The 284,801-nt window shown below is 44.9% G+C and overlaps 6 protein-coding genes across 7 annotated transcripts; 4 read left to right on the top strand and 2 right to left on the bottom strand.

The window, feature by feature from the left end:
- Positions 1–17,404: 17,404 nt before the first annotated feature.
- On the bottom strand, positions 17,405–39,320 carry RHOA (ras homolog family member A). 2 transcript variants are annotated; one of them, XM_033926154.1, is made up of 5 exons: positions 39,248–39,320; positions 35,946–36,103; positions 27,267–27,387; positions 20,253–20,383; positions 17,405–18,612 (listed from the first exon to the last, which is right to left on the bottom strand). In XM_033926154.1, the coding sequence occupies exons 2-5, from the start codon at positions 36,099–36,101 to the stop codon at positions 18,439–18,441; spliced, it is 582 nt and encodes a 193-aa protein (XP_033782045.1). In that variant the 5' UTR covers positions 36,102–36,103; positions 39,248–39,320; the 3' UTR covers positions 17,405–18,438. The 2 variants fall into 2 exon arrangements, with proteins under 2 accessions (XP_033782045.1, XP_033782044.1); XM_033926153.1 differs by having other exon boundaries at positions 39,077–39,303.
- A 7,009-nt stretch (positions 39,321–46,329) lies between these two features.
- On the top strand, positions 46,330–69,358 carry TCTA (T cell leukemia translocation altered). The gene is made up of 3 exons (XM_033926155.1): positions 46,330–46,655; positions 51,026–51,080; positions 68,686–69,358. Exons 1-3 carry the CDS (start codon positions 46,445–46,447, stop codon positions 68,726–68,728), a joined length of 309 nt encoding a protein of 102 aa, XP_033782046.1. The 5' UTR covers positions 46,330–46,444; the 3' UTR covers positions 68,729–69,358.
- A 15,067-nt stretch (positions 69,359–84,425) lies between these two features.
- On the bottom strand, positions 84,426–133,429 carry GNAT1 (G protein subunit alpha transducin 1). Its single transcript, XM_033926339.1, has 8 exons — positions 133,324–133,429; positions 125,625–125,667; positions 122,008–122,149; positions 117,880–118,037; positions 98,040–98,168; positions 95,585–95,714; positions 91,633–91,786; positions 84,426–84,971 (listed from the first exon to the last, which is right to left on the bottom strand). The coding sequence occupies exons 1-8, from the start codon at positions 133,427–133,429 to the stop codon at positions 84,781–84,783; spliced, it is 1,053 nt and encodes a 350-aa protein (XP_033782230.1). The 3' UTR covers positions 84,426–84,780.
- A 9,967-nt stretch (positions 133,430–143,396) lies between these two features.
- On the top strand, positions 143,397–252,705 carry LOC117351395 (RNA-binding protein 6-like). The gene is made up of 10 exons (XM_033926625.1): positions 143,397–143,738; positions 144,312–144,506; positions 145,922–146,017; positions 151,286–152,531; positions 156,058–156,127; positions 171,279–171,352; positions 216,217–216,277; positions 231,955–232,341; positions 238,569–238,683; positions 252,465–252,705. Exons 3-10 carry the CDS (start codon positions 145,992–145,994, stop codon positions 252,589–252,591), a joined length of 2,106 nt encoding a protein of 701 aa, XP_033782516.1. The 5' UTR covers positions 143,397–143,738; positions 144,312–144,506; positions 145,922–145,991; the 3' UTR covers positions 252,592–252,705.
- A 7,461-nt stretch (positions 252,706–260,166) lies between these two features.
- Positions 260,167–261,324, top strand: LOC117351393 (actin-like). Its single transcript, XM_033926624.1, has one exon. The coding sequence runs from the start codon at positions 260,167–260,169 to the stop codon at positions 261,322–261,324; it is 1,158 nt and encodes a 385-aa protein (XP_033782515.1).
- A 13,742-nt stretch (positions 261,325–275,066) lies between these two features.
- On the top strand, positions 275,067–275,651 carry FANCD2OS (FANCD2 opposite strand). Its single transcript, XM_033925911.1, has one exon. It carries the CDS (start codon positions 275,118–275,120, stop codon positions 275,649–275,651), a length of 534 nt encoding a protein of 177 aa, XP_033781802.1. The 5' UTR covers positions 275,067–275,117.
- Positions 275,652–284,801: the final 9,150 nt, after the last annotated feature.

The following is a 284,801-nucleotide window of genomic DNA, read 5'->3' as shown; positions in this document are numbered from 1 at the left end:
TAGGAAACATGGGATTCAGGACCAACTGAATTGTCTAGGGAGGCAAGTTTCCACTCGCACAGTTTCTGGCTAGTACTTAAGAGCAGTGCTGCGAGAGTGTCATAAACTAAACTAACTAAACCAGGGGTCTCAAAGTCTCTCCTTGAGGGCTGCAATCCAGTCGGGTTTTTCAGGATTTCCCCTATGAATATGTATGAGAGCTACATGCATGCACTGCTTTCAATGCATATTCATTGGGGAAATCCTGAAAACCCGACTGGATTGCGGCCCTCAAGGAGGGACTTTGAGATCCCTGAACTAAACTAAAGCTTAACTTGTATACTGAGTCATCATTCTGAGACTCAGTTTACAGCAATTAAATAAACAGGGAATGATTTACAAATGATAAATAGAAGATAATAGCAAAATTTCAAAATAATTAATTTACGGAAAAATTGAAATGAACTGGAACTCCTTAAAAAAAAGGGGAGATCATTCCAGAGTTGAGAGTTTAAAGACCAAAGATTGAAGATCTTGACTCCTTTAATCCCTTTTTTAGAAGGAAGGGAGAGTTTAAATTGTTGGATACCTCTTGCAAAGGAGAATCGGTAAACATTCCAAAATAAAGGAATAAGAGGATTAAAGATACCGTGTAGAATTTTAAAAGAAATACAAGCGCATTTAAATTGTCATAAAGAAGGGGACAAGGGCAGTATCCCCATCCAGAACTTATATTATCCCAGGTCAAGCAGGAAGCATATTTTCACATATGGGTGACATCATCCACGGAGCCCCGGTACAGACAGCTGCAAAAGTGCATTGGCACTTTAAGAACTTTAGAAAGTTTGTGACTGACCGCATGTGCCTTCCTGCCCGACATAGGCGCATGGCTCCTCAGTTCTTAGTTTTCTGTGGAGCTAAGTCGTGCTCTTGAACGTTTGTTTTTCAGCCCTTGCCTTGTTGCTTGCGTGTTTAATTTTCTTTCTTTCCTTAGGGGAACTCGAGAGAATTTTTTTTCCCTGTTTCTTGCCTTCGGGTGTTTTGATGGTGGGGCCTCGTTCTCACTTCAGCCATTGAGTTCAATTTGGCTGAGGTGTTTTTCCCATCCATGTCCTGCCAGTTAACAGGGTTTAAAAAAAGCAGCAGGTGCCAAAGGACAATTTCCATCACTGACCCCCACAACTGATGTATACAGTGCCTTGGCCCGGAACATTGCATCTAGTCCTGCACACATTGGTCCACTCTTCAAAAATTCACCATTAAGAGCCGCATTCTAAAGCAAAAGTTGTTCAAGGGGAGAGTGTGGCGCAGTGGTTAAAGCTACAGCCTCAGCATCCTGAGGTTGTGGGTTCAAACCCACGCTGCTCCTTGTGACCCTGGGCAAGTCACTTAATTGCCCCAGGTACGATAGATAAATTGTGAGCCCACCGGGACAGAGAGGGAAAACTGCTTGAGTACCTGAATAAATGCATGCAAACCGTTCTGAGCTCCCCTGGTAGAACGGTATAGAAAATTGAATAAATAAATTTTTTTAAAAAAATTTGATGTCAGCATGGAGGGAGCTGATGCATCGCATGCATCAATGCCAAAGCCCTCGACGTCGTCTCATGCACCGACATCGAATCCGGTGTCGCAGGTCATTGCTCCTGGTAAGCCAGCTAAAAAGCCACCAGCTTTCCAAATGGAGTTGCAGGTCATTTTGGCATCGAGTCCAAATTGTGCCAACCAAGCGAAGACCTATGTGACTCGTTTCCAAATCGAGGGGTGCATCATCATCCAAGTCATCCTCTCCGGAATGAGTTGTGACACCGTTGGTACCGGCGATGAAGCCACAGGTACTGGTGCTGTTCAAAGAGAAGCTCAATGGCTCTCTTTCGTGCGGAACATGGGGGATATGTTTCAGCTTATTACCCCGACTCTGACTCCCCCGGTACCGACCCAGCCTGAGCGTCACACCACGCGGGATGCCGGTACTGCCACTGTTTCATCGATGCAACATGGTTCTCGACACGGTCCGTGTCCCGGTGCCTCACAGGTGAAGACTGAGCAGAAGTATTCATTCAGTAGTTCGGCTTTATCGGAATCTGCTTCCACGTAACTTCCGTCCGGTCTTCTAAGGCGTACTATCTCGCCTGTGTTCCTTTTTCTGTCACTAATATACCTGAAGGGGGACAAATCCTTCTTCAGGTATATTAGTGACAGAAAAAGGAACACAGGCGGGATAGTACGCCTTAGAAGACCGGACGGAAGTTACGTGGAAGCAGATTCCGATAAAGCCGAACTACTGAATGAATACTTCTGCTCAGTCTTCACCTGTGAGGCACCGGGACACGGTCCGCAGTTGAAGGCAACACAAAGCACAGAAGACCCGTTTCAGAATTTTGAGTTCACACCAGGTGAAGTTTACAGTGAACTGGCAAGACTCAAGGTGAACAAAGCCATGGGACCAGACAATTTGCACCCAAGAGTGCTCAGAGAATTGAGCGATGTCCTGGCGAAACCGTTGGCTGAGCTATTCAATCTCTCCCTAAGTAAGGGGAAAGTTCCCCTGGACTGGAAATTAGCTAATGTCGTTCCTCTGCATAAAAAGGGTTGCAGGGCAGAGGCTGCAAATTATAGACCGGTGAGTCTCGCATCAATAGTGTGCAAATTCATGAAAACACTAATTAAAAGCAAATTGGACACGATCTTGAATGAAGGGAATCTTCGGGATCCCAGTCAGCATGGATTCACCAAGGGTAGGTCCTGCCAATCCAATCTCATCAGCTTCTTTGACTGGGTAACAAGAAAGTTGGACTTGGGAGAGTCTTTGGACGTCGTGTACCTGGACTTCAGTAAAGCTTTTGACAGTGTCCCACACCGCAGGCTGCTAAGCAAGATGGAATCGATGGGGTTAGGAGAGACACTAACTGCATGGGTCAATGATTGGCTGAGTGGCAGACTTCAGAGGGTGGTGGTTAATGGTACCCTCTCTAAAACATCGGAGGTGACCAGTGGAGTGCCGCAGGGCTCGGTCCTGGGTCCACTCCTTTTCAACATATTCATAGGAGATCTGACTCAAGGGCTTCAAGGTAAAATAACACTATTCGCCGATGACGCCAAACTATGTATTATCCCAGGACAAGCAGGCATGATATTCTCACATGTGGGTGACGTCATCTACGGAGCCCCAGCGCGGACAGCTTTTCAAGCAAACTTGATTGAAGTTTCAAGTTTGCACACTGCACCACGCATGTGCATGCCTTCTCGCCCACTAGAGGGCGCATCTCACCTCGTGGTCCTCAGTTCAATTTTTTCCGCGGAGCCAGAAAGCCCTGTGGATTTGAGCTCCAATTTTGCTGCCTTTCTGCCGCCGCGTTTGAGTATTTTTTCGAATCGCGGTGCTCTTAGTTTTGTTTTAGTGTTATTTTCCTTCGTTTAAAAAAAATATATATATATATTTTTCTTTTCGTTGGGCTCCGGGGGCTCCCGGCAGCCGTGGCCGCGGGACGTCGGTCGTTCCCGGCCTGTTTTTCCGTACATGTCCCGTCCTGTGACGGGTTTTAAGAAATGCAGCCGGTGTGAGAGGTTGCTTTCTATCACCGACCCCCACCGGTGGTGCATTGTTTGTCTGGGCTCGGATCATCCGACAGCTTCTTGTGACCGTTGTGCTACTCTTCAGCCCAGAGCTCTCCGCCGCCGAAGGGCCAGAATGGCGGAGTTATTTGCCGTGGACGCGCCTGTGAAGGCCTCGACGTTGGCCTCGGCTTCGGCCCCGGCCTTGACCTCGGCCTCGGCGCCCTCGGGGGCCTCGGCTTCGCCTCGACCCTCGACATCGAAGGTGTCCTCGGGAAAACCTACGTCGGGTAAGTCCTCTGTTCCATCCCCGACAGCTAAGAAGCCATCCTCTGCTCCGGCTAAGGCGAGTGGGTCAGCCTCGGCCCCGCCTAGGACCCCGGCATCGCACACCCCGAGGGAATACTCGAGACCGAGGTCGCCCTCCAGGGAGTGTGCTCCGGACACGGAACTCCCGACCTTCGTCGGGATTCCGGCCTTTCAGGACCTCCTCCGAGCTCTTATTTCATCGGAGCTGTCGGGGGCCCTGGAAGTGCTGCTACGGGCTTCGGTCACGGCTGCCTCGACCTCGGAAGCCCCGACCTCGGCGGCCTCGGCCTCGGGTATTGAGGCTCCAGTAACCTCGGCCCCGGTCTTGCCCTCGACCTCGGCCTCGGGGGTGCCACCTGAGCAGAGCGTGCGACCCAAGGACAAGATGCGCCGGGTGCGCCGCATTTCCTCCTCCTCCTCCTCGGGTTCTTCCCGGGGCGCCTCGCCCTCGACGCGACCTCGGACGGGGCGCCGCTCGAGGAAGCCGAAGCGCCCGCGGGGCTCTCCTCGGTGGCACGATCGTTCCTCGCCGCTCGGGGGCGAGGCTTTGCAGGTATCGGAGTTGCGCCTCGATAACCCGAGGCTTCTCCGATCTCCTCCTAGAAGGACTTCCCGTGCCGCCTCGCCGAGGAAGGGGGAGAGGCTCCCCCGGACCCCGGGGTCCTCGCCCAAGGGTTCTTCGAGGCGGAGAGTTTCTCCTTCCCCCTCGGGGCCTTTGGAGCGGGAATCCTGGGGCTCGGGGTCGGCGAGGGATCCTCATTATTCTCACGAGGCCTCTCCCCTCTCCTCGGTGGGGAGGTCGAGAACCCCTTCTCCACCCGCCAGGCCGTCCTCATTTTCCACCTTTGTTCAGGACATGGCCCGAGCTCTAGGGTTGGACCTCATGGTGGGTTCTCAATATTCCAAAGAATTTTTGGAGGAGCAGGACCTTCCCACCCCACCTAGGGAGGTGCCTCGGCTCCCCTTGAATAGAATCCTCCTGCAGACCTGGCTGAAGAATTTGGCTAACCCTCTTACAGTCACGTCTGTCCCATCCAAGATGGAAGCGAAGTACAGGACGGTGCCCCCTAAGGGGTTTGAGAAGGCGCAACTCTCCCACCAGTCTCTACTGGTGGAGTCTGCCCTTAAGAAAACACAGCCCTCCCGGGTTTCTGCGGCGGTTCCACCCGGCAGGGAGGGGCGGACCCTGGACAAGTTTGGCCGTCGCCTCTATACTAATTCCCTGATGGCCACCAGGGTACTAAATTATGCCTTCACCTTCTCCTCATATCTGCGTGGCATGGTGAAGGACCTTCCTCAATATCGAGACTCCCTACCGGACTCCCAAAGAGCAGGATTCGATAAGTTTATGTCTAACCTGTCTCAATTGCGGTTGTACCTCTTCCATGCGGTGTACGACGCATTTGAGCTGGTTTCGAGGGTGTCGGCTTTCGCAGTGGCCATGCGCCGTCTGGCCTGGCTTCGCACCCTCGATATGGACCCAAACCTGCAGGAACGTCTTGCAGACTTGCCTTGTGTGGGGTCCGAGTTATTTGACGAGTCCTTGGATGCGGCGACCAAACGGTTGTCGGAACAGGAGCGCTCGTTAGCCTCCCTGGTCCGCCCCAAGCCTAGGCCCCCGCCGCAGAAACCCTTCCGTCCTCCGCCGCGCCGATATCCTCAGAAGTCTACCCCGGCTTTTTCTAGGCCACCGCCGAGACGTCCATCTCAGCGAGGCAGAGGGGGACAATCCCAAGCCCCGGCGCAGGGTCCTTCCAAACCCGCGCCCTCCTTTTGACGGGCTGAGCGGAAGGGGCTGGTTCCCCTCCGCGATTTCACAGGAACCCCTTCCCATAGGGGGGCGTCTTCGGTCCTTCTATGTGGCCTGGACCGAGATAACATCAGACGCTTGGGTGCTCCGGACCGTCTCCGAGGGCTACTCGCTCAACTTTGTGTCCGCGCCACCGGATCAACCCCCGGGGGCTACCTCTTCCAACCGAGCACAACTTCCCATCCTTCTGGCCGAAGCCAGGGCTCTGTTGAAGCTTCGGGCGGTGGAACCGGTCCCCAAAAATCAGCTGGGGAAGGGGTTTTACTCCCATTACTTTTTAGTCCCAAAAAAGACCGGGGACTTACGCCCCATTCTGGATCTCAGGAAGCTCAACAAATTCCTGGTCCGGGAGAAGTTTCGGATGCTGTCTCTCCCGATCTTGTATCCTCTTTTGGAGGAAGGGGACTGGATGTGCTCCCTCGACCTGAAGGAAGCGTACACCCATGTTCCGGTGCACCCCGCCTACTGGAGGTTTTTACGGTTCCAGGTGAGAGATCTGCACCTTCAGTACAGGGTCCTGCCCTTCGGCCTGGCCTCGTCCCCTCGAGTCTTCACGAAGTGCATGGTTGTGGTCGCGGCAGCCCTGAGATCTCGTGGGCTGCATGTATTCCCGTACCTGGACAATTGGCTCATCAAGGCCCCGACCAGGGAGGGGGTTATCTCAGCGACCCGACAGTCTATCGTCTGCCTGCAGAGACTCGGGTTCGAGATAAATTTTCCCAAATCACAGTTATCCCCGGCCCAGTCTCTTCAATTTATAGGCGCAGTGCTGGACACTGTGCGCCTGCGCTCGTACCTTCCGCCTCCGCGGCTGGAAGCCTTGGTGCGGATGGGCCGTCTGATCTCTCAACAATCGGTGGTCTCGGCCCAGCGCATGATGATGCTGCTGGGCCACATGGCATCGACGGTCCACGTCACTCCGTTCGCCAGGCTGCACATGAGGATTGCTCAGTGGACCCTAGCTTCTCAGTGGCGTCAGGATCGCGATCCGGTGTCTCGTCTCATTGCGGTGACTCCTCCTTTGCGGAGATCGCTGCGTTGGTGGACCAACTCTTCCAATCTGTCAGGGGGTTTACTGTTTCTCACCCCTCCCTTTCGCAAGGTTCTGACCACAGACTCCTCGGAGTACGCGTGGGGAGCCCACCTCGACGGTCTTCGAACGCAGGGCCTATGGCCTGCCGAAGACCGTCGCTGTCACATCAACGTGCTGGAACTTCGTGCCATCTTTCTGGCGGTTCGTGCATTCGACCACATACTGCAAGATCGGGTAGTCCTCGTTCGGACGGACAACCAAGTAGCGATGTACTATGTGAACAAGCAAGGTGGGACGGGGTCTTGGCCCCTCTGCTCGGAGGCGCTTCGTCTTTGGGAATGGGCGGTCTCCCGGAACATCTTCCTTCGGGCGGTCTACATCCAGGGAGAACTGAACTGTCTGGCGGACAAACTCAGTCGGTTTCTGCAGCCGCACAAGTGGTCCCTAAACGCCGGAGTCCTGCGCGAGGTTTTCGATCACTGGGGAACGCCGCAGGTGGATCTGTTTGCCTCTCTGGAAAACCGCAAACTGCCCCTGTTTTGTTCTCGGATGTACTCCCGGGACCGTCTGGAAGCAGATGCTTTCCTTCTCGATTGGGAAGGGAGGTTCCTGTATGCGTTTCCTCCCTTTCCGCTGATCATGAGAACGTTAGTGCGTCTCAAATCGTCCGCGGCCACTATGATTCTCATTGCGCCTCGGTGGCCGCGTCAGCATTGGTTCTCCCTGCTGCTGCAGCTCAGTGCCAGGGATCCTCTACTTCTGCCTGTGTTTCCTTCTCTGCTGTCTCAGAGTCAAGGGTCAATGTTACATCCCAATCTTCAGTCATTACACCTGACAGCTTGGTTTCTTGCTCCTTAACTTCGCCTGGTCTGTCTCAATCTGTGAAGGAGGTATTGGAAGCCTCCCGCAAGATTTCTACCAGGCTTTGTTATTCACAGAAATGGACCAGGTTTTCCACCTGGTGTTCTTCTTTTCACCTGGATCCTGTTTCGGTTCCGGTGTCCTCGGTCCTGGAATACTTATGGCACCTGTCGCACTCTGGTCTGAAAACCACCTCTGTGCGTGTTCATCTTAGTGCCATTTCGGCTTTCCATCATCACCTGGATGGACGTGCTCTTTCGCTCCATCCTTTGGTGACACGTTTCATGAAAGGGCTACTCAGGGTTTGTCCCCCTCTTAAGCCTCCTCCTGTCGTGTGGGATTTGAATGTGGTTTTGGCTCAATTGATGAAACCTCCCTTTGAGCCACTCGACAGGTCTCTGTTGAAATTTCTGACTTGGAAGGTGATTTTTCTGATTGCTCTCACATCCGCTAGAAGGATTGGAGAGTTGCAAGCTTTGGTTGCGGACCCTCCCTTTACTGTATTCCATCATGATAAGGTGGTTCTCCGCACGCATCCGAAATTTTTGCCCAAGGTGGTGTCTGATTTTCATCTCAATCAGTCCATTGTCCTTCCTGTGTTCTTTCCGAAACCCCACTCCCATCCTGGCGAGACGGCGCTTCACACACTTGACTGTAAGAGGGCGTTAGCATATTACCTTCAACGCACCAGGTCTCATAGGAAAGTTCCTCAATTGTTTTTGTCCTTTGATCCTAATCGATTAGGGCATCCTGTTTCCAAGCGCACTCTGTCTAACTGGTTGGCTGCTTGTATTTCCTTTTGCTATGCTCAGGCTGGTCTTCCGCCCCCAGGTCGAGTCACGGGCATAAGGTCAGAGCGATGGCAGCCTCGGTAGCTTTCCTCCGTTCTACACCTGTGGAGGACATATGCAAGGCGGCCACTTGGTCTTCAGTTCATACATTCACTTCCCACTACTGTCTGGACACATTGTCCAGAAGCGATGGCCGGTTTGGCCAGTCGGTATTGCGTAATCTGTTTTCCTAAATTGCCATCCTCCCACCTGCCCTTTTTTGGTTAGCTTGGAGGTCACCCACATGTGAGAATATCATGCCTGCTTGTCCTGGGATAAAGCACAGTTACTTACCGTAACAGGTGTTATCCAGGGACAGCAGGCATATATTCTCACAACCCGCCCGCCTCCCCGGGGATGGCTTCTTTGCTAGTTATGGAACTGAGGACCACGAGGTGAGATGCGCCCTCTAGTGGGCGAGAAGGCATGCACATGCGTGGTGCAGTGTGCAAACTTGAAACTTCAATCAAGTTTGCTTGAAAAGCTGTCCGCGCTGGGGCTCCGTAGATGACGTCACCCACATGTGAGAATATATGCCTGCTGTCCCTGGATAACACCTGTTACGGTAAGTAACTGTGCTATATAGTAAGTGAATATAGTTTACAGAATTATATGGCGCAGGACCTGCTTACATTGGAAAGTTGGTCCTCAACCTGGCAGCTAGGCTTCAATGCTAAGAAATGTAAGGTCATGCACCTCGGAAGCGGAAATCCATGCAGGACGTACTTCTTGAACGGAGAAACTTTAACTAGGACTTCAGCAGAACGAGATTTAGGAATAATCATCAGTGCAGACATGAAAACTGCCAATCAAGTGGAGAAGGCTTCATCTAAGGCAAGGCAGATATTGGGTTGTATCAATAGAAGTTTCGTCAGCCGAAAGCCTGAAGTCATAATGCCGTTGTACAGGGCCATGGTGAGAGCTCATCTGGAGTACTGTGTGCAATTCTGGAGGCCACATTACAGTAAAGATGTGCGCAGAATTGAATCGGTTCAGCGGACGGCCACCAGGATGATCTCGGGGCTCAAGGGTCTCTCGTATGAAGAGAGACTGAACAAATTGCAGCTCTACACTCTCGAGGAATGTAGGGAATGGGGAGACATGATCGAAACATTTAAGTACCTCACGGGACGTGTCGAAGTGGAAGATGATATTTTCTTTCTCAAGGGACCCTCGGCCACAAGAGGGCACCCGCTCAAACTCGGGGGCGGAAAATTTCATGGCGACACCAGAAAGTATTTCTTCACAGAGAGAGTGGTTGATCATTGGAACAAGCTTCCAGTGCAGGTGATCGAGGCAGACAGCGTGCCAGACTTTAAGAATAAATGGGATACCCATGTGGGATCCCTACGAGGGTCAAGATAAGAAAATTGGGTCATAACACCTAGAGATATGCTTAAGAGATATCTAGTGGAAAATTTGGAGATACCTGAAGAATCATTACCACCATTTTCACGGGTTTATTATTTGCCTGATAAAGAACAAAATCAACAACAAAAAGTAAAATCTTCAGATCAAGAACCCTTAAACATTTCACAGATTTTAGAAACATCTGAGAAGGATTTAGCATCACCAGCCACTATGATCACTACTTTAGCTTTGCCAATTGATAAAACATGGTTGTTAAAACTTTACTTTAAAAATAGACAAAAAAGTTTTCTTGGTTACAAAATACAAATGTTTCCAGATTTAGCACGGGAGACGCAAAGGCGCCACCGTGAATTTCTTCTCTTGAAACCTGGGGTTTTATCTTTGGGGGCAACATTTTATTTGAGACACCCGTGTAAATGTATTGTGTGTTACCGCACTCTTAAATATGTGTTTTTTGAACCATCACAATTGACAAATTTCGTGGCAATGTCTCATCTGAATGCAAATAATCTTTGAGCCCTATAATTTGGATATTATGACCTCATCTCATTGCTATAGCTCTGAGTTTCTTAAAAAATTATTATTTTTCTTTATAATTTCGCCAATTTTCTTTAATTCTTGGATTTCAATTTGAGGACTTGAGCATAAATAGTATATTTGTTAATTTAGGATTTACATTTGTATTGTATTTGATATCTATTCTATTCTTGCTTTCTGTACAAGTGTAATACTTGGAATTTAATTGAAAATAATAAAAGATATAAAAAAAAAAAAAGAAAATTGGGTGATAAGGGCATAGACAGGGGGTGGGTAAGCAGAGTGGGCAGACTTGATGGGCTTTAGCCCTTTTCTGCCGTCATCTTCTATGTTTCTATCATCTAGACCAGTGTTTTTCAACCGCTGTTCCGCGGCACACTAGTGTGCCGCGAGATGTTGCCTGGTGTGCCGTACGGTCAGGGCCGCCATCAGGGCAGTACCACCAGTCTAGGAAGAGGGGCGGTCCGCCCCACGTGGACAGGAGAGAGCTGGACGGGGGACCCGCGGAGTTCAATACAACTGTTCCTGCCTGCCCTGCAGCTAACATATAGCCGATCGCAAGCGTTCCCCGATGTCAGCGCTGACGTCGGAGGGAGGGCTTAAGCAAAGCCTGCCCTCCGACGTCAGCGCTGACGTCGGAGAATACTTCCGTTCGGCTATTTGTGTGCGGCAGGGCAGACAGGAAGCAGAAGACAAGCCTCGCGGCTTGAGCTTCGTTTTGCTGAGAAAGTTGCAAAGATGGGCTGGTAGGCAAACATGGAACACAAAAGGGGGGAGGGAGTGCGTTTTGGACACAAGGCATGAACTTGGGAGAGAGGAAGGGAGGGAAAGAGATGCTGAGGTGGGGGAGGGAATGGGTTTTTGGACACAGAAGGCATGGACTTGGGAGAGAGGAAGGGAGGGAAAGAGATGCTGAGGTGGGGGAGGGAATGCGTTTTTGGACACAGAAGAAATGGACTTGGGAGAGAGGAAGGGAGGGAAAGAGATGCTGAGGTGGGGGAGGGAATGGGTTTTTGGACACAGAAGGCATGGACTTGGGAGAGAGGAAGGGAGGGAAAGAGATGCTGAGGTGGGGGGGGGAATGCGTTTTTGGACACAGAAGAAATGGACTTGGGAGAGAGGAAGGGAGGGAAAGAGATGCTGAGGTGGGGGAGGGAATGAGTGTTTGGACACAGAAGGCATGGACTTTGGAGAGAGGAAGGGAGGGAAAGAGATGGTTGTGTACACGGGGAATAGAAGAAAGGAGAATTTTTGGTCATAGGGAGGGAGTGAGGTACAGATAGTGGCATACCAGGGTGGGGGGGGCAGTCTGCCCCACCCCGGGTTTACGTCCCAAGGGGGTGCACAGCTGGCCACCCTCCAGTGTTGTCCCTAGGCCGGCAAACTGCGGCTCTTTAGCCACTTGAGTGCCACCGCCGCCAACGGTGTTGTTGGCGGTGGCAGCATTATAAAATACTTTCTTTGTGTTTATTTGATTCCTATTCAAGAGAATTACTTTATATATAGTCAATATAGGCACAGAGTTAAATTTTTTAACATTTTCTAATGGTGGTGTGCCTCGTGATTTTTTTCATGAAACAAGTGTGCCTTTGCCCAAAAAAGGTTGAAAAACACTGATCTAGACAACTAACCCGTACATCTCTTTCTCCTCAATAACGGTTTCTTGACCTATTAATCACTTTCTTCCACCTCTCTTAAGTTCAATCAATTTGTACCTTCGTTTAATCTTTTGTAAACCGCATAGAACTTCACAGTATTGGGGTATATAAACTGTTATTATTATTATACATCAAAGTATTGTGCCTCCATACACTGTTCCATCTTCTTCTCCTTGATGTTCTCAGTCTAGCAAGTGTTCTTGCAAGTCAAAGCATGTTTCTTCCAAACGTCCAGAGAAATGTAAACATTCTGCGTCTGCCTTCCTCATTGGACCGACACCGTTCCAACGGCAGCATCGATCTCCATCACTGTTTATTGACTCTGATCTTCAAATGGATTCCAATATTGATGTTTCTCATTCGACCACATTAGCCTATGACTCCTGAGCCACAGTCTGCATCTCAGATTCCTCCTAGAGACAACCCCTATGGAGAGACCTTCCTTCACTCGCTTCATTAGACAGTTGAGTAAGGATCTGTCTATCAAGCTAGAGGCAGATTTCAAATATAGCGCTGAATTTTTGGAAACTGGACTATGATCAACCTTCTAAGGAGGTTATCAAACTTCCTTTGCATGGAATTCTGAGAGAAACCCTTCATAAAAATTGGGAATCTCCTCTCTCTTTCCTGTTGCTTTGAACCCTCACCAGTCCTCCCTTCTTCAAGAAATCGATTCCCTTCTCTTTGCCATCGAGGAGGTTCCTGCAGATCTGCAGAACTGAGGGTTTTACTCCCATTATTTTCTAGTCCTGAAGAAGACTGGAGGTATCCGACTTATTTTAGATCTTGGAGCCCTCAACAAGTTTCTTGTCAAGGAAAAATTTTGGATAATGCCTCTAGCCACTTTATATCTCTTCTTGGCTCACAATGATTGGCTATGATCTCTAGATCTCAAGGAAGCCTATACTCATATCCCCCCATTCATCTGACTTACAGGAAGTACCTCAGATTTTAAGTGGCACACCACCACTATCGATGCAAAGTTCTACCTTTTGGCCTAGCATCCTCTCCCAGTCTTCACCAAGTGCCTGGTGGTGGTGACGGCAGTGGCCTTGAGGTCTCAGGGCCTTGCAAGTCTTCCTCTACCTAAATGACTGGCTCATCGAGGATCCTTCTTCTCAAGGTGTACTCTTAGCGACAAATCAGACCATACTATTTCTTCAGAACTTGGGGTTCGAGATCAACTTCCCCAAATCACAACTTCAGCCATCTCAGAGGCCCCAGTTCATCGGAGCTCTACTCGACACAACTCAATTCAGGCCTTTCTTCCTCAACAATGTCAGGACACTCTAATCCAATTTTGTCATCAGATCGCCCAGCTTCAGTCAATTTTAGCCAGGCACATGATGGTTCTGGGTCACATAGCTTCCACAGTCCACGTGAGTCCCCCTGTGAGGCTTCATCTCCGGATGCCTCAATGGTCTCTGGCTTCACAGTGGTCTCAGGTGCTCGACCCACTCTCACAACACATTTCTGCCATCTTGTCTCTTCGGTCGCTTCAGTGGTGGATGAATCTTCCAATCTTTCCAGAGGTCTTTTGTTTCACAAGCCTCCTCATCAAAAAGTTCTGACCACGGATTCGTCAACCTATGCTTGGGGAGCTCATCTGGATAGCCTTTGCACTCAAGGTCACTGGTCCCCCAGAGAACAACGCTTTCACGTAAATCTTTTGGAACTCAGCAATTTACTATGCTCTCAGAGCTTTTCAGCATTTAGTAGTCAATCATGTCCTTTGAGTCCGCATGGACAATCAAGTTGCCATGTACTATATAAACACGCAAGGAGGGATTGGCTCTCTCCTCTGTCAAGAGGCTCAGAAGATATGGCTTTGGGCTACTGCTCGCAACATCTTTCTCAAAGCAATCTATATTCAGGGGGAACAGAATTTTTTAGCAAACTTAGCAGAATTCTTCAACCTCACGAATGGACGCACAATTCAACAGCTCTTCATTCCATTTTCGCTCAGTGGGACTCCTCGGGTGGATTTGTTTGCTTCCCCCCACAAGTTGCCCCTGTTCTGTTCCAGACTGTATACTCATCGCCTGGAGGCAGATGCTTTTCTTCTGGATTGGACGTACAAGTTTCTCTATGCGTTCCCACTCATTCTCAAGACACTTATCAAAGTCAAGCAGGAGTCGGCCACCATGATACTTATAGCTCCTCGGTGGCCCAGGCAACCTTGGTTCTCCCTTCTACTTCAACTCAGTATCAAGTTCACTTTGAACAGTTTAGTGTCATCTGCAAATTTAATCACCTCACTCGTTGTTATGATTTCCAGATCATTTATAAATAAGTTAAATAGAACTGGTCCCAGTACAAATCCCTGCGGCACTCCACTGTTTACTCTTCTCCATTGAGAAAAATGACCATTTAACCCTACCCTCTGTTTTCTATCTGATAATTCCTAATCCACAACTGAATTTTGCCACCTATCCCATGACACTTTAATTTTCTCAGAAGCCTCTGATAAGGAACTTTGTCAAAAGCTTTCTGAAAATTTAGATACACTACATCAACCAGCTCACCTTTATCCACATGTTTATTCACACCTTCAAAGAAGTCAAGCAAATTGGTGAGGCAAGATCTCTCTCGGCTGAACCCATGCCTACTGTCTCATTAAATCATGTTTGTTTACGTGTTCCACAATTTTATTTTTTATAATTGTTTTCACCATTTTGCCCAGCACTTAAGTCAGGCTTACCGGTCTGTAATTTCCCGGATCTCCCCTGGAACCCTTTTTAAAAATCAGCGTAACATTGGCTATTCTCCAATCTTCAGGTACTACAGACGGTTTTAGTGACAGGTTACAGATCACTAACAGCGGGTCAGCAATTTCATATTTGAGTTCTTTTAGTAAACTGGGCTGTATATCATCTGGTCCAGGCGATTTATCACTTTTTAACTTGTTGATTTGGAGTAGTACATCTTCCAGATTTACCGAGATTTCTTTCAGTTCCTCCGGTTCAGGTAGATCAGGGGTGTCCAACCTGCGGCCCCGTGAAGTACTTTTGTGCGGCCCCAGTCGAGGGCGATGCAGTGTTTTCCTCTGCTGCCCCCGGGTGTTTACCGCCTTGCCGGCTCTCTCCTGTCTTGCTGCAGCGTTTGCGCAGCCCCAGAAACATTTTTTTCGGCCAATGCAGCCCAGGGAAGCCAAAAGGTTGGACACCCCTGAGGTAGATCTCTTACATCTTCCGTAAAGACCAAAGCAAAGAATTCATTCAGTCTCTCCACTATGGCTTTATCCTCACTGAGCCCTCTTTTTGCTCCTTGATCATCCAACGGTCCCACGGATTCCCTCACAGGTTTTCTGCTTCTGATGTACCTAAAAAAAATTTCTTGAGTTTTTTGCCTCTTTTGCAAGTTTCTCTTAATATTCTCTTAGCTGTCTTTATTAATGCTTTGCATCTAACTTGCCAGTGCTTGTCTCTCTTATTTTCATGATTCAGATCCTTTTTCCATTCTTTAAAGGATGCTTTCTTGGCTCTAATAGCCTCTTTTCATTTCACCTTTTAACCATGTCGGCTCTCTTTTTCCTCTTCTTCCCACCTTTGCTGATATGTGGAATACATCTGGTCTGGGCTTCCACAATGGTATTTTTAAATAACATCCATGCTTTGTTTACAGCCCTAACCTTTGCAACTGATCCTTTTAGCTTATTTTTAACCATTTTCCTCATTTTATCATAGTTGCCCTTTTGTAAATTAAATGCCTCTATCGTAGATTTCTTTTGCGACATCACTTCTGGTATCAGTTCAAATTTGATCACGTTATGATCACTTTCCCAGCGGACCCAACACAGTTAACTCCTGTACTTATACCTTGCATTTCACTAAGGACCAAATCTAAAATACCTCCCCCTCTTGTTGGTTCCTGGACCAGTTGCTCCAATAGGCAGTCATTTATGACAGGGATCCCCAACCCCCGGTCCACAGCCCACAAGCAGGCCGCGGCTGAATGACAGCTGGACCGTGAGAGATCCCCTTGCGCAACTTCTTTCATCTCTCCTTCCCATTCCATCGCACAGCAGAACCCTACTGACCCTCCCACTGCTGCATGTGGGGGATGGGAGTGAGAGATGGAAAGATGCGCAGGGGGATGGGTTGGCGGGGTCATTGGGGTTTTGCTGCACATGGGGGATGGGAGTGAGAGATGGAAAGATGCTGCACAGGGGGATGGGTTGGCAGGGTCATCGGGGTTCTGCTGCATGTGAGGGGATGGGAGAGATGGAAAGATGCTGCGTAGGGGGATGGGTTGACAAGGTCACGGGGTTTTGTTGCACGTGGGGGAGGGGAGAGATGAGATGCACAGGGGGATGGGTTGACAGGGTCATAGGAATTCTGCACAAAGGAAGGGAGGGAGAGATGGAAAGGTGCTGCACAGGAGGTGGGGTCGGCGGGGTTCTTCTGCACGGGGGATGGGAGGGAGAGATGGAAAGATGTGCAGTGGGATGGGTTGATGGGGTTCTGCACGGGGGGATGGGAAGGAGAGATGGAAAGATGCTTCGCTGGAGGATGGGTTGGCAGGGTCATCGGAGTTCTGCAAGCTCAGGGCTCCCATTGATTCTGCATTATGGTAAGTTGTATAATTTCTATTACGATATTATAACTTAATAATAGAAATGTAATGTATATTGTGTATAAAACTGCCGTAAGAACCTGCCCCCCCTTACCGATCCCTGGAAAAATTTGCTTCTATAAAAGCGGTCCTTGTGTCAGAAAGGTTGGGGACCACTGATTTATGACATCTAGGAATTTTCCCTCCCTAGCACTCCCTGCTGTAACATTTAATCAGTCAAATGTTGGAGCACTGGCAAATGAAAGGTGGAACAGTGTGGTATGCTATGTGTCTGTTGTTTTCCCCTGAAGACGCTTGTGAAACAGAGTATACCACGAGAGGATTTCTGCTGCTACAATGGAGCAGAAACTGCCCGAGATTAAACGCTTCTACCGATCAAGGATGAAGCTGTAGCGGGCGTTTCTGCAGCACTGGAGAAAGGAGTTGAGCAGTTACCGGGAGCAACGTCTAGCAGCTAAGTGGTTTGATTTTCAATCTTTTGCTGTGGTTTTTGTATTTTGGACTGTTTTTTTAAATTAATGTTTCAGGTATTTTGATTTTTTTTCTTTAATGAAAGCTTACAGATTGAATTGAATTTCATAGAACTGCCAGTTGGATCTGGGCCGGGGCTGCTGCTTGGGACAGGACACTGTTTAGCTATTGATGTTCCTGTGCTTTATGGCAAGATTAACACCGATTGGGGATGTATCAGTGACTTTAGAGTTTCCATGGATGTTGGCTACTATAGAGATTTTGATTTTGCACTAGAAATATTGCATTCCTTGGGGATTGACTGTTCACATTAATGTGCATTATATGCAAGATCCAAGCAGGTGGGTTAGTCATTGTCAAGCAGGACATATGTGGTGTGTGATGGTTTGCAATTAAGGTTTTCCAATTCAAAAGCTTTCTGTAATAAGGTCTTTATACAAAAAAAACAACCTGGTACAACACAGTTCTGTTTTCCTTTTCCATTCATATATATATATTTTTTTAATTTTGAAATACAATCTTTAAAAAAAACACCCTAAGGAAGAAAATATAAGTAACAATATTAGGAAGTTCAGATTACAGTAAAAAGTCCTACTTCTAAATTGATGGGCATGGTTTTTCATTTCCAACAACATGATATTTATGTGACTTTAATATGTAGTATTTACTCTATAACTAACAGGAACATGCTAAATTGTTCATTTTAACTTCCAAAATGGTTTCAAATTATATGTCTCCAAATTTTAGAACTGCAGAACATGAAACCACATCCCCTTCCCATCTTAAACCTGACCTCTTGAAAGCAAAACCATTATCTACCAGATCAGGAATCACCAGATCAGGTGATTATAACCTATCAAAATGACCAAAATGGCTTGTACAGCTGGCAAGCTTTGAGGATATTCTCGGTGTCAAGGGTTAAGATCTGAACCTTTAGCTCCTATTCATTAATGACTACAAATTTCCTGGCAAAAATCTTCTATAACTGGAGGGGGCTCTGTTTTTCTCAATCAAATATAAGCCCTGCTTCTTCAATCGCAGGGGAAAGCAATGTATACATGTTAGTTAGACAGCAGTTACAACACAGTTTGTTACTGGACTCCCTCTACTTTTGCCTGGGCTTTCTAGTGGTGAGGGTCAAACCTCGCATTTCTCCCACTGGCAGGAGTGCACAGGATCCTAGCTAAAGGAATGTCAAAGTTAATTGTGTGTGTGCAGGTGCTAATAAAGTGGAATTATTAAAACCAAAACAATGGAAAAAAATCATGGCTGGGTTTTAAATACTGTAAAAACCAGATAAATGGGAGGTCAGTAATCAATCATACATTAAGATTAACATACATTATTCCAAATTTGTCATTTTCGTGACAGCCTGGTAGGTTGGTCCTTGGCTGCCGCTTTTTCACGGCTTCTTTTCTGGTGATTTTGTTTTGGATTTGTTACGATTTCTTAGATAAGGCGACACCCAGATTTCTTCTTTCCTCGTCTGGCTTGCAAGGCTGCCCTTGTAGCCATTTCAAAAACTTCTCTCACACCATCTTTAGTCTTTGCTGAACACTCCATGTAACCAAATGCACCAATTCTGTTTGCCATATCACGACCTTCTTCAGGCTTCACTGGTTCCTGGAGAAAAAGGTTAAAAATTATTTGTAAGTCTTAAAACAAAACTATAGAATTTCATTAATTTAGAAGCTACACCTCTGACCACTACAAAGCTGAGCATTAAGAAAATGTAAATGGTGATTATAACCTATCAAAATGACCAAAATGGCTTGTACAGCTGGCAAGCTTTGAGGATATTCTTGGTGTCAAGGGTTAGATCTGAACCTTTAGCTCCTATTCATTAATGACTACAAATTTGATGGCAAAAACTGCAACCCTGGGTGTACGCAGACCAAAATCTTCAGAACAGCATCCACTATCTCAGCGGTCTCAAACTTGCAGCCCATGGGCCGCATGCAGCCCCCCAGGTGCTATTTTGCAGCCTGCGGCCTTGTACACAATCTCGCACTCAGGGCAGGAAGAGAGGCTCCGGCACCAGCTGACTTGCAACTTCCTGCTGCCGTCGCATATGCCAAGACTCCTGCCTTTGCCTATCTAGCAGATACGTGAAGGCAGGAGTGCCAGCATACGCGACGGCAGCAGGAAGTTGCAAGTCAGCTGGCGCCGGAGCCTCTCTTCCTGCCCTGAGTGCAAGATTGCGCACAGACCATGGCTGCAAAATACAGGTATTGCTAGACAGGGGAGGAAGGAAAGGAGAAGAGGTACTGCTGGACAAGGGGAGCAGGGAAGGGAGAAGAGGTGCTGCTGGACCTGGCAGAAAGGGAGGGAAAGGAAAGATGCTACACACTGGAGGGGAGGGTGAGATGGTGCATGGGGAGAGAGCATGTTGGGTTGGGGAGTGGGAAAGAGGGATGCCACTTGAGGGAAGAGGCAAGGACAGAGAGAGAGCATGCAGGAGGGAGATGGCGAGCTGGGTGGGGAGAACAGAAAGGAGGGAAGGAGAAATTTTACACTTTGGGGAAGGGGGAGAGGGCAGAGAGTGAAAAGTTGGATTCATGGAGAGAGAGAGAGATGTTGGTTGGGGAGGGAAGGAGGACCAGAGGAGAAGCATGCAGGAGGAAAAGAGAAAAAAAATGTTGGACTGGGAGGGGGGACCAGAAAGGAGGAAGGGAAGGGAGATGGACTTCTGGGGGCAGAAAGGAAGAAGGGAAAGAGAAATGTTACACGGGGGGGGGGGGGGGGGGGAGAGAGATTTCAGACCATGGAAATAGGAAGGGAAGACATGGAAAAGTAGATTTTGAGAAAGCAGAAAAATTGAATGTTAAGTTAATGCCAAAGGTGGATGCAATGCAGAAAGTGAAGATGGAGAGAAAAACAGTCAATGGACAAGAAGGCATAAGAATAGCCTTATTGGGTCAGACCAATGGTCTATTAAGCCCAATAGCCCGTTCTCATGGTGGCCAATCCAGGTCACTAGTACTTGGCCAAAACCCAAGGTGTAGCAATATTCCATGCTACCAATACAAGGGCAAGTGTGGCTTCCTCAGTGTCTTTCACATATGGGAAGGATTACAGAGAAGGCAGAAAAGTCAGCAGTAGCAGAAGAAGGGAGACGGGGCGATAGTTGGATGGACACGAGGGGTCCAGCGAGGGGTTGACCATCCTTACTCCTCTTCAAAAAATAACTGGTTTGGCTTCTACCTCTTTCTGTTCCATGAGCTAGAATCCTAAAATCCAAACATGCATTCAAGAAACCTCACCTGTTTCATTTTGGCTAGCTCCCGCCGTGTATGCTCATCATTCCTCAAGTCCTTTTTGTTCCCCACCAGGATAATTGGTACATTAGGACAGAAATGCTTCACCTCAGGAGTCCACTTCTCTGGGATGTTTTCTAAGCAATACAAATAAAAAGGCTTAACTGCACTTCATCTTACAATCCCTCACTTGAACACAAATATAAGTTTTCTTCACGAATGAGCACATTACCTTAATCTGTTCTTGTAAATGCTTCCACTGCAGGCAATGCTACACTACTAGCCATGCCCCATGTATTACTACTACTAATTATTTCTCTAGCGCTACCAGACGCACGCAGCACTGCACAGAGTCACAAAGAGTAAGAAAACAGTCCCTGTACGACAGCCAAACAGGATGTCATGGATATTGTTAAGGGGAACGGTTAATCAGCAGGCTGGGATAGAGGCCAGAGGAGTAGAGTTAAGGACTGAAAACTATGTCAAAAAGGTGGGTTTTCAGTCTGCTTTTAAACAAGGGAAGGGGCCTGACGGACAAACTCGGGTAATTTATTCCAGGCATAGGGGGCAGCTACATGAAAGGAACGAAGTCTGGAATTGGCAGTGGAGAAGGATAACGCTAAGAGTGACTTATCTGAGGAATGGAGTTCTCTGGGAGGTGTATAAGAAGAGAGAAGCGAGGAGAGTTATTGAGGGGCAGCAATAAGATCTTGAACTGGATGCGATGGCGGATAGGGAGCCAGTGAAGTGACTTTAGGAGAGGGGTGACATGAGTGTAGAGAAGTTGGTAGAAGATGAGTCGTGCAGCAGAGTTTTGCACAGATTGTAAGGGAGAGAGGTGACACTGATGATTACCAGTTAGGAGTAGATTGTAATAATCTAATCGTGAGGGTACAAGAGCTTGGACAAGGGTCAGGGTAGTGTGCTCAGAGAGGAAGGGGTGAATTTTGGTGATATTGAAGAGCTAAAAGCGACAGGTCAAAGCAGCTTGTTGGATGTGCATAGAAAATGAGAGGTCAGAATCAAAGACAACTACAAGGTTGCGAGCAGAGGAGACTGGAACAATGACAGTATTATTTACAGAGATGGAGAAAGGAAGAGGAGCAGCTCAGTCTTGGACATATTTAGTTTCAGATGACGGCAGGACATCCGGGCAGCAATGTCAGCCAAACAAGCAGAGACTTTTTCTTGGACTTTAGGTGAAATTTCAGGTTAGAGAGGTAGATCTGGGAGTCATCAGCATATACTGGAAGCCATGGGATATCAGGGCACAGAGGGAAGAAGTGTAGAGAGAGAAGAGGTCCTAAGGGAGGGAACAGAAAGGGAGAGAAGTTGGACACAAGGGATGGTGTGGAGGGGGGGGTAGAGATACTGGATAGGAGGGTAGTTAGGAAGAGAAAAGGAGAGATGCTAGACGAAAGGATAGTTGAGAAAAGGACAGATGGTGGATCTGGGGATGGTGGGGTCCATTGCTGCAGCTGCGGACACGAAAAAAGGAAAAATGCCAGACTTCCAAGGGGGGAAAGGGAAACAGAATGGGAAGATGGATGCTTAGCACGGAGAAAGAAGAAAACTACAAATGGGCAGGAGACCCTGGCAAGCGAGTTAACAGAAGACAACCAGAGCCTGGGACCAACAAAAGGTAGAAAAAGTAATTTTATTTTCTGTTTTGTAATTACAATATTTATTTTGTTTACACCACAGAGCCGGTGTGGGGTTAGAGACGACATAACCCTATATTTCTGCTAAGACTAAGTCTTAGTCACTTAGGGGTCCTTTTATTAAGGTGTGCATTTAGTGTGTGCTAAATCAGCGTACCTTAATAAAAGGACCCCTAAATATCTTAATTAAAAATTCAGCCCATGACTTGGCCCTTTGTGTGATTGTGTTTAACACCCCTGCCTTAGATGAATGGGAAGATAGTTCCACAGTTGTGGAGCTGTTACAGAGAAGATGTATTGTCGGCGCGTATTGATAACCTTAAGAGAAGGTACTGAAAGTAAATGCTGATCAGTAGACCTAAGGATTCTTGTAGGGGCATAGGAATTAAGAGCCTATCGATAAAAGTTGGGGTTTTGTAAAGAAGGTTTTTTTTTTTTTTTAATTTAATTCTTTATTCATTTTCAAATCTTGCAACAAGTGTACAATATTCAATCAATTTGTACAAAATCACTTGACATTAACAATTATTATTAATTGCATATAAAAGAGACCCTACCCACACCCAGCCCATTCATCAGGAACAAGCCCATTAAAATACAAGACATACCTCCCCCATCCCACACTAACAATATTCCTATGTAATAAAAAAGGTGTCCAAGGTATCTAATCATTAGAATATGTAATCAATGGCCCCCAAATCTTTTTAAAACTATTATAATTTCCTTGCTGTATAGCAAGCATTATCTCCATTTTATAAATATGACAAGCTGAATTCCACCAAAAGGTATAATTAAGTTTAGTATAATCCTTCCAATTTCCAGTAATATGTTGAATGGCAACCATTCATTTTAAAATCTTCCATCAAGTGTACAGGAATATATCATTAATAACAACAATATAACACTTGAAATTCTTTCTATTGTAATCATAATAACATAAAAATTATAACCCATCCCACCCACCCTTCCTCAATGAATACAATCAAACATATCATAAAAATAAACTAAACACATTATTTAATAAAATTTCCATAACCACCCCCCTCCCCCCATATGTAAATATATCTATCAAAGGAAAATGATGTTTACATATTACAATATCTTTCCAATGGCCCCCAGATCTTTATAAAATTATTATAATTCCCTTTCTGCAAAGCAATTGCTCTTTCCATCTTAAAAATATGACATAGTGAATTCCACCAAAAAGTATAATTAAGATTAGTATAATTTTTCCAATTATTAGTAATATGCTGAATGGCAACCCCTGTCATGATTAATAGTTTGTTATTATGTGATGATATTTGACTTTTTTTCCTCATAGACATGCCGAACAGAATAGTATCATAAGATAATGCAACATGGTTTTCTAATAGACAATTTACTTGGGTCCAAATTGAATTCCAAAAAATCTTAATACAGGGACAATAGTAAAGTAAATGATCAAAAGTCTCCGCTCTACACTCTGGAGGAACGCAGGGAGAGAGGGGACATGATAGAGACGTTTAAGTACATCACAGGTCGTGTCGAGGTGGAAGATGACATCTTCCTACTCAGGGGATCCTCGGCCACTAGAGGGCATCCGCTCAAACTCAGAGGAGGGAAATTTAAGGGTGATGCCAGGAAATACTTTTTCATGGAAAGAGTGGTGGGTCGCTGGAACAAGCTTCCGAAGCAGGTGACCAAGGCCACTAGCGTGTTTGACTTTAAGAATAAATGGGACATCTACGTGGGATCCCTACAGAGGCCTAGTAAGGGGGTGGGTCAGTAGAGTGGGCAGACTTGGTGGGCTGTAGCCCTTTTCTGCCGTCATCTTTCTATGTTCTATGTTTCTAGATTACAATGCCAGCATCTATTGGACTTAGAGCTATCTAACTTCTGTAAACGAACAGGGGTCCAAAACGCTCTATGCAACAGAAAGTACCAAGTTTGCCTCATAGATGCAGACACTGTACATCTCATTCTCCAAGACCAAATTCATGGCCATTGAGAAGCAGAAATTTGCTGCTTGATCTCAATGCTCCAAATGTCTCTAAGATAATAATTTATACCACAATGCGGCTTGATGTCCCAGAAAATCTGCTTGGAAGCAAAGGAACTCCAGACTATATTGATTATTCAGATTTTTCCATTCAGGGAACCCCACCTGAATAGCCTGCTTCAGCTGCAACCATTTAAAACTTTGTGATTTATTAAGACCAAATCTATGCTGCAACTGTGAAAATTCAAGCAATTTACCATCTGAAATAACATCATTCAGAGTTCGAATACCTGCAATGATCCAGTTTTTCCATAAGACTTTAGATCCGCCAATTTGAATCTTGGAGTTTATCCATAAGGATTGATTCATTGATTTACTTATTGGAATAGGTGTTAAGTTACTAATGTATCTCAAAGTTCTCCATGTGTCAGATATAATTCTGTTCTCCTTATATTTCCTAGGCAATTTAATACTAGAAACATGAACTAAATTTAAAGGAAACAAGAGACGCCACTCCAAACACAGCCAATCCGGGGCGTTATCTATGAGTTCTGGGAGGATCCAATACATATCCTGACGTAAAATCTTGATGATACCTATAAAAATTAGGAAAATTTACCCCATCCTCCTCAATTGGTTTTTGTAGAGATACTAAAGCAATTCTAGGCATTTTACCCAGCCAAAGAAATTTCGTGAGGATACCATTAAGCTTTTTATAAAAGGACCCATGAAAAAAAATTGGTATCGTACTCATTTGATAGTAAACCACAGGCAATATCACCATTTTAATAGTTTGAACTCTCCCCCACCAAGAGAGATGTAAAGGATTCCATTGCTCACATAACTGTAAACTGAAGAAGGCATTTAAAGGTTAGTAGACATATTTTATTGGATATTCTGTAAGAAACCGGAAGCCAATGTGCTCTTTTGAGAAGTTGTGAGACGTGATCAAATTTTTTTGCTTTCATAAGTTTTATTGAAACATTTTGAATAATTTGAAGCCGTCTTATTTCTTTTTTTGGCAATTCCCATGAAAAGGGCATTGCAGTAGTCAATTGTTGAGATCACTAAAGAATGTATTAGTAGTATTTTCAGAAATATAGGTTCTAAGAATTTCGAAACAGAGCGTATTTGACGTAATCTGAAAAAGGTGGATTTAACAACACTTCTAATACGCTCATGAAATGATAGCTTTTGGTCGAAAATTACTCCTAAGATCTTAATAGAGTTGACTGTCTTTAGTGTGTTACTTTTGAGGGTAATGGCGATACTAGAGTTTGGAATGGGCAAGGTAGGAGGCAAACCAGGAGAGGACAGCTTCACGGAATCCAAACGAGGACAGCATATCAGGGAGTAAGCTGTGATCTACAATATCAAAGGCAGCAGACAGGTCAAGAAGGATAAGGATAGAGTAAAGGCCCTTAGATCTGGCCATGAACAAGTCACCGCAGACCTTAGTGAGGGCAGTCTCTGTGGGATGTTAGGGACGAAAACCAGATTGTAAAGGATCAAATCTGTCGAGTTGAAAGGAAGTCCAGGTAGCGACAGAGAATAGCATGCTCGAGTATCATGAATAGGAACAAAAGAAAGGAGACAGGGCAATAGTTGGACGGGCAGAGAGGGTTTTTTTTTTGTTTTGTTTTTTGAGAAGCAGCTTAACTACTGCATGTTTGAAGGCAGCAGGGACAGTTGCAGTGGAAACAGATAAATTGAGAATATGGCATATGGGAGAATAACAGTGTGTGAGATGGGGTCGAGTAGAGGGGTAGGAATAGGGTCTGAAAGGCATGTAGTAGGCTTTGCTGAAGACAGAAGTTGTGCAGTTTCTTCCTCTGTGATTACAGAGAAGGCAGAAAAGTCAGCAGTAGTTGATGGAGGGACAAGCGGGTAGGACCACACAGGAGAAGCTTCCTAAGCTGTGTGGGTGAAGGATGAAGGAGAGGTTTGAGACTGAAGTTCAGGAAAGTGGATGGTGGGTAGGGGAGAAGTATGTGACTTTGTAGTGTACTCAAGGGTGATCCTGTGGACCTTGTCATGGAAGTCATCAGCCATGGGAGAGAGAGAGAAGGAGGGGTCGGAAGTGGGGGCGCCGTGAGGAGGGAGTTAAGCATGGCAAAGAGACGACGAGGGTTGGAAGAAAGGAAGTTAGTTGGATGTAGTAGTCTTGCTTGACTCATGTAATTGCAGAATTAAAGGAGGTCAACATAATTTTAAAGTGAAGAAAGTCGGCACATATGCGAGATTTGAGCCAAAGGCGCTCAGCACAACGGGTGCAGGTACGTAAATAATGGACACTGGGAGTGAGCCAAGGTTGAGGTTTGGTACGCCTGACAGAGCAAGCAACAGGGGGGAGCAAGGGTGTTCAGAGCAGAGAATAGAGTTGTACGACAAGACAGCCTCAAGGACAGACTTAGATAACATAGTGGAGGCAAGGAAAGGTGAAACAGTGGATGAGAGCGTAGAAGGATCCAAGGGCTTGAAGATTTTGAAACCTCTTGGATTGAAACCGCCGAAAAAATAAGAGCAATTCAAAAGACTTTTGCATGGATTGCTTGCAGAAATTGAAACTGAATCTAACTCTGTAAGGAGGTGGAGCATGTGCTCATAAATGCGTGTAGCTTTCTGCAACTCGCAGATTGTGGGTTGTGATTGAACACCTAGCTTACTGAATCCGGAAGGTACGTAACAGATTTTATATTTTAATTTGAATGTGAATAAGATGCTTTTTTGGCATTTATTACCCCCCAACACAGCCAACAAGAGAAACATGGATACTTCAAGCAACAGTATATCTTGGAAACAATAAAAACTATTTCTCATTAAGGACTACTTTTATGCATCTTCGACCCAAACTGGAGGTCCAAGAAGACTGACAGCTGTGCTTTACTTTAGCTGGCACTCAGAAATAAGTGAGATTGAAAAGGTAGGGGGGGGGTCCCAGGGAGATGAGGGTCTTCAGTCCATTGAGTGAATGCCATTACCCTTTACTCAACTGAAATCCATAAAACCCAGAACAGGAGCTGAGAAATAAGAATCAAGCAGTAGCTGCACAATCTGTCCACCATCCATTAGGAGACAGATAACACTGAATGTTCTATGGTTTCTTGGGAACTACTTTATTCTCTCCCTTTTTCCATTCTGGATTGGTCTATTATGGATGAAAAAGGGAGAAACAAAACATACAGAGGTGTAAAGACTTATACAAGACACTGTACAAAAGTGCATCCGAGGCAGTGACATCACCACCGTCAGTATTTAGGAAAAGGGATACAGAGCCGACAGATTTCTCCTATAAACTGTACTTTTATCAACATTTTGACAAGATCTCTATTCTGAGCCTATCCAAATTTTTTGACCACTGTAATACAAAAGAGAACTTACCTAAACTATCAGGGCTATCAATTGAAAAGCACATTAAAATAACATCAGTATCTGGATAGGACAGTGGTCTAAGTCGATCATAATCTTCCTGTCCTGCTGTATCCCACAAAGCCAACTCCACCTATAGGAAAAAATGGAAGGAAAAAGCCAGATCATTGATGTAAACCAGTTTTAATATAGTAAATGACAGCAGATAAAAGCAAGATATGGTTCATCCAAGCTGCTCAATAGTTTTAGCTCAACAATTCAATTTCAGAACTCTTTATACTATACTAAGATCATCATATATAAAAGTCATATTCAAGAGTGCTATCAATGCTAGTTAAATTTAGTATTTAATTTTTTTTTAGAACCGAGCCTAATGATCTGGTCACTAAGCTCAAGTGTTAATGTGCTAGCTAGAAATAGCAGCTAGTTTTATAACAGGTGTGCCTCTGTTAAATAAACCTTCTAGAACAAGCATGAAAAACTCAAAGGCTGACACGGGCCAAATATACAAGGTTTAAGTTTATGTGGGTCACGTAGAAACTTAGGTTTATTTTGAAACGGACAGTATAAAAAAAAAGAGAACACGAACAACAATAAAAATAAATGTTTTCTTCCTGACACTTGGCATCTCTTCTCTGGTTCTATTCTTCCTATTTTGGGGAAAATCTTGTCTGCGGTGATTACTTTTAAAACCTACCCAAGGTGAATGTCGGTAATTCTGGATCTGATAGGAGACTTATTTCCTTTCATAAATATAAGTACTTCCAAACAAGGAAATAATTTCATATGTGAATTTTCAAGTATTTTCAAACCCGGCTGACAAATATTAGCAAAATTCAAGCATGCCAACTTCACTGTATTTTGTCTTCAAATCTTAATTGCACTGGATCTCAATTACTGAGAAAATTGAAGACAACAAAGAGAACTTGTCTTCCAAAGATTTAAAATCTGCAAATCTTGTTTCAAACTCAGTTCTAAGGCTTCTTAAAGTTTGTCTACGTATTTTTGATACAATGCAATTTCATCTAAATTTAAGAACATAAGACTAGCCTTCTGGGTCAGACCAATAGCCCGTTCTCATGGTGGCCTATCCAGGTCACTAGTACCTGGCCAAAACCTAAGGAGTAGCAATATTCCATGCCACCAATACAGGGCAAGCAATGGCTTCCCCCATGTCTTTCTCAATAACAGAATATGGACTTTTCCTCCAGGAACTTGTCCAAACATTTCTTAAAACCAGCTACACTATCCGCTCTTACCACATCTTCTGGCAACGTGTTCCAGAGCTTGACTATTCTCCGAGTGATTTGTTTATGTTGCATGTCGGAAAGTGCATTAAAGCTTAATTTTTCAACTGCTTTTCTTAAAGAAGTAGCTTACATTGAAATGCTTTAACTGATTAAACATGCTCGTAATGAAATGATCTTTACCTTGCAACTTTAAATTTTTTTTAAGTGTTTTGTTATATCAATAAATCTTGTAACCATACTGGAACAACCTTGTGTCTTGAGTTTTAGTTATTAAACAGTGACATATTTCTTCTTTCAAGACCCAGAATTGTTTAAGGACCTTTGAGCAGGATAGCCAAACCTACCTCGGTAAAGTAGGAGAAACTGGAGTATTCACTTTTTAATTCATTTAAGAAAGCGAAGATTTGCTGATTTAAGCTTCAATGAAACTGATAATTTTTTTGACAAATGTCAACACATTTTCCATGTTTATTACCTTTGTGCACAATATTTCTTGATGTATAATGCAATCCATATGATGAATCTTGGATCCGTCACAATTTTCACTTTGGCTTTTTTTTTTTTTTTTTTTTGCAGTAAAGCCACAAAACCAGTAGGTTTTCCGGCCATTGAAAGAGCTCCATCTGTTGCTACAGGAAATTAATTTTGACAGAGGTAAATTGTATTTTTGCAGAAGTTGATAAACACAATTAAATATATCTTGTCCCGTTGTAGTGCCAAGCATCGGTGCTAGTTCCAATAATTCCTCAAAAATGTTGAAATTTGCGTCGCAAGCACGAAGAAACACAGCTAATTGAGCAATGTCCATACTCTCGTCACAGGCAATGGAAAAAACTTTGAAACTAGATGATTTTGCTTTGATCTGATCACTTAAATTGCCGACCGAATCAGAAATTCTTTCTGCAACTGTATTTTGAGACAAAGAGATTGTCTGAAAAACCTTCACACTTCCAGGACAAACAATTTCTCCAGCTTTAAAGCACAGTTACTTACCGTAACAGGTGTTATCCAGGGACAGCAGGCAGATATTCTTTACGCATGGGTGACGTCACCGACGGAGCCCACGGTACGGACCTTTTTACTAGAAAGTTCTAGTTGGCCGCACCGCGCGTGCGCGAGTGCCTTCCCGCCCGACGGAGGAGTGCGTGGTCCCCAGTTAGTATAAGCCAGCTAAGAAGCCAACCCGGGGAGGTGGGTGGGTCGTAAGAATATCTGCCTGCTGTCCCTGGATAACACCTGTTACGGTAAGTAACTGTGCTTTATCCCAGGACAAGCAGGCAGCATATTCTTTACGCATGGGTGACCTCCAAGCTAACAAAGAGGGAGGAGGGATGGTTGGCCATTAGGAAAACAAATTCTGAAGTACAGATTGGCCGAAGTGCCCATCCCGTCTGGAGAAAGTATCCAGACAGTAGTGAGTAGTGAATGTGTGAACTGAGGACCAGGTGGCCGCCTTGCAGATTTCCTCAATGGGTGTGGAACGGAGGAAAGCTACAGAAGCGGCCATAGCTCTTACCCTGTGGGCCGTGACAGCACCGTCTAGTGACAGACCGGCCCGAGCGTAACAGAACGCGATGCAAGCTGCAAGCCAGTTGGATAGCGTCCGTTTAGAGACCGGTCGACCCAAACGATTCGGATCGAAGGTCAGGAAGAGCTGAGGGGACAAGCGGTGAGCCCTTGTACGATCGAGATAGTAAGCTAGGGCACGCTTGCAGTCAAGACTGTGCAATGCCTGTTCCCCGGGATGAGAATGAGGCTTCGGGAAGAACACAGGCAAAACAATGGACTGGTTGAGGTGGAAGGCTGAGACCACCTTTGGAAGGAACTTTGGATGGGTGCGCAGAACCACCTTGTCATGGTGAAAAATAGTGAACGGTGGATCGGCAACCAGTGCATGAAGCTCACTAACCCTCCTGGCAGAGGTGATGGCAATGAGGAAAAGAACCTTCCATGTCAGAAATTTGAGCGAAGTTGTGGCAAGAGGCTCAAAGGGAGGTTTCATGAGGGCAGACAAAACCACATTCAGGTCCCAGACGACCGGAGGAGGCTTCAGAGGTGGTTTGACGTTGAAGAGGCCCCTCATGAATCGGGAAACCAGAGGGTGAGCCGTGAGAGGTTTTCCTAGGACAGGCTCATGGAATGCCGTGATGGCACTCAGATGGACTCTGATTGAGGTAGACTTGAGGCCTGCGTTGGACAGGGAGAGTAAGTAGTCCAGGACAGGTTCCACCGCTAAGGAGGTGGGATTGTGATGATGACGGAGGCACCAAGAGGAAAACCTGGTCCACTTCTGATGGTAACATTGGAGGGTGGCCGGCTTCCTGGAGGCGTCCAAAATGAGATGGACAGGCTGAGACAGATTTCCTGAAGAGGTCAGCCCGAGAGAAACCAAGCTGTCAGGTGGAGGGAAGACAGATTGGGATGTAGTAGAGACTGATGTTGCTGTGTAAGTAGAGTAGGAAACACAGGTAGAGGAATGGGCTCCCTGGAGCTGAGTTGAAGTAGAAGGGAGAACCAGTGTTGACGAGGCCACCGTGGAGCTATGAGGATCATGGTGGCTCCGTCCCTGCGGAGTTTGGACAAAGTCCGCAACATCAGAGGCAGAGGAGGAAAGGCATAGAGGAACCGATCCGTCCAGTCGAGAAGGAATGCATCCGGGGCCAGACGATGAGGAGAGAAGAGTCTGGAGCAGAACTGGGGCAGCTGATGGTTGTGAGGAGCTGCAAATAGGTCTATCTGCGGAGTGCCCCAGCGAGCAAAGATGGAGTGGAGCGTGGGAGGATCCAAAGTCCACTCGTGAGGTTGAAGGATGCGGCTGAGATTGTCGGCCAGGGAGTTCTGTTCGCCCTGGATGTAGACAGCCTTGAGGAAGAGACTGCGGGCCGTGGCCCAGGTCCAAATGCGAAGAGCCTCCTGACAAAGGAGGCGAGATCCGGTGCCGCCTTGTTTGTTGATGTAGTACATGGCGACTTGGTTGTCCGTGCACAGGAGCAGAACCTGAGGGCAAAGAAGGTGCTGGAAGGCCTTGAGAGCATAGAACATGGCTCGTAGTTCCAGGAAATTGATGTGATGGAGACGCTCCTGCGGGGTCCAAAGACCTTGGGTGCGAAGGTCTCCTAGGTGAGCTCCCCATGCATAAGGGGAGGCATCCGTGGTGATGATCATGGAATGCGGGGGCAGATGGAAAAGAAGGCCCCTGGAAAGATTTGAGGAGTTCAACCACCATTGTAGAGATCGCTGAAGAGACGATGTCACAGAGATGGGATGAGAAAGAAGATTCGAGGTCTGTGACCACTGGTTGGCCAGAGTCCATTGAGGTGTTCTGAGGTGGAGGCGTGCCAGGGGAAGCACATGTACCGTCGAGGCCATGTGGCCCAGGAGGACCATCATTTGTCTGGCAGAAATGGAGTGATGAAGGAGCACCTGACGACACAGGTGTAGCAGAGTTCGCTGACGATCGGAGGGGAGAAACGCCCTCATTAGTGTGGTGTCGAGAACCGCTCCGATGAACTGAAGTCGCTGTGTGGGAAGCAGATGCGACTTGGGGTAGTTGATCTCGAACCCCAGCAGATGGAGGAGAGAGATGGTATGATGAGTGGCTTGTAGCACAAGTGGAGACGTAGGTGCTTTCACTAACCAATCGTCCAAGTAGGGAAACACCTGGAGGTTGTGAGACCTGAGGAAGGCCGCCGCCACAATGAGGCATTTGGTGAACACTCTGGGAGATGATGCCAGGCCAAAAGGGAGCACCTTGTACTGATAATGGCGATGGTGCACCTGGAACCGTAGGTAGCGACGTGAGGATGGATTGATTGGGATGTGAGTGTAGGCCTCCTTGAGGTCCAGGGAACATAGCCAGTCGTTCCGAGAGAGATGAGGGTACAGTGTGGCAAGGGAGAGCATTCTGAACTTCTCCTTGACGAGACACTTGTTGAGGTCCCGGAGGTCGAGAATGGGACGCAGGTCTCCTGTCTTTTTTGGAACTAGAAAGTAACGGGAGTAGAATCCCCGGCCCCTTTGTTCCAGAGGTACTTCTTCGATGGCATTGAGGAGAAGGAGGGATTGGACCTCCCTCAGGAGGAGGGGGGTTTGAGTTGAAAGAGAAGCAGACTCTACGGGAGGGTTGTCTGGTGGAAGAGTCTGGAAGTTGAGAGAGTAGCCGTGGCGGATGATGTTTAGGACCCACTGGTCCGATGTGATGACCTCCCAACGGCTGATGAAGATGCGGAGCCTGCCTCCGATTGACTGAGGAAGAGGCAATGAGGGTGGAAGACTGGCTAAGCCCTGGAGAGAGGAGTCAAAAGGGCTGAGAAGGTTTGGCAGGAGGAAGAGCCTTGGCCGGTTGGTTAGACTGGCCACGAGCCTGGGCGTGCTGGTGTTGGTGGGCCCGCCTGGGTTGCTGTGGAGGTGGATTGAGCGGCCTAGCGGAGAACCTGCGCTGGTATGAGGTCTGTGGCCTGAAAGGGCGAGCAGGTGGAGCCTTTTTCTTAGGTTTAATGAGAGTGTCCCATCTGGTCTCATGGGCAGAGAGTTTTTGCGTGGTGGTATCCAGGGACTCTCCGAACAATTCATCACCAAGGCATGGGGCGTTGGCTAATCGGTCTTGATGGTTGACATCCAGATCAGAGACCCTGAGCCAGGCTAGGCGGCGCATGGCCACGGCGATGGCAGATGCACGGGAGGTGAGCTCAAAAGAGTCATAGATAGAGCGCACCATAAATTTCCGTAATTGAAGCAGGCTGGAGACATGCTGTTGGAAAAGTGGGACTTTATGCTCTGGCATGTACTTTTGCATGGCGGAAAGTTGCATTACCAGATGTTTGAGATAGAATGAAAAATGGAACGAGTAGTTGTTCGCCCTGTTGGCAAGCATGGCATTCTGATAGAGCCGCTTGCCAAACTTGTCCATAGTTTTGCCCTCTCTGCCAGGAGGGGTGGAGGCATAGACACTAGAGCCCTGAGTCTTTTTTAAAGTGGACTCCACCAGGAGAGACTCATGAGGGAGTTGGGGTTTATCAAATCCTGGGATTGGTATAACCCTATAGAGGCTGTCTAATTTACGGGGAGCCCCAGGAACAGTCAACGGGTTCTCCCAATTTTTATAAAAAGTTTCCCGTAAGATATCATGCACGGGCAACTTTAGGAACTCCTTGGGAGGTTGATCAAAATCTAATGCCTCTAGGAAAGCTTGTGACTTCTTAGAGTCAGATTCCAGTGGCAAAGACAAAGCACCCGACAACTCCCTGAGAAATTTTGAGAAGGAAGATTGTTCAGGTTTAGATGCGGTATCGGGTGCCGAAGGCTCTTCGTCCGACGACGATGCATCCTCCTCGGTACCGGTGGGGGATTGTTCCCATAGGTCCGGGTCTCTGACATCGGTATGTGCGTGTCGAGAGACTGGAGTGGAAGGCTCGGCATGGTGAGTTTTAGACAAAGATTTGCCTGAGCGTACCGAGACGTTACCGGGTGATGTAGACCTGTGTCTGTCTCGGTCCCGAGAAGTACGGTGCCGGTCAGAGTCGTGAGGAGACCGGTGCCCTGCCCGGTCCCGAGGAGGATCGGTCGTCGTCAAGGCCATAGCCTCGGCATGGGAGTGGAGATGCGGTGCCGAGAGAATGGGCATGGAGGAGTCCATAGGTACCGAAGGGGTGGATACCGGTTGGACGGTATGGGGCTCGGGCCGGTCTGGTACCGAGAGCAGCGGTGCCAAGATAGAGGGTAAGAGCTGCTTAAGTTGCTTGTGGAGTTGTTCCTGCAACTTGTCCTGGAGGATGGCCGCAATGCGGTCATCCAAGGGAGGCACCGGAACCACTTTTTTCTTCTTTGGTTCCATAGGTGCCGCTCTACACTCCGGCGATGAGGGTGCCGATGACGAGGCACTCACCGAAATCGGAGTGGAGCGTTTTTTGGCTCGGCGTGGAGCCGAAAGGACTGGTGTCGTCCCCGAAGAGGGAGGGCGCTCAAGGGTGGAAGGCTTCTTAGCCGGCTTACCTGGCGCCGGGGGCGCCGATGTCGACTCAGGCGGTGTCGAAGTGGTCGGTGTCGATTTCGACGGTGCCGCAGATGAAGAGGTCGAATCCATAGTCGGGCCGGTGCCGAAAAGTAGATTTTGTTGGATTTGACGATTCTTCAAAGTGCGTTTTTTAAGAGTGGCACAGCGGGTGCAGGAATCCGCCCGATGATCCGGTCCCAAGCACTGTAAGCACCAGTTGTGTGGATCAGTGAGGGAGATCGGGCGTGCACACCGCTGGCACTTCTTAAAACCGGGCTGCGGGGGCATGAATGGGAACACGGCCTCCGCAAAATCAAACCCCGAGGCCTGGATCGTGCTAACAGGCCCCGCCGGGGCAGGAACGAAAAATAAATCAAAAGAAAGAAATTTTTTTTTTTTTTTTTGTAATAGAAAGAAAAAAGCACCCTAAGGTGAAAAAATCGAAAAAAGAACGCGAGCGGGAAGGCAAAAAGGAGTATTTCAACAACGTTGAAAAACACACGTCTTCGCTCCGCGGAAACGAAGAAACTGGGGACCACGCACTCCTCCGTCGGGCGGGAAGGCACTCGCGCACGCGCGGTGCGGCCAACTAGAACTTTCTAGTAAAAAGGTCCGTACCGTGGGCTCCGTCGGTGACGTCACCCATGCGTAAAGAATATGCTGCCTGCTTGTCCTGGGATAATTAGACATTCCTTGATGAAATTACCAGTAAAAGGTTTCGAGTGTTTAGCTATCAACTCCGACAAGGCGTAGCTTGCATGCACCGCCACTTCACTTTCTTGTGATACTTTAGTAAACATGAACTGTTGTTTTTTTCACTCCCAACTTGAGCTCTTTCAACTTTTGTTGTCTCACTAATCCTTCGGAATTGTCCTATTTTGATTTATGCTGTTCATAGTGCCATTTAATGTTATATAACTGGCATACTAATAGTATTACAGGTCCTCGTTGACTTACGACCTATGCAACTTACGACGGTTCGACTTTACGACACGTTTCCCCCTTCTCCCATCCCAGCCCATACTAACTATTTTTTACCCCTCCCTGCGTACCTTTTCCCTGGTGGTCCAGCGGTGTATCCTGCACTGAGCCCCTCCTGCCGATGTCAGAAGCCAGCAGTGCACCCGTGCCGGCAAGTGCAGGAGTGAACTTTTAGAACTCCCGCCCTGCTCACTAAAACACTGCCGCAAGTTCTCACGGTACTTGTTCTCGCGGCCTGGAGTAAGGCACTTACATTTACACCTGCTTTAAGGCAAGCACAAATTGCTTGCTTACATAATAAATTACACATTGTTGTGGATATCTTTTGTTTCATGAGTAAATCAAAGAAAATTTTTGTTGTTTACCTGCAATTACATCACTTTCTTTAAAAAATAGATTTGACATCGATAGGTGAACGGTGTCTTAATTTTTTCACCTGACTGTATAATTTCAGTGATTAAGGCTTACCTGTTTGGAATCCACTTCAATATCTGCTACATAGTTTTCAAAGACTGTGGGAACATAGACTTCCGGAAACTGGTCTTTACTAAAGACAATCAACAGACAGGTCTTTCCACAGGCACCATCACCCACTATCACCAGCTTTTTCCGAATGGCTGCCATTTCTGAGGAGAGAAACCACACATGAATTTACAACAAAACTAGTACCCTGGGAGAACTGTGTTCATAAATGTACATCAGCTGAAGAACCAATGTAAAATCTGTACTTTTTATTAATCTCTTTTCTTACTAGCAATGGTCTCTTGATCCTCCCAAGCATGCTTTGTTAGTCTTCTTGGTGACCATTCTGTTTTAACAGGTGATAGTTACTGCTAGTTCTTCCATCTAAATGGAACTTGAACACCAAAACACTGGCTGCTGTGTTAAGTCAAATTGATACATTTTTGGTGGAAACATCTCTATCCCAAGTTTACTTAATTTGATTGTGGTAGGTGGTTTTTTTTCCCGTTTGTTACACACTTCCTCTTGAACATTTTGCTCCCTCTCTTTTCTGTTGTTCTTCCCAACTGCCCCCTGTCTCCCTCCCTCCCTCCCCCCCCAGGTCCAGCATTTCTCCCTTTCTCTTCCCAACGGTTCTCACTTGAAGTATCTTTTTTCCCTCTTTCTCCACACTACCTTAGGTCCAACCTCTCTCCCTTCATCTCGCTCTTCTCACAGCCCAGCTTGCCTTTCCCTCCAGTGCCGGTCCTTCTCTCCCTCCAGCGCCAGTCCCTTTCTCCCTCCAGCTAATTATTGTGCTAGACTTTTATGGTGTCCCACAAGCACTGTTGTTTAAATCTCAATTCCTATTAAGAACCTTAGTGGCATAGGGTCATTCTAAACTGAAGTTTTTTGAGCCAATGATGTGGGCGGAGGTGGTTTTTGCTGTAAGCTCTGCCAGATGAGACCTGAGTGAGGCTTTTTCTTCCATTAGATTTGACCTGTCAGCTAACAAAGTGGAGTGTTTATTTATTATATTTAATCCCACTTTCACCTATTGGATATTTATTAGTTATACAGAAAATACTTCTTTACAGAAAGGGTGGTAGATGCGTAGAATAGTCTCCCGATGGAGGTAGTAGAAATGAAGACTGTATCTGAATTCAAGATAGCATGGAACAGGCATGTGCGATCTCTAAGGGAGAGGAAGAGATAGCGGATGTTGTGGATGGACAGACTGGATGGGCAATTTGGCCTTTATCTGCCGTCAAATTTCTACATCTTCAAGTATAATCAGGAAGGCTAGAAGTTAACAACCAGGAAATAGAACTCCCCACTACCGTGTTTCCCCGAAAATAAGACCCAGCATGATTTTCGGGGTAGGTCTACTCTAAAGTCTTCTCCCTAGCATCTTTTAGCCAGGCGTTCCACCCGGCTAATTTAGGTGAGCGCCCGGCTGTCACATTGCTAGATGACAGCCACAGCTCTACCTTTTCTTCTCTTGGTAGGCTAGATTGCATGGAGACAGGAAGGCTGGCTTGCTGCGGGACTTGGTGATTGCTGAGTGTTTCCTTTCTTTTACAATGATTTTTTCACTTGCCTAGCCTTCAATTTTAGCTTTCATGTGCTTTCATACATTTTCCGAAGTGTTCTTACTGGGAGCATTGAAATTTTACACTCTTAAGCCGTCATGTTTTATTTTGCCTCCTTACGAAGTCACGTCCAACCTTTTTAAGCCCTTCTGTGAAGCGTGCATTTTTATTTATTTAGGATCTAGCTTGTTTATTTTTACAATGCATGTTTTGGTGTTTTAGTGCTCACTGCTGTGTTTAAGATGCTGCCTTTTGCTAGGTGCACCCTTGTTGTGTGACTCATAGATTATTACTAAAAATAACTTTTTTATATAGAAAGGGTTGTTAAAAAATGATCAGCACTGGCTGTCATATATACTAGGTACGCCACTGGATTTAATGACCCTGTTTTAACCACCAAATTGCCCGGCTACTTTTTCATGCCATCCGGCTGGAAAAAAATTTCTGGGGAAAACACTGGTCTTAATATAAGCCCTACCCCAAAAGTAAGCCCTAATCCCCGGAAGCCTAACTCGAATGTCCCTGGATTTGCCAGCAGCAGTGCTTTCCCCCCCCCCCCTTCCATCTCTCCCTCCCATCTGAACCCCACCGACCATGAGACCTACAAAGAGCAGCATTGGCAGCAGTCAAAAGAGGCTGCTTCGTGGTCTTCTCCCACTGGGGCATTCCCTCTGCCACATTACTGATGATGTCATCAGTAACGCGGCACATGGAAGGCCCCAGTGGAAGAAGGCCGTGAAGCAGCATATTTAAGAATGCTGCTGACACTGCTGTTTGGAGGGAGGTATGTAGATCTCGCAGTCGGCGGGGTTGAGATGGGAGGGAGAGATGGAAGAATGCGAGGGTCAGCGGCGGTTCGGCTGCGCGGCAGGGGGCTGCTCAAGGGTTTTGGCACTAGGGATAGAAAGATACTGTACACAGTGCAAAGGTTCTGGTGCATAGAGGGAGGGAAGGCACAAGGGGGATGGGAGAGAAAGGAAAGAATTGGGATGAAGGAGAGGAAGGGAGAGATGATCATGTACTACATGAAAAAAATAAGACCTACCCCCCAAATAAGCCCTAGTGCCTTTTTGGGCCCCAAATTAAGATAAGACAGTGTCTTAGTTTTGGGTTCAAGCAAGTCAGATTAGTGACTGTTAAAGAGACAGGACGCGGTGGACATGGCAAAGGGCAGGAAGGTGTTACTATACTTCCAATTCAAGAGTCCTGTTGTTTGATACAGTATTGGCATATAGAGCAAATGATTTTAGATTTAAAGTCATTATAAGAGATTTGAATGAAATTAGAAGCAAGTTGGGTAGTGTTTTGGGGGATATTGAAAGGCATCAGAAACCGAGTTTAGCAACAGTGATTAAAAGGCGGAGCTCGGCTGCTTCTTCCACCTCGTCCTTTGCTTTGGGCTGGGCCAAGATGGCGCCAGGCGGCAAGAGATGACGGGGAAGAGGCCAAGCGTCCATTTGGCGAAGAAAGAAAGCACAAAACCAGGGGCACATTTGCGTTGAGCGCCTGCGAAGGTTGCAGCTCTCTTGGCGCCAACGAGCTGCTTCCCCTCCAGGCCTTCGTTACCTTCGTCCGCCTCGTCCTCGCACGCCCCACAACCGAGCCAAGTCCTTCCTCGCCTATCGAAATGGCGCGCAGAAAATGTTCTCTTTTTTAATAAAAACCGAAATAAAATGTATATCTTTTTTTAAAAAAAGCCCCACTGGCGCTGAGGCGCATGCGCGTCAGTCAACGTACGTAGTCAAGTCCTTTCTGCTCCTCCACATCTCTTTTGAACTCTATGGAAGTACAATAAAGAGCTGCGCATGCGCAGAGAGCTGCGCCCGCGAATGGTGCCCAGGCAAATAGGGAGAGAAGGACGAAGGCGCTTCTCATTTCTACTCGTTTCTTAGACTAGTTACCTTCAAGCACCGCAGAGATTTTCTCAAGTGGAACAAACAATTGGTGTGCTTTAGAGAAATGAAGAACGATTGTGTCCAGCACAAAATAAACCCGATTCTCCTCTTTTTGTTCCCCCTTGTTTGCAGGATGGATCAATCCGAAGTGGAGGCGGAACTTAGGTGAGGACTATAAAAGCTCCGGTTGCTATTTTGTGCCACTAGATGATTGGGTGGGATTTGTAGCGTCTTTGTTTTCAATGTAGACACAGGGAGGGTTTCTCAGGTTTTTCCTGGTACACTTTGCCCTCACTACTCAATAGTCTCCTTCACTCTTATTTTTTTTTTTTAGAAACATCTCTTCTCGCCTAGTATATGTTCTGCTTTTTCTCCTACTCACTAAGGGCTAGATTTACAAAGCAAACATAAGAACAGATCAGTTTGCGACCCCTTTGCAACCTGATTTCCCTCAGGCCGATTCACTTACTTCTCTGTCGACCATCCTCCGATCCGCGCATGCAAATGAGGGCAGCAGCATGCGATTCACTAACCAAAACCCTGCAACACCGACTGGGCTGGCCAATCACAACAAGCAACTGAAGCCCTTTCTGACTGCCCTGCTCTTTGCCCTGTCAACCCCAACTCTCCCGCTGTTCGACTCTCCCATCCTTCCCTGCAATGCAAGCCTGTGGTTTTAACGCGCGGCCTTAAGCGGGTTAAAACCACGGGCTCTGAAAAAGTTAAAACAAGAATCTGTGCCAGGCCCGGAGGTCCAGCACATGCGCTTAGTGAATCTAGCCCTAAGTCGCCTTGAGCCTTTCTAGGTAAGCACAAAACACAAATAGGAAATTAGATTAGAAAGGAAATGCATCAAGCCGACCTATTCAACCAATTAGCCTGGTACACAAATTGCCATTTGTAATTTGGTAATTATGCCTAGGGGGATTTTAATACTTTGTACATAGTATTTTAAAATGTTGCACTTATTTATACTGTTTTGCATAGGAATTCCCACATCATAAGGCCTGAAATCCCTTCCAGCCTTTTTCTTTGTTACTACTTATTTCTATATCAGCCTCCAGCGTCCTCAGCTTCCTCTTACTGCAAATGCTGTTTTATCTCCCTCTAAATCCCAACATGACCTATGATTGATTGATTGATTGATTTAAAATATTTATAATCCGCTTTGAACCTAAGCGCCTCACAATTAACATACATAATATAAAACACATGACATATCTACAATAATCTAGACAACGAAACTAAGCAAAATAAAAACTAAATGAAGGTGGGGAGGAGGTACAACTCATCAAATCCATAAAGAAAAGGTACTTCTCCTAAAACCAGTGTAATCTTCACATATCAAGAAAAGCTTGTGCAAAAAGATGAGTTTTCAGTCATTTCCTGAACTGTAACACATTTCCTCAAAATTTCTGATAAGGCATTCCAGAAATCAGGGCCCACAATGGAAAAACAAGATTTCATTGTACTCGCATATCTCACCGTATCAGATCTCAATACTCTAGTTTGTACAAAGTCAAAACACTTTGCCAAATAGTCCGGCAAGGTATCATAAATTCCCTGTTGGACCAATTTCTAAATTTATTGTATAGGCCACCAATGTAATTTTTTCAGAATCAGAGAAATAAGCTCGTAATGGGACATTCTTGTACAATTCCCCTTTCTTCCGGGACCAGTGGATTCTGTATTCCTTTCCGCCAAAAACTGTAGGAAGCCTCAGATGACTGAAGTCTTAATTCCTCTCCCTGATAGCATTCCCCTTGTACACCAGTCTTGTCTTCCTACAAACCAGCCTGTAGGAGCTTATCTTTTCTGCTCGTGTCTCTGGTATTTTTTCAGCATTCTCTTTCACAGTTTTGTCCTCATGCAACTCTAATGATACTTTTGGAATACAACTCTAAGGATAACAGGATGATCATATACTCTTTTCCCCCTTCTCCTGTTTTTCCCTTTTTTGTTCTTTTCTTTAAAGATTGTAGTTCTACCCGTTCTCTGACATCTCTAAATTACTGACCAAAACAACAGACATAAAAGAGTTCCGCAAAGAAATAAAAACACTACTGTTCAAAAAATATCTCCCATCACTCTAACCACCGCCCAATGAGTTCTCATTCAACGACTTCGGAATCACTCATCCATATTATCTCTTTGTCTGTGATCAAGAATGTACTGTAACTCTTCTACACTACACCCGACTTAACTGATCGAGTTGACATGTATTACCTCTGCAAAATGCATTATCTTCTGCTATATGTACTATCTTCTGTAATAAGTAATATCTGCTGTGAAATTGTAATATCATAACTCTTCACTGTTCCTGTAACTTACTCCTATCCTGAAATGTAATTCTACTGGAATGTCCCAGATATTTTCTATATTGTAATCCGCCTAGAACCGCAAGGCACAGGCGGAATAGAAATCCGTAATGTAATGTAATGTATGTGTTTGTCCATTGTACAACAAACCCAATAATGTCTATATTTATTAATTTTACGTTTATTATATTTATTTTAATCTTTATCTTTTAAATGATGTACGCTGCCTAGAAGCCTGATTAAGCACATAACAAATTTTTAATAAACTTGAAAACGCCTATTTGATTTGGCTGTGGCCGGTGTCAAAGCGGCAACAGCTTCGTCCTTTGTAGCTCAGGTGTGCCACTCCAAACTACGCCATCCTGCGTCTGATGTCGGGAGAGGCGGGACTGCGGTAGAGTGAAGACAGCTCCTATGGCAGCTTGCAAAGATCGCTAGCACCGGCGATCTTCTCTGCAGGCTGCTGATATTAGGTAAATGGGAGGTCAGGGGGAACACGCAGGCCTTCCGGGGGGGGGGGGCGGTGAAGACCTTCAGGGGGAACAGGCTTTTAGGGGTGGTGGTACAGGCCTTCAGGGGGGGTGCAGGCCAAGCCTTCAGGAGGGACAGGCAGGCCTTCGGGAGGGCCAATATTCATTTGGGGCCTACATAAGTTTTAAGCACATTCAAAGACTTTCTATCACGCCCATCAAATCTGAGCTGCTTAGAGCCTAAAGCAGTGTCTCTCAAACTTTTTCGAGCCGGGGCACACTAAAGGTAATGGCCATGGCTCGAGGCACCGAAAAGTGCGCGGACATTGCTGTGATGACATCACATGCATGTGTGACATCCACGCATGCGCAGAGGCCCAGCAGACAGGCCCTGAAATGCCAGTAGGGTGTGCCAGCAGGGAAGTCTAACAAATATCAACTGAGTACCCTCAACCACAGACACTCCACCCTAGACCCACCTAAGCTCTTCCCCAGATCCTACCTTCTTTACTAATTGTAATGTAATTTTTTTCCATTAATTTTTCATATACACAGCAGATATCAATTCTCAGAATTGACATTTCAATCATTATATATAAAATAATTTTCCTTACCTTTGTTGTCTGGTGACTTTATTTTTCTGTGCTTTTTATCCCCAAATATATTTATTTAAATTTGTAGAAAAAGCACAAAAACACAAGGTAGCAGAAATAGATAGGTACCAAAACTCTTCCAAACTTCACTACAGTACCCGTCCTCCCACCCCCACCCCCCCACCCAAATAAACAATGTTCACAACTAACAAAAAATATATATCCCATTCCAACGTGTCCTATACAAAGTAGAAATCAGATATTCAACAAATTTTTCTGTACTTTTAACGATGTTTCCAGGGCCGCCTTATCCACTGACTGGTTATCTCTCTGTCTTCATTTTCTACCTTGCATCCATCTTTGGCATTAACTTAACATTCAGTATTTCAATTTTTCTGCTTTCTCTCAAAATCTACTATCCCTCTCTCCTTCCTTCCCTATTTCCATGGTCTGGCATCTCTCTCCTTCCTCCCCCAGTGGTCCAATGACATCTCTCTCCTTCCTTTCCCCCCTTCCCATTCTGGCATCTCTCTCCTCTCCTTCCCATAATCCGGCATCTCTCTCTACTACTACTACTATTATTATTATTATTTCTATAGCGCTACCAGACTTCCCTCCTTCCCTTCTATTCCCTGCTGTGATATCTCTCCCTTCCTTTAGTCATCTCTCCTATCCCCCCCCAGTGTAACATTTATCTTTGCCTTCCTCCTTTCAGGCCCCTCTCCCAGTCCAACATTTCTCCCTCCTTTCTACCAGTCCAACATTTTTTTCTCTCTTCCTCCTGCATACTTCTCCTCTGATCCTCCTTCCCTCCCTCAACCAACATCTCTCTCTCTCCCCCTCCATGAGTCCCAATTTTTCACTCTATGCCCTCTCCCCCTTCCCCAGAGTATAACATTTCTCCTTCCCTCCTTTCTGTCCTCCCCATCCAGCTCGCCCTCTCCATGAGTCCAACACTTTCTCTCTGTTCTTGCCTCTTCCCTCAGTGGTATCCCTCCTTCCCATCCCCAACCCTACATGCTCTCTCCCCATGCATCATCTTACCTTCCCCTCCAGTGTGTAGCACCTTTCCTTCCCTTTCTGCCAGATCATAGAAACATAGAAACATAGAAATAGACGGCAGATAAGGGCCCACGGCCCATCTAGTCTGCCCACCTTAATGTCCCTCCCCTACCTTTGCCCTGTGAATAGATCCCATGTGCCGATCCCATTTGGCCTTAAAATCAGGCACGCTGCTGGCCTCAATCACCTGTAGTGGAAGACTATTCCAACGATCAACCACTCTTTCAGTGAAAAAGAATTTCCTGGTGTCACCTCGTAGTTTCCCGCCCCTGATTTTCAACGGATGCCCTCTTGTTGTCGTGGGACCCTTGAAAAAGAAGATATCTTCCTCCGCCTCGATGCGGCCCGTAAGATACTTGAACGTCTCAATCATGTCTCCCCTCTCTCTGCGCTCCTCGAGCGAGTATAGCTGTAATTTGTCAAGCCGTTTTTCGTATGGTAGATCCTTGAGTCCCGAGACCATCCGGGTGGCCATTCTTTGCACCGACTCCAGCAGCACCTCTTCTCCCTTCCTTTTACATCCCCCCTGTCCAGCAGTACCCCTTCTCCCTTCCCTCCCTCCCCCCCGTCCAGCAGTACCACTTCTCCCCTGTCCAGCAGTACCTCTCCTGTCACTCCTAGCAGCAGCTCACTGTGTGCTTTTAACTTCAGCACACAGCTGCCACTAGCAGTAGTTTAGCCCGGTTTCATCAGGCAGCCTCGGGGCCTTTGCTAGGCTGGCCTGCTTTGATGATGCGATGTGGGCCAGCCTAGCAAAGGCCCCGAGGCGCTGGACTGCCGGGATGCCAAAAAAATGTACTGGGGGGGGTACCTGCCTGCCTTTGGGCGAGCTGGCTGGCTTGGCACTGGCTGGGGGCTGGCTGTCACTAGACGTGCCTACCATTAGACAGCCCTGTACCTACCCTGTGCCAGCCTACTACTAGACCACCAGAGAGGGTACAGGGGACACCATTTGGCTCAGAATTTTATTTTCTTGGTTTTTCCTCCTCTACACTCTTATGGAGTGAAAAATACAGTAACTATTATCTAAGTGGAAAAATATTTCTTCCTATTATTGGTTTTAAAAGTATTACTCTTTAACTTCATAGAGTATCCCATAGTCTTCGTAAATCATGATGCAGTAAAAAATCAATCCACTTGTACCCGTTCTACACCACTCAGGATTTTGTAGACTTCAATCAAAGCTCCCCTCAGCCGTCTGTTTTCCAAGTTGAAGACCCCTAACCTCTTTAGTCTTTCCTCATATGAGAGAAGTTCCATCCCCTTTATTATCCTGGTCACTCTTCTTTTAACCTTTTCTAGTGCCGCTATATCTTTTTTGGGGATAAGGAGAATAGAACTGAATGCAATACTCAAGGTGAGGTTGCACCATTGAGTGATACAGAGGCATTATAACATTCCTAGTCTTATTTACCATCCGTTTTCTAATAATTCCTAGCATCTTGTTTGCTTTCTTGGCTGCCACTGCCACACATTGGGCGTAACGTTTTAGCATATTGTCTATGATGACACCTAGATTGGTTTTTTTTTTGAGCGCTGACTCCCCAGGTGGGCCCTAGTATCTGGTAACTATGATTTGGATTATTCCTCCTAACGTGCATCCCTTTGCATTTGTCCCCATTAAATTTAATTTGCCATTTGGATGCTCAGTGTTGCAATTTCTTGAGATATTCCTGTAGTTTTTCACAGTCTGCATGTGTTTTAACAGCTTTGAACAGTTTAGTGTCAATCTGCAAATTTAATCAAATCACTTGTCGTTCCAATTTCCAGATCATTTATAAATAAGTTAAATAGCACCGGTCCCAGTTCAGACCCCTGTGGCAGTCCACTGTTTACTCTCCTGCACTGAGAAAAACAACCATTTAACCATACCCTCTGTTTTCTGTCCGATAACCAATTCGTAATTCAGAACTGAACTTTGCCTCCTATCCCATGAGTCTTTAATGTTCTCAGGAGCCTCTCTCTTTGTCAAAAACTTTCTGAAAATCTACATATAGTAAGTACATCAAACCGATTCCCTTTTATCCACATAAATCTGCTTGTTGGGGTTTTTTTGTGTGTGTTTGTATTTTGGTCTTTTGTACACCATTATGAACTGTTTGGGATATGTTCAGTGTATAAACAGATTTTGTAAGAAGCATTTGTTTGGTAAATTAGAGGGGCTCCGGCTGGAAATTTTTTTTGCCATCTGGCAACGCTGGTCCTGGGGAGAGAGGTTGATGGGTGGCTGATTTGCGCTGCAAGGGGACAGGGTTAACGTTTGGCTTTGTGCATTTTCAGTCAACACCCCAAAGCCACATTGGTCGGTTAGAGCTAAACTTTCACTATCTCATTTGTAAAACATAGACAGTCTCTAGTTGACGGCGCTGGTTGACGTTTTGCCAATTGCAAGATGGCCGCCTTTGACCTCTCGTCACGCGCTCGCAGCCTTCACGCTCTGGGCGTCAGATTGACCAATCGTGTGGCAGCTCAAGCAGAGCGCTCCAATCAACAGCCGCGGTTTTTGTTGGCGTTCATTGAAGCGCCGGATGAGGTGAATGTTGGGCCGTAGCTCGGCTCCCGCCAATTCTGGCTCTGGCTCGAGCTCAGTCAGGACATGGACGAGGCCTGGGATCTGGAGTTCGTGTCTCGCTTCCTCGATTACTTGCTCTCTCTCGGCCAAGAGTTTCTGCAGGACTGGGGCAGCAACGACACCCGAGTGGCCATCTTTAAAATTCTCTTGGCCTGGCTGCTCGTCAGCGTTTTGGCAATCCACCTGGCCTGGAGAGTCTACGGTTCCACAGTGAACAATCTGTACTACAGACAGGGTAAGAGCTGGGCCAGAGCCCTCTCATGACCTTTTCTTTTCCCCAGCAGACCCTTCAAATGAGCACTAGGAAAGGCCAGGGGGAGGGGGAGAGAAAGCTTCATCCAAGACTAGGCAAATGCTGGGTTGCATCCGAAGAAGTTTTGTCAGCCCGAAGTAATAATGCCATTGTACAGGTCCATGGTGAGACCTCATCTGGAATATTGTGTTCAATTTTGGAGGCCACATTATCAAAAGGATGTGCTGAGAGTGGAGTCGGTTCAGCGAATGACCACCAGGATGGTCTCGGGACTCAAGGATCTCCCGTATGAGGAACGTCTAGGTAAGTTGCAGCTATACTCTCTCGAGGAACGCAGAAAGAGAGGAGATACGATAGAGACATTCAAATATGTAACTGGCCGTATTGAGGTAGAAGAAGATATCTTTTTCCTTACAGGACCTACGGTAACAAGAGGGCATCCGTTGAAACTCAGGGGTGGGAGATTTCATAGCAACACTAGGAAGTATTTCTTCACTGAAAGGGTGGTTGATCGTTGGAATGATCTTCCACTTCAGGTAATTAAGGCAAGCAACGTGCTCGATTTTAAGAAAAAATGGGATAAGCATGTGGGTTCACTTCGTGGAAGTGCTTAGAGGGGAGGGTCCTTAGAGTGGCCAGACTTGTTGGACGAGTGGCCCTTTTCTGCCATCATATTCTATGTTTCTATGTCTATGAATTCAATTTTAAAATCTTTGGAGTGGTCGCGTTGTGGGAAACCAATTCCAACTGAGGGATTACAACCCTGATGAAACCTGTGGTGGGTGAAACATGTCGGTAACAGGATCCCTTAGAATGGACCACCTAAGCTAAGCTAAGTATTAGCTTAATATTTATAATAAGTTTTACATTCACAAAATCGAAAAGCAAAATTAAAGTGACCCGGTGAGGATGTAATGTTTAAATCCAACCACTATTAAATGTATTTGAGTGGCTGGTGGCATTTCTGAGGGTCAGTTAAAAACAGCTTTATACAACAAGATTAGTGGGGAATATCACGAGGGGGTCTTAACAGTGACCAACCTTTGAAGTTCTTTGTATGAATTCAATTTAGTCACTCAGCCGGCTCTGTCCACTTCTTCCTCCAGACTTTGTGGTATGCACTCACAGTCTGCTACCTTCTCTTTACACACTAATATGAGCATTTTAGTCTCGGAGCAGTATGACTCTCAGGAAGGTGCTATTAAGATAGCAAGGGCCATGTCTTTTATGTATCCTCTGGCACAGGAGCCAGCAGCTTCTGGGTCAGCCTAGGGTGAATTCTTTGGTTGCACAGGTGACTAAGGACCACACCACCTTCACTGGGAAGAGAAGTGCGTTTAAAGATATGTGGAACTGCAATTTAGATGTTGTCCTACGGAGACTTTTTGATGCATCTGCTTTAGACATAAAGGCTGCTTTGGCAGCATCCTTTCTTATATGCATCTCTCTCTCTCTCTCTCTCAACTGTACAAGCTGGAGAGTGGGGCTGTGGGTCCTCCTCAGCTTTTGGCTGGGTCAGATTATGTTGCTGACGCACTGACCTTATGCAGTTTTTGGCAAAAGTGTTGGCGTACTCCCATTTCTGCCCACAGGATGCTCTGGATAAAGACAATGGGCTGATGATTCCACTTCCCAGGCTACTTTGGCTAGACTTTTCTTTAAAGGGCAGTTATTGTTTGGCAAGGGCCTGAACAACTTCATGAATTCTGTGGTGGACCGTTGCCCTAAGACCCTGCTTGATAGCAGACCCAGAACCTCTAGAGGTTCTGGTCGCTCTCATTTTCGTGGCTCCAGGCAATCCCGCCCATATGCGAGTGTGATGTCATAGAGATTTTCCCAGGGCTCCCAGCAATGGTATGCCGGCAACAGGCGATCCTAGCCCTCCGCATCCCATTCTGCACCCTCTGCCAGCTTTATTACAAACCAGGGGACCTGACACAGTCCGTGTTTCAGTTAACAAGCCTTCATCAGGGGTCCCTAATTTGAAAGGTATCGAATGAAACCGCAACATAGATAAACTTAGGCCTGTGTAAAAAAAAAAAAAAAAACGTAACTACTCGCCGAAGCAATGACTCTGTAGAGGGTTTGCAGAAGCAATGTGAAGATTGAGGAATCCACACAAAAAAATTACCAGCAAAGTATGACCATTCTATCAGCCTCTAAATCAACAAAACCCCAGCCATCTAGGTGTTATTACAATCCTAGGCATCTGTCTACTTCAACTTCTAGGGCTCCAGTATAGACACGCCTAAACAGTGTTCTCAAAAACTTCAGACTCAATCTCAACAGAAGTCAGCTCGGTCCTTTTGACTCATTTCTAGAGACCTTAGCCATAATTCTTCGTCTCAACTCCCCATTGGAGGTCAACTCACCCGCTATCACCAATGCTGGTGTCTCATCACAACCGACACCTAGGTTTTAAGCATAGTGAAAGAAAGCTACGCTCTTTATCTATGAGAAAACCCTCCAAGAGCACTCTTTTAATCCTCAGCAGACCTCCCTCCTTCAGGAACTCTCAGCCTTCCTCAACTCCAAATACTTCCTCATACCAAAAATGACTGGAGATCTTCATCCAATCCTCTGTCTCCTTGCTCTCAACAAATATCTAGTCAAGGAGAAATTCCGCATGATCTCCCTGGGAACACTCTATCCCCTTCTCAAGCAGAATGATCGGCTTTGTTCTCTAAATCTCAAGGAAGCATATGCACATATTCCCATTCTTCCAGCCTACAGAAAATATCCACACTTTTGAATAGGGAGCACATCATCTCCAATACAGGGTGCTACCCTTATGGCCTAGTATCAGCTCCTAGTGTATTTACAAACTGTTTAGTTGTAGTGGCTGCAACACTCTCATGGCTATCATATGTTCCCTTATCTGGATGACCAGTTGATAAAGGCACTGTCACCTCAAGCTGCTCAGTCAGCCATCAACTCAACCATATGTCTCCTAGAACTAATAGGGTTTGTAGTCAACTACCAATGTACCAATTACTTCTAGGGTTTGCATCTACAACTAACCCAGAATTTGGAATTCATTGGGGCTCTCATAGATACAACTCAAAATTGTGCTTATCTTTCTCAACAGAGACTAGACACTTTATTTCACCTCTGCAAGCACATATCTACTCTCCAAACCATCACGGCATGACAGATGATGCAATTCTTAAGACACATGGCATCGGCAGTCCATGTAACTCTATTCTCATGTCTTCATCTCAGAGATCCTCAATGGACTTTTACCTCTCAGTGGTCACAGGCCACAAAGCCGCTCTCCCATCAACTAAAAATCACTTCCCCACTCCTTCGGCCTCTTCAGTGGTGTTTGAACCAACAAACCTCTCCAGAGGCCTACTGTTCCATGTTCCTCTACATCAGAAGATAACAGATGCTTCCATGTATGGGTTGGGAGCCCACCTAGCCAGCCTTCACACTCAGGGCACTTGGACTGTTCAAGAAAATCTTTTCACATCAGTCTTCTAGAGCTATTAGCGATTCACAATTCTCTTTATACTTTTCAAGATCACCTACTCAACCAAGTAATATTGATCCGGACAGACAATCATGTAGCCATGTACTATATAAATAAGCAAGGAGCATAAGCTATCTCCTCCTCTGTCATGTCTTAGACCATTCCACGTAATATCTTTCTCAAGGCTGTATATCTAGCAGGCAAGCATAACACTCTGGCAGACAAACTGAGCAGATTCCTTCAACCTCATGAGCGGTCTCTCAACTCCACTGTATTATATCAGATCTTCTCAATCTGGGGAATTCCACAAATAGATCTTTTTGCATCTCCCAGCAATCACAATTTTCCACACTTCTGTTCCAGACTACACTCACCTCATCGTCTAGAGTCTGATGCATTCCTGATAGATTGGATGAACAAGTTTCTGTATTCGTTTCCTCCAGTTCCTCTAATAGGAAAGACAAGGTGGCCAAGGCAGGCTAGGGAGTCCCATCTGTGAGCATATGCTGCCTGCTTGTCCTGGGATAAAGCACAGTTACCTGTAACAGGTGATATCCAGGGACAGCAGTCAGACATTCTCACAACCCTCCCACCTCCCCTAGTTAGAATATCTGCCTGCTGTCTCTGGATAACACCTGTTACAGGTAAGTAAGTGTTGTCTGTGCAGTCCCTCTGTGGATGTTGCTGTGCAAGGGGTGACTACAGTTTGCATTTGCTTATATTGTGCAGTTTCTGACAAATGTCAGATTGAGAGGATGTTCCTTTTGTAACTGAAGCTAATGGTGCCATTATTAGATGCTTTTGTCTACTGATGTTGGCTGCCAGTAGTCCCTGGGCTTAACTGCAATCACTAATAAATTTTCTTCTCTTTTTTTTCCAGGAATGGGAGGACAGAATGGAGGAACACCAGACTGTGCCTCACATTTCCCAATCTGGTGAGTACTGAGGCATCCTTTTGGTTATATAATTTCACACCTGAATGCTGATCCTGTAGGCACCCGTTATGGTGGGTGTTTATAGTCTCGGGGATCATCATCAGTGACTTTTAACTCCCCTCATTTCTATACTGGGGTAGCGCTTATTTTTATTTTTACATAATTTTTATTAAATTTCAATCCAAAAAGGATACAGGATATAGAAGTCAAAAAGGAAATACGCCTTATTTTTGTTCAATTTAGTTAGTCACTTAAGCAAACACTTCTTATTGTGAGTTGCAGTAACTGTAGCTCACAACAGACACAAATTACATTGGAAGAGGTTTCAGTTTATAACCAGCTGTTTTCTAGATCAGGAGGAGTAACAGTAGTAGCTACCAGAAGGATGTTGGGCTGCTTAGTGTGGGGTATAACCAGCAGAAGAAAGGAGGAGGTTGTCACCTTTGTACAAGTCATTGGTGAGGCCCACTGAAAGTATTATGTTCAGTTTTGGAGGCTGTATCTTACTCTAGCAAAACAATCCTACCAAATCACCTAAAAAAAACATTTTTCAATATTCGGACCTTTCCTGCTAGAATGGCATCCAAAAGTATTTACACCCATACTGTCCTAAAATCTTGGAAATCTGCCCTAGTATTCCCTAAACTAAAAACCAAACCCAATCTACCATTCATTGCCAAGCTCACAGAAAAACTAATATTCAATCAAATTTCTGACTTCTATGAAAAAAACTAACGCCCTCCATCCAAACCAAACAAGTTTTCATGTAAATCATTCCACTGAATTATCTTTATAAACTGAGACTAATTTGCTTAATCACATCCATCCTCGAGCCTTCCTCCATACACATTCTGATTCACTCTTTGATCATTTCGCACATCGACTACTGCAATTCACTATATCATGGCATCACACAAAAAGAAACACGTAGACTACAACTAATCCAAAATACTGCCTTCAAACTCATACACAAGGCAAAGAAATACGACCACATAACTCCTGTACTCCGTGAAGCATACTGGGTACCGGTATCTCATCAAACAACATACAAGATGCTATTACTTAACCATCAAAATTAAACTCGCCCATTCCCTCGCCTTTTGAGATAAATATCTCATTCCCTACACCAACACATGGGCCTTAAGATCTACTAACCAAAATTTGAAATTTGTTGACTAGTCCCCCAATTAAGGAGCTCTATTATACCATATTCTCCGCCACACCGCCTAAACTCTGTAGCGCACTCCCGTCTGACCTTCAATTTGAAGAATCTCTTGATAAATTCAAGAGCAAACTCAAAACATTCCTATTCCGGGATGCTTATCAAATATGGGATAGGACCTTTTCTCTAGACAACTCCACCAAAGAGCAATGACGAAAGAAACCCACTTTTAAGAAGCAACTCCCCTTCCTCTTTTCTAGCCCTCCCCTTCTTACCTTCCTGTAAAAAAATTTTTTTGTCTGTCTTGATGTATTTTACATAACCCTAACCCCCAGTACCTTTCATACCAAATCGAAGTTTTTTCAGTCATTTGTTATTTTTTTTAGCAAATGACCCTTTTTCTTTTAAAAATGTATTTTTATTTTAATATTTTACTATTTTAGTATTGTAAACCAACCAGATACTTGATGATGGTCAGTATATCAAACATAAACTTGGTGATGGTGCTGAAAATGGTAACTGAATTAAAAAATTCATGAGATAAAGGATACTTATATGGAAGGTATGGAATAGAGAATGACATGGGGACAGGTATCTATGGTAAACCGCAGGGATAGGGATGGGGACAGAGCCCATGGCCATGGGGACAAATGGTATCCCAGTGTCATTCTCTAGCTTTAAACAGACTGTTCCAACTAGATGGACCACCAGCATCTGTACAATTCTAGTATCAATATGTAAAAACTTAACACATTTAGACAACTGGCAACTGAACTCAATGATTAAACCCCCCCCTGTAGATTTGACTTTTGGATTTAAATGAACTGGAACATAAGAATTGCCATACTGGGACAGACCAAAGGTCCATCAAGCCCAGTAACCAAAAAGTACTAAATTGGTTCAAAGGTTTTTTGACATTACAATCCTATCAAGTACATGGTGAGGGCAAATTCTCTTTTGTTTGGACTCCCGTTTGTGGAGTGCTACAGGGTTCACCATTGTCACTTATATTAGTCAACTTATATATGACTACGTTAAAATATTTGAATTTGTTCTCTTCAGAGTTGATTTTTACTTATGCTGACAATATTTTCATCTTACTTGAAGTTGATCCATCATTAATAAATTTAACAACCGATATTAATTCTTGTATTTCAAGAATTCATGATTGGGCTTTTTCTGTGTGTATGAAACTAAATATCACTAAGACAAAACTTTTATGGTTTGGTCCTAAATTACATCAATTACCTTCTTCACTGATAAATTCTAGCGACGTTTTGAAGATTGAATTTTCATCAAAAATTCTGGGGGGGGTTTCTGGATTCTACTCTCTCCATGTCAAATCAAATAAATAGTGTAACAAAAAATGTTTCTTTAGCACTCTCCAGACCAGTAGAGGTTAACTTTACGAATGGGTATATATCTAATCATGACCAGCAGGTGGAGACTGAAAACAAAACTTTGGGACAGTATATCCTAGCCCCTCCTCTCTATTTCCCTCAGTCTTCTTTCAGTCTCCAGCAGGTGTTGATGTGATCTGTACCCATCTCCCTTGGTAGGGCTGTTGGAATTTGTTTAGGGGGTTTATTGTCCCTGTTTTTAGCCGGACGGAGCTTGGGCGGACTCTGTTTGGGGGTTCGTCCGACCTCGGGGGTGTCAAACCCGGCGGGTCACGAGCGGGGTCCCTCCCCCCACTTCCTCCACCTCCCCACATTTTTTTAGAGGAGCCTCAGCAGTATCCCTTGCCCCCTAAGTCAAGCAAGGCATATTGCTTCGAGAGCCTGTGGAGTCTGTTCTGTAAAAAAAAAAAAAAAAAATCCTGAGGTAGTGCTGGTCTGAAGGGTTGTTTCCCTTTAAGAAAACTGTATTTTACTGTATTTTTTCATGTAACCAGCACTTTTTTATAGCTAGGTCGCGTATGGAGCAATTGTGCCCTTCTCCGGGGGAGTAGGCCACAATTTTAGTCCAGCCGCGAGGCACTCGCGGCCGGCCTGAACTCGGCGGTTTGGGTCGGTGAGGTGGTGGAGCTCCGTCGGCAGCGGCTGCAGGCGCCCAGAGCTCCCCGCCGATGGTGCCTCGCGAGTCGGCTTGGAGCAGTGGGGAAGCCCGGTCTTCCACAACCGCCCACGGAGGGATTCCCCGAAGGATTCCCTCTCAGCTGATTTTTTGACAGCTGATACCGGCTTGCCTGCTTTAGCGGCTGAGACTATTCAGGTTTCTCAGCCGCTTCAGGCTATGGAGGGAGCTTTTTTGGCGGGAAAACCGCCATCTTCTCTGTCTGGCCCCTCCATTTTGTCTTCCACCTCAGGTGACCTTCCCCCTGTTTTGACTATGCAGGGGCAAGGTTCTGCTGGGTCCCCTGCTGTGGCAGGGAGTCCCTTGGGACCCTCGGGGGGTTTTTCTCCTGAATTTTTCTTTTCTTTATGCAGAGCCTATTTTCAGGCGGCTGGGGGTCCCGGTTGCGCCCAGGGGGTTTCGGGGGGTGGGTTTTCCTCCGCGCTCCCTGCGGCTTTGCCTCTTTCGTCTGGCGTGACGTCCCCTCCGCCGCCTCCCTTGTCCAAGCGTCCGCGGGTGTCGTGGGACGAGAATTTGTGGTCGGAGGAACGGGTCGGTCTGGAGGAGGACCTGGACCCTTCTGAGGAGTTCCAGGACTCTCTGGAGGGGACGGAAGCTGGCGGCGGGTTGTCGGATTTCCCGTTCTCCAGTGACGAGGCGTCCGTGGTGCGCCTTTTTCAGAAAGATGAGCTGCCTGACCTTATTCAACAGGTTTCTACGGTTTTGCGTTTTGAGGACGCGCCACCGGAGACTCCGCGTGTGGGGGACCCCCTGTTACGGGGGATCCGTTCCGTTTCCCGCTCTTTTCCTATGCATCAGGATATTCGGGATATTATTCTGGAGCAGTGGAAAACACCGGAGGCGCCGTTTCGGCTGGCGCGCAGCATGGCTCGCCTGTATCCCATTCCTGAAGGGGATCGGGCTACGTTAGCTTCGCCAGTCGTGGATGCGGTGGTCTCGGCAATTTCCAAGCGGCATACCGTGCCTGTTGAGGGCGGTTCTGCCTTGCGGGACCCTGAGGAGCGCAAATTGGAGAGCATCCTTAAGCAAAATTTTCAGGTCTCTGCCTTTGGGGTCCAGGCGGCTATTTGTGGGGGACTGGTCGCTCGCGCCGTGTTTCGGTGGGCGGAGCGGGTCTTGGATCGAGAGTCTGACGACTGGTCTCTGGTGGATCAGGAGGTTGCGAAGATTGAGATGGCTGCCTCATTCCTCTCGGATGCTCTGTATGACTTGGTGCGGATATCGGCTAAGTCTATGGCTTTTGGCGTGGCCGCAAGGCGTGTGTTGTGGCTGCGCGCTTGGGCGGCGGATGCTGCGTCCAAAGCTAAGCTTACTAAATTTCCCTTTCGGGGGTCGTTTTTGTTTGGAGAGGACTTGGATAAGTTGATTCAGACTCTGTCGGACTCGAAAGTTCCCCGTCTGCCGGAGGACCGTGCCCGCCCGGCGTCTCGGGGGGGTGCGGCCCGGGGGCGTTTGCGGGATTTTCGCAAGTATCGCCCTGGGCGTGGGGCTGCTTCTTTCCAGTCTCCGGGATTTTCCCGGGGTCGGTTCTTCCAGCGCATGCAGCCCTTTCGGGGGGCCCGTCGGGGGGCAAGGAATCCCTCCGCCGGTTCCCCCGCTTCCCGTCCTGCACAATGACGCCTTGCCGGCGCCCCCTTTGGTTCCGGTGGGGGCTCGGCTGCGCGAATTTTTCCCCAAATGGGCCGAGATCACGTCCGATCAGTGGGTCCTGGAGGTGGTGCGGGACGGTTATGCCCTGGAGTTCGCCCGGTCTCTGCCGGATTTTTTCCTCGCTTCTCCGTGTCAGACTCCGGGGAAGACGCAGGCTTTTCGCCAGACCCTTCAGCGCTTGCTAGATCTCAGGGCAGTTGTTCCGGTGCCCCCTCCGGAGTGGGGCACGGGCAGGTACTCCATTTACTTTGTGGTGCCCAAAAAGGAGGGGACTTTTCGGCCCATCCTCGATTTAAAAGGGATCAACAGGGCTCTCAAGATTCCCTCTTTCCGTATGGAAACTCTGCGGTCGGTCATTCTGGCGGTTCAGCCGGGGGAGTTTCTCACTTCTCTCGATCTGACGGAGGCCTACTTGCATGTTCCCATTCGGGCCTCTCATCAGCGTTTCCTGCGCTTTGCGATCTTGGGTCGGCACTTTCAGTTCTGTGCGCTTCCCTTTGGGCTGGCCACGGCTCCTCGGACGTTCACCAAGGTGATGGTGGTCGTCGCGGCAGCCTTGCGGTCGGAGGGTATCCTGGTACACCCCTACCTGGACGGCTGGTTAATTCGGGCAAAGTCGTTGCAGGAAAGCTCCCGGGTTACTGCTCGGGTGGTGGAGTTTCTCCGGTCGCTGGGCTGGGTGGTCAACCTTTCCAAGAGTCGGTTGGTCCCGGCTCAGCGTCTGGAGTACCTAGGGTTGCTGTTCGACACCTCCTTGGGGAGGGTCTTCCTCCCAGAGGGCCGGGTGAGCAAATTGCAATCTCAGATTCGCCTGCTTTTGGCGTCCCGGTGTCCTCGGGCGCGAGATTTCCTCCAGGTCTTGGGGTCGATGGCGGCGTCCCTGGACGTGGTGAGGTGGGCGCGGGCCCACATGCGTCCTCTCCAGTATGCTCTGCTCCGGAGGTGGTCTCCCCAGAGGCACGGGATGGATGTTCCGGTTCCCCTGCGAGGCTTGGCGCGCTGCAGTCTGCGTTGGTGGCTCCAGACCCCTCACCTAGTTCTTGGGGTGGGTCTGGATCTCCCGCAGTGGACGGTGCTCCTGACGGATGCGAGTCTCCTGGGTTGGGGGGCTCAGTGTTTGGGTCACTCAGCTCAGGGCACCTGGTCCGCGGAGGAGGCCGCCTGGTCGATCAACGTGTTGGAGACCAGAGCGGTCCGTCTGGCGCTGTTGGCTTTCCACTCCCTGTTGCTGGGCAAGTCGGTCAGAGTGCTGTCGGACAATGCCACGGCGGTGGCTTATGTCAATCGTCAGGGGGGCACCAAGAGCACTCAGGTGGCGCAGGAGGCGGCTCTGCTCATGGTTTGGGCGGAATCCCATCTGCTGGACCTCTCGGCCTCTCATATAGCCGGGGTAGAAAATGTTCAGGCAGACTTCCTCAGTCGTCACTTCCTAGATCCAGGAGAGTGGTGTCTCGGCGCCGAGGCGTTTCAGTTGATAGTGCAGGCTTGGGGGCAGCCCCTGATGGACCTGATGGCCACGGGTGGCAACGCCAAAGTGCCCCGCTTCTTCAGTCGTCGCAGGGACGGTCTGGCCGAGGGTCTGGATGCTCTGGTCCAGCAGTGGCCAATGGAGGGGCTGTTGTATGTGTTCCCTCCTTGGCCGCTGGTGGGCAGGGTGCTTCTTCGCATTGTTCACCATCCGGGTTTGGTGGTGCTGGTGGCGCCGGATTGGCCTCGCCGTCCGTGGTATGCGGATCTGGTGAGGCACCTGGTAGCGGTTCCTCTTCCTCTGCCTCTCTCGGACGACCTTCTGATGCAGGGTCCCATTCCCATGTTCGACCCGTCTCCCTTCTGTCTTACGGCGTGGCTCTTGAAAGGGGTCGCCTTAGCAAGAAGGGATATTCAGACAAGGTGATCTCTACACTGTTGGGGTCCCGGAGGCTTTCTACCTCTCGGGCTTATGTGCGGGTTTGGCGTCTCTTTGAGGAATGGTGTCGGGCGCGGGGAGTGACCTCTTTTCGCGCTTCTCTGCCTAACATTCTGGAGTTCTTGCAGGATGGCCTGGATAGAGGCCTGGCTTGGTCTTCTCTCCGGGTTCATCTTGCGGCCCTGTCGGCTTTTCGAGGGTTGGTGTCAGGTCAGCGTTTATCGGCTCTTCCTGATGTGATTCGGTTTTTTTGCGGGCGGCCAAGTTGCTTAGGCCTCCCCTACGGCCCTCGGTTCCCTCTTGGGATCTTAATCTGGTTCTCTCTGTTTTGGTGCGTCCGCCTTTCGAGCCCTTGGACGACTGTTCTTTGAAGGACCTTACTTTGAAGGCGGTCTTTTTGGTGGCCATTACTTCTGCTAGGCGTGTTTCTGAGCTGCAGGCTTTCTCTTGTAGGGCTCCCTTCTTGGAGTTTTCTAGGGAGCGGGTCGTCTTGCGGCCTGTTCCTTCCTTTCTGCCGAAGGTTGTTTCTCCTTTTCATGTCAATCAATCGGTGGTTCTCCCGGTCTTGGGTGGTCGGGAGGGCTCTTCTGAGCAACGGCAGCTGCGCAAGTTGGATGTCGGTCGGGTCCTTCGCTCTTATGTGCAGCGGACCCAGGAATTCCGGAAGTCCGATCATCTCTTTGTCCTCCTGGCGGGTCCTCGTCGGGGAGCTGGCGCTTCTAAGGCTACTATTGCGCGCTGGATCAAGGAGACGATTGCTTCCGCTTATCTTCTGAAACAGCAGCCTGTTCCGGAGTTTCTCAAGGCTCATTCCACTCGGGGTCAGGCGGCTTCTTGGGCTGAGTCGTCGCTCGTGCCTCCAGTGGATATTTGTAAGGCTGCGGTTTGGTCCTCCTTGCATTCCTTTGTTCGTCATTATCGGGTTGATGTGCAGGCGCGTCGGGACGCGGTGTTCGGTGAGCGTGTACTGGTATCGGCCCTTCGGGGGTCCCGCCCGTGAGAGGGACTGCTTTGGTACGTCCCATTCGTAAAGTTAACCTCTACTGGTCTGGAGAGTGCTAAAGAAGGAGAAATTAGGTTCTTACCTGCTAATTTACTTTCTTTTAGCTTCTCCAGACCAGTAGAGGTCCCCACCCTGTCTGTTGTTGTTGTTGTTGGGGCTGTTGCGCGGGCAGTTTTTGGTTTTTGCTGCGGGTTCTAGTATTTTTCTAGGGCCGGGGAGAAGTGAAGAACAGCGGCTGTGGCTCGGCTGGCTTAGCTGGCGAGCTGTGGGGACATTCTTCCTTCGGGAATTTCTCCTCTGCATTTTCCAACAGCATTTTGGGTATGTTATTTGTTACTCCTTTCGGAGTATTGTTTTTTCTCTCTGTTGTTTTCCAGTTCTTGGTTCTGCTTGGCTATTCGGCAGACTGAGGGAAATAGAGAGGAGGGGCTAGGATATACTGTCCCAAAGTTTTGTTTTCAGTCTCCACCTGCTGGTCATGATTAGATATATACCCATTCGTAAAGTTAACCTCTACTGGTCTGGAGAAGCTAAAAGAAAGTAAATTAGCAGGTAAGAACCTAATTTCTCCTTCTGTAGTATTCGGATGTTGAGAAGGGTTTGTCATTTGTTTCATCAGCAACATTTTGCTGTTTTGGGTCAGGCTATTATACTGGCTCATTTGGATTCTCTTTATATCTGCGTAAGTAAGTGTAACATGAAAAGGCTACAACTCATTCAAAATACGGCAGGCAAACTGATATTTGGTAAGAGTAACTATAAGCATGTTACTCCTCTTTTGAAAGCCTTGTACTGTCTTCCAGTTTATTGGAGAATCCAATTCAGATGTGCCAGCATAATATTCAAAATTCTATATGGGATCTTTTCTCCTTTGGTTGTTCTTTTAATTCTCAGCAACCTCTGTATTCCAGGGGAATTCATAAATATAAACTTGCCTTCCCTTAAAGGAATTAAAGCTTTAGGTAAGATCTGTCGATCTTTTGCTTTTTCTTTTGCAAAAAATTGGATTAATCTTCCTGCTGAAGTTAGACTTCTTACGTCTTTACCAATTTATCAGAAAACTTTAAAAACTTTTCTATTTCAGAAATTCTTAACATAATTCTCAATTAAGAAATTCTCAATATAACAAATTCTAACTATAACAATATAAGAAATTCTCAATATAAATAAGGCTAACAAATAATGATTACTGTGCATTAATATTTTGTATTTTCCTTTTCCTATCTTTTGTAAACCGAATCGAGCCCCTTTGTTGGAAAAAATTGGTATACAAGATCAAGGATTGGATTGGATTCCAACAATGGCTAACCCCTCCCAAGTACCTAGCTAGATCCCAAGTAATAAAACAGATTTTATGCTGCTTATCCTAAGAATAAGCAGTGGATTTCCTCAAGCCATCTCAATAATGGCCTGTGGACATCCCTTTTAGGAATTTATCCACAATAAGCTAACTGATTTCACCACATTCTCCGGCAACAAATTCCAGAGTTTAATTACACATCGTGTGAAGAAATATTTTCTCCGGTTTGTTTTAAATCTACTACTTAGTATCTTTATCGCATACCCAGTAATCCTAGTATTTTTGGGAAAAATACCCTTTCTGCTCCACTCAGTATTTTATAGATCGCTTATCATATCACCCCTGAGCTGTCTCTTCTCCAAGCTGAAGAGCTCTAGCCACTTTAGCCTTTCCTCATAGGGAAGTCGTCCCATCCCTTTTATCATTTGTCACCCTTCTCTGTACCTTTTCTAATTCCTCTACATCTTTTTTGAGATACGGTGACCAGAACTGCACACAGTATTTGAGGTGCAGCCATACCGTAGAGTGATACAAAGGCATTAAAACATTTTTATCTTTGTTTTCCATTCCTTTCCTGGTAATTCCTAACATTCTATTTACTTTCTTAGCTGCCACCACACATTGAGCTGAGGGTTTTAATGTTTCCTCAACACTGACACCTAGATCCTTTTCCTGGGCAGTGACTCCTAACATAGAGTTTTGCATCACTTTCCCACATGCATCACTTTGCACTTGCTCACATTAAATGTCATTTGCCATTTTGATGCCCAGTCTCCCAATTTCACAAGACCCTTTTACAAATTTCACAATCCTCTTGCAATTTAACAACTTTGAACAATCTTATGTCATCCTATTGTTAAATGGCATCATTTGTGTCTTGTCTGTGTTTAATGTGGCAACAAGAGACCTGTCTGCTGATCAGATTCCTACCACCTACTCGGAGGAAGGAAAGGTGAGTAGGGGAGTGCCTCCGGGATCAATGCTAGAGCTATTCTGTTCAATATGTTTGTAAGTGATATTGCCAAATGGTTAGAAGGAAAGGTTTGCCTTTTTTGCAGATGATACCAAGATTGGTAACAGAGTGAACATCCTAGAGGAAGTGGAAAACATGAAAAAGGATCTGCAAAAGTTGGAAGAATGGTCTAATGTCTGGCAATTAAAATTCAGTGCACAGTAGTGCAGAGTGATGCATTTTGGGAATAGAAATCTGAGGGAGATGTATATGCTGGGAGGCGAGAGGTTGATCTGCACAGATGGGGAGAGGGTCTTTGGGGTGATAGTGTCTGAGGATATGAAGGCAACAAAGCAGTGTGACAAGGCGGTGGCTGTAGCCAGGAGGATACTAGGCAATATACTAGGAAGTTCTTTTTCACTCAGAGGGTGGTGGATACATGGAACGCGCTTCCAGAGGCTGTTGTAGACAACAAAACATTAAATGGTTTCAAAGAAGGTTTGGATAGATTCCTAGAAGAAAAAGGGATTGAAGGGTATAGATAGGTATAGACCACTACTCAGGCGATGGGCCTGATGGGCCGCCGCGGGAGCGGACCGCTGGGCAGGATGGACCTATGGTCTGACTCAGCGGAGGCAACTTCTTATGTTCTTATGTTCTTAACTTCTTAATATAGAGAGAGGCATAACCAGCAGAAGAAAGGTGGTGTTGATGCCCCTGTACAGGTTGTTGTTGAGACTCCACTTGGAGTATTGTGTTCAGTTTTGGAGGCCGTATCTGGTGAAGGATATAAAAAGACTTGAACCGGTCCAAAGGAGAGCAACAAAAATGGTAGGAGGTTTGCACCAAAAGAAGTACAAGAGACTAGAAGACCTCAACATGTATACTCTGGGGAAAAGGAGGGACAGGGTGATATGATACAGACATTTAAATATTTGAAAGGTATTAATATAGGACCAAATTTTTTCCAAAGAAGGCAAATTAGTAAAACTAGAGGACATAAATTGAGGTTGAGGGGTGGTAGACTTAGGAGTAATGTCAAGAAATTCTTTTTCACGGAGAGGGTGGTGGATGCCTGGTATGCCCTCCCAAGTGAGGTGGGATGAATACAGAGGAGTGTTCATTAGCATATGAATGGAATAACTTTCATGGTCTGAATCCTGCAATGAAGGTGGTTTGGATAGGCTGGAATGAGATTCAGTTTCAGCTCCAGTAGTTGGAAACTAAAGATAGTACTGGGTAGACTTCTAAGGCCTATGGGGTTGGAGGAGCTGCCGTACAGCGAAAGATTAGAGAAACTGGGCCTCTTCTCCCTCGAACAGAGGAGATTGAGAGGGGACATGATCGAAACATTCAAGGTACTGAAGGGGATAGACTTAGTAGATAAGGACAGGTTGTTCACCCTCTCCAAGGTAGGGAGAACAAGAGGGCACTCTCTAAAATTGAAAGGGGATTGATTCTGTACAAACGTAAGGAAGTTCTTCACCCAGAGAAAACTGGAATGCTCTTCCAGAGGCTGTTATAGGGGAAAACACCCTCCAGGGATTCAAGACAAAGTTAGATAAGTTCCTGCTGAACAAGAACGTGCGCTGGTAGGGCTAGTCTCGGTTAGGGTGCTGGTCTTGGACCAGAGGGCCGCCGTGTGAGCGGACTGCTGGGCATGATGGACCAATGGTCTGACCCAGCAGCGGCAATTCTTATGTTCTTATGGCCCTGAAATAATAAAGAAAAAAAGGCATTTTAATTTAATCATTCAGGTCTTTATCTGCCATTATTTACTATGTTATGTTACATGCCTAGTTAATCAAGCTGTTAACTGCAACAGATTCATCCATCATTGCTGACATTAAGGAGCATTTCGAACATTTAATAGGTATTTATTTTCCTACACTGTGTTAGTTCTGTTCTATACCCATGTCTGAAAGACAATCCAGTTATCTTACAGATCACCAACAGCAGGTCAGCAAGTTCATGTTTGAGTTCTTTTAGTACCCTGGGATGTATACCATCCAGGCGATTTATCACTTTTTAACTTGTCGATTTGGCTTAGTACATCTTCCAGATTCACCGAGATTTCTTTCAGTTCCTCCACATCATCACCCTTGAAAACCATTTGCGGTTCAGGTAGATCTCTTACATCTTCCGTAAAGACCGAAGCAAAAAATTAATTCAGTCTCTCCACTATGGTCTTATGCTCCCTGAGCGCCCCTTTAGCTCCTTGCTTACAGAAATATTGAAGATTTTACACCCTTCTTAAAATTCAATTAGATGTTTCTAAGCAAAGCTTCAATAGTAGAGAGATTCTGCCCGATATTCAGCACTGTTTAGATGGCCAGAGATGGCTCCTGGCCAGTTAAATAGCACTTAGTTGCTTAAGCACTAATATTCAGTGCGAGATGAATATCTGATCTATCTTTGGCCGCTATAAACTTAGTTGTGTTTGCCTTTCAGTGCTATATAAGTGATAAATAGTAATAGTAGTTGCAGGCCAGTGCTGAATATTGGTATGGCTGGCTATGTCTTTAGCAGCCAAAAATAGACCAGTGCTGGTCACTGGAAACGGCCCAGCATTGAATATCTGAGCTCAGTGCCGACCATAGAAGTCAGCCTGGCTAACTACTTTGGTCTGAACATCAGCCCCATCGTGTATTAAGTCTTAAAACACCATTAAGTCACCTTAGTCATGAATATGCAAATACGATATAACGATCTACCTAATCCAGCACAAATGAAAAAATAATCTAGGGTTTATGTGGTCATTGAGGAGTATCCCTGTGCTTCCTTTTTATCTGTTGCTTCATGTATCCAAAAGTTGAAGATATGATTTGGTTATACCAGATACAATATACAGTAAAACCTTGGATTTGCGAGCATAATTTGTTCCAGAAGCATGCTTGTAATCCAAAGCACTCGTCTATCAAAGCAAATTTCCCCATAAAAAATAATGGAAACTAAGACGATTCGTTTCACAACCCAAAAACTTTAATACAAAATACTATACGTACTTGTATTGCAAGACCTCGCCCGTTTAGAACACTATTCTCATTTAGTCACTTCACTCCTGCAGCGTCAGAGAGAGAAGACCCATCGGCTCAGTTGTGATGATGTGACTGTTTTATATTTTTTTACTGAGCCCTGAGTCCCAACTGCAGTAAAAAATATAAAACAGTCTCCACTGTCCAGCACTGCAATTATAGCCACTCTATGTTAGAAAGAGATTCTGTTTGGTCTGGTTTCCTCATAATTCAGCCAAGAGAAAGCTTCTGTTGTCTTCTAAGAGCCCTGAGGGTTACTTGAATCAGACAAGCTCTGTGCAATCTCTTAGGTTGCTGTAGCAACTGCTAGCTGAACGGAGCTCTGCAAGGCACACAGACAACCGTGTAAGAATTCAAAACGTTGCCTTTAAACAGCCGTGCGCTCACTTTCAACCCTCGTAAGCAGGAACAGTTTCACATCCAAAAGTATTCACAATCTTGGGTAAGAAACGAATTCCTGGCACATAGACAAATATTCCAGAGAAACAGGAGATACTAAACTTCCCAAAAGCTTGGAAAGTAAGAAATCAACCAGCGAAGTAGACTCTGGTGCTCAGTGTCCTTTATGAGAATTGGATCAAGGGCATATGCTAGATTTCAGCAAAGCCTTTGACAAGGATCCTCATAGAAGGCTCTCGAACAAACTTGACGGGCTGGAGTGGTGAACTGGATAAGAAACTGGTTGACGGACAGATGCCAGAGGGTGGTGGTTAATGGAATTCGCTCAGAGGAGGGAAAGGTCCCTCAGGGGTCGGTGCTGGGACTGACCCTGTTCAATATGTTTGTGATAGAGAGTTGCGCAGGGATGGAAATCCCACCCTTCCCGCCCATTCCACCATAAAAGTTACCTGTCCCCATAAAAAGCAGCAATTACTTCAGAAAGTTTTGATTTTTTTCAAGCCTTAGTTTATATAAACCAACAATACAATACAATCATTTTTTTAACACCCCCCCTCCTTTTTTAATGCCCCCTCCTCTCTATAAAAATATATTTTTAGTAATAATCCATGAGTCACAAAGCAAGGGTGCACCTAGGAAAAAGGAGCATCATAAACACTGCAGTGAGCATTAGAACATTAATATATCTATTGTTAAACTGAAGCCAGATTAATACAGATCAATTCTGCACAGTCGACGCTAAAAGAAAACAGAACACAACCTCCCTACCCCTCACACTGGCCCACTTGCTTCCTTGTCATCATCATCTCTGTACTACCTTATGCCTGATCCTGTCAGCCTGCCACTTCACTCTCCCTACCTCTCTCTCTTTGCCCAAGGTGGAAGGCTATCACCTTGGCTGGCCTGTTTGCCACCTTATTCTCTAGCCACCTGTCATCCCATGCTCCATGTCACCATTGCCTCATTCTCCCTACCCCTCGTGATGGTTATCACCTGTCCCTTTTGGTAGTTCTCTTATTAGTCATACAGCCTACTAACTTCTCTTTGCTATCTTGTGCCCCCTCCTCCCCCTGGCCTGCCTGTCAATTCCCTCTCCCTTTCCCCTAGCTGTCCCCCACAATGCCAAGCCCACCCCTGCCTAACCTGTGGGCCAAATTGACTCTCCTCTCTTTCCTCCCCCATCTGTCACATGCATGCCAAGTCCCAGCACTCACCAAGCCTTTCACCCTCCCCCACCCTCACTAACCTGACCTCAGCAGCACCAGCCAGCTTCTGCCAAGTGGTTTAGCAGGGGGAGTAGGCCGTCTCCCAGCCAGCCACCCCAGTGCCCAGGAGGTGCAAGATTCTGGGCTGGTCCGCCCCCTCCTCCCCCCCCCCCCCCGAGGTCCTTCCCTTTTGCAGACCTAGTGCCCACACTCACCCTGCATAACTTTGGCCAGCTCAGGTGAGGGCAGGGCAGAACGCAGCTGAGAGCCATCCCACTTCTCGCTCGGGCGGCTGCACATAGGCAACGGAAAGTGAAGTGCCGCAGCTCCCCAGAAGCAGCAACTCAGCTGCTGGCTCGTCCTCCTCTGGAGCTCATCATGTAGGCAGTAAGCTCAGCGCAGGCACACATTGGTTCAGCTGCAGCACAATGGGCCAATCACAAATGACCTTAGTTAGTTTGTGATTGGCCCGTTGTGCTGCAGCTGAACCAACCAATGTGTGCCTGCGCTGAGCTTACTGCCTACGTGATGAGCTCCATGCCTACGTGACATGCTGCTGATTCGTCGGGACTCGGAGCTCAGCACAGTGTCGGACCGGAAATAAGGTAGGCCTCGAGTTGGGAAGATAGGAACTCCAGTTCCATCCCCGTGGGAGTCCTGTGGGCCTGGGAAGGGTCCCTGTGGGATCCCGTTGACCTAGGGGGGATCCCCGTGGGACCCGTGGTATTCCCGGGATCCCCGTTCCTGTGCAGACCTCTAGTTTGTGAACAACATTGCCGAAGGGTTAGAAGGAAAAGTTTGCCATTTTGTGGATGATACCAAGATTTGTAATAGAGTAGACACCGAGAAGGGAGTGGAAAACATGAAAAAGGATCTGCAAAAGTTAGAAGAATGGTCTAGTATTGGAAGGCACACACAAAATGATAGGTCTGCCTTCAATACTGGATTACGGCAGCCATGTTTCCAGAAACCCCTTCAAAAGATTTTTGTATTGGATTTTGCTTCTGCTTTTGATTACTCATTTATCAAAGGCCTGGGGTAAAAGTGTGACTGTTCTATAACAGGGCTGAAAAAATCCTAGGTGCCAGAGCAATCGCTTAGGTTTAGCTGGGCATCTCTTGTCAGGGGCTGGGTCCCAAATTTGTAAATACTGAGTCACAGAACTGCTATGGAGGCAACAACTAGGACAGCATTGTGGTGATGGCTGATGTGACAGCACAGGTCTGGAGCTGCAGTGGTGGTGATCACTGGAAGGGTTTAGACTCCAGGCCACAGAAATAGGTGCTTGCTATCAATAAGTCCCTTTTACTAGGTAAACTAGATGAATTGGTTAAAGGGATATAAGCAGGATGGATGGAAGATTGCTTGAAAATAAAAAGAGTCAAAAATAGGGAGTACTTGAAAATAGGAAGGAAATGGGGGCTGTGGAGGGAGAAAAGCAAATCTGACCATGCCTCCCCACTCCTTGCCAAACTTCACTGGCTCCCAATAATCTCCAGAATCCATTTCAAATGTTCCTGCCTGGCTTTTAAGATCATTCATGGCATCCTCCCTCCTCTTATCCCACTGTCTTTCAACTCCTCCAGTCCCGACTCCTCCAGAACTGCCCAAAGGTATAAACTAGCCTTCCCCTCCCTACGCGGCATCCACTTTGCAGGCAAACTGGGAAAATCCCTTCTCTTCAAAATCACAGGTCTTTGGAACGACCTCACCTCCCCGTTGCGGAACCTGAGCTCCCTTCAGTTATTCTGCAAACAATTGAAAACCTGGCTTTTCAGCAAATTGTAGCTCTATCCTTCCCCCCTTTCTCTCCCCCCTTCTACACATAAGTTCATGTAATCCTTTTTCTTCTTCTCTACCCACTATTTTAAGTTCTTGTAAACTGTGTCGAGCTCCATTCTCATGGAGATGATGCGGTATATAAACTTAAGGTTTAGATTAGATTAGATTAGAGTGGCCAACGCAGAAAGCTACCACAGGCACCTTTAAGCAATGGCTTCTGTCCTGCTGCAGGAGACGGTGCACAGCACGTCAAAATGCATACTAAAGAGCTAATTAAGCTATCCTGCAGCATGCAGAGCTGTGTGTACTGACGTCTACCATGGATCAGCCGTTCCCCTTAACTGTATCCTGTTTAGATTGTAAGCTCTTTCGAGCAGGGACTGTTTTCTTACTCTTTGTGACTCTGTAGCGCTGCATGTGACTAGTAGCGCTATAGAAATAATTAATAGGAGTAGTAGGTAAGGTTACCAGACATCCGGATTTGCCCTGACATGTCCTGCACTTGTCTGGGTTTTGAAAAGCTTTGAGCTCAGGGCCGGGTGTAGATAGCATCTACGCATGCGCGACACAGTGACGTCACACATGCACAGATGTTCTCCAGATGCTGCCCTGAGCTCAAGAAGAGGAAGTTTGGGGGCGGGACCCCGTATCTGAATTTTACTCATAAAATCTGGTAACCCTAACCATGGGAGCTCAAGGCCTAAAACCTACCACCAGGTCTGAAGCTGGCATTGAGCTCTTTCAGTGAGCATCAGCCGCATCTCCTCCCTCTGTCCTACTCCCCACAAATCACCCAACCCTGTTTCCCTGAAGTCTTTTGTCCACCTGGTGGCTCCTCTCCTCCCCCAAGACTCAGTACCTCTTATGGCTAGAGCCATATCCACTGGAATTCACTAGGCAGGGCCTGTTTTCCTTAGAAAGGAGGCTTACTGCATCTTCCCTAGTCAGGCAGGAAAGAAGAATAGATAGGGTGTCTAGAAAGCAGAAGTAAGGGAAAGGAGAAGAGGTGATAGATGCTTGGAAGCAGGGCAAAACAAACAACCCCAACACCTAAAATAACAAATTCTTTCCTCTACTAATGTTTTACCATAGAGGCCTAAATGTTTCTTTGCTTCTCTTTCTTACATTTTTCCAGGGAAAGTTCAAGCACTGAATCCTTGAAAACTCATCGAGAATGAACTGACATACCCCAACTGGGAGAGTGTCCCATGCATTGCTGCCCATGACTCCCTGTTGCTGTGATTTCTTTTCACACCAGGGCTGAAGAAGCCTGCAACGGAGAAGCTATCGTTTGCAGGGGCACATCCAGCTGTTTAATGAATGTACTGCACTAAGTGTACTTTGTGGAAAGGGACCCAGCTCCTGCTCCTACTTGGGAGCAAGCTAGAATCAATGGATCTGAAGTGATCTTGTTTTATCTTTTTTAGTAGGATTTGTGTGGCTTCAGCATTTGGACTTCTGTATGATCAGAGTAGACTATGACTTGTATGCTTGTTCTCATCTAGAGGAAATTAAGATTGACTTGAGTATTCCACTAAGAATACGCCAGGATTTATCAGCCAATCGCAATGCTGTTTCCCAGTGAGTGGACTGGTAAATATGCATTTGCCTGGCACTGAAAAGCCAGTCTAACTGTGGGATGAAGTGCTGGGGTAAGAATTTCTATCAAGCCTCTTATTCTCCCTTTTCATGTCTGTGAATGATGTCTCCCTCAGGGCTCTGTTTATCTCTTAGCTCAACTGTTTAGGACAGTGGAATAATGTACCTTCATAAGGGTGAATGACATTAAAAAATAATATTGTGCTTATTGACTAAAGCTTTATTTCCATGTTCTGGCTCTTATATGCATGTTTAAATTGTCCAAACTTATAAAATATGTATGCTTTAAAATGATTTTCTCAAAACCCTATGCTTTTTATCTCCTTTGTTTTTCCTATCAGTACTAAGAGTGAAAATTTGGGGCTTTAGCTCAAAATCTCCTCCTCCTTTTTCTCTAGGAATGCTGCACTTTGGAAGATCTCTTTATGTTTATCATGCATTCAATAATATTTATCATTATAAGTTAACGGGATGTCATCCATGGAGCCCAGTATGGACAGTTTGAAAAGGCACTCATGCCTGCACCCCCACATGAGTGCCTTTCCTCCCAGCCTGAGCATAGCAAAAAGAAATACAAGACGCCAGCCATGTGGACAGCTGATGGGATTCTTGGATCACATGGCTTCAATCCATATTTCTTTCTTCATGAGACTTCATTTTTGAACTGCCCAGTAGTCTCTGGCATATACATGGTCTCCAGTTTTCCATCATTTTTCAAAGCCGCTTTCATCGCTGCGTTACTCTTCAGTGGGGGTTGACTTCATCCAATCTTTCCAAATGGCTGCTGCTTCAGATGCCTCCAGATCAGCCAATTCTGACCACATACTTCTCTAAGTATTCTTGCGAACCTCACCTAGACAGTATTAACACACGAGCCTGTTCTGCCAAGAGCAGACGTTTATATACATGTGTTGAGACTTAAGCGAGTTGGAATACTCTTAAGACTTTTCATCATAGCATATTTAGTCAACTCCTCTTACTATGTATGAACAATCAGCTTGCGTTCTACTGCATAATCAAGCATGACGGTATCAGATTTTCTATTTTTCTGTCAGAAGGCCAAGAGGATTTTGAACTACTCGATTGCTTGAAACATATTTCTAAACCTTGTCTATGTTCAACAAGCAACAATACTCTTGCTGATAACCTCAGCTGATTTCTTCGGCAACACAAGTGGACGCTCACCTCCTTGCTTTTACACCACATTTTTTCTTTCTGAGACACCTCAGCTAGTCCTATCCTGTTTCAGACTATGTTAAAAATTCAATATCCTTCTAGATTTTGCCCTCTGTTCTCATGCAGAGTCGAAGTTTCTTTTACATCCCATTATCCCAGGACAAGCAGGCAGCATATTCTTGACTGATGGGTGACGGCACCGACGGAACCCCGGTACGGACACTTTTAGAGTGATTGCACTCTAAGAACTTGGAAAGTTCTAGATGCCGCACCGCGCATGCGCGAGTGCCTTCCCGCCCGACACAGGCGCGCAGTCCCCAGTTTCTTGGTTTCCGCGGAGCTAAGAAGACGTGTTTTTCAACGGCCGTTGAAATTTTTTCTCTTCGCCTTCCCGCTCGCGTAAACCCTTTTGGCTCTATTGCCTTTTTTCTTTTATTTTATTTTTGTTAAAAAAAAAAAAAAACCTTATATTTTTTCTTCAATTTGTTTTTTCCCCGGCGGGGCCTTCTGCCACCATCGAGGCCTCGGCCTTCGATTTGGCGGAAGCCGTTTTTCCTTTCATGCCCCCTCAGCCAGGGTTCAAGAAGTGCCAGCGGTGTGCACGGCCTATCTCCCTTACGGACCCGCACAACTGGTGCCTACAGTGCCTGGGTCCAGAGCATCAGGCTTCCACCTGCACCCGCTGTGCCACGTTGAAAAAACGTACATTGAAGAATCGCGAAATTCAACAGCGATTACTTTTCGGTACCGATATGTCCGATCCCGCGACATCGACACCGGCATCGGCTCCTGTACAGTCGGCACCCACCTTGTCGACACCGCGTGACACCGCGCCGGTGTCGCAACACCCAGGTAAGCCGGCTAAGAAGCCTTCCCCGCTGGAGCGTCCTCCGGTCTCGATTGCAGCGAGTCCAGTCCTGCTGACCGTGAGGCGCCAGCGGAAGCGCTCCGCCCCTATTGAGGTGAGTCCCTCGACATCGGGCTCCTCATCTCCGGGGTGTAGAGCAGCACCGCAGGTACCGCAAAAGAAAAAGGCGGTATCGGTGCCTTCCTTAGATGATCGCATAGCGGCCATCCTCCAAGTGCAGCTCAAGGAGCAGTTACAACAACTCCTTCCAGCTATCTTGGCTCCGAATCTCCCGGTGCCGGTCCGCACTGAGCCGCCAGTACCGGCAGTGGAACAGCCTGTATTGTCTGCATCCGCTGTTTCGGTACCGGTACACTCGGCCTCATCGGTGTCGATGCCACTCCTCGCACCGGAGCCAACAGCCCACCACCAGTTGGTACAGACTTCGGCACCTATGCGACCGGTAAATTCTCCCGGTACCGCATCGATGAGGTCGGGTAAGTCACTTCGCAAGTCCCGACACTTGGAACCATCCACCCCCGAGTCTCGGGACCGTAGTTCCCATATTAGGGACCCTGATCTGTGGGGTGATTCCGAAGAGCCTTTTCTATCAGAAGGTGAGTGTTCTTCGGATGAGGATGATCCTGTTATTCCTGACCCATCCTCCAAACATGATTCTTTGTCTTTTTCTTCCTTTTTAAAAGACATGTGTGAATCTCTGTCCATTCCTTTGGAGGCTGAGCCTAAAAAGTCTAAAGCCTTTCTTGACGCTCTTGACTTTGACCAGCCTCCAAAGGAATTTTTGAAACTCCCTCTTCATGACATCCTGAGGGAAACTTTTTACAAAAATTTAGAGACTCCTCTTACTATCCCGGGAGCTCCCCGAAAATTGGACTCTCTGTACAAAGTCATCCCTATTCCAGGGTTCGACAAGCCCCAGCTTCCACATGAGTCTCTTCTTGTGGAATCTACACTTAAAAAGTCTTCAGGAGCTAGTGTTTATGCTTCTGTCCCTCCTGGCAGAGAAGGTAAAGCCATGGACAAATTTGGTAAGTGTTTATACCAGAATGCGATGCTCGCTAATAGATCTGGCAACTATGCTTTTCATTTTTCTTTCTATTTAAAGCATCTCCTTACCACCATGGCTTCTTTTGAACAGTACCTTCCTGAGCGAAAACGACTGGCTTTTCACCAATGTTCTTCTTCACTTTTCCAGCTGAGAAAATTTATGGTAAGATCTATTTATGATACTTTTGAACTTACCTCCAGAGCAACAGCTATGTCTGTGGCCTTGCCTGGCTGAGGGTATCCGAGCTTGATGTCAACCATCAAGACCGGTTGGCTAATGCACCGTGCTTGGGGGATGAGCTTTTTGGAGAATCTATGGACTCAACCACCCAAAAGCTCTCCGCCCATGAAACACACTGGGATACTCTCCTCAAGATGAAGAAGAAACCTCCACCGGCACGGCCTTTCAGACAGCAATCGGCCTACCAACGCCGTTATGTGGCTCGTCCCTTGCAGTCAGCTCCACAACAACCTAGGCGGCAGCGTCAGCAACAACGGCAGACACCTAGACCACAGCAGCAGCAGCCTGTCAAGCCGCCTCCTCAACAAAAATCCACACAGCCCTTTTGACTTACTTCTCCAGGGCATAGCCAGCATCCAACCATCTTCCCTTCTACCTCAACCTATAGGAGGTCGTCTTTCTTTTTTCCTCAGCCGGTGGGAGTTATCACTTCGGACCAATGGGTCCTCAACATCATCCACCATGGCTACTCTCTCAACTTTCAGAACCTCCCGGTCCCAAGTCTACCAAAAGAGTCTGCTTTGAACTCTCCTCAGTCTTCCCTCCTTCTTCAGGAGGTTCAATCCCTCCTTCTTCTGAACGCTTTAGAGGAAGTTCCTCCAGAACAAAAGGGGCAGGGATTCTACTCCCGTTACTTTCTAGTTCCCAAAAAGACAGGAGATCTCAGACCAATTCTAGATCTTCGCGATCTCAACAAATGCTTGGTCAAAGAGAAATTCAAGATGCTATCTTTAGCCACGCTTTATCCTCTTCTCAATCAAAACGAATGGCTATGCTCCCTCGATCTCAAAGAGGCATACACTCACATACCGGTCAATCCGGCCTCCAGACAGTACCTCCGCTTCATGATCAATCGCTGTCATTACCAATACAAGGTGCTCCCCTTCGGTCTTGCCTCTTCTCCAAGAGTGTTCACCAAATGTCTGATTGTGGTAGCTGCCTTTCTACGCTCTCACCGCCTTCAGGTCTTTCCTTACTTGGACGATTGGTTAATCAAGGCCAATTCATCTCAGACAGTACTCCTGGCCACCAACCAAACCATCCTGTTTCTACAACTTCTGGGGTTCGAGATCAATATTCCCAAATCTCATCTCATCCCCACTCAGAGACTTCAATTCATTGGAGCGGTGCTGGACACAGTCCTCATGAGAGCATTTCTGCCGACCAACCGTCTTCAGACTATCCAATTTCTCTGTCAGCAGGTACTGCTTCAGAGTTCCATCTCTGCCAAACAGATGATGATACTCTTAGGTCACATGGCTTCCACAGTTCATGTAACACCCTTAGCACGTCTTCACCTGCGCACTCCTCAATGGACCCTTGCTACCCAGTGGTCCCAAGCGACGGATCCTTGCTCACGACACATATCTGTGACATCATCTCTTCGTCAGTCTCTACAATGGTGGTTGATATCCTCAAATCTCTCCAGAGGTCTTCTGCTCCATCTACCTCCTCATCAACTAGTCATCACCACCGACGCCTCCCCTTATGCCTGGGGAGCTCATTTGAACGAATTCCAAACTCAAGGCCCTTGGACAGCCCAGGAAAAGAAGCATCACATCAATTTCCTGGAACTCAGAGCGATGTTTTATGCCCTCAAGCCCTTCCAACACCTTCTCTTTCCTCAAGTCCTCCTGCTGTGCACAGACAATCAGGTTGCGATGTACTACATCAACAAACAGGGTGGAACAGGCTCTCGTCTCTTGTGTCAGGAATCCCAGAAAATCTGGACTTGGGCCACAGCTCGCAACTTATTTCTGAAGGCAATCTACATCCAAGGAGAGCAGAATTCATTAGCGGACAAGCTCAGCAGAATTCTCCAACCTCACGAATGGACTCTCGATCCTCCAACCCTACAGTCCATCTTCAATCAATGGGGCACTCCTCAAGTGGACCTCTTTGCAGCTCCTCACAATCATCAACTGCCCCAATTCTGCTCCAGACTATACTCCTCACCGTCTGGCAGCGGATGCATTTCTTCTGGATTGGTCCAATCGATTCCTGTATGCTTTTCCTTCTCTGCCGCTCATACTGCGGACCTTGTTCAAACTCAGGAAGGAACGAGCCACCATGATTCTGATTGCTCCACAGTGGCCCAGACAACATTGGTTCTCCCTTCTCCTTCAACTCAGTACCAGAGAGCCTTTTCTACTTCCACTGTTTCCTTCTCTGCTTACGCAGCATCAGGAGACCCTTCTGCATCCCAACCTCCAGTCTCTACACCTGACAGCTTGGTATCTCTCGGGCTGACTTCACACAACTCTCTTCTATCTCAGCCCGTTCGTTCTATTCTAGATGCTTCCAGGAAGCTCGCCACTCTGCAGTGTTACCATCAGAAGTGGACAAGGTTTTCTTCTTGGTGTCTTCTTCATCATCATGATCCCATGTCCCTTCCAGTGGAGACCTTGTTGGATTATCTACTTTCTCTGTCTAACTCTGGCCTCAAATCTACCTCCATCAGAGTCCATCTCAGTGCTATTGCTGCTTTTCATGAGCCAGTCCATGGGAAACTCCTTTCAGCTCATCCCCTGGTCTCCAGATTCATGCGAGGTCTTTTCAATGTTAAACCACCTCTTAAAGCACCTCCTGTGATCTGGAATCTTAATGTGGTTCTCTCCGCTTTGATGAAGCCTCCATTTGAACCTTTGGCGACTGCCACTTTCAAGTTTCTCACTTGGAAGGTACTTTTCCTTATTGCTCTTACCTCTGTCAGGAGGGTCAGTGAGCTCCATGCACTAGTTTCTGATCCACCTTTCACAGTCTTTCATCATGATAAGGTGGTTCTACGTACACATCCAAAGTTTCTTCCTAAGGTTGTTTCTGAATTCCATCTCAACCAATCTATTGTTCTGCCTGTCTTCTTCCCGAAACCTCACTCTCATTCTGGAGAACAAGCCCTTCATACTTTGGACTGTAAGCGGGCTTTAGCTTACTATTTGGATCGTACTAAGCCCCACAGATCATCGCCACAACTCTTTTTGTCCTTTGATCCTAATAAATTGGGTCATCCTGTTTCTAAGCGTACGCTGTCGAATTGGTTGGCAGCGTGCATTTCTTTCTGCTCTGCTCAGTCCGGACTGACACTGGAAGGTTCTGTCACGGCCCATAGAGTTAGAGCTATGGCAGCATCTGTAGCTTTCCTCCGTTCTACGCCTATTGAGGAAATCTGCAAGGCTGCCACTTGGTCCTCAGTTCATACTTTTACATCACATTATTGTCTGGATGCATTTTCCAGATGGGATGGTCACTTCGGCCAATCTGTTTTGCAAAATTTGTTTTCCTAATGGCCAACCTTCCCTCCATCCCTCTTTTTAGTTAGCTTGGAGGTCACTCATCAGTCAAGAATATGCTGCCTGCTTGTCCTGGGATAAAGCACAGTTACTTACCGTAACAGGTGTTATCCAGGGACAGCAGGCAGATATTCTTGCATCCCATCCACCTCCCCGGGTTGGCTTCTTAGCTGGCTTATCATAACTGGGGACCGCGCGCCTGTGTCGGGCGGGAAGGCACTCGCGCATGCGCGGTGCGGCATCTAGAACTTTCCAAGTTCTTAGAGTGCAATCACTCTAAAAGTGTCCGTACCGGGGCTCCGTCGGTGCCGTCACCCATCAGTCAAGAATATCTGCCTGCTGTCCCTGGATAACACCTGTTACGGTAAGTAACTGTGCTTTCTAGTCTCATCTGGGATGAGCTCATCTGACGCTGTTCTTCTGCTCTTTTCACAATCTTTTGGGATCCCTTCTTCATGGCAGTGTTTCCAACAAAATATGGTATTCATCATCAAGATGCTTTATCAACCGCCATATCTTTTTCAGCTTATCCAATTCATGGCTTAAAATCACTTTAGTCAGACTTCACCTCACGGTTTTCCATGTTTATTTTACTGTTCAAGTTCTGACTATTCATCTTTTAGTTGACAGTTTATGAAAGCACTCGTCAACATAAACCCATTTCTCAAACCTCCTCTACTGGTTTGGAATCTTACTGTGATTCTCTCCAGTCTGCTACAGCCTCCATTTCAAACAGTGGCCTATGTTCTTCTTAACTTCCTCTCATAGGAAGTGGAATTTTCTTTTTATCTCCACCACTTCTGTGACCATTTCACACCTTGGTGTCGGACACACCGGGCTGCAATTCAGAGATCCTTAAACAACTCGTGGGATCCAGGTTTTAGTTGCTTTCTTGCATTTCACTTACATTGCTGATATCTGCAAAGCAACTACTTGGTCCTCAGTTCACACGTTCATCGCTTCTATTATCCCAGGACAAGCAGGCAGCATATTCTTTACGCATGGGTGACGTCACCGACGGAGCCCTCGGTATGGACCTTTTTAACTAGAAAGTTCTAGTTGGCCGCACCGCGCGTGCCTTCCCGCCCGACGGAGGAGTGCGTGGTCCCCAGTTTCTTCGTTTCCGCGGAGCGAAGAAGACGTGTGTTTTTTCAACTCCGTTGAAATTCTCTTTTTGCCTTCCCGCTCGCGTTCTTTTTTCTTTTTATTCACCTTCGGGTGCTTTTTTCTTTCAATTTACAAAAAAAAAAAAATTTTCTTTTTGCTTTATTTTTTCGTTCCTGCCCCGGCGGGGCCTGTTGTCACGATCCAGGCCTCGGGGTTCGATTTTGCGGAGGCCGTGTTCCCATTCATGCCCCCGCAGCCCGGTTTTAAGAAGTGCCAACGGTGTGCACGCCCGATCTCCCTCATTGACCCACACAATTGGTGTTTACAGTGCTTGGGACCGGAGCATCGGGCGGACTCCTGCACCCGCTGTGCCACTCTTAAGAAACGCACTCTGAAGAATCGTCAAATCCAACAAAATCTACTTTTCGGCACCGGCCCGACTATGGACTCGACTTCTTCACCTGCGGCACCGTCAAAATCGGCACCGACCACTTCGACACCGCCTGAAACGACATCGGCGCCACTGGCGCCAGGTAAGCCGGCTAAGAAGCCTTCCACCCTTGAGCGCCCTCCCACCTCGGTGGCGACACCAGTCCTTTCGGCTCCACGCCGACCCAAAAAACGCTCCGCCCCGATATCGGTGAGTGCCTCGTCATCGGCCTCCTCATCGCCGGGGCGTAGAGCGGCACCCATGGAACCAAAGCAGAAAAAAGTGGTTCCGGTGCCACCCCTGGATGACCGCATTGCTGCCATCCTCCAGGATAAGTTGCAGGAACAACTCCAACAGCAACTTAAGCAGCTCTTGCCCTCTATCTTGGCACCGCTGCTTTCGGTACCAGACCGGCCCGAGCCCCGCACCGTCCAACCGGTATCCACTCCATTGGTACCTATGGACTCCTCCAAGCCCATTCTCTCGGCATCACATCTCCATACCCATGCCGAGACTATCGCCTTGACGACGACCGATCCTCCTCGGGACCGAGCAGGGCACCGGTCTTCCCGCGACCCTGACCGGCACCGTTCTTCCCGGGACCGAGACAGACACAGGTCTTCATCCCCCGGTACCGTCTCAGTACGCTCAGGCAAGTCTCTGTCTAAAACTCACCATACCGAGCCTTCCACTCCGGTCTCTCGACACGCGCACACCGACGTCAGAGACCCGGACCTATGGGAAGAATCCCCTCCCGGTACCGAGGAGGATGCATCGTCGTCAGACGAAGAACCTTCGGCCCCCGATACCACATCTAAACCTGAACAATCTTCCTTTTCTAAATTCCTCAGGGAGTTGTCGGGGGCCTTATCTTTGCCTCTGGAATCTGACTCTAAGAAGTCACAAGCTTTCCTGGAGGCATTGGATTTCGATCAACCTCCCAAAGAGTTCCTAAAGTTGCCCGTGCATGACATCCTACGGGAAACTTTTTATAAAAATTGGGAGAACCCACTGACTGTCCCTGGGGCCCCCCGTAAACTGGATAGCCTCTACAGGGTTATACCAATCCCGGGATTTGATAAACCCCAGCTGCCTCATGAATCTCTCCTGGTGGAGTCCACCTTAAAAAAGTCTCAGGGCGCGAGTATTTATGCCTCTACCCCTCCTGGCAGAGAAGGCAAAACAATGGACAAGTTTGGCAAGCGACTTTACCAGAATGCCATGCTTGCCAACAGAGCTAACAACTACTCATTCCATTTCTCATTCTATCTGAAACATCTGGTCATGCAACTCTCTGCCATGCAGAAGTACTTGCCGGAACACAAGGTTCCATTATTCCAGCAGCATATCTCCAGCCTGCTCCAACTGAGAAAATTTATGGTGCGCTCTATCTATGATTCTTTTGAGCTCACCTCCCGTGCATCTGCCATCGCCGTGGCTATGCGCCGTCTGGCCTGGCTCAGGGTCTCTGATTTGGACGTCAACCATCAAGACCGACTAGCCAACGCCCCATGTCTTGGAGATGAATTATTCGGAGAGTCCCTGGATACCACCACGCAGAAACTCTCAGCCCATGAGACTAGATGGGACACTCTCATAAAACCTAAGAAAAAGGCTCCACCTGCTCGTCCTTACAGACCACAGGCCTCATATCAGCGCAGGTTCTCCGCTAGGCCGCTCAACCCACCTTCACAGCAACCTAGGCGGGCCCGTCAACACCAGCACACCCAGGCTCGTGCCCAGTCTAATCAACCGGCCAAGCCTCTTCCTCCTGCCAAACCATCTCAGCCCTTTTGACTCCTCTCTCCAGGGCTTAGCCAGTCTTCCACCCTCATTGCCTCATCCTCAGCCAATCGGAGGCAGGCTCCACATCTTCCTCAGCCGTTGGGAGGTCATCACATCGGACCAGTGGGTCCTCAACATCATCCGCCACGGCTACTCTCTCAACTTCCAGACTCTTCCACCAGACAATCCTCCCGTAGAGTCTGCTTCTCATTTAACTCAAACCCCCCTCCTCCTGAGGGAGGTCCAATCCCTCCTTCTTCTCAATGCCATCGAAGAAGTGCCTCCGGAACAAAGAGGCCGGGGATTCTACTCCCGTTACTTCCTAGTTCCAAAGAAGACAGGAGACCTCCGTCCCATTCTCGATCTCAGGGACCTCAACAAGTGTCTAGTCAGGGAAAAATTCAAAATGCTCTCCCTTGCCACGCTTTACCCTCTTCTCTCTCAACACGACTGGCTATGTTCCCTGGACCTCAAAGAGGCCTACACTCACATCCCAATCAATCCAACTTCACGTCGCTACCTGCGATTCCAGGTACATCACCGCCATTATCAGTACAAAGTGCTACCTTTTGGCCTCGCTTCATCACCCAGGGTGTTCACCAAATGCCTCATTGTGGTGGCGGCCTTTCTCAGGTCTCACAACCTCCAGGTGTTCCCCTACTTGGACGATTGGTTAGTGAAAGCACCTACGTCTCCACTTGCGCTACAAGCCACTCATCATACCATCTCTCTCCTCCATCTTCTGGGGTTCGAGATCAACTACCCCAAGTCGCATCTGCTTCCCACACAGAGCCTTCAGTTCATTGGAGCAGTTCTCGACACCACACTAATGAGGGCGTTCCTCCCCTCCGACCGTCAACGGACTCTGCTCCACCTTTGTCGTCAGGTGCTCCTTCATCACTCCATTTCTGCCAGACAGATGATGGTCCTCCTGGGCCACATGGCCTCGACGGTGCATGTGCTTCCCCTAGCACGACTCCACCTCAGGACACCTCAATGGACTCTGGCCAACCAGTGGTCACAGACCTCGAATCTTCTTTCTCATCCCATCTCTGTGACATCGTCTCTTCAGCGATCTCTACAATGGTGGTTGAACTCCTCAAATCTTTCCAGGGGCCTCCTTTTTCATCTGCCCCCTCATTCCATGATCATCACCACGGATGCCTCCCCTTATGCATGGGGAGCTCACCTGGGAGATCTACGCACCCAAGGTCTTTGGACCCCGCAGGAGCGTCTACATCACATCAATTTCCTAGAACTGAGAGCCATGTTCTACGCTCTCAAGGCCTTCCAGCACCTTCTCTGCCCTCAGGTTCTTCTCCTATGCACAGACAATCAAGTCGCCATGTACTACATAAACAAGCAGGGCGGCACCGGGTCTCGCCTCCTTTGTCTGGAGGCTCTCCGCATTTGGACCTGGGCCACGGCCCGCAGTCTCTTCCTCAAGGCTGTCTATATCCAGGGCGAACAGAACTCCCTGGCCGACAATCTCAGCCTTATCCTTCAACCTCACGAATGGACTTTGGATCCTCCCACGCTCCTCTCCATCTTTGCTCGCTGGGGCACTCCACAGGTGGACCTATTTGCAGCTCCTCACAACCATCAGCTGCCCCAGTTCTGCTCCAGACTCTTCTCTCCTCACCGTCTGGCCCCGGATGCATTCCTGCTCGACTGGACGGATCGGTTCCTCTATGCCTTTCCTCCACTACCTCTGATGTTGCGGACTTTATCCAAACTCCGCAGGGACAGGGCCACCATGATCCTCATCGCTCCTCGGTGGCCTCGCCAACACTGGTTTCCTCTCCTGCTTCAGCTCAGCATCAGGGAACCCATTCCTCTTCCTGTGTTTCCTACTCTACTTACGCAACAACGTCAGTCTCTGCTGCATCCCAATCTGTCTTCGCTCCACCTGACAGCTTGGTTTCTCTCGGGCTGACCTCTCCAGGAAATCTGTCTCAGCCTGTCCGTCTCATTTTGGACGCCTCCAGGAAACCGGCCACCCTCCAATGTTACCATCAGAAGTGGACCAGGTTCTCCTCTTGGTGCCTCCGTCATCATCACAACCCCACCTCTTTAGCGGTGGAAACTGTACTGGACTACTTGCTCTCCCTGTCCAACGCAGGCCTCAAATCTACCTCAATCAGAGTCCATCTCAGTGCCATCCCGGCATTTCATGAGCCTATACTAGGAAAACCTCTCACGGCTCACCCTCTGGTTTCACGATTTATGAGGGGCCTCTTCAATGTCAAACCACCTCTGAAGCCTCCTCCGGTCGTCTGGGACCTGAATGTGGTTTTATCAGCCCTCATGAAACCTCCTTTTGAGCCTCTTGCCACAACTTCGCTCAAACTTCTGACATGGAAGGTGCTTTTCCTCATTGCCATCACCTCTGCCAGGAGGGTTAGTGAGCTGCATGCACTGGTCGCCGATCCACCGTTCACTGTTTTTCACCATGACAAGGTGGTTCTGCGTACCCATCCTAAGTTCCTTCCCAAGGTGGTTTCGGCTTTTCACCTCAACCAGTCTATTGTGTTGCCTGTTTTTTTCCCGAAACCTCATTCACATCCCGGGGAACAGGCATTGCACAGTCTTGATTGCAAGCGTGCCCTGGCTTACTATCTTGATCGTACAAGGGCTCACCGCTTGTCCCCTCAGCTCTTCCTGACCTTCGATCCTAATCGTCTGGGTCGACCGGTCTCTAAACGGACGCTATCCAACTGGCTTGCAGCTTGCATCGCGTTCTGTTATGCTCGGGCCGGTCTGTCACTGGACGGTGCTGTCACTGCCCACAGGGTGAGAGCTATGGCCGCTTCTGTGGCTTTCCTCCGTTCCACACCCATTGAGGAAATCTGCAAGGCGGCCACCTGGTCCTCAGTTCACACATTCACTACTCACTACTGTCTGGATGCTTTCTCCAGACGGGATGGGCACTTTGGCCAATCTGTACTTCAGAATTTATTTTCCTGATGGCCAACCATCCCCCCTCCCTCTTTGTTAGCTTGGAGGTCACCCATGCGTAAAGAATATGCTGCCTGCTTGTCCTGGGATAAAGCACAGTTACTTACCGTAACAGGTGTTATCCAGAGACAGCAGGCAGATATTCTTACGTCCCACCCTCCTCCCCGGGTTGGCTTCTTAGCTGGCTTATCCTAACTGGGGACCACGCACTCCTCCGTCGGGCGGGAAGGCACTCGCGCACGCGCGGTGCGGCCAACTAGAACTTTCTAGTTAAAAAGGTCCGTACCGAGGGCTCCGTCGGTGATGTCACCCATGCGTAAAGAATATCTGCCTGCTGTCCCTGGATAACACCTGTTACGGTAAGTAACTGTGCTTTCTCTGGAATTCTTTTCAGATGCAAAGGTTACTTCAGTCAAGTAGTATTACAATTTTTATTCTCTTAATTTTGCCAACTCTCCCTCCATCCCATTTCAGGAAGCTAAAGAGTTCCATATGTGAGAATATGCTGCCTGCTTGTCCTAGGCTAAAGCACAGTTGCTCTACTGTAACAGGTGTTATCCAGGGACAGCAGGCAGATATTCTCACATCCCATCCACCTTCCCTGGTTGCCGCCTTAGCTTGCTTATGAAATTGAGAGGCTCATGCTGGCGTTTGGTGAGAAGGCACTCACGCATGCGTGGTGCAGGCAGTCGCAAAGTTTTTCAACTTAGTGACAGTTCACTTGTCAAACTGTCCGTACTGGGCTCCGTGGATGACGTCACCCATATGTGAGAATATCTCTCTGCTGTCCCCGGATAACACCTGTTACGGTAAGTAACTGTGCTTTATAAGTTAACAAATAAAGTTTATAGAAAGCTGTTGCACAGCTGATAAATACTCCATGGGCGTAATAACATAGCTATAGCTATCAGTTGACTGCTGCATTCATCCCCAGCTCATAGGGAACAGATCGGAGAAAGTTATCATGCCACTGTACCGGGCCATGGTACGCCCTCACCTGGAATACTGCGTCCAACACTGGTTGCCGTACATGATGAAGGACCAGGTACTACTCAAAAGGGTCCAGAGAAGAGCTACTAAAATGATTAAGGGGCTGGAGGAGTTGCCGTACAGTGAGAGATTTGAGAAACTGGGCCTCTTCTCCCTTGAAAAGAGGTGATTGAGAAGGGGACATAATTGAAACATTCAAGATAATGAAGGGAATAGACTTAGTAGATAAAGACAAGTTGTTCACTCTCTCCAAGGTAGAGAGAACGAGAGAACACTCTCTAAAGTTAAAAGGGGATAGATTCCGTACAAACGTAAGGAAGTTCTTCACCCAAAGAGTGGTAGAAAACTGGAACGCTCTTCCGGAGGCTGTTATAGGAGAAAATACCCTCCAGGGATTCAAGACAAAGTTAGACAAGTTCCTGCTGAACCAGAATGTATGCAGATAGGGCTAGTCTCAGTTAAGGCACTGGTCTTTGACATGGTGGCCATTGCATGAGCGGACTGCTGGGCACGATGGACCACTGGTCTGACCCAGCAGCGGCAATTCTTATGTTCTAAGTCATAAGAATAGCCAGAAAAGGTCAGACCAGTTGTCCATCCAGACCAGTATTCTGTTTCCACAGTAGCCAATCTAGATCACAACTAGCTGGCAAAAACCCATGCTACCGATCCCAGGGCAAGCTGCTGTCTCAATAGCAGACTGGCTTTTTTTTCCAGGAACTTGTCCAAACCTTTTCTAAAACCATTAATCACTGTTAACCAAATCAAATACAAAAGCGTTAGAAGAAGAATGTTCTCAGTGATGGCTCCAAGGTGGTGGAACTTCCTTCTGAAGGAATTAAAACTAGAACACTGGAAAGTTCAAGAAAGGGATAAAGATCATCCTCTTCACAGACTACTTTAACTGATAAAGCAACATAGAGGAGATAGCTGGTTGGTCCCCATTAAGAACACAACTTAAAACACAATACAGGTAGTATGTGTGCAAATAAGTAGGATTTAGTATGAACATAGTACACGATGTATACTAAATCTTAGTGGACAGAGAGAGAGAAAATTAAATGGAAGTAAGACATAGAAGTGGACGTAGAAATCAATGCCTGAGATGGGGGAGAGGAGAAGTATGGTCAGGAGACCCAGGAAAGGAAGTTGAGAAGACCAAGGACAGCAGAAACTAGAGGCTGATACCAACATGATTAGAAAAATGAAATTGGCAGACAACAAAGGTAAAAAAATATTTTTTCAATTTGGTGATTTGAGTATATTGATAGTTGGAATTCAAATTGCTAATTTTTTTTTTTATTCAATTATTATTTATTAAGTTTTATATTCTGTCCTCCCCAGAAGCCCAGAATGGGTTACAAAAATACATACACGGTAGATTACATAAACAGTGGTATAAGGGACATCTTACAACAAGCAAACACTAGACCAATGTATGTCAAACTGTGTGCTTCCAGGATTTAGAAAAGGTTTTAGCTTCAATTCTTAATCATCTCTATGGTCTTTTTAGCAGAGGTACATGTGCTCTGATTTTGCAACTAGATTTTAGTAGGGCTTTCGATCTAACAGGCTCTAGGTGACTTGAAAAGGGCAAGAGGGCAATCTATTGTATATCTTAGGGCACAGTATGACGTTGTAGGTGCATGATTCTGTTTCGTCTGGTCGTTACCATTGTTGACTGAGCCCTCTGTGGTTTCTTGTAGGATGATGAGCATATGGCAGTGCAGGAGATGCAGTTAGAAGAGGCCACAGTCTTTTAGGTTTTCCTTTATGATGATATCTGTGACAGCATCAAAAACAAACTTGACGTTTTCAGTGTCTGTCGCACAGGTCATGTGTGAGTAGATCTCTTTCACATCTCTCCTCATATTTAGCTCCAGGAATTGCACTTTGATATAGTTTCCAGCATCCTCATAAGTGTTGGGTCCTGTGTGAAGCACAAAATCACAAGGTGCACAGTGAAGATATGCAAGACAGGTTTTAGGAAAGTACTTTGGGGAAGCCCAGGACCGGTGCAAGGGCATTAGGTCCCCTAGGTGAACTTTCATCATTGTGTCCCTTTTATTAATTTCATGCTACTAGGCCCCATCCTTCTGTCCCACCTTCCAGAATGATCCTGGGCCCTTAACAGTGAAAAGCTTACCTGCAGTAATTCATTCATGTGCTCTCATTAGAAGACCTGAACCACAAGTCTGATAAGTGATCTTTTGATTTTGTTATAATTGTAATCTGGTTACAGGGTTTGCTGCCTGATATCTATTCTCTGAATTCTTAATTACTTAGTTAAACTGTGCTAATTCTATATCTGTATTGTGGTGTACACTTCTCCCTCCATATTCACTGTGATAGGGGATTAACAGACCCGCAAATACAGAAAAACCGCAAATAACCTTTTTATGTTATTCGCTGTTTTCTATTAAAAACCATCGTGAATATGATGAAACCGCAAATAACATGGTGGGAGACCCTGCCTGTTCCTGACAGAGAGGCAAAACACAGTGAAGGAAGTGCTGGGAATTGGCGATTTTCTCTATAAACGTTTGGAATCAGCGATTTCTCTATGCAAGCCGATGTAATTTGGGGGGAGGAGCCAGCAAACTAGAAACCACGAATATGGACAGAGAAGTGTACTGCTTTGTTTTCAAACCTAGACATCTTCCTGAAAAACCAACAAAAAAAGAGCTCTCTTCCTTTCTGGCTAACTAATACAAGAGGAGATAGCCTTTAAACACCGCCTCTAGCCCTTCCATACTAAATCTAGTCTTTTGTGCTGCTAATTTTCTAAACTTTCCTAACTTGGTTTCTTGAACTGTAGATGCATACCGGGATCCTTTAAAAATAATCTCCCCACATCTCAATTTTTTTGGTATCGCCGGATCTGCCAAACTACAGAGGAATGCGGGAAGCAAGCGGAGAAATTGAAATATGAGTGGGGTTATCCGAAGTCCGCAGTTATGTCAGTTTATAAGAGAGCCAGGTATAGTGCTCGGGAACAACTGTTGCATTATCAGCCTAAGAAAGAAATGGATACTCTTATCCCCTGCATATTGAAGTTTTCTACTGCAGCTCGGCGCTTGGGCAGAAAGATTAAGGAATTGTGGCCCATGCTACAGACTAAACCAGGTCTCCAAACATTGGACTGTAAAGTTGCTTTTTCAAGAGCTTGCAATCAAAATGATGTTTTGTGCAGGGCGGATGTGTGGTTGAGTCCTATGGGTGGTGAGGTGGGACATTTTCGGTGTGGAAAGTGTGCAGCATGTGAAAATGTGATGGAGGGACCTTTTTACAAATTCCAGGCAAACAATGCATTAATTTGCAAGCTTATACCACCTGTGAGACAGTAGGGGTGGTGTATGTCTTATTGTGCTCTTGTGACCTGGCGTACATTGGTCACATTGCCAGGCAATTTAAAATTAGCATTTTCCAACACCGCTCTAACATCCATCATGAGAAAGAAATTGATGTGCTGAGTATGCATTGTGTTTCCACAACAGCAGGGACAATGTATCAGCCAGAGTCAGAAAAAACGTTAAATAGCAAGATAAAGACTGACTCACTCAGTAAAGCCAACATATGAGAAGGACAAGCACTACTGTCTCAAAGCTCAGAGACTTGTAACTCTGAAGAGGGGAAGATAATCCTCTCTTAGGAAAAGAGTTTTGCATCCAATCATGGCTAGAAATGCAGAGCTTGAACTACTATCATTTTTTGATTGGCTTAACAAATGCGATTCGAATCTTCAGTTTACCATGACCAGAGACTGTTATCAGGTTGCTTTTCTGGATATCACTGTTGTTCTACATCAGGGTACTTTTCAGACATCCATCTATCGTAAACCCACGGACAGAAATAATTTACTCCAGTACGACAGTTTCCATCCTAAGCACTTAAGAGACAACATTCCCACTGGACAGTTCTTGCGTCTCAGGAGATTATGTTCGTCAGTGGAAGAATATGTGTACAGGGCTGAAGAGGTCAGGAACAGATTTTTACAGAAGGGTTATCCACCAACAGTTCTTAAGAAGGCCTACAAGAGAGGCTTGTACGCCAATCGCTCTTTACTGTTACAGTCACATCCTGCTCCTTCATCACGTCCTCTGGTGTGTGTTTTACCATATTCCATTCATGCGTTCCACATCAAGAAGATCATCAAAAGCCACTGGCCCATTTTGCAGTTCCATGAGGCCTTTCATGAGATTCCCATGTTTGCGTTCTCTAAAGCCACGAATCTTAAACAGAGATTGACCCACTCTCAATTTTTGAGTCAACCCTCTCAGCTATCTCCTCTGGGACATCATTCTCCGTGTGGACATTGCAAGGTATGTTTGTTCAGCGTATCAATACATCAAATGTCACTTCCTCCTCAGTTGAAGTACACTCATTTCAGCACTAACTGTAACTCACATCATGTAGTGTATGCAATTTCGTGCCCGTGTCAATTGGTGTATGTTGGATGTACTACACGTCAATTAAAACTACGGATTGGGGAGCACATGAGTCGCATTCGAACAGGGGTGCAGGAGGCCCCCCTGGTTCAACACTGGCAACAAGCACACCATGCATTGGAAGATCTGACTTTCACAGTTTTGGACAGTATAGAGTGCCCCAGGGGTGGTGACATCGCTCGACATTTGTGGAGGAGAGAACAGAAATGGATCTTTAATCTGAACACTCTGCATCCACACGGCCTCAATGGCGAAATTGAATGGGCTGCTTTTCTTTGACAACACCTGGTCGTGTTGTACGTTTGACAGTACTTTTTTATGCATCAGCTGTGAATCGATGACGTCATCACATCCGTGCGCACGGGGCACCCCTCCCCCTCCTGCTTTTAAATATCGGAGCGGGAGGCGGCGTTCCTTGTTGCACAGAATTTTTCTATTGTTTGACCGGTATGTATGATTTATGTGCCTTTCATGCGTTTCAGCTGCTAATTTTTATGAAATCTGCACAGGTTCAGTAGCTTTTTGAGTGTCTGCGTCTGTATCTGTAGCATTTCATTTTGTTTTTGGTTTTTGTATTTCAGACCGCAGTTTGAACACCTTTATTAGTGTGATTCTTTTGCAAGCATTTTGTGTGTGTGGCGGGGTCTCCTGAAGCAGATGCCGAAACGGGGCCGCGTCGGGACCCTGAATATAGCTTTATGCTTACAAGATAAGTTCACTTTCTGTACAACCTGAATGCAATCTCCTATTGTAATTTTTTTCAAAAAAACGAATCAACTTATATATTAGCATTGAAAGCATTACAAACAGTTGCCTTCTTGAGTTGGACTTGCCCTTACTGCATTTCTAGCCATGATTGGATGCAAAACTCTTTTCCTAAGAGAGGATTATCTTCCCCTCTTCAGAGTTACAAGTCTCTGAGCTTTGAGACAGTAGTGCTTGTCCTTCTCATATGTTGGCTTTACTGAGTGAGTCAGTCTTTATCTTGCTATTTAGCGAGTATGCATTGTGTGGCAAAAACCCACTCTTTTGTTAAGGAGTTTTGGTGTTGTGTGCTGCAACATATTCCTACCACGGATCGGAGAGGGAATGTGAAACTCACCCTCTACCAACATGAACAGTGGTGGATCAATTATCTGAACACTTTGGCCCACTGGGCTGAATCAGCACATAGAGTGTTGTGCATTCTTCTCATGCAATTTTTGATTTTGGTTGGTTTATTTTTCAGACAATTCTGTGTTGTAAGTAAGCTCTCCTGGGATTGGTTCCTGCCTACGCAATGCTGGAAGCCTCCCACTTTACTTCCATTTAAAATCAGCTGTGCCGTCTTCATCTGGGAGATTAGTCTAACACCATGTACATGCTCTAAGCACTACTAATAGGCAACTGTCTGGGAGACTCAAAAAAATGGGAGAGAAAAGGCCTCAGTTAAGCTTCATATGGCCACCAAAAAATCTTCCAAGAAAACAACTGTTCTTTATTTAAAGTCTCCAAAAAATGCCAGTGCAGTAACACAGTGCAGGCTAATCGCCCTCAAAGCCAGCATCAAATTTGAAACCCAAAACTTAGCTTGTTGCAACTTTGGTCTGTCCTTCAGTGACTTCTCACAGGCTGGTAATCCGCGACGTTTCCAACCGCTGTTGTACTTGTTCCATAACAACAAGCAGAGATCTCTGATAACATTTTAGCAGCTATCTGTTCATTCTGGTTAGGTGGAATCACTATCACTATCTTTTTCCCCCTTACAAATGGAATTTCTACCCAAAGGAATTCCAAGGTGTGTTTCTGCTCTTGTAAAATTTTTCAGTCCATTCCATTCAAGGCACTCCTTAACATATAATGCTACACTTCCACCAATTTGATCCACTGCAATAAAATTTGTACCCCGGTATGACACCCATGGGATGGGCTTTTGGTATCTGGCCGATTGGAGTCTTAGGCCACACCCAGTGCATCCTAGACTCTCCTATGGGAGAGGCCTTAGTCATCTGAGCCAATCAAGGCCTTAGGCCACTTCTCAGTGCATCCCATTTTGCAGTGGCGGGACTGCCAGCAGGAGGGAGTGGGCATCCCTCTTGCTGTCCAACAGATAAAGGTACAGGTGGCATTTGGGGGGATTGGGAGTGGCAAGGGGATATTGGGGGTGTCGGAGTGGAGTTGGGGAGTTTTGGGGTGGAGTCAGGGAGTATTTGGTGGAGTTCAGGGGATGATGGGGCCAGCAGCATGAGGGAGTGTGCTTCCCTCCTGCCTTGGACTGTTTCGGGAGGGTTCGCCATTGCGGCAGGAGGAATTGAGCTCTCTTCCTGCCATGGACATTCGGGGGGGGGAAGCTTCAGGGTTTTCAGCAGGAGGGAGTGGGCATCCCTCCTGCTAACTGACTTCACTGGGGGGGGGGGAGGGTTCCCTTCTGTGGCCACTAAACTGATTGCGGCAGGGAGATTCCCTTGCCACAGTCGGTACAGCAGCCATGTCTATTTGAAATGAAGACAAGCATTGAGTGGTTAAAAACTAGACATCTGAACATTCAATTTAATATGGAAAGTGATTCTGAAAAAATTGGGTTTTTGGATTTGATCATCACCAAACAAGCAAATGGGTTTGAAATGTGTTTTTCATAATGTTACAGACCACAATACTTTTTTACACTTTGGAAGTTGTCATCCTGTGACATTAAAAGAAAGCCTTCCGTTGTCTCAATTTTTGAGATACAGACGTAATTGTTCCACTATAGAGACTTATAAGAAGCAAGCAGAAGAGCTGAAAGGCAAATTGTTAACACAAGGATATCCAACTAGAGCAAAATATGTAAACAGAATTGTTGTTTCAAAACTCAGAAAGGGAGCAGATTGCATGGAGCCCTACTTGTGTTTTGAAGTTTGGAAATGGGATTGGCAGAGCTGCAAAAATATTGCGTTAGCATTGGTCTTTAATGCAACTACTACCTATATATACCAGAAATCAGAATCTAAAAGAAATTCTATGTCTAGCAGATGTGTCGATGACAAACACAAGGAAGTTTACTGAGGGGAGCCACTTAAAGTGTGGTAAATGTAAAACTTGTGATTAAACTGAAGAACAGGTAAAGAGTTTCGGAGATCCTCAAATTCATAATACCTTCAGATTAAGACACAAAACCTCATGTGATACAACATATGTGGTTTATCTGATAAAATGTATAGAGAGAACAAACCACTACCATTACGAGTAAAGTTTGGCGAACACAGGAGTAGTATGCCACCTAATGAAAGAGGAGGAGATAGAAAGTTGGCTCTGTTAAAAAGAGAACAAGAATGGATATTCAGGTATCATGCCGCTGTACTGGGCCATGGTGCACCCCCTCCTGGAATACTGCATCAAACACTGGTCGCTGTATATGAAAAGGATATAGTACTACTCGAAAGGATCCAGAAAAGAGCGACAAAAATGGTTAATGGACTGGAAGAATTGCAGTAGAATGAGAAGCTAGAGAAACTGGGCCTCTGTTCCCTTGAAAAGAGGAGACTGAGAGGGGACATGATCGAAACATTCAAGATATTGAAGGGAATTGACCTTGTAGAGAAAGAGAGATTGTTTACCCTCTCTGAGGGTGATAGATTCCATACAAGCGTAAGGAAGTTCTTCTTTACCCAGAGAGTGGTAGAAAACTGGAATGCTCTTCCGGAGTCTGTCATAGGGGAAAGCACGTTCCAGGGATTCAAGACAAAGTTGGACAAGTTCATTCTAAACTGGAACGTACGCAGGTGAGGCTGGATTCATTTAAAGCACTGGTCTTTGACCTGTGGGCCACCGCCTGAGCAGACTGCTGGGCACGATGGACCACTGGTCTGACCCTGCAGCGGCAATTCTTATGTGAAAAAGAGTGATTTAACAGGTTAGGAATGAAAAATTTATTTATTTATTATCTTTTAGACCACTAGTTCGATATTTGATGGCATGATGCAGCAAAAGCGAAATGCGAGCGAGCCTTCAAAGGCAATGGACAGTTGATTACATTGAACATTCAGCATTTTCAGTACAAGCTAAGTACTTTTGATAAATTGTTTAAATCAAATGACTGATATTTTTGATAAAGAAAGTTAAAGATAAGCCTGGGTGCAAGACAAAATGTTGCAGTGGAGTAAATGTCCTGCTTTGGAGACTTACCATCATAATCAGGAAAGCACATACTAAGGTGAGCCTTCTTGATCTTCTCTGTGAAGACATCTTTTTTGTTCAGAAAGAGTACGATGGATGTAGTAGCGAAGTAACGATGGTTACAGATGCTGTTGAACAGATGTAAACTCTCATGCATCCGGTTCTATAGAAGACCAGGGAAAAAATAAAAATAGAAGCTGTTATCGGAAAAGAACCATTTTTCTCACTCAGTCATCCCATTTGCATCTGCCTTCTGTGTTGTCTTATTGTTCTAGCTGCCTAAGTAGGGCATTAGGTGGCTAGATGCTGAAGGCAGGGTTAACCCTACAGCTGAGCTGATTTTCACACATGGCTCTGCTTTCAGTCCTTACTGATATACAGATAACACACATGGTCAAGTACAGGTTAAAAGTTCACCTCTTTGAGACTGCTTTCCATTTTTAACTCTCCTTAGGTTCTGCATCCCCAACCTTCTATGTCATGTTTATCTGTCCAAGTTAGATTGTAAGCTCTTCTGAGCAGGGACTGGCTATTTAATGTAGTAGTAATGGTCTCAACTTCCTTTATATAGAAACATGATGGCAGATAAAGGCCAAATGGCCCATCTAGTCTGCCCATCCGCAGTAACCATTATCTCTTTCTATATCCCAGACCCTCTTGAATTCAGACACAGTCTCCGTTTCCACCACCTCTTCCGGGAGACTGTTCCACACATCTACTACCCTTTAGATTACTCCAGAGCCTCTTAACTTCATCCTATGCCCTCCCATTCTAGAGCTTCCTTTCAAATGAAAGAGACTCGACTCATGCACATTTACGCTTGCCTTTGTTTCAAAACTTTAACCGCTCTGAACTATTTGTGGTATTACAGTATATAAAAATAAAGTTATTATTATATCTCTCCTCTCCTGCCTTTCCTCCAGAGTATACAGATTGAGATCTTTAAGTCTGTCTCCATACGCTTTATGACGAAGACCACATACCATTTTTGTAGCCTTCCTCTGGACCGACTCCATCCTGTTTATATCTCTTTGACGGTGCGGCTTCCAGAATTGTGCAAAATATTCTAAATGAGGTCTCACCAGCATCTAATACAGGGGCATCATTACCTCTTTGTTCCTACTGCCCATTCCTCTTCCTATAAATCCAACTATAGACCTGTGAGTCTTACGTCAGTTCCAGGGAAGATGGTTAAAGCGCTAATCAAAGACAGCATAGCGCAGTACATGGAAAATCATGACCTGATGAGAGACAGTCAACACGGCTTCAGGAAGGGGAAGTCATGTCTGATGAATTTACTTCAATTTTTTGAGAAGGTGAACAAACATATTGATAGCGGACACCCAGTGGATATAATATACTTGGACTTCCAGAAGGCGTTCAACAAGGTTCCACACGCTAGGCTTCTGAAGAAACTACAAAGCCATGGAATTGAGGGGGATATACTAAGATGGATAGCGAATTGGCTGGAAAGCAGATTGCAGAGGGTAAGCATAAATGAGAAGTTCTCAGACTGGGAAAAGGTGACAAGCGGTGTGCCCCAGGGCTTGGTCCTTGGGCCAATCTTATTCATTATATTCATAAATGACCTGGAAGAGGAAACAACGAGTAACATAATCAAGTTCGCAGATGACATGAAACTATGTCGGTCAATTGGATCACAAATGGATAGTGAAGAACTCCAGAGAGATTTGAACCAGCTAGAGAAATGGGCGGAAAAGTAGCAGATGAAATTCAATATAGAAAAATGCAAAGTGATGCACCTAGGCACGAAGAACAAGGAACATGAATATAAAATGTTAGGTGTGACATTGAGCAAGAGCGAATAGGAAAGGGACCTGGGGGTACTGATAGACCGGGCACCGAAACCGTTGGCACAATGCACGGCGGCTGCAAAGAAAGCGAACAGGATGTTGGGCATGATCAAGAAGGGAATCACAAGTAGATCGGCTAATGTCATAATGACGCTTTACAGAGCAATGGTCAGGCCACACCTGGAGTATTGTATCCAACACTGGTCTCCCTACCTAAAAAAGGATATAACCCTGCTGGAAAGGGTACAGAGGCGAGCTACAAAGCTAGTAAAAGGTATGGGAAATTTGAGCTACAAAGAACGCCTCAGAAAACTGAGCTTGTTCACTCTAGAGAAAAGAAGAATGCGTGGAGATATGATAGAGACTTTTAAAATACTAAAAGGACTAGATAAAATCCAGCAAGATGCATCGTTATTCAAGTTGTCAAATGTGACTCGGACGAGAGGTCATGTACTGAAATTGAGAGGCGACAGGCCCAGGACAAATGTCAGGAAGTTCTGTTTTGTACAGCGAGTGGTGGACGCTTGGAACGCTCTCCCGGAGAAGGTTGTGACAGAGACCTCCATTATAGGATTCAAGGGCAAGTTGGATGCATACCTCCTTGCAAATCACATTGAGGGATACAGGTAAACAAGGTCTCATTATGAAGCACCTAGTTGGGCCTCTATGTGTGCGGGTCACCGGACTGGATGGACCAAGGGTCTGATTCGGTGAAGGCATTTCTTATGTTCTTATGTTCTTACCTGTTTGGGCACTTTAAGACAGTGTCATATTAATTTGAGGCCCAGAAAACCCACTAGGTCTTACTTTCGGGGTATGTACATGATCATCTCTCCCTTCCTCTTCTTTACCCCAATTCTTCCTCTTTCCTTTCTCCCATATGTGCAGCATCTTTCCTCCCCTCCCTCCCATCCTTCGTGCAGCAGGACCCTTGCCCAGCTTCCCTTCCCTCCCTCCCGTTGTGCAGCAGAACCCTTGAGTGAGCACCCCCCACCCCCCGAGCACACACCCCCTGCCACACAGTCAAACCCCCCATCCTTCCCTCCCTCCCATCTGAACCCCACCGACTGTGAGCAAGCCCTATATAACGTCCTTAAGCAGCGTCGGGCCGGCAGCACTCTAAACAAACTACTTCGGCCTTGTCCGGCCATGAATTAACTCTGCCGCGTTAATGATGAAGTCATCAGTAACAAGGCAGAGTGAATTCACGGGCAGACAAGGCTGAAGCAGGCTGTTTAGAGTGCTGCTGGCCCAAAGTTGCTTCCAGAGGTACCATATGTAGGGCTCGCTCGCAGTCGGCAGGGTTTGGAAGGGAGGGAAGGGTGCTCAGGCTGTGTGCTCAGGCTGTGTGCTCATTCAAGGATTCTGCTGTATAAGGGAGGGAAGGGAACTGCCAGTGAATCCCGGGACTCAGGCTTATTTTTGGGGTAGGGCTTATATTAAGACCTACCCCGAAAATCCTGCTAAGGCTTATTTTCGGGGAAACACGGTATAATCGCACCCAATTACTGCTCCTCTAGCATGTTGGTAATGCAAGCATATTAGCTGACTAGTGCTTCCATACCCTCCCTCCTCCCCACACAAAAAAATTCTCTGTGGTTAGCATTGCACAAATACCAAAAGAATGTGAAATTCTGTACTGTGTCCTGCATGAGGCCATTTTTCTTGCAATAAGTGCACAGTGCTGCTTGACACATTTTAATAAAAGGGCTCCTGTGTGACTTACAGAAGACTAGTTCTGGAAAATGGATTATTATCAAAAAATGTCTAGCCTGCCTTTTGTGTACGTAGGGCTTCTTTTACCAAGCCACGGTAGTAATCACTCCAATGCCCACAGAGATTTAATGGCTTTGGAGCTTTTCCTGCATGGTTGCGGCTTTATAAAAGAGGGGATTAATTTTTTTCTGTCGTTAGGAATGCTGGAAAAATTAAAATCTTTCAAAAAGAGGGAAAGGGATATAGCATTTAGCTAAAATCCTACCCAATATCCTGACCTTTCCTGCATTTTTGGTGAAAATCAGATGCTAGAGGGCAGGTAGAAGATGGTTAATTAGATGTTTTTCTGTAAATAAGCAAACAAATTCTTTCTTCATGTGACAGGACCATTATGCATTCAATATGATGTAATCCCATTCCATTACACTCACCACTTCATCGTCCTCCACCAATACCATGTCATAAGCACTGAGGGCAGCGATGAATATAATACACGTGACTCCCTCAAAACAGTGAATCCATTTCTTACGCTCGGAACGCTGTCCACCAACATCAAACATCCTGCAGAGAAAACCATATAAAACATTACTCCAACTAGGTTTTGAATATAGATTGAACTCGCATCTTTTTGAGTTGTAACTGAGTTACATTCAGTTATTTTCATATCCCTGGAGGACGACCACTAGAAGTCACAGTGGCTATAGTTATATTAATTGATATACTGCCATTATTAACAAAAAAAAAGTTAAAGCGGTTAATGATAGATAAAAATCAAAGGGAAATAATTAAGAAAACAACACAGCAGGGAAATGTACATTGTACAATTAACAATACTAGACACAAAATGACAGTCAAAGGCAGGAAAGGTTTACAATATCAAGAGGTAAGAACAAATAAGGTAAAAACAGGAGGATAGGGGAAAAAGAAAGAAAAAAAAAATCAGCTCAGCTGCCATACTGGTCTTTATCTGCTGTCATTTACTTTGCTACTGTAAGGGAGATCCTGGATTCTCTACAAGGAGAACTGTTCCAGCAGTTGGTAATAGATGGGCTCATACTGGACTTAGGGCTAGATTATCCGGCCAGGTCCGATGAATTCACGAAGCCCCAATATGCAGATTGGGGCGATCGGAGGAACGCCCCCATCTGCCTTCCCGGATCGCTCGATAGCGATCCCCACGCATGCGCAGACCATCTGTAGATGGTCTGCGCATGCGCTGGAACTCAGGGCCGGCATAGATTTTTTTTTTTTTTTAAGGCGATCGTTTTAATGGAGCCCGTGGTTTTAACCCGCAGGTTAAAACCACGGGCTTGCAGTATGGGGAAGGAAGGCAGGTGCTTTCGGGGCAGGAAGGCAGGTGCTTTTGGGGCAGGAAGGCAGGCAGCGTGTTCGGGGCTGCAGGATAGGGGCTGACAGGGCAGAGAGCAGGGCGGCAGAAGGCAGGGAAGCCGGAAAGGGCTTCAGTGACTGGTCCTCAGCAGTCGCTTTTTTCTGATCGGCCAGCCCAGTCGGTGTTGCAGAGTTTTCTTTAGTGAATTGGGTCCCTGCCTACTTTGCATGCGCGGATCGGAGGATAGTCAGAAGAGAGGTAAGTGAATCGGGCCGGGGTCACAAAACGATCGGTTTGCTTAGTGAATTTGGGCCTTAATGCTTACAAACGGGGAAAGTGTTTCTGATGTTAGAGTGGGTGATCATCTGGTATCCAGTGATCACTGCATGGTCCGGTTTAATACTGAAACTATAAAAGATCGCAGAATGAGAAAGACAGTCAAAAATTTCTGGAAAATTTAAGAGAGGCTGGTCGAGTAGTCAGGAAAGCAAAGATGCAAATGGAAGAAAAAATAGCTGATAGAGTAAAACAGGGGGAACAAAAACATTTTTTTTTTTAGATATATTAATGATAGGAGGAAATGCAAAAGTGGCCTTGTAAGACTCAAAAGTGAAGGGGGGGAATACGTAAAAGCTGCACCATCATTGAGACTTCTGAGCTCTACTTGCCTCTTGGGTCCTACACGTGGAACTGGGAGCACTTCTGAAAATGCATCCCTGGAGGATCTGGATTTCAGAACCTCCCTCCCACATTTTCCTATGTCATTGGTACCTACATGTACCAAGACATCTGGCCCCTCCCCAGCACTATCTATAATCCTATCTAAGTGATGTGTGAGGTCTGCCACCTTCGCACCAGGAGATCCTCACGCCCACCAGCCACCCAGCTATCTACATGCCTAATGATCGAATCACCAACTACAACAGCTGTCCTAACCCTTCCCTCCTGGGCCCCTGGAGACACATCCTTGGTGTCTCCAACATGTCCAAAAACACAGTAATCAGACTTCTGAAGAATCTTCATACCCACCACCTTGTATCCCAGGTTCTTTCATCAGCCCACTGGCTACCCATAGCCAAACACTGCGTCTTTAAGGGCTTGTTGCTAGCGTACAAATTCCTGCACAAAATGGTAACAGGCTACATCAACCAAACTCACTCCATACATATCAAACAGACCACTCCACTCCCAGGAAGAAATACACCCAGGCCTTCAACTGTAGAATGACAGGTACCGATCCTACTCCCATTTGCTACCAAACTACTAGAACTAACTATCCCCACAAATCAGATCCCTTGAAGGGCAATAAAAACATACCTCTTCATATAATATAAAGAGAAATGTAGATTTGAATCTGACCATCTGTATTTGGCAGACATTGTAACTGTTTGGGCTCTATATTATATATGTTTAACCTGTAAACTGTCTTGACTATGTATTATGTATTTTCAACTTGTCACCTGTTCTGAGCTTTTTGGGGAGAACAGGATGGAAAGTGGATTATATAAATAAATAAATTTCTGATTTGAATATTCTCTAATTAGTGATTGACCCACCTGAAATTGAGATCTTTGAAGCCAAACTGGGTCTCTATGATACCTGTGGTCTTGACTCTGGACCTCAAGACATCCTGTTCAGTTGGGACATAGCCGGGGGTTACCAATCGTTCCAAGTCATTCAGATAACTGTTCAATTAAAAAGCAGAATTTGAAGCAAATAACAATCATAGGAGGGCTCTTTTACTAAGTTAATGAATCACACTTTACAGGACTTGCACTGGCATGTCATTGACATGAGACAAGTAGGGTGGGAGTGTGGCAACTACGAAAAAATCCTGAGCATAAGGGAACTTAGATGGATTTTTTAGCTTAATACAGTAGCCCCACATGGATTAAGAACATAAGCAATGCCTCTGCTGGGTCAGACCTGAGGTCCATCGTGCCCAGCAGTCCGCTCCCGCGGCAGCCCAACAGGTCCAGGACCTGTGCAGTAACCCTCTATCTATACCCCTCTATCCCCTTTTCCAGCAGGAAATTGTCCATTCCTTTCTTGAACCCCAGTACCGTACTCTGCCTTATTACGCCCTCTGGAAGTGCAGATGCTGTATGGTTAACTGTGGCCGATTAAATAATGCGGGTTCGATGATGTTTTTTTGCTTTCCTGGTCCTTGTTTGTGGCAAGGAAAAATAAACATGCATTTTTCAAAGGTAATTATGTAGTTCGATCTTGGTACCTGAAAATAAGCCCTAGCATGATTTTCGGGGTAGGTCTTTATATAAGCCCTAGTTGTAAGGATGAATCCCCTTTGTTTGACCACTCTAGTTTGAGAGATGCTTGGTCTCGCGATCTTGCTGTAGAACTGCCCTCTGATGTACTCTTGCAGGCTGTCCGTAGACTGCCTGCCTTTCGTAAATATACTACCTTTTGGGAGCAACATTTTAAGTTGATTTTTCGTTTATATATCTCTCCAAAAAGGGCATATTTGTCCCACTTCCGTCTTTCTGCAGCCTGCCTTCACTGCCAGGCTCCAGTAGCGGGCTTGGAACACATGTTTTGATCTTGCCCCATGGTTCAAATTTTCTGGACTGATGTCTTTACTTTTGTGGAGGGCATTTGGAATATTACCATTCGCTGCTCCCCTTTGCTTTTATTTGGAACTGTTCCTCATTACTTTCCTCGTTCGAAGGGAGTTAAAGCTTTTCTCAAGTGGACTGTCCTGATTGCTCTGAAATGCATTTTGTTGAAATGGCTTGAGGCTGATGCTCCGGACTATTCTCTGTGGCGATGCAGAATGATTACTCTCCTGATGTGGGAGAGGAAAGATGTGAGGGATCTTTCTTCTCTCCCACGTCGCTTTTTTCAGCGAACTTGGGAACCTTTTTGGACTACTTTGACTCCTCTGGCACGCAGCCGGGTGCTTAATTGTTGACTCCTATTATGTGTTTCCTTTTGCTCAACTTGGTACATTTATTTTCTGTGCTGTTTCTTTGATACTGGGGATCTGGAAGGAGGACCCGGGGGTGGGGTGGGGGTGTTGTTTGGGTGTGGATATGGGCGAGGGTGGGGGGGGGTTCTTTAGGGGATATTCTATAAAATGTTGAGCTGTTTTGGTTCCTTGTATCCTTGCTTTGTTTGCTCAATAAAATATATTTGACTATAAGCCCTATTGTAGGCAGCCGCGCGACCCCTTCCCGCCGCTGACCCTCCATCCTTACCAACCGATCCCTGCCAATCGCAACCATAAATACCTTGCTCCAGAGGAGCATCAGGCCAGCTTTGCGGCCTTCTCGCTGGGGCCTTCTGTGTACTGATGATGTCAAGAAATCCATAAAAACTAACTAACACCGTATGAAACATTTCAATCGTCTAAAGCAACCCACTCTACTCTGTAACACCTCTGGACATGTCCAGAAATCCTCTTCTGTAATCTGCCTTGAACCACAAGGTAAGGTCGGAATAAAAATCACTAATACCATGTAATTTCAGCGGCGTTAGAGCACAGAGTGAAGCTCTAAGACCTAATTGAGGTAAATCAGATAGTGCAACATTTTTCCTCTGTGTTTATTTGAAGATGTAGCATTTTTTTGATAATAAAGTAAGTTTTAACTAACAGTTAGTTGTTTATTGCAGCACCTCTCTTCCCTGATGAGATAGTGAAACGAGACTCGTCGTCGGAGGTAGCGCTGTAAGTAAAGATAAGTGTATAATATGTTATCCCAGGACAAGCAGGCATGATATTCTCACATGTGGGTGACGTCATCTACGGAGCCCCAGCGCGGACAGCTTTTCAAGCAAACGTGATTGAAGTTTCAAGTTTGCTACACTGCACCACGCATGTGCATGCCTTCTTGCCCACTAGAGGGCGCATCCCACCTCGTGGTCCTCAGTTCAGTTTTTTCCGCGGAGCCAGAAGCCCTGTGGAAATTGTGCTCTCTCTTTTTTGCCTTCTGACACCGCGTCTGAGTCGTTTTTCTCGGTCGCTGTGCTTGCTTTATTTTTTTCTTCGTTAGTGTGTTCGGTTATCGTCAAAAAAAAAAAAAAATTTATTTTTTCATTCGGCTCCGGGGGCTCCCAGTAGCCGCGGCCGCGGGACATCGTTCGTTCCCGGCCATTTTTTCAGTTCATGTCCCGTCCCTTGACGGGCTTTAAAAAGTGCACCCGGTGTGATCGGTTGCTCTCTATCACTGATCCACACCGGTGGTGCTTGCTCTGCCTGGGTCCTGAGCATCCTACAGAATCCTGTGATAGGTGCTCGACTTTTCAGTCTCGAGCGCTCCGCAGACGCCGTGCCCGAATGGCGGAGCTCTTTGCTGTGGACCCCGCGGCGGCAAAGGCCTCGACGTCGGCCTCGGCTTCGGCCCCGGCCTTGACCTTGGCCTCGAGTACCTCGACCTCGCCGCGACCTTCGGCTTCATCCAAGCCTGCTACCTCGACGAAGCCTGCCCAGGGTAAGTCCTCGCTTCCTTCCTCGACTCCAGGGTCTGCGAAGAAGCCATCCTCGGGCTCCTCGACGGCGGGTGGGTCGTCCTCGGCCCCGCCCCGAGTGTCGAAGTCGGGTACCCCGAGGGAATACTCGAGACCGAGGTCGCCCTCCAGGGAGCACCCGACGGCCCCGGACCTACCCGCTATGATGGGGGTTCCGGTCTTCCAGGACCTGCTCCGAGCGCTGATTGCCTCGGAGCTGTCCGGGGCCCTCGCACACCTGCAGCCGGCTTCGGCCTCGACTGCTCCGGCCTCGTCCTCGACTGCTCCGGCGTCGGTGGCCTCGGCCTCGGTCCCCTCGGCTTCGGCCCCCGGGGTTCTCCCGGTCTCGACCCCGACCTTGCCCTCGGCCTCGGTTGACCAACCTGAGCGGAGCGTACGGCCTCGGGACAAGGTGCGTCGGGTTAGGAGGATCTCTTCTTCCTCTTCCTCGAGGTCCTCCCGGGGCTCCTCGCCCTCGGGCCGGCCTCGGGCGAGGCGTCGGCTGAGGAAGCCCAAGCGTTCTCGGGGTTCTCCTCGGAGACGCGGTCGCTCCTCGCCGACCGGGGGTGAGACGTTGCGGGTCTCGGAGCTCCGCCTCGACAACCCGAGGCTTTTCCGTTCCTCCGAGGGCAGGGGTTCGAGGGGCTCCTCGCCGAGACGGAGGGGGCGTGCCTCGGTGCCTCGTACCCCGGGGACTTCTCCCAAGGGCTCCTCGGGGCATAGGCGATCCCCGACCCCTTCAAGGTCCCTGGATGTGGCCTCCCGGGGGTCGAGATCTAGTAGGGAGCCTCAGTATTCCCGTGAGGTTTCCCCCTCCTTTTTGGCGGCACGGGCTTCTCGAACTCCTTCCCCGCCTTCCAGGCCCTCCTCATTTTCCAGATTCGTGCAGGATATGGCACGTGCTTTGGACCTGGACTTACTCACGGGTTCTCAATATATAAGAACATAAGAACATAAGAACATAAGAAGTTGCCTCCGCTGAGGCAGACCATAGGTCCATCCTGCTCAGCGGTCCGCTCCCGCGGCGGCCCATCAGGCCCATTGCCTGAGCAATGGTCTATACCTATCTATACCCCCCAATCCCTTTTTCTTCTAGGAATCTATCCAAACCTTCTTTGAAACCATTTAATGTTTTCTTGTCTACAACAGCCTCTGGAAGCGCGTTCCATGTGTCCACTACCCTCTGAGTGAAGAAGAACTTCCTAGCGTTTGTTCTAAACCTGTCCCCTTTCAATTTCTCCAAGTGCCCCCTTGTACTTGTGGTGCCCCTTAATTTGAAAAATCTGTCCCTGTCTACTTTTTCTATGCCCTTCAGGATCTTGAAGGTTTCTATCATGTCTCCTCTAAGTCTTCGCTTTTCCAGGGAGAAAAGTCCCAACTGCTTCAATCTGTCAGAATATGGGAGATTTTCCATTCCCTTTATCAGTTTGGTTGCTCTTCTTTGTACTCCCTCAAGTACCGCCATGTCTTTCTTGAGGTACGGTGACCAGTACTGGACACAGTACTCCAGATGCGGCCGTACCATTGCACGATACAGCGGCATGATGACTTCCTTCGTCCTGGTCGTAATACCCTTCTTAATGATACCCAGCATTCTGTTTGCTTTCCTAGAGGCTGTGGCGCATTGCGCCGATGCCTTCAGTGTTGCGTCTACCATCACTCCCAGGTCTCTCTCCAGGTTACTAACCCCTAGTGATGTTCCCCCCATTTTGTATGTGAACATCGGGTTCTTTTTCCCCACGTGCATGACCTTGCATTTCCCCACGTTGAAGCTCATCTGCCACTTTTCGGCCCACTTTTCCAGCTGCGTTAGATCCTTTTGGAGATCCTCGCAGTCTTCCTTGGTTTGAGCCCTGCTGTATAGTTTGGTGTCATCTGCAAATTTAATGACTTCACACTTAGTTCCCGCCTCTAGGTCATTTATGTAGATATTGAACAAGAGTGGTCCCAGCACCGACCCCTGCGGAACTCCGCTCGTGACCCCTTTCCAGTCTGAGTAGTGGCCCTTTACGCCAACCCTCTGCTTCCTGTTTGCCAGCCAGTTTTTGATCCATCGGTGGACCTCCCCTTGTACCCCGTGGTTCCATATCTTTTTAAGCAGTCTCTCATGTGGCACCTTGTCGAAGGCTTTTTGGAAATCAAGGTAAATGATGTCTATAGATTCCCCTTTATCCACCTGGCTGTTCACTCCCTCAAAGAAGTACAATAAGTTTGTGAGGCATGACCTACCCTTACAGAAGCCATGTTGACTCGGATTTAGCTGCCCATTTTTTTCGATGTGCTCATAGATGCTGTCTTTAATCAGTGCCTCCATCATCTTTCCCGGGACTGAGGTCAGGCTCACCGGCCTGTAGTTTCCCGGGTCCCCCCTTGCGCCCTTCTTGAAGATGGGCGTGACATTTGCTATTTTCCAATCCTCCGGGATCTCTCCGGTTTTTAAGGATAGGTTGCATATCTGTCGAAGTGGCTCCGCTATTACGTCTTTTAGTTCCTTGAGTATCCTTGGGTGAATGCCATCCGGACCCGGCGATTTGTCGCTCTTTAGTCTGTCGATCTGCTTGAGTACATCCTCTTGGCTTACCTCTAAATCGACCAGCTTATCGTCTTGGTCTCCTATTACGATCTCCTCGGGTTCCGGAATGGTGGTTATATTCTCCATCGTGAAGACTGACGTGAAGAACTCATTTAACCTGTCAGCTATCTCTTTCTCTTCTTTTACAACTCCCTTTCTGTCTCCATCGTCCAATGGTCCCACTTCTTCTCTCGCCGGTTGCTTCCCCTTGACGTATCTGAAGAACGACTTGAAGTTTGTTGCTTCCTTTGCCAGTCTCTCTTCGTATTCTCTTTTTGCTTTTCTAACCACTCGGTGACACTCTTTCTGGTGTTCTTTGTGCCCTTTTTGGTTCTCCTCTGTTTGGTCTTTTTTCCATTTTCTGAACGATGCTTTCTTGTCGCTTATCGCCTTCTTTACTGCACTTGTTATCCACACTGGGTTTTTTGTTCTATTTTTTTTGCACCCTTTTCTGAACTTGGGGATGCATATGCTTTGTGCTTCGTGCACAGTCTCCTTGAATAAGGTCCAGGCCTTTTCTACGGATTCCGTCTTCCCTATGTTGCTTTTGAGCTTCTTTCCCACCATTTTTCTCATGGCATCATAATTTCCTTTTTTGAAGTTGAGTGCCGTCGTTGTGGTTCTTTTCCCCTTTGATGATCCAATTTCAAGTCTGCACTGGATCATGTTGTGATCGCTGTTACCTAGTGGGGGTAATACCGCCACCTCCTTTGCTGTCCCCCCTAGTCCGTTGAAGATTAGGTCAAGAGTGGCATCGCCCCTTGTTGGTTCCGTGACCAGCTGCTCCATGAAACAGTCCCTCGTGACTTCTATGAATTTTGTTTCTCTTGCGCAGTTTGAGTGCCCAATACTCCAGTCTATCCCAGGATGGTTGAAGTCCCCCATCACCACCACATTTCCGCTTCTGCATACCTGCTTCAGTTCAGCCTCCATCTCCTGGTCGATTTCTTCCGGTTGTCCAGGTGGGCGGTAGTACAGACCCAGTTTAATGTCTGCTCCTGCTCCTCCCTGTAGCTTAACCCATAGTGATTCCAGGCCATCCGCCCGTACTGTTGTTTCCGTTCTGGCTGATGGTATGGAGTCTTTTATGTACAGCGCTATTCCTCCACCCTTTTTATGTGTCCTGTCTCTCCTGTATAGTTTGTACCCTGGTATGGCCACATCCCATTGATTGTCCTCAGTCCACCACGTTTCTGTGACTCCAATTATGTCTAGGTCCTTATTGCTGGCTGTGATTTCCAGTTCTCCCATTTTGGCCCTCAGGCTCCTAGCATTTGTGTATAGGCAGTTTAAGACCCAGTTTTTTGTTCTCTCTCTTTGTTTCCCTTGTGCTTTGGTATTCCTGCAGTTTCCCTCATGGTTTGCCAGCCCCTGAGCTTCGTCCTCCTCCTGTTGTGTGTTTGTGACGTCCTCTGCCTGTTTCCCCTGCACCTCCTGCTCTCCTAATTCCCACTCAGTCCTGGGCTCTTTTTCACAATGACTTTGCCCCTCTGTTTCCTGTTGTTCTGTGTTGGTGCCGCTTACCTGGTCCATTTGTGCCCTCGATCCCTGCAATGCGTCTTTAGGTCCTTTTTCAACCCATACACCCTCAGACCCGAGTCCTCTTTTGCACTGTCCCAGTTCAGTACCTTTGTCAAGTACTGATGTCCGATGTGTCGAGGTCAGGTCGACTATCGGCTTTCCCCTTCTTCTCAGTTTAAAGCCAAGTCTATGACGTTCTGGACGTTGCGTGCCAGCATCCTCGTCCCAGCTGTGCTAAGGTGCAGTCCATCTCTTCTGTATAGCTTGTTCTTCCCCAAGAAGGTAGTCCAGTTCCTAACAAAGTGGAAGCCCTCCTCCTCGCACCATCTCCTCAGCCAAAAGTTAATTGATTGTAGTTCGCTCTGTCTCTTTGTGTCCGCTCTCGGTACTGGCAGGATCTCTGAGAAGGCTATCTTCCTTGTCCTTAGTCTCAGTTTCCTCCCCAGGGTCCTGAACTGGTCAGTTAGTGTAGTCCTGTTGAAGTTTCTCCTGCTGATGTCGTTGGTTCCGATGTGGATCACTACTGCTGTCTCCTCCGTCTCGGCTCCCTCCAGGATCCTCTCGATATTGTTGATGATGTCTTTTGTTCTTGCCCCCGGGAGACATGTTACCAGTCTGTCCTCTCTCCCTCCGGCTATATGACTGTCTACTCCTCTCAGGATTGAGTCCCCGACCACGATAGCCGATCTCCCCTTCTTCAACTGTCTCTCTGGTCTCAGATCTGTGTCATATATGTAGTCCGTTTGTCCTTCCTCTGGGCTCTGCTGTGTCTCCGCCCCTGGTCTCAGGTCTGTGTCATCTGCGCAGTTCGCTAGTCCTTTCTCCTGGCTCTGATGGATCTCCTCCTCCTCTGCCTGCCCAGGTCCTCCGCAAGGTCCTAGTTCGATGGTGTCTGGTGATTCCTGTCGTCCAACTGTCGGTTCCCTCCTGGTGTGTTGGTGGTCCTGTGCCCCTACCCTCTTGCAGGCCTCCTCAATGAATTTCTCGAGCTCCCTAACTTGTTCTGCGATGTGGCTCTCTCTGGCGGTGTCCACGGTTGTCCAACACTGTTCTTCCAGGGTGCACAGTCCCTCCAGTTCTTGTACTCGAACCTGCAGTCTCCCGACCTCCTTCTTCAGGCTATCCAGTTCCTGACATCGATTGCAAATGTATACCTGCCTCCCGGAGGGGAGGTAGTCATACATATGGCACTCGATGCAGAAAACTGGGTAGCTCCCCTGGGTTCCTGTAGCCTCCATTCCTGTAGCCTCGGTGTTTTGGGAGCGGTGCCTGTGCAGTTATCTGAAAAAGTAGAGAGAGAGAAAGAGTGATAAGTGGAGAATAGCCCCTGCCTCCTCCTCCGACCTGAAAAAAAAGGAAAAACGCCTCCTCTCCTCTCCCTTTGCCTCTCCTGTTTCCTCAGCCGCTGCCCGCCCTCGCTGCCTCCACGCGCTGATGAGCCTTAGCGCCGCTGGCCCCTCCTTTTAAGGGGGGGAGTCCAGGCACCGACGCTGCTGTGACGCGGCACGGGTGGGCGGAGCTACCTCTCGCTACCCGTTCCGCTCTGTCGCTAGCCCCTGCCTCCTCCTCCGACCTGAAAAAAAAGGAAAAAACGCCTCCTCTCCTCTCCCTTTGCCTCTCCTGTTTCCTCAGCCGCTGCCCGCCCTCGCTGCCTCCACGCGCTGATGAGCCTTAGCGCCGCTGGCCCCTCCTTTTAAGGGGGGGAGTCCAGGCACCGACGCTGCTGTGACGCGGCACGGGTGGGCGGAGCTACCTCTCGCTACCCGTTCCGCTCTGTCGCTAGCCCCTGCCTCCTCCTCCGACCTGAAAAAAAAGGAAAAAACGCCTCCTCTCCTCTCCCTTTGCCTCTCCTGTTTCCTCAGCCGCTGCCCGCCCTCGCTGCCTCCACGCGCTGATGAGCCTTAGCGCCGCTGGCCCCTCCTTTTAAGGGGGGGAGTCCAGGCACCGACGCTGCTGTGACGCGGCACGGGTGGGCGGAGCTACCTCTCGCTACCCGTTCCGCTCTGTCGCTAGCCCCTGCCTCCTCCTCCGACCTGAAAAAAAAGGAAAAACGCCTCCTCTCCTCTCCCTTTGCCTCTCCTGTTTCCTCAGCCGCTGCCCGCCCTCGCTGCCTCCACGCGCTGATGAGCCTTAGCGCCGCTGGCCCCTCCTTTTAAGGGGGGGAGTCCAGGCACCGACGCTGCTGTGACGCGGCACGGGTGGGCGGAGCTACCTCTCGCTACCCGTTCCGCTCTGTCGCTAGCCCCTGCCTCCTCCTCCGACCTGAAAAAAAAGGAAAAAACGCCTCCTCTCCTCTCCCTTTGCCTCTCCTGTTTCCTCAGCCGCTGCCCGCCCTCGCTGCCTCCACGCGCTGATGAGCCTTAGCGCCGCTGGCCCCTCCTTTTAAGGGGGGGAGTCCAGGCACCGACGCTGCTGTGACGCGGCACGGGTGGGCGGAGCTACCTCTCGCTACCCGTTCCGCTCTGTCGCTAGCCCCTGCCTCCTCCTCCGACCTGAAAAAAAAGGAAAAAACGCCTCCTCTCCTCTCCCTTTGCCTCTCCTGTTTCCTCAGCCGCTGCCCGCCCTCGCTGCCTCCACGCGCTGATGAGCCTTAGCGCCGCTGGCCCCTCCTTTTAAGGGGGGGAGTCCAGGCACCGACGCTGCTGTGACGCGGCACGGGTGGGCGGAGCTACCTCTCGCTACCCGTTCCGCTCTGTCGCTAGCCCCTGCCTCCTCCTCCGACCTGAAAAAAAAGGAAAAACGCCTCCTCTCCTCTCCCTTTGCCTCTCCTGTTTCCTCAGCCGCTGCCCGCCCTCGCTGCCTCCACGCGCTGATGAGCCTTAGCGCCGCTGGCCCCTCCTTTTAAGGGGGGGAGTCCAGGCACCGACGCTGCTGTGACGCGGCACGGGTGGGCGGAGCTACCTCTCGCTACCCGTTCCGCTCTGTCGCTAGCCCCTGCCTCCTCCTCCGACCTGAAAAAAAAGGAAAAACGCCTCCTCTCCTCTCCCTTTGCCTCTCCTGTTTCCTCAGCCGCTGCCCGCCCTCGCTGCCTCCACGCGCTGATGAGCCTTAGCGCCGCTGGCCCCTCCTTTTAAGGGGGGGAGTCCAGGCACCGACGCTGCTGTGACGCGGCACGGGTGGGCGGAGCTACCTCTCGCTACCCGTTCCGCTCTGTCGCTAGCCCCTGCCTCCTCCTCCGACCTGAAAAAAAAGGAAAAACGCCTCCTCTCCTCTCCCTTTGCCTCTCCTGTTTCCTCAGCCGCTGCCCGCCCTCGCTGCCTCCACGCGCTGATGAGCCTTAGCGCCGCTGGCCCCTCCTTTTAAGGGGGGGAGTCCAGGCACCGACGCTGCTGTGACGCGGCACGGGTGGGCGGAGCTACCTCTCGCTACCCGTTCCGCTCTGTCGCTAGCCCCTGCCTCCTCCTCCGACCTGAAAAAAAAGGAAAAACGCCTCCTCTCCTCTCCCTTTGCCTCTCCTGTTTCCTCAGCCGCTGCCCGCCCTCGCTGCCTCCACGCGCTGATGAGCCTTAGCGCCGCTGGCCCCTCCTTTTAAGGGGGGGAGTCCAGGCACCGACGCTGCTGTGACGCGGCACGGGTGGGCGGAGCTACCTCTCGCTACCCGTTCCGCTCTGTCGCTAGCCCCTGCCTCCTCCTCCGACCTGAAAAAAAAGGAAAAACGCCTCCTCTCCTCTCCCTTTGCCTCTCCTGTTTCCTCAGCCGCTGCCCGCCCTCGCTGCCTCCACGCGCTGATGAGCCTTAGCGCCGCTGGCCCCTCCTTTTAAGGGGGGGAGTCCAGGCACCGACGCTGCTGTGACGCGGCACGGGTGGGCGGAGCTACCTCTCGCTACCCGTTCCGCTCTGTCGCTAGCCCCTGCCTCCTCCTCCGACCTGAAAAAAAAGGAAAAACGCCTCCTCTCCTCTCCCTTTGCCTCTCCTGTTTCCTCAGCCGCTGCCCGCCCTCGCTGCCTCCACGCGCTGATGAGCCTTAGCGCCGCTGGCCCCTCCTTTTAAGGGGGGGAGTCCAGGCACCGACGCTGCTGTGACGCGGCACGGGTGGGCGGAGCTACCTCTCGCTACCCGTTCCGCTCTGTCGCTAGCCCCTGCCTCCTCCTCCGACCTGAAAAAAAAGGAAAAACGCCTCCTCTCCTCTCCCTTTGCCTCTCCTGTTTCCTCAGCCGCTGCCCGCCCTCGCTGCCTCCACGCGCTGATGAGCCTTAGCGCCGCTGGCCCCTCCTTTTAAGGGGGGGAGTCCAGGCACCGACGCTGCTGTGACGCGGCACGGGTGGGCGGAGCTACCTCTCGCTACCCGTTCCGCTCTGTCGCTAGCCCCTGCCTCCTCCTCCGACCTGAAAAAAAAGGAAAAACGCCTCCTCTCCTCTCCCTTTGCCTCTCCTGTTTCCTCAGCCGCTGCCCGCCCTCGCTGCCTCCACGCGCTGATGAGCCTTAGCGCCGCTGGCCCCTCCTTTTAAGGGGGGGAGTCCAGGCACCGACGCTGCTGTGACGCGGCACGGGTGGGCGGAGCTACCTCTCGCTACCCGTTCCGCTCTGTCGCTAGCCCCTGCCTCCTCCTCCGACCTGAAAAAAAAGGAAAAAACGCCTCCTCTCCTCTCCCTTTGCCTCTCCTGTTTCCTCAGCCGCTGCCCGCCCTCGCTGCCTCCACGCGCTGATGAGCCTTAGCGCCGCTGGCCCCTCCTTTTAAGGGGGGGAGTCCAGGCACCGACGCTGCTGTGACGCGGCACGGGTGGGCGGAGCTACCTCTCGCTACCCGTTCCGCTCTGTCGCTAGCCCCTGCCTCCTCCTCCGACCTGAAAAAAAAGGAAAAACGCCTCCTCTCCTCTCCCTTTGCCTCTCCTGTTTCCTCAGCCGCTGCCCGCCCTCGCTGCCTCCACGCGCTGATGAGCCTTAGCGCCGCTGGCCCCTCCTTTTAAGGGGGGGAGTCCAGGCACCGACGCTGCTGTGACGCGGCACGGGTGGGCGGAGCTACCTCTCGCTACCCGTTCCGCTCTGTCGCTAGCCCCTGCCTCCTCCTCCGACCTGAAAAAAAAGGAAAAACGCCTCCTCTCCTCTCCCTTTGCCTCTCCTGTTTCCTCAGCCGCTGCCCGCCCTCGCTGCCTCCACGCGCTGATGAGCCTTAGCGCCGCTGGCCCCTCCTTTTAAGGGGGGGAGTCCAGGCACCGACGCTGCTGTGACGCGGCACGGGTGGGCGGAGCTACCTCTCGCTACCCGTTCCGCTCTGTCGCTAGCCCCTGCCTCCTCCTCCGACCTGAAAAAAAAGGAAAAACGCCTCCTCTCCTCTCCCTTTGCCTCTCCTGTTTCCTCAGCCGCTGCCCGCCCTCGCTGCCTCCAGAGTTTTTGGAGGAGCAAGACTTGCCCACTCCCCAGAGAGAAACTCCTCGGCTGCCTCTCAATAAGGTCCTCCACCAGACCTTCCTGAGAAATTTGAAATCCCCTCTTACAGTCACAGCGGTGCCGTCTAAGATGGAGTCCAAGTACCGGACCATCCCATGTAAGGGCTTCGAGAAGACACAACTGTCTCACCAGTCGTTACTTGTCGAGTCGGCGCTGAAGAAATCGCAGACCTCGAGGGTTTCGGCGGCAGCTCCTCCCGGACGGGAAGGGCGGACCCTGGACAAGTTTGGTCGCCGCCTCTATTCCAATTCATTGATGGCTACCAGGGTCCTCAATTATGCCTTTACATTTTCCTCCTATCTTCGACGCATGGTGAAAGACTTGTCCCGTTATCATGGGGTCATGCCAGATTCCCATAAGGAGGGGTTTGCTACTTTCATGGCCAATTTGTCTCAATTGCGTCTGTACCTGTTCCACGCTGTTTACGACGCATTTGAACTGGCCTCGAGGGTCTCCGCCTTTGCAGTGGCGATGCGCCGGCTGGCATGGCTCCGTACGGTTGATATGGACCCGAACTTGCAGGAGCGTCTGGCCAATCTACCGTGTGTTGGATCGGAATTATTCGAGTCCCTGGAGGCGGCGACCAAACGACTGTCGGAACATGAGCGCTCCATCGCCTCCTTGGTCCGTCCTAAACCTCGGGTCCCGCCACAGAAGCCATTCAGACCTCCCCCGTGGCGATACCCGCAAAAGTCCACGCTGGCTTTCTCGAGGCCTCCACCCCGGCGCCCCCCGCGACAGGGTAGAGCGGGCCAACCAAAACCTCAGGCGCAGGGGGCGTCCAAGCCGGCGCCGTCTTTTTGACGTGATGTGCGGATGGGGCGGGCCCCCTCCGCACTCTCGCCGGACCCCCTTCCCATCGGGGGTCAGCTGCGGGCCTTTCATGCGGCCTGGACCGGGATCACCTCAGATGCTTGGGTGCTTCGGATCATCTCCGAGGGCTACTCGCTAAATTTCTTAGCCATGCCGCCGGAACATCCGCCGGGGGCTTCTCTGTGCAATCGAGCCCAGCTTCCTCTACTCCTCGCGGAAGCCAGGGCCTTGTTGAGCCTTCGGGCGGTGGAGCGGGTTCCCCCCGAACAGCGGGGGCGGGGGTTTTACTCCCGCTACTTTTTGGTCCCAAAGAAGACCGGGGACTTACGCCCCATTTTGGACCTCTGGAAGCTCAACAAGTTCCTGGTCTGGGAGAGGTTCCGTATGTTGTCGCTTCCGGTTTTATACCCTCTTTTGGAGGAAGGAGACTGGATGTGCTCCCTGGACTTGAAGGAAGCATATACTCATGTTCCGGTGCATCCCGCCTTCCGCAAGTTCCTACGGTTTCAGGTGGGGGAGTTGCACCTTCAATATCGGGTGCTCCCCTTCGGACTGGCTTCGTCCCCTCGAGTCTTCACGAAGTGTATGGTGGTAGTCGCTGCAGCCCTGAGATCTCGGGGGCTGCAGGTCTTTTCCTACCTGGACGATTGGCTGATCAAGGCATCGACCAGGGAGGGGGTTATCTCAGTGACCCAACAGACTATCATCTTCCTTCAACGTCTGGGGTTCGAAGTGAACTTTCCCAAGTCTCAATTGTGCCCGACTCAATCCCTTCAGTTTATCGGAGCCGTGCTGGACATGGTTCGCCTCCTTTCGTTCCTCCCCCCCCTCGGTTGGAGGCCCTGCTTCGATTGAGTCACCAGGTGTCGCTGATGCCTGTAGTATCGGCTCAGCGCATGATGGTTCTTCTGGGCCACATGGCATCGACGGTCCACGTTACTCCGTTCGCCCGCTTGCATCTGAGGCTTCCTCAGTGGACCTTGGCCTCGCAGTGGCGTCAGGATCGCGACCCAGTCTCTTGTCCAATAACGGTGACTCCTTCTTTGAGACGCTCGCTCCGTTGGTGGACCAACTCTTCCAATCTTTCCGGGGGTTTGCTCTTTCTCGTTCCTCCGCATTGCAAGGTCCTGACCACGGTCTCCTCGGAGTACGCGTGGGGGGCTCATCTCGACGGTCTGCGGACTCAGGGTCTATGGTCGGCAGAGGACCGTCTTTGTCACATCAATGTGTTGGAGCTTCGGGCCATTTTTCTGGCGGCTCGAGCGTTCTGCCACTTGCTACACGATCAGGTAGTCCTCGTGCGGACGGACAACCAGGTGGCAATGTATTATGTGAACAAACAGGGCGGAACGGGCTCTTGGTCCCTGTGCTGGGAAGTCCTGCGCCTTTGGGAATGGGCGGTCTCCCAGAACATCTTCCTACGTGCGGTTTACATTCAGGGAGAGAGGAACTGTCTGGCAGACAAACTCAGTCGTCTTCTCCAGCTGCACGAGTGGTCGCTGAACTCCCGGGTTCTACGCAAGGTCTTCGACCGCTGGGGGACTCCTCAGGTGGATCTGTTTGCCTCCCCGGAGACTCACAAACTGCCCCTCTATTGTTCTCGGATGTACTCCCGGGACCGTCTCGAGGCCGATGCCTTCCTTCTCGACTGGGGGGGAGGTTCCTTTATGCGTTCCCTCCTTTTCCTCTGATCTTGAGAACGTTGGTACATCTCAAATCGACCAGAGCCACTATGATTCTCATTGCGCCTCATTGGCCCAGACAGCACTGGTTCTCCCTGCTCCTTCAACTCAGTGTCAGGGAACCTCTACTTCTGCCTGTGTTTCCCTCTCTGCTGTCTCAGAGTCGGGGTTTGCTGTTACATCCCAATCTTCAGTCTTTACATCTGACCGCTTGGTTCCTTTCCCCTTGACTTCGGTTCCTGTTTCTCAGTCGGTGAGGGAGATTTTGGAAGCCTCGCACAAGGTCTCGACTAGGCTTTGTTATTCCCAGAAGTGGACCAGATTTTCATCCTGGTGTTCCTCGAACCATCTGGACCCGAGTTCAGTTCCAGTGTCTTCGGTGCTGGAATATTTGTTGCATCTGTCTAAGTCTGGGCTGAAGACGACTTCCATTCGGGTGCATCTCAATGCCATTGCGGCGTTCCATCGGCATCTCGAGGGTCGGTCTCTTTCTCTACATCCTCTGGTAACTCGTTTCATGAGGGGTCTCGTGAATGTTCACCCTCCTCTGAAACCTCCTCCTGTAGTTTGGGATCTTAATGTGGTCTTAGCTCAACTGATGAAGCCTCCTTTTGAGCCTATCGACAAATCTCATCTTAAGTTTCTCACTTGGAAGGTGGTCTTTTTGCTTGCGCTCACGTCCGCTCGTCGGATTAGTGAGCTGCAGGCTTTGGTTGCGGATCCACCTTTTACTGTGTTTCATCATGACAAGGTGGTTCTTCGCACCCATCCTAAATTTTTGCCTAAGGTTGTGTCTGATTTCCACCTCAATCAGTCCATTGTTCTTCCGGTGTTCTTCCCGAAGCCCCACTCTCATCCGGGTGAGGCGGCGCTTCACACGCTTGACTGTAAGAGGGCGTTGGCCTTTTATCTCCAACATACCAAGTCTCATCGGAAGGTTCCTCAATTGTTTTTGTCCTTTGATCCTAATCGGTTGGGACATCCTGTTTCCAAGCGCACCTTGTCCAACTGGTTGGCTGCTTGTATTTCTTTTTGCTACGCTCAGGCTGGTCTCACGCTCCATGGTCGAGTCACGGGGCATAAGGTCCGGGCTATGGCAGCTTCTGTTGCTTTCCTCCGGTCTACTCCTGTGGAGGACATATGTAAAGCTGCCACTTGGTCTTCGGTTCATACGTTCACCTCCCACTACTGTCTGGACACTTTGTCCAGAAGCGACAGCCGGTTTGGCCAGTCGGTGTTACGTAACTTGTTTTCCTAAATTGCCATCCTCCCACCTGCCCTTTTTTGGTTGGCTTGGAGGTCACCCACATGTGAGAATATCATGCCTGCTTGTCCTGGGATAAAGCACAGTTACTTACCGTAACAGGTGTTATCCAGGGACAGCAGGCATATATTCTCACAACCTGCCCTCCTCCCCGGGGATGGCTTCTTTGCTGGTTATGGAACTGAGGACCATGAGGTGGGAATGCGCCCTCTAGTGGGCAAGAAGGCATGCACATGCATGGTGCAGTGTAGCAAACTTGAAACTTCAATCAAGTTTGCTTGAAAAGCTGTCCGCGCTGGGGCTCCGTAGATGACGTCACCCACATGTGAGAATATATGCCTGCTGTCCCTGGATAACACCTGTTACGATAAGTAACTGTGCTTTTTTGCTTGATAAGAATGAGATATAGTAAAACAAGCAAGAATGAATTAAAGTAGAAAAGGATGAATAGGATTAGCAGTCTGAAGACCCTATAAAATTGCTATATTGTTTCAATTGGTGAAGTTGCAGTAAAACAGCATTTTGATATTTGGTACATCATTGCCTAGAAATTGTGGATGACTAGTTTAGAGCAGTGGTTCCCAACCTTGTCCTGGAGGACCACCAGGCCAATCGGGTTTTCAGGCTAACCCTAATGAATATGCATGGAGCAGATTTGCATGCCTCTCACTTCCATCATATGCAAATCTCTCTCATGCATATTTATTAGGGATAGCCTGAAAACCCGATTGGCCTGGTGGTCCTCCAGGACAGGGTTGGGAACCACTGGTTTAGAGAACCATATCGGTTTGGCACGATTTACCTTTGGTAAACAAAAACAAAAATTGTGGATACAGATGTTCTGGAGATAATTTATTAAACGCTGACATATAAAACCATGAAAATTCAATTAAAAAAATACAATGATAAAAAATACTGTGATAAAAATCCAACTGGACCCTACACGGTTCATGTTTCGGCGAACACACCTTCCTCAGGGGTCCAATGGTTTGCAAACTCACATATAAAGAATTGGACTGAAAATAGTCTATTGTCTTTAAACGTGTGAGCAAAGAACACCGCAGACAAGCTGAAGTCCCATTTTATTAAAGTCCATATGTTTGAAATCTAGGACTTTTAGTATCGTGTGGCCACTCTCCACTTTAGCCGTTATATCAGACCAAACCGTTTGATGATCGCTATTTCCCAGGTGAGCACCCGCTCGTACATTAGAGATACTCTCCCCATTAGTGAGGACCGGATCCAATATCGCTTTTTCCCTCGTGGGTTCTGTCATCAGTTGTCTGAGCAGAGCTTCTTGAAAGGCATCCACAATCTCCCTGCTTCTTTCCAATTCCAATAAGTGTGTCTATATACATCGGTGGTCTCAAACTCAAACCCTTTGCAGAGCCACATGTTGGATTTGTAGATACTTGGAGGGCCTCAGAAAAAAATAGTTAATGTCTTATTAAAGAAATGACAATTTTGCATGATTTAAAACTCTTTATAGTTTATAAATCTTTCTTTTTGGATAAGTCTTAATAATAATATTGTAATTATAGCTAAAGAGACATATGATCAAGAAACTGTTTTATTTTACTTTTGTGATTATGATAAACATACCAAGGGCCTCAAAATAGTACCTGGCAGGCCACGAGTTTGAGACCACTGATATACATGATTGAGAATGATGAAACACTTTATGGTGGGCGTGACTTGCTCAATGCTCTCATAAACATCAAAGTTTTCTCTGAGCACAATTTACTGATATAATATATGTTATATTATCCCCCAAACAACTCTACTGCTAGTATATGCTTTTTGGTTTTTGAGTGTACACATTTTTTTCATTAAGCAATTCCCTTTTCTTTTTGGATAGCCTGCAATCATAAACTGTCCAAAACCATCCTGAGGATCTCCTTGAAAACTGTCTTAGAACCTGGGAAACGGCTCAGTTCCAACTGCAGCCGCCTGTGACTCTGGGAAAGCCACCAACCCACCACTGCCCCAGGTACAACATAAGTACTTGTATGTATATATACACTGTGAACCAAAAACTCAGCTGATTCTTATAAAATTTAGTGCATTGTGTCCTGAACGAAGCTGATGTAAAATGTTGCAAATTTTTCCCACCACAACACTACCTTGTGAAAATGAATTGTTGCTATGGGATAGGAACAGAAGCAGCCAATAGTTTCTAAACAGTCTCTATATCAAAATGGTCTTTGCTGCAGAAGTCCGAAATCTGATAAAGAACTTGATGCTGCCCAAAGATTACAGCAATCAACGATTGTTGAAAGAGTTCCCACAGAAGCCTTGATGTGCAGCTACGCAAGATCCAAGCAGGCAGTGGATAATGACCATGCTCGATTTGCACACAAGAGCACCTTGATCTTGTACGCGCAGCAAACACACCGAACTTGCCGAAAAGCAGGAATAAGCCAGACAAAAATTAAAATGTCAACGGCACATCCTACCAGGACATGTAGAAGCTGTTCCAACAATCTATCTTCCAGCAGGACAATGCCCCAGCACATCAAGCAAAGGACACCATAGAACTGCTATATCGGGAGATCTCTGGCCTGCGAATTCATCAAATCTAGTTTCAAGTTTAATAAATTCTTTGATTTGATCGCAAAATCATATTTCGATGTGATTTACAACAAATAACAAATCAAATAAAAATAATAAAATCCACATACATCACATAAAATACTACTAGACATTAATACATTAGGGAAAAGGGCAGTATAAAATACAATATTAAAAAATAAAACAGTAAATAAAATCTACTCGTAAACCCAGTTGATGACTGGATCTAGGGGCTGATACAAGAATGCATCTACCAGACAGTGTCTTATCTCTGTTTGGGCTGAGCTGAAGCAGCCATTGTGGCTTCCTGCAAAGGATCCCTTTTGACTTCCGCAGTGTGGTCTTATCGAGGCTCGACTACTGCAATGCCCCGTATCTTGGAGTGATTAAGACATTGCAAGAGGAGCACCAAAATATGCTCATATTACACCTGACCTTTGACAACTACACTGGTTGCCAGTGGCATTCCCAGTCCAATATGAGACTGTTATGATTTGTCATTAGTTTTTGTATGGAATAATTCCAGTGTTTTGCCCCAAAAGAGCTTTGCGTTCTGACAATTCTGCTCTGCTGAGGGGCAATGTTAACCTGAAATTTGTAGAAACTAGTGTAAGGACTTTTTGTTGTGCTGGGGTAAAATTTTGGTCTTTGCTAGTAGGACAGTTAAGGAAATGTGCTGACAGGGGAACTTTTTGAAAACTTGAAAAAACACAATTGTTTGTTACTGCTTTTTTATAGGGTTTGACTTATTGGATCAGTGAATTATTGATGTTTTAGCATTATGTATGTTTGATCTTATGTAAACGGTATAGAAATTTTAAAAAGAAATAATCGGCTTAACTGAAACTATTACTTTCTGACTTTTCATTTTTCTGCAAGATACTCCATAAAATGCTTTCATATGTATTCAGTTCACAATTCATTTTCACAAGGTGGGAAATATTTGCAACATTTTACATCAGTTTCTTTCAAGACACAATGCACTAAATTTCATAAGAATTGACAGAGTTCTGTGGGAGATATTAGGAGCATCTTTAAAAATCATAATCTAAAAGACAAATCTTTGCTTCTAAGGAAACGCAATCTACAAGGATTCCAAACTAACATCCAAAAATTCATACTAGCCAGCTGAGTCATTAAGTTGGTACTCTGAGGCACGATCAAAGCAGGCCTGGATGCCTATATCCTTCCAGAGCCGGCCAATAATATCCGACATTTCTTTAGGCATAGTTCCCTCTTCAATGGTGTCCGCCAGGTGCGTTAGTTTCCGTGCATCATCCTGGAGGCAGAAAATATTAAGAAAGCAGTCAGTACCTACTAAGAAAAAAGGATCTCTCCCTGAGAGCCAGCAAATCTCTAATTAGAAAATGAATGGTATAAATTGATGGACTAAGGCTGGTACCAGGCAGACTTAAAAAGTCAGTTAGGAATGGTCTGTATTCTGCAAACAAAGATGGTTTGGATAGGCTAGAGTGAGCTTCAATGACACCGAAGGACAGTACTGGGCTGAGCTACAAAGGTGGTGGAACCATATGGGAGATGAAAGAGAGGAAGGATGGTGAATATACTGTAGAGGGTAAAAATGCAACAATGGGGAGTGGAATACTGGGGAAAAAATGAGAGTGAAAATAGGAAAGTTAGAGACTGAAAGGAGGATGAGGAGAATTAGAGGGTAAGAGTGGGCAGAAAGAGCTAAAAGGGAAAGATTAATATGAAAATAGGAGGAGTTTAAAGAAAGGACAAATATCCAGACAATCAAGAATAAGAATATTCTCTTCTTTCTGAATTTATGAACTGAAATATGTTAGTTTTGGGAAACATGCATTGTGGGTCCTTTGTACTGTGTTCAATACAAGAGGAAAGGGATTTATATACCAGCTTATTTCTTCAGTGTTTAACTTTGGGTTACTAGTTTCATTTTTGTTTTAATATTTCAACATGATTTTATGTGCCAGACACATTACAATTTATATGGATTTATTAACCGCCTTTATAAGGAGATTCACCCAAGATAGTGCATAGCAAATACAACGATAGCAAAATGATCAAATATAAAGATAATTACAATAAATGAGGGCAAGAGCAAATTGAAACTTAATAGGAGCAAAACTAGGGTCAAACATATAGCAAGTTAGTCCAGGTGTGGGATGATCCCAAACAGTAAAACACATTTTATGCCGCTTATCCTAGTGCATTTCTCCACATCCATTTAATTCTGACTTTACTACTTTTGACTGTTTAAAAGTCCACCTAGTTCAAGGAGTGTTTCATAAATAGCAAAAACCGAGTCGCCAACCCATCATTCAGGAAATGCCGTGTGAGCAGATTGAAACTTCTTAAGTTCATTAGTTAACTGCTTTCACCACATTCTCTGGCAACAAATTCCAGAGTTTAATTCTACATTGTGGGAGAAATATTCTCTTCTGTTGTACTTAGTAGCTTTGACTTTCCTCAGTAGACACGACATGTTTTCTTTGCTGCTGCAAAGCACAGGCTGTTTCTATTTCGGTCACCAACTTTGAAACCAATACTCTCGTCTTCTAAACAGGTAAGGTGACACGATGCATCCTTGCCTGATGCCACATTTTATTGGAAACCAATCAGTGTTACCATATTCTGTTCTTACTGCAGCTTCTTTATCAGCTGAGTTATGTGTTTGGGTATTCCCATTTGTGCTACAGTTCTCCATTGCTGTAGTCGATGAAGCAAAAGTATAGGGGCTTTTGGTATTCTTTGCTCTTCTCCAATATCCATCTAACATTGGCAATAATGTCTTTAGTTCCTTGATCTTTGTCATTGTCCTTGATCTTTGGGGGACCACTGCCACACAGCAAAGGACACGAGGCCCGAGGAGAAATATCAAGAGGAGGCCAGTGCCAGCCTGGAATCAGTCAGACCAGAGGAGAGGAAGAAGACAGCAGGTAAGATAACATTCCATTCATGCTTTCTGGTTGCATGAGACCGAATTACTGTAAAAATGGTTTTATTTTGTCTCCCTTCCTTATCTGTCCCAACCCAAGCCCCCCCTTTATGGGTCCATGTATCCTTCTCTCCTCCCCTGCTCTTCACCCTGCTGGACTCACCCCACCCACACATTTCTGCCACGTCAAAAGTGATGTGGAGGAGGAAAGGCCCTGCCAGGGCTGGCCGCAAGCAACCTGTTTAAAGCGCTGCCTCTGCTAACTGGCTGCTGTTTCGGGTAAGTGAGGTGGGGTTGGAGGTTCAGGGCTGCTGCTGCTTTGGGGCTGGAGGGAGAGAGAGAAGGGAGTTGGCAGGTCAGGACCGCCATCACTGCTGCTTCGAGTAAGTGAGGGAGGAGGTTTGGGTAAAGACCGCTGCCGCTGCTGCTTTGGGAGGATGGAGAGGGGGGTGGAGGGGGAATGGTTGGGTCAGAACCGCTACTGGTGCTCCATTCGTAGGGGCCCTTTTACTAAAGTTTAGTGTGCATTAACAGAATTAGTTTTATACTTATGGGCTCCTTAGCACTCCATCACTGCACCTTTTATTTGGTACATTGCAGTTGGGTTTAAAAAATGTTTGGATAATTTCCTAAAACAGAACTCCATAGGTCATTATTGAGATGAACTTCTTGGGGAAATCGACTGCCTATTCCTAGGATAAGCAGCATAAAATCTGTTTTTTTTCTTGCCAGGAACTTGTGACCTGGTTTAGCAACTGTTGGAAATAGGATACTGGGCTTGATGGACCTGCGGTCTGTCCCATTATGGCAGCTCTTATGTTCTTATTCTGCTTATCCAAGAAATAAAGCAGTTCATCTTAAGAATGGCTTATGGCAATGAATTCCAGAGTTTAATTACATGTTGAGTGAAGAAATATTTTGTCAGTTTATTTTAAATTTACTATTCTGATGTTAAGAACATAACATAAGACTAGTCTTACTGGATCAGACCAATGGTCCATCAAACCCAGTAGCCCGTTTTCATGGTGAATTAATTTATATGTTTCTTATGTTATTTTATTATTAATCTTTTGTTAACCGCATTGAACTTACGGTTACGCAGTTTATAAGTACGATGTTATGTTATGTTAATGGACCTTTGGTCTGTCCCAGTATGGCAATGCTTATGCTCAAAAGGTATAGATCTCAGGAATAACATCTAACATAGAAACAAAGAAGATGACGGCAGATAAGGGTCATAGCCCATCAGGTCTGCCCACTCTACTGATCCACCCCCAAGTCTACTATCCTAGGGATCCCACTCCTGGTGACAGGTTCCCTTGGCTTAACCCTCTAAGGGATCCCACATGGGCATCCCATTTGCTCTTAAATTCTTGCACGCTATTTGCCTCGATCACCTGCACCGGGAGCTCGTTCCAAGGATCAACCACTCTCTCAGTGAAGAAATATTTCCTGGTGTCGCCATGAAATTTCCCGCCCCTGAGTTTGAGCAGATGCCCTCTTGTGATTGAGGGTCCTGTGAGAAAGAGAATCTCTTCTTCCATCTCGACACGGCCGGTAATATACTTAAACGTCTCGATCATGTCTCCTCTCTCCCTACGTTCCTCGAGTGAGTGCAGCCGCAAATTTTTCAGCCTTTCCTCGTACGATAGATCCTTGAGCCCCGAGACCATCCTGGTGGCCATCCACCAGGTCACCAGGAGAGCCAGGTGGCCTGGTGACTCTACTCTCAGCACATCTTTTCGGTAGTGTGGCCTCCAGAATTGCACACAGTATTCCAAATGAGGCCTCACCATGGTTCTGTATAATGGCATTATGACTTCAGGCTTCCGGCTGACGAAACTCCTGCGGATGCAACCTAACAACTGTCTTGCCTTAGATGAAGCCTTCTCCACATGATCAGCAGTTTTCATGTCTGCGCTGATGATCACTCCCAAGTCTCATTCTGTTGAAGTTCTAGCTAAGGTCTCACCATTCAAGGTGTAAGTTCTGCACGGATTTCTGCTGCCGAGGTGCATGATCTTGCATTTCTTAGCGTTGAAGCCCAGCTGCCAGGTCGAGGACCAAAGCTCCAACAAATGTAGGTCCTGTGTCATACTATCGGGTGAATTGCCATCTCTCACTATATTGCATAGTTTGGCGTCGTCAGCAAATAACGTTACCTTACCTTGAAGCCCCTGAGTTAGGTCACCTATGAATATGTTTAAAAGGAGCGGGCCCAAGACTGAGCCCTGCGGTACTCCACTGGTGACCTCCGATGTTTTATAGAGGGTACCGTTAACTACCATTAAAGATCCCATAATTTTAGATCCAAGTATTAGAGGCTCACCTGCCTGGCAGTATCCGCATACTGGATGTTGAGGGTGTTCATGGCTCGTACAATGGAAAGCATTGACTGCAAAGTGTTGCTGTTGATGATACTGATGAATTCCAGACATTCCTCCAGAGAGTATCCATCTTGGTGGATAATTCTGAAAACAAAAGGAATGAGAGAGACCAAGATTCTAGCTCAACAAGTTATAGGCAGGTTCTCACAAGGTCTGCGTCTGAAAACAGGAAGGGTAAATCCAGTGTGCATATGGAAGCATCACATCGTACTTTATGAATTTATCTTGGACAAATTGGACGGAACATGTGGACCTTTACCTGCTCTCATTTACTAGGTTCCTTAGATATCTATAATATCGATCTATCTTTAACAATAAGCATCTACTAACATTAACATCCTACGTGTGCATAACCCCACCAAAAAGACATCTTAGCATTGTCTCATGCTACATAAACCCTAATATCACAAGAAATAAAGTTTTTTTTTAAGTTTCTGAAGTACACAGCTCCCAAGGAAAGGCATCTGATTATGGTACTGCAAATGAAAATGAAATAACTCGCCACTTAACATTTTTATTGGATGAATATCAACAGGTTTGGGCATATCACTGCAATTAGTCCTTCAGATACAAGGGCCTTGGGTTTTTTTCCCTCTTCCCCTCTCTTTCTTTTTTTTTTTTTTTTTTATTATTTATTTATAAAGTTTTAAAATTTTAACAAGCATACCATCTTGTACAGAAAAGTGCAATCAAGAAAACATATCTTTGATTATTCTCAAAATGAAAATAAACTAAAATTACATAAAAGGTAGTAATTCCAACTTAATCGTACACTAGTCGTCAATAATGGATCCAAGATTCAGGAATTAGGAGTGAGTTTAGTACAATAACAAAATTAACCAAAACACGTCATCTGTGCTGAAAGAGAGCTTAATAATTAAGACACCGATGTTACTCTTTTTCAAGGCGCTTCATGGAGAGGAAAGCAGTCAAATGAGACGGTTCAAAGAAAATATATTTGAGGGAATTATACCTTATTACACACTTACAAGGGTATCTAAGAAAAAATAATCCCCCCATCTGAGTCACACCTGGTTTTAACAATAAAAATTCCCTCCTTCTTTTCTGAGTTTCTCTTGAAACATCAGGAAAAACTTGAATATGGAAGCCAAGGAAATCTCTGGATCTATTTTTTTTAAAAAGTTTAAGAATCCAATCTCTGTCTGGAGCCAAAGCTACAGTCAGTAAGAGAGTGGCTGGACTAGCCACCTCTCTATCAGATTGTTCCAATAAAGCAGTAACATCCAAAGGATTTTCCTGTGGACTACCATCCTCATCTTTTTTTTGAGATTCCTGATTTTTTTTAATAGGCAAATAGTACACTCTTAACAATGGTGGCAATGAACCTTCAGGAATTTTTAAATTTTCCAGAAAGTAGCGTTTTATCATTTCTCCTGGAGGAATTGAGGCAACCTTTGGAAAATTAATCAAACGTAAATTGTTAAACCGACTATTGTTTTCAAGTGCTTCTAATTTTCTTCTCAGATTAAGATTATCTTTCACAATCAAGTCTTGGTTGCTCTTAAACATTTTTAAGTCCTTCTTTTCTTCTTGTATCTCAGTTTTTATAACTACAATGTCCTGTTTCACATTTTTAATTTCTTCCTTCTGAAATTCTAATTCTTTTTCCAAATTCTTTATCTGAGGATTGAGGGAATTACCCAGACTAGAAACCAAGTCCCATAAAGATTCCAGTGTAACCTCTGGAGGTCGGATAGGGGCAAAGGAAAATATTTGTGCACTGTTAGTTAGTTCATCTGATTGTTTTACCTCCCCTGTGCCTTGTAGACCCTTAAGCACAGTTGTCCCGGTCGCTGGTTCTTTTACAAGGAGAAGTTCCCCTTGTGCTGTTCCCTGCAGCGAGCCCTCCACTTCACTGGCCTCTCGAGATGAGAACTCTGCCTCTTCGGACAAGCTCTCATCCCTTGGAGAGCTGGCTCCCAGCGGCAGTGGCTGTAAGGGAGGCGTCCTGACGTCGGGGCTCAGCGTGACGTCCAGCCCAGGGGTATCCGCCGAGACACTCCTATCAGCCGGCGCTCCCAACGGGCGATTCCCCAAACGGCTCGACTCACTTTGGAGACGCCAGAAAATGTCGTCGACTGTAAGAACTGCAGGGCTCGAGCGCTGGGAGGCTCCACCAACGCTCCTGCCTCTTCTCTTCGGCATTTTTCAGTAAGTTAGGAAAGACACTCTCTAGCGTCTTGTCAGCAACAGATAGCGGCAGCCATCTTGGATCTGCCACTACCCCCCTCTCTTTCTTTTTATATATATTGTATTTCTGCCCATTTCCATCCAGTATCGGTAAGTAAATGTTTGTCAGTGTGTCTGATTGTTTGAACCATTGTTTTGCTATTTGTTTTTAATGTATGTTTTTATTATACCCTGTTTTTATATATTATGTAAAACCGCTTTGAATTTCGATAAGGCAGTATATCAAATTTTAAATAAACCTGGAAATCAGTTATACTGCAATATTTTGAATGATCTGCAGCCTTTTCACATTTTTCTTAGAAATCAACAGATAGAGAATATTATAATAATCCAATGTCCTGAGAATGAGGGCCTGTACTAGCAATCTGAATGAGAAAAAAAATCAAAGTATGGCTTAATTGTTCTTAATTTCCAAATAAACTCTTTGTCAAGAAGTGCTTTTTTAGCCTTCGAATGTTGAGGAAGGTCAGAGCTCTTTTCCATCAACAGCACTTTTCTGTCTTTTACAATCCATCATACTAGCCCGGTTAGATTACTGCAATGTAGTCTACCTTGGTATAACAAAGATCTGCCTTCAAAGACTCCAACTGATACAGAATACTGCTGCAAAACTAATTTTTGGAAAAAGCAAATTTGATTATGGGTCACCCCTGCTTCAAAATTTTCACTGGCTTCCTGTCCATCTCAGGATCCATTGCAAATGTTTATGTATCACTTTTAAAATCCTATATGGTATTTTTGTCCCTTTCATTCCTCTCTCTTGGAATGCTTATAGATTCTCCCTTGCAAGAACAATATTTAAGATGCCTGGTAGGGGTCCTATTGAAATCACAGGTAGGGAAAGTAAACATACTTAAAAACTAGTCATATATAGAGTGTGCTTTAATTGCTTGCTCCTGCAGGAAAGCTATAGAAAAGAAGATGAAAAAGAGGACACCAAAGAGCTTTCTTATAAGTGAAGAACCTAACCTAGATCCATATCTGGTATGTAAGTGTCCCATTCATAGGAGTCATTGAACCATGTCTTCGTGATAGCAACAATATCTACATCTGCCTCTAACATCAGGGCTTGAAGATCATCTTCTGTATAGGTTTTTGTTTGTTTAGTCTAACCTACTAAGAAGTGAATTACTAACAATGTTGTTTAATACTATTGCATTTTGCCTTTTGCCACCTCACCTTCTACTGCAGTTTAAATGCTTAAAAACATATTGATTGGTTGGAATAGATTTGAACAGGTGTACATCATTGTTCTCTACTAAGAAAGCACTGCAGAGCAATAGGCAGGAAACACCTTTCTGAAGTTTCCTTTACCATTAAGGGAGCTATGTGATGAGAATATACTCACTTCATTTGCTTGACAATAGTACTTTTTCCAGACTCGCCAGCTCCTAAAAAAAGATGAATATGTTAGGATACGAAATCTGCTCTCCCCATGCAATATTTTGTACAGATTATATAAACTGGTTAGACAATTCCTTGATGATCAAGTACCTAAGAAACTTAAAAGCACTAGTATCATATAGACACAGAATCCAATGAACTGAAAAGAAGGAAAACTTCATAGATGTTGCTTTATAATTAACATGTGGAAAAGGCATGCAAAGCGTGTATGTGTGTGTTTGCTTGCATACGCTAGTGGCCAAAATTGTGGAAACACGTAGCATTTTAGGCATTATGCTTTAAAAAAAACTTTGCAACAACATCATAATTGTATTTAGAGCTAGATGCACTAAAGTCAGCGATCGTCACTAAACCTGTTTTCACAGCTTTAGCGATGATCGCTTTTACCAACCCGATACACAATGGCTCACCGCGAGGAAAACGGTGATAGAGTTCAGAAAAGTGTGAAATGAACATAGAGGTTCTCGAATGAAAAAATAATGGTAAATATTGAAGAACTAAGGCCAGTACTGGGCAGATTTGCACGGTCTGTGTCCATATATGGCCGTATGGTTGAGGATGGGCTAGGGAGGGCTTCGACAGCTGAGATGGTTTAGATGGGCTGGAATGAGCTTTGATGGAGAATTCAGTAGATGGAGCCTTAGTACAGTACCGGGCAGAACTTTGGGTTGTGGCCTAGAAATAGCTATGAAGAAAAATTTTAAATTAAATCAGTAATTTAAAGAGAGAGGGTAAGGTTGGACAGACTGGATGGACCATTCGGATCTTTATCTGCTATCATCTAGTATGTTACTATGTTACATTGCTTGGCTATAGAAAAAAAATGCCCAGGGGTTTTAGCTATCAGAAAAAAATGACAGGTCTAGCTAGATCTGTCAATAACTGTGTTACCGACAGGTCTGCCTGGGTTGTTGTTTTTTTTATTTATTTTTTTTTCAATGGCACAGATATTTTGCGCGGTTACAATGACCCCCCGATGAACGCCCAATGAACGTGGTGACAGGAATCCCCCCACCCTACAAGAGAAAATTGGCAGGAGAAATGCTCACTCCCTCCTGCCATGCTGTCCCCACCCCACCCCCGTGAAATAAAATTTGCAAGAGGGATGCACACTCCCTCCTGTCAACGGAGTGGTATATTCTCACCCGAGCTAGAGACTTGGGGCTAGTAGGGCCTTAAGCTGTTGGGGAGGTACCCATAGAGAACAATAGCCCATAGTCGTCAACGTGGATAAGTGAACAGTTTTGGTTGCATACTGTTAAAGCCTGGTTGTTAGGGTCTCAGGGTGGGTATGCATGGTTCTTATTGCTTTCCGGAAAGGTAGCAGGCTATCTATGGCTTGAATGTCTGGGGGAGCTGGTTCCACAATTTTGTCATACTATGCGAGAAGGATTGTCTACGGGCAGTTTCGAGCTGGAGCTGGTAAGCTGGTGGGACGCTTAATCTGCATTCCTGCAAGAGGCTGGTCATGTAGTCAGGAAAGCAAAGATGCAAATGGAAGAAAAAATAGCCGACGTGGTAAAACAGGGAGACATTTTTTTTAGATATATTAATGATAAGAAGTACAAAAGTGGTATTGTAAGACTCAAAGGTAAAGGAGAGGAATATGTAGAAGCTGATAAAGAAAAGGCTGAATTGCTTAACAAATATTTCTGTTCTGTGTTCACGGCTGAAGCATCAGGAGCGGGACCGCAGAAGACAAACGTGAATTGGGATGGAGGAGTAATAGACCCTGATCGATTTTCAGAGGATTGTGTTTGTGAGGAGCTAGCTAAAATAAAGGTAGACAAAGCGATAGGGCCAGATGGTGTACATCCGAGGGGGCTGAAGGAACTTTGACTGACCTTTTCAACGAGTCTCTAGAGTTGGAAATGGTACCGGAAGACTGGAGAAGAGTGGATGTGGTCCCTCTCCACAAAAGTGGAAGTAAGGAAGAAGTAGGGAATTACAGGCCAGTAAGTCTAACTTCGGTGGTATGCAAATTAATGGAAACGTTTTTATTTTAAATGTATTTATTAATTTTCCAGTGTGCAAGCAAACAACTACAGCAACACCAAACAGAACACTTACAATTATGCACAAGTGAAATCCTCACCCCTCGCCACTCCCCCCCATCCCCCCCAACAGAAACAAAAGGGGTCCTGAGTACAGGAAACAAAATCATAGTCAAATTATAAGCTCAGTAATCGACTTCTAGCTATTGGAGTAAAACTCAGCCAAAAACACTCCCAAATCAAACAGAATCTGCGGCCTGGGCCAGTGTCCAAGTCTGAAAAATGCCGCCTCTCCAATGAAGCATGTATGATCATCAGTGATCTCCAGTGACTGTAAGTCGGGGGTTTGCTGGTCAGCCATTGGGACAAAATTGCCTTCTTGCCCAGTAACATCACTCTAGCCACAAAAGCTGAAAGCCCTTTGGGTTTGAGAAAAGCAATAATATAAAATCCAAATAGTGCTCTGGGAGTCGGAGTCCATCGCCTACCCCAGAGAGAGGTAGTGTAGTGACCCAATCACTGCCAGAACTGAAGAATACTAGGGCAGGACCAAAACATATGTCCCAGCGAGGCGTGTGCTTGAGTACATTTCGGGCATTGATGTACCTGGATGATGCCCATCTGATAGGCTCACATGGGCAATATATAAAGGCGGATAACAAACTTAAGCTGTAATTCCCAGTGTATTATATTGGTGGACACTTTCCTCAAGTTTTTCACCACTGAAGAAAAGAAATACTATGAAGATCGTGATGGTATGAACAAATGTGATGCACGGGGGTGAGCCTTGGAGCTGGAGAGACCGTGCTGCCCTCCAACTCCCAATGTCTAACAAAGGTAGGGGCCGGGGTATTCACGGGAGCATCCGGTGGCTGCTCATTGTTTTCCATTGTGAATGTTGGCTTGTAACCCGTTCTGAGCTACTGGAAGGATGGGATAGAAAACTAGATAAATAAATAAATAAATAATAATTTGGAGTAGTTTGATGAGAAAGGAGGAGAAAGGAGGTGATGAGATGAATAGGAAATTAGGATGAGACATAGTATGTAAATGAAGGAGAGGCAGTTTGTGTGAACAGAAAGAATTGAATAGAATTAGCAGAGAAAACATGGAAAGAAGGAAGAGATGTTAGACATTTTTGAAGGAGAATGAGGGAATTTTGGTGATTTATGTTTCGTCTTTTCTTTTGTTACACTCCATAACAGTGATTCAAACGTTTGCTAAAGCAGCATTCCCTGTGGACTTTTGCCTTGAACTTTTAATGGATTGGTTGATAAAAATGATAAGCCTTTCCTTAGGGAGGGATATTATCCAATTCAATTGGGTCATAGAAACCTAGAGTATGACGGCAGAAGAGGGCCGGCGGCCCAACAAGTCTGGCCACTCAAGAACCCTCCCTCCCTGGATTACCCATCTTTTATGCATAACCCTGTAGCACCCCCACCTGTTTGTCCCATTGATTTTTGAAGTCGAGCACGCTACTAGTCTCGACCACCTGACGTGGAAGTTTATTCCATCAATCAATCACCCGGGCTCTGTGATAGGCTCATGTTGCCTTTGCAATCTCCCTGCCTCCCCAACGCCGCAAAAGCCAGGCGCATACAACCACTGCACAAGCACTGGGCCCAGAAGCCTTCCCCCCCTCCCCCCCGAAGTTCTGGGCCAGACAATCGCTGCCTGGCTGGCCCGGAACTTCCTCTCTTGACATCAGAATTGACATCAGGGAGGGAGTGGAGGCTTGTGGGCCTGGCTTTTGTGTCATCAGGGAAGCAGACTTCAAGTTTCAAATTTATTTGATCAGACTTCTGAGCGGTGTACAATAAAAATACAGCTTTCGTCATATAAAATAGGGGTGGTGGCTTAAATCGGCGGCGTTGGCTTGGGGGGCAGGGAGAGAGAAAGAAAGACAGAAAAATGTAAACGTGGCCAGCTGAGCTGATTGTGGCATGGGAATCCCTGATCAGCTGAGCCAGCAGGACTCCCCAAAGCTGTGGCTTCAGGGAGTCCTGTCAGCTCAGCTGAATGGGGGAAAATACCCCTGCATGATCAGCTGAACCAGCTGTGGCAGAGGGGACCCACCAACACCCCAGAATTCAGCAGGAGGGATGCTCATTCCCTCCTATTGCTGGGCCCCCTCAAATACTTGTCACTCAATTTTCCTTTTTTTCCCCAAACCACTCACCCCCACCCACCAACCCCTGTAGACCATTTCTAAAAAAACACCCAATGCACACGTACATACATTGCATAAAGGAACACAGGTCAAACCCTCCCTCTCACACAATCAGAAAACCCAACGTGATACCATAAACAAAGAAACAGGACACGCCAAGAATAGCAAAACCCCACCTGGCCTTCTAAACCCCCCCTCCCAATCCAGAACCCACAGAAAACCCCCTCAATCCATCATAGAAAACGATCAGCAAATAGGGAAACAAAAAGAACATAAGAACTGCCGCTGCTGGGTCAGACCAGTGGCCCATCGTGCCCAGTAGTCCGCTCACACGGTGGCCCCCAGGTCAAAGACCAGTGCTCTAAATGAGTCCAGCCTCACCTACGTACATTCCAGTTTAGCAGGAACTTGTCCAACTTTGTCTTGAATCCCTGTAGGGTGTTTTCTCCTATAACAGACTCCGGAAGAGTGTTCCAGTTTTCTACCACTCTCTGGGTGAAGAAGAACTTCCTTACATTTGTATAGAATCTATCCCCTTTCAACTTTAGAGAGTGTCGTCTTGTTCTCCCTACCTTGGAAAGGGTAAACAACCTGTCTTTATCTACTAAGTCTATTCCCTTCAGTATTTTGAATGTTTCGATCATGTCCCCTCTCAGTCTCCTCTTTTCACCCGACCACAGAGGAGGAGTATGAAAGCCACTCCTACAACCCATTCAAGATATCACTGTGGGCTTTATGAGGCAATGACAATATATAAGGTCTCCAAATTTGAAGGAAAGTCTTTTTCCTCTTTAAGGTCGATCTAGCTATCCTACGTTCTAAGAGCAACAAAACATGCAGGCGGTTCTGCCATGCCCAATAGGAGGGCGGATTCTCACCCACCCAAACTGCTAATATTTCCTTCTTACCAAGCATTGCCACCTTCCTCATAAAGAGACGTGCGCCTTTTCGAGGGAGACGAAAAGCTTCATATTTATCTAATAACAAACTAGCCAGGGACATAGGAATAGTACTGCATAAGAGATGTGCTACATAATTCACAATTTTGCTCCAAAAATCCCATGTAGTAGAGTATAGATCTATGGTGAGGCCCCATCTGGAATACTGCGTACAATTCTGGAGGCCTCATTACCGCAAGGATGTACTGAGGCTTGAGTCAGTCCAGCGAATGGCCATCTGGATGGTCTCGGGACTCAAGGATCTCCCGTACGAGGAACGGCTGGATAAATTACGGCTATACTCACTTGAGGAACGCAGAGAGAGGAGAAATATGTTCGAGACGTTCAAATACCTCACGAGGTAGAAGAAGATATCTTCTTTTTCAAAGGTCCGACGGCAACAAGAGGACATCCATGGAAAATCAGGGGCGGGAAATTGCACGGCGACATCAGGAAATACTTTTTCACCGAAAGAGTGGTTGATTGCTGGAATAGACTTCCACTTCAGGTGATCGAGGCAAGCAGCGTGCCTGATTTTAAGAAGAAATGGGATCGTCACGTGGGATCTCTGCACAGAGATAAATAGGGGAGGGTCATTGGGGTGGGCAGACTAGATGGGCCGCGGCCCTTATCTGCCGTCTTTTTCTATGTTTCTATGGCAGGACCAAAAAGCATGGAGAAATGAATGGTTGAGTTGAGCATTTTTTGACAATCCAGCGATTCATTATATCCAGATTTATGCAGCTAATATCAGGTAAAGTACGTGCAATGTAGCACTCGGAATTGACATTCTCTCAGATCAGTGCTTACCGAAATGCCTGGTATTAATGCAACCAAATTTAAAGTAAGTTCCGGAATTTGCGCTTCCTGGCTCCACTTGTGACGCAACAAGTCTCTTATTAACAAGGGCAACCAGTAACTGTAACACCTTATGAAGACCTGATAGAGTAAAACCATTTTCCTGAAACAGATCAACCAACTCCCTGATCCTTGCCTCAACAGGAAAAACTAAATCATCTCTATGTAAGGAACCCACATAATGCTGTAATTGTTTGTAGGCCAAGAAATCCCCCTGTTGTTTTTACATTTTGTAAAACGCTTTGTTTTGACTTTTTTTGTCAGTAATGGCAGTATATCAAATAAAGTAACTGTATGGGGGGGATTGGGTGGGTGTCAGGGGTTCAGAGGGGCCCGGCAGCAGGAGGGAGTGGGCATCCCTCCTGCTGATTTGAGGGGTGAGTGTCAGGGGGTCCTCTGCCGCAGCCGGGGTATTTTCCCCCCCCAACCAGCTGAGCCACAGTTTCGGGGAGTCCTGCTGGCTCAGCCAATCAGGAATTCCCGTGCCACAATCAGCTGATGGCAAAGGATCTCTCAGCAAGGATAGGCAGCTGAGCCGTCTATCTTTGCAATCAGACAAGTGTGAGTCTCTAACTGGCGCCAGTTGACATGGGCGCTGGTTAGAGATTGGGGGGAGGGGTAAGGCATCTGTCCTTTCAGATAGACGCGATTCTGCATAGGATGCTGGTACCCGATTCTCAGCTACTTCTTAGGTAGTTGCCGAGGCCAACGTTTTATACAGAATCAGGCCCAAAAAGTTCAGCTTTAGGCCTGCCCTAGTCTCTCCAAAAACAAGCCTAGATCATACCGCCTACAAATCCCAGCATTGTAAAATGGAAGATAAACATTTGATGCATATCTGAAATGTGAATAGTCCATCTAAAATGACCACTTTGATGTTCTATTTCTCAAGAGGTCCATAAACCTTTTTAAGAGTGGAATTTACCTGAATGTAACTCACAGCTGAAAACTGTGTTTGCTAATAATAATAAACTTTATTCTTATATACCGCCCTGCCATAAGTTCTGAGCGGTTTCCATAAAGAAGACTATACATTCAGTGAAGTATGCAGCGAAACTGGACCCCTTTATCTCCAATTTGCTGTCAACAACTATCGACTTTAAATCATTCTGAAAGGAAATCAAAACCCTACTTTTCAAAAAAACTATACAACCTCCCAACCGAACCTAACAAGCAACCAAACCTAAACCCTTCTCCTAAATTGTAATTTCCGGCATCTATTATGTAAGCATCATCCAATTATAACTTCCTAGAAAATCCCAGCTATCCCCCTCTATTCTACGCCTGATCTGTATACATCCTCTGAATTGTAACTTCCTGGATATGTCCAGCTGTCTTACACTGTAATCCGCTTAGAACTGCAAGGTAAAGGCGGATTATAAGTCACTAATGTAATGTAATGTAATGTATATAATCAATAAGAATAAAAATCCATGGGATTTCAACATTTTTCCAAATAATTTAGTCTAAATCCAAAAATTATAGAATTACTCTCATGCATTCAATTAGCTTTTAGATCTCTGAGTGAGGAATAATGGAATAAAACAAAAATCTATGTTATAAATGATATTGATTTAGTTTTATTGATCGGGATTTCTTCATCTCCTTTATGAGGAGATTTACCCAAACAGCCTAGGAAGGAGAAGATAAGAAGTGGGTGAGACAGATGGGAAAAGTTACCCAAAAGAAGCAGCTTGACCGTTCTGGCATCTTTGTCAGCATCTTCCTTGAGCTTCTTCTCCAGCTCTCTAGAATGCTTCTCTTCGGCACTTGCACCAGCTCCCATCCTCCAAAGACCAAAAGTTCAATAGGAAAAGAGAAAACACAAGAGAAATGGAAAATGCTCCCCTACCCCTTGCCGCCTTTCTACGCCTTCGTTTGTAATGTAAAACCAAAGAAGAACTCATCTCTAGGATCCTAAATCCGACTTGCTCCACTTCTTAGGAGGATTTTGCAGTCTCTACTTGTCAGCTGATCTAAATTAGACAATCCCAGGAAATGACAGGTGGAGGCAGAAGCAGATGTGAAAGTTCCAGATTTTCCTTACATAATTTTGCTGTGCTCAGCTGAAAGAGCTAGACTAAAGCAGACAGTTAAGCCCCTGCCAGAAATAGCAACCTTTAAAACACTCTGTGCTGAGTCCAGCTCCATCTGGAGCTGGAGACATTCATATGAGAGATCTGCTCATCTCTAGCCAGGATGCATTCCAATTTGAATTTATCCTTTCAGGAAATGTGAAATGGTACCCAGCAGTACTACTTAAATGCTTTGAAAACACCAATGAACACCAATTTGCGTATCCTCAAAAAAACCCTAATTAGCTACAAATGAAAGCCTACAAATTTATAAACACGAAAAAGTTAGTTTTTTTAAGTGCAAGTCAAAATGTATGAGCTTGAGATGTCACCCCAGCCAAATAAGCAAAATGACCGTGAGAAAAATAGGCAAAGGAACCATCTTAGTAACAAACTTATCTGCAGCAAAGAAGAGGTGGAAAGCAGGACAATAAAGATAGCTGGAAAATAATAAATAGAAATGCTCATAGTCTAAACAACAAAATACCAGAGCTGCAAGCTTTATTGTTGCAGTACTTTGATATAATCACTATTATACATTGATGTTTGTGCTTCTTGGGCTTCCCCTGATGCTCAGCACTGCAGTCCGTTGGTGCCAACAAGGACGACCCTCTGTGACGGGTCCAGTGCTCATCAGTCTCGGGACCTACTAACAGTGCCCAATGTTGAAAGAGATATAGACCTCCTCGATGCTGGTGCACTCCCAGTGTGTTCTGAAGCAAGAGCACAGGTCCAAGATTAGAGGTACAGATAATATGCAACAAAGCAAATGAATAGAAAAATCAAGTGAGTCAATTGGAGTCTTAGGCCATATCCATTCCATCCCAGAATGCTCTGGGAAGGAAGCCTAAGGCCCTGATTGGCCCAGGTGCCTAAAGACCCTCCTAGACCTAGACCTCCAGTCCAGGCAGTCCTGGGAGAGGCTCACCAGGTGGTTTAACAGGCTTGCCTCTTACCTTCAAGCTGTAAGTATTCTCAGCCAGCCTCATACAAATAATAATGTAAAACAAATTATAATTTAAACCTATATCAAATTGTTCCTCTTTAGAAACACTTCCCAAAGGGAGCAGTACTGGGATTTGAACTTACAAACTCAATTTCATCAGCAAACCAGTCCATTTACAATGTGACTTCTACCTCTGTGCCACACACACCAACATGTCATATGCTAGGAATAATAAAGAAGGGGATCACGAACAGATCGGAGAAGGGTTATCATGCCGCTGTACCGAGCCATGGTGCGCCCTCACCCGGAGTACTGCATCCAGGACTGGTCACCATGCATGAAGAAGGACACGGTACTACTTGAAAGGGTCCAGAGAAGAGTGACTAAGATGGTTAAGGGGCTGGAGGAGTTGCTGTACAGTGAAAGATTAGAGAAACTGGGCTTTTTTTTCCCTCGAACAGAGGAGATTGAGAGGGGACATGATCGAAACATTCAAGGTACTGAAGGGAATAGACTTAGTAGATAAGGACAGGTTGTTCACCCTCTCCAAGGTAGGGAGAACGAGAGGGCACTCTCTAAAATTGAAATGAGATAGATTCCGTACAAACATAAGGAAGTTCTTCTTCACCCAGAGAGTGGTAGAAAACTGGAATGCTCTTCCGGAGGCTGTTATAGGGGAAAACACCCTCCAGGGATTCAAGACAAAGTTAGACAAGTTCCTGATGAACCAGAACGTACGCAGGTAGGGCTAGTCTCAGGGCGCTGGTCTTTGACAGAGGGGCGCCGTGTGAGCGAACTGCTTGGCACGATGGACCACTGGTCTGACCCAGCAGCGGCAATTCTTACGTTCTTCTTATATTCAAAACTGTTTATTGGTCAAAAGCATAATCCAAAACCACAATGACAACAAAGCAGTACAGACCAGATTTTCATAAACCCAAAACCCCCCTCCCCCCACCCAAAAAAGGCATAGAGCAGCATGAGAGCAGGTACAACATATACATAACTACTATACAGTCAAAAATATTCAGTATATGGCTATGAGCATACCCAGTCAAAGAGGCCCAAAAAGGCTCCCACATAAGTTGCAATTGACAGCCTTTAACTGAGTCTGTCTCAGGAGTTTCCAAACGTTCCATCTTCAATTGATTAATCATCAATTATCGCCATTGCCACAAGGTAGGGGGATGTGCATCAAGCCAGTCTACCAGAATAGACTTCTTCCCCAACAATAATGCATGCTTCAAAAAAGTACATAGATCTCTCGGAACAGGATGAGTCAAGGCTGAAGTAGTGAAAAGCATTTTCAAATGAGGAAAACAAGTATTCCAAAGTTTAGCTTTGTGATGGTGAAGAATCCTCCAAAATCTCAAAATAAAAGGACAAGAATAAAACATATGCTATTGTATTAAATATGTTTTACATTGGTTTATAGGTGTCCTGTGTGGTTTTCTCTGTCTGCCATCTTTAGTTTAGTGGACAGAGTGAAAGGGAGATGCTTACACATTCACCTAACAAAGGGGAAAATGTAACTTTGGTGCAACTGTAAAAGGTTTCATAAGGGGCTGCTCTGAGATAGTAAGGACACTGTCATTGTGTACAATTCTGGAAGCCGCACCTTCAAAAAGGACACGGTACTACTTGAGAGGGTCCAGAGAAGAACGACCAAAATGGTTAAAGGGCTGGAGGAGTTGCCGTACAGTGAGAGATTGGAGAAACTGGGCCTCTTCTCCCTCGAACAGAGGAGATTGAGAGGGGACATGATCAAAACATTCAAGGTACTGAAGGGAATAGACTTAGTAGATAAAGACAGGTTGTTCATCCTCTCCAAGGTAGGGAGAACAAGAAGGCACTCTCTAAAGGTGAAGGGATAGATTCCGTACAAATGTAAGGAAGTTCTTTACCCAGAGAGTGGTGGAAAAATGGAATGCTACTAAAATGGTGTGTGGTCTTCGTAATAAGGCGTATGGGAACAGACTTAAAGACCTCAATCTGTATACTTTGGAGGAAAGGCGGGAGAGGGGATAAGTTCCTACTGGAACAGAACATATGCAAGTAAGGATAGACTCAAATAGGGCACTGGTCTTTGACCTTAGGGTCACCGCTTGAGCAGACTGCTGGGTATGATGGACCACTGGTCTAACCCATCAGCGGCAATTCTTATGTTCTTGTATGTTAGAGACGTTTAAATGCCTACGTAATGTAAATGTGTTTGAGTCGAGTCTCTTTCATTTGAAAGGAAACTGTGCAATGAGAGGGCATAGGATGAAGTTAAGAGGTGATAGGCTCAGGAGAAATCTGAGGAAATACTTTTTTACAGAATGGGTGGCAACCTACTTTGGTGTCCTTATTATAAAAGTTCTCAGGCAGTAATGTTAGGGATGTTCCTTGGCAGACAAAACTGGTCAGAATGGGGTTGGCAGCGGCCAAATGTTTAATAGCATTATATTGGAAGAAGCTAGCTGCTCCACCAGAAGAGGAATGGTTAGAGAAATTGCGAAAACTTGCACAGATGGAATGTATAGCTGCTAAGCATTATGGTTATTATGACTTCCAAAGGCGGACTTGGGACAAAATATTTCAGTGCATTTAATTATTTCCTCATGTGGGGTGGGAGGGTGGGATAGAGGGGGAGGAGAGGTGTGGTTAATTGGGAGTCTTTTTGAAGGAACAACGAAAGGACTTCCTCATGGTGTTTAATTTGTTGGGGGTTATTATTGCCTATATTGGTTTACTTTATGTTGGGTGGTGGGATTGAGATATACTTATGTTGGGGGTTTTCTCCTTTTTTTTTTTTTTTTATATGCTTTGTTGAAAGATTGTAATATCACGGATTGGTTTACAAATGGTGCCTGTATTGTTTATATTCATTATAAAATTCTAATAAAAATTGATTAAAACAAAAAAAAAAAAGTTCTCAGGCAGAGCAGATTTTTGTCTTTAGGATACCTAGCGTGTGTTAGTGCTTATGGTGATTGGGCTGTCCTTCCTGATTCTCCTTTAACTTTTTGTCCCCTATATCGGCTGCAACTCTCTCAATTCCATTTACCTTATTCTGTTTCATGGCTTCTGACTTTCACCACAGGGCCATTAGCAGCTATAATACTGAATAATGTGTAACAGATGTGTTTCTCTCAAATAATTCATCTTTTCTCATCAATTTAGGTGACTATGCTTATTTTCTCAGAGACGGCCTACTGTATATCCCCTGAGGCCACTGCTAGAACTGGCCTCAGAACACCAGCTTGCACCTGGCCAGGGTCACAAGGGATAAGTTGAGATCTGAACCCACAGCTTCAGGGTGCTAAGGCTGTTGCTCTAACCACTACACCACAGTGAGATATACAATAGTGTGCCACCCCATACTGTTCATATAAGCTAAGCAGGGCTAATTCAAGGGGAAGGAAGGACAGACAGATTGAGATATTGAGGTTTAACCTCCCTTGCTTTCAATGTCAAAGGCCAGATATCTGGGCAAGTTCTCCTTAATTCCATAGCTTTCAGTAGAAATAAAACCTGAATTTCTCAATCTGTCCTTTTTTTTTAAGCTATAGGGCTTGTCAAAAGTTGGGGGTACTTCTCCAGTGTGTTAACATGCTTCTCTTCTTGTACCGTTTCAGCTTTTCTGGACCATCTGCCCACCTGCCCATCCTCATGTGACTATGCAAGGATATCCTGGTCATATAATTCCTGCTGCGGTATTGGAACATCCTGCAACCTATGACCAGCTGCTTCCCACTGCTACAGTGTGTTTATGTTTTGCGGGGAAAATCTTTGGTTGACACATTTGCTCATTAAGAACCCAAACCTGTTCCTTGTTACACACCCAGATTACTTTCTTTAGGTTTCGGTGGGTGGGTACCATATGGCTCTAGAAAACAGGATGGATTGAGAAATCCAGCTTATAATTCCATAGCTTTTATTTGAAGATACATCAACATTTTACTATCTGAGACCTCCTTACTTCTATTGCACTCAGTGGAAAGAAGAAAAAACCAACTATTGCTGGGCCAGAACCTAAAGCTCTGCCCAGTTCTAGGCTTAGGTTCCATCTACTGAAGTCTCCATCAAAGCTCACTCCAGCCCATCTAAACCATCCCAGCCATCGAAGCTCTCCCCAGCCCATCCTCAACCAATTGACCATATACAGGCATAGACTGTGAAAGTCTGCCCAGGACTGGCCTTAACTTTTTTTCTGATTCGAGATCCTCTATGTTCATTCCATGCTTTTTTTTAAACTCTTGTCACTGTTTTCCTCTCCACCACTTCCCTCAGGAGCGTATTCCAGGCATCCACCACCCTCTCCGTAAAGAAGAATTTCCTTACATTGCTCTTGAATCTACCACCCCTCAACCTCAAATTATATCCTCTGGTTTTACCATCTTCCTTTCTCTGGAAAAGATTTTGTTCTATGTTAATACTTAAGTATTTGAACACTTGAATCATATCTCCCCTGTCCCTCCTTTCCTCTAGGGCAGGGGTCTCAAAGTCCCTCTTTGAGGGCTGCAATCCACTCGGTTTTTCAGGATTTCCCCAATGAATATGCATGAGATCTATGTGCATGCACTGCTTTCAATGCATATTCATTAGGGAAATCCTGAAAACCTGACTGGATTGCAGCCCTCAAGGAGGGACCTCGAGATCCCTGCTCTAGGGTGTACGTATTCAGGGTTTTAGTCTCTCATTTGTCTTTTGGGGCAAACCTCCTATCATTCGTTGCCCTCTTCTGGACCGCTTCAAGTCTTCTTACGTCCTTTGCCAGATACGGTCTCCAAAACTGAACACAATACTCCAAGTGGGGCCTCACCAATGACCTGTACAGGGGCATCAACACCTTCTTTCTTCTATGGTCACGCCTCTTTCTATACAGCCTAGCATCCTTCTGGCAGCAGCCACCGCCTTGTCACACTGTTTCTTCGCCTTTAGATCTTCAGACACTGTGACCCCCAGGTCCCTCTTCCCATCCATGCATATCAGCCTCTCACCTCCCAGCACATATGGCTTCTTCCAATTACTAATCCCCAAATACATTACTCTGCATTGAATTTTAGTTGCTAGATATTAGACCATTTCTCTTAACTTTTGTAGATCCTTTTTCATGTTTTCCACACCCTCCTTGGTGTCTACTCTGGTACAGATCTTGATATCATTTGCAAAAAGGCAAACCTTTCCTTCTAACCCTTCAGCAATGTCACTCACAAACATAAATACTTTCCTCTGTGAACGGTGCAGAATCTACTCCATTTTCTTGTGTTACTTTGCTAGACATACTCCTTAGAAGAAACCATCAGCCAGGTCCAGACATGCCACACGGCTGAAGAAGGTGTCTCAGCTGACAGATGGTGGCTAAACGTCTCCCCAGTCACACCCAAAGAAATCACATACTGGTTAAAAAGGATTTAGAAAAAATCATCCAGTCTAGACATATGTCTAGTGAAACTACTCTGCCAGGCGCCCCCCACCTTCCACCTCTGGCTGACAGACCTGACCAATACATGCCTAAGTACGAGCCTCTACCCTAACGTGGTATTGCTGATACCGAAAGCCCCAGGCCTAGACCTAACCAAGGAGCTTCTGCCCCATAACAGGAATACCCTGGCCAGTGAGGCTGTTAGAATTCTGCATCAACACACGACTATCCGACTTCATTAACCAATGGGATGGTTTTCACAACACACAACATGGCTTCAGAGTTATGCACAGTACCGAAACAGTTCTACTGGAACTAACCTCAAAAGCCTAGAACTATCTGAGGAAAGGGAAACAGTCAGTTCTGATGCAATTTGACATCTCAGCTGCCTTTCATACAGAGCAGGCTGATTTTAAAGATGGCAAATTATCCATACCAACTGCTGAGCAAATTGTATATAGATATGATAAACATTGCTTGAAATGTCTGTATGTCAATGTCAGAAGCCTAAGAAACAAATTGGAGAACTAGAATATACTGCACTAAATTAAAGGATTAAATTAAATTAAATAACAGGGGAAGAAAACCAATGGGATACTCTCATAGTGGGATTCAAACTATATCGACATGATAGGGTTGATCGAATTGGTAGAGGCATAGCCTTACATGTTGAGGAGGGCCTTAAATCAACTGAAAATTCTATAGGAGCAGAAACACACCATGTGTAAAGGGGAAAAGGATAGAGATAGTAGTGTCTGGGTCTGCTATCAGACAGAGTCTTAGGGTGACGGTCCATCTTAGAATCCATGAGGTCATCCAAACCTTTGCCAAACAATAACTGCTCCTGAAAAGACAGTCTTGGAACTGGAATCACCTTGGAAGAAGCCTTGGAACTGGAATCAGCCCACTGTCTGAACCAAAGCATTTTGCAGCCAGAGGAGTACGCTGACACCTTTACCATACTTGCATAAGGTCATACAATGCATCTGCCATGTAATCTGTCCAAGCCCCCAAAAAAAGATGAGGAGGGAAAACCACCATCTCACTCTCCAGTGTGCACATTTGAGAGAGATGGATGTAATGCCTAAGGCAGCTGTGCAGAATTTCCCGAGTACCACATCCACAAGGTGGTCCTGCATATCCTCTAACACTACACCACCCACACTGGGGAAAGAGGTGTGCTTAGTCACCTGCGCCACCCAAAAAATCCACCCTGGACTGATTCAAAAGTTGCTGACCCTCCTGTGCCAGAGGATATCAGCGTGACATAGCTCTAGCAATTTTCAGAGCACCCTCCGGAGAGTCAAACTACTCTGAAACCAGAACACGTATATCAGGGGAAGGTACCAGACTGCAAGAACACACCACAAAGCGAGGAGGAAGAAATAGATGGAGCCGGCTGAATGACCAACATGAACTCCTGCAAAGATTCAGAAAAGGTCAGAGGTCAGGCAGTGCAAGTACAGTGGGAAATTGAATCAAGGACTTGTCTAAAGGAGCAAAGCCACTGAGAGATGCCATGGAGGCGAATTGGGAGTGTGCAGGGGAGAACACTGGTTCTGAAATCCAGAGTGCAAAAATTCTGAAAAGGTGTCTGGTTCCTGGGGCATAGATCACTTAAAGTTAGCTAAACTGTGACTTTCTGAGGCTGTACAGGGTCTGCAGCCTGGCAGACAGAATTACCAACCATGCTGAGCCCTGAAGACCACCCTGCTGGGCTAGATGAGCATTTGCTCACCTGCTTCAGCGGGGGAGAGGCTAAGCTGGATGCTGCGGCATGTGGCACAAAAATGCTCTAAAAATGCGCAATCCTGTCAAGAATCCACATGAGGAGAGCCCAAGGATTCCATCCCAGCAGGTTTCTAGGCAACATTGAAGAAGCAGGGAGCTTTTTTTTTTTTTTTAAAAAAAAGCAGCACTAAAAATCCAAGATGGCCACCATCAAAACATTTGCGCCAAATTCTTGATATTTTTTTCACACTTCCCAAACTCTAAAAACGGCGATTTTAGGATTTTTCAGGAGGGGGAACTAATGGGAACATTCAGAAACACTCAAAACCCCACTTTTCCAATCTTCCCCAATGACTCTCGCAGGCTGTCAGCCTGTGTACTCGCTGTGACCTGAGAAGATCTGTGCTGTAGCCTGCTTTCAGCTCTCTCACAGTAGCTGGATGAGAAAATTCATTACCACAATGATGGGAATAGTTCTGTAAAGCTGATCTTCGGGCTGCCAGTCAAACTCCTATGTCTGACTACACCTCCACCCTGTGGACCAACGGATGAGCACCAGCATGGGCAGAGGCATGACGATGCAGCTGGCACCCTGCAAGACACCGTTTAGCCTGCTAAGGACAACTAACAGCCTGCGACCGACCCTTGATTATCAGTAGGTGACACCACATCTGGGACAGCCCTGATCTTCAGAGAAAACTATGCAGGCCGGCTAACTGGTACCCATAGCCTGTCAGCTACAGACCGGTCTGTGATTTCTCAAGCAGGCAGAGCTTCAAATTTGCTTCAAGTATTAAATTGCCTGAAGCGAGGATGAAATTACATTGAACTAAAAATAATAAAATGGGGAGAGGAGAGCAAACCCATCTGCAGATATGCTATGCAAAAGGAAAGAACTAAAGGTGGTGTCCAGTGTAGGGTTACTAGACTTCTGGATTTCCCTGGACATGTCCTCCTTTTCGAGGACGTCTGAGGTTCCGGACAGCTTTTCAAAACTCGTCACTATGTCCAGGTTTTGAAAAGCTTCCTCAAAATCGTGTCGGGCAGGTCATTCACGCAGGTGTGGATGCCATGTGGTGATGTAACACGTGTATGCCCTCCTGCCTGAAGAGAGTAGGCAGTGGGGGAGCGGGAATGAGTGGGTTTAGGGGGCGGGTCTGGTGCAGGGGTGGGCAACTCTGGTTGTTGAGGGCTGGAATCCAGTCGGGTTTTCAGGATTTCTCCAATGAATATGCATGAGAGCTATTTGCATGTGTGCATATTCATTGGGGAAATCCTGAAAACCCGACTGGATTCCGGCCTTTGAGGACCGGAGTTGCCTGCCCCTGTTCTAGGGGGTCTGGAATTTAGTAAAATAAAATCTGGCAACCCTAGTCCAGTGGAGTGGATTCCTTCTGTCTACTCTAGCCAGAATGCCCTGGACAGAGGGAGGACGCCTCGTAGCGCCTCTTCGGCTCTTTCTATCGCCTTCTTGAAGATACCCAGGTTTTATGTGATAACTTGTAATGGGGAAAAACCACAATTCCCAGCATTCCGTATGGAGCTCGTGCCGGAAGTTCCGGCTTTACCGGAAGTTCCGGTTCGGGTGCGGAAGGAGCGAGGCCTAGCGCGAAGCGACGGCGTCTGAGGGGGGGGGGGGGAAATAATGTCATGACTGAAGGGGCGAAGCCGACTTGTAAGTAGAGCTACGAAGCGGTGGAAGAAGGACGTCTGATGCCGAGCTGGGAATTTGCGCCTCGGAAAAGCCGCTTCATGTTTTGCCTCAATGTCAAGTGGGCAACTGCTTTGCACTGGGTGGCATTTGCCACTTCTAGTTGAGAGACTCATCCTCCCCACAGGCCTTGCACCAGAAACTTATGTAATTGAAAAACAAGGGTCATAAACAGTTACTTTGCAAACTCCCCCCCCCCCCCCCGTGCAATTCCAGCCATCGGTGGGTCTCTAGTTTGGGTTTCAAAGCCTTCAGTGAAGTCAACCATTGGGCAGCTTAACCTGATAAGTTTTCATGTCTAAAGCCTCTTTGACCACACTTCTCTGGCTAATTCTGTTTCCCCTGCCTTATGTATTTGCCTTGATTGTTCTGCTTTCTTTTAAATATTTTGTACTTCACTTCCCTTCCCTGTGTTTATGGGTTTGTTAAGTCTGTTAATAGTCCTGCAGGACTTAATTAGTGTTAAATATTGTAATTTTATTATTATGTTCATCGCTTAGAAATATGATTAAGCGATCAATCAAAAACCTTATTAAACTTGAAACTGGACAGAAAAGGCGGGATAACAAATCTGAATGGACTTGAAACCTAGGTTCCTAAGCCTTCTGTTGCTTTCCAAGCCAAAGCTCTGACTGCTTTTATTATTCATTTGTTGCATTTTATTCAGTTTAGGCACCACATTTGCTAAAATAGTTTCTGGAAACTGATATTGTCGACCAGATGATGTAACAGATGGAGCAGAGAGTAAAAAATAAGGTGGTGGTTTTGACACACAGCAAATATTTTCTCTTTTAGGCCAGTAATATGAACTAGCAAGGCTGTGTGGGTGCACAAACTTTATCAAGACGTCATTTTCGTCAACCGATACTTCAGTGATGTTTGCGATCCAACATTTGTTATCATACATTTATGCAACATAATAACCAGGGAGCAGTTGTGATTTCTCAAGCATGGCATTATAGTGGGACTACTCAAAGTTTTGGCCACAAAGTAAGTAGTATCATTTGAACCTTGCTCATACATTTGAATCAAGTGGCATAAATTGATGATATTCTCTAGTTTCAGTTATTATGCTGCTTTCTTTCCCTCTCCCTGAGATTTCTTGTTTTCATCAAGTTCTTCTTTGTGAACAAATATGTGGTATTTAATTCCATGTATATTTTAATCACAGAAATAGAACAAATCTTTTGATGTCAATATTGGATTATTCAATGGTCTTTGAAGGATAGCTCTGGGTGCCTGTAGAAATAAAGTGAGTTATACAAAATGAAAAGTTGAATGAGTGCAGGATCATTTCTGCTGCTGGACTAACAGCTCAGGATATCAGACAGTTAAGCCAAACCACAGAATGCACCTTGTGTCATGACTATATGGACTTGATTGAAGAAATGAAGAGAAAAATTGCATTACCTGAGAGATCAAAAAAAGTACTCTCTGCTCCCTCAGTTGACAATATCAGTTTCCAGAAACTATTTGGCAAATGTGATGTGTAAATTGAATAAAATGCAATGAATGAATAAAAGCAGTTAGAACTTCAGCTTGTGAGCCAAGAGAAGAGACCCACTGAAGGCTTTGGAACCTCAGTGAAGAAATCAAAACTACAGGCTTGGGAACCTGTACTAAGAGACCCACCTGTGGCTGCTATTGCACAGCTTTCAGGCGTGACCTCTAAGGTGATGAGGTTACTGGTTCACATTTCTTGAACTAGTAGTGGCATTGCCACCATGGACCAATGCAATCAAATATTTTCCTCATGGGTTTGGATCGCTGTTGGCGAAACTGTGGGGAGCGAGGAGATTTTATACATATCTGGTGGTCCTGTCCTGGAGTGTGACCTTATTGGCAGCGAGTGGGTTTTTTTTTTTAGTTAAGATCTTTCATAAACATTGATGCCTGTTATTAGAATGTTGTTTACTTAATGTGCGAGTTCCAAGTTTGTCCACTCCTGAGCAGAAATTGGCAGCTGCCAGACTTGTGTTGGCGTACTCACAGGGTGCCTCCTCTTCCAAAGGTTTATTCTCGTTTGGATTATTTATATTTAATGTCTCATCTTACTGCATTGAAGCATAATACACTTGTAGCTTATCATAAGGTTTGGGACCCATATCTCCACTGGAGACAACACTCTACCTAGTTTACTTTGTGCTGTTGAGTTTTGGGGGGAGGGGAAGCTTTGTGTCTCTTACTGTTTTGATTTTTGCATTTTGTATTGCTTTGGGCTGTGTTCTGCTGTAAAAATTTTATAAATAAAGATATGGAAAAAAGAAATGCAAAACAGTTTATAAGTTGAAGAGCATGCAGTGCATACCCCTAAGGGTGCGGGTACCGTGTGTTGAGAACCTCTGCTCTAGTACCTTGTGTCAGCAGCAGTTTTTCATTTCCAGTGCTTTCCTCTTTCTCCGTAGGTATTGGTTGTTTTCATTGCTGTGGAAAGAATAATTCCTTTCTCTGTTGGTCTGCTAACCCTGGAGCGAGATGTGGGGAAGACCAGGCCCTTTCCGGTGAGTCCGTTTCAAAATTTATTGCCGTATTTAGATTGTGTATTTAGAAGTTTAAGTTAATTTATCCATGGAAATTAAAAGCCTCTGCTATGCAAATACCACTGTGCTACTCGGAAACTGGTACAATAAGAGGGTGACTAAAATGTGATTCCTAGTGCCTGCTGCTGTTTAGAGAGAGTCACAGAGAACAAAGAAAAAGGAGCCTAAGAGGGAAAATAGCCAAAAGAAAACAAAAAGGAAAAATAATAAAGAATTTCATAATGATAAAAAATGTTTTTCCCTTTTGCTACTAAAAACTTAGCTGGTTCCAGATATAGTGCTCCTAGCTTAACAGGTGAGGATTGGCCTAATGGTAGAGCTGATATCTCAGCACCCTGAGGTTGTGGGATCAATCCCAGTGCTGCTGCTTGTGACCCTGGGCAAGTCACCTAATCCTCCATCGCCCCAGGTATAAAATAAGTATCTGTATATATGTAAACTGCTTTGAATGTATAACCTCAAAAAGGCGGTATACAAGTCTCATCATCCCCTTTCCATAACAATGTTACTTACAAGCTTATTCTGCAGTGTTACAATGATACGTGTATACATCAGTGTTTAGGGGAGAGTGTGGCACAGTGGTTAAAGCTACCGCCTCAGCACCCTGAGGTTATTGGTTCAAAAGTACAAAAAATCCTACGATGAGGTACAAAGAGTGTTGGAAAAAAGAGATTGAGGATCTCAGAAACCCGCTTGGAATTAAGTGGATAAACCTTAAACCAAGACTGACTGACTGGTTCCAAGTTTCCATCATCGATCCTCTAAACCTCTCCTTATTCTAAAACACTTCTGCTGCATTCCATAGTCCTGCTGTCTTCCTTCAGCACAGCCTCCTTTTCCCCACTGCTGAAATTCTTTGATGCCTCATGAGCCATCTTATTCTCATGATGTTTCTCAGTCTTGCCACCATCTCTCTCATTTCCTTTACTTCCTTAATGAGGGATTCAAGCTGAAGATAGATGGCACATGGAACCACTCCCTCTGCCTGGGTAACATTTTCTGTCTGCACAGAGACAGAAGCTGTAACCTGAGCAGCAGCTTTGGTGACATGATGTTTTCAGTCATACTGTGGTTGCACCTGGAAAGAGGAGATTGTACGAAGATGCTGATTAGTGGATCTAAGAGTTCTTTAAGTAGTATGGGGAATAAAAAGCCTGTCCAAAAATGCTGCTAAATTTGACTGTCTGATTTTGAACGTTAAAAGAGCTAGTTTATAGGATATTCTATGTTGAACTGGATGCCAATGAGCGTTTTATAGGAGAGGTGTGACATGATCATATTTTTTTAAAAATTTGTAATAATTGTTATTGCTGTATTTTGTACTAGTTGAAGTTGCATAAGAACATAAGCAATGCCTCCGCTGGGTCAGACCTGAAGTCCATCGTGCCCAGAAGTCCGCTCACGCGGCGGCCCAACAGGTTCAGGAACTGTGCAGTAATCCTCTATCTATACACCTCTATCCCCTTTTCCAGCAGGAATTTGTCCAATACTTTCTTAAACCCCAGTACCGTACTCTGCCCTATTATGTCCTCTGGAAGCGCATTCCAGGTGTCCACCACACGTTGGGTAAAGAAGAACTTCCTAGCATTCGTTTTGAATCTGTCCCCTTTCAACTTTTCTGACTGCCCTCTTGTTCTTTTATTTTTTGAAAGTTTGAAGAATTTGTCCCTCTCTACTCTCTCTATGCCCTTCATGATCTTATAAGTCTCTATCATATCCCCTCTAAGTCTCCTCTTCCCCAGGGAAAAGAGACCCGGTTTCTCCAATCTCTCAGCATATGAAAGGTTTTCCATCCCTTTTATCAGACGTGTTGCTCTCCTCTGAACCCTCTCGAGTAACGCCATATCCTTCTTAAGGTACGGCGACCAATATTGGGCGCAGCACTCCAGATGCGGACGCATCATCGCCTGATACCAATGGCGAGATAACATCTTTCGTTCTGGTTATAATACCCTTCTTGATTATACCTAGCATTCTATTCGCTCTCTTAGTGGCCGCTGCGCACTATGCCATCGGCTTCATTGTCACGTCCACCATTACCCCCAAGTCCCTTACTTGGATACTCTCATTTAATAACATCCCTTCCATCGTATAGTTGTACCTCGGGTTTCTGTTTCCCACATGTAATACTTTACAATTCTCAACGTTGAACTTCATCTGCCATCTCGTACCCATTCCCCTAGTTTGTCCAAGTCCCTTTGCAATTCTTCGCAGTCCTCCTTTGTCCGAGCTCCACTGAATAGTTTAGTGTCGTCCGCAAATTTTATTATCTCACACTTCGTCCCTGTTTCCAGATCATTTATGAATATATTAAATAGCAGCGGCCCGAGCACCGAGCCCTGCGGAACACCTTCATGACCCTCCTCCAGTCCGAGTAGTGGCCCTTCACTCCTACCCTCTGTTTCCTACCCGCCAACCAGTTTCTGATCCATCTATGTACGTCTCCTTCCACCCTATGATTCTTCAGTTTCCGGAGGTGATGTTCATGAGGCACCTTGTCAAAGGCTTTTTGGAAATCTAGGTATATGATGTCTATGGGGTCTCCTCTGTCCATCCGTTTGTTAATTCCTTCGAAGTTAGGCACGATCTCCCCCTGCAGAAACCATGTTGGCTGGTTATCAGAAGTTCGTTTCTTTCAAAATGTTCATCAATGTTTAGCCTTATTTCTTTTTGGGGTATGCCTTTATAAAGGGAGTTGCAATAGTCAATTTTTGATATGATTGATGAATGAATTTTTGATAGAGCTGATGTTAGACATAACTGGGACTGCAAAGCCCAGGCCATGCTTTAGCTTCCAGCTGGCTTAGGGCTGACTCTGACCAGGGGGCAGTTGCCCTACTTGTACTCCCCTAACACTATTCCTATCATGTGTGACTGAGGTATTCTGTTAGTATGATATTTCTGTGTAGCATTCTGTAATAATTTGGCTTACTCAGTTTTCTTTAGAGTGAAGGGGTTATATGTGAAGGAGCAGCGAGACAGGGGTTTTGTTGATCCTTGCTCTGTATTTATAAAATGACAATTGTACAGAGTATAAAATCATAACTACTTGAGGCTTGTGCAGATGGGATCAGATGGTTTGCGGGGACAGGTTGGGGACCGAGCTCATGGGGGCGGGGCGGGGACAGGGACAACATTTTTCCCCATGTCATTCTCTAGTACAAAATTCTGCCCTTCAGCTTGGCATCCTCACCCAGAATATTCACCATCAGAAGCTTTAAGGGGCTCAAGGACTCCAAGTTTTCCCTTATCTTAATGATTGGCTCATAAAAGATGCCTCTCCTCAAGAGGTGTTCTCCGCAACACAGTCAACAATTCTGTTTCTTCAGAAGTTGGGGTTTGAAGTCAACTTTCCCAAATCTCAACTTCATCCCTCTCAGACTCTTCAATTCATAGGAGCCCTGCTAGACACAATTCATCTCAGGGTGTTTCTACTTCAGCAAAGACAAGACAGTTTGATTCAACTTTGCAATCAAGTTTATCATCTTCCATTCATCTTGGCTAGACAAATAATGATCGTATTAGGTCACATGGCGTCCACAGTCCATGTTACCCCTTTTGCGAGGCTCCATGTCAGGACACCTCAGTGGGCCCTGGCATCTCAGTTGTCTCAAACTCTCGATCCACTCTCACAAGAGATTAGTCAATCTGCAGTGGTGAATGAATTCCTCCAATCTTTCCAAAGGACTCTTGATTCAAATCCCTCCATATCAAAAGGTTTTGCCCACAGACTCATCTAAATATGCTTGGGGTGCTCATCTGGACGGTCTTTGCACACACGGTCACTGGTCTGCCCAAAAGTAGCAATACCACATCAATCTCTTGGAACTCAAGGCCATTCGCAATGCTCTCAAGACTTTTCAACACATTACAGTGGTGCCTCGCACAACGAACGCTGCACATAACGAACTTCATGTCTTGATTCACACAACGAACTTCGTTTCACACAACGAACTTCGTTTCACACAACGAAGTCGCCCGAGCTGCCGATGTATTGCATCCTTCCGCGCAGGCACTGCAGGCAGTCGTTAGTCACTGCGCTTAACTGCCCTCTCTCACTGTATACAGTCGTCCTTTTAAGATAAACTCAATATTTTTTATATATCATGGCTTCTAAAAAAAGCAGGGAGGTGATTTCTGTTGAAATGAAACGGGAAATAATTAGAAGGAGTGAATGTGGGGTAAAACAGTGTGACCTCGTCAAAGAGTTTGGCCTCAGCAAGACCACCATTTTCACCATTTTGACAAATTTATCTTTTTTTATGTCATCTTAGCATATTTTATGCTGCAGAAAGAATTATTTTTTTTAACATGTATTGTTATGGGAAAACGCGTTTCACATAACGAACTTTTCGCATAACAAACTTGCTCCTGGAACGAACTAAGTTCGTTGTGTGAGGCACCACTGTATGTCCAATCAAGTCCTCCTAATACGCACAATCAAGTTGCAATGTATTACATCAACAAGCAAGATGAAATGCGCCTACATACATCATCGGGACACACCCTCCAACTCCAGACAGCCTGGAAACGGTCCTATTCCTATTTCTTACCAAACTCTGGAACAGCCTACCTCCTCGAATCAGAGCCCTTAAAGGACTTGTTAACTTTAGAAAAGCTGTAAAAACCTACCTTTTTACCTAGTGGCTCCCTCAACCCTTCATCAGCATCAGTAAGTAATCCTATACGAAGATATCTTGCAACACACTGTATGTATAACCCTTTCTGAGCTCTTTGGAGAGGACAGGATATAAACCTAAATAAATACATTTATTCCAAATAATGTCACTGACTAAAGAAAAGAAAATTAGGTAAGACACAATTTTTTCTTACTTGAGTTCAGTGAAACTGGTAATACATGATAATTATATTGCGAAAGGGCTGATCTCTGGATTTCAGGGCTTGGTCTGAGTAATTGGGGGTGAGTTGTTGGTTTAAGATTGCACATTGGCCTAGGAATAGTGGTATCCAGAAATTAGTCAAATACAAATCAAAGTCCCTGACATAATCACAATTTGGTTCTGGCTTTATTTTGATCCTGTATTGTATGTTAAATCACAAAATTTCATGTAGATTGCAAACTAAAACCTTAGAACAACATTTACTCCTTTCTTGTCAGAAACATCAACATTGCAGTCCAGATTTTTTTTCTGCCCCTATTTGTGAGGCACCACATGTTCCTTGTATATAAATAAATGCTTGTAATAACTTGAGTCTGTTTTTTTGCAGTGGGAACCCAGAAGATCGATTTATTCCAAATTGGAATCGTGATTGTCTCACGGCCCCTAAAAGTCACATAAATGAGCAACCAGCTGGCAGCTCTTCTGGAAGAGATCCTCTGCCTTTCGGTTTCCCAGGTCAATCCAGGTTTCCAATCCCTCAATTTACATCTCGCGAGAAGCCAGTTTTTGGTTTTGGAGCTCAGGATGGTTCCAGGGCTGGCTTCAGAGTAGAAATGCTAGAACAGGCTTTTCATGCCCGTGACTTTCCTTCTTCTGATTTTCAGGGTAGAGATGCTGCACTACTGCATTTCAGGTCTAGGGAGATGCCTCGATCAGAATTTGTAGACCGGGAAAATCACCCTTTGGACTTCCTAAATAGAGAAGCGCTACATATGGATTACCGAAAAAGGGATGCAGTGTCTTTTGATTACAGGAGTAGAATGATGCACGCTGCAGAATTAAGAGGCCGGGAAATATCTAGTCTGAGCTATGGAGAGAGGGAATCTGTTTCAGACTTTCGGAGTAGGGGGATTCCTTCATCTGACTTCAGGGACAGAGGTACACGTGATCTAGACTTGAGGGGCAGGGATCATTCCCAATCAAATTTAACAACTTTCTTGGACCTACTGGACAAGGATGGAGCCCAGACAAGCTTTGAGGGTCAGGGCACATCTGATATGGACTTAAGGGAACATGATGCTACATCATTGGACTTTGATGAGAGAAGTAAACCCAAATCAGATCAGGATTTTCGAGAGTGGGATATTTCTTCTGCTGTGGACTTTGTCAAAAGACTTGTTCCTCCTCCAAATACGTCTCTTCTGGAATTCCTGCACACACTCTCTGCTGATCGCTTACCAGATCAAGAAATCCCTGGAGGCAGCACAGATGAGATTGAAAGGCGTGTGCGTGATCCTACTTTAGAGAATCCTTCTTTTAAACACCATGAACTCCGAGGCAGCAATGTTAAGTCACAGGGACTGCTGAAGCCAGAGGAACCATCGCATGACTTCAGGAATAGCCAAGGTCATCTCTCCAATCAACAAGACCCAAACAAAGTTTCCACTGATGTTGCCAACATGCAGCAGGCCCCTGCAGGAGAATCAAACCGATTACAGCCTTCTGGACACAAGCAAGGGGCAGAACTGGACTTCCTGGGAATACAGGACACAGACTACAGGAACATGGAGTATCGTGATGTGGATATGCGTTTCAGTTATGGTCATGGGAGAACCACGAAAGATTCCCTTCAGGTATGTGTTCCAGTTTCGTACGATATTCTCTTTTTACAGTGCAACTTTCAAAAGAGGGGGGATGGGATTTGATATACTGCCTTTCTGTGGTAGTGGAGAGTTAGGTGACTTGCCCAGAGTCATAAAGAGCTGCAGTGGGAATTAAACCCAGTTCATGACCTGTGTAAAATATGATCTCACAGAAACGGCCCAAAGCATGAATAAAAGAGAGGGACAAATCTCAGCAACCCGACAGACAATCCAATTAGGATAAATAAGTCTGTATATCTGAGTTTCGTTGTCTTTCATTGATCAATCACCTTTCTTCTTACAATTTTTGATTATTTTACAAAAAATTTTAAATATATTAAATATTTTTAGAATTTTACTTTCAAAAATCTTGTGCAGTGAGCAACAAAATCAAAAAGAAATCAAAAGAACTTATCTTGAGAGTATTTTGCAAACGATTCCCATGTCTTGGTGAACCTTATTGAAGTTCACCTAATCCCAGACGGGACCCGTTTCGCTTTTACAAAGGCTTTTTCAAGGGCCAAACATATTCAGCGGGGGAAGTTTGCAAATAAAGAAAAGTCTCAATAAAAAAGCCTAGATATCTAATATACTCAAATTTCAAGTTTATTGTTTATTTGATGAATCGCTTACTCAAATTTCTTAGCAATGAACATATCTTTAAAATTACAGATAATACAGGGGATGGCAAAAACAAATAGACACTAAACAGACATAACAAATTATTGACTAACAATATAAACAGTAAAAACAAAGGGAAAGATTGGGTAAAGAAATACAAAATTGTTAATAGAAAAGTAGACAATTATGGTAAAAAACAATAGGGAGGGAATAAACAGTAGCCTTATAAGAGGTTATAGAGATAAGCTGGAACTCCTAAGTATCAAAAGCATCTTTGAAAAGAAAGCTTTTTAGTTTGCTTTTAAATTTATCTAAGTTGTTTTCTTCTCTTAGATAAATAGGGAGGGAGTTCCATGTTTGAGGAGCTGTAACCGAAAAAATAAAATGCCGCCGTGTGTTAATGACTTTGAGTGAGGGCGTAACTAATAAATGTTGATCGATAGAATCAATAATTTATAAATGAAAGCTGGAGTTTTATATAACAGGGACTTGAAGGTAAGCAGACTTAATTTATGCTGTATTCGATGCGCGACTGGGAGCCAGTGCGCTTTCTTAAGAAGAGGAGTGACGTGATCAAATTTCCTTGCTTTCATTATAAGTTTAATTGAGGCATTTTGAATGATCTGCTACAACAAACTACTTTAGGACTTAATGTTGTTGGAATTCCACTCACACTCTCTGAATGAAAGTTCTGTGCGTTTGAAAAAACGCCAGCGCATGTGCATTTAATTCTAAGTGTTTGGTGCCATTTGCATAGTCTTAGTTGAAACATGAAAAACAAAACAAGTTCAAGTGAGCTAAAGCTCTTCGTTTAAATCGTTGTCAATACTAGGAGCTCTTTTAGTGTACAACACGGTGCATATAAAGGAATGTGGCTGATTAGAGCGCTATAGTGAATGCTAATGGACGCATCCAGGGTTAAAATTCCATGCTAATCCCAATATTTTTGAGTACTCGTCTTAAATTGTTACATTTTTCTTTCTTATCACCACTGAAGTTTAGAAAACAAAGTTCCCCAGCTGACAACCATTGTGTTCTGAGTAGAGAATGACACGGTGACAAAATTCATCACCGTTCCCGTCCCCGCGGGAAATAATCCCATGTCATTTTCTAGTGTCTATTTCAACCTCAGTCCTTCTACATCAGCATTCTTCAAAGCAAAGCTTGAGGGTCAATGGTTGTGCCCAATTATACTCTGATTCTTCCCTCTCTCCTTAAAGAATGACATGAAGATGGTTTCCTGCGGTTTTCCGCGGGGACGGAAACGGTGATGAATTTTGTCACTGTGTCATTCTCTAGTTCTGAGTTTATGATTTGCTTGCTAATTGTTTTGCTCCTGCGAAAGAATGTGAACTATTTTTAAGTCTATAAACCAATGCTAGGGTTTGATGAACTGTAATTCAACAGGATTGCATGTCAGAATTTAGAATTGTATCGGTGTATAAGATATTTTTAGCTCTAAACAATGTTTTGGGTTTTTTTCATTGAATCTGTTAGAGAGGAAGTGAGCGTCTGTGTTAGTGCTTGAGAATTCTGGGAAATGTAGTACCATATTTCTTTAACAGTAACGCATTTGGAGAAGCATTCTTCCTCTCATTTAAGTCTTAATAATTAAATAATCTGTGTATGTATTCAAGCAGGCGGTTTGATGCTGTCCTTCATTTAATGTGTTAGGTACAAATGGGGAAATAATTTTTGATTTTATTTTTACTTCCTCTTTCCTTCCTGACGCAATTAGTATTAATGAACCTAATTGGAATGCCGGGCAGTAGAAGCTAACATAGCATTACTTCACTTCAGTGTTAAACCCCTGTGTTATCTAATATATTCTGATTTTTTGTTTCTAGTGCTTGAAAATTCAGGTAATAGAAGGGGTAGCCCTCAAGTGGTTTACGGAGTTTTTCTATGAGCCGGGGGTTTCTTTTCATGGGCTCTTTATAAGAATATGTGTTCATTTGCAACTACCCCTATGATTTGATGATGTTGAGACAAGTAGAAGAAATATATATTACCCTGCATCTGAGCCATAATAAATCAGGATTTGTTTCCCTTTTCCTTTCTACACCAAGTTGGGTTAGTTCTGTTAATTTGCTCCCATGAAAGTCACTGCAAGGAGAGATTTTCAAGGGCCATATAAATATTTTGCTCTTTGAAGATGTAACTTATCCACCCAGTACATCAGTAGTGCTTCATTTTCCTGGACTTTGGTGCAGAGGTTAAGGTTTCTCTTTCTCACCCTGGGCAGATGTTTATGAGGGTTTTCAGGACAAGCTTAATGAATATGTTGGTGAAACATTTGAATGCGGCACCTGATCTTTCAAATGTTAGTAACTGCGGATCTGGCAAACCTTTGGCTCTTACTGGTGCAAGGAATGTAGTGTTTTGGGACTGAAAATTAGGTGATTGAGAGTTAAAGGCCGGGTCTAAAGATTAGAGAAATGTTGTATCTTTCATCAGTTCTTCTATCTGATAAAAAAGTACATTAAAACTAAACGAAAACTTACGGCTCCTTTTACGAAGGTGCGCTAGCGTTTTTAGTGCACGCGCTATTCCGCGCTTTAAGGCCATAACACGCCTTGGTAAAAGGAGCCCTTAGTTTTATAGACCGAGTCATCAACCAAGAGAAGCTCGACTCGGTTAACAATAATGTAATACCTAAACTTGACCGAAATAGTTAATTTCCAAAATGTTTAGCAAACAAAAAAGTTTTCTGAACTTTCCGGAATAAAGCAAAAGAATCTAAACTTCTTAATGTAAGCGGTAAAGCATTCCAGAATTCGATTAATTTAAAGGCAAAAGAATGACTAAATCTCTTAAAAGTTCTCTTTTTACCACAGAAAGAGGGAAATGTAAGTTTGAAGTAGGTAGTAAACAGTTTGTATATTTCTATTTGCAGATCCTGGATGCTTTCCAGGCTCCTGATGGGACTCCTGTGCAGGGTGTGCGTTTGACCTCTTCTAAGCCAGGTGAGTGTTCATCTCTTGAATCAGCACTTCTGTTGTCTGCCTTCAAATTTTCTGCTGTAGCTTATGACCCTGAAGTGGTATTGGTCAATGTCACTGCAGCAGTCACAAGCTCCTGAGATTTTTCACTACCATGAATTGCCAGACACATCTGAGAAATGTTGAAAAGATAGGCTGTTAGAGAGAGGGGGATAGAGTAAGGGGACACCTCCCTTTTATGTGTAAAACACAGATATAAGTAGAAAGGCAAGCAGAAGAATGCTGAGGGGGAGTATAGTCCATCCCCATGTTTGTGAGCCTTGCAGAAGGAATCTGTTCCAGCTTTTTAGCACTTCCTCCTTCACCAGAGTCCTAGTGTTTTTGGAAAGAGTGAACAAGTGATTCACATCTACCCTTTCTATTCCACTCATTATTTTCTAGACCTCTTTCATATCCCACCAAACTGAAGAGACCTAATCGCTTTAGCCTTTCCTCATAGGGAAGTCATCTCATCCCTTTTATCATTTCCGTTGCCCTTCTCTGTACCAGAACTGCACACAGTATTTGAGGTGCGGCCATATCATAGAGCAGGGGTGTCAAACTCAGTCACATTAAGGGGCCGAAATCCAAAACACAGGCTGTCGCAGGCCAGACCCCTCCCCCATAATAGTACTAATTGTAACACTATTTTTTTCCATTCATTTTTCATATATACTCACAATATAATCTTATTAACAACACATAATGGTTAACCACAACATTCAGCTGCACAAAGCAAGCTGTATGCTTCTCAACATTCATTCCTACCAGACCACAGAAAACCCCTATGCAAATACGGGACCACAAACTAAAAGTACTAATATATAGAAAGGAAACCCTAAGATTCAAGACTCTGCATGCAGTACAACCCCCAGAGAAACAGAAACAAATGCATTCTTCCTGACCAGTGCAAAATATAGACAGCAGATGTCATTTCTCAAACCTGACACAATTCAATCATTAAATTGAAAATAAAATCATTTCCCCTCCCTTTGTTGTCTCAATTTGGTGCCTCTCTGGCGGGTGTCTTACTTTCTGGCCTCTCCCGCCTGGCCGTTTTATGTTGCCCAGGGTGCGATGCGTGTTTTCATTGCAGCCCCAATGGCTGGCTCCCTCTTACTCACTGCCGAAACGTGCACAAAGCTGCGTGTGGCGGCTCCTTGCGCATCCTGCCTCTCATCCGGAATCCTTCCCTCTAATGTTGTGTCAGAGAAAAGGCTTCTGGTTCAGACGCAGGATACACGTAGGAGCTGCTGCCCGTGGCTTTTTGCACTGCAGCAGTGAGGAGGAGGGAGCCGGCCAGAAGATAACACCAGGGTCAGCAATGAAAACACGCATCACACTTTGGGCCTTGAGTTTGACACCTGTGTCATAGAGAGACACAAGGGCATTACAACATTTCATCTTTGTTTTCCATTCCTTTCCTGATAATTCCTAGCATTCTATTTGCTTTCTTAGTTGCTGCTACACATTGAGCCGAGGATTTCAGTGTATCTTCAACAATGACACCTAGATCCTTTTTTTGGGCTGTGACTCCTAAGGTAGAACCCAGCATCACATAGCTATAATTTGGGTTCCTCTTCCCAAATGCATCACTTTGCACTTGCTCACATTAAGCATCATCTGCCGTTCTGATTTGCTCTGTACATTTCTTTATTTTTTTCGGTCTTCATGATTTTTGCGGCTCAGAGCTCCCCACTTCGAAGTTCTAGCTCTTCCTGTGTGGAGGAGAAGCAGACTAAGGTCTGCAGCTGACAAGCCAATCCCTTGCAGAAACTTTGTGGAGCTTGGGGTCCGGTCCCCTAGTAGCTTTGCTGACCTACTAGGTCCCAGGGGCTTGAGTGCATGCTGTCAGGCATCTGTATGGAGCTCAGTGGGACTCTTGAGGGTACTGGCTGTGTTTCGCCTTCCCCCTTTCGCATGCATTGAACTGTGGGTGTTAAAGGATCAGTCAGACTTTGGTCCGACTGGCAGCCCAAAGATTTCAGCGTTGGATGTACAGTCACATTGAGGGAGTGATTTTTTTCTCCTAGCCTTCAAGAAAGCACGACGCCAGGTCCGGAGCCATTCTTCTGAAGATAGCTGGATGGCTCCGCAGTATGCGTCAGCCCATTGGGTGCTGGAGATCATTTGAAGTAATTACAAGCAAGGTCGCGGCTACAGTTCAGATTTATTAGATATTCAGGCCATAGATACCTTGCCATCCAAGGATTCAGACTCTGACAGATACTCCATTTACGTCATAGTGCCCAAGAAAGGTTCAGAAGATTGGAGATCCATTCTGGATCTCACGAACGTTAATGCGGCCCTGAAAGTTCTGTGCTTTTGCATGGAGACATTGTGGTCAGTCATAGTGGCTTTGGTGCTGGGGGAATTGCTGACCGCTCCGGGGGCCTATCTACATATTCTCATCTTTCCGGAACACAGGAAATTCCTAAGATTTTATGTCCTGGAGATCCATTACCAGTTCTTGGTTCTTCCCTTTGGACTGGCGACAGCACCTCACACATTCATCAAGGTGATGGTGGTGGTAGTTACGCATATACGCACGACAAGATTGCAATTACATCCATACCTGGATGACTGGCTGATCAGAGCCCCATCATTCTTGGAAGGAGATCAAGTGGTAGCTTATATGATCAGGGTCCTGCAGAACCTGGGTAAGATAGTAAATTTTCGAAAGAGCCAACTAATGCCACCCCGATCCCTAGAATACCTGGGAGTCTTCTTCAACTTCCAGAAGAACGCAGATAGAAGTTGTGGACTCAGATAGCAAATTTGTTGGCCAAGTGAGTTGTATCCACATGGCACTACCTTCAAGTGCTGCGTTCTATGGCAGCCACGATAGATGTGGGTGGGCAAAGGCTCACATGCGTCCTCTCCAGAGCACTCTGCTACTGCGTTGGTTGCCACAGTCAGATTCTCTACAGATGTCCTCTGCTGTGGACTCCAGAAGCCTGGGCCAGTATGGGCTGGAGGCTCTTCCCACAGGCATTCAGAATAGCCTCATGGGTAATTATGATAACAAATGCATACTTGTTCAGCTGGGAAACTCACTGCAATGGCTTTGGTCAGCCTCCCAACGGAAATACTTGCTTACCAGATTTGAGTTTTGAGCCATTTGAGTGGCATTGACAGTGCTACTGCAGTGGCAGATGTCAGTTGTCAGGGAGGCACCAAGAGTGTGCAGTTGATTCTGGAGGCCCACTCTCTGTTTTGGTGGACAAAGAATCATCTTCAGGCCCTTTCAACAGTGCATATAGCGGACGTGGGCAATGTTTAGGTCGATTTTCTCAGCTGACAGACACTGGATGCTGGGGAACGGACCCTGTCTGCCACTGTTCATTGCTGGGGTCGCCCAAAGTTTGATCTGATGGCAAAAGCAAGAATGTACCAACAGCTACTGAAATAGCATCTTATTTTAGAATAAAAGTTGAAAATATCAGAATGGAAATTCTTTCAATAGCATAGAGCGTAGAGTTACTAGGTAGTAATACAGTTTCCAAAGAGGTGGATGACCTTTCACAGATCAAATATCCAGCAGATAGATTTGGGGAAGATTTTTTCTAATCATAGAGACAGAGTGAAAAAGATTATTATCCAAATACATAAAATCTCAATGCTTATTTGATATTTGCCCAATATTCCTTCTCAAAAATCCATCTAAAATGTATTTTAATTTCTTACTAGGCTGATTAAATGATTCACTAGAAAAGGGAACTTTCTCTATACACCTAGGAAAAATAATTCGGACCTCAATTCCAAAGGTCTGTATCTTCAATCCCATTACGTGACAAGTTGCTGGAAAGTTTTTATTTAATCAAATCACAGAGTATTTAGAACACTATAGATAACTACATTTCACACAGTCAGGTTTCAGAAATCATTTCAGTCCTGAAACCCTATTGGGAGCTTTGATTGTCCAAAAAAGTTCAACCTAGCTGGTATGTTTAATGTGGTTTTTATTGTTGATTTTGAACTTTCTTGGTTGACAGGATTTTCAATGAGCAAATCTTATAGTGTTAAAGCAGTGGTCTCAAACTTGCGGCCCTTGGTATGTTTATCATCACAATCTGTAGCTATAAATTACAATATTAAGACTTAGCCAAAAGTTAAGATTTATAAACTATAAAGAGTTTTACCTCATGCAAAATTGTCATTTCTTTAAGAAGACATTTACTATTTTTTTTCTGAGGCCGTCCAAGTATCTACAAATCCAAAATGTGGCCCTGCAAAGGGTTTGAGACCACTGTGTTAAGGTGAAAGAAGAAATATCCGAAGAGTGGACAGTGGTTAAGTGGTGTGCCTCAGGGCTCACCACTTTCTCCAGTACATTTTAACGTACTGATGTCAGCGCTGAGATATTTCTTAAATGAAAGTGCTTATATACTCGCATACGTCTTGGCAGATATTACAATGTGTCTCTCGTTTTTTAAGAATGAAAATAAGATTAACAATTTGGTTAGCAATATCTAGATCTACTTGATGATTGTGCACCTAGGATCACTAGTGATGATACGCAATTGATATTGCAAAATACCCCACTGAAACTGGAATCAGAATTGAGAACTTTGGGGACTATATTTGAGCATCTGATGAGCTTTATCTACTGTATTGTTCCCTATGTAGGTTGCACATTAATTATATTCTCAGCAACATGAGATAAGGTGACGCCTTTATATCTCAGATTCCATTGGCTTCCTATTTTGAAGCAAGAGCCATTTTGAAATTTATATACAGTGCTTTTCTTGATCTTCCGTGGAGAAATCCTGGACTGTTTGATGAATTTAGTAGAAATGCCATCTGTTAAGAGCTATAACTTGATTAGCAATCATCTGAACTTAAGATTTCTATCATGTTTTTATGTTTCAATTTGAATGTAAGAATGTCATTTTGATTTTACTAGTACTGTTTGTCATTTCTATAGCGCTGAAAAGCATACGCAGCACTGTACATTGCATAACAGAAGGTCCTTACTCAGAAGAGCTTACAATTTAATTTGTACAGACAGACAGGACATATGGTGGGGTTGGGGAATTTCTTGCAGAGGATGGACCTAGGTAATTTTATGGTGAGGTGAAAGCAGCATCAGCTTGGATTTGAATACTGCTAGAGATGACGCCCGACGTAAAGACTCAGGAAAGGAAGGACTTAGCCAGTGAACAGAGTTCACGGGTTGGAGCATAGGGGAGAGAGATTGAGGGGCTCGAACACTTACTTGGGTATATTAGCGATTCCTAAATGCTTCTATTATGTAATTGCCACTTGTGAAGGCTTGCTCAGATTGTCAATCAGGGTGGGGGAGTGTTGATCTAAATAGTTGCATTTTGTAATTTTTTTCTCCTGCCTTAGTGGCTGGGAAATGTGCATACACTTTCTCCCTCCGTATTCGCGGTTTTGATTATTCACGGTTTTTAGCTTGCTGGCTCCTCCCCCAAAATTACATCAGCTTGCATAGAGAAATCGCTGGTTCCAAGCGTTTACAGAGAGAATCGCTGATTCCCAGCTCTTTCTTCACCGTGTTTTGCCTCTGCTTCAGGAACAGACCAGGTCTCCCACCATGTTATTTGCGGTTTCACCGTATTCGTGATGATTTTTAATAGAAAACAGCGAATAACATATGAAAAAGTTATTTGCGGTTCTGTTAATCCCCTATCACAGCGAATACGGAGGGAGAAGAGATGCCAGAGTTCAATTATACTTCTTGTTTCACAATTCTAAGGAATTGGAAAACAAAAGACCTGAACCACAACACTGAGAAGTGCTCTTTGATCTGATTCTGAATTTGAAACTGTCTGGTTATAGGTTTTGCTGCCTGATAACTATTCTCTAAACTTGAATTACTTAGTTGAACTGTACTATGTTGTATTGCTCTCTCTCCCCCTCTCTGGGGTAGCCTTTTTAAACCGATTCTAGTGTTTCATGCTGTTCTTTTGTTTAAACTTTCTTGAGTTGTAGACTAGCTCTGTAAGGTTTATTTTCAACTGCCAGACCTAGATCGCAGATTTAGTCTTCAAGATGGTGTATTGTGCGGAAACTTGTCTATTAATTGGGGATATTTGACTGTAAAGGGGAAAAACTTAGATTCCAGCAGAATTTGCTTGTGTTGTGTGAGGGCTTGCCCTTCTTCCAGTGTTGTTTGATGGGGAATTTGACTGACTCACAATTTATAATCCCTCCTACACCTACATAGACAACTCAAAATCAAGAATACTCCTCAATCAATCCTCATTCCACCCAGTCAAGATGACTTTTATTCATTGTGGTGCTTTACTTCCAAGGCACAATATCTGAAGGCTTAAGGCTTGCCCCATCTGCCTTCAGCTTGCTTGTATTGGATACAATTAAAACAGCTTCCATTACTCCACAAAATCATACCAATTTACCACTATTGCCTCAAAGATTAAAGCAACCCAGGAATAGATGGGTCACAGTTGACACAAAAACACTCACCCTCACAATCCTTTGCTCTATCTCAAAACATCCGGTCCAGCACACGAAAAAGGCCATATCCTCCGCAACCCCATCTTCTCACTGATACTAACTGGTCAGACCATTATCTCCTTTCATTCAGCCTACGTCTCCACTCTTCATCAGACACAATCAACACCTCCTCCTAATTTAATAAACAGGTAAGAGGCAGAATGAACCCTGCACAACTGTCACAACTGACTCAGCCAATGCAATGGTGTCAGATTGGAACAAATCACTCGTAAGCAACCTAGACTCTTGGCCCACAACGTAGAATGGCACACTGAAAAAGAAAAAGCAAACCTGCTGAAGACTGGAAAGACAATGGCAGAAAAGCTGTTGTGCCCAAGAGAGAGAAAATAAAACCCTTGACAACAAGAAATTATTTTGCCTCATACGCAACCTTACAGCACCACCAGAAAAGAGCATAAGAACATAAGCATTGCCTCTGCTGGGTCAGACCAGAGGTCCATCATGCCCAGCAGAAGCCAGAGGGTGGTGGTTAATGGAACTCGGAAGAAGGAAAGGCGAGTAGTGGAGTGCCATAAGGATCAGTGGCAATTGCATCTGAGGCTGTTCAATATATTTGTGAGCAACATTGCTGAAGGGTTAGAAAGTAAAGTTTGACTTTTTTCAGATAATACCAAGATTTGTAACAGAGTGGACACCCCAGAGAGTGGAAAACGTGAAAAAGGATCTGCAAAAGTTAGAAGAATGGTCTAATGTTTGGCAACTAAATTTCAACATGTAGTGCAGAGTGATGCACTTGGGGAGTAGAAATGCAAAGTTACTGTATGTGCTGAAAGGTGAGTGGCTGATATGTACAGATGAGGAGAAGGGATCTTGAGGTGATAGTGTGGGCTGTATAGAAAGAGGCATAACCAGCAAATAAAAGGAGGTGTTTATGCCCCTCCTGGAGTACTATGTTCAGTTTTGGAGGCCATATCAAACTAAGGATGTAAAAAGAAGAAAAGCGACAAAACATGGTATGGGGCTTGCACTAAAAGACGTACAAGAAGAGATTGGAAGACCTAAGGAGAGGAGGAGGCGGGAAAGGGGATACAGAAGTTTAAATACTTGAAAGGTATTAATATAGAAACAAATCTTTTCCAGAGAAAGGAAAATGGTAAAACAAGAGGGCCCGAATTGAGGTAGTGGTGTGGCAGACTTAGGAAATCCTTTTTCACGGAGAGAGTGCTTGGTGCCTGGAATGACCTCCCGAGGGAGGTGGTGGAGATGAAAACGGCATGGGATAAACACACAGGATCTCTAATTAGAAACTGAATGTATAAAACCAGCTAAGGCTGCTACTGGTCAATCCTGCACGATCTGTATCCCATATGTGCTGATTTCCCCTTCCCTCTGTTTAAGTATGTCCTTTTTTAACATATCCCCCTTTATAAACTTTATTTACTATAGCATTATTTAGTGTGCTTTATTTTTTTTAAGTTATCTCTCCATTATAAGCTGCTTAGGTAATATTTGATAAACAGATTATCAAATGAGGAATAAAGGAGCGATTGTATGGGCGACAAACTTTTTTGTGAGGCAAGTAAAAACAAGAGGAAAAGAAGGCCTCTTTGGTTCTCAAAAGTAGTAGCTGAGAAGGTAACGAATAAGAGGTTAGCTTTCATAAACTACAAAAGATCACAGAAAGATGAAGTCAGGCAAAAATATCTGGAAAAGTTGAGAGGCTGGTCTTGAAGTCAAGAAAGCAAATGGAAGAAAATAGCTGGAATGATAAAATGGGGAGTCAACATTTTTTTACATATATTACTGATACGAATACAAAGAAGTGCATTGTGAGAATCAAAGGTGAAGGGGAGGAATATGTAGAAGCTGATAAAGAAAAGGCCGAATTGCTTAACAGATATTTCTGTTCTGTGTTCACGGCTGAAGCGTCAGGACCGCAGAAGACAAATGTGAATAGGGATGGAGAAGTAACAGACCCTGATCGATTTTCAGAGGGTTGTGTTCGTGAGGAATTAGCTAAAATAAAGGTAGACAAAGCGATGGGGCCGGATGGTGTACATCTGAGGGTGCTGAAGGAACTTAGGGAAGTTCTGGTGGCTCCGCTGACTGATCTTTTCAATGAGTCTCTAGAGTCGTGAGTGGTACCAGAGGACTGGAGAAGGGCGGATGTGGTCCCTCTCCACAAAAGTGGAAGTAGGGAATTACAGGCCAGTAAGTCTGACTTCTGTGGTAAGCAAATTCATGGAAACGCTTTTAAAACAGAGAATGGTGAAGTTTCTGGAATCCTGTGGATTACAGGACCGGAGGCAACATGGATTCATTAGCGGTAGGTCTTGTCAGACAAATCTGATCAGTTTCTTTGACTAGGTGACTAGAGAAATGAATAGAGGATGTGCGCTAGATGTGGTGTATTTAGATTTTAGCAAAGCCTTTGACAGTGTTCCACACCGACGTCTAATAAATAAACCGAGTGCCCTCGGGATGGGTCCCAAAGTGACGGGCTGGGTCAAGAACTGGTTAACTGGAAGGCGACAGACGGTAGTGATCAATGGACATCGCTCTGGGGAAAGGGATGTTACCAGTGGTGTGCCTCAAGGTTCTGTTCTTGGACCTGTACTTTTTAACTTTTTTATAAACGATATTGCTGAAGGATTGTCGGGTAAGATTTGCCTCTCTGTGGATGATACCAAAATCTGCAATAGAGTAGACACGCCAGATGGTATGAATAACATGAAGAAAGACCTGGCAAAGCTTGAAGAATGGTTTGAAATTTGGCAGCTGACATTTAATTTTAAGAAATGCAAGGTCATGAATTTGGGCTGCAAAAACCCGAGGGAACAGTACAGTTTAGGGCAGTGGTCTCAACCCTTTGTAGGGCCATATTTTGGATTTGTAGGTACTTGGAGGGCTTCAGAAAAAAATAGTTAATGTCTTATTAAAGAAATGACAATTCTGCAAGAAGTAAAACTCTTTATAGTTTATAAATCTTTCCTTTTGGCTAAGTCTTAATAATAATATTGTAATTATAGCTAAAGGGACATATGATCAAGATATTGTTCTATTTTACTTTTGTGATTACAATAAACATATTGATGGCCTCAAAATAGTATCTGGCGGGCCGCGAGTTTGAGACCACTGGTTTAGGGGGTGAAGAACTAGAAGAGCAGGACGTTGGTGTAATTGCATGTGATGATCTTAAGGTGGCCAAACAGGTTGAAAAAGTGACTGCAAAAGCTAGAAGGATGCTAGGTTGCATAGGGAGAGATATGGCCAGTAGGAAGAAGGAGGTATTGATGCCCTGTATAATACTTTGGTGAGACCTCATTTAGAATATTGTGTACAATTCTGGAGGCCGCACCTTCAAAAAGCTATAAAAAGGATGGGAGTTGGTCCAGAGGAAGGCTACTAAAATGGCATATGGTCTTCATCATAAGGCATATGGGGACAGACTTAAAAATCATTGGAGGAAAGGCAAGAGATGGGAGATATGATAGAGACATTTAAATACCTACGTAATTTAAATGCGCATGAGTCAAGTGTCTCTCATTTGAAAGGAAAATGCAATGAGAGGGCATAGGAAGAAGTTTAGAGGGATAGGTTCCGGAGTAATCTAAGGAAATACTTTTTTACAGAAAGGGTGGTAGATGCATGGAACAGTCTCCTGGAAGAGGTGGTAGAGACAGAGACTGTCTGAATTCAAAAGGGCCTAGGATAGGCATGTGGGATCTCTTGGAGAGAGAAAGAGATAATGGTTACTGCGGATGGGCAGACTAGATGGGCCATTTGACCTTTATCTGCCATCATGTTTCTAAGTGGATAAGGTTCTCTTCGTGGTGTCGTCTTAATCATGAACTGAAATCCATCTCAGTTTCTCGAATCTTGGATCTTCTCTATTTGTCTGATTCTGGACTCAAATCTACATTTATTAGAGTTCATCTCAGTGCAATCACAGCCTTTCATCAGTCAGTGGATGGTAAGCCTCTCGCTGCCCATCCTCTCATTTCCAAGTTCATGAAAGGACTTTTCAATGTCAAACCACCTCCAGTGTTATCATAAGAACATAAGCAGTGCCTCTTCTGGGTCAGACCAGAGGTCCATCATGCTCAGCAGTCCGCTCGCGCGGCGGCCCATCAGGTCCAGGTCCTCTATCTATACCCCTCTATCCCCTTAAGGAAATCATCTAATCACTTCTTGAACCCCAATACCGTACTCTGACCTATCACACCCTCTGGAAGCGCATTCCAGGTGTCCACCACCCTTTGGGTGAAGAACTTCCTAGCATTGGTTCTGAATCTGTCCCCTCTTAATTTTTCCGAATGCCCTCGTTCTTGTTGTATTCGAAAGTTTGAAGAATCTGTCCTTCTCCACTTTCTCTATGCTCTTCATGATCTTTTAAGTCTCTATCATGTCCCCTCTAAGCCTCCGCTTCTCTAGGGAAAAGAGCCCCAGTTTCTCTAATCTTTCAGCATATGAAAGGTTTTCCATACTTTTTATCAATCTCGTTGCTCTTTTCTGTACCCTCTCGAGTATCCTTCTTAAGGTACAGCAACCAATATTGGACACAGTACTCCAGATGTGAACGCACCATCGCCCGATACAACAGCAGGATAACTTCCTTCGTTCTGGTTGTAATACCTTTCTTGATAATACCTAGCATTCTGTTTGCCTTCTTAGAAGCTGCTGCGCACTGTGCCAACAGCTTCATTGTTTTGTCCTCCAATACCCCTAAGTCCTTCTCTAGGCTACTTTCACCCATTACCAGCCCTCCCAGCTGTACATCGGGTTTCTGTTTCCTACATGCAAGACTTTACATTTCTTTACATTAAAGTTCATCTGCCATTTATTCGCCCACTCTCCCAGTTTGTTCAGGTACCTTTGTAAATCTTCACAGTCCTCTTTAGTCCTAACTCCACTAAATAGTTTGGTGTTGTCTGCGAATTTTATAACTTTGCACTTTGTCCCTGTTCCTAGATCATTTATAAATATATTGAACAGCAGCGGTCCGAGCACCGAACCCTGCGGAACTCCACTCGTGATCCTCCTCCAGTCCAAGTAGTGGTCCTTCACTCCTACCCTTTGCTTTCTTTCCGCCAACCAATTTTTGATCCATCTACGTACGTCTCCTTCCACGCCATGGTTCTTCAGTTTCCGTAGTAGGCGTTCATGTGGTATCTTGTCAAAGGCTTTTTGAAAATCCAAGTATATGATGTCTATGGGGTCCCCTTTGTCCATTTGTTTGTTAATTCCTTCGAAGAAGTGCAATAAGTTCGTTAGGCACGATCTTCCCTTGCAGAATTTGTTTTCATCAGTTTATTCCTTTCTAGATGCTCATCGATGCTGTCTTTTATCAGCGCTTCCGCCATCTTCCCCGGAACTGAAGTCAAACTTACCGGTCTGTAGATCCGCAGGTCACCTCTCGATCCTTTTTTTAAAGATGGATGTAACATTAGCTATCTTCCGATCCTCCGGGATCTTAATGTGGCTCTCGCTAAGTTGATGAAGCCTCCATTTGAACAAATGTTTACGGCTCATCTGAAATACCTTACTTGGAAAGTCGTCTTACTCATTTCTCTCACTTCTGCCAGAAGGGTGAGTGAACTTCAAGAGTTGGTGGCGGACCCACCATTCACAGTATTTCATTATGACAAGGTTGTGCTTCGTACTCATCCAAAGTTTTTATGAAAGGTTGTTACTGTATTTCATCTCAATCAATTGATTGTGCTTCCAGTATTTTTTTCAAAAGCCTCATTCTCATCCTATAGAAACAGCTCTTCATACTCTGGACTACAAACGAGCATTGGCCTACTATTTGCAAAGAACTAAATTGTCTCCCCAGCTTTTTGTCTCTTTTGATCCTAACGAGTTGGGGCATCATGTTTCCAAGAGAACGATATCCAACTGGTTGGCTGCATGCATCTCGTTCTGTTATGCTCAGACTAGGCTGCAATTGGAGAGTCAGGTCATAGTCCATAAAGTTCGAGCTATGGCAGCTTCAGTAGTTTTTTCACTCTACTTCTATTGATGAAATCTGCAAAGCTTCTACCTGGTCCTCGGTTCATTCTTTCACCTCACATTACTATCTGCAATCTTTTCCAGATGGGATGGGCATTTCGGTCAAACAGTATTACAAAATTTATTTTCCTAAAAGGCCAACTCTCCCACCATCCCATTCTGGTTAGCTTGGAGGTCACCCATATGTGAGAATAGGCTGCCTGCTTGTCCAGGGATAAAGCACAGTTACTTACCATAACAGGTGTTACCCAGGGACAGCAGGCAGATATTCTTGCAACCCACCCGCCTCCCCTGGTTGACTTCTTAGCTGGCTTACTGAATTGAGGAGCTGCGCACCTATGTCAGACGGGAAGACTCTCGCGCATGCACAGTGCGGTCAGTGGCAAACTTTCTGAAGTTCTTAAAGTGACGATGCACTTGGGACCTTCCGTACCGGGGCTCCGTGGATGACGTTGCCCACATGTGAGAATATCTGCCTGCTGTCCCTAGATAACACCTGTTACGGTAAGTGTTTTATTGTCCAGCACTAGAAGGATAACATGAGGATTTTCTTGCCTTGTCTTTCCTTACTATTCGTAGGGTTAAAGAGGAGGAGTTAACCTAAGCGCTGTCTGATTCCCTGCTGTCCTGATTCTGTTCACAAGGTTTTGGAATAGTAGTTTGTACATGCTTGGCCCAATTTCACATGAAAGACAAGACTTTCACATGACTTTGCCCTTTTCTGCCTGGCTCTTGACAGGGAGGGTTGAGAATTCCTTACTTTGTATACAAGTGACATAATGCTGGATCTTGGAAAAAAAAAAAGAAATTTCTAGGACATGGAAGAAGGCAGTAAAACTCTTCAAGACTTCTGTAGAAGCTTAACAGTGCATGTTATTTAGGTGAAATACATAAAGGGGCATAATCGAAACAAACGCCTAAGTCCATTTTGGGCCTAGGGGGCTAGTCGGCAGTGTCCAAAGTCCATTCTTGAAAAAATATGTCCAGAAATTTTTTTTTCCTGAAAGTCGTCTACTTCTACGTCCGTCCGTTTGATCGTCCAGACCACTAGTACGTCTATTTTTATACTACATTCTTGTCCAAAAAATCATCCGTCTCAAATGCCTAGAACAAGACCTTTTGGATGTGGGAGGGGCCAGCAAAGTGATGGATGGGCCAACCATACATGGCAAAAGAGTAGTGGGGCACCTTACAGGGCACTGCTGTGAGCTTCACAAAAAGGGTGCCACATAAACATGTCACCACAACTCCCTTGCAGGTCATGGTGAGCCCCCAAACCTACTATACTCATCTGTCTACAACCGCAATAGTCCTTATGGCTGCAGGTACCACCTATATGGCAGTAGAGTAGGGGTTTGGATTTTTTTGGTGGACTCACATTATCCACCATGAATGCAGTGATTAGAGTGGCTTATGGGCCTGGGTCTTCCTCGCTGTGGTTCGCTAGCCCACCTCTTACACTACTTAAGCCACCTCTTTGCAGCTCTACTAGGCTTTCCTATGCCAGATGCTGATCTAGAGGCAGGTATATACATTTTTATTCTGATTTTTATGGCTGGGGGGGAGGGAAGGCAGTGATCACTGGAGGAGTGTGTGGGGGTCTTTACTATGTGTCTGCAGTGGTTATCTGGTGACTTTGGATACCTTCTGGACACTTGGACTTGTTTTTAGTTCGTCTCGCAAAACTCTCGATTATCCCTGCAGTACGACTAAGTCGAGGTCGGACCATCTCCCGCCTTAACCACTCCTTCAAAAACACCCTAAAAAGTCTCTGAATACCTCTAAAACCCCGTTTTGATTATCGGCACTTGGATGACCTGTTTTTTTTATCGTCCAAGTGCCGATTTTGGACGTATTTCTGTTTCGATTATTAGCCCCGTAGTCTGCAGCTCATGAACAATGAAGTGAGATTTAAAATCATCTTTTTGTTTCTTTAAGTTTATCAAGGTGCTTGTTTAATTTTAGATACTCAAGAGCCCTTAACCAGCTGATTCTTTCTGATTTTTTTATGGTGGAACTGTTCCTATTGCATGTTGGATACATTATATGAACATTCAATCCCAGTATAAAAATAATCATTACTATACTTATTTGGGTGAGACACAAAACTCTTTTTTATACAACCAGCCTTCAGAAAGCAATTAAAACTGCTTTCATGGAAGGCACACTAGCTTTGAAATGTTGATGTTTTAGCTTTAACTAATTTCTGGCAGGTCACAGGTTGTTGCAAGTGTGGTTTTTTCCTTGGTAAATATTGCATTTGCAAAACAGTAAAACACTGGAGGCAGGATGGCAAAGTGTTTCGGAAAGCAGCTGCGTGTGGCAGCAAAAGGCACTGTGAACCTCTCAGGTAAAAGGTGAGACTTTCTCAGCAGTGCGAGTATCACTAATGACAACAGTAGCGTGTTGGGACTTAATGGATCCTTGCTCTATGCGATGAATCATCCCCAGTTGGATCCAGTCAGTGTGTGATGTTCTTAATAAAGTCACTGATGATACTCGTATTAGCATGGCAATTCTCAGAGGACAGATATTTGCAAGGTGAGTTCTCTGAAGCATTGCAAGGGATCTTGTTTCATTCATGACCAGAGTGGGGACTTATGGGGGATAGAATGTGAATTTCTGTATTATAAATATGGTACTAACACAACTCCCATCTGTATTTAAATGCTGTCCCCAGGTTACAGCCATGGCTCCGTCTGCGTGGAGTTTTCCCTTTTGGAAGAGGCCATCGGATGCATGGAAGCCAACCAGGTTGCTTTATACTTCGGTCAAATGCTGCTGCAAGGGTTGTGATTTTTATTTTGAAGGAAGAGGGGAGGGAAAGAATCCACACTGTTTTTTCACAGCCAGTGGTACCAAAATAAAATTTGTCTGAAGGCCACAATTATCCAGCAGTTGTATTTCCCAGCAGGACGTGCGGAAACTTGTTGGTGGTGTTAGTGGAGTATCTGGAGCTAGTTGGAAACAGGGAACAGTTTTCTGTGTTTGGTGCATATGGAATGATTTGTCCTGGTGTTAAGTGAAGTAGGGGTCATTATACTGGCATTTCATGCGTTCTAAGGAAGCAGCAAGTACATGTGATCAGTGAGACTAGAATTCTAGCCTTCTATATTTTGGCAAGAGATTGTTAATAACTTTATCCAGATCAATTTGATAATACACACTTCGGGGTGTTCTGTTACAGGTCTACATTACACCCTCATGAAGTTCATTTTCAAACTGGTTTTAAAACAAAGATTGCTTGTGCAAATTGGTTGTCTAGAAATTGCCCACTTTGTATATGTCTGGTTTCACAGCACTCAAAACTTTGGTGTTTCGGGGGGAAGGGTGCAAAGTTCAGAGATTGCAACAATGTGTGTGCACTTTTGTATTTTCAATATATCTTTCTAGTTGGATGTTTTTCACGGTAAAATTTACATGTTTTAAATTTGAAAACTGAGTAGTGTTCCCAGGACTGTGGAGCGATGTGGGGATCATGAATATTGCCTCCACTAAAACAGTAGCAGCATTTCCTTTTTCAACTCTTAAGGAAGATGAATCGGTTGCACAAGTGGGTAGCATCGTCCGTTGCTGATGCATTCCTTCCGAGGCAATAGAAGAGTTGATATGCATGGGGTCTCATGCCCTGCTGCCGTTCTTTTGTTCTGGACCTCAGTGGATGCATTTATTTTACTCTGAAATTCAGATTATCGTGCAGGCCATCTCAAGTTACATCTTTTCTGTGACCTTAGTCAGCTTTCCTTTTTTTTGGGGTGCTTTTTCATCATTTACTGTGTTTTCCTTAGTGGCAGAGCAGAAAGCTAGTGATGTCTGATTGGCAGCTATAGGATTTCCAAATCTGTCGGTTGAATGTATTGCCTTGATTTAAAAATTATATCCCAAATGGGTCATTTACTTATAGTTAATGTTACCTGTCATTTTCATGTGTTATGTGTCTCAAGACACTGGCAAATAAATACGATAATTGCACTAGAGAGTCTTTTAGTAACAACTTTTGACAAGTGTGATGATATCTGCTCAAGAAAATGGCCCGTCCAATCTGCCCATCCGCAGTAACCATTATCTCCTCTCTCCAAGAGATCCCACGTGCCTATCCCATTACTTCTTGCATTCAATCACTCTTTCTCCATCACTTCTTCTGGGAGACTGTTCCACGCATCTACCACCCTTTCTGTAAAAAAATATTTCCTTAGATTACTCCTGAGCCTATCACCTCTTAACTTCATCCTGTGCCTTCTCATTCCAGAGCTTCCTTTCAGTTGAAAGAGACTTGACTAATGCTTGCTTACACCACATTAGTAGACTTCTCCCTCAGTAGCCAGAGTCAGCCCGTGAATATTGAAAATTCGCAAATAACATTTGGGCCGGCTCTGACCCACCCCCTGCCTTCCCCTGGTATCCCGGACCTTATCTGGTGGTCTAGTAGGCTTTCGGGGCAGGAGCGATCTTCCTACGCTCCTGCCCCGTGCAGATCACTCATACAAAACGGCTGTGGGGAGTTCGAAACTCACGGCAGCCATTTTATATGAGTGATCTGCAAGGAGCATAAGAACATAAGCAATGCCTCCGCTGGGTCAGACCTGAGGTCCATCACGCCCAGCAGTCAGCTCACGCGGCAGCCCAACAGGTCCAGGACCTGTTCAGTAAACCTTTATCTATACCCCTCTATCCCCTTTTCCAGCAGGAATTTGTCCAATACTTTCTTAAACCCCAGTACCGTACTCTGCCCTATTATGTCCTCTGGAAGCGCATTCCAGGTGTCCACCACACGTTGGGTAAAGAAGAACTTCCTAGCATTCGTTTTGAATCTGTCCCCTTTCAACTTTTCCGAATGCCCTCTTGTTTTCTATTTTCTGAAACTTTGAAGAATCTGTCCCTCTCTACTCTCTCTATACCCTTCATGATCCTGTAAGTCTCTTATCATATCCCCTCTAAGTCTCTTCTTCTCCAGGGAAAAGAGACCCAGTTTCTCCAATCTTTCAGCATATGAAAGGCTTTCCATCCCCTTAATCAGTCGTGTCGCTCTCTGAACTCTCTCAAGTAACGCCATATCCTTCTTAAGGTACGGTGACCAATACTGGACGCAGTACTCAAGATGCGGACGCACCATTGCCCGGTACAGCGGCAGGATAACTTCTTTCGTTCTGGTTGTAATACCCTTCTTGATTATACCTAGCATTCTATTCGCTCTCTTAGCGGCCGCTGCGCACTGTGCTGTCGGCTTCATTGTCATGTCCACCATTACCCCCAAGTCCCTTTCTTGGGTACTCTCAGTCAATAACATCCCTCCCATTTTATAATTGTACCTCGGGTTTCTGCTTCCCACATGTAATACTTTACATTTCTCAACGTTGAACTTCATCTGCCATCTTGTCGCCCATTCCCCTAGTTTGTCCAAGTCCCTTTGCAATTCTTCGCAGTCTTCCTTTGTCTGAGCTCCACTAAATAGTTTTGTGTCGTCCACAAATTTTATTATCTCACACTTCGTTCCTGTTTCTAGATCATTTATGAATATATTAAAAAGCAGCGGCCCGAGCACCAAGCCCTGCGGAACACCACTCGTGTCCTTCCTCCAGTCCGAGTAGTGGCCCTTCACCCCTACCCTCTAACCAGTTTCTGATCCATCTATGCACATCTCCGTCCACCCCATGGTTCTTCAGTTTCCGGAATAGACGTTCATGAGGCACCTTGTCAAAAGCTTTCTGGAAATCTAGGTATATGTCTATGGGGTCTCCTCTGTCCATCTGTTTGTTAATTCCTTCGAAGAAGTGCAGTAAGTTAGTCAGGCACGATCTTCCCCTGCAGAAACCATGTTGGCTGGTTTTCAGAAGTTCGTTTCTTTCCAAATGTTCATTGATGTTTTCTTTTATCAATGCTTCCGCCATTTTCCCCGGAACCGAGGTCAGACTCACCGGTCTGTAGTTTCCCGGGTCCCCTCTTGATCCCTTTTTAAAGATGGGCGTAACGTTGGCTATCTTCCAATCCTCCGGGATCACTCCTGTTTTCAGAGATAGGTTGCAAATTTGCTGCAGTAGTTCTGCTATTTCCTCCTTTAGTTCCTTCAGAACCCTTGGATGGATTCCGTCCGGACCCAGGGATTTGTCAGTTTTTTGTTTTTCTATCTGCCTGCGCACATCATCAAGGCTCACTTCCATGGATGTTAACTTTTGTGCTTGATTTCCATTGAAGATTTGTTCGGGTTCCGGTATGTTGGTTGTGTCTTCGCTTGTAAATACAGACGAAAAGAACATGTTAAGTCTTTCTGCGACCTCTTTCTCTTCCTTCACCGCTCCCTTCCGGTCTCCGTCGTCCTCCTCCCTAGCCGGCTGTTTCCCTTTAACATATCTAAAGAACGGTTTGAAATTTCGTGCTTCCCTGGCTAGTCTCTCTTCATACTCTCTTTTGGCTTTTCGAACCACACGATGACATTCTTTTTTATATTTCCTGTGCTCTTTCCAGTTTCCCTCAGATTTGCTCCTGCCCCGAAAGCCTGCTAGACCACCAGATAAGGTCCGGGATGTAGTGTTTCTTTTCTTTCCCCCCCCCCCCCAAAATCACGAATAACCGAATCCACAGATATTGAAACAGCAGGCAGCTAGTCTCGCAACCCACCCGCCTCCCCTGGTTGGCTTCTCTGCTAGCTATCTGAACTGAGGAGACGCGCCCTACGCTGGGCGGGAAGGCACTAACTTCTAAGGTTTCTACATGCAAGTCTGCTTGCGAGGCTGTCCGCATCCGAGCTCCGTGGATGACGTCACCCACATCTGAGAATAGCTGCCTGCTGTCCCTGGAAAACGGTAAGTAACTGTGCTTTCTCAAGGATGCTTCTTAGTCTTGCCACCTTCTCTCCCCGTTCCTTTACTTCCTTAATGAGGGATTCAAGCTGGCACATGGAACCATTCCCTCTGCCTGGATAACATTTTCTGTCTCCACAGAGACAAAAGCTGTAACCTGAGCAGCAGCTTTGGTTATACCATGTTTCCAAGCCATAATGTGGTTGCAGAAGTACTTATACCTGGAAGAAAAAAGAAAGGGCAGAAGAATCCTACCAAAGCAATGCCCTGTTCGCGGTCACCTGTGGAGTTTGATCTCTAAAAAAATATCCTCAGAGTTCAGTCTCAAACTAAGAGGCTGAAATCAGCCAGAAGTCTCTCCTCAAAGAGTGCTTTTCAGTAAGGGTGAGCTGATTCACACCCCCATGAAATATAGAGCGCTTGGTCTGACTTCAAGAGTTTTCCAGGCTTCTCTCCCACTTACCACTCCCCAAAGTCTCAAAAAGGTCCTAAACAGATCCAAAGAAGCATTTTGGTCAACAGCTCTCTCCTCAAGCAAATATATGCAAATTATATAAGCAGTTCACAGGTTGCTGTTAAAACTTATCTTTAATGTTGGGCCTCTACAACCTCTCCCTTAGAACCAGGCTTACTGAAGTTTAGGCACTAGGCCAGTATTCACCTGTGGAGTCTGATCTCCAAGAAAACTAGAAACAGAGAGAAAAGGACTACATAGCATATCCAGTCTGCCCGTCTAAACAATTTACTAATCTCTACTATCCTTTGTTCTCTCTTAGAGACTCTCTGTGCTTGTTCCATACTTTCTTGAATTCACACAGTCTTTGTCTCCACCACCTCCACTGGGAGGTAGTTCCACACACCTGCTACCCTTTCGAAAAAGAAAGTATTTCTTTTTTAGATTAACTTCAGTCTATGTCAGAGTTTTCTTTCGATTGAAAGAGGTCTATCTTCTGTAAATTTATGCTGTGGAAGTATTTAAATCTCTCTCTTGTATCTATCTTCTTCTGCCTTTCTTCCAAAGTATACATATTGAGATAATTAAGTCTGGATTAAAGGGAAAATCATAACTCTCTCAAAAATACTAGTTCCTATTCTTTGCAATGTGTCAGCAACATCTGCCTCCAGAGGCTGAACTGGAATCTCTGATTATTGGGAGGTGTTTGACCTGGATTAAAGGATGGCAGCGTCTGAGGAGTCTCGCCAAACGGGCAGATCCTTCCCCTTTGTGAGGATCTTCGGGAGAATACTGGGAAATTTTTATTCTAACATTGGAGGTACAGTTTGTTGGATGGTTTAGATTTGAGGTATAGTTGTATGGCAGGGCTTGTCTTGGAGGGAAAGAGAATTTAGTGAGGATATGTAGCGGGTTGAAGGATTTAATTAAGGGAGCAGGTCAGGATGCTACAATAAGGTAGCTTGAGAATCATTCAAAGATGTTAGAATTAGAGAGGAAAAGTACTCTAAATTGAATGAAATATGTGCTCTGTGTTACTTTGATCAAACTTGCTTAAAGCCCTGGGGTAGTCCAACTAAAGATTTTCTTTATCCCCATGGTTATAAATATTGGGAGGAGGGATGATGGGGTTGCAGTTATAATGAAGAATCTTTTTTTTAATAGGAAAAAGAGAATTGGCATTTTTGTCAGTGTATAGTCCCCTGAAATTAGAGGCTAACTGTGTTTTACAGTTCAACTTGAAGTAAAGGGCTATTACAGGATTCAAATGCCTACTTTTTTTGGGATGAAAATGCCTTCCATTTTGACATCTAGGTTAAGGTAGAGTGGTCTTAAGCAAATAGTATACATTGCCCAGAAGGTTCTTGTACAGTATTCCTGGACTGGTAGATTTATGCATCCCTTGCCACCAGGCACTGTAGGAAGCCTCAAATGATTGAAGTCTTAACTCCTCCCTCTGCTAGCATATCCTGGAACATGCCCCTTGGACACCAGTCTTGCTTTCCTACAAGCCAGCCTGTAGGAGCTTATCTCTTCTGCTCATGTTTCTTTTGCTAGTTTTCACTATTTTTTCGGTATTTCCTTTGCGGGTTTGATCTCATGCTGTGGAGGTTCCCTGTGGTGGGAGATCGCAGACTGTTGGAGAATGCCTTCTGGGGGGTTCCCTGCGGTGCAGTAAGCCCCTTGGACAGCCTGCAGGTCAGATAGGGGCTCTAGGATCGGGAGCTAGTTCACTAGTGGGTATAACACAGGCTGAGCGGTTCAGTGGAGGTGCGACTGAGATCGGAGCCAGACTGTGTGCCACTGACAGGTGGTTGCGTGACGTATTTGAGGGTGGTGGAGGCCACCAGCTGTGGTGGTTGGGCCAGTGGGGCAGTCAGAAGACTTGAATTCCAGCTTCCTGAAGCTTTAGATCTCCCTACGTGCTGTTCCGGCATTGCCTGCAGTTTGTCCCATTCAGCACAATGGAACAGTGAGTAACAGACTGACGGCCTGTTTTAATGATTTGGAAGGGTCTTAAAGTGGGGTTTTTGGGTGGTTTCCCTGCATTCCCTATTCCTCCCCACTTCTAATATCCCAAAGTCGACATTTTTTAGGGGTTCCTATTCCTTTCCCGGGCTATTTTATGGCAAAATTGGCACCTGCGGCGGTCATCTTGGATTTTTCATTATTTATTTAAAACTATAGATAATACGATTGTGGAGGCCACCCCTAGCAAAAGACAAGATGTGATGGTAGTACAGAAAGCAATGTGAACAAAATTAGCAACTCAGTTTTTAGCAATGTAAGAGGAAGTGCAACATAAACCTATATGAAAATCAAGTTTACCACTGAAAGATAGCTGGAAAGCGATGACCACAAATTCTTGCAATCTAAGCAACAAAGTTCATGACCTGCAAGCCATGATGTTAGAGGCAGACCTGGATATCGTTGCTATCACAGAGACATGGTTCAGTGACTCCCATGGATGGGATGCAAACATACCAGGATATAATCAATTTAGGAAGGACAGAGATGGTCAAAGAGGTGGAGAAGTAGATCTCTGTAAAGATCGATATCCAAGCGACTAAAATGTAGGGGACCTGAGGAGAAGAAGAAGCGATATGGATCGCTCTGAAAAGAGAAGATGGAACTTCTGTCTATGTGGGTGTAGTCTACAGACCTCCGACTCAATCGCAGCAAATTGATAAAGATCTGATTGTGGATATCCAAAAGTTTGGAAAGAAAGAGGAGGTGCTGCTGTTGGGAGATTTCAACCTGCCGGATGTGAACTGGAATGTTCTGTCTGCTCAGACAAATGGTGACGGAACCCACGAGGGAAAAAGCGATACTAGATGTGGTCCTCACAAATGGGGAGAGTATCTCTAATGTTCAAGTGGGTACGCACCAGGGAAATAGTGATCATCAAATGGTTTGGTTTGATATAACAGCTAAACTGGAGGGTGGCCACACAAAACTCAAAGTCCTAGATTTCAAATGTACAGACTTTAGTAAAATGGGAGCGTACCTGAAGCAAGAGCTATTAGATTGGGACGACATAAAGGAAATGGAAAAACAGTGGTCTAAGCTGAAAGGAGTAATAAAAATGACTACTGACCTTTATGTGAGAAAAATAAATAAAAACAAGAGAAAAAAGAAACTGAAATGGTTCTCTAAACTTGTTGTGGAGAAAATAAAGGCAAAAGAGCTGGCGTTCGTGAAATATAAAAATACCCAAGAAGAGGAGTACAGAAAGGATTACCAGGTGAAACTGAAAGAAGCCAAGAGAGAGATATGTCTGGCGAAAGCGCAAGCAGAAGAGCAAATGGCTATGAATGTATTAAAGGGAGACAAAAATGTTTTCAGGTATATTAGTGAAAGAAAGAAGAAAAATGGAATTGCGAGACTAAAAGATAAGTGGAGAGTGATGAGGAAAAAGCAAATATGTTAAATACTTCTGTTCTGTGTTCACGGAAGAAGATTCTAGAGAAGGACCGAAATTGTCTGGCAAAATTACACACGAGAATGGAGCAGATGTGCCGTTCACGGAAGAAAGTGTTTATGAACAACTTGAAAAATTGAAGGTGAACAAAGCGACGGGACTGGACAGGATCCATCCCAGGATATTGAGGGAGTTCAGAGAGGTTCTGGCGGGTCCTATTAAAGATTTGTTCAACAAACCTTTGAAGACGGGAGTGGTTCCTGAGGATTGGAGAAGAGTGGATGTGGTCCCTATTCACAAAAGTGGTCGCAGAAATAAAGTGGGAAACTACAGGCTGGTAAACCACACTTTGGTTATTGGAAAAATAATGGAAGCGTTGCTAAAAGAAAGGATGGTGAAATTTCTAGAATCAAATGGGTTACAGGATCCGAGGCAACATGGTTTTACTAAAGGTAAATCATACCAGAAGAATCTGATTGAATTTTTTGATTGGGCGACTGGAGAATTGGATCAAGGGCATATGCTAGATGTAATTTACTTAGATTTCAGCAAAACCTTTGACACAGTTCCTCATAAAAGGCTCTTGATGGGCTGAAGTTAGGACCCAAAGTGGTGAACTGGATAAGAAACTGGCTGATGGACAGACGCCAGAAGGTGGTGGTTAATGAAATTTGCTTGGAGGAGGGAAAGGTGAGTAGTGGAGTCCTTCAGGAGTCAGTGCTGGGGCCGATCCTGTTCAGTATAGAAACATAGAAAATGACGGCAGAAAAGGGCCACGGCCCATCAAGTCTGCCCACTATAATGACCTACCCCCTAACTTCCCCCTTGAAGCGATCCCACATGCCTATCCCATTTTTTTTTAAAATATGGCACGCTGCTGGCCTCAATTACCTGTAGTGGAAGATCATTCCAGTGATCAACCACCCTTTTGGTGAAGAAGTACTTCCTGGTGTCGCCATGAAATTTCCCACCCCTGATTTTCAACGGATGCCCTCTTGTTGCTATGGGTCCTATAAGAGAAAAGATATCTTCGTCCACCTCGATACGGCCCGTGACATATTTGAACGTTTCAATCATGTCTCCCCTCTCTCTGCGTTCCTCGAGTGAGTATAGCTGCAACTTACCCAGTCGTTCCTCATACGGAAGATCCTTGAGTCCTGAGACCATCCTGGTGGCCATTCGCTGAACCGACTCAACTCTCAACACATCTTTTTGGTAATGTGGCCTATTGTACACAATATTCCAAACGAGGTCTCACCATGGATCTATTTAACGGCATTATGACTTCGGACTTTCGGCTGACAAAACTTCTACTGATACAACCCATGATTTGTCTAGCCTTGGATGAAACTTTCTCCACTTGATTGGCAGCCTTCATGTCTTCACTATTGATCACTCCCAAGTCTCGTTCTGTTGCAGTCCTTGCTAAGGTCTCACCGTTTAGGGTGTAAGTTCTGCATGGATTTCTGCTGCCAAGGTGCATGACCTTACATTTTTTGGCATTGAAACTTAGTTGCCAAGTTTTTGACCAATGTTCCAGTAAGAGTAAGTCCTGCGGCATACTGTCGGGCACTGTGCTTTTGCCTACTATGTTGCATAGTTTGGTATCATCGGCGAATAAGATAATTTTACCTCGATGCCCCTCAGCCAAGTCTCTTACGAAGATGTTAAATAGGATCGTGCCCAAGACCGAGCCCTGTGGCACTCCACTGATCACCTCCGACATTTCGGAGAGGGTACCGTTCACCACCACCCTCTGAAGTCTACCTCCAAGCCAGTCCTTAACCCATGCAGTTAATGTTTCACCTAATCCCATCAAACTCATCTTGCTCAATAACCTGCAGTGTGGGACGCTATCAAACGCTTTACTGAAGTCCAAGTACACGACGTCCAGGGACTCCCCCATATCCAGCTTTCTTGTTACCCAATCAAAGAAGCTGATTAGATTGAATTGGCAGGACATGATCGAAACATTTAAGTACCTCACGGGACATGTCGAAGTGGAAGATGATATTTTCTTTCTCAAGGGACCCTCGGCCACAAGAGGGCACCTGCTCAAACTCAGGGGCGGAAAATTTAATGGCGACACCAGAAAGTATTTCTTCACAGAGAGAGTGGTTGATCATTGGAACAAGCTTCCAGTGCAGGTGATCGAGGCAGACAGCGTGCCAGACTTTAAGAATAAATGGGATACCCATGTGGGATCCCTACGAGGGTCAAGATAAGGAAATTGGGTCATTAGGGCATAGACAGGGGGTGGGTAAGCAGAGTGGGCAGACTTGATGGGCTGTAGCCCTTTTCTGCCGTCATCTTCTATGTTTCTATGACCTTCCCTTTGTAAATCCATGTTGGTGGGGATCTCTTATAGAAAAGCCTTATGTTGGTGGGATCTCTGGAGAAAAGCCTTATAAGTCTTCCAAACATTCTGAGGTGCACAGGGAAGCTCTCGCTGCTGGAGATTTTTTTCCCCCCGAAATTTGTGAATATGCTCTATCAGGCATACTTAGTTAAGAAGTCCATGCCTGTTGTCACCCCACCAACGTCAGGACCGTACGTGGGGTCTTCGCCTCTGCTGGATCCGAGTCTCTTTGTTCCCCGGCAGGGACCCTGGAGCGAAAAAGGGCGATGCCTTCGATTGCGTCAGACACTCTCTCAGTCCCTCTCCTTTCACAGGGAGGTTCGGCGGCATCTGCAGATGTGGCAAATCTAGCGGAGCTCCACGATCAGGATTTGTGTGGGTCCTGGGACCTGGCTGACGATCCCACAGTGCGCAGGTTCTTCAAACCTGCTCGTCTGGACGACCTCATTTTGAAGTCTCTGCAACAATTAAAACTGCAGCCGGATTAGCTGGTCCAGGCGGTATGTTCTCTCATGAGTGATCAGAGGCTGCTAACTGCCTCTTTCCTGATAGCCCCAGTGTGGCGTGCATCCTATCAGAGATGTGGGATAACCCGGAAGGTTCCTTGAAATGTGCTTGGGCCATGGTGAGGCTATATCCCATGGCAGTTGGTTTTACCAAGCGCTTTGCTTCTCTGAAGGTGGATTCAGCTGTGGCTCAGGTCACCAAGCGTACTTCCCTCCGTACTGACGGAGGAGTGGTCCTGAAAGAAGTTCAAGACAGTCATGTGGATATTATCCTTAAACTTCTTTTTGATTCAGCTGCGGCTGGTGTCAAGGCAGCGACAACCTCGTCCTTCATTACTTGGGCATGCCACTCCAAACTGCGCCATGACCCTGACACTGTGGTGCTGCGTGATTTGGATTTTCTCATCTCCAGCGTGGATTATATGGCTGATGCATTTTATGACATATTGAAAGTTTTCGCTAAGCTGGGCACTTATTCAGGGTGACAGGTCAAGTCTATGAACCCTTATTCAGTGTCTGCCCAGAGGATGCTGTGGATCAGGCAGTGGACTGGGGACTCCTCTAAGGCCACAAATACAAAACAAATCCCACTGAAGGGTACTAAACAAGAGAATAATAATAATTTTATTTCTTATATACCGCTATACCATAAGTTCAAAGCGGTTTACAACAAGATACATGCAATGAGAGTAAGAGATGTTTACAACAAGATACATACAATGAGGGTAAGAGATGTAATGGGAAGAGAAAAGAACTTTCAGGGATACAAAATTACAAATGGAAGAGACCCAAGTTGGTTTGAATCAAAAGGGTGTCTGTCAGAGATAGGGGTGCGGGGGAAAACAATTTGGGTGGAATGCAAATACAAATGGGAAGAGCATGAGTTAATCTAAGATCAAGAGAAATTGGTGAATGGGAGAGATGACTGGGCGGATAGGACTAGAATTGGGATTTGTATGTGTTAAAGAGACGAGTCTTCAGTGATTTTCTGAACTCAGCGTATGAAGCGGCCTCGAGTATGGGTTTTACGAGCCATGTGTTCAGTTTGGCTGCCTGGAATGATAGCATTCTGTCAAGGAACTTCTTGTAGTGACATGATTTCAGAGATGGGTAATTAAAGAGATTTATTCTGCGAGAGATCTTATTAGAGCAGTTGAGGATGAATTGAGAGGCGAGGTAAGTTGGTAGCATCCCAAAGACCGCTTTGTAGCTGATGCAGGCAAACTTGAAGAGTATTCTGGATTCCACCGGCAACCAGTGGAGTATCTGGAAGTAAGAGAGAAATGGTCTCAGAAACCTATTTGGATAAGGATATTTCAACCCAATACCAAGTCAATCATGGTTTATAGTTTCCATCACAGACCTAATTGCCTCCACCTCCTTTTTTTGTGTAACCAATTTTTACTGTATGAAAAATTAATTATTTTTATACTTTTTCTTTTATGTAGACAGCAAAAAATTGCTTATCTTAAAGTGTGCAGAGTTACTGATAAGCCCAATGGGGACCCATTTCGCCACTCACGTGGCTTTTTCAAAGGTTCTCAGGACACTCTGCCAAAATATATAAAACACAAACCAAAATTAATAATCTCCCTACATACACCCTTAAACTGTGTTACAATTTCTATTTAAAACTCTACTCAACCCAAAGATAAAGGCTTTAGAATAAATAACCAACAATTAAAATATCTTGTCACTAAAGAATTCATTTTCTCTTAAAAGGTTATCGACTAGCATTATAAGGTAAACTTACAAGCATAAGGAGATTTAATACATTTGTTTCACTATTAACATATTTCTTAACTAGCTAAAGCTGTTAAAAAGCAAAGTTGCGTCTGTACCAAATTCTCCATTTGTTTTTAAGGAGCTGTCGGCTAACATAAAAAGGCAAACTTGTCAATGTTTGCAGATTTGATTTACTCTTCCGTGTTAGTTAGATTAGCTTTACCCAAAAGCTATTATTACATGGCAAATTTTGCACTCATAACGAGTCATTCGTAACAATGGGGACTTTTACTAATTGTGTCCTGCCTCATTTTGGGCTGTTTATTTCTGCTGCAAATATCTTCCTGTGCGCATTTCAATCAATGTTATCAGCGCCTGTGTAACAAATCCACTTCATAGCGACAAACTAAACATTCTTATTTTAAAACGGAAACTAGATAATAAAAGTGCTTACAACTCTCTGTGTTATTGCCACTTGCCCTACTATTAAGTTTTCTCTTTCTATCACCTCCTCTACTACTGGGTTTCACTTGGTCAATGGCTTTTGAAAACCTTAAATGCTTAGCCACTGACTAAGTAAAACCCAGAAACTAAACTAAATGGACTTTCATGCTGCAATCAGTTGAAACTAAGGGGTTAAATGCTTTTCTCAATTGGAAACCTTTTTTCTGAGCAAGTCTCTTCAGTAATACGGGAGGAGATGGGTGATTGACTTTAATGTCATTTGAGAACGTTATCAGTGAATACTTAAAAAAGATGAAATGAAATGCTAGATCAGTCAGCAAGATGACATCATCAAGGGAGTAATGCTGGAATTTAGGTTTGGAGAGTCTGCAATTAACATTATTTAGAAATTATTACTGAGAATCCTACTACATTGACAAGTTTGCCTTTTTATGTTAGCCCCTTAAAAACAAATGGAGAATTTGGTACAGAGGCAACTTTGCTATTTAACAGCTTTAGCTAGTTAAGAAATATGTTAATAGTGAAACAAATGTATTAAACCTCCTTATGCTTGTAAGTTTGCCTTACAATGCTAGTCGATAGGTGGAGATTTGCAGGGCTGCTATGTGGAATTCCTTGCACATCTTCACCAAGTTTTACAGGCTTGATGTGGTGGTCAACAGGATTGGTGCCTCGGTGTTGGCAGCGAGCTCATCTCATCAGTCCTACCCTCATGTTTTTTTGGGACTGCTCTCTTAGGTTCCACCAGTCCCAGAATAAAGGGAGATTGTACAAGAGCGAAAGATTAGGTTCTTACCTTTGCTAATCTTCTTTCTTGTAAATCCTCCCTTTATTCTGGGAACCCACCCTATGTAAGTCTGATTCGCTGAAGTACTGGTAAGCTGGATTTAAGTTTTGGTCCAGCCTTGATAAGAGTGCCATCTGTCTGGGGGGGGGGCCCTTGGTTTAGCGTCCCCTGCTGTGTCTCTCTATAGCACTGTTTTTTACTTGTTCAGGTTTCTAATGTTTCATAACCTGTTTTCTTTGTTGCTGTTTTGCATGTGTTAATATGAGCAGAATTGATTTGTTTGTTGGGGAGTTCCCTGTTTCTTTTTCTCTCTTGTTTATTATCTTCGGTAGATGTTCCTGGCTGCTTGAGGACTGACTGGTGTCCAAGGGGCATGCTCCAGGATATGCTAGCAGAGGGAGGAGTTAAGACTTCAGTCATCTGAGGCTTCCTGCAGTGCCTGGTGGCAGGGAATGCATAAACCCACCAGTCCTGGAATAAAGGGAGGATTTACAGGAAAGAAGATTAGCAAAGGTAAGAACCTAATCTTTCATTCTGCTGAAGATAAAGGCTTCCATAAGACTTTGAAGACAGTTATTTTTAAATGACAATGCTTGTGGTTTCTTGTATTTGTCTTATTGTATCTGATTCTGTTTTTAGCGTGGGATGAACACAGAGGATCTCTAATTGGAAAATAATAGGTATACTGGGCAGGCTTGCACGGCCTGTGTCCCGTATATGGACATTCAGTTGAGGACGGGCTGGGGAGGGCTTCGATGGCTGGACTGAGCTTTGATGGAGACTCCAGTAGATGGAACCTAAACACACTACTGGGCAGGGCTCTGGGTTTCTGGCCCAGAAATATCTAAGAAAAAGGACCATTTAAACTAAATAAGAACATAAGCAATGCCTCTCCTGGGTCAGACCTGAGGGCTCACGCGGCGGCCCAACAGGTCCAGGACCTGTGCAGTAATCCTCTATTTATACCCTTCTATCCCCTTTTCCAGCAGGAAATTGTCCAATCCTTTCTTAAACCCCAGTACTGTACCCTGCCCTATTACGCCCTCTGGAAGCGCATTCCAGGTGTCCACCACTCGTCATACCGTTCAGTTGAAGATGGTTTACAACAAGAGAGGCTGCCTGAATGCAGCAAGGTTACATCATGAGCATGAAGAAGGAGGAAACAAATGGTGTTTAACGTAGTTATATATAACAGGAGGTAGGAGCATGTGAAATCGTTTAAGAAAGTTTAAACAAATTCAGTGATCTGAATGATTTAAGGAGTAAGTCACTGCTTGGAAGGAAAGTGTCTAATAATTAATTTATGGAGCATGTATGGTTGGGCAGACTAGATGGACCATTCGGGTTTTTATCTGCCGTCACTTACTATGTTACTATGTATATTGAATGGTGTCAGCCAAGAAAGAAGTAATATATAATATATTTTTTATTGGACTAACTCAATGCATTTTATGATGAGCTTTCAAAGGTAACCCTTCAGATCATAAAATGCATTGAGTTAGTCCTTTGGTTTTTCTTTTATTTCTATATGTGGCCACTACACCATTTCAGCCCAGAAAGAGGGTCTGTAATATTTTGTCTCCATTTGCATTTTACTCACTGTTCTCTTGGTCTGTTTACCAAAGATATTGTTTTCTTTCTAGAATTTTGGACAGTGATGATAGACTCTTTTGTCAAAAACCTGAAAACTGTTCATCATATATTTTTTTTCCCAAAAATGGGATCACCTTAAGAGTTACATACCTGGCAGAAAAATAGCAGTTTGACTTTTATAAATGAATCCTGTTTCAATATGTAGTGGACAGAATATTTGTTGAGTAGGGAGGGACCCAGATAAGTTTGCAGTCTTGCTGAATAGGAAAGCCTAACATGAAATGTCTTCTCCCTTCATTGGGGGTCTTCATATTCCTTGATACCGTATATATTTGAATATAAACTGAGATTTTGGGGCAAAAAAATGGCCTAAAAATGGGGGTTACAGTTTATATTTGAGTCTACTACTGTAGTTAAAAAAAAATCCAAATTTAATCCTACCGGACTGTGGGGTCAGGGGCAGGCCCGACATGTGAAGCAGGCAGCTGATTCCTCCTGGTAACGGCCGCGGTGGTCCTCTAAGCTCTTTGCCACCCACCGGGACGATGGGGGAGTGAGGAGTCGGTGGCGCATCCAGATTGTGAGCAGCCCTGCCTTCTGTCCTGGCCCTGGTCCTGCTAAACCAGCTGGCAATAACAAATCCAGACGTTGCAGGGGGGCCTTCCCTCTTGCCAAATCGCTAAAGGCTCTGCTGGTCTCAATTTCCCCCCCCCCCCAAGTTACTTCTTTATTTTAAGGGCAGTATCGAGACCGGCAGTAGCGATTTAGCAAGAGGGAAGGCCCCTATGGCGTCTGGCTTCAGACAGGTCTCAAATCTCCCGTTCATGTCCAAAATCCTGGAAAAGGCAGTACTTGTATAACTACGGTATTTCATAGAAAAAAAACAACTCCCTCTCTACCTTCCAATCAGGTTTTAGGAAATATCACAGCACAGAAACAGTTGTATTAGACATCATAGATGACTGCTGGAAATTTCTTGATATAGGGAACGACGTATAACTGATTATTATTATTATTAACTGATTCTTCTGGACCTAAGCACTGCATTTGACACAATAGACCAGTGTTTTTCAACTGCCGGTCTGCAGTACACAAAGCATTGGGAAAAGGCACCTATGCGCATCCTGCGCCTGAGCCAGAAGCCTTCTCTCTGACGTCACAACATCAGAGGGAAAACTTCCAGGTGAGGCGCGGGACATGCGCGAGGAGCAGCTGCCTTTGAGCACTGCAGCACTCAGTAAGCCGGCCTGAAGACCCTGCGTGGACCAGCCCAAAGATAACACCGGGGGGGGGGGGGGGGGGGGGGGAGCAGACCAGAAGGCAAGGCACAGCATGGAGGGAGAGAGACAACAACGGTAGGGGGAATGCTTTTATTTAATGATTGATTTGTCTGTTCAGGAAGAAATGCATTTGTTTCTTTTCCCCTGGGGTTGTACTGCTTGAAGAGTCTTGCATCTTAGGGTTTGTTTGTGAATATTAGTACTTTGAGTTCTTGGTCCTGCGTTTGCATGGGGTTATCTGTTTTCTGGTAAGAATGAATGTTGAAAAGCATACAGTGTGCTTTGTGTAGTTTAATTTTGTGGTTAACCATTATGCGTTGTTAATACGATTATATTGTGTGTGTGTGTATATATGACAGATGAATGGAAAAAATAGTGTTGCAATTAGTACTATTATGGGGGCGGGGTCTGGGGCAGAGATGGGCATGACTTAGCCCAGTGTTCTTCAACTGCCGGTCCACAAAATAATTATTTTATTTCCGCCGGTCCATAGGTGTCAAAAGGTTGAAGAACACTGCAATAGACCATTACCTTCTCTTGTCCAGGCTGAAGTACATTGGAATCCTTGATGCTGCAGTAAGGTGGTTCTCCTCTTCCAAAGTGAAAGATCGCACAGAGTTCTACTAGGCCAAACCACTTAACTATGGAGTGTCACAGGGGGCCTTACTGTCTCCGCTACTTTTCAACATATATGTCAGACCAGTAATTGACATTGCAGAAAGACACCATATCCAAACCCATTCATTGGCTGACGATATCCAACTCTACCCCCCCGGGCCCAAATCAAACCAAGCAAATCAAGAAACTATAATACTGTTTATCTGAAATAAAGGATTGGATAACCATTAACAAATTACAGCTAAATGCATTGAAAACAGAGCTCCTCTAGGTTCATAAAGAAAACTGCATGTACCCTCATCCCCACCTTTCTTGGGGAAATAAAACCCTCATGGCCAAAGATAACATCCGCAGCCAAGGAGTACTACTGGCCTCAAATCTATATCTTACAGACCACGTTTCCCAAATAGTGTCATAGTAAATGATGGCAGATAAAGACCTGAACGGTCCATTCAGTCTGCCCATTAAAAATACATGATTAAATTAACTTGACTCTTCTTTGATATTTCTTGAAGTTGCCATCCAAGTTCATTCCAGCCTGTCCAACTACCCTGTTCGCAGGATATCTACCATGGTCTACGTTAGTGGAGACCTCATTGATGCCCTCTCCAGCCCATCCTACAGCAAATCGCCACATATGGGACACAGACCGTGCAAGTCTGTCCAGTACTGGCCTTCATCTAGCACCCTCTCTGAAAAAGAACTTCATAACATTGTTATTTATTTATTCAATTTTCTATACCGTTCTCCTAGGGGAGCTCAGAATAGTTTACATGAATTCATTCAGGTACTGGAGCATTTTTCCCTATCTGTCCTGGCAGGCTCACAATCTATCTAATGTACCCGGGGCAATGGGGGGATTAAGTGTCTTCCTCCCTGCAACCTCAAATTCTGCCCTCTAGTTTTTACCATTTTCTCTTCTCTGGCAAAGATTTGGTTCTATATTAATACCTTTCAAGTATATCTCCCCTGTCCCTCCTCTCCTCCAGAGTAGACATATTTGGGTCTTCCAGGCTCTTCTCGTACTTCTTTTGGTTCAAACTAGAGAATGACACGGTGAAAAAATTGGTCCCCGTCACCGCCCCGTCCCCGTCTCACCATCCCCGTCCCCGCCCCGTCCCCGTCTCACCATCCCCGTCCCCGCCCCGTCCCCGTCTCACCATCCTCTTCACCGCCCCGTCACCGCCACTGCCACCCCATTCACCGCCCCGTCACCGCCACTGCAATCCCATTCACTTTTCTTTATTTACGTATAAAGGAAACATTCTTTAAAACTTTAAAACTTAGTTAAATATTAGTTAATAACTATACAAAAACAAAACACGCAGAGAAAAAATTAATTAATATAAATTCCCTGACTTCCCTGCACTGTCCCCCCTTGAAGGTCTGTCCCCATCCTGAAAGCCTGATGCCCCCCCCCCGACGTCCGATACATCCCTCCCCCCGAAGGACCGCCGACTCCCCAACAATATCGGGCCAGGAGGGAGCCCAAATCCTCCGGGCCACGGCGACCCCCTAACCCCACCCCGCACTACATTACGGGCAGGAGGGATCCCAGGCCCTCCTGCCCTCGACGCAAACCCCCCTCTCCCCAACGACCGCCCCCCCCAGCCGACCCGCGACCCCCCTGGCGACCCCCACGACCCCCCCACCCCCCTTCCCCGTACCTTTGGTAGTTGGCCGGACAGACGGGAGCCAAAACCGCCTGTCCGGCAGGCAGCCAACGAAGGAATGAGGCCGGATTGGCCCATCCATCCTAAAGCTCCGCCTACTGGTGGGGCCTAAGGCGCGTGGGCCAATCAGAATAGGCCCTGGAGCCTTAGGTCCCACCTGGGGGCGCGGCCTGAGGCACATGGTCGGGTTGGGCCCATGTGCCTCAGGCCGCGCCCCCAGGTGGGACCTAAGGCTCCAGGGCCTATTCTGATTGGCCCACGCGCCTTAGGCCCCACCAGTAGGCGGAGCTTTAGGATGGATGGGCCAATCCGGCCTCATTCCTTCGTTGGCTGCCTGCCGGACAGGCGGGTTTGGCTCCCGTCTGTCCGGCCAACTACCAAAGGTACGGGGAAGGGGGGTGGGGGGGTCGTGGGGGTCGCCAGGGGGATCGCGGGTCGGCTGGGGGGGCGGTCGGAGGTTCTTGGGGGGGGGGCGGTCGTTGGGGGGGAGGGGGGTTTGCGTCGAGGGCAGGAGGGCCTGGGATCCCTCCTGCCCGTAATGTAGTGTGGGGTGGGGTTAGGGGGTCGCCGTGGCCAGGAGGGTTTGGGCTCCCTTCTGGCCCGATATTGTCGGGAAGTCGGCGGTCCTTCGGGGTGGGGGTGCGAGTGGTCCTGCCGGGGGGGGGGATGTATCGGACGTCGGGGAGTCGGCCGGGCAAGAGGGCTTGGGCTCCCTCTTGCTCCGATCGCGGGTGCGGGTGGGAGCGCGTGCGAGCGGTCGTTCGGGGTGGGGGTGCGAGCGGTCCTGCTGGGGGGGTGAATCGGGCGTCGGGCGGTAAATAGCGGTTCCTAGAAGGGGGTACATTGGCCCGCGGGGACAAACCTGTTCACCGTTTCCGCGGTCGGTGAATGGCCTTGTCCCCGTCACCGCAGTGACTGCTAGTTTTCTTCCCCGTTTTCGGCGGTGACCCGCGGCTTAAATGCGGTGGCCGCGGGTAAACCGTCACCGTGTCATTCTCTAGTTCAAACCCCTTACCTTCAAGTCTATTTATATCCTTCACCAGATAAGGCCTCCAAAACTGAACACAATACTCTAAGTGGGACCTCACCAACGACCTGTACAGGGGCATCAACACCTCTCTTTTTCTGCTGGCTATTCCTCTTTCTATACAGCCTAATATCCTTCTGACTACAGCCACCGCCTTATCACACTGTTTAGCTGCCTTTAGATTCTCAGACACAATCATCTCTCTCCATCAGTGCTTCCCAGCCTCTCACTTCCCAGCACTTATGGTTCCCTTGGATTTTTACCCTCCAAATGCATCACTCTGCACTTCGCATTGAATTTTAGTTGCCGGACGTTAGACCATTCTTCAAACTTTTGCAGATCCTTGTTCGTTTTCTACTCCCTCCAGGGTATCCACTCTGTTACAAATCTTGGTATCATCTGCAAAAAGGCTAATCTTACCTTCTAACCCTTCAGCAATGTCGCTCACAAACATATTGAACAGAATCCCTGAGGCACTCCACTACTCACCTTTCCCTCCAAGGAAATGCCACTAACATCAATGAGCTTCTAATCCAGTTCACCATTTTAGGCCCTATCTTCAGCCCATGGATTTTGTTCAAGAGCCTCCTATGAGGAACTATATCAAAGGCTTTGCTGAAATATAAGTAAATTACATCTAGTGCACGTCCTTGATCCAATTCCCTGGTCACCCAGTCAAGGAATTTAATCAGATTCGTTTGACATGATTTACCTTTCGTAAAACCAGGTAATCCATTAGATTCCAAAAACTTCACTATCATTTCCTTCAGCAACGTTTCCATTATTTTTCCAATAACCAAAGTGTGGCTTACCGGCCTGTAATTTTCCGCTTCATCTCTGTGACCACTTTTGTGAATAGGGACCACATCCGCTCTTCTCCAATCCCCAGGAACCTCACCTGTCTCCAAAGATTTGTTGAATAAATCTTTAATAGGACCCACCAGAACCTCTCTGAGCTCCCTCAATATTCTGGGATGAATCCTGTCCAGTACCATTGCTTTGTCCATCTTCAATTTTTCAAGTTGTTCATAAACACTTCCTTACGTGAAGGTATCTACTCCATTCTCGTGTGTAACTTTGCCAGACAATCTCAGTCCTTCTCCAGGATTTCAATGAACACAGAACAGAAACATTTGTTTAGCATGTTTTATTTTTCCTCTTTACTGTCCACATATTGGTTCATAGCATGTTTTAGTCTCACAATTCATTTTTCATCTTCCTTCTTTCACTAATACATCTGAAAAAATTTTGTCTTCCTTTATTACATTTTTAGCCATTTGCACTTCTGCTTGTGCTTTCGCCAGATGTATCTCTCTCTTGGTTACGTTCAGTTTTACCTAGTAGTTCTTTCTGTTCTTCTTGAGTTTTTTTTTATATTTAACGAACGCCAACTCTTTTGCCTTTATGTTCTCTACCATACTTTAGAGAACCATCTGTTTTCTTTTTCTCCAGTTTTTATTTATTTTCTTAGCATAAGAGTCAGTTGCCATTTTTATTGCTCCTTTCAGCTTAGACAACTGTTTTTCCATTTCTCTTATATCCTTCCATTCTATCAGCTCTTTCTTCAGGTACTCTCCCATTTTACTAAGGTCTGTACGTTTGAAATCTAGGACTTTGAATTTTGTGTGGCTGCCATCCACTTTAGCTGTTATATCAAACAAAACCGTTTGATCTCCATTTCCAAGGTGGGCACCCACTCAAACATTAGAGATACTCTCCCTATTTGTGAGGGCCATATCCTGTATCATTTTTTTTTCCTTCTGGGTCCTATCACCATTTGTCTGAGCAGTAGTGCTGGCCGATTCACGATTCAAATCGATTAACCGATTCACTTCGGGTGAATCGATTCGAATCGATCTGTTTTTGAAGAAAATCGGTCTTACCGATTCATCGGCCCTCTTGGTAGAGACCCGTTTCGGCTTTCCCTCTGCCACCGGAGTCCTAGCTTCTGATGTAACTTCTGGTTTTGCAAAACTGGAAGTTACATCGAAGCAAGGACTCCAGTGGCAGAGGGAAATCCCGAACGGGTCTCTGCGTGCAGATCAGCGGCAGCAAGGCTCTCTTCTTCCCGGGCGTTAGTATTTCTCCTCTCCTCCATGGAAGTGAGTTGCTAATATTGTTTATGTTGCAGTCTTTATTACCATCACATCTTGTCTTTTGCTGGTGGTGGCTTCCATAATTGTCCTTCATACATACACCACCCCCACTTTCTAGTTTAAACACCTAGAAACATTGTCTATATTTCTCCGCAAGGTTTCTTTTTCCTGCTGTAGTAATATCTAGCCCATCAGTACAATATAGTTTCTTGTGCTTCCATCTATTTCCCCATCCTTCTATGTACCTAAAGCCTTCTTGATGACACCAGGCTTTGAGCCACCTTTTCAGTTTTTAACTCTTTCCTCTCCTTTTCCATATGTAGGCAGTACTTCTGAGACAGCTACAGTCTTTACAAAAGGTTTTAAGCTCTCCCCGAGCTCCCGAAAAGCTTTCTGAGCTACAAGTGGGGAGTTCTTGGCCATGTCATTTGTTCCCAAATGAATAACATCAGCTTTCAGAATTCTTAGTTTCTTAAGTTTAAGTTTTATTTATATTTGATTAATCGCTTAATTAAAATTGTTTCTAAGCGAGTTACAATATATGAAAGTAACATATAATTAAACATACTATTAAAATAAAAACGACATACTGGATATTTAAAAAAAACTGGCAATTTACACAATAAATACAATTAAAAAAAAATATATATAGTTACATAATGAGTATAACTGATGAACTAATATAGTTATATAGTGAGAAAAGGAAAGATAAACATAAAAAGGGAAGAGTTAGGGAAGAAAGCAAGAGAAAGAAGAAGAGCTCAATAGCAATTTATAAGTTGAAAGTGTCCTTAAATAAAAAGCTTTTTAAATTCTTTTTAAAATCGTTTGGGTTATTTTCATCTCTTAATTGTAGAGGTAAAGAATTCCAGAGTTGTGGTGCTGATACCGAGAACATATCCTGTCGACGGGTTCCAATAATTTTTAAGGAGGGAATCGTTAAGAGTTTTTGGTTAGTTGATCGAAGAGAGCGTGATGCACTATATGGAATAAGTACTTTATTAATGAATTGAGGTTCGTTAGTATCAAGAGTTTTGAATGTTAGTAATAAAATTTTATAAGTAATACGATGATTAATGGGGAGCCAATGAGATTTAATAAGAAAGGGAGTAACATGATCATATTTTTTACCTTTATAAATGAGTTTGACAGCAGTATTTTGGATAATTTGTAAGCGTTTCTTTTCTTTTTGTGTAATATTTAACAATAGAGAATTGCAATAATCAAGTTTAGAAATGATTAATGAGTGGAGTAAAATGTTTAGGGATTTTGGTTCTAGAAACTTAGAAATTGACCGAATTAAATGAAGTTTAAAGAAACATGATTTAACAGTATTATTTATATGATCATGATAGGAAAGATTGTTGTCGATAATGACACCAAGTATTTTTAAAGATGATGGCCACTCAGGCAGTGAAGATAGACAACCAAGTCTCCAACCTATTGACAACAATCCTAGACTACAAGATGTTCAGAAAGGAAATAAAAACTATATTCTTCAAGAAATCCCTTAATAAAGCTTAATACCATGATAAAGCTTAACCCCCCTCTTACCATCCCCTCCCTAACCCCAGATCCTACTTTTCCCTCTCTTGGAAACCTTCTCTGAACTAACATTGTAACCCTTCTTCCATAACTCTTTTTGTAATCCGCTTTGAACCGAAAGGTAATGGTGGAATAGAAATCTGTAATGTAATACAAGCTCAATAGGAATATTGTCGAGAATGAAGGGAGCACACAGATTAATTCCTTGTTTCCATGTAAATAATAAAGCCTTAGTCTTTTGTATATTTAGAGCTAACATATGGGAGGTAAGCCATTGTTTAATTTTTTCTAATTTTAAATTAATTTGCTGTAATTCTTCTTTATTTTCTGGATCAATTGGGTGAATGATTTGTATATCGTCTGCATAACTAAAAGTGGTAAATCCTATAGATTGACATAAAATCAGCAGAGGAGATAAAAAAATATTGAACAGTAAAGGAGATAAAATGGATCCTTGTGGGATACCATAATTAAGAGTATAAGGCTTAGAAGTGGAATTGTTAAAGGTAACTGTTGATGAACGATTAGACAAAAACGATTTAAACCAATCAAATATTTGATCACAGATTCCAGATTGGACTATTGCAACTCTATCTACTTAAGCCTAACTAAGAAAAACCTCCACAGACTCCAACGGATTCAGAATGCCGCGGCCAAGCTCATCTTCGCTAAAAGTAAATTTGACCATGTCTCCCCGCTCCTGGCCAAGCTCCACTGGCTTCTGATAATCACCAGGGTCCACTATAAATGCGCCTGTTTAACTTTCAAAATCCTATATGGTAACTTCCCTCCCTTTATCCCTCTTTCTTGGAATTCTTCAAACCCTAATACCACCAGATCCTCCCACAAATTAAAACTATCCTTCCCCTCGCTAAAAGGCATTTCCCACACAGGAAAGCTAGGGACCTCCCTCCATTTCAAAATCACTGAGCTCTGGAACAACCTTACCTCCCCTCTTCGGAACTTGAGCTCTCTCCAAGTTTTCCGCAAACATCTGAAAACCTGGCTTTTATCCCAGGACAAGCAGGCAGGTATTCTCACTAGTGGGTGATGTCATCCGACAGAGCCCCGATACGGACATCTTGCAAGCATGTCTTGCTTGAAGAAACTCAGAAGTTTCGAGATGCCCGCACCGCGCATGCGCCAGTGCCTTCCCGCCCGATGCTCCGGGTGTGTCTCCTCAGTTCTTTTTCTTCCGCGGAGCTGAGAAGTCTATCTTCAATTTGCACCCATTGAATATCTTTTTTGCCTTCTTTTTGCCGCGGATTGAGTTCTTTTGGGCTCTCCTGTGCGTTTATTTCTTTCTTTGATTTCTTTTTAAAATAAAAAAATTTTTCCTTCCGACTCCGGGTTGGCCGCGTGGCTGAGGCCCCGCGCCTTCGACCTTGCGGCGGAGCTTTTCCGGCCTATGTCCTGGCCAATTACCGGTTTCAAAAAGTGTAGCAAGTGCCAGCGCGCGATTTCGCTCACGGACCCTCATCGACGCTGCTTACAGTGTCTGGGACCGGATCACTTCCCGAAATCGTGCCGGCCTTGCTCCACTCTGACGGCGAGAGCGTTTAAGCGCCGCTGTCTGCTCTGGGAGTCCATGTTCAAGATGGAAGCTTCGTCAGATCCTGCAGCTTCGACATCGACATCGACTAAGAGGGCTTCTCTTAGTGATATGCCTCCTTTGGAGCCCATTCCCTCGAGGAAACCCTCGTTTAGTGACCTGCCTCCCTTGGAACCGATTACTCCGCCCCATGATTCAGTGTGGCGTCCACCTTCGGGGCAATCCAGTCCGGGGCATAGCAGGAAGCAGGACGAGTTCTTCCGAACTCCCTATCAAGCCTGGGCGACGTCCAGAGAAGCACCGACTCTTCCACCTTTGCGATCGACGGCATCGAGTCCGATCTGCTCCTTGGAAGCGTCTGACCCAGTCTCGCACAGAAGGCCTCGATCCCCTTCCAGGCATCGGGAGGGGCATCGGTCCAGGCATTCTTCGAAGCATTCCTCTCGACACTCAACCGTCTCGCCTCAGAAGAAATTGCCTCGGTTGGGGTATGCTGCTTCGACTGGGTCTCCTCCTCCGGGCCCGGAGTTCGAGGACCCCGAAGTTTTCTACTCGTCCTGTTGCTCACAGGCCTCTTTGGAGCCTGAGGCTTCGTCTTCTTCTGGTCCGTCTCGCGGACCGTTGACGGCGGACCAATTGTCCTTTTCATCGTTCCTCAGGCAGATGGCGGATGACTTGGACATTACTCTAGATGCGGGGTCTCGATATTCCAAAGAGTATCTCGATACCATGCACTTACCTCAGCCTCCGGCGGAGTCCTTGCAGCTTCCCCTGCACAAGCTCCTCGACCAGACCTTCATGCGCTGCTTCGAGTCTCCTTACTCTATCCCTGCGGTCCCTGGCAAGTTGGATTCGTGGTACCGCACGGTACATCATAAAGGCTTCGAGGGTCCTCAGCTTTCGCACCAGTCCCTCCTGGTCGAATCCTCGCTCAAGCGGTCTCATCCTGGCCAGGTCTACGCTTCCGTACCTCCGGGCCGCGAGGGCAGAACCATGGATAAGTTTGGTCGACGCATCTATCAGAATTCAATGATGGCGTCTAGAGTCCTGAATTACAACTTCCACTTTGCAACCTACTTGGAATTTTTTCTACCTGTGCTTCGAAAGTTCACTCCATACATCGAGTCCCAGGCTAGGTTTGAGTTTGAGGAAGTGGTTGCTTCGTTGTCCCAACTCCGACTTCAGTTGATGCAATCTGCCTATGATGCATTCGAGCTCTCTGCCCGAGCAGCGGCTTGCTCGGTGGCGATGCGCCGGTTGGCCTGGTTGCGGACCATTGATATGGACCCGAATCTTCAGGACCGCCTGGCGAACGTCCCGTGTGCTGGGGCGGATCTTTTTGACGAATCCATCGAGACTGTCACGAAGAAGTTGTCTGACCACGAAAAGTCCTTCCAATCTATCCTTCGGCCGAAGCCCAAGCCTCAGCAGTCTCGACCTTCTCGTCCACCGTTGATTTATCAGAGGCGTTATCAGCCGAGGCAAACTCCTCCTGCGAGACAACCGGCGAAGCGTCAGCCTCCCCAGAAGGGTCAGCCTAAGTCTCAGTCGCCGGCTGTCCCTAAGACCACACAGCCTTTTTGACTGTCTCGTCGAGGGCATAACCAACCTCGTTCTGCCTCCCCCTGTTTTTCCCATCGGAGGGCGCCTCCATCATTTTTATCATCGCTGGGAGGCCATAACAACCGACCTCTGGGTCCTTACTATCATCAAGGAGGGATACTCTCTTCATTTCCATCGGGTCCCTCTGGACCACCCTCCAAGAGAGTATCCTTCCAACTTGACTCAGACCGCCCTTCTTCTTCAGGAGGCTCAGGCTTTGCTCCGGCTTCGTGCCGTGGAGCCGGTTCCAACGGGCCAACTGAACCAGGGATTTTACTCCCGGTACTTCCTTGTCCCGAAGAAGACGGGCGACCTGCGACCCATTCTGGACCTCAGGGTCCTCAACAAATTCCTTGTCAAAGAGAGGTTTCGCATGCTGACACTTGCTTCTCTCTACCCCCTCCTCGAGCAGAACGACTGGTTATGCTCTTTGGATCTCAAGGAGGCCTACACTCATATCCCAATTCATCCGGCCTCTCGCAAGTTCCTCAGATTTCGGGTGGGACATCTCCATCTGCAGTACCGAGTGCTTCCATTCGGCCTGTCTTCATCTCCCAGAGTCTTCACGAAGTGTCTGGTGGTGGTGGCCGCAGCACTCAGGAACCATGGTCTTCAGGTATTCCCCTACCTCGACGACTGGCTGATCAAGGCTCCCTCGGCCTCGGGGGTCCTCTCGGCGACCCTGTCCACGGTTCTGCTTCTGCAGAGTTTGGGATTCGAGATCAACTTTCCCAAGTCTCATCTACAGCCGACCCAGTCTCTGCCCTTCATCGGGGCTGTCCTGGATACCATTCGTCTCAGAGCATTCCTTCCTTCTCAGCGCATGGCTGCTCTTCTTCATCTCTGCCAGTCTGTGTCTTCTCGACAGACCATCTCGGCGAGACACATGATGGTCCTCCTGGGCCACATGGCCTCTACAGTTCATGTGACGCCGTTTGCCAGACTTCACCTCAGGATTCCTCAGTGGACCCTGGCATCTCAGTGGACTCAGGTGTCGGATCCGTTGACTCGACACATCACAGTCACTCCTGCTCTTCGGCAGTCTCTGCTCTGGTGGATGACCTCTTCGAATCTATCCAGAGGTTTGCTGTTTCATTCTCCTCCCCACCAGAAGGTTCTCACAACCGATTCCTCGACCTATGCCTGGGGAGCGCATCTGGATGGGCTTCGCACTCAGGGATTCTGGACCTGTGCGGACCCACTCCATCAAATCAATCTTCTGGAGCTCAGAGCCATCTTCAATGCTCTTCAAGCTTTTCAACATCTGCTTCACGACATGGTGGTCCTCATTCGCACCGACAATCAGGTTGCCATGTATTATGTCAACAAGCAAGGGGGCACGGGCTCGGCCTCCCTCTGCCAGGAAGCTCTCAGAGTCTGGGATTGGGCGGTACGCCACAACACCTTCCTCAAAGCTGTCTACATTCAGGGGAAGGACAATGTCTTGGCAGACAAGCTGAGTCGGCTTCTCCAGCCTCACGAATGGACCCTCCATTCCAGGCCCCTTCATCAGATCTTTGCTCAGTGGGGAACGCCTCAGATAGACCTCTTTGCGGCTCCCCACAACTTCAAACTGCCTCTTTTTTGCTCCAGGATCTACACTCCTCATCGTCTCGAGGCAGATGCCTTTCTACTGGATTGGGGGAATCGCTTCCTGTATGCGTTCCCCCCATTTCCTCTCATTCAAAAGACTCTGGTCAAGTTGAGATCGGACCATGCCACCATGATTCTGATTGCTCCTCGGTGGCCCAGACAACCTTGGTTCTCCCTTCTACTTCAACTCAGCAGCAGGGAGCCGGTCCTTCTTCCAGTGTTTCCTTCACTGCTTACTCAACATCAGGGTTCACTGCTTCATCCCAACCTGCAGTCTCTCCACCTGACAGCTTGGTTCCTCTCAACGTAACCCCTCACCAGTTTTCCCAGGCGGTGAGGGAGGTCTTGGAAGCTTCTAGGAAGCCTGCTACTCGTCAATGCTACTTCCAGAAGTGGTCTAGATTTTCTTATTGGTGTGTTTCCAATTCTAAGGAGCCTCAACGAGCCTCTCTTTCCTCTGTATTGGATTATCTTCTACACCTATCTCAGTCTGGTCTCAAGTCAACATCTATACGAGTCCACCTGAGTGCTATTGCGGCTTTCCATCAGCCTCTACAAGGGAAACCTCTCTCTTCTCATCCTGTGGTTTCCAGATTTATGAAAGGACTTTTTCATGTCAATCCTCCTCTCAAACCGCCTCCAGTGGTTTGGGATCTAAATGTTGTCCTTTCTCAGCTTATGAAACCTCCTTTTGAGCCTCTGAGCAAGGCTCCCCGAAAGTTTCTCACTTGGAAAGTGGTTTTTCTGGTGGCCCTCACATCTGCTCGCAGGGTCAGTGAGCTTCAGGCCTTGGTGGCGGACCCACCTTTCACAGTTTTCCATCATGACAAGGTGGTCCTCCGCACTCATCCGAAATTCCTACCTAAGGTGGTCTCTGAATTTCATCTCAACCAATCCATCGTGCTTCCAGTGTTTTTTCCAAAGCCTCATTCTCATCCTGGAGAATCAGCTCTGCACACTCTGGACTGTAAACGTGCTTTGGCTTTCTACTTGGATCGCACCAAACCACACAGAACTGCTCCTCAACTTTTCGTCTCCTTTGATCCAAACAAGTTGGGACGACCTGTATCGAAGCGCACCATCTCCAATTGGATGGCGGCTTGTATCTCTTTCTGCTATGCCCAGGCTGGATTACCCCTTCCCTGTAAGGTCACAGCCCATAGGGTCAGAGCAATGGCAGCCTCTGTAGCCTTCCTCAGATCGACACCGATTGAGGAGATTTGTAAGGCTGCCACTTGGTCCTCGGTTCATACATTCACCTCTCATTATTGTCTGGATACTTTCTCCAGACGGGATGGACAGTTTGGCCAAACTGTGTTACAAAATTTGTTCTCCTAAGTTGCCAACTCTCCCTCCATCCCATTGAGGTTAGCTTGGAGGTCACCCACTAGTGAGAATACCTGCCTGCTTGTCCTGGGATAAAGCAATGTTACTTACCGTAACAGTTGTTATCCAGGGACAGCAGGCAGCTATTCTCACGTCCCACCCACCTCCCCTGGGTTGGCTTCTCTGCTAGCTACCTGAACTGAGGAGACACGCCCGGAGCATCGGGGGGGGGAAGGCACTGGCGCATGCGCGGTGCGGGCATCTCGAAACTTCTGAGTTTCTTCAAGCAAGACATGCTTGCAAGATGTCCGTATCGGGGCTCTGTCGGATGACATCACCCACTAGTGAGAATAGCTGCCTGCTGTCCCTGGATAACAACTGTTACGGTAAGTAACATTGCTTTCTCAAAAAATGTAAGTCTCCCTCCAACTTAGGAATCAAGGAAACTTATATCTTGGCATCCCAAGTCCTCTAAATTTTCTTCATACTTCTACCTCTAACCCTCTGTTGTAGTTCCTTCCTGTTTCTCCTACTGTAAACTGCGTCGAGCTCTATGAACGTGGAGATGATGCGGTATACAAACCTAAGGATTAGATTAGATTAGATTCCGATGGCCTTTAATCTATTGAGAAGTAATTCATGGTCAATGGTGTCAAATGCGGCAGACAAGTCTAATGAAAAAAGGATTATAGACTTGTGATGATCTAAATAATAATGTATATTTGTAGTTAAACCAATCAAAGAGTATTCTATAGAATGATTTTTCCTAAATCCCGTTTGATTTGGATGGAGAGCATTGGTTGATTCTACAAAATCCGATAGTTGTTCAAATAATATTCGTTCAGTCAATTTTGCTAAAAAAGGTAGATTGGCTATAGGCGGTAGTTTGAGGGATCCTCCAAACTAGATTTATGGTTTTTTATTATTGGCAAAATGATGGCAGTTTTCCAAGGAGAAGGTACTAAGCTGGATTTAAGACTATTTATAATGAAGGAGTGTATAAAAAAACCAAAGCATGAAAAAATTTTTTTTTAATAAGTGGAGGAATGAGTTCTGAACAGGACCCCTTTAAATTAACTCTTTGTAAGAGATGTTCTATTTCATCTAATGAAGGGAGTTTAAAGGTAGAACATTTAGCAGTAGGAAGTAAACCTTCAGTAGGGGAGTTAGAGATATCATTGTATGATGTACGATCAAGTTTATTCCGAATATTACTAATCTTATTGCAGAAAAAATCCGCAAGGTCTTGAGCTAATAGATTATTTTCAAGCTTATTGTCTTGCTTTTGTGAGATAGGAGAAATAGATTTTAGAATAGCATAGAGAATTGATGGGTTTTTTGCCTTTAAGATTTTTGAGGAGTAATAGTTACTTTTTGCAGAATTGATTTTGGATTTATAATAGATTGCGTGTTACTTATAGTTTTTTAGGTTAGTAGGAGATTTGTTTTTGCACCATTTTCTTTCTAGAGATCGTAATTGTTTTTTAAGTAGTAATAGTTCATTTGAAAACCAAGGGTTGTAAATTTTACGGGAAGAGATAGTTTTAGTGATCAATGGCACATTTTTATCTAGTAAGTATTGAATTGCCGAATTCCAGAAGTTGAGCTGTTCTTCTAATGTAGTGGTATTTGAATTTAAAATTTTAGGATTTAAATGAGGGGAGATATTTGATGGTTCCAATTTAGTGTAATCTCGGTATGAAATTTTTTTAGATTGTGAATGAGTAATTTGTTGTTTAAGATAAATCTTAAAAGAGATAAAATAATGATTCTTCCTTAATTACAGACAGTATTTGTTCGGTACTCGTAGTAGCTGAGGATCCTAGGAGACACTTCACTATTTTAGGCTCCTTGTGAGTTTCAATGTTAATGCCTCTGATGATAGAATCCCCTAAAAGCAATAATTTATTGAATTAAGCTTTATTACTCTTCCTTCATGAGTTACCTTCACTGGTTCCATTTCAATTTCAGTTCTTTTTTTGAGCACTGCAATGCTATAAGAGCATAAGAATTGCCGCTGCTGGGTCCATCGTGCCCAGCAGTCCGCTCACGTGGCGGCCCTTAGGTCAAAGACCAGTGCCCTAACTCAGACTAACCTTACTTACATACGTTCTGGTTCAGCAGGAATTTGTCTAACTGTCTTGAATTCCTGGAGGGTGTTTTCACCTATAACAGCCTCCGGAAGAGCATTCCAGTTTTCTACCACTCTCTGGGTGAAGAAGAACTTCCTTACATTTGTACGGAATCTAACCCCTTTTAACTTTAGAGAATGCCCTCTCGTTCTCTCTACCTTGGAGAGCGTGAACAACCCGTCTTTATCTACTAAGTCTATTCCCTTCATTATCTTGAATGTTTCGATCATGTCCCCTCTCAGTCACTTCTTTTCAAGGGAGAAGAGGTCCAGTTTCTATAATCTCTCACTGTACGGCAACTCCTCCAGCCCCTTAACCAGTATTCCAGGTGACAGCGTACCATGGCCCAGTACAGCAGCATGATAACATAGTAACATAGTAGATGACGGCAGATAAAGACCCGAATGGTCCATCCAGTCTGCCCAACCTGATTTAATTTAATTTTTTTTTTTTTTTTTTTTAATTTTTTCTTCTTAGCTATTTCTGGGCAAGAATCCAAAGCTTTACCCGGTACTGTGCTTGGGTTCCAACTGCCGAAATCTCTGTTAAGACTTACTCCAGCCCATCTACACCCTCCCAGCCTTTGAAGCCCTCCCATAGAAACATAGAAACATAGAAAGGTGACGGCAGAAAAGGGCCACAGCCCATCAAGTCTGCCCACTCTACTGACCCACCCCATTAAGTCTGAGTGCTGATGACTTAGTTCCTTAGCTCGACCCTCGTAGGGATCCCACGTGGATATCCCATCTATTCTTAAAGTCGAGCACGTTGGTGGCCTTGACCACCTGCATCGGAAGTTTGTTCCAATGATCCACCACCCTTTCCGTGAAGAAGTACTTCCTGGCGTCACCACTAAATTTCCCTCCTCTGAGTTTAAGCGGGTGCCCCCTTGTGACCGAGGGTCCCATGGGAAAGAATATGTCGTTTTCCATCTCGACACGACCTGTGACGTATTTAAATGTCTCAATCATGTCACCCCTTTCCCTGCGCTCCTCTAGAGTATAGAGCTGCAATTTGCCCAGTCTTTCTTCGTATGAGAGACCCTTGAGTCCGGAGACCATTCTAGTGGCCATACACTGGACCGACCGACTCCCCTGCCCATCCTCCACCAAACAGCCATACACAGACCGTGCAAGTCTGCCCAGTAACTGGCCTAGTTCAATATTTAATATTATTTTCTGATTCTAAATCTTCTGTGTTCATCCCATGCTTCTTTGAACTCAGTCACAGTTTTACTCTCCACCACCTCTCTCGGGAGCGCATTCCAGGCATCCACTACCTTCTCCGATCTGTTCGTGATCCCCTTCTTAATCATTCCTAGCATTCTGTTTGCCTTTTTCGTCGCTGCTGCATATTGCGCGGATGGCTTCATTGACTTGTCGACCAGTACTCCCAAGTCTCTTTCCTGGGGGGTTTCTCCAAGTACTGCACCGGACATCCTGTATTTGTGTATAAGATATTTGTTACCAACATGCATCACCTTACACTTATCCATGCTAAACCTCATTTGCCATGTCGCAGCCCATTTCTCAAGCGTGTTTATGTCATTTTGCAGGTCTTTTCAGTCCTCCTGTGTCTTCACTACTCTTAATAACTTTGTATTGTCTGCAAATTTTATCACTTCACTCGTACCAATTTCTAGGTCGTTTATAAATATGATGAAGAGCATGGGTCCAAGTACCAAACCTTGCGGCACTCCACTCGTGACGCTTTTCCTGTCCAAATATTGTCCATTTATACCCACTCTGTTTCCTATCCGCCAGCCAGTCTTTAATCCACGTGAGTATTTCATCCTCGATTCCATGGCTCGCAATTTTTCAAAGTAGTTGTTCATGCAGAACCTTGTTGAACGCCTTCTGAAAATCCAGATATACAATGGAGCAAAATAATTCTGTAGGTGCAACTGTAAGGGTGTATGTTTCTGTGTCACATCTCACATTCTGCCTGACCTTACAGTGATCCAATTATTCCTTGATTGCATTACTGTTTGAGGCAGTGGTGGTAAATTGGTATGATTCTGTGGAGTGATGGAAGTTGCTTTGATTGCATTCGATTACTGAGCTCCATAATACTAGAAAGCTGAATACCATTGGTATGATTCTATGGAGTATTGGAAGCTGCTTTGATTGCATCCAATTCCTGATTAAGATTACTGAGCTCCTCCTTAATACTAGAAAGCTGAAGACGGGGCAAGCCTTAAGTGTTCACAATACTTATCAGTGACAATCCAGGGGTGGGTCCTTAATTTGTCCTTAATTCAGCAGAAAACCAAGCAAATGAGAATTAGGTATTTAAGGTAGTATAAGCACAAGGATGGGTGGGCTGAGGGGAAGGTGGGAGGGCCTAGGCAACCAGAGATCAGTGAGCTGTGTTAGCTATGAAACCTATCTCCAATATAATTTTCTATTAAAACACTTTTCTATACTCTGTAATAGAGCCTGCCTACAGTCAAGAGGTGGCGGGAGTAGGCTAGCAATGTATATATAGCAAGTTCCTGCCCAATAAACCAGCTGCGAAACTTCAGTATGAAAGGGCTATCTCCTCTTGTATCAGGGTTAGCCAAAAAGGAAAAAAAAAGCTTTTTTGTGGAAGAAAGAGGACTTAAGTTTGAAAACAGAGCAGTACACCACAATACAGATATGTAGAGTCAGCACAGTTTAACTAAGTAATTAAGAATTTAGAGACTAGATATCAGGCAGCAAGCCCTGTAACCAGACAGATTACAATTCTTCCAATGTGAGCACATGAATGGATTACTACAGGTAAGCTTTTCACTGTTAAGGGCCCCCCCCCTACTTCCTGCAGAGAAGGTGAACGTCTTTCAATGAGTCTGCCAAGCTCTCTCCACAAATCAAATTCTGCTGGAATCTAATTTCCCTCTACAGCCAGAAATCCCCAATAAATGTATATATAGCAAGTTTCTGCCCAACAAACCAGCAGCAAGACTTAATCTGCCCCCTATCCAAGCTTTGTCAATGGAAAATAAACCTTGAAGAGCTAATCTACAGTTCAAGAACACAAGTTAGGAACGTTAAGAAAAATTAGCAGCTCAAAACAGATTAGATTCAGTATGTTAGAGCTATCTCCTCTTGTGTCAGGGTTAGCCAAAAAGTAAGAAAAAGCTTTATTTTTGTTTTTGAGGAAGAAAGAGGTCTAGGTTTGAAAATAGAGCAGTACACCATGATACAGATATGTAGAGTCAGGACAGTTTAAGTAATTAAGAATTCAGAGACTAGATATCAGGCAGGTCCCTGTAACCAGAGAGATTACAATTATAACAAAATCAAAAGAGCACTTAACAGACTTTTGGTTCAGGTCTTCCTAGCTGAGCTTTGGTGATATGATGTTTCCCTGCCATTGAGTAGTTGCAGAAATAGTTACATCTGAAAGAAAGAACAGAAAAATCCTACCAAAGCAATGCCCTGTTCTTGGTTGATTGAAGAGCCAAAAAAGCTCCGCCTTGCGGTGGGCTGGAGTTACTTAACCTCGAGGGTCACCTGTGGAGTCTGATCTCTAAGAAAGTCTTCAGAGTTCAGTCTCAAACTAAGGCTGAAACCAGTCAGCGGTCTCTCCTTAAGGAATGCTTTTTAGTTAGGGTGAAAGGATTCACACCCCAATGAAGTATAACACACTTGGCCTGACTTAACAGTTTTCCGGGCCTATCGCCCCAGAGTCTTAAAACGGTACTAAACAGAAATACACTTCTCCCTCCATATTCACTGTGATAGGGGATTAACAGACCCGCGAATGACTTTTTCATATATTATTCACTGTTTTCTATTAAAAAACATCGTGAATATAGTGAAACCACAAATAACATGGTGGGTGACCTGGCCTGTTCCTGAAGGAGAGGCAAAACACGATGAAGAAAGTGCTGGGAATCGGCAATTTTTGTCTGTATACGCTTGGAATCTGTGATTTCTCTATGCAAGTTGATGTCATTTGGGGGGGGGGGGGGGGAGGAGCCAGCAAGTTAAAAACCGCAAATAATCAAAACCACGATTGCTGAAACCGCAAATACGGAGGGAGAAGTGTAAAGAAGCCTTTTAGTCATCAGCTCTCTCCTCGAGCAAATATATGCAAATTATATATGCAGTTCACAGGTTGCAGTGAAAACTATCTTCAATGCTGAGCCTCTACAACCTCTCTCTCCGATTCAGGCTTTCAGAGGGTTAGGCACTAGGCCAGCATTCCTCCCTTCAAGTGTCACCTGTGGAGTCTGATCTGTAAGAAAGTCCTCAAGAGTCAAGTCTCCACTTGAGAGCACTCTATCTGGCTGCTTACTAGTATAATGAGGCATTTTACCCATCTCTGATCTGAAAACAACATGTATATAGAGTGGAATCCATCACTGCAGGCTGTTCTTAGCAAAAGACATCATCAACATTAAAAATTGATCCATCCTTGTTCAATTTTGGGGACTCGTCTCTTCCTCTTTATTGGAAGGATAAATTGATACAGAAGCAATGTATTCTCAACTTGAGTGGGATGTAGGTTTGGTTAAAGAAGTAGAAATCCCATACCTTCTGGGAGAGATCGAGACGGTTGGCACCAATAAACAGAGAAAGATGTTAGAAAGCACATGCGAGAGCTATAAGAACATAAGAAACGCCTTCACCGGAACAGACCGAGGTCCATCTAGTCCGGCGATCCGCACACACGGAGGCCCATTTAGGTGCTCCTTGTTGGAGACCCAGATTTCCCGTATCCCTCAATATGTTTTGCAAGAAGGTGTGCATCCAACTTGCGTTTGAAACCCAGAACAGTAGCCTCTGCCACCACCTCCTCCGGGAGAGCATTCCAAGCGCCCACCACTCGTTGTGTGAAACAGAACTTCCTGACATTTGTCCTGAACCTGCTGCTACTCAGTTTCAGGCTCTGACCTCTTGTCCTTGTCACATCTGAAAATGTCAGTAATGCTGCTTCCTGGTCAATTTGGTCAAATCCTTTTAATATTTTAAAAGTCTCTATTAGATCCCCACGCAATCTTCTCTTTTCGAGGGTGAACAGTCCCAGTTTCCCGAGGCGTTCCTTGTAGCTTAAATTCTCCATGCCTTTGACCAGTTTCGTGGCTCGCCTCTGCACCCTCTCCAGCAGAATTTTATCCTTCTTAAGGTATGGAGACCAGTGTTGGACACAGTATTCCAAGTGTGGTCTGACCATTGTTCTATAAAGTGGCATTATAACATCTTCCGACCTACTCGTGATCCCCTTCTTGATTATGCCTAACATCCTATTTGCTTTCTTCGCTGCCGCCACACATTGAGCCGATGGCTTTAGGGTTCTGTTTATCAGCACCCCCAAATCCCTTTCTTGTTCGCATTTGGCTAAAGTCACCCCGGACATCTTGTAATCATGTTCTTTGTTTTTCTTTCCCAGATGCATCACCTTGCATTTGTCTATGTTAAAATTCATCTGCCATTTAATCGCCCACGTTTCCAGCTCATTTAGATCCTTCTGGAATCATCAAAAGATCCTGAAGTCCATATGCCTCACCTATAGTGGTGGCTAGGAAGAAGAATGGGTCCCTATGTAAGTGTATAGACTACCAAACATTGAACAAAAGAACCAGACCAGACCAGTACACATTACCAAGTATAGATGATGCATTCGATCTGATGGGTAGCAAGTGGTTCTGAGTTTTAGACTTGAGGAATGGGTACTACCAGATACCTATGAAGGAGGGTGATAAAGAGAAGACAGCTTTCATCTGCCCAAGGAATCACAGGAGCTCTGAGTACCTTCCAAAGACTCATGTAAATAAGAATCTCTTGGAAGTGTTGGTTTGCCTTGATAATCTCATTGTGTTTGGAAGAACACTAGATGAACTTGAGGTGGGATTGATGAAGACCTTTAAAAGTCTGAAAGCACAGTGGCTCAAGCTGTTAATGTACAAATGTCAGGTCTACCTGCCTCAAAAGAAGTATGTGTGACACATTGTGTCTGAAAGAGGTATTACTACAGATTCAGACAAGATTGCAGCAGTTGCCACTTGGGACAGGCCTACTGATTTATAAGCAAGCCCCAGATCATCCCTGGGATTTTGTAGTTCATACAAAATTATTCAGCAATAGAGGAGAGTGTGACACAATGGTTAAAGCTACAGCCTCAGCACCCTGGGGTTGTAGGTTCAAACCCACGCTGCGCCTTGTGACCCAGGTACATTAGATAGATTGTGAGCCCCCTTGAGTACCTGAATAAACTCATGTAAACCGTTCTGAGCTGTCCTGGGAGAACGGTAGAGAAAATTGAATAGTGTGTCCGCTGACTGAGCTCAAGAAAGGCTATTCACCTGAAAAGAAAGGAGGAGCTACCATACTTAAAACCATCAGAACCCTTTGGCTCCAGATGGACACAGGAGTGTGAAGAGGCATTCAAGAAGATTATTCACTGTTTGACATATGCTCTAGTTGGCTTTTGCTGACAGTTGACTGGCCAACATTCTACATATAGATGCTTGCCAAGAAGGTCTAGGACGGGGGTCGGCAACCCGCGGCTCCAGAGCCGCATGCGGCTCTTTTCCACCTTTGCCGCGGCTCCGGTAGTGTGTCACGCAGGCATGCAGCTTACAAGTCCGGCGTCGCGGTGGGAAATAGCCATGCTGAGCAGTGAGCTCAGAACGTACACAGATGAAAGCCTTGCTTGCTGATTGGTCCGGCGGCCCCGCCCCGCCGTGCCGCCGGACCAATCAGCAAGCAAGGCTTTCATCTGTGTACGTACTGAGCTCACTGCTCAGCATGGCTATTTCCCGCCGCGACGCCGGACTTGTAAGCTGCATGCCTGCATCGCCAGAATTTAGGTAGGCTGTTTTCATCCCCGTGGGAGTCCCGTGGGTCAGGGGGGCATCCCCGTGGGAGTCCCGTGGGTCAGCGGGGCATCCCCGTGGGAGTCCCGTGGGCCAGGGGGAACAGGGAGACAGAAAGAAAAAGTTGGGGGAGAGAATGAGGTCTGGAGGAGAGGAAACATACAGGAGGCTGAAAGAAAGGAAGATATAGTGAGATGGACACAAAGAAGGGTGATGCTGGAAAATAGGTGGAATGGTAATTCTGACAAACACAGAAGGGAAATGCTGGATCAAGGAGAGATGGGGCTCAGGCTGGATGGAATGAGGAGAAATGACTTGTTGGCCCGGAACTTCCTCTCCGTCAGAATTGACGTCAGGGAGCGGAATGCTGGTCAGCGCAACGCTTCTGCAGGGAAAGCTTGGGACAGCGGTGGCAGCAAACCGAGTGGCTTGGGGGAGGGCACGGAGAAAGAAAGAAAGGGGGCAGACAGGGAGACAGAAAGAAGAGGGAACAGGGAGACAGAGATAAAAAGTTGGGGGAGAGAATGAGGTCTGGAGGAGAGGAAACATACAGGAGGCTGAAAGAAAGGAAGAAAGATTGGATGCACAGTCAGAAGAAGAAAGTGCAACCAGAGACTCATGAAATCACCAAACAGCAAAGGTAGGAAAAATGATTTTATTTTCAATTTAGTGATCAAAATGTGTCTGTTTTGAGAATTTATATCTGCTGTCTATATTTTGCACTATGGCTCCCTTTTACTAAAGCGCAGGGAGCCTATGAGCATTGAGAGCAGCGCGAGGCATTCAGCGTAACTCCCTGTGCTAAAACCTACTATTGTGGCTAATTATATGGGGGGCCTGGACTCTGGCACATTATATGGGGGGCCTGGACTCTGGCACATTATAGGGGGGACTATGACTCCTAGCACAATGTAGGGGGGAGCTATGGCTACTAGCATATTGTGGGGGCTCCTATTGGCTACTGGCAGTGTTAGATTTGTTTTATAATGGTTTTGCGGCTCCAAGTTTTTTTTTCTTTTCGAAAACGGGTCCAAGTGGCTCTTTATGTCTTAAAGGTTGCAGACCCCTGGTCTAGGAGGAGTATGAGGCCTGTTGTTTTTGCCAGTCAAAAATTATTTGAACCTGAAAAGAAGTATCCAGCTCACCTGCTGGAATTCCTGACATTGAGGTGGGCTTTAGTAGACAAATTCTGCAACTATCTAAAACCTTGGATTGCAAGTAAATTAGTATGCAAGTGTTTTGCAAGACAAAACATTTTATTAAATTTTAACTTGATATTCTAGCAATGTCTTGCAATAGAAGTACATACAGTATAACACATCACAACTGAGCCAATGGTTGTTCTCTTTCTCTCTCTGACACTGCAAGAGTGTATGACTGTTCTGAACAAGCAAAGTCTTGCAATACGAGTACATACAGTATACACGCGTCACATCATCACAACTGAACCGATGGTTCTTCTTTCTCCGACACTGCAAGAGAGTAGTGACTGTTCTAAACAAGCAAAGTCTTGCAATACGAGTACATACAGTATACCCCCGCAAAGTCACAGTTCAGAGTTCGTGGCCCCAATCATTCACGGTTTTTTTCCTCCGCAGTTACAATTAGAAAAATATCCTCCATCCGCCTCTTCCGCGACCCTGCTGTGCGCATCCTCCAGCCCCATGACATCACCGATCCACTCTGCCTGACCTGCAATCCGAGCAGCGATCCCGGCCCAGGTCGGAGCCACAAGCGCCACCACCCACATTGGCACTCGCAGCAGCCGCCGCAGCCCTCTACCGCCTTTGATCCCCGTTCCTCTTCTGCATCCTATAATCGCAGTTTTTCACAATTCTCGGTCACTCCAAGAATGTAACCCCCTCCCCCCCCGCGAATTTCGGGGGAGTACTATACACGTGTCACATCATCACAACTAAGCCGATGGTTCTTCTCTCTCTGACGCTGCGGGAGTGTAGTGACTGTTCTAAATGAGTGAGGTCTTGCAATACAGGTACGTATAATATTTTGTTTTGGGGTTGTGGAACGAATTGTCTGAGTTTCCATTATTTCCTATGGGGAAATTCACTTTGATATACGAGTGCTTCAGTTTAAGAGCATGCTTCTGGAACGAATTATGCTCGCAAACCAAGGTTTGATTATAAAGGGTACCAGATTCACAGTTTGCACTGACAAAAATCCACTTACATATGCTAAGCTCAATGCTACTGATCATAGGTGGCTTACTGCACTAGCTACAGTTGACTTCAGTTTGAAATACCACCCAGGAAAAGTAAACATTGATGCTGATGCACTATCAAGGAAAACGTACACAGTAATTCTTCTAGCCCATGGGTGCAAGTACCAGAAAATAGAGTGAGAGTGAAGCAGTTACTTAAATGGGAGTGTCTGCTAGTACTGCCCGATTCAGGGAAAATAATTTGATTCGATTTTTCGATTCAATTTTCCTGCCCAATTGGGTGTTTGTTTTTTGGGGTTTGTTTTTTCAAACATCCTGGTGGGTTTATTTTATAGCCTCTTCACCCCCTTTGCCCTCACCTTGCGCTGTGGTGTAAACAAAATAAATAAATAAAAAATACTTTTCCTCTCTCTGTTAAATCCTAGCTCATGTTCACGGTCTAACACCATCTCTGGCAGGATACACATTTCAAATCTGACATATTGTAATCAAATAACTTGCTTGCCAGGGTCTCCTGCCCATTTGTTGTTTAATTCTTTCTCAGTGCTAACCATCCATCTTCCTTCTCTGTCCTCCCCTTTCGTTTCCCTTCCCTCCCCCGCAACTGCAGTGATGGACCCCACCATCCCCAGATCCACCATCTCTCCTTTTCTTAACTACCCATTCATCCAGCATCTCTCCCTCCTTCCCCAACACCCCAAGGTCCACCAGCTCTCCCTTTCTCTTCCCAACTACCCTCCTATCCAGTATCTCTATCCCCCACCCCCTCCACACCATCCCTTGTGTCTAATTTCTCTCCCTTTCTGTTCCTTCCCTCCCTAAATCCCATTGTCCACTATCTCTCTCCCTCTCCTCTGTTTTTAGACCCATTATTTCTTCCCCTCCCCCCCAACAGTCTGGTATATGCAAGTCTCTTTGAACCCGCTTTTCCTCCCTCCTTCTGTGTACTTCTACACCATGGCCTCCCTCCCCTGAAGGCCTGCCCCCCCCCTCCTCCCTAAAGGCCTGCATGATCCCCCCTGGCCTCCCGCTCTTACCTAAAGATAATTGGCAGCCTGCAGAGAGGATCGCAGTGCTGTAGCGATCTTTGCAGGCTGCCGTCATCCTCAGCACCACGTTGGCTCTGCTGCGGTCCCACTCCTCCTCTGACATCAGAGGCAGGATCGCGACAAAGCCAACATGCTGAGGACGACAGCGCGATCCTCTCTGCAGGTTGCTGATTATCTTAAGGTAAGAGCGGGGAAGCTGGAGGACGCTTCAAAAGAGCCAAGGCATTACTTCCCGACTGACCCTCGCCCCTAAAGCAGCAGCGGCAAGCCAGCAAGAAGCAGCACTGCCACTCCTGCTTTAGGAGGCAAGGGTTGGTAACTGAATTGGCGAGGCCGATTTTTTTTATTTATAACACATTGATTTGAATCGATTCACCCAATTCGAATCAGTGAATCGGGCAGCACTAGTGTCTGCCACTATCCTACCTGTGGCTTATACAAATGTCACCAGCCTAAGCGAAGATTGTTTACCTTCTTTAAATAAATCTGACCTGAAGAAGACCCAGGTTTAGAGCCAGTGGAAAACAAAGAAGTGCCACAATCCTATTGAGTCTTTAATGTTAAATCACTGAGAAGTACCTCATTTGTTATATCAAACCACCCAAGATGCCAGTTGGTGCTGCCATAGAAATTTTGTGGTTTTGTATTAAGTTTACATGATGAGACAGGCCATATGGGTGTTAGAGAATGATATGGGGACAAATTTTCCCTATCCCCATGGGAGCTTATTTTCCTGGCCCGGAGAGTTCTTTTCCTGTCCCTGCTCCATTCCTGCAAGTTGCTACCTCATCTGCACAAGCCTCAAACACTTTATAATCATAAATATTCAAGGTTTGTATAGTTAAAGCAGAGCTTACAGGAATGGGGCAGGGGCAGGGAAATTGAGTTCCTGATAAAGGCCTGGTTCTTCTGGCCCAGATTGCTGATGTCGAGCAGTATGTTGAGACATATGGGAAGTGTATTATGAGAAAGACATTGTCTACTCGAGCTGCACATCTAATGCACATGACCAGCAATGGACCACTAGACCTAGTGTGTATCATATATGAAAAATTATGACTGAAACACTGGTAATATTTTGGTGGTATGCTCAAACCTACCCTACTAAAAATCAGCAGACACAGTTGCAAAAGTGTTATGGAAGAAATTTTTTGTACACTACGGATTTCCCAACAGGAAGAGATTTTGAAAGCTGGTTAAGAGAAATGTACAGTTTGTCACCCACAGGGAGATCCGTAACTTTGTTAAACATGTTGGGTACTTAAGACCCAAAGCAGAAACAAGAGTGGAGTCAACATATAAGCAGATTGGTACCTGCTTACAACTACAAAAAGTTTCAAGCTTATTCAAATTCTGATATGCCACTTATCATATGTCTAAGCGGTTTATAATAAAAATAAATTTAAAAAAATTAAAATACAATTCTGGGGGAAAAAAGAGAAGAAGTGCGATATTTTAAAAGAAAAGGATACAAAGGTATAGCCTAAAGGGAGGGGGAGATATGTTTAAAATTATTCAGACTTAACTAAGTTTTGTAAATGCGTTAATAAATTTTTTTTTTTTTCCTAAGAAGCTATAATCTTCATTTTATTAGTGTGCCACTTTTTGGCATATAGTTTTTTGTTATAAGGACTTGAATGGGAGAGAAATTCAAACTAAATTTACTGAGAAAATTTTTTTTGTCAATAAGAACGTTGGACAAACGTTCTTATTGACGTTTTTATCCACTTTGGGATGTTTCAAAGGGAAAACATTTCAAATTCTGGTATTATCTCAGTGATAACAACAAAAAGTCTCTACTTCTAGATTTTATGAAGTAACAAAATGCTGTAAATATGCTATGTGGAGACTTGAAGTTCCTGACAAATGGTTGTTAAGGAAACCCCAATTTTGGGTGACACCCTCCTCCCCTTCCTCTTTGGGACTTAGAGCATTATTTCCTCTAAAAAAGGATTTATTTTCTTGAATATAATAACTCCTTTTAAGGCATCCATATTTAGGGAGGAATTCATTAAGCTGTGTTAGGACCTTAAGTTGTTTTATTTGGCTCTTAATGTGACTTGACTAAAATTACCGCAACAATATTTAAGTTGTTGCAGGTTACACAATAATGAGATACAAAACACACACACAACTTACAGTGATACATTGCAAGCTTTTAGCTGATGTTATTTTTCCACCCAGTAGCGTTAGGCCGCAAAGCTGCAGCCAATGATTCCAGTCCCCATGTGCAAAGGGCCCTCCCTTTTAGCTGCTCCTGACAACATCCTCCCTCCCAATCCCAGCCGTCCTCCACTCCAGCAGCATCTTTCAATCCAGAAGGTTCTCCCTGCCTCCAGGACCCTTTATCTGGTAGTTCAGTGAGCCTCCTTTGTTCCTGCCTAGCAACCACTCATAAAGGCCTTGAAGCCCCCTCTGGAGGCACAGGGGCCTTGTGGATTGAAAGATGTTGTGTGTGAAGGGGGGGGGTGGCATTATATGCAGCCCTGCGGGCCCATGTAGGTGAGACCATGGCTTTAAGGCCCAATATCTCTAGGCACATAGAATAGGGTTGCTTGTGAGGTGACTTACATCACAGGATTCAGCAACCTACAGTACTAGGATCTTGCAGGTTACTGAATCTATGAGGAATCAAGGTACAGTAAAAGGCAATGATGAATTCTCCTCTTAGATTCTTAAGTCTCGTATCATATGAGCTTTGGTGCAGATAGCACACTGTTTTGATTGCCTTTCTCTCAACCACCTACAACGCCTCTGGATTAGGTTGTGCCAAACAAAATATTGTTTGCATAGTGCCCACCTGGGAGATACCATCTTCTCCTTTCTACATGGGAAGTTATGAGTTACACTCCAGGCAAGGACAGTTTTCTGGAGACATTTCTTTTGATGCTCCTTTAAAAGATTCAATCGTTTTGAAAATGTGGTCCCAAAGATTCAAGTGAAGGTGATAAGCTGTTTCAAATGAGTTGCAGATGTACCAATTCACATTTTCTCTTCTGAGGTAAGAGATGGTTGATTTTCTCTTTTCTTGCAGGGTGAAGCAAGTAATGTGGGCTTTGAAGAGCAGCGCAGCAAGTGCAATACCTCAAGAGAGAGTAAGTAGTTTTTAGCGTCCAAAATACAATGGGGTGGGGAAGCCAACTGGAAAAAGTCCAGCTCAAAAGAAATTTGGCGGCTCACTGGTGTTTATTCCTCTCTTGATTTCTCTCTAAGGGCCCAGTGCCAGATTTTCTGGAACCCAAGTCACACCCCCTCCACCTGTTTTCTTGTTGGGAGGGCATCTGCGCATGCACTGGTGTGACTAGATGCTGTCCTGCCGTCGCTCGTACCTGGACAAAGTGCCAGGGTTTGAAAAGCTGTCCGGATACCCGACATGTCCAGGGAAATCCGGACGTCTCGTAACCCTAGCAAGAGCACAACGAAACCCCAAATGTCCAGAGCAAATGGGATACAAAGTTTCTACCTGCTAGGAAAGCAGAAGCAAAGGGGAGGAATGTGACTTTGAAACTCTTGTGTCCATGTGCCAAGAGCACCTTTGTACCCTTCCCCTGCTCCAGTTTAAATTCTCAAGAGGCAGCAACGCCCGCCGTCAGCCCTGGCTTTTTTCAGACTTGTAGACATCCTTTTTTTTCCACTGTCGGCACTTTCCTTGTCAGCAGCAACAGATGAATCCAGAGACGACTAGGTCATGACTATCCACCAGCAGTCAGAGATAGAGAACACCCTGAGCTCTATCATATATAGCAGTGTTTTTCAACTGCCAGTCCATGCAGGGCTGGCATGTGCCTCGTCCCGAGGAGATTCGGGGGGGGGGGGGGCAATGAGCTGGGACCCATGTGTCTCCCTCCCTCCTGTGCATCAGCCGATGTTTTGCTTTTCTCTTCCCAGCCTCTAGACCACAGGTGTCAGATTCAAGGCCCACGCAGTGCGATGCAGCTTTTCATTGCCGCCCCCGGTGTTACCTTTTGGTCAGTTCCCTGTTCCTCACTGCCGCAGTGCACAAAGCCACAGGCGGCGGCTCCTATGTGCATGCTGCGCCTGATCCGGAAGCCTTCCCTCTGACATTGTGCACTGCGGCAGTGAGGAAGAGTCTTGAATGTTAGGGTTTCGTTTGCACTTTGAGTTTTTGGTCCCGTATTTGCATAGGGGTTATCTGTGTTCTGGTAGGAATGAATGGCATTGTAAATTGGAAGTAGGGACGTTAGATCATTTAATTTTTTTCTGTCCATGTGTAAACGCATTTTGGAATTCAATTTGGCCCCAAATTAATAAGTTACTAGAAAATTATGTTGGACTCTCATATGACACCATATTATTTGGCACTGCAATGAGAACTAAGAGTCCAATCTCAGCAAATAATAACAAACTATTATTAATATTGACAGGAGTCGCCATGCAACAAATTACTCAAAACTGGAAAGATTATACCAAATTAAATTATACGTTTTGGTGGAATTCTGTCTGTTATATTTATAAAATGGAAAAAATATTAGCGTTACAACAAGGGAATCTTCTTAATTTCAAGAAAATTTGGCAACCATTGACCAATTATTCTAATGATTAGATTTCTTAGCACATTGATAAAAATTTTATATGAATGGGGTGGGATTTGATTAATAATTGGAAAAATGTTATATAAAAAAGGGATGGGAAATATATTTATATGTTAATGTATAATCTTTATCATAATATATTTTAAAACATATGACTTATTAATGATAGTATACTATATATGTAATAATTAATTATATTTAATATGATTCAGATGCTGTAAGAATGGAAAATCTATAAATAAAAATTTAAAAAAAAAAGAAAACCAGGAATGAATGTTGAGAAGCATACAATGTGGTTAACCATTATCTGTTGTTAATAAGATTATATTGTGAGTATATATGAAAAGTGAATGGAAAAAATAGTGTTACAATTAGTGCTATTATGGGGGCGGAGATGGGCGGGGTCTTGGCCACGATTTAGCCTGTGTTTTGGATTTCGGCCTGTTAATGTGATTGAGTTTGACACTCCTGCTCCTCCCCTCCCTGCAGCAGTGCCAGTAGCGTCAGAGCAGTGATTCACTGTGGCAGCCTTGGGGCTTTTGCTGAGTCACAGCCTGCCTCTGATGATGCAACTTCCTCTGCCTTCTTCAGAGGCAGGCACGACCAATTAAAGAATCCAAGGCTGCCTAAGTGAATCGTTGTGCTGACGCTACTGACACTGCTGAGGCAAGTTAAAACACTGAGCTGCTGCTAGTCCGGATAAGGGAAGGTGCTGGTGCTACTGGTTGGAAGTGGAAAGGGGAGATGTTGCTGGTAAGGTGAAAGGGGGAATGAGAGCTAGAGCTGGTTGGGTGGAAGAGGGCACTGCTTCTGCAGGTCAGGGGAGTTGCCACACTGGACTGGAAATGGAGGATAGTGAAGGGGGAGCTGCTGCTGGACCTGGAGGGAGGGCAGTGGAGAAGGGGGCAGAGAGAGTGAATTGGTGGACGGAGGGAGAGCAAGGAAGGCATACAAGCCATAGGGTGGGGGGCCAGAGAAGAGATGCTGTGCGTAGAGAATAGGAACCAACTCAGAGGGGGAATGCTGGATGGAGAAGGGATGGGGGGATACAAGGGAATACTGATCACAAGGACGCATGATGTGTAGGAGACTGAAATAGTGTCAATTACTGTAAATTTAAATTGTTATTTAATTAATAAATAAAAATACTATCTCCGTTGGTTTTTATTTCAGTCTTAGTAGTTTGCCGGTCCACAAGATAATTCTTTTATTTCCACCGGTCCATAGGTCTAAAAAGGTTGAAGAACACTGCTATATAGGACGGTATCTCTCACAAGTTCCTGCTTTTCGTGGCTACTTTGCTTCTCTTCTGAGTTTCTTCAGTGAAGCTGGGGGTGTTTAGGCTAAACGGTGTCTACTTTAGGGGGTACACCTGGTGATGCCTGATCCCTCCTCACAAAAAAAAGAGAGGGGACACTTTTTGGCTACCACAAAAGGTTTCTGGTCTGGCAGCCTTTTACAATGGTTTCCTTTCTATCTCGGCTGGGAAGTGAAGAGCAAGAGCAGTGCACGGTTCAGGATATCGCTCCGGGTCAGAGACTTCAGATTTGCTGGTGGTGGGGGGGGCCATTGGGTTCCTGTGCAGTTTAAACTTCTCCCCGCACTTTTATGGCTGGCGTTACTTCTGGTCTCTGTTCTTGAGCAGTCATTTGCCGCTCATTTGGCATTTCTGCATCTAATTATACTGCCTGACTGTCCTTTCCCTAAGTGGTGATTTTAGTCACAGTGGGTTTGAAAAGCGGATCTGGAGGAAAAGAAGAGTGATTTTTGAGTTTTCGATTGTCTTTGTGAATAGGCTGGATCATGTCTTTTTCTTCACAGCATAAGCTTTCCGATCTATATGTCTGCTACACTTTACTTGAACCTCAGCCGCAGGAGCTTGAGCACTGCCAGTATTGAACAAATGTCTTCACTTTGGTTTCGATAATTGTGTACTGTTGGCTCCCTCTCATTTTTCTGCCTAAGAAACCCATTTTGTGCGCATGTTTTCCACTTCAACTCAGCTAGTGCAGCGTAGCCTATTTTCATTGGAAAACAAAAGGTGTGCGCAGTTGCTTGGCATGTGTGCTCCCTTCCTGACCCGTGTGTCGCTAAGAAGTAGCACTGGTTCATATTATCTCTGCAAGAATCCGTTGTATGTTTTATGTGGGTATCTATTGTCTGAATTTTAGCTGTCAGTTTGCAAGTCCAGCCCTTTGAATAATCAGCCTCAAGTTTCCTCACGCCATGTTGGTAGCGTCCTGTGGCCCAAGACGGTGCTGTTATGCATTTGTCTAGCTTTTATGCCACCTTCCTCGGTTTACAGCTTTCTTAGCCTTTACGTTGGAGGTTAACTTTGCTTGCTGTATCCTGTCTCCTGACACAGACACCAAAGCTTTTTTCTTGAATCATATTGTAACATGCAACCAGACTGTAGAGCAGTGTATCACAAACTGTGTGCCGCCCGAGATTCCAGGTGTGCCAGAGGCGTCAGCACATCCTGTAGGCAGTCAGCTGGCACCAGTGCCTCTTCCCGCCTTGAACAGAATGACACTGACCTGTCTGTGTTGCTGGAGACATACAAAATGGTGCAGACTCAAACTTACTGTAAGTCTACAAAATGGCTGAGCATTTCTCAAGAAACTATTATTTACAAGGAAAACAAAACTTTACAGGACTGGACATAGGCAACATGTCCTTGGCTCTCAGCCCCAAAAGAGTAGACAGACGGCTTTCAGCTGCGCTTGAACGAAGAAGAGGTAGAGGAAGAACATAACATAACATAAAACTCATTAAGTTCTATGCAGTTCACAAAGACTAGTAATACAAATGAATAAACATCCGATATCTAACTTCCGAAAGATTCCCTAAAAAGATACGTCTTTAAGGCACGTTGGAATTGCTGATACGAAATTGGGAATGTGAATATATGAGTTAAATTCCTAGTCCATGAGGCTGCCTGAAATTTCTTATATTGACATCCCTTTACAGAAGGGAATGAAAATAATGAGTGAGATTTTCTAGAATGTTTAGAGTTTGTAATGATAAAAGATTCTATAAGATACTCGGGAATACAGCCGAGATTAAATTTAACCCGTGCCTCAACTGGAAGTCAGTGACATGATCATACTTCTTTAAGTTGAAAATCAATCTGACTGCTGCATTCTGAATTATGCGCCGGGTTTGGGATAAAGAAATCAGGTGATCCTCTAGTGAGGTCATGAAAAGTAAGAATGTGGAGAATGCAGGTTGGACTCTCAGGGACATTCTTTACACTGCTAGATGCCGGCACTGTCATGTCGTAAATTTCTCTCCTATGTGCTAATTTGATTTTATGCTGAGAACCTTTTTTTATGATTACTTAATATGCTGTTTACTTGCTAAGAGTATAATCCTGTAGAAATAAAATATCAGCATTATTCTAAGGCACATAATGCGTGGCATAGTCATTCTCTCTTAGATCGAGAGGTAAGTGAAGGGGCCTAGAAGCGGGCTCTTTCAGTCTCTTTCCTTCCAGCACCCCCATCTGGAGGGCCTTCGTGCATGCGCAGACATCAACGTGATGACATCACATGTGCATGACATGGCGTCGACGTCCACGCAATTTCGGATGCTTTGAGCCGCAACCACCACGGCTTTCCAAAGTTTGCTCTAGAGTTTAGTGCATAAGTTCTTTTTTGTTCACATGTCTCATATTCTTCCTCTGGGGGTGCATGGCATTGCTCTGTGGCTCCTGCACCCTCAGTCTTCTCCATTTGTCCTTTGGGAGAATCGACTATGTTCTTAGGTGATGATTCCCTTCTGGAGGTGGGGGGAGCCCACCATCCCCTTATGGCGATTGTAGGCAATTCCATTTCTGGATGATGGGAACGGCTCCATCATGGGTTGGGGAAATGCTGTTCTCTACCTAGCTGTGGAGTGCAATTTTGTCTTTGGGGATTGAGCAGTATCCCATTTTGGCCTGTAGGATGCTCTGCTGTTTCTGTCTCGTAGAACTGGCTGTTCTTCTAGGGGTGAGACATGACTTTCTCTTCATTCTCTTGGGTAGCTCTGTTATTGGATATAGAGTGAGCTTTCGTGCGGGGCTTGGTCATGACTTCATCTCTGGAAGTTGGGCACTCCTTCTTTGAGCCTCAGACATGGTCTCATCTTTGCATATGGCACTCTGCATCTCTGATTCTCGAGCATAGTTTAATCTCTGGATATAGAGTAACATATTTGGCTCTCAAGCTTCACTCCTGTGGATGTAGAGAGCGTTTTTCCATTTCTGGCTATAGAGCGGGTGCTCTTTGAACATTGGCTCCATTGCTAGCTGTGGAGCAAGCGCACTGTACAGCATGGTTCTGCCCTTGGATGTAGGTTGCATCTTCTGGTAGTGTAATTCAGCATCATCGCATTGTCTCCATCTCATAGAAACATAAAAAGATGACGGCAGAAAAGGGCTACAGCCTACCAAGTCTGCCCACTCTACTGACCCATCCCATCAAGTCTGAGTGCCTTACTAGGCCTCTGTAGGGATCCTACATAGATGTCCCATTTGTTCTTAAAGTCAAGCACGCTGATGGCCTTGGCCACCTGCTCTGGAAGCTCGTTTCAGTGACCCACCACTCTTTCCGTGAAGAAATACTTCCTGGTGTCACCCTTAAATTTCCCTCCTCTGAGTTTGAGCGGATGCCCTCTTGTGGCCGAGGGTCCCTTGAGTAGGAAGATGTCATCTTCCACCTCGACACGACCTGTGATGTATTTAAACGTCTCAATCATGTCCCCTCTCTCCCTGTGTTCCTCCAGAGTGTAGAGCTGCAATTTGTTCAGTCTCTCTTCATACGAGAGGCCCTTAAGCCCCGAGATATTCCTAGTGGCCATCCGCTGAACCGACTCGACTCTAAGCACATCTTTGCGGTAATGTGGCCTCCAGAACTGCCCACAGTACTCCAGATGAGGTCTCACCATGGTTCTGTACAGTGGCATTATGACCTCAGGCTTCCTGCTGACGAAACTTCTATTGATACATCCCATCATTTGTCTTGCCTTGGATGATGCTTTCTCTACCTGTTTTGCAGCCTTCATGTCTGCACTGATGATCACTCCCAAGTCTCGTTCTACTGTCGTCCTAGCTAATTTTCTCCATTTAAGGTGTAAGTTTTGCACGGATTTCTGCTACCAAGGTGCATGACCTTACATTTCTTAGCGTTGAAGCCCAGCTGCCATGTCGAGGACCAGCTCTCCAACGCAAGCAGGTCCTTCGTCATACAATCCTGCAAATTACTTTCCCTTACTGTATTGCATATTTTGGCGTCATCGGCGAATAATGTTACTTTACCCTGAAGCCCTCGTGTCAAGTCCCTTATGAATATGTTAAAAAGCAGAGGACCCAGGACTGAGCCCTGTGGCACTCCGCTGGTCACTTCCGATGTTTCGGAGAAGGTGCCGTTGACCACCACCCTCTGAAGTCTACCACTCAGCCAATCATTGACCCATGTAGTTAGTGTCTCACCTAACCCCATTGATTTCATCTTGTTTAGAAGCCTGCGGTGTGGGACACTGTCAAAAGCTTTACTAAAATCCAAGTACACTATGTCCAGAGACTCCCCAGAGTCCAACTTCCTTGTTACCCAATCAAAGAAGCCGATGAGATTGGATTGGCATGACCTACCCCTAGTGAATCCATGTTGATTGGGATCCCTCAGATTCCCCTCCTCCAAGATCATGTCTAACTTACGTTTAAGTAGTGTTTCCATGAGTTTACACACTATCGATGTGAGACTTACCGGTCTGAAATTTGCAGCCTCTGCTCTGCAACCCTTTTTGTGCAGAGGAACGACGTTAGCTGTTTTCCAGTCCAGGGGGACTCTCACTGTACGTAGGGAGAGATTGAAGAGCATGGCTAGTGGTTCCGCCAGGACACCACACAGCTCTCTGAGCACTCTTGGGTGCAATTTGTCTGGTCCCATGGCTTTGCTCACCATGAGTCTTGCCAGTTCGCTGTAAATGTCAGCTGGTGTGAACTCAAAATTCTGAAATGGGTCTTCTGCGTTTGGTTTTGCTTCCAGCTGAGGTCCGTGTCGCAGGTAAAGACTGAGCAGAAGTATTCATTCAGTAGTTTGGCTTTGTCGGAGTCTGCTTCTACAAAATTCCCATACGGTGTTCTAAGGCGTACTATTCCGCTGGTGTTCTTTTTCCTATCACTAATATACCTGAAGAAGTGGATTGTGATTCCGTCTTGACTGTGTTGCAGGCCTCCATCTTTGGATATAGAACTCAACTTCTCAAGGATGCACTGCAAGGCTCCATTTTGGGCTGTTGGGCACAACTCCACTTGGCAGTCCATGCTGACCCCATCTCTGGCTGTGGGGCTTGGTGCCACTTGACAGTCCAGGCTGACCCCATCTTATAGCTGTGAAGTGCAGCTTCACTTGGCAGTCCAAGTTGATCTCTTCTCTGGCTGTGGAATGTGGCTGCACCTGGCAGTACAGCTTGACTATGGTGCAACCTGTCCATTCGGCATAGCTCCATTTCTGAATGTAGAGCAGAACTCTACCTAGCAGTATTGCATAGCTCTGTCTCTAGATGCAGAGCATGGCTTCACCTGGCTGTTCAGTATATCTCTAGCTCTAGGTGCATAGAGCTATTCCACATGGATCCACCTCTGGAAGTAGGGAGTGTCTCCTCCTTGCTGTTCAGCATTAATCCTTTCTGTATTTTGGGTGCAGTTCCTGGATGTTCAGCATAGCTCCATCTCTAGATTTAGAATGCTGCTCCTCTTGACTGGTGCAGCTTCACCTTTCTGTTTGGTATGGCTCCATCTCTGAATATGGAGTGTGGCTTCATCACTGGAAGTACATTGTGGATCTATTTGACTATAGGGCATGGCTCCATTGTAGAGCACAGCTCGGTCTCTGGCTGTCGAGCATAACCTTGTTTTGAGCTGCCATGTACAGTTCCATTTCCAGCATCAAGCGCAACCCCTTGTTTGGCTATTGGGCACAGCCCCATCTCTCAGATGCACATTCTTCATTCCATCCCTAGGGGAGTGTGCACAGCTTTTTCCATGATGTCTGGGTAGGCTTTGGACGCTGCTTGTCCTGTGCATCATGGAGTGCGCTTCCTTGTCATCTCTGGCAGCTCAGGTTCAGTTTGTTCCACACTGAACTTTGGTAGGCTTGTCCTAGCGGTTCAGTTCTTTACATAGAGTGAGGCAGGTCTCTCTCTTTGGAGCCTGGCACATAGTTTCAAGTCATTTCTTCATTGGGCAAATGGTTCTGTGATGTTTCTTGGAGATGCCAATTCCACTTTGGCCTATTTTTCAGTTCCTTGGGGGACCCCGGACTGCTTGGCTTAGTGTCTCTTTCTGAGAAGAGGGAAGAGGACATTCTCTTTCTGAGAGGACAAGACATATCTTTGGGTAAGTATACATTATTTTGCTTTGATAGGTTTGGAGAGAAAAGCTCAATTGTAGGTTCCCTTCTATAGACAGAAACGATCTTAAAAGTGCAAACTTTACTTAGCTAGTCTCCATAGGATAATAGCCTTTTATAGTTCTACAGTTTTGTAAGCTTCATCCTGCTGCTAGAGAGAGTTTCTGGCAGGCAGAGCAGGGTCTGGCTTAGTCTCCATTCCCTCCCTCTCATCTTCCCCTCTCCTACCCACCCCTAGCTCATTTCTATACTTATAGTCTTAATTTATTGTCAGTTATTCTAAATAGGACAACAGGAGAGCTCTTCATATTTCATTACTTGTAAAGAATCAAACAGTAAATAAACATTCAATATAACCCTAAGACTATCTAAGAAACAATAAAGCAAGGCTCTCTATACTAGTCTAATATATTCCTAGTAGATTAATAAGGTTAATTAATTAATCAGCTCAATAATAAGATGCAGCAAGAGGGTTTCTAACCAGTCTTTTGCATTGAGTGTCGCATGTATGATTTTCTCCCAGTTGGCAAGAAGTTATATGTGTGTGCTCGCTGCAAAGAGCTCCTATCTCTCAAGTGAACGAGTTCGTTCCCTTAAGGCTAGAGTAGCAGACTTGGAGGAGCTAAGGGAGCTAAGGGAGACAGAAGCTGTGGAACCACGGGGTGGGAGGGGATGTGCACAGATGGATCGAGCACTGGTTGTCGGGTAGACTGCAGAGGGTCGGAGTAAAGGGACAATACTCTGACTGGCGGGGAGTCACGAGCGGTGTGCCACAGGGATCGGTGCTGGGGCCGTTACTCTTCAACATATTTATCAATGACCTGGAAAAGGAGGCAAAGTGCGAGGTTATAAAATTTGCAGACGACACCAAACTGTGCGGCAGAGTTAGATCCAGGGAGGAGTGTGAGGACCTGCAAAGGGACCTGGACAAGCTGGAAGACTAGGCAAACAAATGGCAAATGCGCTTTAACGTGGAAAAATGCAAGGTCATGCATATAGGGAAAAAGAACCCGTTGTTCAACTACAAATTGGGGGGGAGATTGCTGGGAGACAGCAGTCTAGAGAGAGACTTGGGTGTGCTGGTGGATGCATCAATGAAGCCATCTGCGCAGTGCGCAGCAGCCTCGAAAAAAGCCAACAGGATGCTGGGCATCATAAAGAGGGGCATAACAACCAGGACGCGGGAAGTCATCATGCCATTGTATCGAGCGATGGTGCGTCCACATCTGGAATACTGCGTTCAATATTGGTCGCCGTACCTCAAGAAGGACATGGCAGTACTTGAGAGAGTCCAAAGAAGAGCAACGAAACTGGTAAGAGGGCTGGAACACTGCCCATATGCCGAGAGGTTGGATAGGCTGGGGCTCTTCTCTCTGGAAAAAAGGAGGCTCAGGGGAGATATGATAGAGACCTTCAGGATCATGAGGGGCATAGAGAGGGTGGATAGGGACAGATTCTTCAGGCTGAAAGGGAAAACAGGTACGAGGGGGCATTCGGAGAAACTGAAGGGAGATAGGTTCAAAACAAATGCAAGGAAGTTTTTTTTCACCCAAAGGGTCGTGGACACCTGGAATGCGCTACCGGAGGAAGTGATTAGGCAGAGTACGGTACAGGGATTCAAACAGGGATTGGACGGATTCCTGAGGGATAAAGGGATCGTGGGATACTGAGAGAGGTGCTGGGATGTAACAAAGGTATAGAAAGCTAACCAGGAAATAAGTATAGAAACCCAACCAGGTCGTGCATGTGCAAAACCGGAGGGTTAGGACTTCGATGGGAAGATAGGACTCAATGGGAAACCAAGGTGGCAAGGGGGCCCCTTCTAGTGATTCAGACAGGTCGTGACCTGTTTGGGCCGCCGCGGGAGCGGACTGCTGGGCAGGATGGACCTATGGTCTGACCCGGCGGAGGCACTGCTTATGTTATGTTCTTATATAGAGGTGACCTACAGGGATGTTGTAGAGAAGTCTCATCTCCACTCTGGTAGCCCCTAATCTGCTGTGGAGGACAGAGGTCTCCTAGAAGGAGCGCATCACTCTGATGAAGTAGGAAATAATCCTGTAGTTATTACATTACATTAGTGATTTCTATTCCGCTTGTGCCTTGCGGTTCTAACTTGTCCACTACGGGATGCAATATCCTCTCGCACCAAGGATGTTGTGCTTCTCCCCAGGAGGGAAGGGTTAGGACAGCAGTTGTAGTTGGTGATTCGATCATTAGACATGTAGATAGCTGGGTGGCTGGTGGGTGTGAGGATTGCCTGGTCACTTGCCTGCGTGGTGCAAAGGTCTCACGTGTCACATAGATAGGATTTTAGATAGTGCTGGTAAGGAGCCAGGTGTCTTGGTACATGTAGGTACCAATAGGAAATGTGGGAGGGAAGTTCTGGAAGCTAAATTTAGGCTCTTAGGTGGAAAGCTGAGATCCAGATCTTCCAGGGTTGCATTTTCAGAAATGCTCCCAGTTCCACGCACAGGACCCAAGAGGCAGGTAGAGCTCCGAAGTCTCAATGCGTGGTTGAGCAAATGGTGCAAGGATGAGGGATTTAGATTTGTTAGGAACTGGGCAACCTTCTGGGAAAGGGGGAGCTTGTTCTGAAAGGATGGACTCCACCTTAACTGAGATGGAACCAGGCTGCTGGCGCTAACATTTAAAAAGGAGATAGAGCAGCTTTTAAACTAAGATGTGGGGGAAAGCTGACAGTCGCCCGGGAGCGGATGGTTCGGTGTGAGGTATCCTTGGAGGATATTATTGAAACAGGATATTTAGGGAGTCCCGGTAGAGAGGTTCCAATAATGGTGATAGAAAGCCAGGAGGAAGGCAGAGTAAAAGACTCAAATTTTCCCTGTCTTCTCAGCAGACTGTAGTTGCAAGGAAAATACACAATTTGAAGTGTCTCTATACAAATGTTAGAAGCCTAAAAAATAAAATAGGAAAGTTATAGTATATAGCACTGAATGATGAGATAGATATAATAGGCATCTCAGAGACCTGGTCGAAGGAGGACAATCAATGGGACACTGTGTTACCTGGGTACAAATTATATCGCAAGGATAAAGTAGATCAAATTGGAAGTGGGGGGGAGGAGGGGGGGAGAAGTTGTGCTATATGTTAAAGAGGGAATTGAATCAAATCAAATAAACATTCTGTATGACATAGATAGCAGTGTGGAATCCTTATGGATAGAAATTCCATGCGTGAAGGGAAGGAATATAAAAGTTGGGTTATACTACCGTGCCCCGGGACAAAATGAGCAGAAAGATGAAGAAATGTTTTCAGAGATTAGGAAAACTGGAGAAATGTGCAACACTATAATAATGGGTGATTTCAATTGCCCCAACATTGACTGGTTAAATATTACATCAGGGAGTGCTAGGGAGGTAAAATTCCTAGATGTCATAAATGACTGGTCCGGGAACCGACAAGAGGGGGAGCTATTTTGATTTGGTCCTTAGTGGAATGCAAGGCATAGTACAGAAGTTAACTGTTTTGGGTCCACTGGGAAACAGTGATCATAATTGGACTTCTGTCAGACTTATTTGATTTTTTTCCCCAGTTTATGAATTATTTTAAATTTTATTCCATTGTTTTTACCCCTATTGCTTTTATTTTATTATTTGAATTTCCTGAATTCTATTGTTTAACGGTTCCTCCCTTCTATTCCTTTTTACTTATTACTTTAATTCATTTAGATATCATTTACATTGGTGGTGCCCCTATCTGTAAAGTTAGCAATTTCTATGAAATATTGTAAATGCTTCTCTCCTCTCCACTCCTGCCCTCCATAGTTCTCCCTACCCTCTTCTAACCCCTTCCTCTGTAATATAGAGCTTGTATAGGTATGTGCGACGCACAAATGGAAGAAATGAAATAAAATAAATAACGTGATCAAATTTGAGCTGATTCCGGGAATAACATTGCAAAAGAAATCTACTGTAGGGGCGTTTAATTTTTGGAAAGGTGACTATGATAAAATGAGGAAAATGGTTAAAAAGAAGCTAAAAGGATCAGTTGCAAAGGTTAGGACTGTAAACCAGGTGTGGATGTTATTTAAAAATACCTTTGTGGAAGCCCAGACAAGATGTATTCCACATATCAGCAAAGGTGGAAAAAAAAGAAATGAGAGTCGGCGTGGTTAAAAGGTGAAGTGAAAGAGGCTTTTAGAGCCAAGAAAACATCCTTTAAAGAATGGAAAAAGGATCAGAATGAAGAAAATAAGAAGAAACACAAGCACTGGCAAGTTAGATGGAAAGCATTTTTTTTTATTAAATAATTCTTTATTGATTTTCCTGCCCACGTCACTGCTAGACCACCAGGTAAGGTCCATGCTTCTGGGGTGGCTACTCACCTCCTCCGATCGCCTCCCCCTCGCCCCGATCCAAGTCCTGGGGCCGTTTTTTATAATGCGGGCTGCCAACGAGCCATTCTCGGAGGGGGGGGCCTGGGGAAAAAACCTGCGAACATCGAAACCGCGAATAGGGAGGGCGAAGTGTAACTGTTATTCATGTGTATATTGTGGGAATTAGGTGTGCTCTTAATTTATTTCTGGAGTGGAGGGTTGTTATGTTTGGGTATCCACATCATAGTCATGAGCATATAATTCATAGCAGGATTTGGCTAGACCAATGGTCTCAAAGTCGCGGCCCATCAGGTACTATTTTGAGGCCCTCGGTATGTTTATCATAATCACAAAAGTAAAGTAAAACAGTTTCTTGATCATATGTCTCTTTAGCAATAAATGATAATATTATTATTAAGACTTAGCCAAAAGGACAAACTAAACTTCGCCGGTGGGGTTTGGCAGCAGCCAAGTGCTTAATAGCCAGCCATTGGAAACGCTCGGAACCACCTAGCCTATTGGATTTGTCCTTGAAACGTCAAACTTTGGGTGCAATGGAGTTATCTATTGCAAAACGACATGGATATTATCTTTCTTCTACCCGGACTTGGTCTCTGATTATGGACAAAGTGGATTCTTTAACCTAAGTTTACTGCTGGGGGGGGGGGTGAGGGAAGTTATTGTTTTGATTTGTTGAGATGACTTCCTGAAAAAACAACAGGGGGTTATCTCCAGTTGGGGTCATGTTTTCGTGCTATGGGGGATGAGATACAATTGGTGAATAGATATCTGGTTTATAGTTCTTTGCTATGATGATGTGATTTTTCATTTAATGTTGGTAAATACTTTGCTATCTTCTTGTTGCATTTTGTACATTATAGTGGTGATATTCACTTCATGCTGTTTTGTATATTTTATTTAAACAACAATGCAAATCTTTAAAATTAAAAAAAAAGACAGCCAAAAGGAAAGATTTATAAACTCTAAAAAGTTTTACCTCATGCAAAATTGTCATTTCTTTAATAAGACATTTGTGTTTTTCTGAGGCCCTCCAAGTACCTACAGATTCAAAATATGGCCCTGCAAAGGGTTTGAGTTTGAGATCACTGGGCTAGACTCTTAGCCAGGATTATTGTAAGGAACAGAGCATTGCGTATATCTCTACTGGTGACAAGTTCCACGTTTTTGTAACTTGGCAATTAATGTTATTTTTTGTACTTTATCCCTTTAAGAGAATGAAAGGATAAGATCAGGCAGTTATCGGTCTGCCTAGTAGTTCTGTATATTTGGGGAAGCTATCAGAGGACTCTTGAATTCAATTCACTTGTCAACTGGGTGCCAGCGTAGTTCTGTCAATAGAGGTATAACGTGTTTGAATCTCAATTTGTAGAATAAGAGTCTTGTTTCTTTGATAGTCCTGAGAGAAGTGCATTGCTGTAGTTTAGTATTGATTGGCTGAGTATCCTGTAGTGTTAGTGAAAGAAATAGGCTTATGACATTTGAACGATATTTTGGGTGTGGGTTTCAAATATCGATGAATAATCTAAGGTGACTCCCAGGACTTTTGTGGTTTTCTCAATATTGAGGTTGACTCCATTTGTCAGGGTGATAGAGGGGAGGGATCAGTTGTGCCTTTAGTCCAAACCATAGTAGTTTGGGTTTTCTTGGCCCATTCTTGTACTTTAATTAGGGCTTGGTAGTGAGATTGGTTGGATTCAGTCTAAAGGTATAAGAGAATAGCCATTGTTCAGGGTCTAGTTTAATTGAATTGAGAGTGATCGTGAAGATGTTATTCAGTAGAGGGTGAGGTAGGAGTTTTCATCTTTCAGAACTTTGTTCATGAGGAATCCCTAAAACCATTTTAGGATATGTCCAGTGATTCCTAATTTGGATAACTAGTATTCCATTTCTGGTTTTTCTTCCATTTGGCTTCTTTTTCCCCCACTGAGCTCAGATTTCCCAGCCTAGCAAGCAGGAATGTGTACTTTCCAGCCCAGAAAGTGAGAGAACTTTTGCGAAGAGGACTTTTTTTCCTCAGCTGGTAAGTATCTAGAATTTTGCAGCCCTCCCAGTTTTTTCTGGCTCAGTTTATTAGGCCTCATTCTCTATACTTTAATTAGGCCAATAAACTTCCTTATTCCACCTTATGACATTTCTTCTAGTTTGCATGTCAAACCTTGAATTTTTTAGGCTTAAATACCTTGTCTGCCTTCTTTATTTGCATATTCCCTCAGCTTTGAGTTTTATTATGCTTTACTTTTTTTTTTTTTTTTTTTTGCATAGTGCAAGAGACATATGCTAAAGCCATTTTATCTTGTACACATGCTTCAGAACAGATATCAAGTTCTTTCTCCCCCTCCAGTATAGTAGACATCAAGGACTCAGTTTAGTCATTGCTGGTACAGTTCAAGAGTTTACATAGCAAAGATAAGATTTTATTTACTCTGTTCATTAATTCATTTTATTCTGTTGTGTTTCTTCTCCAGAATTGGAGGAAAAATCTGATGGGAGAACACAAAAGGAACCGTTGGATCTGGCAGCCTTATCATCATCTCCTGTGACTCAGAAAGAAAAAGATAGTGGGTCACCTCCTACAACACCATCAAGATCCTTACAGGAGCTGCCACACCCAGCTGAGAGTCCTGCAGATCCTGAACAGAAGAAAAGAGAAGACTTAGAGAAACAACAGCCTCCCAAAGCACCTAGGAAGTGCACAGACAAAGGGCTTCATCGTAGGGAAGGGCAGAATCGTTCAAAGAAGGAGATAGAGAAGAAACATCAACATGGAGAGGACATGCACAAAGAACTTGAAAGTAGAAGTGAACAGATTTGTGGGGCAGAGCGAGACAACCAAACGGATTCTGAGAGCAAAAGTGAGTAAAATCCACAAACATAGTAACATAGTAGATGACGGCAGATAAAGACCCGAATGGTCCATCCAGTCTGCCCAACCTGATTCAATTTAAATTTTTTTTTTTTTTTCTTCTTAGCTATTTCTGGGCGAGAATCCAAAGCTTTACCCGGTACTGTGCTTGGGTTCCAACTGCCGAAATCACTGTTAAGACTTACTCCAGCCCATCTACACCCTCCCAGCCATTGAAGCCCTCCCCTGCCCATCCTCCTCCAAACGGCCATACACAGACGCAGACCGTACAAGTCTGCCCAGTAACTGGCCTAGTTCAATCTTTAATATTATTTTCTGATTCTAAATCTTCTGTGTTCATCCCACGCTTCTTTGAACTCAGTCACAGTTTTACTCTCCACCACCTCTCTCGGGAGCGCATTCCAGGCATCCACCACCCTCTCCGTAAAGTAGAATTTCCTAACATTGCCCCTGAATCTACCACCCCTCAACCTCAAATTATGTCCTCTGGTTTTACCATTTTCCTTTCTCTGGAAAAGATTTTGTTCTACGTTAATACCCTTTAAGTATTTGAACGTCTGAATCATATCTCCCCTGTCGCTCCTTTCCTCTAGGGTGTACATATTCAGGGCTTCCAGTCTCTCCTCATACGTCTTCTGGCGCAAGCCTCCTATCATTTTCGTCGCCCTCCTCTGGACCGCCTCAAGTCTTCTTACGTCTTTCGCCAGATACGGTCTCCAAAACTGAACACAATACTCCAAGTGGGGCCTCACCAATGACCTGTACAGGGGCATCAACACCTTCTTCCTTCTACTGACTACGCCTCTCTTTATACAGCCCAGAATCCTTCTGGCAGCAGCCACTGCCTTGTCACACTGTTTTTTCGCCTTTAGATCTTCGGACACTATCACCCCAAGGTCCCTCTCCCCGTCCGTGCATATCAGCTTCTCTCCTCCCAGCATATACGGTTCCTTCCTATTATTAATCCCCAAATGCATTACTCTGCATTTCTTTGCATTGAATTTTAGTTGCCAGGCATTAGACCATTCCTCTAACTTTTGCAGATCCTTTTTCATATTTTCCACTCCCTCTTCGGTGTCTACTCTGTTACAAATCTTGGTATCATCTGCAAAAAGGCACACTTTTCCTTCTAACCCTTCAGCAATGTCACTTACATACATATTGAACAGGATTGGCCCCAGCACCGAACCCTGAGGGACTCCACTAGTCACCTTTCCTTCCTTCGAGCGACTTCCATTAACCACCACCCTCTGGCGTCTGTCCGACAGCCAGTTTCTGACCCAGTTCACCACTTTGGGTCCTAACTTCAGCCCTTCAAGTTTGTTCAACAGCCTCCTATGAGGAACTGTATCAAAGGCTTTGCTGAAATCCAAGTAAATTACATCTAGCATATGTCCTCGATCCAGCTCTCTGGTCACCCAATCAAAAAATTCAATCAGGTTCGTTTGGCACGATTTACCTTTTGTAAAGCCATGTTGCCTCGGATCCTGTAACCCATTAGATTCAAGGAAATACACTATCCTTTCTTTCAGCAACACTTCCATTATTTTTCCAACAACTGAAGTGAGGCTCACCGGCCTGTAGTTTCCTGCTTCATCCCTGTGACCACTTTTATGAATAGGGACCACATCCGCTCTCCTCCAATCCCCAAGAATCACTCCCGTCTCCAGAGATTTGTTGAACAAGTCTTTAATAGGACTCGCCAGAACCTCTCTGAGCTCCCTTAGTATCCTGGGATGGATCCCGTCTGGTCCCATCGCTTTGTCCACCTTCAGTTTTTCAAGTTGCTCATAAACACCCTCCTCCGTGAACGGCGCAGAATCTACTCCATTTTCTCGTGTAACTTTGCCAGACAATCTCGGTCCTTCTCCAGGATTTTCTTCTGTGAACACAGAACAGAAGTATTTGTTTAGCACATTTGCTTTCTCCTCATCACTCTCCACATATTTGTTCTCAGCATCTTTTAGCCTAGCAATTCCATTTTTTATCTTCCTCCTTTCACTAATATATCTGAAAAAATTTTTATCTCCCTTTTTTACATTTTTAGCCATTTGTTCTTCCGCCTGTGCCTTCGCCAAACGTATCTCTCTCTTGGCTTCTTTCAGTTTCACCCTGTAGTCCTTTCTGCTCTCCTCTTCTTGGGTTTTTTTTATATTTCATGAACGCCAACTCTTTCGCCTTTATTTTCTCAGCCACTAGGTTGGAGAACCATATCGGCTTCCTTTTTCTCTTGTTTTTATTGATTTTCTTCACATAAAGGTCCGTAGCCATTTTTATCGCTCCTTTCAGCTTAGACCACTGTCTTTCCACTTCTCTTATGTCCTCCCATCCTAACAGCTCTTTCTTCAGGTACTTTCCCATTGCATTAAAGTCCGTACGTTTGAAATCTAGGACTTTAAGTATCGTGCGGCCGCTCTCCACTTTAGCCGTTATATCAAACCAAACCGTTTGATGATCGCTACTACCCAGGTGAGCACCCACTTGAACATTAGAGATACTCTCTCCATTTGTGAGGACCAGATCCAATATCGCTTTTTCCCTTGTGGGTTCCGTCACCATTTGTCTGAGCAGAGCCTCTTGAAAGGCATCCACAATCTCCCTACTTCTTTCCGATTCCGCAGACGGAACATTCCAGTCCGCATCCGGTAGGTTGAAATCTCCCAACAGCAGAACCTCCTCTTTCCTTCCAAACTTTTGGATATCCACAATCAGATCCTTATCAATTTGCTGCGATTGAGTCGGAGGTCTGTAGACTACACCCACGTAGATAGAAGTTCCATCTTCTCTTTTCAGAGCAGTCCATATCGCTTCTTCCTCTCCCCAGGTCCCTTGCATTTCGGTCGCTTGGATATTGATCTTTACATAGAGAGCTACTCCTCCACCTTTATGACCATCTCTGTCCTTCCTAAAAAGATTATATCCCGGTATGTTTGCATCCCATCCATGTGATTCACTGAACCATGTCTCTGTGATAGCAACAATATCTAGATCTGCCTCTAATATCAGGGCTTGCAGATCATGAACTTTGTTGCTTAGACTGCGAGCATTTGTGGTCATTGCTTTCCAGCTATTTTTCAGCGATAATCTCCTTTTTCATATGGATTTTTGTGTCGTTTCACTTTCCGTTGCAATACTAAGAAATGAGTTGCTGATATTGCTTATGTTGCAGCCTTTACTACTATCACATCTTTTCTTTTGCCGGGGGTGGTCTCTATAATTGTCCTTCGTACATACACCACCCCCACCTTCTAGTTTAAATGCCTAGAAAAATATTGTCTAAATTTCTCTGCAAGGTTTCTTTTTCCTGCTATAGTAATATGTAGCCCATCAGTGCAATATAGCTTCTTGTCCTTCCATGTATTTCCTCATCCTCCTATGTACCTGAAGCCTTCTTGATGACACCAGGCTTTGAGCCATCTATTAAAGTCCTCTGTGTTTTTCACTGTTTGCTCTCCCTTTCCATATGCAGGCAGTATTTCAGAAAAAGCTAAAGTCTTTACAAAGCTCCCGAAAAGCTTTCTGTGCTGCAAGTGTGGAGTTGTTGGCCAGGTCATTTGTTCCCAGATGGATAACAACATCAGTGTTAAAATCCTTAGTTTCTTCCTTAATTATAGTCGGTATTTGCCTGGAACTCCTAGTAGCTGAGGATCCTGGAAGACATTTCACTATTTTGGTCTCCTCGCCTTGTCTTCCAAGGTTAATGCCTCTGATGATGGAATCCCCCAACAGTAATAGTTTTCTGTTTTTGGCTTTTTTATTTGTGCTTAGGGTGCGCTTGTTCTCTTGAGTTCCCTTCATTGGTTCCAGTCCCACCTCCCTTCTGTTTTCTTGAGTATCGCAGTGCACTAGTGGAGCGAAGGAATTCTGTAGAGGTAATATTAGTGAAGGTGGATGTTTCTGTGTTACATGTCGCAGTCTTCCTGAGCTACTGTGACCCATTTATTCCTGGGTGTTTTTATTAGTCTTACCCTTTTTCCTGAGTGACTATTATGCACTGGAGGTAAGGAGTAGTGCATATATTCCCCATGAATGCAAGTAAAAGTTTGCAGTTTAAAATTATCACTACTGTGTTTTGCTGTGTGAAAATCTGACCTGTATGTGTGTGCGCTAAGCTACCTACACCTGAGTTTCCAGAGGAATGGGAGAGTAGCCTCAGACATTCAGGCACCTTTGAAACTGCCTTTGGTTTCCAGCAATTTCCAGAAGACACAGAGTAATGTGAGAAGCCAGACTCAGGTAAAAGGATCCTTGCTGAGAAATTCAGGCAATATGGTTCTAGGCGTTGCAGGACATTTATGGTGGCTACGCCCAGCAAAAGACAAGATATGACAGTAGTAGATAGCAATGTACACAATATTAGCAATACACTTCTTAGCAAGGCAACAGGAAGTGAGACTAAACAAAAAACTAGAGAAAAATTAAAATTGCCACAGAAAAGTAGCTGGAAAGCAATGACCACGAACGCTTGCAGTCTAGGCAACAAAAATCATGATCTTAGAGGCTGGCTTGGATATTGTTACAATCACAGAGACATACCGGGCTATATTCTTTTTAGGACAGACGGAGATGGTCAAAGAGGTGGAGGAGTAGCTCTCTATGTCCAAGTGACTGAAATGCAGGGTGCCCGGGGAGAAGAGGAAGCGCTATGGATAGCTTTGAAAAGAGAAGCTGGAACTTGTATCTACGTGGGCACTTGTATCTACGTGGGCGTTGTCTACAGACCTCTGACTCAAGCGTAGGAAATTGATAAAGATCTTGTTGCAAATAGCCAAAACCTAGGGTGATTTAAACCTGCCGGATATGGATTGGAAAGTTCCATCTGCAGAATCAGAAAGAAGTAGAGAGATAGTGGATACCCTTCAAGGGGCTCAGCTCAGAGAAATGGTGATGGAACCAGTGAGGGAAAGAACACTACTGGATCTGGTGCTCCCAAACGGGAAAAGTGTTTCTAATGTCCGTGTGGGTGCCCACCTGGGTGGTAGTGATCACCAAACACAACTAAATCGGAGGGCAGCCACACAAAACTCAAAAGTCCTGGATTTCAAACATGTGGACTTCAGGAAAATGGAGGAGTATCTGAAGAAAGAGCTAATAGGATGGGAGGACAGAAGTGAAGTGGTGTAACAGCGGTCTAAGCCAGGGGTGGGCAATTCCAGTCCTCGAGAGCCACAGGCAGGTCAGGTTTTCAAGATACCCACAATAAATATGCATGAGAGAGATTTGTATCTCAAGGAGGCAGTGCATGCAAATCCATCTCATACATATTCATTGTGGGTATCCTGAAAACCTGACCTGCCTGTGGCTCTCGAAGATCGGAATTGCCTACCCCTGGTCTAAGCTGAAAAGAGCAATAAAAATGGTTACTGACCTTTATGTGAGGAAAATAAAAACAAGAGAAAATGGAAATTGATATGGTTCTCCAAACTATCGGCAGAGAAAATAAAGGCAAAAGAACTGGTATTTGTGGGATATAAAAATACTCAAGAAGAGGAGAACAAAACAGAATACCAGGGAGTCATAATTTTTTGTGTTTATTAGTGGAAGGAGGAAGACAAAAAATGGAATTGCAAGATTGAAGGAAACTATGAACAACTACGTGGAGACCGATAAAGAAAAAGCAAACGTGTTAAATACTTCTGTTTTGTGTTCAAGGTAGAAAATCCTGGAGGAGGACCACGATTGACAGGCAAAATTACATATGAGCATGGAGTGGATACCGTGCCATTCATGAAAGAAAGTGTTTATGAACAACTTGAAAAATTGAAGGTGGGCAAAGCCTTGGGACCAGTTGGGATAATGAGGAAACTCAAAGAGATTCTGGCGGTTCCACTTCAAGATTTGTTTAATAAATCCTTGGAGACAGGATTAGAGAAGAGAAGATATGGTTCTTCTTCACAAAAGTGGTCGCAGAGATGAAGCGGGAAACTACAGGCTCACTTCAGTTATTAGAAAAATAATGGAAAGCTAATTCTGAACTCGCAGAAAAGAGTTGGGATGTGGGTTACTAGTTCTAATTCATTATCAATATCACCTCTCTTAACGTCTCAACCTATTCAACTTCCAAATACTATGACATATTTAGGTGTGCATTTGGATTCTGCACTTACATTTCATTTACAAATTGCTTGTGAAATCTTGCTTTTTCTCTTTGCGTAGGGATTTGTTCTATACGCTCTTATATTGATACGCCTTGTGAATCTCTTATTTATGTCTCAGTTACTTCAAAGATTGACTGTTGTAATATCATTTATACTGGATTGCTGTCAGTACCTATTAAGAAGTTACAAACTGTGCAGAAAACCGCTATCAGAGTCCTTGTTAATGTTCGTAGGTACGATCATATTTTTCCATTTTTTATAGGCATCCTGTGAAATATTGTCTTATGCATAAGGCTTTAATGCTTGACTTTAAAGTATTACAATCAGGTCAACCTGATTACTTGGGGAAATTATTAGTTCCATATAGGCCAATTTGTAACTTGAATTCTGTATCTGCTCACCGATTAACTTTACCTTTGGTTCATTTAGTTTGATTGGCTTCAACTCCTAATTCTGCTTTTTTTGCATCTATTCCTAGACTATGAAATTCTCTTCTGATTGAGATTCGTTCTGAATTTTCGGATCCAAAATTTAGGTTACATGTGAAGGCGTATCTTTTCAGTTTAGCTTTACCTTGAAATTAATTTTATTTAATTCTCTTTTGCTTTTCTTTGTTTTTAATGTCCTTCTTTTCTTTTAATATTTGTAAACCGTGCTGTTGTTAAAACAAAAATATATATATAAAATCCAATGTATCCAGCATAACTCTGAAACGCATGGACAGATTCTTGTACAATACCTCTGTAGTCTGCACGTTAGGGTTATGTAACCCATCCAGCCACAATCTGTAGGAAACTCAAATACAACTTTGAGCCACACCCCTGGGTCCATCTCCTGTGACATGCTCAGTGAAGATGTCTTGTTTCCTACAGCCACTCTGTAGGAGCTCATCTCTTCTTTTCCTAAATTTTAGTGTATTAAGTTAATTTTTGATGCGGGTCTTGCTGTGGATTCACCCTATGGGGACATCCTTTTGGCGGGAGATGGCAGATTTTTATGGAAAATGTCTGCATCTGGGAGGGTTACCTGTCACTGCAATAAGCCCCTGGGTCAGTCTGTTAGTCGGATCAGAGCTCCGGGATCGGGAGCCAGCTCACCCCAGGTTCGTCCGCTAAGAGGTAGAGCGTGGGCTGCACGGTTCTGTGGAGGCGCACCCGGTATCGGGACCGTACTGTGTTCCTTTCCTGAGTATTCCGAAGGTCCTGGTAGTCACTGACGGGGGTGACCGGGCAGGTGAGGCAGTCCGAAGCCATGAAATCCAGTTTTTCCAGCTTCCTGATCTCCGGGCTTGCTTGTTTAGCTTGCTTGCCATACTTTTCATTGGCTTAACAAGATAACTAAAAAAAAGCAGCTTAAGTCCGTTGGGTTTTCATAAGGGTAAAAAACCCACTTAGGGCGTGGCTTGGAGCACGCACGATATGGCAGCTTAACCGCAGAGCTCCTGAGTCCCAGGCAACAACTGAATAAAATAAAACTATTTATTTACTTGTCCGACTTAAAAATAATAAAAATCAACGGCGGAAATGGCAGCGATAAGGCAAGGAAAAAATGAAAAACCTTGTACTTCGGGAGTGTCGGCAAAAAGGTCAAAGGTAACCCCTGTATCGCCGTCCAGCGTACCAATCCCGCTGGAAGCAGATGAAATTAATGAAAAAGCTGACATCATGGCAGAATTATTTAAAATCAAAATAATGCTGACTGATAATGCCAACAAATTATCAGAAGTGAAGGAAGAATTGATTAATCTGAAACAAGAAATCCAAACTGACAGACAAAGAATGTCTGTGATGGAGGAAAGAATCTGTCAGTTGGAAACTTAGCTAAAAGAAAGTAAATTAGCAGGTAAGAACCTAATTTCTCCTTATAGGACAATGCCACTGGATTTTCCAACAAACAATTAATTTGGCCCCATATTGATTTCCAAAAAGCCAAAATGAATGGATAATAGAACAATAAATGATTAAAGTCCCTGCTTCGAGATGATAATGCCAACATCTATTTGTCCAACTTTTGTAAACCTTTTCTAATTTTTTGAGATATGGCAACCAGAATTGAATGCAGTTCTCACCATGGAGTGATGCAGAGGCATTCTAATGTTCTTGCTCTTACTTGCCTAATAATTGTCACACATTGGGCAGAAGATTTCAGTGTAGTGTCTACAATAACACCAAGTTCTTTTTCTTGGATGCTGACCCTAGCATTAGGTAACTATGATTTGGAGAATTATTTCCAATATGCATCACTTCATTTGGATGCTCAGTCTTCTCATTTCCTAAGGTCTACCTATAATTTTTGGCATCCCACATGTGTTTTGACACATTTGAATAATTTCTTGTCATTTGGAAATTTCATGACCTCACTTGTTGTTCCAGTTTCCAGATCATTTATAAATATGTTAAATGGCACCGGTCCCTTACACACTCCACGATTAACCCTCCTCCATTGAGAAAAATGGCCATTTAAATCTATCTGTTTTCTGTCCAATAACCAATTCCTAATCTACAATAAATCATTGCCCCCTACCCCATGATTCTTTAATTTTCTCAGGAGTCTCTCAGCAGGAACTCTGTCAAAAGGTTTCTAAAAATCTAGATACACTGCATCAACCGGAAATGAGGCAAATTGGTTAGGCAAGAAATCCCTTAGCTGAACCCATGCTGAGTCGGTTCCATTACCATGCTTGTCTACGCGTTCCATAATTTTATTCTTTAGAATAGTTTCCACTATCTTGTCCAACTTTGAAGCCAAGCTTACCAGTCTGTAATTTGCTGGATCACCCATGGAACCTTTTTATTTTTTTTTTTTATAATTCTTTATTCATTTTCACATTTTACATGAAGTGTACAAAATATTGAGTTACAACTAATGAATACACAATATCACTTTTATATCTATTACATAATATTCTGAACAAATTTTTTTTATCCCCTCTCCCACCCCCCACCCTTCAAGTACTTTCCAATCACCTTATACATATTGCATACCATATTATAACATGTTATGTAAAATTATTTTCACTACCCCCCCCTCCATGTATGCCATAAAGAAGACAAGAAAAGAAGAAGATAAATCCTATTATTCATTCAGTACAATACTTTGTCAATGGCCCCCATATTTTTATAAATTTAGGATATGTCCCTCTTTGTATTGCTATTACTCTTTCCATTTTGAATATATGACAAATTGTATTCCACCAAAATGTATAATTAAGGTTACTATGATTCTTCCAGTTATTGGTTATATGCTGAATGGCAAATTTATTAATTTGTGGCCAAATTGCATTCCAAAAACTTTTAATGTAGGGACAATGATATAGTAAATGATCCAACGTCCCAGGTTCCAGATTACAGTGCCAGCATTTATTGGACTTAGAACTATCTAATTTTTGCAAACGTGTAGGGGTCCAAAAAGCTCTATGTAATAAAAAGAACCAAGTTTGTCTCATAGATGCTGACACTGTACATCTCATTCTCCAAGACCAAATTAGTGGCCATTGAGATGCAGTAATTTGATGCTTAATCTCAATGCTCCAAATGTCTCTTAGACCATTTTTTGTTTATTTATTCAAATATCCAGATATTAATTTATACCACAATGCGGCTTGGAAGCATAAGAACTCTAAACTATATTGATTATTCAATGTTTTCCATTCAGGGAACCCAACCTGAATGGCCTGCTTCAATTGCAACCATTTAAAACTTTGTTTTTTACTAAGACCAAATCTATGTTGCAATTGTGAAAATTACAGCAGTTTATCTTCCGAAATAACATCATTCAGAGATCTAATGCCTGCAATAATCCATTCCTTCCAAAGGATTTGAGCTCCGCCAATTTTAATCTTGGAGTTTATCCATAAAGACTGATTAGTTGACTTGTTTATTGGGACAGGTGTTAATTTACTAATAAACCTCAACGTTTTCCAAGTATCCATTAATATCTTATTTTCTCTGTATCTTCTAGGCATGTTGATACTTGGAAGATGAACTAAATTTAGGGGAAACATAAGGCGCCATTCCAAATATAACCAATCCGGTGCATTATCTATCAGTTCTGGGAGGATCCAATACATACCCTGACGTAAAATATAGGCTTGATGGTACCTATAAAAATTTGGAAAATTTACCCCTCCCTCCTTAATTGATTTTTGCAAAGATGCCAAAGCTATTCTATGCGTTTTACCAAGCCAAAGAAATTTCGTTAAAATGCTATTAAGCTTTTTATAAAAGGACCCCTGAAAATAAATAGGTATCATACTCATTTGGTAGCAAACTACAGGCAAGATCATCATTTTAATAGTTTGAACTCTCCCCCACCAAGAAAGATGTAACGGATTCCATTGCTCACATAACTCTGTAACTCTTTTCAATACAAATTTTTCATTTTCTTTTACTGTATCTTCAATTGTATTTTTAACTTGAATGCCAAGATATTTAAATCCTTCTTCTTTCCATATGAACGGAAAAGCGTCAAATAATCCTTTTACACAATGAACATTTAAAGGTATAAGTTCAGACTTAAACATAGTAACATAGTAGATGACGGCAGATAAAGACCCGAATGGTCCATCCAGTCTGCCCAACCTGATTCAATTTAAATTATTATTTTATTTTTTTTTTCTTCTTAGCTATTTCTGGGCGAGAATCCAAAGCTTTACCCGGTACTGTGCTTGGGTTCCAACTGCCGAAATCTCTGTTAAGACTTACTCCAGCCCATCTACACCCTCCCAGCCATTGAAGTCCTCCCCTGCCCATCCTCCTCCAAACGGCCATGCACAGACACAGACGGTACAAGTCTGCCCAGTAACTGGCCTAGTTCAATCTTTAATATTATTTTCTGATTCTAAATCTTCTGTGTTCATCCCACGCTTCTTTGAACTCAGTCACAGTTTTACTCTCCACCACCTCTCTCGGGAGCGCATTCCAGGCATCCACCACCCTCTCCGTAAAGTAGAATTTCCTAACATTGCCCCTGAATCTACCACCCCTCAACCTCAAATTATGTCCTCTGGTTTTACCATTTTCCTTTCTCTGGAAAAGATTTTGTTCTACGTTAATACCCTTTAAGTATTTGAACGTCTGAATCATATCTCCCCTGTCTCTCCTTTCCTCTAGGGTATACATATTCAGGGCTTCCAGTCTCTCCTCATACGTCTTCTGGCGCAAGCCTCCTATCATTTTCGTCGCCCTCCTCTGGACCGCCTCAAGTCTTCTTACGTCTTTCGCCAGATACGGTCTCCAAAACTGAACACAATACTCCAAGTGGGGCCTCACCAATGACCTGTACAGGGGCATCAACACCTTCTTCCTTCTACTGACTACGCCTCTCTTTATACAGCCCAGAATCCTTCTGGCAGCAGCCACTGCCTTGTCACACTGTTTTTTCGCCTTTAGATCTTCGGACACTATCACCCCAAGGTCCCTCTCCCCGTCCGTGCATATCAGCTTCTCTCCTCCCAGCATATACGGTTCCTTCCTATTATTAATCCCAAAATGCATTACTCTGCATTTCTTTGCATTGAATTTTAGTTGCCAGGCATTAGACCATTCCTCTAACTTTTGCAGATCCTTTTTCATATTTTCCACTCCCTCTTCGGTGTCTACTCTGTTACAAATCTTGGTATCATCTGCAAAAAGGCACACTTTTCCTTCTAACCCTTCAGCAATGTCACTTACATACATATTGAACAGGATTGGCCCCAGCACCGAACCCTGAGGGACTCCACTAGTCACCAATTCTTCCTTCGAGCGACTTCCATTAACCACCACCCTCTGGCGTCTGTCCGACAGCCAGTTTCTGACCCAGTTCACCACTTTGGGTCCTAACTTCAGCCCTTCAAGTTTGTTCAACAGCCTCTTATGAGGAACTGTATCAAAGGCTTTGCTGAAATCCAAGTAAATTACATCTAGCATATGTCCTCGATCCAGCTCTCTGGTCACCCAATCAAAAAATTCAATCAGGTTCGTTTGGCACGATTTACCTTTCGTAAAGCCATGTTGCCTCGGATCCTGTAACCTATTAGATTCAAGGAAATACACTATCCTTTCTTTCAGCAACACTTCCATTATTTTTCCAACAACTGAAGTGAGGCTCACCGGCCTGTAGTTTCCTGCTTCATCCCTGTGACCACTTTTATGAATAGGGACCACATCCGCTCTCCTCCAATCCCCAGGAATCACTCCCGTCTCCAGAGATTTGTTGAACAAGTCTTTAATAGGACTCGCCAGAACCTCTCTGAGCTCCCTTAGTATCCTGGGATGGATCCCGTCTGGTCCCATCGCTTTGTCCACCTTCAGTTTTTCAAGTTGCTCATAAACACCCTCCTCCGTGAACGGCGCAGAATCTACTCCATTTTCTCGTGTAACTTTGCCAGACAATCTCGGTCCTTCTCCAGGATTTTCTTCTGTGAACACAGAACAGAAGTATTTGTTTAGCACATTTGCTTTCTACTCATCACTCTCCACATATTTGTTCCCAGCATCTTTCAGCCTAGCAATTCCATTTTTTATCTTCCTCCTTTCACTAATATATCTGAAAAAATTTTTATCTCCCTGTTTTACATTTTTAGCCATTTGTTCTTCCGCCTGTGCCTTCGCCAAATGTATCTCTCTCTTGGCTTCTTTCAGTTTCACCCTGTAGTCCTTTCTGCTCTCCTCTTCTTGGGTTTTTTTATATTTCATGAACGCCAACTCTTTCGCCTTTATTTTCTCAGCCACTAGGTTGGAGAACCATATCGGCTTCCTTTTTCTCTTGTTTTTATTGATTTTCTTCACATAAAGGTCCGTAGCCATTTTTATCGCTCCTTTCAGCTTAGACCACTGTCTTTCCACTTCTCTTATGTCCTCCCATCCTAACAGCTCTTTCTTCAGGTACTTTCCCATTGCATTAAAGTCCGTACGTTTGAAATCTAGGACTTTAAGTGTCGTGCGGCCGCTCTCCACTTTAGCCGTTATATCAAACCAAACCGTTTGATGATCGCTACTACCTAGGTGAGCACCCACTCGAACATTAGAGATACTCTCTCCATTTGTGAGGACCAGATCCAATATCGCTTTTTCCCTTGTGGGTTCCGTCACCATTTGTCTGAGCAGAGCCTCTTGAAAGGCATCCACAATCTCCCTACTTCTTTCCGATTCCGCAGACGGAACATTCCAGTCCGCATCCGGCAGGTTGAAATCTCCCAACAGCAGAACCTCCTCTTTCCTTCCAAACTTTTGGATATCCACAATCAGATCCTTATCAATTTGCTGCGATTGAGTCGGAGGTCTGTAGACTACACCCACGTAGATAGAAGTTCCATCTTCTCTTTTCAGAGCAATCCATATCGCTTCTTCCTCTCCCCAGGTCCCTTGCATTTCGGTCGCTTGGATATTGATCTTTACATAGAGAGCTACTCCTCCACCTTTATGACCATCTCTGTCCTTCCTAAAAAGATTATATCCCGGTATGTTTGCATCCCATCCATGTGATTCACTGAACCATGTTTCTGTGATAGCAACAATATCTAGATCTGCCTCTAATATCAGGGCTTGCAGATCATGAACTTTGTTGCTTAGACTGCGAGCATTTGTGGTCATCGCTTTCCAGCTATTTTTCAGCGATAATCTCCTTTTTCGTATGGATTTTTGTGTCGTTTCACTTTCCGTTGCAATACTAAGAAATGAGTTGCTGATATTGCTTATGTTGCAGCCTTTACTACTATCACATCTTTTCTTTTGCCGGGGGTGGTCTCTATAATTGTCCTTCGTACATACACCACCCCCACCTTCTAGTTTAAATGCCTAGAAAAATATTGTCTAAATTTCTCTGCAAGGTTTCTTTTTCCTGCTGTAGTAATATGTAGCCCATCAGTGCAATATAGCTTCTTGTCCTTCCATGTATTTCCCCATCCTCCTATGTACCTGAAGCCTTCTTGATGACACCAGGCTCTGAGCCATCTATTAAAGTCCTCTGTGTTTTTCACTCTTTGCTCTCCTTTTCCATATGCAGGCAGTATTTCAGAAAAAGCTAAAGTCTTTACTCCAATTAATTTTATAACCTGAAAATTTGCCAAACATATCAATTAATTCCAATAGACAAGATAAGGTAGACTCTGGATTCCTCAAATAAAGTAAAATATCATCCGCATAAGCCGAAATTTTATATTCCATATCAGAATATGGAATACCCTGTATCCCCCTTGCTTGCTGTATTGCTAACAATAAGGGTTCTAATACAACATCAAATAACAAAGGAGATAAAGGACAACCTTGTCTAACTCCCCTCTTCAATTGAAAACCATCAGATATCATATTATTAATATTTAATCTTGCAATCGGGAAGCTATACAATGTTTTTACCATTTGTATAAATCCAGAACCTATACCAAACCATTCTAAAGCCTGATACATAAAATTCCATTCTACCCTATCAAACGCTTTTTCTGCATCCAAGGAAACTGTAAAAGCCGGTTCATCCATTTTTTTGATAAATTTAACATATGAAACAATAATCTAGAGTTATTAGAGGAATGTCTTTTAGCAACGAAACCCGTCTGATGCGTGTCTATAATATGTGGGAGAGCTTTGGCTAATCTCAAAGCCAAAATTTTCGCCAAAAGTTTATTATCCACATTTATTAAAGATATAGGCCTGTAGTCTGAAACCAAAGTAGGATCTTTATTTGGCTTAGGCAAAACAATTACTATTGATTCAGCCATAGTACCTTTAATATCACCTTTTATAAGTTGTGTCTGATATAAATTTAGTAAATATGGGGAAAGGACATTTTGAAATGTTTTATAAAATTCTACTGTATAACCATCACCACCTGGAGCGGATCCAACTCTAAGAGATCTCAACGCTGTTTCTAATTCTTTTAATGATATAGGTTCATCTAAACTCCGTTTTATATGATCAGGAACCTTAGGTCCAATAATTAAATCTAAAAAATTTTTACCATCTTTTTGCCTCTCCAAATAAGGCTCGGAAGAATACAGGTCCTTATAAAATTTTAGAAATTGCTTTAAAATTATATCCGTTTGATTGGTTATTATACCATTATCATCTTTTATCCCATTAATGTTAGTTCTTCTTTTTTTTGCTTTAAGATAATTTGCCAATAATCTTCCCGCCTTATTAGAATTTCCATAATACATTGTCTGTTTGGAAAACAAGTCTCTTCTTATCATTTTTGAAGCTAATTCGTTATATTTACCTTTTGCTTTCAAAAGAGCTTGTAATACATCATGTTCCCATTTGCTTACCAATTTAGTTTCTAGTATTTTAATTTCTTTTTCTAACTCTATATACTGTTTTTTAATCTGTTTCCTAACAAAAGCCGAATATGATATAATATGACCTCTCATAGTCGCTTTAAAAGCGTCCCATACATTTTCAATAGATGTATCTTCCACTAAATTAATTTGAAAGAAATCACTAATTTGTGTTTTAAAATTTTCCAAAAATTTTTCATCCACAAGCAATGCATTATCAAATCTCCAAAGAAGTCTTCTATTTTCTAATTGATCTAATTGTAAATCTATCCATACTCCCGCATGATCCGAAATGATAATGGGATCAATGGAAGCCTTAATCACTTGCTGCACCTTATGTGATGAAATAAAAATATAATCTATTCTTGAAAATGATTTATGAACCTGTGAACAAAATGAAAATTCCTGATCATTAAAATGAAGAATACGCCATATATCCTTCAAATCACATGATTGAACCAAATTATCTAAACCTAAAGATTTTATACTTTTACCTGGTTTTTTATCCATTAATGGATCCATTACAGCATTAAAATCTCCAGCCACCACTAAATTAGAAGTAGCCAGTGGTAACAACATACTCTGCAATTTTTTAAAGAATTCTGATTGATTCGAATTAGGGGCATATATATTGAACAACGCCAGGGCATTATTTCCCATACTTATATCAACATGTAGCCATCTTCCATGTGGGTCCGAATTTACTATCTTAAAATTGGCCATACACTTTTTATTTATAAGAACTGCTACTCCTGCTTTTTTACCCTCTGCTGGAGCAAAAAAACATTCTTTCACCCACCCACCCGTTAGTTTCTGTGATTCCTTTATATTAAGATGGGTCTCCTGCAGACAATAAACATCCACGTTTTGCTTCTTTAAAAATGATAATACCTTTTTCCTTTTGATTACATGATTCAGGCCATTGACATTAATAGAAAGACATAATATATTTTATACTCCTTATCATAATCTTCCTCTTCCCTTCTTCCATAACTAAGATCTAAAAAACTTCTCCCCATGGCACACATTCTTACCTCCAAATTACCCAATCCCTTATTAATCTTTTCCTTAATCATCCTAGTAATATCTTTAATACCCACCTTCTTCCCATCCCTCCCCCCCCCAATATAATGACTGCTTAAGGACACACATTGGATAGTAATCCCAACTTCCCCCCTCCCCCCCAGGCAACCAATATTTATTAATAACCCCTTTATCCTTTATTGAGACAAACTCACTACCTCTCCACAATATATCTAATTATATCTCTCTTCTAATCATAAAACCTTTTTTCTTTTTTTTCCATTTTAAAGTAATTAATTTCTCTATCTATTATTTAACCTTTAGTCACATAACCATATTTATTTCCTAACATTCCATTAATGCATTTTTATCATTTCACCAATCTCTAATTTATTCCCCCAACATTTTATTTCATTCAAGAAAATTCTATCATAGTCATATATTTAATAAAAAGTATCATTTTCCTATATCTTATATTATCTAATCCATCTTCTCCTATCCTCCTTTAAATATCCAACAACAAATATCCATCTCTTCATATATTTCTGTTAAAAAAAAACAAACTTCAATTTTATAAGTTTTTATCCTCTATTTGTATTTAAACATTTGTATTTCATTTTCAAAATATTTTTTTCCCCCTTTTTATATTTCCTCTTCTCCAAATTAAATCCAATCTTTTTAAAACTATATTATCACATCAATCTTTACATTCCTTCAGCTACCAATAAATTCTTATGTATCTTTCTTTTATATTATTCATTTTCCTTTCCTTTACTTGCATTTAAATATCATATAACTTGTCCTTTCTATCATTAGTCCATTCTGCAATCTTTTCCTTATTGTCCTTTCATTCTTTACTTTCTCCTTTTCTGACTTATTAAATAAACTGAACTTTCATATTTATTTCTTATCTCCATCCATCCACTCTTAAAGACTTTTGACTGCCAATTGTCATTCATTTTTTTTTTATAATATCCTTTTAGTCTATCAGTCCTGCTTTCTTCTTCTTCACATCTATTTATTTTCCTATTCAGTCTTCACTTTTCCTTTTGTGTTAATTTGTCCAGTCCTTTAATCCTTCTTGTTCATTCTTTACTCCAACCATCCATCTTTCAGTCTCCTAAAAGTTCAGTCTAATAACTTCACTTTAATGTCTTTCCAGTCTATCCTTCTTTCTTCTTTACATTCTTTTATTTTCTTTTTCACTTGTCCATTTTTATTTCCTGTTCTTTGTTGCATATTCTTCTTTTTCCAACAAACAAAAGTCCCATAGTTCTTTATATTTAATTTTTTGTTCAATATCCACCAATCCAGTCTTAGTATTTATCCCTTCATTTCAACACCCATTGTGCTAAAATGACATAGGTTCTGATTTTGAAAGAAAGGTCTTTAGTTTTTCCGGGTCAACAAAATACAAAGATTTATCCCCACAAGATACCCTCATTTTTGCTGGGTAATATAACCCATACTTATATCCTTTTTCCTTTAATTGAGATCTCAGATCAAGGAATTTCTTCCTAATATTTGCTGTATTTTTAGCAAAGTCTGGTAAAAACCATATTTTGGATCCTTTATGGTTTAAGATTTTATCTTTTTTGGCAGCATTTAAAATTTCTATTGCTTGCTGTTATCTTAACATCTTGAATATTAATGGTCTTGGTCTCCCTTGATTTTCCAGACTCTTTATTGGAATCCTGTGTGCCCGTTCTATTTCCAAAGGCTGTTTGAAATCCAACTGCAATAATCTAGGAATTAAATTTTCTAAAAACTGTATTGCATTTTTCCCTTCCAAATTTTCCTGTATTCCAAAAAGTTTTATATTCTTTCTTCTTCCATGGTTTTCGTAATCTTCCAGCTGACTTTTCAATTGAATTATTTCCAAACTGTCATTTTTGCATCTTTTTCCTTCACATTCTAAGCTCTCCATTTTAACTTCTAACTCTGTTGTTCTTTTATTAGCTACTTCCATTTGTCTGTGTATATTCAGGATTTCTTCCTTCAGTTCTGCCATATTACTCACAGTCTCTGTCAGCATTTGTTTGATTTGCCTCAGTTCCCCCATAACTTCAGCTTTGCTTAACTCCTCTGATACATCAGCAGGAAGCGGAACCTTACTCGGGGTAATTTGATCCTGCTTCTGCCTTTTCACAGCCCCTCCGGTTTCACTCTTACTCTGTCGGGTGCTCGCCATGCTCCCGCTGTCCTCTCCGATGTTTTCAGCCGAAAACAGTTTAAAAGGATATCTTTATTTATTCAACGGTTGCCCAGGTAAGAGGAGCGCTGCGATCACACGACCATTTTGTGTGCACGCTAAGCCACGCCCCCCCCATGGAACCTTTTTAAAAAATCGGCATACCATTGGCCACGCTCTAGTCTTTAGATTTTAGCAACAGGGTACAGATCACTATTTTATTTTATTTTTTTATTTAATATTTACCATATTTTTTGCACTATAAGACACACCTAGGTTTAGAGGAGGAAAATAAGAAAAAAATATTCTGAGCCAAATGGTATACTAATATATTTAACAAAATTTACCAGAGTCTGTACCCAACCCCACACTCCTTGCCAGGCTCTATACTCTGTCTCCCCACCCTGCCCTGTACCCTGTACCCCTCTGGTGGTCTAATGGTAGGCCGGAATAGAAGGGATCTGTCCCAGCTGACTAACAATTTTTTACACACACACCCCCGTACCTTTTTAAATCCCCCCCTTAAATCCTGGTGACCCAGCGCTGTATCGGCAGGAGCAAGCTTTCCGCTCTTTTGCCCCTCCCTTGCTGGATGGCTGCCTCATTATCTTGGGGCGAGCGGCGCACAAGGCAGGAACGAGCATTTTGCGCTCCAGCCTGGGCCCAAGCCGCTCCCTGAATGGCTGCCGCCAGTTCTCACTCTCTTCTACCCCATCCCCAGTTACTCATTCTTTCACTGACATCTCCACTCACTCATTACCTCGCCGCTGCCTTCCTGTGTCTGCAGTGGCAAGAAGAAATGGAAACTGCTACCTCCCCAACATTGTGGCTGCAAACAAACCTGGTCCTTTGTGCATTTCACTGGCAGCTCTTGCCAGTCCTACCCCTTCAAAACAGGAAATGATATCATAGGAAACCGGCCCTGCAAGAGCCGCCAGTAGTGCAATAAGGCTATGACCCTGTGCCTTGTTTGTTTCGTTTGCTTGCAGCCACAGTTTTGAGAAAGCACGGGTGAGCGAACATGTAGAAGAATGCAGTTTCCTTTTTACCTTTCTGCTGCTGACTTAGGAAAGCAGGATCCTGGCAGGTGAGCAAATGATGGCAGAAATGGGAAGACAGTGGTTGGGCCCTGGTGTGTAGCCACAGGGAGTACATGTACCGCATGTTGGGAATGTGTTGGGAACCTATGGGATAGACTAGCACAGATATCATAAAGGTATAATGTCCCATGATGGTCACAGATACCAGAGGAGGAGTAACCTAGTGGTTGGAATCAAGCCCAGTGCCACTTCTTGTAGCCCTGAGCAAGTCATTTAACCTTTCATTGCTCCAGGAATATATAGGGAAAATACTTGGAGTACTTGCTTACTTCTCAATATATTGTGAACTGCTCAGATATGGGAATTTGACATTTTTTTTCCATGGGGTCGCAGACAGCATAGAGATGTGATGATGTCTTATCTAAAGGTTACAGAGACTGCAAGAGATTGACATAATCTGAGAGTCCCAGAGACAACAGGGCTATGAAATGATTTTATTTTATTCAGCAGGTGGAAGGGCGGGCGGAAGGAGGCAGACCTCGCATCACAGGGAAAGCCACAGAAACGTCCTGCCAATGAATCATATCGGGATGCAGTCAGGAAGGCAATGTTTGCCCTATACAAGGAACTGGAGTGAAGATGATTTGCCTTTGGCCCCAGGATGCGATCAGTTTTATTATTTTCTTTGAAATTGTCACTGTTCTTGCTGCTAGGATTTTTTTTAATTAAAAAAATGATTATTGAGTTTCCATTTTTATTTATCTGTAAATATTTCCATTTCAAAGTAAGCCTGTACTGTGAGTCTTTCTTCTCTTCTTACCACACTTAATAAAGAGACAGAGCTCAGAATGAAGCCTAAAGATGCTTCCAAATAGCATAGCTTAAGCCACCGTACACTCGGGTACTAAACTCTGAGTCTATGCTACTTCTTTAATGCTCTCTTTTTTGTTTTATTTGGTATTTTTATATTAATTACAAGTGCAATCGTTGATGTTGTGATAAAACTTTGTTTCAAAAAATAGTCCAAGGGCAATTAAAGCAACACCTGAAACATGACAGTATAACGAATTTATATTAGACGCGGTCCTATGGGAGTTTTTCGGTAAAACTTTATTATTCATTATTTTAAAATTAGAAATATATTATGAAATGCAAATTACATGCAAGAGAATATTAATATTTCACTTCACATATGAAATTGCTCCCTTATTAAATGACATACCCCCCTTTTTTAGTGCCGACCGAAGCAGTAACAGCTCCGATGCTCATAGAAATTCTATGAGGGTCGAAGCTGTTGCCGCCATGGCTGGCACCATAAAGGAGGGATAATGAGCTATTTCTCACTAACTAAATCAAAGAGATGTTCACATAATTATAACCCAAAAAGAACCTCGTTTGAAATAAACGCCCCCCCCAAAAAAAGAAGAAGAAGAATTTTTATATCTCTATGTATATGTGAGAGTTTCCATATACAGGAACTCAAGAGTAGCCAAGGAATTCCCAGGAATTCTGGAACTTTGCCAACCAGCAAATAAAGTCCAGAGTCCATGCTACATCTCTAACTCTCCCTTTCATTTTCTATTAATTATGTGTGCTAGCGATGTCAAAAAATAGTCCAAGAGCAATTAAATTAAAACAACACCCGAAACATGACAGTATAACAAATTTAAATTAAATTACGTAATTGAATATTAGATGTGGTCCCAATGGCACCCTACAGAGTGCTCTGTTTTGTCTCTTGAGCATGGGGAAACCACGTCCCCACTCAACATGATTACTTCCTAAGCCAATAACTCACACAGAGGTATGCATTTTTTCTATAAAATTATTTATTTTACATTAAAATTAAACTGCCAATTAATTATATGCATTTCCATAAAACTTAACCAATAATTGCCCTTTGTATGAGGAGGATCTTTTCGCACACTGGACTTAAGTCAGCCCTGCTTGTGGAGAAGGATCTCCAAAGAACCAGGGTTGGGTTTTTGCTTATATACTGTTTGAAATGACTGGTACGTCATCTCTCCAATACTTAGTCAGCACATTCCCTTAGACAGCGGGATTATTTCAGATGAAGAAAATTTCTGAGCTTTTTGAAAGATAACATTTTTTAAAGAAATGTTACAAAGTATTAAAAGAGTTGATCCATTTCGGTTAAAGAAGATAAACATGTATCTGAAAATATACAAAATCATTTGATAATATGTACTCTTAAAGAATGAATCATAAGGAGTTTTCAGCTGACAATTTCAATATTCTTAATACTGGATTGTAATGCAAGCTAATTAACATTCACCATTCTGCCAATTGTTTACTAAAGAAGTCTAAAAGTCTTAAAGAAAGAAAACCTTTAGATGCAATCTATAGAGAGAAATTTATGCTAAAAGATAATATCAAAATTCTTCTCTGCCTAGTGTGTTTTCTCTGGAAAAGCTAAGGGAACAGAAACCCCACGTAAAATCCAACAACGAAGGAACAAGTGAGGAGTCGGATAGAACGCATTAACCTTGAGACAAACAATCTTTTATTTATATAAATTCAAAATACATATAGAAATACATGAATAAAAACTATAAACATGATGTCCTTACGTGTTTTTCTGTCTCTCTCTCTCTTCTTGACCGCTGTTTGTGTGTCTTTCTTTCTCTCTCTCTCTCCTTGGCAGCTGTCTGTCTCTCTCCTTGGCCGCTGTCTGTGTGTCTTTCTGTCTCTCTCTCTCCTTGGCCGCTGTCTGTCTGTCTTTCTCTCCTTGCCCGCTGTCTGTCTGTCTTTCTGTCTTTCTCTCCTTGGCTGCTGTCTGTGTGTCTTTCTGTCTCTTTCGTTGGCCGCTGTCTGTTTCTTTCTGTCTCTCCTTGGCCACTGTGTGTCTGTCTTTCTGTCTCTCTCTCTCTCCTTGGCCGCTGTCTGTGTGTCTGTCTTTCTCTCTCTCTCATTGGATGCTGTCTATCTGTCTCTTTCTGTCTCTCTCTCACTGTGTGCCTTTCTGTCTCTTTCGTTGGCCGCTGTCTTTCTGTCTCTCTCTCCTTGGCCGCTGTCTATGTGTCTGTCTTTCTGTCTCTTTCTCTCCTTGGCCGCTGTCTGTCTTTCTGTCTCTCGCTCTCCTTGGCTGCTGTCTGTGTCTCTTTCTCTCTCGTTGGCCGCTGTCTTTCTGTCTCTCTCTTTTCTTGGTGGCTGTCTGTGTGTCTTTCTTTCTCTCTCCTTGACCGCTGTCTGTCTGTCTCTTTCTGTCTTGTTGGCCGCTGTCTGTGTGTATTTCTGTCTCTTTCTCTCGTTGGATGCTGTCTGCCTTTTTTTCTGTCTCTCTCTCTCCTTGGCCGATGTCTGTGTGTCTTTCTGTCTCTTTCGTTGGCCGCTGTCTTTCTTTCTCTCTTTCTCCTTGGCCGCTGTCTGTGTGCTGTATGTCTTTCTGTCTCTTTCTCCTCTTAGCCGCTGTCTGTGTGTCTTTCTATCTCTTTCTCTCGTTGGACGCTGTCTTTCTGTCTCTCTCGTTGACCGCTGTCTATGTCTTTTTTTCTCTTTCTCTCTCCTTGGCCATTGTCTGTTTGTCTTTCTCTCTTTCTCTCTCTCCTTGGCCGCTGTCTGTGTCTGTCTTTCTGTCTCTTTCCCTCCCTCCTGTTCCCCGCCCGCTCCCCTTCCTTTGGCCTCCCTCTCCCCTCCCCCCAGCCCACCCCACCCCCACTCTGTGGCAGCGCCACCAGCCTCCAGCGCCATGGCAGCGAATAAACAGATCCTCATCTTCAACCCACCCAACCAACTCAAATTTAGAGGTATGGGATGTTGGTTCACTGCTGGGGAGGCAGAGAGCGCGGCTCCTGCGATCTGCAACGGTGCTCTGACACAGAGGGGAGAGTGGAGGCAGAGGACAAGACCGTGCGACCAGGGAGCGGTAGTGGTTGTGGCTTTCCCTCCCCTAGCTCAGTCGCTCGGTTGCTGCCGTCTCCTTCTCTCCCTGATGTCAGCTCCGAACATGCGCACGCGACGCACCCTTTAACATTTCTCTGCCAGCCACGGAGCTACGGATCACATAGGTAGAAGTGCGCATGCGCTCTTAGGGTTTTATTATTAGTGATATACCATTGCAATTATGTGATAGACAGTATTGGACCTACCCACTAAGTGTCACTCCAGTGCGAGATTAGGCATCATATTAAAATGCTGAGCACCCAGCTAAAAGGTTAAGCAACAGATTAAAGAGACTCCTACCTTTAAAAAGACTGTAAGCGTCTGTGGTGCTCTAAAAAATAAATAATGAAGAATACTCATAAGTCTATTTAAAGCAGATATGAGAAAAGGAGGAAAGAAAAAAGATCAAATGCTTATTGTAGAAAAGCCCAAAAAGAATTCAATCAACAGGGTATACAAGGGTCTCCCACCAAGAATGCGCTGACGTGAAAACGCGTTAAAAATAGCATATAGAGTGGTGAGAAATGTGGACGCTGGATGCTCAGAAAAGAGTGCGCAAAGGTCTCTCGTTAAGAGGAGCCGGTACGAACATACTGCAAATGCCAGTGGGAAGTATGGACGCAGGACGTATGAAATGTGACATCACAGAACTAAACCATCAGTATAAAGACAAAATAGGGAACTAAAAACTATTTAAAAACAAGAAAAGAAAAACGGAACATGGCTATAAAACAGCATGGATTAAATTGATGAAATATGTAGTGAATAAATTAAGAAATAAGCCAAAAATAAAGACACCCCATATAGGAATCCAATAGATATGAATAAAAAGGACCATTCAATATAAAAAGAAAATAATAAAACACTCAATAGGAAAAAGAAAAAACAAGGGCACCTCGGGTGGTGGGAAAAATTCCTTTTTTTTAATATATGCTTGTTGAAAGTGAAAAGGGTCAGAATACAAACTCAGAAGAAAAATACAACAATATCAGCGAGTCCCTCAAAAGAGCCTCCCATGCAAGAGACCCTTCAGTATGATAAAGGGAAAATCAAGGCTCTGCGCCAATTGCTAATATCAAAAGGAGTTCCCTTCCCCCGTTTTTGTAGATACCCCAAGACAGCCCTACACCACCAAACACACCCTCTCGCAAACACATCATCATGGAACGCAGACCTCCCCAAACCCAAAGTACTAAAGAAACAAGTCCCAGCAAAGAACGGAAAAATGACTTATGTTACTCTAGAAACAAACTAGGAAATTACAGGAAAACTGCTAGATCTGTTTCTTCATTTAAGCCATGAAATCAAAGATAAATTTTTGCTCCTCTTGGAGTAAAACACATCCCTGACATTTGGTATTAACATTTTGAGTACAGTAAACTTCGTCTCCAGTACTGTGGCTCAAGGGGTGCTGAGGTGATACCCCTATTCAAGCATCTCCTATGTTCCTTTATTCTATTGCAGATCTTTCTTTTTGTTTTATCTATATAAATCTTTTTTTTTTTTTGGGGGGGGGGACTGAGCACCCCTCTTGCTCCCAACTTGTTAAAGGTATGGGGAGAGGGGTGAGGTGGCCTCCTCGTCTGCTGTCCGGTGGCAAGAGGGAGTGGGCATCCCTCCTGCCATAAGTTTGACAGTGGGCAGGAGACAGAAGCCCTGACATCAGTGATAGGCTGTTTTTCCTGTCACTACTGTCAGGGCTCTGCCCCAACTCAATCGCTCACTGAGTAATTGAGTCAGGGAGTTTGCATGCAAACAAGATAGTGAATCAATCGCTGTTTCAAAATCGGCCAACAGCGATTGAATCGCTATCTTTAGTGAATCTGGGCCTCTGTTTCCTGTTTTATGTGAGCCATTGCAGCCCTGACAAAATGGCAGAGTGGCTGTGAAACGATCGTCGGCTGGCTGCTCATAGTTGTTAGGAGTGTTTTTGAGCATAGTTTGACTGCTATTTCATCAGTTATTAAGCTTTGCTATAGTTTCAGCAGCGAAAGTTTTTTACGCCTGTGATGCGAGGTTGGTGGAGTCTGAGGCTTTTTCTTTCGCTTTCCTTGACTTGCACTGCTTAAGTGTTTTATGTTCTTTTTGAACGGTCTTGGAGAATTTTTTGGATTAATAATACTGATTTTTCATCCCCTTTCCTCCTTTTGATTTTGTAGTTGTTATCAAAGATTGGTAATGTCTAATTATGAAGTAAGTATAAATGTTAGTTGCAGGTAATTCCCATTGGGACTGCATCTGAGTGAAAGAAGGAAAATGTCTGCCTCCCAGTTGCAACATACTCCTCAGGGTGGTGTCTCTCTCCTCCCGCCCCCTCAGTCCCGCAAGTCTGTGTAGACCTGGCAGAAAATCGGGATTGTCAAGAAGGGAGTGAGGCAACCTACCTGCCTCATCCTCCACGCTTTGCGAAATGGTATGAGGAAAGGAAAGGTATAGAGAGAAGATCCCAAGCTACCCCCCCACAGGAGCAGTGAATATAGAAGGAGAAAGATAAAGAACAACAACAATCCATAAGGAGGTCCACTGGAGAATATCGCCGCGAAGACACTAAGGCCTGGATTCTGTAAACTGCGTTCCGATTGTAGGCAGCTGTAGGCATCCTACAGCTGTCTAACCAGCCAATTGGGAGACACGGCGTTTTTTTTAAATGCTCTCCAGGCAGGCCGCCTATATTGGAGGCGCCTCCGGGAGCATACGAACTGGTTAAATGGAAGGTGACAGAGGTAGTGATCAATGGAGATCTCTCTAAAGAAAGGGATGTTACCAGTGGTGTGCCTCAAGGTTCTGTTCTTGGGCTTGTTCTTTTTAACTTTTTTATAAATGATATTGCTGAAGGGCTGTCAGGTAAGATTTACCGCTTTGCGGATGATACCAAAATCTGGGATGGTGTGAATAACATGAAGAAAAACCTGGCGAAGCTTGAAGAATGGTCTGAAATTTGACAGCTAAAATTTAATGCTAAGAAATGCAGTCATGCATTTGTGCTGCAAAAACCCAAGGGAACGGTACAGTTTAGGGGGTAAAGAACTTATGTGCATGACAGAAGAACGGGACTTGGGTTTGATTGTATGTGATGATCTTAAAGTGGCCAAACATGTTGAAATGGTGGTGGCGAAAGCTTAGGAGGATGCTAGGTTGCATAGGGAGAGGTATGACCAGTAGGAAAAAGGAGGTATTGATGCCCTTGTATAAGACTCTGGTGAGACCTCATTTAGAATATTGTATACAATTCTGGAGCCCACACCTTCAAAAAGATATAAAAAGGATGGAGTCGGTCCAGAGGAAGGCTACTATAATGGTGTGTGGTCTTCATGATAAGGCATATGGGGACAGACTTAAAGATCTCAATATGTATGCTTTGGAGGAAAAGCGGAAGAGGGGAGATATGATAGAGACATTTAATAAATGCACATGCGACAAGTCTCTTCCATTTGAAAGGAAGCTTCGGACTGAAAGGGCATAGGCTAAGAGGTGATAGGCTCACGAGCAATCTAAGGAAATACTTTTTTTATAGAAAGGGCTGTAGATGCATGGAATAGTCTCCAGGTAGAAGAAGTGGAGACAAAGACTGTGTCTGAATTCAAGAAAGCATAGGACAAGCACATGACATCTCTTAGGGAGAGCAAGAGATAGTGGATGGGCCATTTGGTCTTTATCTACTGTCATGTTTCTATCACTGCTAACAGCATTAGTAGAATGTGTCGAACTGGAAGGGGGAAGAGCCAGTATAGAAGGCAATGGGACAGTACAACATGGTAGATGCTGAAGAAAGCAAGATAGTCTCGTGGGAGGGGACTGAAATAAAGAGAACGGAACTAGTGGGCATGGAACTAGTGAGTGACTTGTGAAGGGTATAGGATGTAAAGAGGGTGCCAAATGAAAGAGCAAGAGAATGAGGAAATAAATATCTCAGTGACACATGGGATGAAAGGTGATGTTTGGACTGCTGGTAAATTCAGTCACACTTGCCATGATTGTAAAATTTCAGGACACCAGAAACCAGTGCTTTTCTTTGGTTTTGGAATTTAGAGTGTTTGTGTTGTGTAAGGTTCTGAGGCTTTCTTGCTGACATCATATAGTGGATCACCATGGTGACTACAGAATTAATATTGAGTTAGTCTAGTAGGGACTACTAAGAACATTCTCTTTTTCTTATCCCATTGCTGGGATGACAGAGGGGCAACTGTCATGGACATCTTGACACAATATCATGGGATCAGTAACTAAGATTTATAGTTATAAACCCACATGAAAAAAATTGGATCCAAGGTAACTTTTCAACAGTCCTTCTGCTGCTGAGAAATTCAAGATGCTGAATGCTCCAGAATCATCTGGAGACCTATCTTCCTCCAACTCCCCTACAAACTACAGGGATCTGGCTGCAATTGTGATAGACACAGGCACTGGCTATACCAAGTCAGGCTTCTCCGGGGATGAAAAACCAAGATCTGTACTGAAAACCACTGTTGGGGTACCCATGGTGACAATTACAGATGTTCTATATTATATTGGCGATAACATTCCCAAACATAATACCAGTGTGGAAAAAAGGAAGGTGATGACCTATGGCATTGTAACAGACTGGGAAGCCCTAGAAATGTTATGGCATCATATATTTTACCTAGAGCTGAATATCTGTCCTGAGGAACTGGCTGTCCTGGTTACAGATGTGCCTATGTCCCCGCTGACCAATCGTGAGAAGACTGCTGAGCTTCTTTTTGAGAACTTTGGTGTACCTGCTATGTATATTTCACACCAATCCCTACTGTCCTTGTACTCCTGTGGACGTGTCTCCGGATTGGTGGTGGAATCTGGTCATGGGACATCTTATACAACCCCAATCGATGATGGCTATGTTTTACCACATGCAACTTACCGTCTGGATCTGGCAGGTGAAGTGCTGACAAACTATCTGGCCAAACTAATGGGAGAATGTGGGAACCCATTTTATGAAGATGAAATGGATCTAGTGTGTGACATTAAGGAAAAATGTTGCTATGTGACCAGTGACTATGACACAGAGATCCAAGGCAATGAAAAAAATTATCTGATGGACTTTACTCTCCCTGATGGCCATGTAATCTCCATTGGCAGTGAGAGGTTCCGATGCCCTGAATCAATCTTTAACCCCACTGTCTTTGGCCTCACTGATGGTGGCCTCCATGTCCAGGCTATGACTAGTGTCCATAAGTGTGAACCTGAGCAGCAGGCCAACCTTCTTGCCAATGTGGTGGTGTGTGGTGGATCCTCCCTGTTCCACGGCTTCTCAGAGAGGATCAAGAAGGAGTTGAGTAAGCAAGCAAATGGCATGTTCACTGTCAATGTCTTGGCTTCACAGCACAGAAAGTTCTCTGCATGGCTGGGGGGTTCAGTCACTGCTTCCCTTGATTCTTTTCAGAACCTCTGGATTGACCGTGCACTTTACAATGAAAAAGGGTCTTCTGTGGTCCATCGGTACTGCTTTTAAAGGAGAGAGAATGGAACTAGTGGGGGAGAAAAATCAAATAACTGAGGATGTGGAGAGTTCAAGGGAGAAAGAGAGCATGTGAAGCTCTAAAGTTGTGTCCATAGATTATTGCCTAGAATAAAATAAAGTTCCTTTTGAAGTGACTATGTCTTGGGATTAACATGTGCTTTTCAGCAAATATGGTGAAATTTCCAAATGCAATAATCAGTGCAGGGGTGGGCAAGCTGTATTCGCAAACTGTAGTCCGCAAGCTGAATACAGCTTGCCATTGATTTTTATGCGACCTATGAGACCATAGGAAGGAAACACAGAAATCATCATTAACCAGAGTTTTGGTGACTTTAAATACTGTATTCCACAAATATTTTCTGAATAGCCACTTTTGCAGGTTGTTTCCATTATTTGTAGTTACATTATTATTTATTTATTTAATTTAGTGAAAGATCTTCTTTCTGGTCCCAAACAGGAGATATCCTACCTCCTCAAAGTAGAGCAAAGAAAACCAAAGGGAGAGACCTGTGGTGCTCAGTCTTTTTATTCACTCTTTGTTTTTCTTTAGTCCCTGTAGTATTCCATACGCTAGGTGTTCAATCCCAACCCGCAATCCATGAGTTGTAGAAATCCAATACTTTTTTGAGCACATGCTCCTCCTCCTTAGAGTTAGAGCTATATCCAGTTGAGTCCCAAACCCAAACAACATACCTGAACAAATCCATAACAAGGGGGTTCCGGGGGAAGATCCCCAGCAACATAAACAGTTTCTGAACTGCTCTCTGCAAAACATGAACCAAGTAAAGGCAAACTAAACTAAACTAAACCTTAGGTTTGTATACCGCACCATTTCCACAAGCGTAGAGCTCGGCACCCCAGAAAAACATTGAAGAACAATGTAGAATTAACCTGCTGTGTGCAGTGAGCCTCCAGTTAAGCATACTCACAGAAGTGGAAAACTCCCCACAGGATCTGTCAACTGGCAGGAAAGTCTTCAAGCCTGCAAGGAGAATAATTGAGGCATAAAGAAGCAAGCTATTCCAAACAACTAAGCATATACAGAGAGGGCAGAACATATGGAATCCTACAGGGACTAACGGAAAGAAGATTATTGAAGGTAAAAACCTAATCTTCCATTCTTTTAAGTCCTTTCCGGATACCAAAGCAATGGTACTAGCCAGGGAAGGACAGAAGATCCTGTCCTTAACACTGAGGTCCCCAAAACAGCATCTGAGCTCAGTAAAACCAGGAAAGGTATGAAGAAAGGACCCAGTAACCATCCTGAAAATTTCATCTGGATGAATCGTGCGAGATGCCCACTTGTAGTTGAATGGGTCTTAAGAGAAACCAGCAGCTAGCTGCTTGCTGCAGGTGACATAAGATGTGGAAACATAGAAATTGACGGCAGAAAAGGGTCATAGCCCATCGAGTCTGCCCATACCAATGACCCACTCCCTGATTCTTACTCCCCTATAGATCCCACATGTATATCCCATTTTCTCTTAAAATCTGACACACTGTTGGCCTCAAATGTCCAGTCGAACCCATTGAGCGATCGAAGTCTTGAATGCTAGCTGACCACAGCGAGGCGCAGCAGTCAGGACAAAGAGGTGATCAGACAGCCGGAAATCATTATTATCCCAGGACAAGCAGGCAGCATATTCTCACGTATGGGTGACGTCACTGACGGAGCCCCGGTACGGACCACTTTAAAAGTGCATCGCCACTTTAAGATCTTAGAAAGTTTGCAATAGCCTGAACTGTGCATGCACGAGTGCCTTCCTGCCCGACGCAGGGCGCGTGGTCCCTCGTTTGTTTGTTTTTTGTTTCTGTGGAGCTAAGAAGTCATGTTTTCAATGGCTGTTGAAAAAATTTTCATTTCGCTCCCTTCCCGCTCTTGCGGCTTCTGACTTCAGTCAGGTTTCTATTCTTTTATTTTTCTTCTTTCATTTTATTTATTTACGTTTTATTTATTTATTTTTTTAAACCCAAGATATTTTATATTCTTTGTTTTTTCTTTTCCTGTTGTGGGCTTTGGTTCAGCAGGCCTTTATGGATCGCCCTAGCTTTTGTTTCTCCTATGGCTGTCTTACTGTTCCTGGCCCTTCTGCTGATAATTCTCTCAGGCAGTTGCTGTGCTCGGGCACTTGCAGTCACCGCCATCCACCGCTGCTTCTAGCAGTGTCAGGCCCTCGACCTTGCCGATTTTTGCTTCCTCTGCTTTTTCCTTCAACAGCGCATTTCCACTCCACTTCAACAGCAGCTCCTGTTCCGCGCCGTCAAGAATCCAGTGCCCACTACTTTTCCGACGCCGGGCCATATTAATCAAGCCCGCACTGACATCAATGCCAAGAATGGATCTACTTATGCTGTCTGTGGTGTCGCACCTCCAGTGGGTAAGTTGGCTGCCTAACTTTTCCCTGCTCTCTCTGGGCTTCGGGTCATAGTAGCAGTGAGTCTAATCCTGCTGACCTCTAACAGCCCTACCTCTTGCTCCACTTTGGTATCGATGAGTGCCTTGATACCGGCATTCTCATCTCCAGAGTGTCGAGCAGCGCCAAAGGTACCAGCTGAAAAAGGTCAATGGTACCGGTGCTTTTCTCTAATGCAGCGCATAACGCAATTGCTGCAAGAGGACTAACAGGAGGATTTTCAGCTGCTCATGCCGACTCCCATGTCGACATCGACTCTCAGTGCCGGTTCAGTCTGAGCCATCACCTCCGGTGGTACCTACCCGGGAATTTTCAGTAGCGGCACTGACATCGATGGTCTCCCGACACCGATCTTCTCCTCCATATCGATACCATCTACCAAAGCTCTTCTCAAGTCAAAGCATTTGGAGCTTTTGGTACCATCTGTTCAGCACCACCCTCTATTGCTAGAGATTCAGATCTCTCAGGGGTTTATGAACAGGAACTTTTGCTTTTCAATGTCGAAGGTTCCTCAGGGAGTAATTCTGCTCGCCTTTCTTCTCAGGAAGCTCCTTTACCACATTTCTCCTGGAGATGTTAGGGCTTTATCCATTCCTTTAGAGGGGGATTCTAAAGCATCTAAACAACTCTTAGATACTTTAGTTTTAATCAGCCACCCAGGGAGTTCTTCCAACTTTGCAACTCTTACAATACCGGTGGCTTTCTGCTTTTTGGACTACCTATACAGGATGGATTCCTTTTCAGATTTGATGCACCTCCATTCCCTTATACATCTCTTCTCAGGAGTGTATGTCTGTGCCTTTGTACTTCCTAGCGGAGAGGACAAGACTACATCAGTTTGGCTCATGTCGCTATCAGAATGCTATCTTGGCCAACCGGTCTGGTATTTCCCTTTTCCTTTTACCTGAACCATTTGGTGCAACAACGTTCCAAAATATCTTCTGGAACATAAACTCCTAGTTTTTTCAGCATTTTATTTCAACCTTGCTTCACCTTTGCAAGTGCATGGTTGGATCAGCACAGGCCACCTTTGCCTTGGTTTCTCATGCGGCAGCATTGTCAGTTGCTATGAGGCACCTTGCCTGGCTTTGAGGGGTCTCAGCTGACCATTGCACTCCACGACAGCCTCCTATATGCACCTTGTTTAGGAGACAAGTTATTGCCCTTTCATGGAAAAGGCTACTCAGATGTTCTCTGCTGCGAGCCCAGATAGGACACTGGGCATGTCCACCATGAAGCTTCCTCCTTCTCGGCCCTTTACACCTTTGATTCTGTTCCAGTCTCAGTCCAGGAGACAGTCAAAACAGCAACCCATAGACTGTTCCGTACACATTCATGCAGCCTTTTTTGACGTGTTTCTTCAGAATAATCAATCTCCCCTTTTTTCCAGTTAATGCCTCAACCCATTGAAGGCTATTTTCAGTTCTTCATAGATCGTTGAGAGTTCATCACCTCAGATCTCTGGATTTTCACTGTTATGTGGCAGGATTACATACTCAGTTTTCACATCCTGCCTTCAGATCATCTCCCAAGCTAATCTGTTTTGGACTTTTCACAGTCCTCCCTTCTTCAGGAGGTTCAAACTCTTCTACTGCTTAATCCCATCGAGGAAGTTCCCTTCGATCAGCGGGGTCAGGCATTTTCCTCCTGTTCATTCTAGGTACCCAAGTAGGCTGATGGTTTGAGACCCATCCTGACTTTCAGACCTCTCAACCTATCGTCAAGGAGAAATTCAGGATGCTTTTCCTCATCCTGCGTTCTCCTCTCCTCTATTGGAAGACTGGCTCTGCTATCCAGATTCTACGGAAGCCTACATGCATATTCCAATCCATCCGGCTTCCAAGGAGTACCTTTCAACTCAATTGGTGTCTTTACCAGTACAAGGTGCTTCCTTTCGGCCTGGCATTTTTTCCCAGAGTCTTCACGAAGTGCCTAAGTTTAGTGGCCACATCTCTCCAATCTCAGGCTTTCAAGTCTTTCCTTACCCGGACGATTGGTTGATGTTGGCTGGTTCATTTCTGGACGTGGTGTAAGTAACGTCTCAGACCATTTTCTTTTCTTCAGTAACTAAGATTCTAAGTCAACTTCCCCAAATCATATCTCGTTCTTACTCAACGTCTGCAGTTCATTGGGACAATCCTAGACTCCACTCTCATGAGAGCGTTTCTTCCTCCAGATCGCCTTCAGGCTCTCATCTGTCTGTGTCAGCAATTGCTTCCTCTTCAATCTATCTCTGCCAGACACCTGATGGTTCTTCTAGGCCACATGAACTCAACTGTCCATGTAACACCATCTCAGTGGCCTCAAGCGATGGCTCGTCTCTCACAAGATTTATATGTGACATCTTCTCTTCTGCAGTCGCTTTCATGCTGGATGACCTCTTCCAATCTATTCAGAGGTCTCCTTTTTTCACTTGCCCCCATCATCACAAGGTCTTCATGACAGATGCATCTCCTTGTGTCTGGGGGGCTCACATGGATGATCTTCAGACACATCGAACATCTTCCCAACTGTTCATCTCTTTTGATCCTAATAAGTTGGGGTGTCCTGTTTCTAAAAGAACGATTTCCCACTGGCTGGGCTGCCTGCATCTAATTCTGTTATGCTCAGACTGGACTGGCACTGGAGAGTCGTATCACAGCCCACAAATTAGAGCTATGGCAGCTTCTGTGGTTTTCCTCAGATCTACTCCTATTGAGGAACTCTGTGCAACTTCCACCTGGTCCTCAGTTCATACCTTCACTTCTCAGTATTGTCTGGAGTCTTTTTCCAGACGGGATGGGTACTTCGGCCAATCTATATTGTTAAAATTTATTTTCTTACGGCCAACTCTCCCACCATCCCATTTCTGTTAGAAATATTTTTTTGTTTGTTTGTTTGAAATAAAAGGAGAATAATAAGAAACACAGCGACCGAACTTAAAAGAAATAAGAATCAGCCGCGGTGAAGAGAAAGCAGATTGCTGCAGAGCTGAAGAAAAACAACTTCTCGGCTCCGTGGAAAACCTTGAACTGAGGATCCTCACAGGAGACATGCCCCCTAGTTTGGGCGGGAAAGCACGTGCGCATGCGCGGTGCAGCACTCGGAAGCTCTTATAAAGATCTTCAAGCAAGTCTGCTTTCGAGGCTGTCCGCTGCGGGGCTCCGTCGGTGATGTCACCCATGTGTGAGAATATGCTGCCTGCTTGTCCTGGGATAACAGGTGTTATCCAGGGACAGCAGGCAGATATTCTCACAACCCACCCGCCTCCCCAGGTTGGCTTCTTAGCTGGCTTATCTTAACTGAGGGACTGCGCGCCCTGCATCGGGCGGGAAGGCACTCGCACATGCGCGGTTCAGGCTGTCGTGAACTTTCTAAGATCTTAAAGAGGTCCGTACCGGGGCTCCGTCGGTGACGTTACCCATACGTGAGAATATCTGCCTGCTGTCCCTGGATAACACCTGTTACGGTAAGTAACTGTGCTGTCCTCTCCAAAGAGTGGCATCCAACTTGCACAAGATCTGATCCTGTCACTCTGAAGCTGAGGAAGGAAGCGCAGACAAACAGACCTCCTGGTTGATATGGAAGGTGGAAAGCACCTTCAGTAGAAAAGGAAGGTACAGTACCGAGAACAGCTCCTGCATCTGGAATTTGACCATTAGCGCATGGCTAATCCCGGCTATGCACATGTGTTCTAATTTTTTAGCACACCTTAGTAAAAGAAGCCCTAAGTGTCATATTTCAAGTGGGGGGTTTTAACATTTGCTTAAATTCCTGTCGCAAATACATATTTGTTCCACTCCATAGGCCCTGCACAAGAAAACACACTTTTCCTTGTATTTTCATAGTGAAGACTTTTTGTCTTAATGGAAGTTCTTAATTGTCTCATTGGAACATATGGTGCCAGACAATCACTTAAATACCTACCTAGGCGTCATATGATTAAATCTCAAGTAACCCATCAGTAATAATTTGTATTTTACTCAAAATTCCATGGTCAACCAGTACATTGCAATATAATGTCTTGTGACATGCAAGTTGCTAGGATCCCCCCAAAACAATATTGCAGTAATCTAACCCTAAGAGTACCACTGTTTGAACAACTTCCTTAAAATCATACTCTGATAAGTACTATATGCAGGATCAAATATGCTTTATTATGTAATGTACTAGTGATGGCTTTTACGTCATCACATCTGATCACATCTAAGTTCTGGTGCCTGTGTTTTTTTGTCCAGTATGGTAATGGGTTTTTGTTGACATGAAAATGGCCTGATGGCAATGAGAATTAATGATGTATTGTATCAGGTGACATATTGTGTCAGATGATATGGTGATTATTAGATACATGCGCAATTTTGATCTAAATTGTAATAAAAAGGCACAAGGCTTGCAGAGAATCTGGGAGACAGATCTGAGAATTCAGTTGCCTTTAAACTGACCAGATCCTGCCTTCAGAAAGCCTTTTTTTTTACTATAATCCTTATTTGCTTGTGTGATGTTTTTCTTCCCTTAGCTCTTCAGGTGGGAAATAAGGATGCTGGGTTGTTTGTGTTGCTGTGGGGATCACAGAGCTGACAGAAGCAGTGCTCTGAACAGGCTGTTCCTGGCCTGCCTGTCACTGATGACGAGGCAGAGGGAAGCCCTGGCGAGGCAGGCCGTGAACAGCTTCTGCAGCCCAAAAGGGAGGGGGGGGAAATCAGTCAGGAGGTGCTGCACAGGGGAATAGGGGGTAGGGATGAAAAGCTGCTGCACAGGGAGATAGGAGGGAGGGAGAGAAAGCTGCTGCACATGGAGGGAGAATTGTTGGAGATGGGGTGGAGGTGTGGAAGGGATGCAACAGATATAGAAAGGGGTGAGGAGAAATGCATATGGTGGTGGGGAGGGAGACATGCATGAAGAGGGAGAAATGTTGGACATAGAGTGGAGGGCAGGGAGGAGAGAAAACAATTTTGCACATGATAATGGAGGGGAGGGAGAGATGCACAGAGGAGAATAGAGAGACATGGTACAATGGGAAGAAACAGAAATGTCAGATATGGCAGTGGAAGGGAAGGTGCAAAGATGGATGGGGCAGCACGGAGAAAGAAGAAAACATCAAATGGGCAGAAGACCCTGATGAGCAAGTTAACAGAAGAAAACCAGAGCTTGGGACCAACATGATTTGAATAAAATGACAAGACAACAAAAGGTAGAAAAAATTTATTTTATTTTCTATTTTGTGATTACAATATGTCAGATTTGAAATGTGTGTCCTGCCAGAGCTGGTGTTAGACAGTGAGCGTGAGCTAGGACCTAAATGTGTATTTTGTTTGCACCACAGTGCCGGTGTGGGGTTCGAGAAGGCAAAGCGTGAGGGGGTGAAGTGGGTCAAGAGGCTACAAAATAAACCTCATAGGAACCAGTCAATCTAGTTCCTTTCAGATTTTTAAGCATTTGATTTCTTAATTATTTTTCCATTTAACTTATAAGAGGGATAAAAAGACCTCATACAAGGAAGCAGACCCAATGTATCTTGAATGGTACTGCCTTAATATAATCACAGGTCAAACCCCCTCCCCATTTTCATCCGTGTGAGTGAGCAAAATCAAACAAAAATCACACATTACTGCAACCTACTCCTAACGTATCCCTCAGTGTCGCCTCTCCCCCATGCAATCTGTGCATAACTCTGCTACACAACTCATCTACCAACCTCGCTACACTCATGTCACCCCTCTCCTTAAGTCACTTCACTGGCTCCCTATCTGCCATCGCATCCAGTTCAAGATCTTATTGCTGCCCCTCAATCTCTCTCCTCATACACCTCCCAGAGAACTCCATTCCTCAGATAAGTCACTCTTAGCGTTATCCTTCTCCACTGCCAATTCCAGACTTTGTTCCTTTCATGTAGCTGTCCCCTATGCCTGGAATAAATTACCCGAGTTTGTCTATGAAGCCCCTTCCCTTGTTTAAAAGCAGACTGAAAACTCACCTTTTTGATATAGCTTTCAATCCTTAACCCTGCTCTTCTGCCCTCCAACCCAGCCCTCTGAGTGACCTTTCCCCTTGACTATATCCATGACATCCTGTTTGTCTGTTTAGATTGTAAGCTCTTTTGAGCAGGGACTGTTTTCTTACTCTTTGTGACTCTGCAGTGCTGCGTGCGTCTGGTAGCACTATAGAAATAATTAATAGTAGTAATTATCTTTGCAACATAATTAATGATGGCAGATAAAAGTCCTAAACGGTCCATCCAGTCTGCCCATAAGTTATACCCATTTAAAAAATACATGATTAGATTAACTTCTTTGATATTTCTGGGCCGTAGACTGTAAAGTCTGGTATTGGCCTAGGTTCCAAATGTTGAGTTGCCGTCCAAGCTCACTCCAGCCTATCCAACCATCCTGTTGTTTGTAGGATATCTATCATAATCTGTGCAGTAACATCCTCATGTTTCCTTATTAGTGGAGTTCCCATTGATGCCCACCCCAGCCTATCCTACATCGAATCACCATATATAGAACACAGGCCATGCCCAATACCGGCCTTAGTTCTTTAATTTACATCCTTCGTTTTCTAATTAGAGATCCTCTATTTTTATCCCACGCTTTTTTTAATTCCATCACTGTTTTCCTCTCCACCACTTACCTCGGCAGGGCATTCCAGGCATTCACCACCCTCTCCGTGAAGAATTTCCTAAGTCTTCCTCCCTATAACCTCAAATTATGCCCTCTAGTTTTATCATTTTTTCTTCACTGGAAAAGATTTGGTTCTATGTTTGTATATCTTTGTTCCAACTTATAGGATAAATTGAAAAATAATTAGAAAAATCAAACACTTAAAAATCTGAAAGGAACTAGATTGATTGATTCTTATGTTGGTTGGGTTCCATTGATGTGTTGTTATCTGTTATTATTTTGCGTGGACCGTGTGGCTCCATTTTTGGGGGGGTTTTGACAGTTACAAAATAAACCTGCCAGGACGTTTGAACAAAAAAACAAAAACACTTGATTGGGTGGGAAAAGTTAATTGAATCAAAAAAAATCATAATAGGTCTAATCATAGGCACCGGAATGGGGGGCCACAGGGGCCGTGGCCTCCCCAAAAAATTGCCACTTGCTTTTATCCTTGGTGGTCCAGAGGTGCAGCAGGCAGAAGCGAGCTTTCTGCGCTCCTGCCCGTTGCTAACCCGGTCGGTCGCAGCTGGTTTCTTCTGCCACTGAGCAGCAATGAGTTGAGCGAGCTTTCCTTGCTCCTGCTTGGTGCTCAGCGGCTTCTTGGGCTCCCGCGAATTCTCACGATTCATGAAAATTCACAGGAGCTAATCAAAGAAGTCGCTGAGCACCAAGCAGGAGCAAGGAAAGCTCGCTCCAGCTCATTGCTGCTCAGTGGCAGAAGAAACCAGCTGCGATCAACTGGGTTAGCAGCGGGGCAGGAGCGAGGAAAGCTCGCTCCTGCCCGCTGCACCTCTGGACCACCAGGCCAGAAGAGGTAGGAGGATGGAGCTGGGTGCAGAGTTTGACAGGGGGAGGAGGGAGAAAGGCTAGGTACAGAGTCTGGCAGGAGGGGGAGGGGTGGCTGGGTGCAGAGTCTGACGAGGAGGGAAAGGAGGATGGGTGCAGGGGGTAGGGAGATGGGGAGGCAGAGAGGACAGATGATCAGGGGGTTGGGAAGGACAAATGCACAGGGGTAGGGGGTTAGGAAAGGAAGAAAAGAGAGATGCTGTACAGCTGGAGTAGTGGGAAAGGAGAGAAATGCTGCTGTGGTGGAGTGAAAAGGAACGGAGAATTGTTGGACATATGTGTGTAGCGTGAGAGGGAAAGAGAGATGATGTATATGGGGAAAAGAAGAAAGAGGGAGAATTGTTGGACATGATAGTGGTGGAGAGGAAGGAGGGAGGGAGAAATATTACACTGGGAGGGAGGAGAGATGTCAGACTACTGGAATGGGAAGGAGAGAGAGATGCCAGATAACAGAATGGAAGGGAAAGAGGGGAGAGAGAGATGCCAGACCGCAGAAAGGAGAGGATGTTAGACCTCGGAAAGAGGGAGGGGAGATATGCCAGACCATGGAAGAGGAGAGATATTCCAGGCTATGGGAAGGAGAGGCGAAAGATGCCAGACCATATGAGGGGAGAAGGGGGAAGACAGAGATATCTAACCATGGGAGAAGAATGAGAGATGGTGGTTAGGGATGGAGGAGATGGTGCACAGCAATGGGTGCGACGGGGAAGAGAGAATAAAAAATCCTTCTTACGGATAGATGGGAAGGGAAGGCATGGAAAAGTAGATTTTGAGAAGAAAGTTGAATGTTAAAAGTTAATGCTAAAGATGGATTTATGGCAGTAAGTGAAGGAGAGAAAACCAGGGAATGGATAAGGTGGCCCTGGATACACAGTTAAGAGCACAGACAGAAGGAAGTGCAGCCAGAGACTGGGAAAGATGGTTTGAAAACCAAAATCACCAGGCAACAAAGATAAGGGAAATGATTTTATTTTCAATTTCATGATTGAATTGTGTCAGTTTTGAGAAATGACATCTTCTGTCTATATTTTGCACTGTTCAGAAAGAAATGCATGTTTCTATTTCTCTAGGGTTGGAATGCATGCAGAGTCTTGAATTTTAGGGTTTGGTTTGTATATATTAGTCCTTTTAGTTTGTGGTCCTGTATTTGCTTAGGGGTTATCTGTGTTCTGCATGTGTGACCAAGGCCAGGTGTGCTTTGCGTAGTTTAATTTGGGGGTTAACCGTTATGTATTGTTAATAAGATTATATTGTGTGTATATATGAAAAATAAATGGAAAAAATGGTATTATAGATACTGTGTTTCTCTGAAAATAAGACAGTGTCTTCTATGAATTGGGGTATGTAGGTGATCATCTCTCCCTTCCTCTCCTTCACCCCAATTCTTCTTCTTTCCTCCTCTCCCTCCCACCCACTGTCCTCCAGCAGCAGAACTCTTTAAATCTTGGCCAGTAAGACTTAAAGTGGCACCGCTGCCCCCACCAAGATAGCGCCCCTTTACTGTGCCACTGGCAACAGTCTCTTCCGCTCATGCCAAAATGGCTACTGGAACCAACGCCAGGCATTTGGGCCTAGGCTCCGCCCCTCTCGTCCTCCAGCTGCCATCTCGCGCCTGGCTCCATGGTAACCGCGGGGATGCAGCTGCAGCGCGCGCCTGGTGTGGGGTTGCTAGGAGGCAGCGAAGAGAAAAATGCGCCGAGCCCAGCCCAGCCCAGGAGAGCAGCGGAGGGAGGCGCCCTTTGCAGCGGTGAGTAGGGGGGAGGACGTCACGAGCGAGGGCGGGGCTGAGCGACAGGTTTACACCCGTTTAGGAAGACTTTTCACACGTTGCTCATTGGCCAGCTGCTTGCAAGTGCTAACAGCTCTTTTCCACATTTGCAAGTATTTTTGAGAATGACACTCCTAGAATGCATGAGAGCAGTGTATTGCAAACTGCTGCGGTCAGTGGCGTGGTAAAGGGGGTGCGGACCCCCCCAGATGCTGGCACCACCCTGCCACGCCACCCTCGCACTATCCCTCCCGTACCTCCGTATTCTCTTCACTAGCGCGAGCAACTTCTCACTGTTGCCCTCTAAATCACTTCTGGGTCACAAGTCGGAGGGAAAACCAATGCTGGCGCAAAGAGCATGCTTGCAGATGCCGCTCGTGCTGGCAAAGATTAAGAGGTATGGGGGGAGGAAGCGCGCAAGTGTGGCGTGGGTGAAGGGGAGGAGTGGGGGCGCTTTCAGGAGCCTCCTACCCTTACTACACCACTGGTGTCCTGGCAGATTCCAGGTGTGTTGCGTGTTGCGAGATGCTGATTCCAGCTGACTTCTTACAGGACATGGACTTCGCACCCCTCCTCCCCAACAAAAGGTACAGGAAGGTCTGCCTTTTTTGGTGGGAGGGGAGGGGGAGGTCTTTACTGGCAGGAGGGAGTGGGCATCCCTTCTGCCATCTTTTTGGGGTTCAGGGTGGGGGACGGTGGCTCAGGGGGCTTTTTTTTTTTTTTAAATAGGACACTGTGACTGCTGTTAGGGCTTCACGCATGTGTCAATCGCCCACTGAGCATGCAAACTTGATAGTCCATCAATTGCTGTTGAAGAATCGGCCAACAGCGATCGAGTTGCTATCTTTAGTGCATCTAGCCCAAAATGTCCAAACAGCAAAGTTGGAAGAAAATTATTTTACTTTGGACGGGGCCAGGGGTCCAGTATACTTGTATGCCTGGGGCCCATTGAAGGATTAATCCAGCCCTGTACTCTCCCCATTCATAAGCACTTAGGGGCTGATATTCAGATTACTTCCCATGGTTGGTGGTGAACCCGGAAATTCTGACCACTGGCATTGAATGTCTGTTTTAAGTTCAGCTGTAGTAGACATAGCCGACCAAGCCAATATTTGTCAGCTGACCAGCTAAGTCAGAGCGGCCAAAGATACACCTGCTATTTAGAAGGGTCTGTCTGGCTGCTAGCTACTCAATCATTATCATTGGCGTTGACCAGCTAAAAAGCCCTTAGCTTTCTAAGCACTAATATGCAGTGTGAGATGGCAACTGAATAGTAAAGGTTAGCGGCTAGTTCAGACCACTTTCTGGCTAAGTTGAGCAGCCAAATTGGGTCACTTAATTATCCAGCCATCGGCACCACTGGCATTGAATATCCAGGTCAAAATTTGCTACCGTGGATGATAATCGCTGGTCACCGGCCAATCCCGTATATGGTTATTCAGTTGAGGACGGGCTAGGGAGGGCTTCAGTGGCTGGAGTGAGCTTTGACGGAGACTCCAGTAGATAGAACCTAAGCACACTACAGGGCAGAGCTCTGGGTTTCTGGCCCAGAAATATCTTAGAAGAAGGACTGTTTCTATTAAATTATTAATTTATAGAGCGTGTATGGTTGGGCATCCGACATCATTTACTATGTTATAATCTGGCAATCTGGTCTGATTTTGGCTGCTATAAATTTAGCTGCCAAGAATAGACTGGATATTCGATGCCAGTTACCAGAAATGTTCCAACATTGAATATCTGGACTCAGCACCAACCCCGAGAGTCATTCCGGCTAGCTCATGTAGTCCGAATATCGGCCCCATAGGCTTTTAAGCCAATTAAAAAGATAGAATCACAATTTTTTAATCACAGGAGTAAATTGGAGATTTTTATCAGCACATGAGTCAGTCTAGTTTTAGTAAATGATTTTTTAGATTTATAAAAAATACTAAAACGTAAAGTTGTATGTGTACTTCTTCCCATTCTCTGGCTGTAAACTTACCTAACTTCTTGTCTGTTTTGTTTGGCACCTTAGGTCTTTCTTGAAGGTGGTGGACTTTATATATTACTTTTTTGCATGCAGGAAATGCTGACATAAGATCTAACAGCTTTCCCTACTGTGTGCTAGATGTGAGTATGGCAGGATACCAACTTTGGTCACCATGGACACCACTAGATGAGAGCTTCCAGTGGTTGCGACGTACAACACCCAGACCTTCTACGAAGCACCCCTTCAGGGCAGCACAGTGCTTCCAGGCCAACACATCCGATCTGGAAGTGCAGCTGCGTTTTCAGGAACTTGCAGGCGTCATTGACAGCACAGCCCTAGAAGCCGAACTAAACTCCAGGCTGCCTGGCTCATCCTCTGAGCAGAGAACTATCAAGAACAAAAAGGACATCATTAAACCAGAGCCAGTCCGATTAAGTGGGGTGGACTCTGTGTTTGGGAGAATTATCACTGCTCAAGCCCCCAAATGGACTGGGACATTCAGGGTCTCGGAAAAATCAGCATTTTCTAAAATCATCAGCCGTGAGCACAAGTGGCCCATGGGACTGAAAGAGCCACAGATTCAAATGACAATAGCAATGTGCAAACAGCTGTTGCGCTCCATTCTTTTACTTTATGCCACGTACAAGAAATGCACTTTTGCGTTAGAGCATTCCAAATAAAAGTTTTAGGTTTGCCTTCTAATCCTTTTCAATCTTATGACATGAAAACGCAGATTCAACACACTAGAGCAGAGAACTGCCCAGAATTCCAGTAAGAACATGATCTCAAAACTGACAACAATTAGAGTTGCATTTTGCTTCAAATTTTAAATCATAATTGCATGATTTAACAATTTTAAGTCATGAATAATCGCACATGTAAAGGTATGTATTTAATTAAATTGAATCCTTGTGATTCTGGGCAAGTCACTCCATTGCCCCAGATACAAAATAAGTACCTGTATATAATATGTAAACTGCTTTGATTATAACCACAGAAAGGTAGTCGATCAAATCTCATCCTCTGTCCCTTCCATAAAAGACTGATCATCTCCCTCCCTCCCACCCCCAGATCCAACATCTTTCTATTTCTCTTCCATCCCTGTTCCCCAGGTTCATTATTTCTTTTTCTCCTAGGGTCCAGTGTCTCTATCAATATCCCTCCCACCATCCAACCCCTCTCCCTCCCTGCTCTCCACCTCCATGAGCAGCAACAAGCTCTTCTTGTGGCTGCTGGAGCTCACTACCTCCGGTTCTAATTAGGGGTCTACAACTCGCTCTCCTCTCCCTACTCACAGTGTGGTGTCTACCTTAAAAGTGTTCTTCTGTTGGTCCCCGGCAGTGGTAGTATTGTGACCTATTCCAAAGCTTTCCCTCTAGTCCATCCTACCTCCTCCGACATCACTTCCTATTTCTGCATGGGCAGGACTGGTCAGAGGGAAAGCTTCAGGTTGCAGGCAGGAAATGTAGACCAGGGTGAGAGGCTGGTGATGTTGAATTGTGGGTGGATGCTGGAGCGCACCAAAGATGGGATATTTGGAAATATTGCAATGTGATTAGTCTTCTTACTTCCATTTTTCATTTTTCATAATTTATTTTGAAAATCATGATTAATAATTATTGCATTAATTGCAGAGTTAACTGTGATTAACTTGCAGCCTTTTGCATGCGCCTTTGCGTGGCATCTTTGCTAGCATTAAGAAGGTAATTTCTAACAGCAGTTGATTACTAATAATTCGGTAGGCAAATCTAATTTTATGATTTTATGTTTTTACTTAAATTGCAGTAGCAATTTAAAAAAATTTAAATAGCCATTTATTACTATTTTAGTAATAATAAATATTACTGTTAGCTCTGTGAGCTTTTTAATTATGGATATCTTTCGCTGGTTATTTTGTCTTCTGCTTATTTTGCAGTGTAAACCTGGTTGGCCGATATCTATTCCATCTTTACTTATAGTGTTAGGTAATCATTCTGATGCTAACTTTAATATTCCAATTATAGTCTATAATAGGAAACCTCACCATAAGAAAATTACATCTTGTAGGAGCCTAAAACTGCTCAAACCACAGGCTTTTGATCATACAGTATCAAACTCACTAGTTGAATCACTCACTCCGGTGCTGCCTTTTTATCGCAATGCTCGGTCTGTTGTAATAAGACTCAGATTATATGTGGTTTACTTCTTGACAATGACATGGCTAACTTCTAAAGATTCATTAACTCAAAAGGAGTTATGTCCACCTGGCTTTACTGATCAGTTTTCATGTAGAACAGGCAAACAAGGTGGTGGTTTCATACATAAATCATTTATTGTTATACATCTTTGAGAGAAAAATAATTATCCATATTTTGAAAACATGATTCTCTCTGTGAAACTCGAATATCTGGCTTGCCAGATTGGCCGCTGACCAGCTTTGTCATGCAACATAGCCGGTTACTGCAAATATCCAGCGGCTACTGGCTAAGGCTAGCAACTAGACAGACCCACTTACAAAGCTATAATGCCGTTGTACAGATCCATGGTGAGACCTCATGTGGAATATTGTGTACAATTCTGGAGACCACATTATCAAAAAGATGTGCGGAGAATTGAGTCGGTTCAGCGAATGGCCACCAGGATGGTCTCAGGACTTAAGGACCTCCCGTATGAGGAGCGGCTGGACAAGTTGCAGCTGTACTCAATCAAGGAACATAGAGGAAGAGGTGACATGATTGATACGTTCAAATATGTCAAGGGCCGAATTGAGGTAGAAGATGATATCTTCTTCCTTAAAGGACCTACGGCGACAAGAGGACACCCATTGAAACTCAGGGGTGGGAGATTTCATAGTGACACCAATAAGTATTTCTTCACTGAAAGGGTGGTCGACAATTGGAATAGCCTTCCAATTCAGGTAATTCAGGCCAGCAGCATGCTGGATTTTAAGAGAAAATGGGATAGGCATGTGGGATCGCTTCAAGGATGAAATTAGGGGGTGGGTTAGTAGAGTGGGCAGATTTGTTGGGCCGTGGCCCATTTCTGCCATCATCTTCTATGTTTCTATGTTTCTTCACTTTGCCTTAGCCAGCCAGTCGCTAAATATCAGCTTGGTCTGCTAAGTCCAAGAACCTGGATATTTAATGCCAGTGGTTGGGATATCTGAGATTGCTGTAAACAATGAGAGGTATCCAGGCTGCTTCCTGCAGGCTTTTTTTTTTTTTTTTTTAAATCTCTGTAGACAATACAAATGGCAGATGTTATTTCTTCTGGGTATTTTTAAGTTGAGGGTGAACTAACATAATAACCATACTTCTAAATGCAAATAAATAGACAATTTTAAAAATCAACATATAGGCCTTTGTTAAGGCAGTGCTTCTCACCACAGGTGTGAAGCTAAAATTGTTTGGAGCCAACCACCAATATTCAGTGCCACTTAACTGGGTTGTGCCCACTAAATATGGAAAATGGGCAAATGAGGGGTGCTACATAGAGTGGAGTTGGGGAGGGGGGGAAGCTCACAACAGAGTTACCAGATTTACTCCTTATAAAAAGAGAAACAGAATTTGGGCAAATCCTGCAAATTGGTCTCTTCCTTTAATCTGAAACACCAGCCTAAAAACCAAAGCAAAACAACTCACATTGCAGGCTTTTTCTGTAAGTTGTTTTCCTGCTTGGATTCTAATGAGCAACCTTCTCAAACAGCCCCAGTTGCTCTCTGCTTTTAGTTCATGCTTTAAGTCTAACCAAAATGCACCTCACCCACTGGAGAATATTTTCAGCTTCCAACAAACATCAAAATAAAAGATTCTTCTTATCAAACGTTCATGCATCAAACTCACCTTTGGTTGCTGCTGTGGGACTTCTGTGCTGGCTTTCACTTTTAAGGTTATGGGGACCTATGTCCTGAGTACTTTCAACCCAGGTGAGCAGGCTTCTTTCTTGGGGTTAGAGTTAGGGTTTAGGTTTTAGGGATAGGGTTAAGATTAGACTTAGGGTTAAGCTCAGGGATTAGAGTGAGGGGTAGGGTTAGCAGGTTAGTATTAGGGTTTAGGGGTTAAGGATTCCCTGTTGAATTCCGAAGCTTCCCTCAGAGTGTTTCAGAGTTGTAGTGCTGAAAGTTCTCTTCAACAATGCCACAGTGATGCAGGAATATGCCTGAACAGTTCTGAAAGTGCCTTCGTTGATTTCACTCATGTAGCAGGACCTGAATGGAATCTTGGAATGCTCTGCATAGTCTTGAAACTCAGTGATTGGGTATGCAATCCTGAAGCTTCCTAATGGTGTTTGATACATTAGACCAGTGGTTGGCAAACTGCAGCTCTTTAGCCACTTGAGTGCGGCTCGCGGCTCGTCTAGAGCAGGGGTGTCCAACCTGTTTCCCTTCCCTTCTCACTGCCCTGCCCCAAGCCACAGCTATTGGGAAACATGCTGCCACTGCTGCCTGGGAATAGGCTGCCACTGCCGCCATCGGGGAACAGGCCGCTGTCGAGTTCTGAGCTCTCCCTGCTTCCCTTCCCCGCGGGGCTGACCAACTCTCGCCACCCGAAATCAATTCTGACATCGGAGAGGATGTTCTGGGTCAGCCAATCACTGCCTGGCTGGCCCGGAACTTCCTCTCTGACATTAGAATTGACGTCAGGTGGCAAGAGTTGGTCAGCCCTGTGGGGAAGGGAAGCAGGGAGAGCTCAGAACTCAGTGGTGGCCTGTTCCCCGATGGCGGCAGTGGCAGCATGTTCCCCAATGGCAGTGGCTTGGGGGAGGGCAGGGAGAAAGAAAGAAAGGGGGGACAGGGAGACAGAAAGGGGGCATGGAGAGAGAAAGACAAAGAAAGAAAGAAAGGGGGCAGAGAGAGAAAGACAAACATACAGAAAGAAAGGGGACATGGAGAGAGAAAGAAAGAAGGAAGGGGGCAGGGTGAAATAAAAAGTTGGGGGAGGGAATGAGGTCTGGAGGAGAGGAAGCATACAGGTTAAAAGAAGGAAAGAAATATTGGATGCACAGTCAGAAGAATAAAGTGCAACCAGAGACTGATGAAATTACCAAAGGTAGGAAAATGATTTTATTTTCAATTTAGTGATCAAAATGTGTCCATTTTGAGAACTTATATCTGCTGTCTATATTTTGCACTTGTACTAAACTGCAATAGCGGTTTTTAGCGCAGGGAGCCTATGAGCATCGAGAGCAGCGCAGGATATTCAGCGCAGCTCCCTGCGCTAAAAACCGTTATCACAGTTTAGTAAAAAGGGAGGGGGGTATATTGGTCTATTTTTGTATAGTTGTTACTGAAGTGACATTGCATAAAGTCATCTGCCTTGACCTCTTTGAATAAAACTCTGGAATATAAATGATAATTAACATTTTCTCTGCGTACAGTGTGCTTTGTGTTTTTAAAAAATTTTATTGTTGGTAGATTATTTTGACTTGGCCATGAAGGTAAGTGAGAGGGAGAAAGGGGAGCTTGTGAAAGAAATCTAGTAATCCTTGCAGGCTTGACTGTGCAGGGAATTATTTTTGTAAAATCATGCTTTGTTATGTGACTGGCATTATTTAGACTTTAATTTCTATGAATGACTAGAATGAAAATGATATAAAATTGCTTGCTTGTTTTTATGTGCGTGTGCTGAAGGGAAGTGGAGAGAGAGTGGGCTGAGGACGCTGAAGGGAAATGGGGAAGAGAGAGTGGGAAGAAGACGCTGATTTATAAATTGACAATTGTACAGAATATTGTTTCTTCTTATACTTTAATATAATAAGTTCAGTATAAAACTATTAGTGACTTGTGTGGGTGGTTTGCGGGGATGGGGACCGAGCTCACGGAGCGGGGACAGAGACAAATTTTTTCCTCGTGTCATTCTCTACGCTCTACCATGAATCGATTTTGACTACATGCGGGCGAATGGGTGTCATTCGGGGTGACGTAGCCATTGTAGCGCAAGCGAGCGCGGGGTATGGCTCTCAAAATAAATCTTAATCGTTGTACTGCTGATTTTGGCTCTTTTGACTAATGAGTTTGCCTACCACTGCATTAGACGATCCGTCTTCTGTTAAGATCAGAAATAGAAGTTCTATTAAAGCTAATTTCTTGTTTACTGATGAATTGAGAAAGCAAAAACAAAACTGTAGACAACTGGAAAGACTTAAGTACAGGGAATTGCAATAAAAAAAAAAAAATTCCAATTGATCCATAAATTTACAGCACCTCCCCTTCCATGAGAGATTCTGTGCGCAAATCTCAAGATCTGGCTAGAGATGCATGGGGAATAGAAGGATGAGAGAGAAAAATGTTTGATATGGTAGTGGAGAGGGAACAAAGGGACAGATTGAAGGGGATGCAAGGGGGAGGAATGTTGGACATAGTGATGGAGGGAGATAGTTGGACATAGTGATGGAGGGAGAGATGTGGCATCGTGCTGGAGAGGGGAATGATATAAGTAGTCTTAATAGTAGTGAATGATTAACCAAGTCAAAAGCTGATGATAAATCTAAGAAAACAAGTACCGGTAATGCTATCTGACCTAAGTCAAGATAACTATGAAGTTCGCTAAGCAATGGCCATGGGGCTGGTGTCAGTGGTGAAAAATGCTGCACATGATCTGGGGAATGAGAGAGAGAGAAATATTGGATGGGGCAGTAGAGGGAGGGGAAAGATGTGCTCTGGATCTCTCTCTTTCCCCACTCCTTTTGCAGCAAGGGAATGAGAGAAGGACAGCAAGAAAGAGAGGGAGACATGTTGCCAATGGGGGTGGAGGAAAGAGGAAGAAAAGTTGGATTCATGGAGGGACAGAGAGAGATGTTGGTTTGAGAATGGAATGAGGTCTGGAGGAGAGGAAGCATTCAGAAGGCAGAAAGAAATAAATATTGGATGCACAGTCAGAAGGAAGTGCAACCAGAGACTTATGAAATCACCAGACAACAAAGGTAGGAAAAATTATTTTATTTTCTGTCTAAATCATTTTTATTAATTTCAAAAGGTACAGAATAGATCAAGACAAAAGCATATGCCCAGAAACACCTCCCTCTCTCTCAAGGAAGAGCAGGTACAAATTGGGTAAGATCAGCAAATGTATGGTATGGTACTTAGTTAAGTAAGCGACTTCTAGCTGTGGCCGTCAAAGTATTACAAAATGGTAACCAACAGGAACAAAACAAAGAGCCTGTGGGAGAGTTCAAGTTGATGACTGCATGGCATTTAAGCCCAGCAAGTTGTGCGATGGTAGGAGACTGGGCCATAAGCCATAACTGTAAGATAGCAGTCCTGCCATGATTTTATTTTCAATTTAGTGATCAAAATGTGTTCATTTTGAGAATTTATATCTGCTGTCTATATTTTGCACTATGGCGCCCTTTTACTAAACTGCAATAGCGTAGGGAGCCTATGAGCCTTGGGAATAGAGCGGGGCATTCAGTGCAGCTCCCTATGCTAAAAACTGCTATCGCGGTTTAGTAAAAGGGGAGAGGGGTATATTTGTCTATTTTTGTATAGTTGTTACTGAGGTGACATTGCATAAAGTCATCTGCCTTGACTTCTATGGGAAAAAACAAAAATGAATATAAATGATAATTAACATTTTCTATGCGTACAGTGTGCTTTATGTTTTTTTAAATCTTGTGGTTACCATTATGTATTAATAAAATTATATTTGTGTGTTTATGAAAAATGGATGATAGAAATTGCATTACAATTAGTATTATTATTATTATGGGGATGCAGTCAGGGGTGGAGTTTGGGAGGGGGTACTCGGCTTGAAGAAGTTGAGAAATTGGCTTAAGCTATTGAGAAGGAATAGGATTGAAAGTACAAGTATGAACATGAGTCAAAAGCTTCTTAAGTGAAACTATTGACGGAATGTTAAAAGATGACTATGTTGATCCCAAAATCTGAACTGATGAAATAGGAGAACAAGCTGATCTATCAGGAGGAGATAAAAAAGAGGATTGGAAAGGAAATACAATTTGTGATAGGAAAGAGACAGTAAAGGTCAAAATAGAATGAGGGGAATATGCTCTTCCTTCTTCTTAAAGTCTGGAGATTACTTGTCATATACGTCCTTAAAAAGGAAGGTCTTTAGGTTAACTGTAAATTTGTCCATAGGTATTTCTTCTCGGAGATGTGAGGGTAAGGACTTCCACAATGTAGGTGCAATAACAGAGAAAACCATCGTTCTGGTGATATTATAAAATAGGTGTCGTAGGAAAGAAATAATTAGAAGGTTTTGGTTCCTGGATTGAAGTGTTCTAGTTGGACAGTGTGGAATGAGAAGGCTGTCTATAAATCCAGGAGTGTGTGTTAGTTTGGCCTTGAAGATGAGCAGTAGGATTTTATATGTAATTCTATGTGTAATTGGGAGCCAATGAGATTTTATTAGGGGGGGGGGGTAACGTGGTCGAATTGATTTTCCATTATGGGTTAATTTAACTGCCGTGTTTTGAATAATTTGCAATCTTCTAGTATCACAGTTTATTAATGGCTCAGTATAATGTATAGCTAGTGAATTACTCGAGCCATTCACATAGTGCCCCAGCTTATGCCCAAACTCTCCCAAATAATTCATTAAGAAGGAAGTTGAAGTATCATATAGAGTAGTGGTCCCAAACTCGCTGCCCGCCAGGCACTATTTTGTGGCCCGCAGCCTGTACTAGTGCTGCCCGCTCTTTGCAGTGTCCTCCGGCTCCCCCCCTAGCCTCCCTCTCTTACCTTCAGATAATTACCGCAGCCTGCAGAGAGGATTGTCGGTGCTGTAGCGATCATTGCAGGCTGCCGTTGTCCTCAGCAGCACGTTTACTCTGCTGCGATTCTACCCCTGACATCAGAGGAGGGGGCGGGATCGCGGCAGAGGGAACGTGCTGCGGAGGATGATGGCAGCCTGCAAGGAATGCTACAGCACTGGCGATCCTCTCTGCAGGCTACGGTTATCTGAAAATAAGACCGGGAGGCCAGGGGGGAAGCTGGAGGATGCTGCAAAGAAGGGGGGAACATGCAGGCCTTTGGGGGGGAGGGGAAGATATTTTGTGCGGCCCTGCTCGAGGGCGATGCAGTGTTTTTCTCTGCCACCCCTGGGTGTTTACTGTATTGCTTGCTCCCTCCTCCATCTTGCTGCAGTGTTCACTCAAAGCTACGGGCAGCAGCTCCTACGTGCCTCCTATGGCTGACCCGGAAGCGTTTCCTCTGACATTGTGATGTATTTCGCTGATTGTCCAGCTTTTTTGAGTGTAAACCGCCTAGAACCTTTGGTTATGGTGGTATAAAATAATAAAGTTGTTATTATTAATCACCCGGGGCACAGAAGGGAGGGAGGGAGAAGGGTGTGTTGAGACTTCAGAGGGAGGTGCTGCCCGTGGCTTTCAGCAAAAAAATGACTGTAGCAGTGAGGAGGGAACCAGCCTGAAGGTAAACATCCATGGCACAGAAGGGAGGGAGAAGGGCATGTTGGGACTTGAGAGGGAGGGAGCACAAACTTAGGAAACATGATGGAAGGAAGGAGAGAGGGGCATGAACTTAGGACACAGAATGATGGGAAAGAGGGAGGGGAGCATGAGCCATAAGATGGAAGAATAGAGGGAGTGAGGGAGATAAAAGAAAGGGAGAATTGGGTGTTTGAGAGAGGGAAAGAGATGGTGCAATTGCGGAGATAAAGAAATAGGAGAATTGTTGGGCAGAGAGAGGAGGGACAGAGTGAGAAGTATTGGACATGGTGGTGGGAGAGGAGTGAGATAGAGATGTATGGGTGCAGAGAGAAGGGGGAGAACATGCTGGGCCAAGGAAGCCTACTGGACTTTTTTTTTTTTTTTTTTTGGGGGGGGGGGGGAGGGTATTAAAATTAGTGCCAGATTTGGCATGGAGGGAGTGC

The sequence above is a fragment of the Geotrypetes seraphini genome, chromosome 17 (genome assembly GCF_902459505.1).
Source record: "Geotrypetes seraphini chromosome 17, aGeoSer1.1, whole genome shotgun sequence".
Classification (NCBI taxonomy): domain Eukaryota; kingdom Metazoa; phylum Chordata; class Amphibia; order Gymnophiona; family Dermophiidae; genus Geotrypetes; species Geotrypetes seraphini.
Note: the sequence above shows the minus strand (reverse complement) of the source record. Positions and strands in the feature narration are given on the sequence as shown.

What these genes read in the sequence shown, in the direction of transcription:
- FANCD2OS (XM_033925911.1), top strand. Translation starts at nt 275,118, where the DNA reads ATGGCAGGATACCAACTTTGGTCACCATGGACACCACTAGATGAGAGC.
- GNAT1 (XM_033926339.1), bottom strand. Translation starts at nt 133,429, where the DNA reads ATGGGAGCTGGTGCAAGTGCCGAAGAGAAGCATTCTAGAGAGCTGGAG. An exon ending in CTTAATGACTCAGCTGGCTA is followed by an intron (nt 98,169 to 117,879) that starts GTATGAATTTTT and finishes TTAATTGAACAG; the next exon opens with TTATCTGAATGACTTGGAAC. An exon ending in TGGTGGAGGACGATGAAGTG is followed by an intron (nt 91,787 to 95,584) that starts GTGAGTGTAATG and finishes GGTCTTCTATAG; the next exon opens with AACCGGATGCATGAGAGTTT.
- LOC117351393 (XM_033926624.1), top strand. Translation starts at nt 260,167, where the DNA reads ATGCTGAATGCTCCAGAATCATCTGGAGACCTATCTTCCTCCAACTCC.
- RHOA (XM_033926154.1), bottom strand. Translation starts at nt 36,101, where the DNA reads ATGGCAGCCATTCGGAAAAAGCTGGTGATAGTGGGTGATGGTGCCTGT. An exon ending in TGATAGCCCTGATAGTTTAG is followed by an intron (nt 20,384 to 27,266) that starts GTAAGTTCTCTT and finishes TGTATTGCTTAG; the next exon opens with AAAACATCCCAGAGAAGTGG. An exon ending in AGCTAGCCAAAATGAAACAG is followed by an intron (nt 18,613 to 20,252) that starts GTGAGGTTTCTT and finishes CTTTTTCTCCAG; the next exon opens with GAACCAGTGAAGCCTGAAGA.
- LOC117351395 (XM_033926625.1), top strand. Translation starts at nt 145,992, where the DNA reads ATGTGGGGAAGACCAGGCCCTTTCCG. An exon ending in TTTGACCTCTTCTAAGCCAG is followed by an intron (nt 156,128 to 171,278) that starts GTGAGTGTTCAT and finishes TGCTGTCCCCAG; the next exon opens with GTTACAGCCATGGCTCCGTC. An exon ending in GATGCATGGAAGCCAACCAG is followed by an intron (nt 171,353 to 216,216) that starts GTTGCTTTATAC and finishes CTTTTCTTGCAG; the next exon opens with GGTGAAGCAAGTAATGTGGG.
- TCTA (XM_033926155.1), top strand. Translation starts at nt 46,445, where the DNA reads ATGGACGAGGCCTGGGATCTGGAGTTCGTGTCTCGCTTCCTCGATTAC. An exon ending in CAATCTGTACTACAGACAGG is followed by an intron (nt 46,656 to 51,025) that starts GTAAGAGCTGGG and finishes TTTTTTTTCCAG; the next exon opens with GAATGGGAGGACAGAATGGA. An exon ending in GCCTCACATTTCCCAATCTG is followed by an intron (nt 51,081 to 68,685) that starts GTGAGTACTGAG and finishes ACATTTTTCCAG; the next exon opens with GGAAAGTTCAAGCACTGAAT.